This window comes from Neodiprion lecontei, chromosome 1, assembly GCF_021901455.1.
Source record: "Neodiprion lecontei isolate iyNeoLeco1 chromosome 1, iyNeoLeco1.1, whole genome shotgun sequence".
NCBI classification, from domain to species: domain Eukaryota; kingdom Metazoa; phylum Arthropoda; class Insecta; order Hymenoptera; family Diprionidae; genus Neodiprion; species Neodiprion lecontei.
This window is the reverse complement of record NC_060260.1, coordinates 33,936,114-34,171,456: the sequence shown is the minus strand read 5'-3', so window position 1 is coordinate 34,171,456 and position 235,343 is coordinate 33,936,114. Positions and strand designations below refer to the sequence as shown.

Sequence of the window (235,343 nt, the reverse complement as noted above, 5' to 3'; positions counted from 1 at the left end):
ACTATCCGCGAGGGGAGTGAAACGAAACGGCGCGGAGCGACGAGGCGACGAGGAAAGAGGTTAGGAGTGGCGGGGCGGGGCGGAGAGGAGAGCGGAGGTCGTCGTCGTCGTCGTCGTCGTCGTGTCGGCGCGGCGCGCGGCAAGGGCTGGGGTTAGCTCGTTCGACCCGTTATTCCCCATCTCCTCCCCCCTCCCCCGCCCCTCGGCCACCGGCGTCCTCGCCCAACGAGAGCCGCCGCCGGAGTCGCAGCTCCCCCCACCGCTCCGCGCTGCCCCCACTCTCCCCGCCTGACCGCGTTCTGTCGTTCCCCCACCAGGAGGGATGCAACCGAACGGAGGCAGACTCGCTCCGCTCCCCACCATCGCTCGCTTCCCCACCGCGACCCGCTTGCAGAGGCTGACCAGCGAGCCACGTTCGGATCCCGCCACGGTGACGTCACTCCGAGTAGTGTAGTGCAGTGCGAAGGAGCAAAGTCGGCTCCGTCCATGTACATGCCCAAGTGAACAAATCGTACGTATCACATACACACAAGTAATAAACCGCATACCCCTAATTATAAACTTATAAACATAGATAGATCGAGATCGTTTTATCACGTTGTCGCTGCATTACCGCACGAGTACAAAACGATCACCTATCCTCCCCCAACCCCATCTCCGCAACCCCCCCCCCTCCTCTCCATCCAACTCTTAGCCAACTTGTTTAACAATCGACAACAGTGTAATAATAAATAGTATATACCAATATATATATATGTATATATATATATTTACATATATACGCATATGCATATATAGTATCTCTACGGTCAGTGTGAGGTGTGAACTTCTGTAACCGCCGTCATGAGTTAAAGCATTACAGCCTAGTGTGTAATCGATCGAAATCAATCACTTGAAAGGTTAAATGTAAGGTATATAATAATAATAATAACAATAACATTAATACTAATAATAATTAATAATCAATGATATCGGTATAAATATAACACCGTATGTACGTAGGTGAAAAAAAGAAAATAACTGAGATGACGGTATAGAAGTTATACCTGCGTAGGGATCGCCGCGTCGGTCGTCGATTTTAAACTCAGTGCCGAAAGTATAACAATGATAATAATAATAATAATAATCTAAATAACGATAATAATCGCATAAATGTATAATTAACAACCGTGTGGTACACCCTATGTGTAACGGAAAGAAGTATAAATCGCGAGTGAAATAAATAATAATCGTCGGAGAATGGATAAGTGTGGTAGTAGTGGGTGGTGTGATGTGTGATTAGCGGGTAGATAGATAGTGTGTACGATGTGGTGTCTAGCAACAGCCTATGCTAGTGGTGTCTCCTCCTCAGACCCGTCGCGGTTTTATCACGAGCATCTGATCCCTCAGCGTTGTTGCTACAACCCTCGTCGTTGTGCGTGGGGCCGTAAGCATCTCCTTGCCATGAGCATCCAGAGTGACTAGTGACCGCGCGTTGTGTGATGATCGTTGATCCGCTACTCGTTCGTCCTCCCGCAATACCGGTTGTTCATGTTAATGTTGTTGTTGGTTTATTGTGCGTTTACGGCGGTAATGTCGCAACGTAAATAGAAGGAGAGGATAAGTGTTACTAAAGAAATAGTTTTTGGTATCACTTGTTTTGTTCTCAGTGGATATAAGAGAAGCGAATAGCCGCTAGATCTAGATATCGCCGATAGTTTGGCTGTGGCTGGCTGGCTGGCTGGTTTTGTTACGCTGGCCTCCGATACTAGTTCCTTGTTGGTGCAGAGTGCGCGAGATCGGGCGAGAGTTGTGTGTCGTTGTACAGTGTCGCCAAACGATACCACAACATCCGATCCCAAATGAAGAGTTCGGAGCAAAATGGTTAGAGAGACACGACACCTGTGGGTTGGAAATCTGCCGGAAAACATCCGAGAGGATCGCATAAGGGAGCACTTCAAACGGTGAGTGGTTCTCATTCAAAACTATCTACATTTCACCCGTACGCACTGTAATCAGCTACCTACATACGTATAACACCGCACGCTCGCGATGTTCTCAACCGGCGTTCGACTAACAATAAGCCTTGTTGTTTCGCCGGCGGACGCGTCGTCCTACGAAGCAAACTCATCCCTGGAAGCGTGCCGTGCCAGCTTTGCGACATGCGTTTGTACTTTCTCATCGCTCTGATATGCCCAAACTCGTTTTCCATGCACGCGTCGTCAAAGGCTACTCGGGCGTTATTTTCCTGTCTTTCGAGCCCGAATCGATGGCTACCCTACCCTACCCCACCCTTCCCTTCCCTTTGCATCCCTTGCCACGCGGCCTTTCAGATCCAGTTTCAAATGGTCCGTAGGTAGGTAGAGGAGAATGGGTAGGTAGCTAGCTAGTTAGGTAGGTAGTCCCGAGGTACGCGACCGTAATGTTTTTGCCTTAGGGCGTAGTTACCCGAGGTGGTACCCTGCACACAGGGCCTTGGACGCCTCGAACCGTGAGTACGCCATCATTTGTTTTTTTCCCCTATGTAATAATAGCGTAGGACAGCCATTTTGATCTCTCGCGGCAGCTCGGCGTTATTGTTGCCCAGTGGCTATCAAACCGAGGATCCCGGGGCGCCGACTGATATTCGACTCTGTATACCTCTCTTTCTCTCTCTCTTTCTCTCTGTCGAAATACCGAGCAGGTACACGACCCAGAAGGAGAAGGAAAAAAGAAACGGAGGGAACAAAAAGGAGAAGAGAGATTTCGAAGAAGCGTCCTCTCCGCGTTGACCTAGAGTACGCCCGTTAAGAAATATAATTCCACGAGCGAGTCGAGACAGCAGGCGCCGCCTCGGGACGACGCTCCGAGGGCAGATGCCAAGCTTAAGTCCAGTTTAATTAAATTCAAGATAGGTCTCTCGCTCTCTCTCGCTCTCTTTCTCTCTCTCTCTCTCGCTAAGCCATTATTTCCGAGTCGGACGTTCGGTATCCTTTCAATGGGCGATCTTTGAGCCTGGGAGGCTCATCTTCCCCCTTGATTAATCTCAGAATCGTGAACCGAAATTACCTACTCCTCTGCGACCACTCGCCCATTTGCTCTCTCCGTGGCTCGGGACAATCCTTTAAATAAATTGCACCGGGAAGGCGAGAGAAACCGTCCAAGTTTTCCAAACGAGTCGTATTTGCCTGTGTAAGAGGACGCGAGACACTCGTTCCCGCGATAAATATTCTCATATTTGTGGGTATCCGGTGATCTGCCAACGCTTGCTCGCAGGTTCTATGCCGATAGATGCTCATCGTGCCGTTTGGCCGGTCCGTTGCCAGCAGCATAAGCGTAACGCTGCGCGACGTCGTTCTTTTTCGATTCATACGGTGTTGACAACGACGACAACCTGGAATATTAATTGGCCGACAATGCGTACCCTGGGTTCATGTTTGTCTCTTTTCAATACGTACGACGAACGGACACGGCGATGACAAAATGGCCGCCCGTCCCGACGCAGCCGTGACCCCTGGTACCGAAATAAATAAACTCGTAACATCGAAACTACTCACGTATGTCTCTTGTACACACGGTTCTCGATATCATGCTTCGTACGTGTATACAGTCCGGGGTAAACGGGACGTTTTGACAATAATTTTGAATATAACCTATTCGTCAACGACGGATCCAAATATACCCAAATATCGTCTCTGCATCGGGTGCTCTTCAACCAGTGTCGATTAGGTTTCAAATAATTTTTCATTCTTGTTGAAGATAATCATGTTTTAACTGACAAGCATCGTCTTGTGTGTAATCTTTATTCCATCTATATCTATATTCGCAACAAGTATCCTGCACGGAAATATCGTCCGAAGAAAAGTCATGATTTTTTCCCTGCAACACCCTGCTGAGCGACGCGTTGTCTCAACCTCGCGTACGTTTCTATTCACCTCGGCTCTTGATTAGAAATGTAATTACGAAGCCACGAGGCGCGGTGAATTGAATCGCCGTGGCGGCATGTACGCAACGTGTAAGAATATATATACATAATATATATATAACAGCAACTCTCTCAGCTGACTGAGAAAGCCGTGGGAAAATTGGTAACAAGTCTCTCAAGGAAGACGAGGAAGAAGCCTCTACTTCTGCAATCACGTGTTGCAACGCGTTTCTTTCGTTAACACACGTCGTCAGCTGGTGTGAATTTATCGTTTCTACTTATCGCGAAAAGATAAACGGCACATTATCCCGATTTGAATGGAAAATGTCACCGCTCGGCACCTGCCGCTTACATTCTTACATACCGACTAGTCCTATTCTACATTTCACCGTCACAATTCTACATACATACGCATATTGTACATGTAACATTTATATATACTATATTATTTCTAACCAACGGTATTGCCATTCGCTCCCGCATAGCAACTGTTATTCCTAAATAATATCCGTGCTCTCTAGTTTGCATGCGTAACTTTTTCGTGGAGGCAAGGTTTCTCTACTGGAGTCTCGATTTGCGTCGCGGTGTCGTCAGTGAGACGGATTTGTGTCTATAGAGCGCTTTCAAAATTGCATCAACCACTTTTAATCAGGTTTCACGTTTCCAACGGGTCGTCAGAATTCATTCAATTAGACTTCCCTCCGGCGTTTGTTTAGACGCTTCGTGTTTATTCAAAGTTCGCTTTATAACGATCAGTCTATCGGTCTTCGTTTTCAGAAGTATTGATTAGCAAATATTTTGAAACAACTTCAAAAGTATGGTTTTTTCCAATCCCTCTAACTCTTATTAATACCGAGTTTAATACACTGACTGACGACATTTTCCTCTATACAATTCTATTCTACACTGTCAGACTGTTAAAAATTGAATGATTATTCGCGTGCACATTTTATCTAATGTACGAATTTGTAAAGAATTTTAGTGAAACGTCGATTAGTAAAATTTCCAGAAATTTGTGCAAAATTAAAATTGACCTATGTAAACGGGTTGACTCGATCAACAGAGTATTGGAAGGATCTTTCACGTGAAATCGTAGAAACTGTTCTACTTGTTTTATATTGAATTTGTAAACGTAAGCGAATCGTTGAAAATAACTAACGTTAGATAAAAACTGCAGAACCATTAAAAAAAAAGTAGTGAATAAACAGAGAAATAAATTCTCGGTAAAATTGCGAATGGTATTTAATCTTTGTAATATACGTGTAAAAAATACGGGTTTTACAGATAAAAATCTCATATTATCTCTACATGCGATTATATTTTCTGTACGTGTTGTGTCGAAACGGTAAAAGTAGGTTGTAATCGTACGTCCGCCTTGTAGAAGAATATATACATATGCAATTTTTCCCCCGGTTTTCACTGCGGCCGTTCAGACGTTAATCGGCGTCGTATCTCTTCCTGTTTTTTCTCTCTTCTCGATCTCCTCTTTTTACATCCTTTATTTACCAATTCCGGGGAGTAAACGAGGAAGAAATGACCGGGAAACGTTCCCGAAGTATAAGAAAAGACCTAGAAAGACTCGGAGGGAAGGATACGGGGATGATATCGCGGTCGCTGGCGCCTCGTGCAGCTCGCTGCAATCCACCTTGCCTTATCCTTATCCTTATCCTTATCCTCCGCCACCCATCCGATCTCTCTCTCTCTCCCTCTTTCTGTCTCTCTCTCTTCTCTTAACTTGAGCTCCGCGCTGCCTTCTGCCGTGGCGGTGGCCTGCCGGCGTATTTTGGTATATTGATCGCGCAGCGACTCCTCCACCCTCTTCCACCCACCTCACCCCACTAACGCCGCTCCTCTACCCTTGGCTAAACCTACGTTCGGTTCCCTGTACGCGGATCTGTGCATATACACGTGTCTATATAATACGGTACATACGCGACTCTTCACAACCCGCATACGCGTTTACTATTCTATATATACAAACATTTATATATATATATGTGTGTGTGTGTGCGTTTTTGCGTTTGTAACAGATATATACATATGTATGATGTATCCCTACGCACGAATCTCACGTCGATACTATTGCCCCGCGCATTTCGATGTGAGTAGATAGATATGTGTGTGTGTGTGTATATACATGTGTCCCAACCTAGAACGTGTGTATATATATAGTAACATCCGTGAATATGATGGGATGTTTCTGTATAATGTGTAACTCGGTGTTTATACTGTGTTTTAATTTTTTTATAATTCTATTTTTATTCCTTTCCTTCTCGCATTTTCGCAGAGGCAGACTTGGCAATATCTATACGGTTATTACAACTGTTTGGTTAGTTTTTTTTTTTTTTTTTTTAATGTTTTTTCCTTGAAACATTTCGGGTTTTAGGATTGTTTGTATAATATACTTGAAGGTTTCGGAAACGTATAGGGGAATTGATAGCTGTTAGGAATTCCGATCGTTTTGAAACGACGAGTATGTATTGAATAAACATATGTAGGCTCCTGTTTAAATACATCGACTGAATCCACGTGATACTGTACAGGAATACTGAAATATTTTCGAATAAAAAGTAAAGAAAGGATCATTTATTCGGTAATAGTTCGAAATGTGTGTCTTGTTTACGTGACGTGCAGCTTTATTTAGTTAATTTACTAAACTCTATTACGACAATATAACACTACTCGATGATTGGAATTGTTTTTGTTTGACAATGAACTTATGCAAATTGGTTTGATGAAAAATTTTCATGTTCTTTCTTCGTTGAATTTTGGTATTATTCAAATCTAATTATTCCCGCAGTAGTAGCCGTTCTTGTTGCCTAAAGTATAAAATTAAGTTCAGCAAGAAACTTTTTGTCCTTGTCGGCTGGGAAAATGTCGGAAAAGTGGGAAAGTTTGAAAAGTGAAAGTTTGCGGCAAAAACCACGCTGACTGTACGAGCCTATCCGCTAGACCCTAGACTATATCGTCTATATACGTTACGTAGATCCGAGAGCAGCAGCAGAGCTAAGGCGAAATTAAGGTACACTGATGATGGGTGATGTTTGGTTGCGGCGAGTGTGTGCATTCTGTCGGTTTGTCCGTCGTTGGTTGGCACGTCGGGGAAACTCGAAACCAAACTCTAGAAATCTCCGTCAAATGGAAGGAGAGGATACACAGCCGCAGACGAAACGAGTCGACGACTCGCCGGAAGTCATCGGCGTTAAGTTTAGTCCTTCTATTATAACTGCGGCCGATATTCACCCGTGGGAAAAGAAGACATACGTACACGTACGTGGATGGATCCTGAGTGTCATGTCGCTTCTGCACACCCTAATGTCTATTACCAACCCTGCCACGACATCCGAGGGACAGACAGACGCCGGGGTGGCGCTGGAGTGGTTTTCGCTTCCCTTTTCTCTCTCTCTCTCTCTCTCCCTCGAACTCGAACTCGAACTCGAACTCGAAGCTCTCCGACTCGAATGATGACGACGAACGCGTCAAGGTCGAGTCGACCCTCGGTTAGGAATATTGCCTGTAGACTAGAGTCGTTCCTTACTCCGAGTGGAAATATGCGGGGGGGGGGGGGGGGGGGGGGGGGTGAAAAATTAAGTAGAAAATTTCTTACGGATACGAAAAGCAACAAGGCTTAGGTCGGTGTCCGAAATCACAATTGAAGTGAGTATTTCCTCTCGCAAAGTTCAGCTGAAACTTTAGGGGTATTGGTATGTATATAACTACTCGTGGATAATTTCGAGGATATATGTTCTGGCATAAAAGATATACGATCAAAGAATTTGGTAGTTATTAGAAGAAAACCTGGAAAAAAAATTTATAAACTATTCGACGATTTATGGGAAACCTTGATCTTTAATAATGAAAATAAATGAGGAAATGAATTTATTCACAATCGCAACACCGCACCAAGTTTTGATTCAAATTTTGGAATCGTGGTTCGATCTGACGACGTCAGCTGATTTTTGACCTACGCGCCGGATAGTACTTATTGTTTTCATCTCACCACAAGTTAGCGGGCGCTCCGAGATTTTGCGTAAGCGTGTAACCACCCTCGTGAAACCAGATCCTGGATACCATTCACCAGCTCCGTGGATCGTGGGATACATGTGTATAGATTCTATTAATAATCCCGAAGCCCCTCGATGACCTAATCGCAAGTAAAGTAAGTTTATCGAACGTATGCAAATACATCCAGTGCCATATACGTATATATAGCATTGTGCTACCCAATACAAGATACGGAAGCATCGACGTTGTTCATTCGACGAGGAAGAAGACTAAAAGAGAACAATACATTTTGTATGTATCTGTATGTGTAACGTCTCGTTATCGCGATTTTGGTCTACATATATTGTATGTAACAGGTAGCGAGGGAACATTTGATCTTATTTATCATTAGACCGTGTGTAATATATCCACCCACGCTCGTACGTTATACGTGTGCGTTGCCTATAATTACATACGTTGCATGCAAAGGTAAATATACGAGTATCCGAGGCATGGTATTGTTGTTTGTCTGCGCGTATGAGAGACAATCGCGAGGCGGCTGCTGATTGTGAGATAGACGCCCGATTGCCGTTGAGCTTTGACATCATCGTGAGATCGAGTCGCGGCGGCGTGCCGCTGATCTCGCGTTATACGTGTACATATATCTCGACCTAATTCGAGCATTCGGCATGACGGCATTCGAATCCGAAAGATCCCGGCCGATCTGCGTCTCGAGCAAGAAATTTATTGCCTTGCACGAGTGCGATGTAGAATTATTTAAAGAACGAAAAAACTTCGTCACGTTATATCGTCGATTCCTGATTCTAGCATTCTCTCTTTTTCTCTTTCTTTCTATTTCTCTGTCTCTTCTCGTGACCGTGCACTACTGAAATAAATGTTTACTAGTCGTCGTTATCTGCAGTTCGGCCTTGCCGGCAGGCGTGTAACGTCACTTCGTGTAATCGGCCTCCTGTTTTGTAAACTGCAATAGTCACGGGCGTAGCAGCGAGGACACAGTAGCGATAGAGCATCGCGATAAAAACTGGACTCGGAAGTTTCATTCTAATGACTGCTGAGATTTTTCTTCCTCCACGTACCTAGTCATTCAAATTTTTTACGCTATCGCGGGTGTATTAACGATTCGTGTGTATGTGTGTAATCCATTTCTGAAACCTTGTGTAAATACATTTTTTTATTGATTATTTTTTCCCTGTCAAGTCACATATGCGCAACTCCACCTTGAATTCTTCGCACGCTATCGATGCCTCTCCGTCTATAACATGCGATATATTTATCTGGGCGTTGTCGCGCCCCCGTTTCTGTATAAACACGCACACACATATAAATGTACCGTGTATAACACTATATGATACACCGAACGACGAGGAAAAAGAACTTTCAAACTTGAAACCCTGGTTCGAGGCGCATATTACACTACCTGGAAACCCAGCCTTGGATAATGTGCCCTGCTGCCTACTTGTACCTCCATCCATCCATCCATCCGCTACAGCTCAGAACTTCGTATAGTATTATTTGTAATTATAAATAATTGCTGTACCGCGTAGGCAATTCGATGCAATCGTCCCCCGTACGTGCGTGTATAACCGAATATAATGTTTGCTAATAAACGTTATTCGCGCTGTTCGAATGTTCGGAATTAACACTGGTTCGAAAGTGTTGGAATTGGAATAATAATTTCTAAAAAAATGGACCCCATTTATTCGTATTTGTGTATTATATGTATTTGTTTTAGTAACCAATTCCTTTTCACAATGGTGCAATCGTTTCGAAAGATAACCACTATGCAGGTTTTTTTTTCCCAGCTTTCGTGTTTTCATTGGCACCGCGAGTTAGATTATAACGCTGATTCTTATAATCACCCGATATGTTACGTTATATAAAGATATCGTGTAGATTTTGTCCTCCGTATAAAGATAAAATTCTTTTTCTAATTGCAGTGTATTTGCGTCTTGTACGTATACATGTGTGTGTTTATAATACATTACGTTACGCATCGAGTTCTGTTTTTCTTTATTTTCAACAATTGTGCAGCCTTGATTTATACACCTTACAATTAGTCTTGATGTCCGCCGTTCTTAGTGCTGCTACAGGTTTTTATCCGGAACAACGTCAAAGGCTGTAGAATCAGACCGAAAAAAGACATTAACCATTCGGATTATATTTATTTTACCGCTGTCGTGCGGTTATGAGTAATCATTTTTTGTTCGCGAAATGACAAAAAAAAATGTTGACCGCCTAAATGTACATATAAGTGTATACTTATATACTTTATACCGTAAATTACAGGTGTGAATTTTCTCTTGGCTTACGTACGTCCAGGAATTCGTTGTAGCACTTTTCAATTCTCACAATATCGTCGCTAATATCATTCCTCGAATAATTATCACCGCGTAAGCGGCTATAAATGACAACGCATGAAAGTTTTCATAATTTTCGTACCGTGTTCAACGGCACTGTGTAGAATCGGAGTTCAAGCTTTCTGAAACCAATCAATTGCGTACAATCGAGCATGGGATTATTATGAAGAGATGAAGAGACGACAAAAGATTTCGACGATGTGACTCGTTGTTGGATCGTTGGTCTGATTTTTCTTTTATTGCATTTTGAATAAGAGGTAAAAATTCGATGGTCGGAGAATGTTTATTTACACTATCAACAACAATTATTCACGCATAACGTAAACATTAAGACTAAATACCGAATTGAAATAATCGATCTCTATGACAACTTCTTTAATGGGGTACCCTGGTCGATTTCGTTGTTATTGAAGTGTCCACGTATTTCAAACGCAAAAATGGGCTTAACAGTTACATTCTATACGCAATTTTGAACAAAAATACTCCAATAAATTTTCATTTAATAAGCCCCTTTAAGACTGGCAATGAAATTTTGTTTGTTTTCTATCGAAAGTTGAGGCGATTTTCTGCGGATTCGTTCAAGTTCATCAAAGCTATACATTTCTGCAGCAATTTACATGCGCGCAATTCACCATTAAGCAAGAATATACGAGCTCATATAATAACTGCGCGGCGCAAGCATGCACAGTATTCATACAGACACGTGTGTGTACGTCTACACAACGTGTATGCTGTGCATGCGGCGTGGAAAAGATAAAGAGAGAAAAGGGTCGCTGGAGTGCGTACGGCCGAGGAGAGGGACAGAGCCGATTGCACATGGGAGAATATATCTGCTCGTGTGTCTCTCTCTTTCTCTCTGTCGTGTGTCGTTTGCGACTGCAGGCCAGTTCTGTCTCTGTGTACGTGTGCGGTCGTTCGGAGAATTGAGTAGTGTCGTAGGCTGACTTTCACCGGCTGCAGCAGCAGAACAGAGAACAGAGACTACAGAACAACCGAGCCGAGAACCAGAGGCCGAAGCTACGTCCCTTTCTAAAAACGTATTACCAGGGCAAAACCGAACCAAATTCATCAACGTAAGGTGGATGGATGGGAGGAGACTGAGACTGAGACGTGACGAAGAAGAAGCCTCTCTGGCGCAAAGAACAGTAGCAGGTCCAGGGACTCGCGTCCTACTCTTGCACGGAGGAAGTGCCGAATACGACACGCTTGTCATTATATCTTAAAACTGGATTCGAGGACAAAGAACGGAAAGAGAGACTTTGTCTTCTCTCCCCTTGTAACCACTTGACTACGCTTCTCTTCTTCTCTTCTTTTCTTCTCTTCGCTCGGTGGTTTCGAACAACGCAGTTTCTTTCCCACATTGCATGCTGCGCCATTAACGTAACCTAGACGTTCATACGACTATATTTTTCTGTAACAACTTACTTTAACGTTGGAAACTCTTGTCTCTGGGTGTAGAATGTAACAATAATAATGTTGATAGTACAGTTGCTGCGGGAAAAAAAACAATTTATCTCGTCATAATCGTCTCGCAACTGATGAAATTAATAGGAAAAATAAAAATTGTCTTTGTTATTAATTTCGAATGATATCGTGCAGTTTATTGGAATGTTCGCGAAGAAGACAAGAAAGTGAATGAAAAACAGAATTCTTCAGAGCGTTGAAAAAAAAACACCTTTTATGCAATTCGATTCTTTACAAGAAATGACTGGGTGCGCTATTCATCCATTGTGTATTATGTAGAATAACGTATACTGACAATGAGAGAGAAAATCTCCCAGCTGCTGCTGCTGCTCATTGTCATAGCCATGCTTCGTATCTTGCGCCATGCGAAATCTTGTTCCCCATTTATGCTAATGCAATTTAGCCACCCAAATGGGCAGATCCGCTTTAGTATACGTAAGTCACCAGGTAATCCAACATTGAAATAAGGTTTAAACAAAAAAAAAAAAAAAAAAAAAAAAGAGAATAAGAAAAACGAAGAACGAAATACGCTCGGGAAAATCCGGGATTAACACAAATACATAAAAACATGGATTAATTAGACGTCGTTTGTTGGAATCTACGACATAAAACGAAATCGATAGATTACTCGTTAATACTATTTCTACTTCCTTTCTTCATTTGTATGAAGTAGCAGTCATTTCCTCTTCTACTCAACACATTGCACAGTTGCCAATTCTTGATGCAGACGGTGAAACCCCGCGAAAAAAGTAACGAATAAACGAATGAATATAGTTAAAATATAGCTCAGCACGTACATCGCGAATCACAATTTCCCTATTACTTTTATCGTTACAACTCGCCGCATCGGTGCAATTTGTTTTTCCTTGTTGAACGGATATTATCGCATCGCTCTGAGTGCACGATATACGTTTCTTTTATTTATTTATTTATAAATGTATCGTGGCCACATTCTGACCACGCATTTATGTGCCACCAATCCGTCATTCTCCTTAATCATTCCACTGCACAGCCGGATTAGACCCGATTCTTGACCCCCGCGCCTATTTTTACTTATTTGCAACCGCCGTCCCCGACACACTTAGAGTTCATTTCCATCTCTGAACTCGCGAGAGCCTCGCGTCCGAACAGCGGGCCGAGTAAAAGGAAAGGAGAACTCGAAGTTCGTACATGCCGATCTGGAACAACAACGTAACCCTCAGCCTGCATCTCTTCATCAATTATTATATTATCCCCTATCAAATTTTCATTCCCGTTAAACCATCATAGTCCATCCAAGCCTACCACCTGCATACTAACAAGGATAAAATTGTGCTATTTCTATGCAAGTGTGAGTGAGCTGTGCCAGTTAGTTTAACGCTAGTTCAACTACCCACCCTCTCCTTCACTCCCTTTTTACCTTATTGTAAATGTTTGATCATGTTGAATTAGCCGTAATAGTCTTCTCGAGGGGAAGGAGAAGGAGGGGGGGTCCAGGATACCTAATTGCGTCTCTAATATTAACGCCACGAACTAGTGTAGTGGTAGAATTGTTCGTGCCGGATATTTTCGCGCTCCAGAAGACGGGCAAAAGACGTACGACCGATTCGTTTCGTATTCTCCTTCCAGGAGCTGCATCTTCCGGAATTAATTTATCAGTTTTACGACAGGCGTATCGGGATCGGGAATCTAACTCACCGTTTCAAGTTATAATTTTACGTCCCTCGGGATACCGCCGCGTTCTGTAATATAACGATTTTCGTTGCTGTCTAATGGAATATCCATTATTTACTTACGAGTTGAAGTATGTATATTAATTGATATTTCGACACCTGCAAAATAAAATGAAATTATTTTTCTGACAAGGTTTATCTTTGTTATGTTATAACATGACGATGTATTTTTTTCGGAAAACTTTGTCAATTTCACAACTTTAAAATTGTCGGAAGAAATTTCTGCCACAAATCGTTATGAAGTGAATTATGTATGATCGTTTATCAACAAACGAAATTCCTTCAAAGTTATTCGTAGACTTTTAGAATGGTATGTTTTTTTCCCTCCTATTCTTTTAGTATGATTTCCTTACCTGAACGTTACAAATTTCTACCTTGAATTCATATAATCACGACGCATGCTCAATCGATTTTTATGATTTTCGCGAAAAAAAAAATAAAAAATAAAGTAACCAAAAGGCTCGACCAAACACACACAAAGTGTGATTAATCACTCTCCATTCACGCAACTATCGCAAAAAAAAAATAAAAAAATAAATAATTATAAAATGAATAATCAATTGGAAAAGAAGTGAATAAGTTTAAAGATAATTATTTTCGTCCGGGTTTGGGCGAGGCCGGAAAATAGCTCGCGTTGTACATACACACGCTATGTATACATGTATATAATTATATCAAGTCCCGACGACGACGAAGACGAAATTCTGCGTACGGAACATGCGCGCTCTTTCATTCATTGACCGAGAGTCGAGTTTGTGCCGTGCAGCTTTCTCGTCTCGCGGGGCTCGGTTGTTCGTTATCTCGGTCTCTCTCTCTCTCTCTCTCTCTCTCTCTCTCTCTCTCTCTCTCTCTCTCTCTCTCTCTCTCTCTCTCTCTCTCTCTCTCTCTCTCTCTCTCTTTTCGCCGTTGCTCGTCGTCTCAGCAACCCCGCCAGGAGTCTTCCGAGCCCGAGAAACGAGCCGCCTCATGAGTCAGGGGTATCCCGACGTCAGGGGACGACCTCCTCCTCCTCTTCCTCCTCCCTCGTCTTCGTCTTCGTCTCCGTCTTTCCTGCACCGCGTCGCGCGTGCATCTTTTCCCACAACCTTTGGTTAATTCTATATTCCCATCCTGTATTTCAAACCATGCTTCAGAACTGACTAACGCGTTTATCATCATCATCATCATCATCATGATTGTTATTATTGTTGTTGTTGTTGTTGTTGTTTTCGCTGTCGTTGTCACTGTTGGATTACTTTGCGTTTTATTTTAGTCATATATACATATCTTCTTTCTTCTATCTCTCCTTTCCTCACTCTACTCTACTCTACTCTACTCTACTCGTGCCTACCTTTGATGTCAGTCTTGTCTACTTGCATTTTTGCCTTTCTCGTTTATAATTTTTCACACAAGATAATCCGTGCCCAAGAGACTAATGCTTTAATTTTAAACTTGTTTTTGTTACTCACTTCTCGTAATCATAATTGTAGAATACTGTTTTCGTAAACTTTGTCGAAAGAATGCAACGTTTAATTCACGAGGGTTGTACGAATTTCCATTTGGTAAAAAAAAAAATTCTGCAACTGTTTTATAGTTAGAGGAAATTTATGTTTTGAATTATAAAATCAACGTACATTATATAGTGCAAGAACCAATTAAAACTGTTAGAAATACTTTTCATCAAATTTTCAGTTTTTCTATCCTGACTTTTTTTTACACCCCAAATAATTTTGCAAACGGAGTTTCTCGATGAACGTCCGGTGGAAAGTAGGCAATAATACCGGCATGGGGGCTGAGGACTACCTGGAACAGGAAGGCGCGCCTTAAAACTTAGGTCAGCAAACAAAGGAGCACCGAGCATAATGCAATTAACGGACGCAATACGGAGTCCTCGAGTTCCGTTGCTTCTGACGCTGAATGCCGATGCTGCAAATGGTTTTGTGCTGTTTTCTTCACGCTGCAGGAAGCCAAGACAACCTCGTCTTGGGCGTTGTAAATTTCATTTTAACGATTACTTCATTTCTACTTCACGTTTCCGCCCGTTTTTCACAAGGTCAGGGAAATGCTGTATTTTAATTTATGGATATTTGTAAGCGAATGACCGGAACTTGCGGATCTAGTGCGCATAGTCGTTATTTCGACTATCCGTCTTCTTCCCTTCGATGCGTCCATGGTTGGGTGTTGATGCCGTTGAACAACGTACACCGCGTCTTTTCAAACTCGTTAACAAGTTCTCGAGGGTCCGGAGACTTTTGGCACTTCGTCACGTCGCGATATTTATACCGTCGACAACTTGGCTTCCTGTTTTTCTCGGTTAATTTGCATGTCCGTGCTTTTCCCGTGTATCATCGATTCAAACTTTGCTTCACAAGCTTACGACAAGAAGATTGATTATTTTCGAAAGAATGTAAATTCGAAAAATTGGTGATTTCGAAAAATTAAAGACGGAGCCAGAAATCGAACCTGGCGTCTAGAGATGCTTGACCGGAGCCTTACTCCACTAGACCACCTAGCCGCCCTGACTCTGTTGTCGTTAATTCCTCTCATCACCAGTGAGTTCGAATTTGTTTTCCGGTTTATTTGTGAATAAGAAGTTTCTTCTCTTCAAGCACTGTGATTTGCGTAAAGTGCATAGTGGGTAAAATGTTTCTTTAATCAATTGTAAATATCTTGCAGGTATCAATTGCATTTCAATAGATATTGCGTCGTAAAACTGAAATAAGATATTGGCTTCTACGTCGTCGAAAAGTTCAATCGAACGATAATAATTCTATATTTCGTAACAAGGAGGCAAACTCGGTCTTTTCGGGCCGGGCGTAAGTTTGCAATATGAGTCGTAGGTGAGCCCGAAGACGAATATTGCAAATACGCGAGGCAAATACATCGAGTTTGTCTCCTCGTTGCGCACGATTGTTTATACAACAAGAGCATGTTACGCGTTTTTTCACGAAGCACGAAATTGAGGTTAGGGTCGCGTAGTGTCGGATTAGTCGCGACAGCGCAGGCGCGCAATCGAGAAAAGACCACTTTTAACTCCTAGGACTTGAAAGTGGTCTTTTCAGTACTCCGCGCACGCGCATTCACAGATTCACTCTACCGTCATAGAAACGAGTACTTTGTGTACGAAAAATATGCAATCAGAGATATATTTACCATGAGAAATATAAGGGGAAAAGGAAACTAGTGAAACAGGGAAACTGGGAAACTGGAAAACTATGACCATTACATGTAATGAGTAGAAAGTCCGGTGTTGTAAACAACTCTGACAGGCAACAAACAGAATCAGCGGGTGTGTGTTATGCGGTGCACCAATTTAGACGTGCAGGAACGGAAACGAAGTTACTCGTCGTGATTCCTTGTGGATATTTTTAGCACTCGACGCGTCCTTTTACAGCATTTCTCTCTCTTTCTCTCCCCGCAGCAGCACGCCTGCACTTGAGTTGGTGCCAGTATTCCGAACGCGTTTGAAACATCCTCGTGATCTCTCGCGTCCATCGCTGATGAGTTTGATTGACATTAGAAACGGAGTCACTATCTTCCCGTCCGTATCGTTGAAAATTTATGTCCATGTATAATTGTCAGAAGTTCGTCTAAGCATGGTCACATCGTGGATCGCCGGATGAGAAAGACGTCAAGGTGACCGCCCTTCGTCATCTCATTGCCTAAAATTACCGTTATTAAATATTCCAACACCGGTGGGTACCGCATATATATCAGCTGAAGTTGAGCGGTGACACGGGTTTACATGAAAAAAAAAAAAAGAATAAAGATGAAAAATTTGAATCTATTAGAATAACAAAGAAACATACATATGCTTTGCAGGAATAAGCAAAGAGAAAAAAATAAAAGATGACAAAAAAAAAAACGAAAATGAAGAATAAAATGACAACTTTCCGCTAACGAGCCTTTTTCGTTATACGGCGTATATACTTATTATACCTCACATAGGGATATACCTAGGTAGATTATACAATGTGTAACTCACAAAAGTGCATACCTACATTGTACCTATGTATTCGTCCATCCAGCTGCGTATAGTCAGCGCGTGCGTATAATATCCGGTCTCTCTTTCTCACTCTTCCTTCCTCGTGTTCTATCCGTACAATTTTATTCAGCTGCAATGCATCACGTATGTAGATGAAAATGGAAATATGTATATCATGCTAATCAAGTAAAGAAAGATGCATGTACAAGTAGGTATAAGAGTTTCTAGTTAGAGAGCGCTTTCAGCGAAGCGATGTACTTGGTGTACTTCGTGTGTACATTGTACACACATAACCTATACTCGGCACCACCTTACACATCGTGCACCAACGATGACGGGTATCCGTCCAACATAACGAGCTTTGCAATCGCATAGTAGTGGGCATTTACGTAGTCAGCCGTAGTACGACGGGCAGACTCTAGGAAGGAAGTTCGCAGCGGTGATCAGGATCGATCCGGCAACGTCGCAACCCGTCCCTCGGCGAGGAGACGGCAGCGTCGCCCTGCCGCCGTTATGTAACACCCGGCAACGTCGCCGCGGTGGGGGAAAACCGGCGTTGCCAAGAAGATGCGAGGCGGGGGAGGGAGAGGAGGAAGGTTCGAGCATCCCCGTACGTACGACTTACTGCGTCACGCGGGCAATCCCACCAACCCCTGTGCAACGTATAAGCGTCGTTGTTACTACAACTCGCCGATGGCCTTTCTCCTTCATTATTGTGTTCCTGGGTCATTATTATTTCCATGACGATTATCGTTATTTTTATTAATGCTGTTGATGGTGTTGTTGTTGTTGTTACTGTTATTTTTTGTTTTTCATGCAAGAGGGAAGTAACAAGCGCTGAGGTCAAACCAGTTCTTGGATTTTCTTTTTTATAGTCCTCGTTTTATCTGGACATCCCTCCCTCTCTCTCTTTCTCTCCCTTCTTGGATATAACGCAAGATCATTTTATATCATAAGGTATCCTACCTACAACTATTATTCCAGAAACGAACTGGTTGGACGTTATAAGAAACGTAAAGCATTCTTGGTATTCTATCTGTGTACATAATACTGTACAGACTGTGTAGAAGTGAATAGAGGAGACCTTGAAATTCGATGGCGTCCAAGGCAGGGAGAAGAAGAATGAATAGATATACTCTCCTCGCCGCATCACATTCTCTTGTAGGCGGCTTCCTTTCTTGCGTGTATCATTGGTGTGTGAAATAATGTGGCTATTATTAGGGACTTGTCAAATCTTCCTCGTGACAAATCCGACCTTAACAAAAAAAAAAAGTAATAGAAAAAGTATAAGCATCGGTATCTTTTATTTTATTTTTTTTATCCTCCACGAATTCGCCACCGCAAGGAAGTGACGGAACCGAATGCGTGAGTGGTACGCCGGTACAAAGCTAACAATAATACGACTTGTACATAATGTGTATGGATTTACATACTATAGCCGACTGCGTCATAATGTGCGTGCGTGTGTCTGTGAGATGTGTATCAGAGGCTAAGGCATGCAAGAGTCAACTGCGGATTTGATATGTGGGACGCATTGTTGCGTTTGTGTGTACTGTGTTATATAGATCTCGGAAGAAAAAAGAAAAAAATAACAGCCGGTGTTTTATTCGCAACGTTTTTTATTTTCACATGTAACAATGATATTTCATGTGAATTTTAATTTTATCTCAACTCAGAGGAGGGAGATATTGTCGAACGAAGAGAAACCGGAACTTTACCGCTTGTATAAAATTGTAAAACCCTTCTGATATTTTATCTATTAAAGTTAATGAGGTGGACGGTCGAAGCGGGACGTAAAAAATTATTTCTACGTTGAATTGCGAAAATTTGCGTGTCTTATTTTGATTTTCAAACCGTTCTCTAATCGTCGACATCCTCTCGCTGTCGCAACGCGTTCGGTTGGACGGGAAATTGTTTCTACTTATATAATTTACGCATAGAGACGAGACCGTATGGACATGTACTTGCAAAGTCTAGGAAATGGATAGAACAATCGAAAGATTGCTTAACGACGCTTCGCTGGCGCATTGTTTGATTTTGCGATTTTCTACGGTAGGGTAAGCGCGACATTGCGAATAACGTTGGCCGCAATGACTGGGCGAAATTGTTCGTCGTCAGTCAGGCGTCTTTGATATCTCGCCACGTTCGCAGATCGTATAATAAGTTCAATACAACGCGGCCCTCGAGTCATCTGTGCATGGCTATTTAGGTTCGCGATCGTTATATATTTACAATTAACGTCCATTTCTTTGATAGATCGTTTCTCGTTTGCTCATTTTTGTTTGCTCGTTCTTTTTCCTTCTTTGTTTGTTTTTTCGACTGTTCGTTTTATCGCTTCCTTCTTCTTCGTATTACTCTTCTCATTTTTTTTTTTTTTTCTCTTCTTTTTGTTTTCCTTTTTTCTCTTCCATTTCTTTCTCTCGCCGACGTTTCCCAGTCCCCATAACAATTCCATACCTCTCACGTTACTTATATACCGACGCCCGTCACTCTTCCGCCTAGACACGTTGAGCTATAACTGTAACGGTACTCTGTTATAATTACACGTCGCTTCTGCAAACGCTTTTCGTTCGCTTCTTATTTATGTATATTACATGCAGACAACTTATATCGTATACATATATTTATGTATATTTGGTATATGTATTTTATGACAAATTGCTGAGTCGCTTATTGTTAACAAACACAATCTTGTGATCGATAAAATTAATAAGAAATTTAAAATTTGTTCCAATGAAATTTACAATCACTACTGTGACATGTCAATTTACGTAAATTACTAGCTGTATCACAATATTATATTGCAAAAGTCGTGTAAATTTATACAAATTTTGCCACTTCTAGTGGAATAAATTACAATGGAAGTCATTGACATCGCAAGCATTGCGCGGATTTTAATGAAACTGTAATACAAGGATACGGATCGTCCAAGCAGATATCAGAGCTGGTACATTATTTGTACCCGGCAACACCTTGGGGCGTTTGGTACCCATTATACACGTGTGGCATGACGGCAAAGAGGCGCGGCGTTCGCGACGATATCTGCAACTATAACTGCACCCACGTTTAAAAAGGCGTACGGGAGATCGCGGAAGGCGTTCGCCCACCGTCCGTTCGTTCCTTTCTACCTGTATAATGTACGCAGGGTTACAAGAAGAGAAGTAGATGGTAAGAAGCCACAGCAGCAGCAGCAACAGCAAGAGGATGGAGTTATACAGAAGCGGAGAGCGTGTCCCGGCTCCGTTCGGCTAGGCAAGGCCTCAGCGCCTAGCTGCCGAGAGATCTTCTCGATGTTTTTAGACGGTCACGGTTCTTGTTTTGTAGTTCAACGACACGAACCTCAGCGACGTTGTCGCCGCACCTCCGTAGTCTTGTATCTAGTAGGATAGATAGGCGAGAGCCGCTGCTACTGTTGCTGGGCTTTTACATGGACATTAAAAAGTGCCTCAGAGTGCCCGCCCAAATTTCTATAATATTTTTCAATAAATATTCATTGGGGTCTATCCCACTTTGTGTGTCGACGTCCACGTATCCACCTATATGTATAACTGTCGCGAGGAACGACTAGAGAGAGATCCGCTAGATTTTTCACATGGAGTTTAATCCTGAGTTACGACTTTGAGAAGAAATTCACCGGACCGAGTCCTCGTTTTTAATGGATCTCGAACTGTCCAACAGTTTCTTCCCAATTATTCCATACCTACCTACATTGTATGTACTCTTCTTCTTTCAGCGATTATAAAAAAATTTTACCTTTCCGCGAAAAACTCAATTTTTGCATCATTGTTCGTTTAAAATTGTATTAGTCATAGTTTCTGTTCTGGTATTGCTGCCACTGTACTTGGTCTCCGTCGTTGATAATTTATTAATAATCGATTGGCACCATATAAATGGGAACGAATAAATAATTTATTATATTCCGGGTTGTGTTGTTGTTCGTGTTATTTATCTCGTTTCGTGTCGATTACGATTTGTGTTATTGCCATGTTTTTCTCCTGCTCACCTCTCGTACCTTTTTTTCGTGCCTCGTACGCCTGCATTGCAGTACGCAAGTATAAAACCGAATCGAATTCATGCGGACCGTTATTTAGCACTGTCATATTTTAACAGAATCGTACTCCTCCTCGGCTCGTATTATTGTAGGCACCACTCATTTGCCCAGTCATTGGAACCGTTGCAACGTTACATCTCACGAAGCAGGTATTCACGACCCGAGATGTATAATTTATTCCACTGCTTACCGAGTCGTAATATCCTATCGTATGATGCTAACTAACCACGTGTAAAAAATTTCTGTAATCACTATCAAAAAAGTAACAAAAAAAAAATACTAACCTAACAAATGAAATAGACCCGCTGTTCCCGGTCATTCCCAATTCTCGAATTCTCGATATATTTGCGCTACAAGGCCCTTGGGAGGCAGTATAATGGCTTTGTACATACGACGTACAGGTATTTACATACACAGGTATCCATATGAGAACTATAACGCGTCGTAGTGCAAACATGATTCAGCGGTAGCAGAGGTCTGCTGGAGATAGCGGATAGAAGCTAGCTAGGTGCTGCAGTGTTGGAAGGAGGTAAAGGTTCCCTACGTTCCTATCAATCCTGTCTGCCTGCCTGCAGGGATTTTAATAGCGCTGCAAGAATAGGCTGATGTACAACGCGGGGCGAACTAGGGCGTCTTGCCTTGCTCTGCCTCTTGTTATTAATATTATTATTGTCGTCATCATTATTATTGTTATTAAACGCATGCCTGCACGCTCGAGAGGTATACCTCACGAAGACGAGAGAGAGGATTGATGGCGGTGATGTGCTCAAAATTGACTCTCAAACCTCGTCGTGCACGTCGTCCGTCCCACCATCCATCCATCCATCCATCCATCCATCCATCCATCCATCCTTTCGTTCGTTCTTATACATATATGAGATCGTGTTGCAGCGGGAGTCGTTGGAAATATTACGTACCTTAGCTACTCACCTCTAGGCATGCTTGTGCTCGCGGAGGATAACTTCTGCCCACACGTATGAAATTCGGGGGAGGGAGTTACATGCGTGCCGCTGTGCCATAACGATACAACAGAACGCCTAAAGCCTATTCGAATTCGACTCCGCGTATGTACCTCACAGCTCACGCTTTGCCTGTTCTTGCTGGTCCTGCTGTTGTTACCCGCTGTATAGCAAGGTCAACAGCATTGGCTAGATACTGCGCATTATTTTTTTCACCTGGCCGGTTTACTTGCTAGCCGGATACACATTTTACACGTTTGGGTTTTCCAGCGAACGGTGGGATTTGAAACCTGAGTAATTGTACCTAATAATAACCGATTGAAATCGGGGTTGAAGCTAGTAACGTTATTGTAATGAAACATTGGGGGAAAATAATGACTATTTTTTTATTTTCACAATAACTTTGAAGGAACGTAGATTTCGAAGTACGCGTATGTTATGTTTTATTACGGTTTACCGAATTTCAAACAATTCAAAAATCGTGAGATAACAGTTTTTTTCCGAAGCGTGAATCGTTACGATAACGTTACTAACTTAAATATGGTGATTGAATTCGTTTTAAAGATCAAGGCACTGAATACGACGTGTTAAACGGCATATGAAACACATGAAAGTTTCTAGGTACCCTAACGGTTGAATTAACCGTGGCAATGGGATTATATAATTTTTCTTTCTTTGCGGGAAAGATTCTCACGACGTTTCTGTTTCTTGCTGAATTTGGAGCTGGTTCAGAAAATAACTGTTCATTAGAACCGTACCGCGGGATATTCTGTAAATGGAATAACTTGATAGTCGAAATTTATGACATGTCAAGTATTATGACTTGATTACACCGAGGTTAGAGTAAAAACGGTTACGGCGAGGTACCGTACCTGCAACGACTGATTAAATTTCCAGCCTTGATGGTTTTCACGGTCTCTAATTACAGATAATGACCCACCTAAATAGCCCAAAATACACGCGTGTAAGCTCTCTTACCGAATGTAAATATAACGTATAACGCACTTTGACGAAGATCGTATACTTGGCTTCAAATTCTAAAACTCACTCATCTCCTAGGAATTCATGGCGATGATTTTTTCCGTCTACTAAAAAGGAGGTAACGAGGCATGTTTAGAAGGCGTAACTCGCTGGCGCAACCTTGTAATTATAAACCATTCAGAGTAATATACCAGCCTCTGTATAACGTATACACATATTCAGTGACATTAGTGCGGTACGCGGAATATATACGAACACTTGGAGGAGAGCCCATCACAGCCTTTAATTGTCTCTTTCTCTCCTCGTTCCTTCGCCCTCTCTTAAACCTGCCCCAACAATTGATGTTAACACTCAACTCCACTTCACGTCACAGTGGTCCTGTCCAATCGACGGAGCACGCTGTTAATGTGTACAATTACGTTGACGCGCCATGAGTTTTACTTTGTACATACGTATTATTGTCTGGTTGTGCACGCCTGCTACACGGCTCTTGTGGAGAATTGAGAAAAGAATTTATTTTCTGAATTGATCTTGATTTTTGGGCCTCGTAATTATGGGATTCGTGCTGGTTTCGGTACGTCAACCGTACTTCGCGGGTGGATCCAACTATTGTGGGGAGGAATCTTCTTCCGTAACCTTCGCGAATGTTGGCCTGGAAATATGAATCGCATCACGGTCAGCCAGCAGGCGGCTGCTGCTGTTGCCACAGAAACGTGGAGAAAAAGTTCTCTCTGAAGAAGGAGGAGGAGGAGGAGGCGAAAACAGCTGGTTACAGACTGACCAACGTCCCGATCTCCGTCCGCGCGGCAATAAAACGTGTGTATATAGGGACATTGACTGGATCTGCGAACGGGAAAACACGCGAGCTGGTTGTGCCTCCTCCTCCCCCGCCTCCGCCGCCGCCGTGTTTGTAGGTAGATATAGAAAGGAACTTGGAAAACCAGGTGCGTTTGACAGCCGCGGCGGCTGTGCACGTTTAATTGCCTGCCCGTGAGCAACCTGCGATCGTACTGCTGTTGCGTAGAATAAGAAGAAAGAATAGTGGAAGAAGTTGAGGAGCCTTTGGCACTGTTTTATCGTTCACAGTGGTGTCGAAATAATGATGATTCTTATTTTTTCCGTCTTCTCTCTCTCTCTCTCTCTCTCTCTCTCTCTCTCTCTCTCTCTCTCTCTCTCTCTCTTTCTTTCTCTCTCCCTTCATTCCTGCAGCTGTTTATTTTTCTTCCCTCATCGCAGTTAGAAACGACCGAGCGTTTAAATCACCGACGATTTATCCATCTGCAACAGCTGCCCACGCGATTTCTCTAACGGATAATGACAGCCGGTGAACAGCGTTGCCTATATATCGAAGGTTAAAGGAGTAACGAACGAAGAAGGTTACGCACGCATACACCGATGTGTACTATATTTATGTAGCAACAATCTCGTATACCTCATACCTGCGCCTAATTGTGAAATAAATATCACGCTAAAACACATCGTTACTAATTATCCTCCAACGCACGGTATGCTGCAATTCGAAATTTCTATACTCCACTCGGTTCGCAGGATACGTTGGAATTGTGTAACAGGTTGTTTGTTTTATTTATTTTTTTATCATTATTATCATTATAATTTTTTTTTTCTCCTTTTTAAACACATACGACTTTTACACGAGGCTCTAAACGGTCGAACTATGAATAGGTACATGCATGTATACAAGAAAGTAAAAGATTCTTTTAGCTGTGTGAATCAATTGCTGTTGCGTGCTTTGCTCGCGAATAACTTTGGCGGTGACCTGCTTAAGGAGTTTATTCACCTCGGTTTACTGATGCTACGTACGCTAAAAAAGAAAAAAAAAACACAGAGAGAAAAAAAGAAAGCTATTGAAGTAAGAAGAAACGACGTCTGTGTACATAAATGTGAATACGTAAGTCTCTTGCGATAGTTCAACATCACTGGTATAACGAACGATCGCGCAACTCGCGTCAAATCTCTACTCGACTGATAGAATTTTGGTCCAAAATGAAAATTTCATCACAAGTGATCTACAAATCGTTACGCAGGGAAAATTTAAGGTGAAATGTATAAATCTATCGCCGGTTCTCTGAATTTAAAACATCGGAAGCGTGTCGCCATGGAGATAATTCGAACACATGTATACGAAATTTCAGTCGACTACCGGTTGGTTTATTTTTGGCCAAATTACTAAGCCGCGTGGCCTGTTTTCCTCGTCGCTGGCATCCACTTACAATCAGAGTTTGACCGGCGCCGCCTGATGCAATTGTGGAAATCGTTGCAGCTTGTTACCACGACATAGAACTCGGTATATGTGTAAAACCTGTCCAGAAAAGTCCCGGCTTTAGCCTATGACCTACCTCAATATATCTATCGTTATATTACGAGCTGCACACACAAACACACACGTTCTTGGTATGTCTCCCTGCTTGCCTGCCTGCCTTCTCCTACCGACCAGCTGTGCAGCTCACCTTGTCAGGCTAATAAAACATTGCAGGCTGCCCCGCTGTGGACGTCCGCGTCTGGCCGACTCTCTTTCCTTGGTTGTTGCAGCCTAGGTTAAGTAATTGCGGTTCCCGGGGTTTCGGATATTTGAGATCGTTTTATTTGTACTTATTTTTTTCTTCCTTTCTTCCTTCTTATTATGTTTTCCGCAGCATCGCGTAATCAAGGTTGTGCAAATCTGCGAAAATAGGAAAGGTCGGGGACTTTTACTTTGACTTGTTGAATACACCGAGTCGCGAATAACGCTCTTCTTCATTCCAATCAAATTTTTTTGTTTTAAAAATCTTTGAACCTGAGGATAACGTGAGAAACTTTTTAGAGGCAGACTTATGCTCAAGGAGGAAAATACTGATATCGAGAGTGAAGGTATTTGGTCGTTGTCGTAGCAACCGGATCAGCGTGTTCGGTGTTTCGCTGCAGCGGAAATCGACGCATTCGACTGCGAACGACGTGGAAGTTGTGTGTCCGTGTGCGTGCTCCGGTACATTTCCTTCGCTAGCGTGTTGAAAAGTAGAGGCGAGGGCCGTGAATTGGGAGGTCTCGAATCAGCGGGAAAGAAGGGTCGGACCTCGTCGGAGGATCGTCACACCCCCCGGGGAGTTTTCCTCAACATTTCCATTTTCGAGTCGTTGCGTTCCGCCTCTTGTTCCCGAGCGGAGAGAGAGCGGAGAGAGCGAGAGACTGATTGTGCGAGACTGAGAAATTACACGGGGAGAAAGGCCGAAAGCGGGCGGCGAAAGCGAGACAGAGAATACATATTCAGCCTCGAAAATTTCCCTTCGAAGAAACCCGTTCGCTCTCCTTAGTCGCCCGGACCTTTGAGAAGGCTGTTCCCTTCTCTCGTCTCTTCTCTTCTCTTCTTTTCACTTCTCTCCTCGTCTCGCGGACAGCTTATTGTGCGACATTCGGTTAAAACTCTCTTCTCTCCTCTCTCTCTCTCTCTCTCCCCCTCCCTACCCGCGGGCTTTATATTCGAGTACGTTACCTTCACACATGCGTCGATGTCGCATGTCGTGAGGGAGAGGCGGCGGTGTATCTCCTCCCCGTCGTCTACGTCGTCTACGTCTACGTCGTCGTCGTCGTCGTCGTCGCCGTCCACGTCTCCGTGGCGGCTACCAATTTAGGTCGCCGCGTTCGGAAACCGGTATGGTAATGCATGACGGGGAAAGGCGCGGGGCAGGGGGGGAGGGGGAGGGCACACATCTTGTGGTACAAAAAAACATCCCCCACCTTACCCGCCGGCTCCTGGTGCACAATCGTCACCCCGAATCCTCCTCTCTTCCTCCTTACCTTTTTTTTTTCCACGCTGACGTCGTTGTTGTGTAATATATTCTACTATTCTGCTATCGAGCACGTTTTCCTTCCTATCGTGGAACCGGTCCCTCCCTCCCTCCCACCCTATCTTCCTCCCTCTTTTTATGTTATACGAATCGAAATTCACGGGAAAGTATTTTTTTTATTTCTGTTTTTAAACGGAAAAACGCTCTCGTCAGTTTCGATAACGTACTTCTTTTTCGCGTTAAAAAAATTCTTTCGATGATACTTTTCCACCGGCTACTGTATAAGGTGTGCTGCGGGTAATTGGATAAATTTTGATAATCGAACAAACGTTCGTTCAACGATAAATGGGAATAAAGACGTGGAAGAAAAAGAAGACGCTATGAGGTGGGATTGAAGAGGTAGAAATCTGCGGTGCAGGGATTTCGGAGAAATTAAGTTCAGAAATATCGCGGAGGGTGGGGAAGAAGCGCGAACCCTACGTAAGCACGACAAATGCTTACCTGGCACGAAAAAAGGCTTAAGGCTTTCGCTACTGAGCCCGTAAAAATACGACGCTGAAGATTTAACGTCAATATAAAACGAAGAGGAGGAAGAACGGGAATAGGAATGGAAATAGGAACGGGGATGGGAGATGGGAGATGAACGAATCGATCGCATAATTGCCTGCTTACTGTCGTAAGCTCGGCAAGATTGAAATCAAAAACTCATATAGGGGCAGAGAAAAAGAAAGAATTTCATTGGAAATGAGTAATCAGTCTGCAGGAAATAGTCGTGTCGCTATATGTGGTCTCTTACTGTTGCGAGTCCTTCGGTTCGAAACGTGCATTCGATGTTTCTGAATTAACTTTAATTCCTGCAATTCATTTCAGGATATGGAAAAGTGAGGCACTGCACCTAGTCACTCGCACTCGGTTATAAGACGTATCGTAGGTCCACGGACTGTGTCTGATTACCTAACGCGAGTCGAGTATAGCGGCGCAAAACGCAAACTGAATGAAACTGGCCTCCGTCCACTTCTCGGAATGAAAGCAAACCTCCTTCCATATTCCTTAACTACTGATTTCACACGAAGAACCGAACGGTATTCGTCTGTCGAGGAGCTCGCGAGACAAGTTTTGACTAAATTCGCACGACTCCTGCAACTGCTGTCTTCGGTAATCGTTATCGGGATTGATAAAGCTCAAAAATTTCTTCTCTTACGAGAAGTTCAAGAGAAAGACGACTAGGTAGTTTAGTGCTGTAGTTTCTGCCTGTCCTCCGTTCGTCATCAAGCTAACGAAAAGATATTAAAAAAAAAGAAACCTCAAAAATCCACGATATTTTTACAAAAAAAAAGAGAACTATGTATCAACGTACTATGTTTGTACATGACTAGTTATGTGTGTACCTACCACCCTGCGTAGTTGGTATGCTGCCAGGTTACGGTATAGCTTTAGCACACAGGCTCTTGTTGACTTTCGAAAAAGCTGTCGTGGTGGAATGTAGAAACGAAAGGTGGTGGATGAGGATAGGGACGAGCTGGAGCTGAAGGTTTAATAAGTTGAAACTCAAGGTGGGCGCAGGGCTAATCATTGTTTGGCAAATATTTTTTTCAACTTCCGAGTCGTTAAGTCACCTGCCTTGCAGCTGGTAGCGAATATGTTATACGCGAGGCACCGAGGAACGGGTATACGTATAATATCGATGTTATCCAAACGGTTAGTAGAGTTAGCTCCGGATACTTTACCCGATGCGCAACCCTGCAGGCGTTTGCTACTTTCCCCGTATTTTACATCGATCGTAACGCAAACCGCCGCCTATAATGCACTTCCTCCTACTGCGGCTACCAGCTTTACTACATTGTGTCTAAAATACCCGTCTTGCGATGCAATATCCTTGCGGTTGTGGTGCACAGGTATCCGTGTTGTGAGATCCGAAACTTACCACTGCTGTCATTCCGGTTGTACACTGTACAGGGTGTCCCACTTTGGAAAATACGGTCAAATGTTTCCTCAATTGTCTTGAGTGAAATTCTCAAAATTTTAAGCCATTCGCACTAAATACCCCGGTGTATCGGTTTCACTGCGAAGTCGCACGGTAATTTCGAGAAATAATCATGTACCAGGGACCAGGTTCACGAAATGGAGATCGAAATCCTCTTTACTTTTTAATACTTCCGTTTGACCTACATCGACAAGTGACGCAAGGCCGACGGTGAATTCCTGATAACTTTGTATCGCGGAAAATTTCTTTTATATACTCAAAAATGATGTACACAGCCAAAATCTTATGCTACGGTACACTGACGGTGAGGGCAAAAAATCGTTGAATCAACTAAATGTGCGGTCACGGGCGGTGAAATGCATATTGATTTGCGGCAATTCAAGATCTGTTGGTCTGACGAAGTGTTTAAATTTGTAATGATGATGTCCAGAGTTTTGAATGCTTAAATAACAAAATGTACTATCCAACACAACTAAACATTTTGTTGGACCAACAGATCTTGAACTGTCATAAATACATATTTATTTCGCCGCCCCGTGACCGTACATTTGGTTGATTTAGCGACTTTTTTCTTTCAGTGTATTATTTCATTTTTTCCCGTATTTGAATATGTTTCGAATTCCGACCATCCGATTTACGAGAATTAAACACCCTATGGCACCCGCATGATGATCTTTATCATATTATTATTATTGTCGTATCATCTATAGACAGAATGGCCCGTCGCCTGATACGGTTTAAAGCGCATGCGTTAAAAACCAGGGTGACCAACCATCGTGAACGTAACGTCAAAAATTTTGACAGTTGATGCGAATTCACGACCGTGGGTCACCCCGACGGGACAATTGCTCTCGGATTTGAGCGCATGCGCGCTAGATCATTTGGTCGTTAGCAATTCGTTTAAACTGTACTACTTTCTAGGCAGTGTGTTATATACGTGCGTATTACTAATGCAAATAATTTTTATATTTGACGTGGAGGGAATTAAGGCTTGTGTGGGCGCCGTGAGTAACACACCGATAATTTTGTCGTTTGTGTGCGCGTACGGGATGTTATAACACCGATGTGTCGTCGCGGCGAGGTACCTAAGTAGGTAGGGCACCGCTTGCTTTCTCGCATGCAGCGTGCGGTGTGTTACACGCAAGCGCACACATGTGTCATGTTTTGCGGGCAGAGACATGGATGGCGGGTATGAGATGTACGTGTTGAAACGCGACGCGAGTAAAATTCAATGACCTCGACGTGATCATTTTCTAAAATCCAGTTTGGCCGATGACAGTATGCTGATGCTGCCCGCCCGCCTTGCTTGCCTCTGAGAAGGAACAGGTTACCGTTTACGTGTCGAGCCTTGTGGGAAGATAGTCGAGAGTCCGCCTCCAGCAGCTCGCCGTCTTCTTCTTCTTTCTCTTTTCCTCCTCCACGTCGCAAAAGAGCCTCGTTCCGTCTCTATCCAGCTTCATTTCTCTCTCTCTCTCTCTCTCTCTCTCTCTCTCTCTCTCTCTCATCCTCTTGATTCTCTTCTCGCTGTGTTTTCCTCTTTCAGACTTCGGCTGAATCGACTTGCTCGAAAAGAGGAATAAGAGTAAAGAGAATAAAAAGAATAAAAAGAATGAGAAGGTCTCAGTAAGTCTCGACACTTCCATCTTTGATGCTGCTGCTGCTGCTGCTGCTTGGGCGTTTCGAGATGCCCGCGAGTCAGTTTTATCCCGAAGCGCGCGGGCAAGACTCGTTACGGCTTGCCGGTGCTATAATTATCCGTTTTACTTATCTTTTTCTCACTCTTTTTATGAACCAAGATTTTCCTATCTCATTATAGTCGGCGTTCACAGAATTGTCCCTTCCTTGTTTGAATTTCGCTTATTTATCTCGCGGACGATTCTTCCTTGTCGTTTTTTTTTTCTTTCTTTTTTTCCATCATCGTTCTACCCAAACGACGAACTCGATGCATGCGGCGGATACTTTTTTTTTTTTTCTCCACCCTTGAGAAAAGTCAATAATGTCGTCTCGAGGTACCGTTGCCTTCGTCATTGTTTTACGTGTCAGAAAGACAGCTCCTTTCATTTCTCTCGAGATGCAAATAAACCCAATAACGGTTTTCTCCTCAAAGTAAACGCTCGAGCTAAAATAAAAATAAAACTGCAGCTGTACCAACAAATAGTAATATTATGCACTCTTCAGCGTAGGTCATGGTGCGCGGTTTAACATATTATAATATCCGGAGACGCGAGGATCATTCTGGGATTCTAAACAGCTACGACGAATGCGACTTTTTAATCGACACCGCAAAGTGTCGGTAAATATAACGAAGGCAGTCGGTTACGCATCATCCGACTTGAATCTCACGGTGTCTTATTACAAGTTTGTTTTCTTTTCTTTATCACGACGAGGAACGCTCAACCCGTCGATTGTTCCTACGCACGGTGGCGAGACAGATCGAAAAAACCGGGAATAATCAGCGAATTTCGTCTATCGGGAAAATTCAGGGAATTATGATGGACCATTGGGAAGATAAACGTACTTTTTTTTATAAATCGTTTTCAAACTTCAGTTAAGCTAACTTTCGGAAATGGTATTGTTCAATTTCTAATTATACGTGCGAAACGAAGCAATATTATTTGTGTTTTTTAGATCCAAATTTATGCGTTGAAGGTGCACAACTTCTGGAGTTTTTGGTCGTAGAAGCTGCCCAATATTACATAAGATTCGTGGGAAGAGTCAGGGAATTCTGAGATTTGTTTTTAACAAGATTTTCGCAACCCTTATAGATAACAGGTCAAATTGGTATGGACGTATTTTAAGTTCGTCCCGTACGGTCGAACGCTCTTTGAACTGGACGTTTATCTCATATCCGGCCAAGAAACGAGACTTAGGTAGGTACCAAAACGCTCTAGGCACGTATCGTCACGGATATCTTTAACCGGTTGATCCGTGAAGACGGTTTGGTAGCTTCTTCGTCTCTTTCTTCTTAATCTCCCTCTTTACCGGTCAACGATTCGTACAAAACAACCTGGAGCGATTAATTAGTTTTTGTTCGAGGGTCGCCGATCGAATGGAAAGAAAATCTAACACACCTTTACACAGAAGGAGTGCAATCAAAATGGGATACATGAATAAATTTCACAGCATCTTCCCGGTGATTATTCTTAAAGTTACTCGCACACAAGTTGGTGGAAAAAAAAAAACTAAACTCGGCTCGCGAGGCGCCGCCGTTTGCGTATCTCTCTTCATCTCCGCGTCTCTTTCGCGCCTCCACATACGTATGTGTGCTCGTATACACCATCGGGGAGAAGCGTCGTGACGGCGGCGATGCCGATGGCGATGACGGTGGTACACGGAGAGAGAGCGTGCGAGCAAAGCTGCGCCTCTCCCGCTCGCTGACGATGATCTCGTAGCTCGGAAGCGGTACACCTATCCGTGGAATATTTTACCGGCGTCGACACGCGCTTAACGGGAAAATCCCCACCTGCGGGTTAATTACGAGCCAAGCCAGCAATGCTCTTCGAATGGGTTTTGCGTTTCGCGCCGCACCGCGCCGCGCCTATTCGCCTATTTCGCTTTGTCTATACGCACACATCAACGGCGAGCGAAACTCCTCGTCGCGTTTCGTCCGCATCCGCGATTTTAATACTTTAATTAAAACAGTGGACGGTAATCAGAGATGGTTGTTTTCGTCGGTCGGACTGCCGACTCGAGATACCAATACCGATGTACAGTATTTATCATCCCACCATCGGCACTGCTAGCCGCCACCATTTTCCTTTTCACACTTGTACGCGTATCCGTCACCTTGTTTACTTCCGCCAGCCACCTGCACCGTTAATTATACCCCGAACTCTCCACCTTCGATACGGGATTTCCAGCCGAAAGCTCACTCGAACGAATTGTGCGCTGTTTGCTCGATAGTTGGTATAAACAACTCCCCCTCCACTCTCGATCTGCTTTTACTTCCGCATCGTTGCTTGTACTGTATGTTATAAGCGTACGTATTTTCCTTCTTCGTACACGCTGCTCTGTTAGGATGAAGGAAAAAGCGGCCTCTTTATCACGTAGTGTCAAAATTTATAATGCTAAAATCGTTCGCGACAAATGACCTGTGGAATAAGTAAAAAGAAAAAAAAAATGCTTCACAATCGGTTGAGCCATTTTAGAGATGTTCGAACACGTACGCAAAGAGCGGTGAATCTACTCACGTACAATTTAGACGTGTACGGAGGAGAGAATAAATTATTATTGCATAGTTTGATCACACGATCAATCTACGAACTTGTTTCGTAGCCGTTTCAATCCGTCTTATCCACACACAGAGGCAGAAACAAAAGGTAATAGACAAACGGCATAGAATTGAAGAGGAAAAGTATACATGTATCCATAGAACCTTCTATATACATACATACGTGTGTACAAAGTGCAGACCGTGACGGTCTGCGTGTAACGCGTAAATTGGGTTGAAGCAAAGTGGCTGCTCGGAGGTTCAATTCGCCTCGCAAAGAAAGCGGGCCCGGACGGACCCAGAACGAACTGTCTGTCTACGTAAATTTAAGCCCCCGCTCTGCTCGGCTCCGGAGGGATATAGATTGGAAAGGGGATGAGGATGGGGATGGGGGCGCCCCGAGGAGGAGGACCCAGCAGTCTGCGGCGGGTTTGGGTTAGGAATTCTGCCTGCGCTGGTGGCTCGGTGGCTCGGCCGGGTCGCCCGAGGTCGGAGGGCGAGTTCGGGGGAGGCGAATCCATTCTCGACCCTTCCACTCCCCCCGAACCACCGTCGGCTCTCTATTCCCTAGCTGATCAGGGACGTCCCACGCTCCCGGCGAACCCGACTCCACGGGATAAACCGCGCGTTCTACCTACCCCCGAATTCCTTGCGGTTTTGGGTAGGTATTCCACGATCTAATTTCATCGGGCTCGGGTTCGCTCTTTCTCATTTCGCAAGGCCTCGAAGATGCTCGTCCGTAATTTTCTACGGTACGAAACTTCGCGATTTTATTAACGCAGGTTTGAAAATGTAGCGTGGATTCGCACGTGGGAATTATAACCGTGAGTCGTGACGTTGGGAGAGTAGCGAAATTTGGATAAATGCATATTTGGAATATATCGTGTAGATTTTGAAGAAGTTGCGAGAGGAATCTTTGACGAAAACTAATAAACGCAACGTAAAAAGTGCAGTAGGAGATTGCAAAAACATTGACGCAAATGGTTTTCGATATTATAGTTCGATGGAGACAGTTGAGTACATATTATGAGGTTGAAATTTGTAAGGTTACGATTTTAGGGAAAAAAAACTCTATGGGATTATCTGAAATTTGGTAAACCGTGCAATAACAAAGCGAAACGTTTCATAACAAGCGAAGTTACTGCGAAAACTTGCATTGAATCGAAATTCTTTTCTTTTACTCGTTTTTTCTTGTAAAATTGCAACGACTTAACCTTTAGAGGGCCGATATTTTCATGTTGAAATTCGATATTTTTTAGAGGTACGCTTGATGTATACAAATAGTCGACACGTCCGATGGTGTTTCCGAATTACCTGCCGACTTCTAAAAAAAGCCGCACCGGCCCTCCAAAGGTTAAATTCGTTGCTGACGTACCGCATTACGTAAATTATACGTACGTCGACGAGGGGTCTCTCTTTCTCTTTCACCTGGATATAACGTATTGATCGTAAAGAAACACGAGGCGGCGGTACGTCCGCGTCGTACGGAGATAGTCGGTCGGTTGATTCTCTCTAGGAACAGTGGCTTAATACACCGATATGTAACATGGGTGCAGCGAATTCTACCATCCTCGGCACCGTGCACGGTCTGAAAAGTCGTCGGGCCCCGTTTCGGCCAGGCGCGGCCCTGACCACCCACCCCCGACCGGCCGGTCGATATTCCGGCGTTGCCGTTTCAGCCCGCACGCGCTCTCCCTCCCCCTCAGCCTCTCGCCCCAACCCCCAAACCCCCAAACTTAAAACCCCGCGGCCCGGTTGCCCTCACCCACTTCAATGTCTCCACTTGTCTTTTCTACGCGGGCCACCCAGTGCCACGAGGACAGTAATTTTCCCTCCTCTATCCGTATAACGCGGATTAAACTTTCCAACCCTTCCTCCCTTCCTCCCACCCCGCGATGCATTCCCTCCTAGCTATACGGAGGTCCGCCTCGTTTTTCACGCGTACGTGTGTGAGTGGAAACTCCGGGACCCCGCCTACGGCTCGATCTGCCTCGTTCTTTTCCACCCTACCGAATCCCTTTTCTGTCTCGCATGTTATACGTATGTATGCATGCCTAGGTACAAGTGTGCACGATGATCGGTTGGTATGCGTTCGAACGGACAAGGCCACCGGCGAAATTCACTCGGTGCCGCTGCTTTATCCTCTTTCTATATACATTATACATGTATACGATAAAAATCCCACCCTAGCTTCGACGACGCTGTGCTGCTGCTGCAACACTGCTTTGTACCCGAGAGCATACACGCATACGTATATGTATATTTTATATAGATGTGTATGTAGTACATAGTGAAAGTCGTGAATCGATGCTGAGGGATATTGTTTAATGCGTCTCTTGAATTCGTTCGTTCGTTCGTTCGTACCTTGTTACTTTGTACATACATTGTTATTCTCGTTACGTCGTCTGATTTGCATTCGTTATATTTGACAATACGTGTATAAAATCTCTCTATGCGAGTAATGTACACTCTTCGTACAATGTAAATCAGCGTTACGTGTCGGGTTGTTATAAACACGTGGATGTTTCACAAAAATGTTGAAAATGTGTGAAAATCCACAGATTATACCTTATTGTCTAAAACAGTCCATTCGAATCCTGAGGAAAAAAGCTAATTGTTTAAGGGATATTCAAAATTACGATAATCGGCGATGAGAATTACAATTGATGGATAAATAAAAATACGCCTAAAATTCGTATTCAGAACACGCGCAAAAACACAATTATAGTAAGTCAACTATAATCGTTCAGTTACGTATGTTAATACCTTTCCATTGCGGATCGGTTCAGAATATCCGCGCATTTATCTCGGGTTCTTTAATTGGCAATGACAACCGCGCATGATCCAATTATAATCGATGCCCTTCTGTACCGTTGTTATTTATTATAACGTGCATCGAGTTGGTATACCCATGCGTCGAATCCTTCCGTGCACCTATTTTCAACTGATTGGCTGACAACCCGTTCCAAATACGTTTTTCTCCCCCCGCTCTTCGTCATTCCCGATTGTCGCACCGTGTATTATCGTTATTCCGATGATATCCCGCCACCTCGGTGTCTCTCGGATGTTAATAACATAATGTATATTTTTACTCCATTTCTTTTTTATGTACCCCTTGAACGACTGCGCGGTAAAAACTTGTGGAACTTTTAACGTCTCATTGTGTAAGTTACATTTCAGATCGTCCACTTCGCCTTTTCTCCGATTAGTTGTAACTTTTTACCGTCTCAAGAAATCTATTTACTTTCCACTAAAATTTAATCCCCGATCAACTACTTATCGGTTTTACAATCAACTATTGCAGACACCTTTGCGTTGCTTTCCTTTTTTTTCGTTTGCTTTCGTCTTGTAAAACGGTGGAAAACGGAAACCTGGCGGAACAATTGCGAATTTTATAGCAATCCGTACACGAGCATACGTACAGTGAGTTAAAGCATTGATGATTGTATCGTGAAAAGTGCAATAATGTTTAGTGGTACTCGAATACCTGTCGTTTCGATTTGTCTGTAATACTGTTACTTTTTTTTTATTATTATAAGAGTGCCCAGCTTTCAGCAATGGTGGTAAAATTATTCGACGTGTACTTTTGAAACCGCAAAATCACGCGGTTTCAAAACCGAACGGACACATATTGCGATGTTTGGTCAAGGAATATCACTGATTTATACGATCCTGCGAAATCACTGACGTGCTCATATTATTACGTTCTAGACGACAAGGTTGCTGCAGTGGAAAGTAGAAAGTATTTAAATAAACGACGGTAATGACAGATTACAGTATCTTTTTGAAAATAACGAATTATGTACTCACGAAATGTACGTTAGAATTACATCGTGACTAGAAAACGAATGATATCGTGCTGGGATTATTGTTATTATTATTACCGTTTAGTGGATACTATCCATATTTTCTAATCTACCGCGCAATACACGCGAAGAGATCGATTAGTCATTTGCATTTATTCTAATTCTTATCGTTAAATTACTTACAAAATATAAATCCAAAATTTTCGTGAGAGAGTAAAGTTGCACAGAGAAACTGGATATTATGAAATTTGGCAAGAAAAGAGATTCACCTTGACTCTCGTCGTCCAACGTCACGAGAAGCACGAGAAACGATTCTTTCCAAATTTAGGTCTTTTACTGCAAAAAAATAAAACGTTCTTTGTGCGGTAGGTATTCCTAAATAAATACCGCGTGGCCGTTGTAGGTCCTATATAGCCTACCTTATACATACCTGCAAAACGCGACCGTTATACCGTCCGACCTAGTTTCTGCCGGAGTCATAAAATTGTGTTATGGTAGTATCCGGGACTACAGGTAGTATAACACAATATGCGTGCAGAGGCAACACGGGCGTACAGTCTGCCACAGAGAGATAGAACGTTTGCCCTGCTTGAACCTGGTGCTTCTCATCGCGTCTTGTCGGTGCTGACGAGAAGAGTCCGCCTTGTCATCCGTCGTGTCGTATCGCATACGTATATATCCGTATATGCGTGTGTGTACGTATAGTAAGTCCCCGGCTTTGTGCTCGTTTTCATCCTTTTGTATCTCCTTTCATTTCCCTTCCGTAACCCGCCTCTTCCTCATCCTCGTTTCTCGTCCGGCTTTGGCTTTGGCTTTGGCTTCGCGGGCACAGAGACGCGAAGGAGTAAAACCATATAGAATTCATCCAGCGATGGAGAAGCAGCGAGCACAACGACGCGTTCTATTTCTATATTATATATAATATGTATATGTGGTGTGGGTATATACCGAACTCTGTTGCGCCTACCTCGTACACACGTATGAACGAATGTCCCACATATCTCATACCGTATTTCGCGTTCGTATATTACAGCCTTTCTTTTTCTTTTTCTATGTATCCATGTCCTTTTCTCTTCTTCTTCTTCTTCTTCTTCTTCTTCTTCTTCTTCCTTTTTTCATCATCTATTTTATCTGCTTCTTTTTTCTCTACCCTATAAGATAGATTTTTCATCCTGCACCGCAGATTCAATAAAAGCTTCAACAGGCCCCGTCCCGCGTCCCTCTCATTCCATCCACAAATTCCAATATCCAATCTGAAGTTAACACCGAGCGGAATCGCACTTTCATCCTCCTTTTCTTCGCGCTCAGGTTTCGTCGATGAGACGAATTTTTTATTCTTTTTGTTCCTTTATTCGTTACTTGATATATTTTCACCCGGTTATACTCGATATTATTTCCGGCAATTATTTTTGTTAATTAACAACTACGGCGACGAAAATCGAAGATCCAACTTGCTTGCTGCACCCCTTTCACTTTCCCTTTAACTTCCAAGATTTCTACCCTCGGATGGCGTAATATAAAAGCGGTGGTGCGGTTCATGGTCAATTAAAATTTTTTACCCTTGGATTATTACGCGCAGGTATAACCAAAGAACGGTGTTGCTTTTGTTCTCTCGCATCGTTCGAAGACAAAAGACTATTATTATATGATGTTCGAGCTCGTGAGAAAAGAGGAGTAAAAACACTCTGTGGTTCTTTGATTCTAACGAATATAATAAAAATATTCGATATATATATAAAATAACGATCAAGATTCAGGGAGAGTGTCGAAAAAGAAGGTGGGATATAAAAGAAAAGAAAAGGAAAAAGAGAAAGAATAGAAATTATACACCGCAGGCGAATGAAGATGAGCTCTAAAAGTGGCAGTTGGGTGCAGGCAGGAGCTGCTCTCATCTTCTTCGCCACCGTCGACGACGACGACGACGACGACGACGACGACGACGACGCGATCAATTGAATTCCGACCGAGAGAGAAAGAGCGGGCGGGCTGAAGGGGGTGGGGAAAGAAAAGAAAATAAAAGAGAAGAACAGAGGCCATAAAAAAACGAGAGAGGGGAAAAAATGAGTTCCTGATTACCAGGCTCCCCGTGGCACGCATTTGTGACTTCGGAACGTTCAATTCCTTCAATTTGGAGGAGTCCTGTATTGCTCCTAGACCCGAACCTCCGCATTACGTATAAGTGTGCATGTGGAGCCTGCGGTGGTAGTAACGCGTCGTATGTACGCTCGTATACTACGAACTCCAATTTTCCTTGTTCGGGGAAATCCCTTTCTCCCCTGCCGCGCCCCTTCCACGTCGGCTGATTCCCCCTCTCCGTTCTATCTCGCTTCCTTCCTTCCTTCCTTCCTTCCTTCCTTTCTTCCTGCGTGCAGGCCAGCAGCGTGCGAGCCCGGCTTCGTGTGCGTGATTCTCTGCACGAAATCCCCCGAGTCTGCGCGCTGCGAACCCCTCTTTCCGCCTCCCCCTCAACCCCGTCCCAACATCGACCGAACCGTCCTCGACGTCGTCCTCCCTTCCTCTTCCTTTCGCTCTCCCTCTCTATCTCTCTCTCGTTATCTCTTTCTTTCTCTCCACCCGGTTGGTTCCATCAACAAACCCCTACCATCAGCCGGTGCTCCCCGCGGTCTGGGATGGGGAAACGCCTCCGCGACCACGTCGAGGACTGCATCGGGGACGAGGACGACGTCACTCCGGCATGAAGTATAACACGCGGATACGCGAGGGAGAATCATTCGAAATGTTTCTGTACCTATAAGGGGATGATCTTTTTACTTTTTTTTTTTTTTTTCTTTCGCTAGGAATCTTTCCCCATCAGTATAGACAGATACTGCGGAGTCACGCTTTCTGAGGATAGAGTGCTTTTTTTTGCTACTGACTCTGACTTATGGCAGTATCACGTAACGTGCTTATGCGCCTAAGCTCGCGATGCTGAATTATATACCTACACACACACACACAGGCACGCATGCATACGTGTAAAACTGAGGATGAAGACGAAATTTATATACGCCTATTAATACTGTACGCGGAGGATTTTCCACTTATCGCCATGCAGGCTCCATGTTTATTGATGTGTGCGTGTGTGTGTGTTTGTCAATTCTCCAGATAGAATCGACGAGATGAGTATTTTTCGAAGCAAAAAAAAAAAATTAAATAAACAAATTAAGGTACATGATACTTTTATGTAGTAAGTTGTTCAAACTTTAAGCCTGTACAGTCGGTTTTGCAAAAATGAGAAATGTAACCGTCGGAAAGCTTGCTTGAAGTTAACCGTGCAGCTCAGTGCTATTCGAGTGCAAAGAAAAGTTTCGATTCAAAACGACCCCGCGTGCGGACGAAGGGTTAAAATTAAAATATCGTATCGTATCGACTGTGTGGTAGAAGATTTGAAAAATGGGCAGAATCTGCAATTCTACAGCTGAATCGTTCCGCTGGTTAAACTTAGAGCCCTATCCATAGAACGAACTGGTCCAATTATCTGTAGTGTATGTACCTACGTACACGGTATGTATACGTGTGTATGATACCCGATTGTTGAAGACTGTTTTATTAACAGTAAACTAACAAACCGAAGTCGCCTTCCTGTGTATATATACGCGGGTATAATATGCTGTATGCCGTGTGTGCGTGCGTGTGTGTGTATTTGCGTATGTGTGCGGCCTAAGCCAGCTCGGCGGAATATAAGCGCTCTCTCAATGTCCGTCTTATACGCGCAAATATGAATATAGTTTAAACGTGTGTATACATACATACATACATACATACGCATATAAATATATATATTATATACGTATGCGAGGCGGACTGGCTGACACGTCGTGAATGCAGATCCCCTCGTGAATGCGGTAGACTCATTCGTACACGTATCTTGTGCAGATATGCGTGTACAAATGGTGGATAGATTATACCCACACGCGTCGACGTAAGCCCGCGTATCACACACGTACACGGGTGTTGCGGACGCGGTATAATGGATGGACCTCATTCAGTCACCTCTGCACACTGACGAGATAAGGCTTGAATTGAGTTAAATTGGATCTTTGGCCTGCTCGGGATGAAATATAGCAGTGCGAAATAACCGAGGAGAACATCTTGAATCCCAATGTACGAAGGGTGAAGTCGTTGTTTGTACTCTTTTATTCCACCACGCCGCGGCGCGCCGTGCCATTTACCTAACGTACGTTCTCGTGTTACACGTACGTATAATATACATATATATAACCTGCTGTATTTTTTTCCCTGCAAACGAAATCATTGTTTCGCTAATTCGTGTTTTTCTATTGTACCTCCTGTTATACCGGTCTTGTACAACAGCGTCGTGAATTCACGAGCCGTAATCGAGAAGCGTCATCGCGTAGGACATGTATTTCATTTTTTAAACGATCCCAATTTACCCGCGGGCAATAAATGTCAGTGTATTAAAATTATGCCCCTGGAAGTTATTAATAACAAAATAAAATGTGCTTTGGGGAATTCTTTTACGTGCCTTACGTGTATCGCATTACCCTCGTCTGTTGGTACGCGTACACTCGTGTAAAAGGGGGGATGAAACCTAGTTTACCTAGAAACCGGATATTAGTGGGGAACTTTTAGCATTAATATTTAACTCATTTACATTCCACGCGCCTTATGTAACCATATGTAGTATACAAGCTAGGCGGAGAACCATTCATTCTTCTTCATCCACCGTCGTCCGACGTCGAGAACTTTACCGCGTGCATGGGGGACCCCTGACAATGTGCTTCTTCCTGAAAGGTGGTTGCTGGTATATCATGTGGTTTGTCCAGCATGACGCTCGTGCAGAAAAACCGCGATTAATAATTCATCGACTGCAACGCGTTTTTCTCGGTGATATTAATGTCATCGCACAATATGGGTGCCGATCACTAATCGCAATGGAAATGAATTACATATTCTGAAGTTACGAAAAGAGTTGATGTGTATTGTACGTATCATTCGTACGCGTTACTTGATATGTTTTTTTAGGGGCATAGGTTATATATATATCTGCGTTATATGTTTGAAAAAAGATAAAGAAAAGAAAAAAAGAAACAATTCAATGCCAGCCCAAAGTTTATAACTACCAAGCATTAACGAACCACGTGCAGTCTGCGTAGGTGGTTCGAGAGGTTGTTGTCTCGTTATTCTTATTTCTTAACTTGACGATCTGAAATATAATCGGAGTCTCGTTGAAACGATTCGATTTTAACGTGGCGATGAAATTATTCCTTTATACCTGTTACGCGGAATGCGTATACACAAGTGCATAGATTTTCTTGTTTTGAGATAATTCAACATCTGTTTATTATTCGTATAAATGGTATTACAAAACAATCGGTTGTACAACAAAGTCGTAAGTATAATATGTACGTACACCGAATTTCGCCGATTATGCGGATTTGATTTTTCACATTGAAATCGGTATTTTGTTCTGGCTGATTATCTCTTCGGTCATCGCGCAACTTGACCGTGAAAAACGGAAGTTGCCCTGCGGGTTGGATGCACCGATTGCACGTAAAATCTCCGGTTCTTTTCCCCCCCGAATATTCCGTCGTTAGTCAAAATTTAGTAAACCATGATAAATAAAACATACTCATATTTTACAAAGCCAACTCGTTGTAAGTCACTCTCTAAAATTGTGCAACAATCATTCTTTCACCGATGTTTCGTTACGTTAACGTTACTAATTTCAGCCTCATCGTCAGTTCGCGTCCGACTTGTACTAGTCTTCTTCTCTGCCCATCGGGTATAATGAGAAGGACACGTAAAGGAAAGAATCGTTAATTTTTAACGAGCCAACCCATGGCTTATTACTCACACAGACGGTATAATTATCTCTTGTTATAAAACAAAAGGCTCGTTTGCCTGCATGTGGCTCTGTTGAAATGTGTTTCTCTCTTTCTCCCTTTCTCCCTTTCTCTCATTTTCTCTAGCTGTCTCTTTTCTATTCACGAAGTGTCGCAGTTCACCTCGTCGAACTTTATTTCTTCTCCGCTCTTTATAATCACTCTTTGTACGCCGCCGTCGCGTCGTTGCTGCAGATTGTCTTGACGAGGAACGGGGCGCGGCTGACTGCCGTCGTCGACGGTCGCATTCTCACGACGCCAACTTACCGCTTCACACCCATAACTCACAATACGTTAATCGATGGGTACGGGTGTGAATCGGGTCTCGGGAGACGGGATACCCGTCATTTTTCACCGTGGAAAGTTTCACCTTAGCGTTCCCGTCGTTTCAAAATAGGACCCTGTTAGATCAAAGCCAACTGCCATTGGATGGTTGAAAATTTCATAATATATTATAATATTCGCCAGACAAAATTATGTACACCTGATCGCGGTGAGTGAATTGAACATCGTTCTGAATGTGTGTCGCACGTTGTATGAAATATGGTGAAATTCTTGTTGACCTCGAATAAATACTTTTTTCTTCTGTTTTTTTGTCTTCCGTTCAGGGTTGTTGGTAATCAGGGAAAACCTGTAGAACATTCTTTATGCTTCGCAACCACTGGCGTATCGATGTAGGGTAGGCTAGTTTTTATTGCTATTATACTTTCTCACTAACTCGTGCCAAAGTCACCTTGCCTGAGGGTAGGGTGGGTAGAATGACGTGCCAATTGAAATTTGCCGTCTGAGATGTGCCAAATGAAAACCGCGGTATCCTTAGCTTGTCGACAACGATAACCTTTCAAAGTTAGTAACGTCGAATTTCAGATTCACCCAAACGAAGAGTGAAAAAAAAAACGAAAGAAACGTATACCTAAAATTGTCTCTAATGTCGAAGTACAAAGCTGCTCGGTAAAGAGTATCCCAGCATTCCGCAGCAATGAATGAAAGTCCACTCATTATTATTCACTGAAGAAAAAGAAAAAAAAACAAGAACAAATAACTACACGTGGAAAGGAAAGTTTCTTCAATTGAAATGAATCGATGTTACCATGCATCGAGCGGGTACGTTTGTTTTCAAGTTTACTTTGAACAAGTGCTCGCGTCATGTATAATATACGGTAATGTAACGTCAATCTTGCAGTTCCACGTGTCAGTGAAATTGCGATGCAGCGTATCGACGAGCAGTCCTATATAACGGCAGAGGACGAATATAGGTATTATATGCATGCACACGTGTCTACCAGGTTATTTTCAAGATGGTCGATTATACCTACGCTACATTTAGAAACTTGTTTTGCATCCTCGACCCAAAGTCACTACCAATTGGTCATAGTCACCCTCAGACTTGGCCATGTTTTTCTCAACTACTTCTTCTGATTCATCGTCTCACTTTCACATTTATTATTACTCGAGAAATTTTTTATTCACCAAACATGTATACGCGTAAATTGTACACACATATGTATATATCGAATACCCCGCAAGGTCGCTCTACAGTCAGACTAACCGAGACTGGTCTGTACTGCTATTTTTGTTTCTCTGTATATTCCGGGCACGTGAGTTTTGCGATACCATTCATTTCCCTCCCTTAAATTACGTTCGATTACCAAATCGGCGCGATTTCCACCGACGTATCTGGCTTGTTGTAAAACGTATTTTGCCACCGGCTTCTGGACGTTCAGAGATTGGTGAATGGTGCTCTGTAACGTAAGAAATACTCCTCGAGCCAGCCCTGCGTGGGTGGGCACACCTTGAGTCGGGAGGCTGCGGAGGTTACACCAGCCAACTTGTCTTTCATCTTTCACATCTACGTGCACGCCATATTTTATCCTTCGTCCCGCTTCTCGTATTCTGTCCATTCCATTATTGTCATTATCGTCATCCCTCTTCCCCGTCTCGTCAATGTTTCATTATACGCAACGCTCGGGTCACATTCGGAGATCTATTTCTCTCTTCTATATATATACGTATATACGCGCGTGTATATATATAGAGGTATACTCCTGCTTTTACTCCGCACCATATTCATCGCTCGATCTGTCGTCTCCTTCGTCTCTCTTTCTCTTTCTCTCTATTTCTCCGTCATAGACGAGCGCGCTTCGCTGCCATGCAGGTCAGGCCATCCGCCAGGAGTTCAACTCCGACGGTACGACATCTTCTCTTGCGCAAAACTGTTATATGTATGTACATACATGCAACAGCGGAGGCGGGTATACAAAACGACGAAACTGTGTACAAGACTAATATAGGAGGAAAATAAAGAAAAAAGAAAAAACAATTCCTTCCTCTCCACGGCAAGAGTTCTTCAATTTTCAACATCTCTCTTCTTTTTCTCAATTTCCACCTGTCGTACCGTCTCGGCAAACTCTCGTGTACACTGCGGCTGACGATGATTGACAACTGCTCTTCTCAGCCTGCGGAGCTATGATTATTTCTTTCTATTTTTTATTACTTTCATGTATTTTTTATACATCGTACGTAACGATTATTTCGTTGCGTCGATGTTGAGTTGCGGCCTCGGTTGCGGGCAAATCTTATTTTTGTCGTGTTTTTCCGTCGCGGCGCAAACTTGCAAGTACTTCGTCATGTCTCATACTGTATAGAAAATGTCAATATGCATTTGTCACGCGTGTGTGTACAGTAGCGCTCAGAAGTATTTCGACAAGGATAGTAATTGAGTTAATTACATGCAGGTATAAACTACAAAAATCAATAATATTATTCGTTAAAAGAAATTCGATGTTCTACATAATTGTTAAAAGTTAACTCTCGATTGCTCCAAAATAAAGTGAAAATAAAGAAAAGTAAGAAAGACGATTGATCAAAGTATTTACGAATTTCATATCATCATAATACTTTTGAGCGCTACTGTATATATCCAGCTACAGGTACTTAATCCCCTCACATGCAACGTTGTACATAAAGGTAGATAGATCGAATCGCTCGCTTCTAATTCGTAACAAATTACGGCCACTTTACATAATAATCGGTACGGTCCCCTCGGTCAAACTGTGTTTTATACACACACGGTCATGTTCCTAGCTGCGCGTTTACCTTGTCTGGGTTACGCAACAATGTAACAACGTAACGTAGTTATAGTCGATGTAACGATAATTTGACAAGTTGACCAATTTGGGTTGATTGTTTTTTTTTTTTTTTAAATTTTATTTCTACTTTCCAATCGGTTTCCTTTTCTTTTTACTTTTATTCGCTGTCGTTAATTTTCTCTCTTCCTCGTACGGCTTCTCTTTTAATCGACGCTGCCCTCTTTTTTCGCTACCAAAGTACTGCTGCTGCTGCTACTGTAGTGTTGCGTCAATATACTGCCCACGTCACTACTCCCTGCTTTACTTATTTATACCTACCGGGCTTGCTTATGGACGGAGTAAACGATACGTATGCCCATATAAGATTCAGGCATGGTACCTGGTTCAAATGCCTAATAATCTATACATCGGTAACAGAGGTGCGGCACGGAATTCGAGCATGTGTAGGTAGGCCGTGTTTATTTTATAATACATACATACCTTCTGTCGTCTTACAAGATGTCAGATTCTACACGTCTACAGGTGAGATCCGCATTCAGGTTACAAGCAATGAAATAAAAAGTATTGTACGCTTAAAAAGTGCAGCATCGTCTAGACGTCGTAAATTGATAAATTCATCGAACTCGAATCTTTGTTGTGCAGTTTTTCCTCTTTCTCTGTTATTTTATATTTTTTTTTATCGATGTACCAACAATTAAGCTGAAAAAGATGAGCTGAACTTTTTTTATATTGTGAGGTGTGGGGGAAAAAAAAAAAATTACAGACCCCGATTGTTCGTAGAAATTTTTTGTGCGAAAGATTTGTTAGATTTTTTTAACTCTCGGAGATCGATTACGGTTATCAAATAATGTATTAAGAATATACCTCATGCAGTGATGATATTTTCAATTCATCGTGCCGTCTACGCCCTCGTCTGCCTGTATTCATCATTATCGGTGCGAACGATGGTGCGCAAAAACTCCTCTCATCAGAAAGCTGCTGTAATATAGCCAGCTAAGTGAAGTATGGCGTCACTGTGTTCCTAGACGGCCGGTAAATGCATCCCTTGTGTAAATTATCTTTACGGGTATGTGAATTATGTACGTATATAACGTGTACCTACCGAAGAGCCGAACTTTATGGCGGGAAAGTGCACTATGCACAGCGATGAGCAATTGACCTGAGAGCGTTGTGTTACGGGTATAGAACGATCGGAGGAAGAAAAAGGCGAGCCTTGCTTGCAAGCCAGAAGACAACCCGATGGCATTTCACTTCACCCGGTTGCCGAGCCTCCCGATGAAGGTTTGGCATGCAGATTTATCGTACACTGGTATTCGTTGCAGATTGTATGCAATTTTGAAACGAAAACTTGACTTGTAGAAACTATTCGTAGGACTTTGAACTGAAGCGTAATTGCTTGGACGTCTAAACTTGGAATCGAGGTCTAGTTATGTACGTACAAGATATTATTCAGCAACTTGTTTTTTTTTTTTAGGCATTTAAAATTGTTCGCTGCGAAAATGTTGAAAATACCAAATGTTGAAGCGCGAGGCTTTATTTGATAAGAAATTGACGTCACGTCGTTGTTCGAGGTATTTTCATCTAATTGCAATAACCAACAGACGACATTTAATTCAACGCTTAGTCAGCACTTTTTCGAAACCGCACATCAGTATTAGAGGTTGTTCCTGCAGCTGGTGATGCTCGTGATATGAAAATATATTGTATACCGAGCTGCAAGGACGAGTAAAATGACAAATCGACGACAAGGTCTAACGAAAATAAATGAGACGATGCCGCGTCCTGCTACAAAAAACAGCTTCGTATCTGCAGCTCGGAATGGTTGATTTCTTGAAAATCTAATCGATTAACTCTCACTCGTAACCAAACGCTCTCGTTTTCTTTTCGAATTTTTAGTTTTTTCGTTTTCCTTCTCATTTTTACCTCGAATCTTCGGCATCGGAGTGTAACAATTCCTGTATCCCGCAATTCCGTAGGTCGGACGTGATCAGAATTCGTTCAATATGTAGATGATTAAATATCGTACATGCATAATTACAGACATGTATCCTTGAGGAATAGATCAAAACTATAATTTCAATTCTTATACGTAGTACGGTGAAGATCTTTCATGCAGGCAATCTTATTTTTGCTAATCCGATCATATTCGCGTGCTGAAATTACCAAATTTTTTTTTTTTTTTTTATTACCCTGTCGTGCATTCTTGATGCAGCAGCGTCTTATTACCGATATAAATATGTAACGAATGTTGTACGTCAGTCTATAGGTATACAGGTATAATAACAATATCCCCGTGCACGTCGATAGTCCTGCAGGAGAGAGAGAGAGAGAGAGAGAGAGATAGAGAGACTATCGTGCTCGAAAGGCTTGATGCGATCGAATAAGAGTTGCGAAGGCGATCCGGTTACACCGTTACGTGCTGCAACACGGTCTAATCTCTTCTGCCGAGCTCCGCCGACTTCGTTGGCTCGTGATCAAGTGTAATGAAAGCGGGAGAAAAAAGAAAAAAGAAAAGAAAAAAAAAATTATAATAAGGATACTGTTTTGCCGCACGTGCTGCATGCAGAGCGCATGGGAGTTGCATTTGAAGCCTGCAGCGGCAACGAACGATAATGCGCATGGCGTTGAAAAACGAAAAATAAGTACAATAACGAGGATAAATATAATTACATTGCTTTTCGACAGAATTTTCACTACGCTAGTTTAATAAATACACATGCGCGATGGTTGGCAATTCCAATCAGCTCCGGTGCATACGGTAATACAGTGGTACAACAAACACACACCATGTAAACATGATTGCAATTATATTATGCATATACGTATATTATAACCGAACTAAATTTCGAACTTGTTATGTAACTGCAGGCTTATAGCGTAGGTTACGTAACGTTTTCCCCGTTGGTTAATATAACTAAATAATATCGCAATGCGTCGCTTGTTGCAGCAGCAGGTCTCTCGAGGGCCTCGATTCGGGTTCTAATGATTTCGCTCTGATCAACGACAGATGAAAGACATAACGTACAGACATAAACGTACACATGTCGCATGCAATATGCGGTCTTATATAGCCTGCAACGCGTCAGCGTTAATTGAATTCAATTCAAATATTTCAACCACACACTGTGTCTGCGGACGTATACACAATCATGCGACTGCAGCAATTCACACCAAGGTGTTAGTGTCGACTTTGTCATTACACCCACACACACACACACACACACACACACACACACACACACACACACACACATATGTATATATAATTTATAATTGTATATTTGCTTCGTCGTCGCACGTTATAGACTGAAGTCAAATAATGAAACGATCTCGCGTTTATATAAAGAGAAGCGTAACGCCGAGGTCAGGAATATTCTTCCTCTCTTCGTTACAGCACTCAATTGCAATTTACGTTTTACGTACACTTGGAAGAAGCTACGGTGTGTATATATATAAAATTGTGCAAGTGACAGTGTTACGTATTGTATTTGTCATTGTTTGCTGCTGCTGCCATTTCGTTGGACAAGCCAGAGAGATATTTTTCGTATGTACGGACTGACCTTTATACATAAGGTACATGAAACAACTATCTATCTAGGTATATACATATCTACGTAGTTTGCGCGCTCCGCTGGTGTCTCAAATCTATAATCTATATTGTAGCAAGTCATGTGACGAGGCGATTGTGGAAAGAGAATTCACAAAGTCCTTGATTGCGGTGACTCGGTGAATTTGTTGAAGCGAACTTTATGCGATTGTTATACTTATACAGCTCGCGACAGACCATCGCGCCGACGATGAAGAATCGACATTCGCGCTTCTATTGTATGTTATATACTGTTTCTTATCAAAAACGGACTCTAATTCGTATGGCGATTTTTGTGGGCGGGTCTAATACTTATTACGTACACGTGGGTAAACGCACTGCAGATATCTAGGTAAGATATGCGCTTCGCACCGGCGCAGAAGGCGAATTACGTTAAACGTACTTGCGGGCACACGGAATTGAAAATATTTGCCTTGAGGCTCGTTTACATGTGTGCGAGGAGACTGAGTTTGTTTTTTATTTGCTTATCGCCAACACAATCTGACGGAATTGTGTTTTTTCTTTGCATTCTTATTATTTTTTCTGTCTTCCACTTTATTCCGCACGACGTGTATACGTAGGTACGACCGAATGTTGGTAAGTGCAGGCATTAGGCAAATCGTTGCCACTGTTGCCGAAAAATCGTCATCGTACAACTATAAGTATTCCATTCAGGTAATTTTTTTTACATACATTCTTTGAATCTATTTATGCAAGAATACCTACTTCATCGTCATTATTTAAATATTTAAACGAGCAAGGCTGTAGAATCGTACATATGAAATCCGTCTGCAGTAACAATTACGCGTATGCAAACACAATTTATTAGGATTTTACAATTTTCATTGTGTTATTATTTGCTTCTTTCAACTCTCATGTTACACCATTCCAGAGGTTGTCCCAACATGTCTCATTTGTTGTTTTCACTAGCAGCCAAGGTATTTAACAACTCACATCCTGCCTTAGGTTATTATATGTGTAGGATATTGTTTTTTATTTTTTCTTCTTCGTCTTCGTTAACGCAAACCCAAACTGACGATGCATCGCATTGGTGAAATATGGTTGGTAAAATATTGGTCAAAAACGCGTTACTCATCTATTCAAAATCACCCTGGGAGGGGTGAGTATGTCAAATATAAGACATGCGATATAAAACATCATCGACAGGACGCATGACAATGTCAAACAATAAAAACACGAACCATGTTTCGACGAATGAAATTGGTGATTATTCCATTTGCACAAGCAGACGTAACTGCCTTAATTAAAGAGCCAATCATACGCCTTCGCTATCCATTAAGGCATCGTCATTGTACGGTTACTGCTTGTACTCTTTCATCGCAGTACCGTCGCACGATTATACCTCGGTGTTACGATATTCGATTCTTTCAAGTGTTGAAACATTTATAATCAAAAACTTCATGTCTGCGCGATTTCACTCTTTTCTTCTCACGTGCGTGAAAAGATGTCGTTTTTTCCTGGAAAATCAGAAGAAAACTTCAAATTAAGAACAATCGTAAACATGAGAATATGTTTTGTTTACCGAGAGGTAGCTGCGTGGAAAACTTTTGTTATAAGGTTGTGACTATCGCAGGCTTTCTCTTCGAAATAATTTATTAGTACGTTTATGATCATTATTCGAAAACGATTTTTCCATCCATTTTCACCACAAAGTATACTACTGTACTACCAATTTATGTATATCTAATTTACCGTTACACGTATTTTACTGTGAAGTAACACGCTGGTTTCAATTGATTTTTATCTGGTTTCCAACGATACCGTTTGCAGTTCGCCAAATTATATCTATCATCAGATATATGGTAACTATGTATTTTAAACTTTGGTCATACCGTTTTATCCGTGAATTTTTTAAAAGAATTATTATAAATACAGACGATAGAATCGTGCGACAAGAACGAATTGCACGAATGAAAGCCTGCGGCACTATCTACTCTTCGCTAACTTTTATGACGTGAAATTATCCACCCTGTCAGTCGCGTTTAAAATTACGTAAATTGTATATCGAGCCAACATCCGGCTTTATCTATTCAGCATCGTGTACGTGTACTACGTATACAGTATGGTAATACGTACGCATACCGGACGAGTTTGTTTGCTCGTAGAAACACGGAGGCATGTACATAGGTATACAGTTTTGTGTCCACGAACGGAAACCAAGTGCAAGGCATTTTATCCGAATCATTCATCCATCGATTGTTTTCAAGTGAAAAGAATAAATTAACGAACGAACGAACGAAAGAATGTAGATTGAAACATAAACGAAGTACACATTTTAAAAGGTAAATAAAATAAAGAAATTGAAGAAAAATAGAGCAGAATAGCAGTTTATTTATATTCATAACAATGCAAATTAGACAAGGTATAGCAGATCACAGAGCATTACAAAGAACTTGCTCTACGACGAAGGTCAAATAGGGAGAGTAACTGAAACTGAGCAAGAGGGAAGTGAACGAAATAATGTTTTTCATACCCTGCTGGGTGGTGATGGTATAATATCCAACTTGAAGTACGCGCACATTCCTACCTCGTATAAAACACATTTTCCGTGCATTAAAACGAAGTAGCAGCGTAAGCCGCGACGATCGTGGAAATGGAAAAGTCAGCGCGTTACACGGATGTATATAATACATAACATAATATATAATTATACCGTGTTTAAAGTAACTGGTGACCTGCCCACATGTTTCTTCAGCCTCTCTGGCACGGTGTTGTTACAGTCGCAACAGTTTGTGTTACTTTTGATGCCTAATTTTATTTATGTTAACACCGTTGCCAAGTCGTCGTCATCGTCGTCAGTTTCGTAAGGTGGTTGGGGGGGGGGCTTGTATAAAAACCAATTCGTTCCACGGCCTCCACACAAAGGCAGACGCCAGTTTTAACCTTGGCCTCCGAATGTCAGCTGAACGACGTGTGACGTTTACGGCAAAGTTTGGTGTATACACGCTATACATCATACGTAACATTCCGTATAATGCCAACCCAATAATATACCCTGTATTTAAAAAGGACAAGTCTGAAATTATTTAACCGCTACCCGCAAGGACAAAGAATTTGAAAAAAAAAGAACATTCGGGACAATGAAATTTTTTACCCGCTAGCTCTATCTGTCGGGTGTGTGTGTGTATGTGTTTTTTTATCTCGTTGTTTAGCGGCGAGTGATTTGAAGTTAGTATGGAGTGTCTTCAAGGATTTGTCACCGCAAAAAAATGTTTTATTTTATATCTTGTATAAGCAAGGAGAAATTCTCTTCGTCAACTTGAAAATACAGTGCGTATTATTTTATCATTTAAACATTGTAGAGGTGTTTATTCAAACAAACAAGCGCAACTTTAATTTTTGTGTCGTAAAAATTTCTGGCGCCTACGCAGCTCCTTGTATCAGGTATATATGTGACCTTGGCTTATGGCAAAACCAGACAGTGAACATCGATATTACCGGTATTATATCCAACCCCCCCCGTTGTTGGGATAATAATTGATAATCATTCTGCCGTACGCTATTATCGCAGCTCGGGAGTTGTGCGGAAATACGTGTTACGTTTGCGACGTATATACGCACTGCGGTTATCCGCATTGATAACATCATTATATGCCAGCATGTGTACGTACATACATTCATACACGTACAGTATAAACTTATGCACACGTTACGACGAGGTCATGTAAAATACTTGGAGCCACAATTGCGACTCGATACGATCTATCGTGTGATAAAATTTATTATAAAAATCGTAGTTAAATTAATAGTGTTTCAACTTTCAACTACATTTATACGCGTTACGAAGAAGTAATTGAAGCGAGTCCCGCCCCTTCTGTGGATATACTGCGTAAATAGTGAATAGCACCGAAGATACATGAGGTAAGTCAATGCACGTTGCAGCCAGGAGAAAGTCCCCGCCTGATACTAGTTCCATGTGCCAGGGTATCGGATGTCTGTATATATTTATACAAACTCCAAGAAATGCGTGTGTGCACGAGTGAGTTAAACGTATAGGTATGCATCACAGTGGCATTCCTTGAAATTTTTCTCCGCCTTCTTATTTCTTGCATTATGCACGAAACGACCAACGACGTCTGGTACGTTTCTATGAAAGTTATACCATGTACCCTGTACCAAACTCGTAGTCAGTAAACCGTATAAAATCGATCGAACCACCCAGTTCGATAATGATAATAACAACGAACCGACACTTACGTATTTATATACTGTATGGAAACCGTTGTGCACGTTACTTGCAGATATTAGATATGTGTGTTGTGCAGATATATGATGCTGCAACAACAAAACGTGGCAACGTCGATAAATCCGCCTTCTAGGCTGCACGTGGTGGTCGCGGCATGTACATACATACCTGTGCAGAGATTAAAATCTCCCGCGATATCTTCGATTTATCGACGATGCACGATACCGATGCATACATACGTTACCACGCTGAGGATACGATGATACATTCATACGCGGCGAAAGCTACGAATATCGTACAAATTTCTGGGCTGCCAAGTCAGCTCGCTTTTCGTTCGAACTTGGAAGCAATAAACTCCCGCCGTTAAACTCATTCCTATTTCACTGAAGTGTGCTCGTGGTGAATTGGCAAGTTGTGGAATTGAAAAAATTAAAGTAGCGATGCTCTTTTGAGTTTGTCGAAGCGACTTGTTGTCATCGTAAAGTCATCGCACGAATCATATTGTTTCGGTCCCAAATGTCTAATTATCTACTTGATTCTTGGATTATTCGTTTCATCGAGCGTTGTTTTTTCCGAAGTGACTTCATGTGTCACGAAAGAGAATCGACCCAGAAGTGACTGATGCCAACCTTGAACGTTGCACTTTTTCATCTTCACACGTGGTAACCATTATACGGTTCGCGATGTACTTCGAATCATTCGAAGCGTGACAGCCCCGGGTGCGCATATCCTGTGCGTAGGTATCGTTCGGAGGTTGTAGGAGGATAAACAGCAGCGTTGTTCTATGCCGTGTACATACACCGGTATACGTGAAATAACGCGGTGGGTGGTGCGCTGTCCGAGAGTCGTGTGGCGTCTGTTTGGTAACGTTGCTCTATTTTCGCTGCCAGAGTAGCGGGGGGGATGTTTTTTGAGTATTTTTGGTCGCGGCATTTCAGACAGGTTCCGTTGCTCCAGGCATCGGTGTCGATGTAGCTGAGAAAGCTGCTGCTTGCAGACGCACGTTGCTGCCTCGGGTTTCTTCTTCTGGCGGTGCCGCCCAACCGGCAAAACTGCTGGCTGCAACGGCACCGCAACGCCAACGTCCTTTGTCGCTATTTTTAGGGTAAGAAACAGACGAGACAGACCCGCGAGTTATGGACGCTGAGGGTATGGAGCGGCGGACGTGTCTCGCGATGCCAGGTTATTCAAATTCTATCTCTGGACAATTACTGTCGTTATGCTCAATCTCTCCCAGCTTCCGAAACCTCCGTTTAAGGTACAACGGGGTTACGCGTTAGAGTAGGAACGCGTTCGTTTTTCGTAATTTAAGCGAAGCGAGCGGATTAGACGGTGACGGGCGACTATTTTGAAGAGTGGGCTTGAAAACCTGGAGGAAACTGCAGAGTGTACGTAATCACCGATCTAACTACGCGTTGCGAAAATTGTCTACCTGTATCCCTTGTATCCTACTCGTACTAATGGTCGTTACCGGCACCCTGAACGCTTTGCAAGCCAGCGTTTCCCAGTACATTCGTACGTTAGTATGTAATATCATGGCGGTATACCCAAAGTACCTGGATGTCATTTTACGTGGTAAAACACGTTACACGGATAGAGGATACATATAACAATAATCGCGTCAGGGAATAATTTAGCGGAGGTGAATTTACGGGAAATTGTCTCGTGATGGTTATGGTAGTGGTTATAGCAGTACGGTACTACTACACCAGCATGCCTGGATGCTCGGGGAAGGCTAGGAAGTAACGTGCACCGAGAAACGATGCGAATTAACATTTTATCAAGGTTACAGTCTCGTTGCGTTACGCATCGAGTATATAACGGTTACGAATACTAGGTATACCTATACGTACGTACGATCGCCTTATCGGCTACAGCTCGAGAGTCAGACCCCCATGTACGGCCGATTTTCCCCAGGCAGGCACGCGCGACAATGACACGCGCTAAGTTTCTTTTGCTTCGCGCCTTTTTTTTCCCCACGCACGTGTGAAAATATTTAAAAGAAATATATACGTTTAATTTATTGGTATATAACGATAACGATAATAATGATGATGATAATAATAATAATAATAAAAATAATAATAACAACAATAGAAAACTGGACTTGTCATTGCAATTGTAACGTAGCTGCGTGTATGGTGGTCACGTTTGCGGTGTGTAATTCGCAGTACGTTTTGCGCGCGCGCGCGCGCGCGTGTGTGTGTGTGTGTGTGTGTGCATGCGTTGTGCAATAAGGAAATAACTGCCGGAGGATGACTTCCGTCATTGTACGTCGTTATCCACGTGCGTCAACGGCGACCTTCTCTCGCATGGGTATGTAAAAGTATAGCATAGACGGTGAATAATTGAAAGAGGATGAAAAAAAGAAAGAGAAAAAACAAACGGCATCGAATTCTTCGACGAAATCTAGCGCGGTCTTCGATTTTGCAAGGTGTTTCCTCAGTTGCCACGTCGAGATTTCTCCAGACGCTAGACAAGCACGTTTACGATGTCATACGAGGAGGAGTCTCGCGGTTCTAGGCAAATGCGAAATACGTGTCCTATTATTATCCATACCGCAAGCAAACTTTGCGGTAAAAACAAAAGAATCGAATTTCTGCATTCTTATTTAAAACCATTCCCATATCATGCGAAAGCTTCGAACCGTTCTCCGAACAACGTGCATTATTCAATCTAACTTTTATAGGAGGTTGGTACACACTTTGGATGGAGCTTCTCTTGCATAACGATGAAACCCAACGACGACGACGGTATTCATTTTCAGTCTGAGTTTGAGTTTATTGTGCGCGCTGCTTTGTGTTACGGTGCGCATTGAAAAGTCTCCGTAGAGGGTATAGAAAAATTCATCTATAGCGCTCACGTGTGAATATTATGTTCCCGAGATTCTGATGGTGATATTTGCTGGCGCGACGTACAACTGTGTGTGTTATACGATGTGGGGGTAAAGCGCGAGAGCGTCGGGGGTTCTTCTTCTTTCTTTGGAAAACAGAATGCGTTCCTGTTTTCTGCTCCCTCTACTCCCACTCTTTATTTTTCATAATACAGTGAAATATGCACACATCCATGTCCTGATTGCGCTGAATTGTTGAACCGTGCAGGGAGGAAAAGAAAAAAAAAATAGCAAAAAACAAAGAGAAAAAATATATAAACATTCCGATCGAATATTTTTCACGTTCAAACCGCGCGAGTGCGAAGCGAGAGAGATATGCTAGTTGCACTCGCGGAATACAATGGCAAGCTTTCTCTACCATACCATGCCGTGTCATGCAGCTCAGCTCACTGTCTGGAATAGGAAGAAATCGGACCTCCGCACGCGTTTACGAGGTCAATAAATTATATCCCTGGCATTTTGCGAGTCGTATAATCAGATTGTTGTGTTCAGGTATACGCGACTGGTTATATATATATATCTACGCGGATAAATTATGAATCGCATTTAGGATATACGCAACGGCAGGTACAAGGGTTGTAATAAAACGAATACCTGCGTATGGACAAATGTCCTATAGTCTACGGTACGCTTCGATAGAAGACAAATTGTTATTATTATTATCATTATTATTATCATACGGAAGAAGGCGTAACGAAGTTTCTCCCTCTCGGCTTTTCGCCGGAATACGTTATACTCGTCGAAGGGGAGATCTCCTTTCCTTCCTTAGTCGTCGGGCGTACGCCGCGCCGTTCAGGGGGAGACGAATTATTTCTACATTATCACTATCTGTCTGTTTGTTTTTGTTTGTTTGTTTATTTGTTTGCTCATCGGATAGCGTGCTGTTTGAGAAAATGGGGTGATACGAGGGCGGGAGGTCACAGGGGCGAGGGGGAGGGCGGTAATCCTCGACCTCGTGCCTTCGACACACGCCTATAAATTTCTCTATAATAAACGGTCCTGGTCATGGCGACAAATTACGCACTCGGCTATGACCCTTACTCCTCTAACCGAGCCGTCCCGTTCGCGTGGTTCAAGGTTGTCCATTTATAAGGCGGGCAAAGTTGCTTTCTCGTGACATTTCAACTGGCCCATGTCTAGATTTTGAGTGCATTTTTTGTCGCATGGTCGCAAAATCGGTGTATATTGCGAAAGAGTGTTATATCTACCCAGTAAACTTTTATACACGCGAAAACAGTATTAATGTTTAACTTGGGGAAATAACAGGTTTGAGAAAACATTCAGTGTAATAATATTCGACAATCTTATGATTAACTGGTTGTCACATCGCGCGGAGTTACGATATGCAAAATTGTTCTCTGTCAGAGGAGAGGAACAAAAAAACAAAACAAACTGTATTTAATCGGTAAATTTAGGTGCAGTTTTATGCTCGTGTGAGATCATCGCTTACCGCTTCTATTAGCGCCTCTACGTTACTGGATGCTTTTCGCGCTCGTGTGCGTCTGTACAGAAAACCGTAGTTGAAGGCAAGAGAAAAACGAACTCGGATAACTGGCAACACCTCGGGGCTAACAACGCGCGCTTGCTAATATTATATTTCGTTTGCATCTGTACGCGACGTAAGGAATGTGGTAGCAGTCGGAGGAAGTAGCAGCATTATACACACACAACAGAGACAGATAAGACAGTAAGGTAGGTAGGTACGGTATTGCCGCAACGGTATCGAGAGGGGCCCCGAGAGAGTCGAAGACTTATAACGATGTTTTACGAGGTGCCAACGCCACGGCGGGTATAATGCGGTTCTGCAGAGCCCGAAAAAGCGAAGAAAACGAGAGACGCAGGAACGAACGAACGCGGGCGTCGTCGCAGGTGTAACGCGACGTTGCCAAATCTACTCCGCTGCTGCATGCCATAGAACCAACCAACCAACCAAACGGTTTGGTGTTTGGCGACGGGTAACGTCGTGCTTCGATAGTGCCGCAGAAAATTACTCGGCAAAAGCGAGAACGTGTCGTCACGCTGAACTCGACTAGGGAAAAAGAATATTTCGGAGGCTGAATCTTAAGAGATTATATATTTCTCTCTCTCGGAATTGAGAGAATAATAATCGTCCCTGATGTGCAAGAAAAACTTTACGAGAGATGCACGCCACGGTACGTCACTCGCAGCACAGCTGACACCGCCGCTCCCTTCGGCCTCTCTCTCTCGCTCTCTAGTTTTTCTTCCCCCTCCCCTCGTCCTCGCCTTCTTTCTTCTCTTTCGTCACGGGCCGCCCGCTCTGATCGTTCAATTGTTACCAGTGGATGCACACACGTACGCATGCATATTGTATCTATACACACATACACAAGGAATACGATAGCGACGAAGAGTCGCATGGCGGCGGGTCCTCTTCGTCGACGTCTTATGTTTTTTCCTCCGCCCCGATGGGTTTTTGCGTTCGCTTCGCACGTCGTCGTTGTTCTACCACCAATGCGCTGGGGGGAAAGGAAAGAACAGCAACAGCAGCAGCAGCAACGCCGGCATCAGCGGTCGAGGCGATAGTGCGGCAATACCAGGAGGGGGAGACAGAGAGAGTGAGAGAGAGAGACAGAGAAGGTGGGAGTGGGGATCTGCTGCGCGGAACAGGAGGAACGATATTCGGCGGGGGAAGGGGAACGAGGAGCGGAGCTGAGTCATAGCAGCGTTGCCATGTCGTCTCCGTCGCAGTTCCGTAGCTCTGGCCATTTCAACGCTGCCGCGAGGTATCCCAGGGGTTCGCTGGTTCTCTCTCTCGCTAGTTGTATTTTGTTTGTTTCCTTTTTTCCCTCTCTTCGTCCTCTTTTATCACGCGCTCTGATAGCAACTTTGATCCCCCCGTAGCGATAGCGCGTTGTTTTCACCGCTAGTATGATGCGATACGTGCGTCACGTCCTCGTTTTTCCCAGACGGTTATTTTAGACATTCGAATTTTACACTCTGACGTATGCGTAGTCGAATATTCGATAACAACGTATGGTTATGTTACGGTTATTCATAGACGGAGTATATCTGCATATTTGCGTTAATTTCGTATTCCTTAACGCGATCTTCTCAGGTATAGGTGTGTACTGCGATTTTTACGGTTGGTTGCCTCGGTATCGCTGCGATTTCGACGCGCCCCGCTAACCTTCAAGAAAGATCAAGAGAGAAGAAGAATAATAAGGAAAAAAAAAACGTATTATTTAAAAAGTGTCCGTGGCGGCGGTGATGCCAAACTTAGGCCAGCTCTTCTTTGGCCCGAGGTCTGTATATTCTTTATTGATGCAGAAATCGATGATGCGCCTCCGCGGCACGTCAACCCGTCGAAACTCTTCGGATGCCTCTGACGGGTTCTCCAGGTTCTGTTCCCACCTCCACTCTCGCCGACTCGTCGTCAACTATCGGATGCCGACTTATTGATTTCCTCTTTACCTTTCCGCCACGGACGTGGAAGGTACACACAGACCCTCCTCCCACCCTCAGGAGGGGGGTAATTGCGTTCACCAAACGAAGAAACAGACGAGCGAGTAGAATTCGTGCGCAATTACGTATCGCTACTTTTCTGCAAGCCATTTTCCGAGACGGATCGAAATCAAAGCGATAGCATTTTTCCGCATCACTCGCAGCTTACCGCAATCGATCGATCGACTCGACACCTCCGGGTCACATGGCTTCCTTCGCGTATAATGTCAAAAACATTGCGTAACCTCGCAACCTTATCGATATAACAATCGTCATCGATCATAATTGTTTTTGTCTTCTTGTTCCGCGTGTATATAGCGCGAGACATAATTAGAGGGGTTACGTACATTTTACCCTGTGTATGTATGTACGAACGATGGACGATGGACGATGGACTTTGGACCAAAAGCACTTTTTGGCTTACAGGCGAACGAATAATAAGTCGGTGCATATCGTGACGATAGATCTGCAACCATTTCACACTCACACGACTCACTGTCGTAGAATATTGACAAATTTTTTTTTAAACGGATCTCTATGTTCCGCCTATGCATAGATATCATCTCTTTCTCTCTCTTTTTCTCCCGCTGTACGCATTATAAGTATGTACGTAACCATCGACAAAATTCTCGTGAATTTTTTCATTTTCCCGCAGTTCCGACCGTTTGTCAAGGTGGCCAAAGTTACATAATAACCACCCTGACCTACAGACTCGTCGATTTTCCGGACTCCATTATAAAACAACGACGGGAACCACACTACGCTCTCAAATGTTTCTTCTTGATAAAACTTTTCGTCAAGCAAAGTACTCTCCTCTACTAATAACGCGCCATTGGGTCGTCGGAGCAGCCAGGGAGCGAGTCTTCCTCGGGTGTAAGATTCCTCGGCGGAATTGCACGAGAGTGGGGGACAAGTAGAGCCTGGCGAGCCAAGGCTTGCCGGGTTGGAGTGGAGTGGAGTGGAGTGGAGCGGAGCGAAGTTGTAGTGGCGTGGCGTGGCCCGTAGGCTCGCTCGCCAGCCCCGCCATCGTGGCGTTTATACCTCGTCTCCTCCTTTCCTTCCCTCCTCCCCTTTCCATACCCTTTCCGTCCCTCACCGAGGAACTCCGTAGAGGCCGTAGTCCGTGGAAGTTGGATGGGGATGCGTATGCCGTGCGCCGCACCGTTGAAGAGAGGCCCCGGGGATAGCTTGTGTGCGTCGGACTTCGTTCGTTCGTGTTCCTGACTCTTGCCCGCTTGCTTGCCGCGCTTGCGTGCGTCGTGAGAAGAAAGGGGCTCCGGCGGCCGCACGGAAACTCGCTGGGTTGTCTGACTGGCTTCGCCAGCTTTAGCCACGGTCCTTCGGAGCGATGACGATCGCGATGCGACGTGGACTTGGTCGACGCACGTATTTATTCCCCTGTAGGTATTGCGTACGTGGCCGCGGTTATCAACGTGTCATCCTCGCGCACACCTACACACCGAGAGAAAGAGAGAGAGAGAGAGAGATGTAGCGAGAAGGGGGGGGGGGGGAGAAAGAACTGTTCACTGTTCCTCGTTCGTTCGATGACGAAGCGACGTATATTTCTCTCTCTGGCATTGAAAGAACCCCCGTGTTCTCATTATAATGTTTGTCGCAGAAGACGGGGAAGTTTGTAGATCATACGAGTGTGCGCCGTACGGAGGGATTTACTCTCTTTTCTCCCTTTAAATTGTACGTAACGTACGGAACGAATATGAGACCTTGACTTTTCGTCGGGACACACTCAACAACACCACGTATTGTATGGACTGATGGATAATCGCGTTGCGTTTTATCCGTTATCCTTGGGACATGAACAAAAAAGAAAGAAAAAAAAAACGAATTCAAACCAACTAACGAACACACTGGCGTGCAGAGGGATGATCTATCTCTCCCAGCGAAGCCCCAAAAATAAGGAGGGCAAAAAGAACGGCAGCGACGGCGGCGACGGTGACTCCGAAGCTTCGAGGGACGAGCCCCACCCATCTTGCTTCCAGCAAACCAGCCGCCATTTCCGTGTGTGTAATCCAGTAAATAATTATGTAACCATGGGCAGGCACACCAAAGCATCCGAATATCGTGTTACTGTGTGTAATCCTTAAAATCTTCATTGATGATAATTTTATACAAATAATCCGAATGCTTTTCGTAAAAAGGCGTGCAAATAATTAATTTTTTTTTTAATGAACAAACTCGTACGAACGTCGATCGTAGGTTTTTCTCTGGGCTTTCGGTATCTCTTACTAAAACACCAGGCCGAAAAACTCTCTACTTATAATAACTCTACGTCGGTAAGGTGTACGAATTTTCTTACTATTCTCATCTCGATATATAAACGATAGTTATACGAATAGTCGGGCTACAGTACGGTTTTCTGTAATATCAGCAAAATGATAAGGGATCTAGAAAACGTGAATATAATACTGTGCAGATTTGATCGCAAGTATTTTGTATAAAATAATGTAAGAAAACGGATACACTCGATGCTCTGTTGTTGTTCTTGTTGTACAAAAATTGATATTAAGATTTTTACTCTGACGACGTGATGTCGTTTAATGATAATTCCAAGCAGAGAGCGAAACGAGGGGACGTGCGACTCCCGCGACTAGGCACGAGCTACTCCCCGGACGAGGCGGACGCTGCCCGGGACGCCGCGCCTGCGCAACGCTCCTCCACCTCCACCTTCGCCTCAACCTCCTCAACACCCCTCACCACTCCTCCCAGGAACGACCCTCGCGTCGTCGTCGGCGTCGAGCTGCGTCGGTATCCCCACTACGCGGTCCTCTTCTGTGTTTATCCGTATTTCATTCCCACTCCCGAGTACCTACTCCGCTCGGCCGGGCCGTCATGGCCTCTCTCGACAAAAACATCCGAGAATTTTTATCTTTATGGATCCACAAACGGAGATGGAAAACTTTTGACCCCGGCGCTGCCTTTGATAGCTAGCTATTCTCGGTCTTATTCTCGTTCGATAATTAACCGAGATTCTATTTGAATCGTTTCTTTATTATTTCTTTTTCACTATAATTTTTTATTTTTATTTTTTATCTTCCTTCATCTTCTTTCGAGCAACGGCGAGCCTAGGTACGCGTCCACGTTCACCTTTTATTCGTTTTCTTTTTCATCTTCTTCTTCGCCTTCTTCTTATACCCGACATTTGAACCTAAATGTTACGGCGAGATGTGCAACTTTCTTACATACGTGTCTGTGCCACGGATAAGTTAGCGTGTACGAGATGCTCGTACTTTCCTCTTTTCACCGTACGACACGACGAGTTTTATCACTCTGTTTTTCCCATTTATTTGTTATTCTGAGCCCCGGTATTATTTCGAAGATATTGCTCATTTCAAGGAACTGCCTGCTGTATCCGTTAGACGATCCTTCCTCCGACTGAGGAAGATCGTCCTTGCTAGGCCGTGACGTATTCGGAAATTACTTTTGTACGTAGCGGCAAGGCTTGTACGGACGTATACGACTGGCAATAATTATTAACGAGCAACTCGACCCTTGGGGGGGCTCAAAAAAAAAAAAAAAAATGACATTAAACAAACAGGAGCCTGGCACGGGCTGCGAGAAACACGTAATGAATTTTGCTGGTATATTCTCTAGGATGCTGGCTTAAAGTCAAGGCCAGCAGCATCGTTTTCCTGATATATGGCGTTGAGGTATTTTTTTTTCCTCTCGCAAATCGTGTCATCGCAAGGCATATAATTTTTATAACTCTGTGTAATGTTTCTTTCCACCTAACTAATCCATACTTGCTTGTACATATTGACATTTCGTCACGTATATTAAATATATATTCGGTTATCGATGTACATACAATTACCTACTACGCAAAAACGTTATGGATACAGATACGATACAGCGTTATCAAGGTGATTTTTTTCGTCCTCCTATCTATCACTACCTGCTTCTAATTTACAAGCAGATGTCCATTTTTCCGCGCAATCCAAGAACAGCGTAAAATTTCTATCGAGTATGTTACGAAAACACGCTTTGCAAATCTTTCCTTGCATTCCTGTTATACAAGCGAAAAATAACTGTGCAACGCGTGTACTTGGTAGCGGTATTCCAAAACGGAAGATTATCTGATTCGATACAACCGATTCTGAATGGCATTGGCTAACCTCGTTGACGTATCTATAACAGTTCCCCACCAATGATGGATGCATCCCGATTTCTAACCCCGCTCTTTCCGTTCCTCTTTCTCATTGGATATACGATGTATATATTTATAGAAAATGTATACAGGCGAGTAACGGAGTTGTAACCGCGATTTACGCGTGCTCGTTTTGCGAGTGTGCGCTTTCAACGGCTATAGACCTGAACCCTCGTACCTGCAACTACGAAACGTCCGTCCTATACGTGACCGCAGGTGATGTCAGCGTTTAGACATTTTGAAATATTTATATCCAAGCACCAGTTCTTTGCAGCGTTCTCCCTCTCCGTCCAACACCCCCCCCCCCCCCTTTCGCCCCACCGCCCCCCTTAACCCACATGGGCATCAATCACCTGTTCCCCGAGTCTCCTCGTTCCTCTCCTTAGCGAAACGGCAGGCGGTACAACACCTAGTCACCGATTGTCACGTTCATTCGTGCTGTGCACGCCTCTCATACAGCAGTCATATTTTTCAAACATATATACGCAGTGCATGTGGGTGAAAGCAGTAGGTTTATCGGCGCATTCGCGCGAGACGTTAGGCATTGCCGTATATACCTATGTAACACACATATACCTAGATTGAGAACGTTGTAAGGTCAAGATTTGATTTACGATATTTAAAGGTTTCGAATTTGACGACGTTAAACCGGAACACCTGTACCTACCTATATTTATTGTTAAAATGTAAACCGGACGATTTTTATTTATTGTCGTTTGTTATCTCGTTACAGGTATGGACGCGTACAAAGCGTCAAGCTGCTGCCACGGGGAGAAGAATGCCCCGTCGATGGGAGCTCCGGCGGTGAGGGGAGCGAGGGCGGGGGCGTCGGTGTCGGCGGCGTCGGCGTCGGGAGCGTCGGGTCGACGGGCACCGGGGGTGCCTCAGCGACGGTCGCGTTCATGGACATTAAATCCGCTGCGAAGGCTCACGCCACCGAGCACACCCTGGACGAAAGAGCCCTCACAACACAGTACTACGAGCCACAGCATCTTCAGCATAGGTTTCCCCCCCACGGGTACGTTGCGATCTTCTAAGCTTTTTATTGTCGTTAATTAAATCATCTCCCCTTTCATCCTTCCACGTCCTTTCGATTTCCGATTCGAGTCCGCGTACGTGCGTGAGTGAGGGAGTTGCAAAATGCATTCTCGACCTGTCGCATTTCGTCTTATACACATGTGTACGCATTTATTCCGCAAGCTACGACGACTGGTGATCGTTGCAGTTGATAAAACATTCTCAAGAAGTTTTAAAAACAAAGAAAGAAAGAAAAAAAAAAATTGAAACTAACAATGTTGCGGAAATAAACGTCGTGCGTTAATTAAAATTCGTTTTTTTTTTTATTTCCCGAGTGTTGGTTTGGAGAAGCTGCCTAATTCCCATATTATATTGACATCTTTGTTTTTATTATCTTATAAATTGGAATAATTATATATATGTATATATGCAAACGTGTCTCAGAGTACAGAAGCCAGTTTTGGCAACAAAATCGTCTCGTCCTCCAACGGATCAGATGCTATTTGTCCATGCCTTAATTTCCTGACTCGATTAACAAGGTTGAATACATACAAGTATTTTACAGTCATCTTGTTATATTGGTATCAGCAAAGCAGCCTCGCGAAAAATTGCCAATGCCTGATTTCCGAGTGTTTATTATCCTTGATTCGATATTATTCGACTGGGATGATACCTTTCATTTATGTATTATAAATACTGGCTTTGAAAGATAGACAAAATTCAAACATTCGTGTTTCTACTGATGAAGAAACAAAAATGTCTGCTTCGGTCGACAAGTTGTGAGGTGTGCGCGTGATGAGTGTGAGTAAATCAGCTTTTATCGAAACATTAATTTGGATAGAAAAATATTTGTTTGTCGAACCAGTTTGAAAATTATACCGATAGTATTTTATTTTATTTTTTTTATGCTCGATTTTGGTAAAATTTGAAAGGCGATTATCGTGTTTGCATAACGTGAAAACGGTGGTAATGATCTTTCCTCGATTTTTCTTTTTCGGTCGAGTGTACGTTAGAATCTTTAATCCATTTTTCATACCCGCGAAAAGAGCGTTTTCTTTGATTGTAAACCTGAATGCGATTCGTCGTCGTGTTTTGCGCATCGCCTTGATTATATTAGATGTATATGTATAAATATTCACAACACAAAACATGTCTGGAATGAAATTTAAAACGGTTGCAATTGATTAAGTGGACGATCTTCGCAGATTAAGTCGTCGGTATTGTTGAGGACGTATATATAATTTTGTTTCTCTTATTTCACATACAACTCTTCTGAAACCATTATTCATCATACTGTAATTTACCTTTTGTTTTTCAATACTCCGCAGTCCCTAGTTTCGTCTTATACTCGTTCACTGCGCAGCTATAGTCTTAAAGCGGATCGAAAAGAATACTTTATATGTACACGGAGATTCGGTAAACGTAACTTTGGGTGTCCTTTTAGTACCGTATCAGAGGATTGTTAGTGAAACACGGACAGCTCGCAACGCGGAAAATACCGAATGATTTCACTCTGGAGTCTCATTGACTATACGTGTAAGCGATACGGCGTTATATGTGCGAAGATCAGCATGGTGGGAGTATATTTTATAGGTTCTAGACGAAGGCGAGGTGGAACGAGCTGCTCGTTGGTTAGTTGTATAAATGAATAATGCCCGCAGTGTCCCTGGATTACATTTCATTCACTCGCTAGACTATCTGCCTCTCTGAGGCTAATCTGAACGGTATTTGGACAGACGCCCATTTGTCTGTCTCCGCCTCCTCCTCGTCCTCCTCCTTCTTCTCCTCTTCCTCATCGCTCGAATCGTTTTAATGCTACTCTTTTAAATAATAAGGAATCACCGTACCTTGCTGAGGTCGCGACCTTCGCGGTCTCGCCAATCGTTCCTCCGCCGTTAGATGGATTCGAAAGATTTGACAGTAGCTCGCAAACGCGACCCGATTAGAATGCAATTTCAAAACTCTCTATTCCGCAAACAAACAGCGCAACGCGTGGGTTATTGAGGTAGGCTCATTAACGTGAGTCGGCAAATTTACGTAAACTCTGACGGTTGAAAACCAGCAGCCTTAGATTTTCGACCCTTGATTATAAAATTCGCAACAACTCGAGTACGATCTGGGTATTTTTTGCGTAATAAATTACTATTTTCATTATTACATCTTCCACCATTGTACAGCAGGATAACAGGATGCCATTTTGAGGATGCTGGTCAAGTGTGTATGATAATAAATAATAAACGTTAAACAGTGATAAAGTGACGTTAAAATTTACAGTGATCTTGAAGAAGTTAAACAAAGTTTAGTGATATGTGATTGTATTGGTGGTACCCTGTATATGCACAAAATTTCCCAAAATTTATGCCGAAGGATTTGTTGGTAGAGGAAACGAAAAAAAAAAAAAATAAATAAATAACCACCTTTCCCCCACCTCCCCCCTTATTGGATGCAGTGTTGGAATACAGTGGATCGGATTATTGTGCGGCCTATGACGGTCTCTTAAAATAATTTCATTTAATATATACTACTGTGAGATAAACAGTATAAATTTTTAAACGAACCCTTGTGGATATTTTCCGTATGGAGTATTCAGGTAACAGGCAAGTATCGGAGGTGAGTATTTACGCTTATTCCCGCATACACAGATCGTACAACTTTTTTTTTCAACTGACAGTCACTACGGGTACTGTAAAGCGGACGAAATGCGACAGATCATTCAATCGACTTCTGTAATCGATATCTAAGTTTTTTGTAAGTGTTGAGCAGGGTTTTTAACAGATTACTCAAATCTTATTACAGATTTGTAAATAGTTTGTTATCAAATGGCGTTGAAATGATTGGCATGTGGGTAATATTGTTGTGAATTTTGAAATTTCGGCAATCAAAAACTTTATTCAGAAATTTACAAAAATATAAATAGAATATTTCCACCGAAATATCCAATAACGTATCTTTTTCACGATATATGCGTTGAAAAATTCATTGGGATTATAAAAATTTGCTCGAACAACAATAATTGTAGATTTCAATTCTGGTTGTACGCCTCGTCGCCAAAGACGGTATAAGTATGTACATGTTGTTCATTCTAATGATGAAGGAAAAAGGTTCGTTCCGTCAGTGAGACGCAAATGAAATTCTCGCACGCTATTATGTACCGAAGGATTGGTAAAACATCACGCGATTTACGAGGGTATTCCTTATTGATTTCGACCAAGTACGTTTTTAAAATGTTTCCTGAGAGCTTTCCCTGATAGAATAAAGTCGTCTTAAAAAATGAAAGACTTTCCATTTTGTACAAAATATTATCCGAAGTTTTCTCGCGACGCTGGAATAAGAATCAGGAATAAAGCGACGTTGAAAGTTCTCGAGTTTCAGCCAAGATGAAAAGAGCAGCGTCTAATGTAGACCGTCTATCGTCATCACGAGGAAAGAATTCACCGCGATACCGATAATGAAGTGGAATTCCCATCGCCCACCAGATTGTAGGCTAAGGGTATACATACGTTATGCATGTATGCACGGTCAGCGGCACGAAACTATTTAAAAGTCGATAAAAAGGGACGTGGAATCTCCACTGGGAAAGTTTCTTCTTTTCCTTATTTTCATAAATACGAGTATATTCATGTATCTTATAGAGCGCGTATGAATCGGACCTGACCTTGATATTCTCACGATTATCGACCTTTGTGGCGCTAAATTGGTTCAGCGATTACAAACCGATTTCGGTATAATGAATTGGTATTTTGGAGTTCTCATTATACAGCCAAACGTAAATCTAATTATTACGTAATGTCTTTGCAGAGGAATGGCCCCAATATGGCCTTGCCCTCCCGTACACTTGTCTGACATTTTCCTATCCTCTCTTTGCACACCGCGCATGTGTGTAGGAATCCTGTGAGAAGTAGTAGGTGTGTTATCGGAGTAGGTAGGAGTAGGTACACGATGGTTAGTTTTAAAAATTCTTTTTCCGTCGCTTGAGCTTATCCTACCACAGGCATATATACGTGCGTACGTGTAATAAAATGAGATACGCTATCGGTGCTGTTGCCGTCGTCGTCGTGACCCACGCTTGCACAGAGATATTGGTGCTGCTGCGTAGCACGGTGCCACGTGTTCACGTATGGAAGCCGAGTGTACAAAGTGCTACGTGGCCGTCGGCGTCTCGATTGTTGTTCGTTGTTGCATCATATTCTGGTTGTTATTGGTTTCCTTATCCCTGAAAGATTGAATTTATTTATTTCTATTTTCAAATTTCTGTCATCTCTCCTTTCTATTTGTCCTTGTGTTTTTTTTATTTTTCATTTTTTTTCACACGCAGACTTTTAATATTATTATTTACTCGTGTTATATATTACAACGTGTAAAAGCTGCAGGCCAACACGTTCAACTCTCTTCAACACGATAAATATTAATTGCGAAAATAAGGCCTTCTAAAGCTGGTGCTGATTACTGGCTGTTAAGTTTTGTGTAATTTGTCACGCGTACAACGTTCTCTTCGCGCACGCTGTTCGAAGCATGAATCGTGCCTCGCCTCGGCACAAGGCGAAGTACATCCTATCTCTACGCCTTTTCGCACGTGCGTCCGAGTCTCGTGATCGATATTTTTTCTTTTTTTTTTTCTAATTATTATTATTAGTTTTTATTACTCTTTACCCTTCATTTTACGGAACGTACACACATGTGCGATGTCGATATACCACATAAGGATAAAATTGGAAGGCAGAATAAAAGGAACAAAATATGTATTTACGTGCTTGTTCGAATTGTTTTACTTGTTTTGCTTGTTTTACTAAGCCGTAACTGTGCACAGTGCTCGCGAAATTGATTGGAACAATACGTTCTAGGAATTGAATTACACAGACATTTATGCATGTACGCATATTATGTGTATGTATGTATAAATAACGCAGAGACTGGCACGTATCGCTTTCAGGGTATGATAACAATTATACGTACATGTACGTGGCGAAAACAATGGATTATAATTGAAATTCCACGCGCGCCTTCCGGTGATAATAATATAATTGCACGTAGTCGGTCGATTTGATATAATATATATATATAATATATTATATACACACACACACACACGAAAGGATGCTCGGTGAGTGAATAGATTCGCGGGGCTAGGCGACGAACCTACCTATCTCTACCTACCTACGTGGCGATCGACGAGGGGAATGATCGAGTATTCGTCAGCATCGCAGTCGATACATAAATATATATATATACACACACACACATAGGTATATATGTAACGCAATGAAATCAGCTGTCGATCGCGGCGGGAGTTTATACTTGGCGAATACATGGCTATTTGACGTTGCTGTTTTCAGCGCGATTTTAATATCTGACATGGACGACGACCACCTGCATCGACTCACTCGATTCGCAATCGGCAGGCGCGTGTCTCGTTTTGCAAACTATTGCGAACAGCGCCGATTGTCATAGGCATACCCTACTTATACTTATAAGCTGAACGTTACCTTGGCGCGTTTCCACTCACCTTGGCACCCAGTTAAAGACTTCGTTATGCACTTTTGCCAACTTGATGTTTTAATTTTGGTCCCAAGTTTGATCGTACACAGGTAATTTTATTTTATATGTGTTTCTAGTTTTTACTCAACTGAGAGGAGTTTTACGACAATTAGAATCTTGGAATACTTTAGAACTCCCCGAAGCGATCTCTGCGAGCATTTGTTGGACGAAAATTTTTCGTAAATTTATCAGACGGTTCCCCGTCAATGTTTTAATCACTTTTGATTCAGCCTTTCATTTTATGCACAGGGTCGCGCAGGGAGAAGTACGCAAAATGATCGATTAATCTTATAAATAAAGAATGAAATTGTTTGGCCCACCTTAATTATGACCAGTGATAATAATGGCAGCACTGGTACCGCTTCAGTGCGTCATACGTATCTGGATCTGACATTGTCGGGATATTTCCAATCTCACGGTAGGATAATATAGAACAGTTGCGGTTCGCTATTTCCAGCTCCGGACGACGATTTGAACACGCTCGGTAAACAAACTTCTCAACATCGTGACGCAATTGTTGTCTCCGCTTTTTTTGTTACGAATTCGCCCTTGGATTTACATCGCAAGGCAAATTTGTAACTATCACCTTTGTACACAAGTTGCGCATTCGCGTATGTACAATGTGTCGTGAATTTGTAGCGTTAAATTGAACTTTCCAAAGTATAACTTTGACAAAGTTATTGTATTATAATTAATTGACCGCGAATAATACTACCACGGTTTAAACGATTCGCTCTACCAACTTCTGGAACGTAATGTTAGCCCCTAATTTCTATTAACCAGCGGTATTTATGTTCTATATAACGTCAATCATGCTATTTCGAAATTTGCTTACGCATTTCTTTCTCAATTATTACAATATTTTTAATTAAGTGAACCAAGTTTAATTATCAAACTTATTTGTACGTATTATTACAGAGAAAAAAAAGATTCTAGAAAAATTCACACAAAAGTCGTAAAGTTGTTACGCTTACCTATACGACTTTCGAGTTTTTTCGAGATGTGTAGAAAAAACTGGTTATTATTTAAATTCTCTTTGTTTGGTTTGCGAGTCGTGAAATTTCGTCACTCTGCTATTCTGGATTTCGTTTACCACTCGAAAATTTTTATTTGCCAATAGCCGGTTGATGGGTACGATCGTACGGGTAAAAATTTACGAGTGATATTCGTGGCCAAAGAGCATTCCTGAATAGACGGCAGATGCGAGGAGAAACCTTGCGGATATGAATTTTTAACCAATGTGTTTGATAACACACTCCAGTGTGGAATTTGCCAGAATCGTAAAACACAATTCAAACACATGAATCTATCGATTTTATGTCTAGAAGAACAAATAGCCGTCCATAAATTATCGTTCGTTCATTTGTATGATTACATTATTCGATTCGTGCCGAATGCGATTATAATATAACTCGATGATATATTATTATTCAAACGCAGGAAACGTAAAGTTTAATATCCTACGGCAAATGTTACACATGTCGTTATGTTGCACTATTTGTAGCAAGATACGTATTCAGAATCCTATCTGCAATTAATTCTTCATATTAGCTGTTGTTTTTTTGTCGTAGGTAGAAGAAGATTTCATTTATTTCGATTTGGTGTAAGAAACGATACGCGTACAAAGTTGCATGAAAATATGCAAAGGGTGTTGTCTCGAGCCTGTATTTTATTGGCCTTATCTTTCTGTAGGAAGCAAGCAAACAAAATACTTGATTGTATTCTTAATCATTCATGAATTTCGACCCATGCCTGTTGCTATCTCGTTGCATTAATCTTTGTACAGGTACAATGTAAACGAAAGTACACATTTAGGTAGACATACAGAGTTATTTTATTTGTATTTTTCCATGGATACCAATTCGTTTCGATGCGATATAAAGACTGGCGAATCGCGTCAAAACTGTTTATAACCGAGGGTAGAGAAAATAACGTACGTATGTGTGTCGCTGCTGCGCAGGCGACGGTTTTACATGGGCATTACGTGTAATCGCTGGTTAGTCATCAGGCGTGTTTTATTTAGCGCAAAGATAACGGTATATTATCAAGTTCATTGAGCAATCGTTAATTTTGATCGATGCTGCACGTACAGCATACAATAATGCACAGTATCTATCGACTTGCCACACCAGGGATTTGCGGTATATCTGTGAAAATATTTGTTCGTAATTAGCCCACCCGTCATACACAGGCGATAATCTTTCATTTCTTTTTATTAATATTTAATTTTTTATTTTTTTATTCCCGCTGCTGACAGCGGACGGACGGTTTGCTTAAAACTCCGACACCTACAGCAATTATGTGTGCACAATTGTGCCTTGTACGTAGGTTATACTCGCAACAAACCGCAGTCGGGTGAACCCCGGTACAATGACTCTGCCAAGAATTCTTTGCGCAATTAGTATAAACGTACATATGTACATACGTATTTTATTATATTATATTTGCCATGCTGTTGTTCGCTCGGAACGGAGTCCGTTGCAGTTTGTGACCCCCATAATTGATGTTAATCTTACGAGTTTACGAGTTATTGATAGTTTTTCCAAACGCTCTTCTTAACGTATATGCTTCTCTTATTCTTATTGGGTGGTGAGTCAAGTGTGCGTGTTCTGGTCAATCTTTACCTCTCAAGGATTATATTGGTTATTTAAGAGATTTCTTGGAAAGGTGTAACAGATTCAGATAAGTTGATATTTTTTTTTTTTTAATTCAGTCCAATGATTTTACAACAATCACACGACCGTAGTTTCGAGCTTTTTTAAAGGCATCGTCAGTCAATCCGTTACCGCGAACTCATAAAAGTTGTCTACGAATTGAACGAATTGCTATTTTACAACAAAATGATTTCGCTATCGCAAGGTGCGAACTTCCGGTTTGGCTCGTCCGACTTTGAATGCTCGGTAATTACAGCTTGATTTCACCCGTGTAATTCGTATAACTTTTCTCCTTCGTCAAATTCAACTTATACACACATGTATTTCTCACTTGTACGACATTTTTTCCTTTCCTTCCATACTCTGCTGTTTAGAATTATATGTATGTACAATGTACATAAAACAGACACGCGGTGTACATATAATATAACATACTCGTTAATTTGAGTACCACCCACTCGACGATGGTGAAGTTTACCCTGCATTCTACGTTTCGAGTACGCAGGTATGTACAATGTACATTCCTGTAATTGCCTCGGTTGGAAACTTCAAATTTCAAAGCTAACTGGCTAACCATTGAGCGACAAGGATACGACAAGGTCTCACCGGGCTTCCGATTTCAAAGCGCTCCCTCGCGTTACTCTTTTTCCCCATTTCCCATTTCTCTTTCACGTTTACGTTTCAGGTTTACGTGTCGAGACGGTGAAAACTACGCGTGTACTTTTTCCAACAAACCTGTTGTCGATTTCTTTTCTTTTTTCCTTCTTCTCCTGGACAACAATAATACGCGGTACAAGCGCGTTAGCGCAAACCGACGACTAAAACCACGGATCAAAAAGTCCGTTTCGATACCAATAGGTGACAAAATACGTTATCACTACCAAAACGCAGCCTGCAACGATCTTTCGTATATACCTACACGCGAATTCCTTGCTTCGCATAGTCTCTCAAACGTTATAACGGCGTCAAGATTTAGGAATTAGCATACGTTTAAGGACCAAGTTGCGCCGCTCGGGTTATCATCTCGTTGAATCAAACCCCTCGACTCTTTGGCACCTGTTACACACGTTCGTCAGATTGCGAAAGGCAGCAGTCCTCGTACGTGTTCTCACGTCAGGAAGGATTCGGAAAGGGTCAACCTGCGGTGACCGATGATAGCAACGACGGGTCAGCGTACGTTCCTCGATCGTCGATATGCAAGAGATTAGAATCAGGCGTGTGTGCGAGCCCGGGACGTACGTAATATGTTCCTACCTACCGAGGGAAAACGAAGAAACATTGTGCCTGGCAAGGCGGCGAGTGCGGTCGCCGGTTGTCGGTGCATATTGCGGGCGCGACGGCGGCGTTCGTGATGTTTCAAAGCCCACCAAAGCCAGCCAGCGGCTGCCAGCCACTCGGCCGGCTGTCTCTTGGCTCACTAGACTCAACTCAGTGTGCTCGGTGCAATCGACGTGATCGGTTTACCGCATCCAGAATCAGCAGCCTTGTCCCGGTGGGCGGTGCTCGTTCGAATTCAGCGCTGAACCTTCCTATCGTTGGATCAAATTACCCGCGGTTTTTGTTTTTTTTTCTTGTCATTGTGATTGTGATTGTTTTATGTAACATCCGTATTCGCGGAATGAGCTTCTTTATCGCAAAACAACACCGTGGCGTTGCCGATGGATTTGACGTTGTTGAAACACTGCTTCAAGAACGAGACTGCTTAACAAACTACGACAAAGAAAATGTAATACTAATAGCTTATAAAAAAAATTGGACAGATAGAGAGAGAATTAAACTGTGTTATATTATATGTAGAATACTCATATTTCTAGAGTAATTTACGCGATGCGGTTATTACGCAGTGTTTCCGTCGGTTTCCCTCGGTTTCCGTTAACTGAAATTCTAGCGGGTTTTGTGTCGTAACAATGTTATTTTATTATTACTATTATTGTCATTATTCTTCGTTCTTTTCTTGTGGTTGACGAATCATTTTGTAAAAGCTTTTGAAAATTGAATTCCATTGCACGTGACGCTCTAAATATAATTAAATCAACTTGAAGACTTTCATCGACAGAAAATAGCATGCTTATGAACTTCTATAACCTGATTTACTTAGTTGCGTTTCCTAGACCGATGGAGGGATGCATAAGTGGAAACTCTGCCAAATCACAATCGACGTACGACGTGAAAATGAATCGAAATCAGATTTGCGTCGTTCTTTGCTCAACAGGTGCGATGAATTTAAATTTTCATATATATGTATATACCTACATTTGATTTCACCATGAATTTATAAAAATCGGTTCGTTTGTCGCAATGAAGTTATATTTCATAAGTGGAATCGTTGCGGCGTTGCGAACGCGAAGTTTCGTAACGCCGATGCCAGAATTAACATGTGGTTGAAGTCAGTAACGTTACTGTAACGATGTATGTTTATGAGAAATTGTTGCTTCGCAATTTTTCAGGGATTGTCTGAAATTTAGTAAACCGTAATAATAAACAAAACATAGTTATATTTTTGCAAATCCAACCTCTTGAAAGTCCTTCTAAAATTGTACAATAACAAATTTTCCCTCATCTTTCGTTCCGTTAACGTTACCAACTTCAGCCTCGTGGAATACCAAAGTGTTCGTTGCTCGCAGCTCCCATCTGTCGCTGTAGGTTCGATGAAGCACGTATAATTCGTATTATATATACACGTGTATTACAATGATTAGGAATGCTAGTTGTTATCATATAGCAAAACGATCGCGGAATGCCAAGAGCCTTAAAATACAGTTTCTTCTCAGTCTGCATATGAACGGATCGAATGCTCTTCTTCGAACCTCGTTTTGCACATTTCGATGACTAATACTTTTTGATGACCGGCACACAAAGCCTTTGACTTAGGATCTTGCGCAGCGTAAGAAGCATCTGCACTGAGGCATCCGCCACATGTTGATCTAGATACCCAACTTACGTAAAAACTTTACTGCGACTTTATAGGGTCTTGGGAACAATGTTCATTGTACTGACAAATTTTAGTTTCCGTATCTTCACTAACAACGAATTTCGGCAGGAATCAGAGCCTCATTTTAATTTTTAATTATCTCGCAAACTTCACTACGATTTAGGATGAGTCCGCAACAACGAGGAGTTGAATGATTTATCTATTCCATTGGACAGTTATTTTTTGGGTGACCTTGAAATCACGAGGTCCCGGAATTTAAGTTATTATTCTAGAATTTATTTTTCACGGTCGGGGTAAGATTATCTACGCATTTTCGAATATCAACCAATCCATATTGCAGAACATGTACACATGATTTTCATATCATCTAAATGTTTTTTTGTTTGATTGAACAAGCCTTCGTTTAAACAGCAAAAATATATTTTTGTACTTTGCATGGTACAAAAAAATAAAAAAATTGTATTTTTTGCGAATGTAACAAATATTAGGCAAATAGAGAAAGGATTTGTTGAATTTACCAAATATGGCGATCAAATGTAGGGGAGGAAACGTTTCTTAGACTCAAATTAATGTTATTCGATTCAACGAAAAAATGATCGAAACAGTAATTTAAAATCAATCATTTGAATCAATAACCATTGTCAAGTGAAACCACATTTACTTGAATGTTCGAAAGATTTCTTTCGCTCATACTTGATAGCCTTGTTTGGTAAATTTAACAGTTTGTTTAACTGCGCGTGTGTGCGTGTGGCGAATGAGACACAAGATTGTTTTGAATAGAAAATTAACCAAATAGTCTGTCCCCAGAAGATTATTTTCTCACTGAATTTTATCCTTAGATCCGAAACGGTTGGTATGTGTGCTGTAACAATCGTAAAAAAAACATAGCGATGTACACTACCGGGTTCTGAAAAAGAATCGAGAATAGGTTCTTGGTCAGTGACATAAAAAACGGTATTCTTTGTATAACGTGAGAATTGACAATATCGATTCGGCAAGTCAATGAAAAATAGGCGTGTAGAGCAGACGCAGGGAAACACACGTCATTGAATGTATCCGATACCGTCGAAATTGTGGTTATTAACACCAGTTTCCACACGTCATTTTATGCTGGCGCATGACGCGTAAATGTAAAGATGTATGCATACCTACGGATACGGAGACGATACGAAGGTGATTAATAGGACGTGTCGGTTGTTTGTTTAGAAGTTCGGAGGATCATGGAACCGGCGGTGGTAGCGCTGGAGGTCCAACGGAAGTGTTCGAGCCACGTGGATCCCACGTGGGTTTCTACACGAGCGAGAGAGGGAATCGCGTCGGCGGCGGCGGCGGTATGCCTGAATCTGCCGGCGATCCCGGAGGCTACATTCCTCGCGGTCGACCTCCCCCAGTCAGCGGTTACCACGTGACGTCAGCCAGGGCGAGGGATCGGCTATATCCGCGAACGGGCCCTTACGCAGCCGGCCCACCACCTCCACATATAGAACGTCATCGCAGTAGCCTAGCACCCTCGTCCTGGTCCTCGTATGAGTCTGCGACATCTCGGTACACCTCGGCGCCGCCCCCACCGTCGCCGGCGACCACGGACGCCTACGAAGAGCCGAGCGGCGGTAGAACCCAGCACAAAAAACAGCGGCGAAAATCACGAAGCGGTAGCAGCTCGCCGAGCGGCTCGAGCCGATCCGGGAGCAGCAGTAGCAGCCGAAGTGGCAGTTCCGGTGGTAGCAGTTCCGCCGGAAGCAGTTCCCCGAGCAGTTCACCTCATCGCGGCAGCAACGCCGTTACGGAAGACCGGAGGCCGCTCGCTATATGCGTACGCAATCTGCCGGCAAGGAGCAGTGATACCTCATTGAAGGATGGACTTTTTCACGAGTATAAAAAACACGGTAAAGTGACGTGGGTTAAAGTGGTCGGTGCTGCCGGTGATCGTTACGCGTTGGTATGCTTTAAAAAACCCGAGGATGTCGAGAAGGCGCTTGAGGTGTCTCACGACAAGCTTTTCTTTGGCTGTAAAATCGAGGTCGGACCCTATCAGGGTTACGACGTCGAGGACAATGAGTTCAGGCCGTATGAGGCTGAACTCGACGAGTATCATCCTAAGGCTACGCGGACATTGTTTATTGGAAATTTGGAGAAGGAAGTGACGGCCTCTGAACTGAGGAAACATTTCGAACCATTTGGAGAGATAATTGTGCGTATAAAATATATAAACTAGGGAACGGCTCATCTCGTATAGTACATGTATTAATTTGAGTGTCCTGTTTTTGCAGGAAATCGACATAAAGAAGCAGGGTGCCGTATCAAGTTATGCCTTCTGTCAGTACTCGGACATCAGCAGTGTCGTAAAAGCTATGAGGACTATGGACGGGGAACATCTTGGTGCGAATCGCATAAAACTCGGTTTCGGCAAATCCATGCCCACCTCCTGCGTTTGGGTAGATGGGATTGGAGGTATCATCAGAAAAGGATTTATACATAATAATGATTACCTTAATCTCGGTGCATAAACAAGAACGAGAAAAAATATATACAAATATATATGGACGCCTGCTTGCCTGAATATAAAGAAATTTCCATTTTTTTCCAGAGTGTATGTCGGAAAAATATATAAACATGCAGTTTCATCAATTTGGACCAATAACGCAGGTGGCAGTAGACCGGGAACGCGGTCATGCGCTAGTCTTTTTCGAGCAAATTAGCTGCGCCCAAAACGCCGTCAAAGAGATGAGGGGTATCGCGCTTCGTGGACGTCGACTTCAGGTCGATTTTGCATCTAGGGAATGCCAAGAGGCATTTTACGAACATCTGGAACGACAGGGAATTGCCGGCGAAAGACCTTGGGACACGAGGCCTGCTACCGCGGCAGCTTTTGAACCAACGTAAATATTTTGCTCAGAATTATTTTCTCAAGTCTGTTGAAAAATTCGGCCCGAGTATTGGAGAAAAAAATTGACATTCTTGTTACCTTTCGGCGTCTGAAATTGAACTTGCACACTCGACGATAATTTTGAATTAGCCTTTTTTTTCACGTAAACTGTTTCGTTCTTACAGGAGAGAACGCAGCTTCGAGTCAGCAGTGACGGTTCCAAATGCGGGTAGCAGGTTTACCCGCTACGAAACTCCACCTAGAGCACGGACGGCGAGTTACACTCGGACTCCTGGTGGCAGTAGTACGCCAGGAGCGAGTCCTGCCCATCCAACAGCAGTCTCGAGAAGTACGCGACGCTACCAAACCGATCCGTATTACGAGGGAGATTACACGGACCCAAACCCCAGGAGGTTTCGAAGCTACGACGAATTCAGCCAAGGCAGTGGCGCCAGTCATGACGATTACGAGGCCAGTTCAATCGGCGACACAAAACTACCCGATGAAGATTGTCCGCCGCCACGTCGTCATACCGTACAAAGTGTCGTGACAAGTGTCGATCCACCCATACCACCCCCGCCGTTACTCCCTCCCCCGGATATACGGCATCTCCAAAAGGAGCGAGTACACCTTTTGGAACAGCTCGAGGAGTGTCACAGCAGTGGCGACGAGAGTTTCACGCCTAAGAAGCGAATGAAGCTCGACAACGCTGTGATGTGCGAGGACGACGAACCTGAGCTGGCCTGTCTTTTGGTCACTTCTCATTCCGGTAGAAAAGGATTGGACGTGAGAAGGGTCAGCGAGAGCAAAACCCTCGTACACCATGGAACGCGTCGGGGTAGCTGCGAGGGAAGGGGACCGGGACCTTGCAAGCGGCGGAGGGATACCGGGAGACACCACGAGCATCATGACGGTTCGAGACCAGGAACGCCACTCGTGGACGAGAGACCGGAAAATTTGGTTCCCTGCGAACCGCGGACGTATCGAGAAAGAACTCACGATAGACCCATGTCGTTACCTTTGCCTAGGTTTGCTGCCGAACTGATGAACAATAACAATAACAGCAGCAGTCGTGCTTCCACGGTGCCACCCGCAAAGGTGGCTAGTCCTCCCGTACTTCTACCATCAACTAGTCCCAGGGCGCCACCTCAGCCACCAGCGTCTCCACCTCCGAGGTATCTGAGCTCAAGTCCTACGAGTTCGGATAGCGAAACAGCGCCGCAATCCCCTAGTCTGGAAGAGAGAATTCGTTCGCTCGATGAAAAGTACGAGAAATGGTCTGGTTCTAGGGCATTGAGTGCCGCCGGTGGCGACGCGCTCGCCAAACTCGATACCACGTTGGAGAGGTTCAGGTTTCGTCACAAACTACTTGACCTTGAGCTACACGAAGTACAGCCATCTGACATTGTGAAGTCTGTGCTCGCTAAGAGGAGCGTATTCGACGAGGACTCGAAAAGACTAGAGAACTTCAACGAAAAGTATGAACCGAAAGAATTCACTGGTGTTAGTGGTGTTGGTTCAATGATGGGTGGAGGAAGCCTGATCGGAAATGCGGGGAAAGTTGGTCTCCAGTACCCCTTTCCGAGTCATCCGCCTGTTCAACCTACAACCACGGTGACGACCCTTGTTAGCACTACCTCGTCCACGTTAACGGTGTCTCCATCCCAAAAGACTGATTCAAGAACAGCCATTCATAACTGTGTGCATCCCCCAACCCCCACAACCCCAATTACTCCTAGTGTAGCCGTAAAAACAGTAAGCCCCGAACTACCACCAGTTTCGGTGACAGTGGGTGTAACTAGTGTAAGCGCAGTAAACAGTAACAGCAGTGTATCTGTGAGTAGTCTTAGCAGCAACAGTAGTATAAGTAGCGTAGTTATCGCACCTAGCATTGCAGCACCCCGAACTGGAAACTCAAGTTTATGCACGAGTCCGGCGGTTGTTACCTTGGTCACGGCCACGACGACCTGTCAAATTTCCTCGACTGTAAGTAGTCAGGCGGAAACGCCGCGAGCACGATTACGGAAAGACGGTGGAAACTGTCGAGATAGTCGTGACTCCAGAGACAGCAGAGATAGTCGAGACAGTAAGGACAGCCGGGACAGCAGAGATTCCAGGCACAGTAAGAGCAAGGAAACGTCGAGAAGATCTCGTAAAGATGCGGCTAGCGCGGAGAGAAGAAGGGAGAAGGACGAGAAAGAAGATAGATTGCATTCTTCCAGCAATAATGAAACTGAACAACAGGACAACCATGGCAGAGACGTCAAAGAGAACAAAGAAAACAAACATGATCGAAGAGACAGAGATGATAAGGATAGAAGGGAGAGGGAGGAGCGAGAAAAACAACAAGAGAAAAAGGACAAGGAAGACAAAGAAAGCCAAGAGCGTAAAGAACGAGAGGAGAGAGAAAAACGGGAAAGAGAAGAGGAGAGGTGGGAAAAGGAGCGGCAAGAGAGAAGTGACCGGGAAGAAAAAGAGAGGAGAGATAGAGAGAATAAGGAAAAAGAAGAAAGTGAACGGAAAGAAAGGGAGGAAAAAGAATCAAGGGAACGAGAGAGGAAAGAGAGAGAAGAAAAAGAGAGGCGGGAAAAAGAAGAACGAAAAGAGAGGGAAGATAAAGAAAGACGGGATAAGGAGAGATTAGACAAGGAGATGCGGGAACGTGAAGAAAAAGACAGGCAGGAGCGAGAGCGGAAAGAGAATGAACGATTGGAAAAGGATAGACAAGACAAGGAACGCCTTAGAAAGGAGAAAGAAGAACAGGAAAGACGAGAAAAAGAAGAACGAGAACGATTGGAGAAAGATCGGAAGCGAGAACGGGAAGAAAAAGAGCGATTAGAAAAGGAAAGGAGGCGGGATCGAGAGGAAAAAGAAAGACGAGAGCGGGACGAGAAGGAAAGGCTAGAACGAGAGCGACGAAAGGAGAAGGAAGAAAGAGAACGACTTGACAAGGAAAGGCGTGAAAAGGAAGAGAAAGAGAAGATCGATAAGGAAAAGCATGAAAGAGAAAAGCGAAAGGAACGTGAGGAGAGAGAAAGGCGTGAGAAAGAAGATCAGGAAAGGCGAGAGAAGGAAAAAATGGACAGAGAAAAACGCCGGGAACGAGAAGATAAAGAAAAACGGGAACGCGAAGATAGAAGGCAGGTAACTGAAAATCATTACATGCCATCGCAATTACAAGCATCTCCGGCTCCCGTTAATACGAAACGGCGCGGATCTTCGCAAGATGTTCCTGAAGATGAGTCCAAACGAATGAGGATATCGGAGCATAGACGAGATAGCAAGGACAGGCCACGACAAAATCGAAAATCCGAAGACAGGAAGCATCGGAACGAGCATAGAATAAATAGAGAAAGCAGAGAAGGTCGTGAAAATCGAGAGCCAACCATACAGCCAGATATGAGAGACATCAGAGATTCGAGAGAAAGTAGAGATAATCGTGAAATCCGGGAGAATCGAGATAATAGAGATAATAGAGAAAATAGAGAAAATAGAGAAAATAGAGAAAATAGAGAAAATAGAGAAAATAGAGAAAATAGAGAAAATAGAGAAAATAAAGATAATAGAGATAATAGAGATAACAGAGATATTAGAGATATTAGAGATAATAGAGATAATAGAGATAATAGAGATAATAGAGATAACAGAGATATCAGAGAAAACAGAGACAATAGAGATAGTCAAACACGCGATTCGTCTCATTGTGAATTGCCGAAGGAACAGAACCGTGAGTCTCGCGAAAGTCGTGATGGAAAGGAGAAACAACGTAAGAAGAGTCGTTCTGAACGTACTGAAAAGGAGATCAGGGAGAGGAGTCCTCGTGTCTCACATGAGCCTGATAAAGAATTTTTGAACAGATTAGAACTATCAAGGAGAAGTGAACCAAATGATCAATCAGCTGCTCATCATGGAAGAGACAGCCAATCTATGCTGGCGATGCACAGTGACGTTGACAATGGTATTCTTTCGACACCAGAAATGCAAAGAATGAGACATACTTCTGCTACTGACACAGACAGTGACGAACCAAAGAAACATTCAATATTTGATATAATTGACGATGAACCAGCTTACATCAGTATGTATGACAAAGTGAAGGCACGTTCTACAAAGAACATGCAAAAATTAGAAGAAGAAAAACGGCAGGTACGTCTCAAAGATAAATTCTCACAATTAAAACAGAGTCGAGCAAGGCGCGAGGAAAAGAAACAAAGTACGTCTTGGGACGGTGACTCCGCGAGTAGTAAAGCTATGACTGAAGATGATGGCACCTCGGAATCAGATTCAGCTCGGGCAAAATCATTGTCAAGAAAGGGGTCACGATCTCGTATTCACTCGGATACCAGTGAGGAAGAGGAATCCTTGACCAAAGTACATAAAGTTAAAACGGAACCCTTTTCCGAAAGTGACGTAGACCTCGGTTTTGCTGATACTGAGGAAAAGCACAATCCGCTCAAATCTTCGGTTCTTCTCAATAGCAATACTATCAAAGATGAGCCGAGAACGTCGGATGAAGAAGAAAGAGTTCCTGTATCATTTCACATGAATCATCCGGTTAATAATCATGAGAGAGAATCACGGAAAAAATCACATAAGAAGAAACAAAAACGCCAGAAAAATTCTATATCTAGTGAAGAAGGGTCAAAAATGGACGCATCTGAGAATATTAATCACAAAAGTAAATCAAACCCTGCAACAACTGACATTATCATTAAGACGGAGCCCACAGTTGAAAACTCTGAAGACAGAATGCATGCTGACAAGAAACAACGTAATAAAAAAGAAAAGCGTAGAGAACGCAATGGTGAAGACAAAGCTAAGGCTAGACGAAAAAGACTCAATAGGCAAGAGGCTAGAGATACACAAAGAATGGAAGATATATTCGGCCCTCTATCGGAGGAGGATGATCTTCCCAATCGGTTTTTCAACAGGCTCAATAATCTTCCAGTTCAAAATACGTATGGTTCCGACAGTGATGGTATACACAGCCCAATTTTAGAAGTAGAACGAGAAAAAAGAAAAAAAGAGAAGAAACGACGGCACCAAACAGAAGATGAAAACAGCGTTGATCTGGCTGAAGCAGGAAGAGAAATTGAAGCTAAACTACTAGGTCTGCCGAGTTCTCCGAAACCATCTGTTGGAGAACACCATGATCACGATGTATTTAGATTCACAGATGACAATGATAGTATTGAACCATCTACTCCAAATACAGTTCTAGAAAAAGTTAAAGAAAAGAAAAAGAAACGGAAGAAGTCCAAAGAAGAGCGTGGTCGAAAGGAATATCATCACCATCATCATCACGATAAAACTGGAAACTTGCCACACCTTGGTGCAGATCCAAGCCCACCACGAGCCAGTAGTCCATTGATAGCAAAAATGGTATCACCAACTTCGTCAGCATCTAGGGAAACACTCTTGAGCCCTATACCTAAAGTCTCGTCAAGCGTACCTGCCATCAAACCTCCAACCCCACTGCCTGCACATATAAACAAACTGGAAAAGAAGAAAGACAAATTGATCCCAGGTTTTGGTACTGATATCGATGAGACAATCCATGAAAATGCAGTCAAAAGTATATCTGAGCCTGAAGAAAGAGAGAATGGAAAACAATCGTGTGGCAGAGATGACTCTGAGACTGTGGTTCCATCACCACCACCGCCGCAAGTTGAGGACAAGCCTCGTGTGGTTATTTCACAAGAAGAAACTGAAGACGCAGTGGCTGCTTTGCTTGAAGAAACATTTGGCGGTTCGACGGAAGATTTCTCGTACGAAGGTGAAGAAGAAACTGAAGCTGATAATACTAACGAACCAGCCACAGATGCCCCCCAGGAAGATGTCGAAGAGATGCAACAAGCTGTTGAGAGTTTGAATGCGTCGACCGAAGCAGAAACGGACTTGAAACCAGATACACCTCAAAGTGAACATGACTTACAAATCGATACAGATACAGAGGAAGATCTTAGTTACGAATCATTTGATCTATCACAGCCACCAAAGACTCCTGATATACCCTCATTTTATAAATCTCCTGCAAAAACGGAACTCGCAGAAAAACCAATTGACAATCATTTGAACACACCTCCTGCCAAGGCCTCAAGCCCCTCAGCATGTGTTTTACCACACTCATGGAACTTGAGTGATCATAAACCTCGGATTGTAAAGCCTGCGGTTGAAGCAGAGCCTGCCAAAGAAGCTCCACTTCGGACATCGACACCTCCTTCTCAATACAAACCACCATTGCTCAGTCCAACGAGTCTTCCGATGTTACCTGACACGTTGAGATTACCATCTAACAGTCCTCGGCCCTTCGCAACTCAGTCTTCTCATCAAAGACTGCCAATGTCACCTCAATCTCAATTAGGTCCATTACGACAATCTTGTCCAAGGACACAGAATTCTGCAACACCTGGAACAGTAAGAACACCTGGTCTTACGCCTCTACCACCGTTGGTACCTTCGAGGATTCCTCCGCTGGTGCCAGCTCAGCATTCTCCAAGAGTCCCACAGCAGATATCTCTCAATGGTCAATGGTGTCGTCCTTCAATGCCATACATACAAAATGTAAACAAGACATCACCACCTCCGCCCCCGCCTCCGCTACCACCACCACCATTGCCTCCACCACCAGCGAGATTGCCCGTCAGTGTGCCAATTGCAGCTCACCGACCGGATACGCCTGCTCAGCAAATATACTCAACAGCTGCTAGCCAACAACCAGTTATACAACATACACCTGGTGCGAGAGCCTTGGTACCGAGTCACCCTTGTGGCGGATTACCTCCACTTACTTTGAATATACCACCTCGACCTTATATGCCAATTCCATCTCTTGCATCAAGTTCAATCAAAAATCCACGAGATGCTGAGTCTATGAATAAATCCGTCATTGAGACTCTGTTACCAGTTAATCCGAATGCACCTCAACGTATGGTGGAGCCGAAATTATCGCCAGCTGTTATACCAGAACCTCCAAGTAAAGCCTCTACGTCGCCAAAAGTTCCATCACCCAATCAGCCACCAACATATATACCAGAAACAGCGAAAATTGAGATTAATGCTAGTACTTCTAGTCCCGGGTTTGGAAAAACTATTGGCACTGAAGACTGTTTACTCTCGCCCAAGCAGCATAAACCAACTGTAATCACGGACAACACTATGCTATCGCCAAGACAGAAGCAGGAACCACCAACCATGCAATTACTGACAACTCATATACCACGAACATCTACACCGAGTCCAGTTATTGTCGCTCATAGTCAGCAACATATCTCTCCTAAATCTATGCTCAACATAGGACAACCAATAGTCTCTGTAAACCAGTCTCTGGCAAAAACCGTTGTACCAGTAATTTCGCAAGCACCTCCAAAATCTCAAACGTCTACTGCGACACCAAAGTGTGGATTAGTAATGACTCAATCAACTATCCAGCAGCAGACTGTGAATAATCAAAGACCACCTATTTCTCAAGGGCTATTGCATACTAAACCTCATATGCCGATTGTTTCGAGTTCTCAGCAAACTGTTGTAACACAGGTGACGACATCAATCATATCATCAGATACCATGACGGCGCCGACATCGCCAAAACAGCCAACAGTTTTTACCTCAAGTCAGCGACAAGCTAGTTCCGAAGTTCAGGGAGCACAGTTTGGTCAGAATACGCATGCCGTACAACCCATGCAACTTACGCCACCTATACAACCTGCGCAGCCATTACAAATCAAAGAGGAGGATACAACTTGTGACCTCCGGAAACCAAACCCCATAGAAACTGGAAAATTCTTCGAACAAATGTCAAATGAACTTGACTTGAAGCTGAAACAAGCGATACAAGAATTAGGCAACTTGTCATCACAAATAAAAAAGGCCAACTTGACCAATTGCATATCCGAAAATAAAGATATTGTGGTACCGAAGATTGAACCCAAACTCTTGGAAAAATCTGAAATCAAAGAGGAAATAAAGGAAGAAGTCGTCATAAAAGAAGAAAAAGTAGATGATATGGAATTAGAAGATGAATCGGTAGACCCATTGAGAGAACCGAGCAGTGATCCGTTAGCTCTGGATCCAACGAAAGAAGATCCAACCGATAGTAAGGAAGATAGCGACTATTGGTCTGCTAAGGAAGTTAACATTGAAAGTGTGATTAAAAAAGTTGATGCTTTATGTGATGGAGAAGCGAATGATGCAGAAGAAGAGACACAGCACAGTCAAGAATTGAATAGCGATTCTCATGACACAATCAAGAATGAAACTGATTGGTTCGATTCTGAGCAGGCTGAAATTGAAGAGAAAAAAGACATGGCACATGACGAACAAGACGAAGGTGTAGAAACTTGTGAAACAGAATTGACAAAAGGAAGACGACTTAGATCTAAGGTTCGTCGGGGAGGCAGTGGCCGTGGGGGTGTTACCACAAGACGTGGAGGTAGGACTTCAACTAATGTACCTCAACGACGTGGTGGTAAATCATCCAGAGGAGGTAAGCATCATACTGAGAAGAAATTACCAGCAGATGTTTATGAATTCCACGATGACAGTGAGGAAGACAATGCTGGTCGCCCACGTTTAATACTTACTATTAAATCACCAGGACCTAATTCTACAGGACCTAATGCACAACCTGCAACACCGGTTGCTGCTGTCAAAGAAGTACCGCCTGAGGAATTTATTTCACCTGCAGCAAATACGCGCAAGTCAAGACGGCTGGCTGAGAAAGATGGTAGTCGCAGTACAGTGGATGATGTTATTGACGAAGTTATCCGTGGCTCTGCTGTAAACAGATCTATTATTGCAGGTGTTCATGCAACTAGACGTAGTACTAGACACAACAATGTTCCACGAGGTGCTCAACAATTACAACCACAGCCAACCCCAACCGAGTCCCGTAAATCACCTAGAGCAACTCGTAAGGCTACTACTCGCAGAGCTTCGGAAAATAATGATGATAGCAGCGAAGAAAAGAGTAAGGAAGTGCAAACATTCCAGGACATCCCGATCAAACAAGAGACTCCCGTCAACGAAGAAAGTTCAAAAACTGTTACAGTACCAAGGGAAGTATCGTTGCAGAATCCAAAATCTACTTCACTGGAACCAATGACACTAATTGATCCAGTGACGGGAGTGCTAACTCCAATGCGGGAATCTGAAGAAGGGCAATACATACCAGTGTCAACTGCAGCTGGAATTGCGCAAAACGCTCGGGCTACATCAGAATCACAAGTTGCCGTCGTTGTGAGCTCTTCGAGTACACAGCAGGAGGCTAAGTCTCACACTATTTCATCGAATCCAGCCCCAGCAACAGTGAAATTGAAACCCGAAGTTAATTTACCACCTGCCATTGCAGAACCACCAACTTGTCAGCCGCAATCGCAACCACATGTGCAGACGAAGCCTCAACCAACTGTAATAGCTACACCACAATCTCCTGTTGTGCAAACACCAATATCAGTGGCAAAACCTAAGGCAGCTGCGTCACCCAGCATCGTTGTGAGTCAGGCACCGACTACAACTGCGAGTCAGGTGAAAACACCTACCAGCCTTAAAGCTCACGTTTTGAACGCTAGCAAGCATGTGAATTCAATTCCGCAACCGATTATCAGTAAACCAGCAGTGCCCAACCTTTCTAGCCAAACTATTGTTCAAAACATTGTAAAGCAACCTGCACAAGCGGTACCAGGCCTACATTTACAAATACCCGGCGGAAAAATTCCTTCTGCAAGTCTTAGTCCACGTTTGAAGGTGCCTCAAAGTAATGGAGCTAATATAAAACAAGGACAGCCAATGTCCCCTGTGTTGAACTGCACCGCTCCACCTAATCCCAAACAACATTTGTTACAAGCGGTTAAACAGCATTCTCCGACTATCGTTAACCTGCCGCAAAAGTTGCCACTTAGTGTGCGTCCTAGTAATGTTGTAACGGTCACCACGCAAAGAGTTCATCAACCTCCGGCACAACCTGCTACTTTAAAATCAATCGGAGGACAACAACATCCGTTAAATCCAAAAGCACATTTGCTCCAAGTGGTGGGTCCTCCAATAATGACTGGGTCAGTAGCCAGTCCTCCGACACAGCCCCATCTCATTAGTTTGCAGCCAGTTGTAACTGGTGCAAGCTCTTCAAGATCCGCAATACCAAAATCTCAGGTAATATGTTCGTTTCATAGCAGACTCATATACAATTGTAACATTGTTTTTAATAATTATGATTTAATTATTTCAGATTTCTGTAGCAATGGAACCACCAAAAGTGGAAGTATCCATAGGTGGCTGTATAATGGTCCCAACAGCAAGCTCACAAGGTCGCGGAGTACCAATCCCAAACTACGAAGCCTCATTGGTAAATATTTTATTGACTCACCAGCGATGTAGTAGCATAGGCATGACACACTAACAATCAAAATCGAAATTTCAACGATTGTGGAAACAAAGGATTTCAGGTCGATCATTGTTGCGAATCGGTTCTATAAGTATTGATCACAAAAGAATCGAGGCAATAAGTTAGTCATTGTTGAACAATTAAATATTGTTTTTACAGATTAGAACAAATCTTGAATGTTGAGAATGGTCAGGCTATTTCTATGATTGGATAAAGGTTGCATATGTGACGATGTACAATAATTCATGAAGATTCATTTGTAGAAGTCACCATACGGTTCATTATTGATTGTCATGGTTTGATACTGTATTTGATTTTATTGATTATGAGTATCGGACATAACTCCTCTTCAGTACATTTCACAAAATTAATATAAAAAAATAAATTTTTAGTTTTCAACATGTTGGCATGAATGTAACAACATAAATGTTTTACGAAGTAGTATTAAGATCTTAATAATGTCTACTAACTACGAACAGCCTAAGAAATGAAATTAATAATGCTTGGTTTCGGTAGCATGGCGCGGGTACCACTCCGTCCCCAGGGAGTCAGTATGGGCTAGGCCCACTTCGTCGCTCCCAGAGCCCCCCATTGCCCCCACCTGCCCATCATCATGCTAATACTCCTCAGGTACTTAACTCCCTGCTTTTGCAAAATTCAATTAATAATATTGCATGATTATAAGACATATTGACACTCAAAGTGACTATTGAATTGAATGAAATAAATTTTTTTACAACATGATTATCGAATTATTTGAAATACTTAAATTAGCTTTGATTTATTTACACAATCCATGTTGAATTCGCTTAATACCGAAGAATCTCCTCCAATTTGTGTGCAGAATTTTATAATCAAATCTTATGTAATTTTAGGGTGAAGTCGTCAACCACTACGGAGGAATACCTCGCGGTGATCTCCAAGCTCACTATATGCACCCACAAGTGCTGCAATATCAATATCTCCGTGCCCAACAAGAAGCACTAACAACTCCCCGCATTGCTGCGTATCATGGACCAGGAACCAGATCGCCTCACCTACCACTGGATCCGAAACTTGAGGCAGGCGGAGAAGAGAGCCACAGTCCACCTTTAGAATTGAGACGAGCAACAAGGACTCCTCAAGATCGAGCAACAGACAGTCCTCAAGTGGCTCAGGTCTACATGATGCACAATACGGCTCGTCTGCCTCCACAATATAGTGTTAGCAATGCATCGATGGGTGCTGTAGGCACAGGTGCAAGAGCGGCATACTATGAACCACCACCTGCGCATATAAGATCGCCATACCCATTAGCAGCGAGTGAAGCTCCGACGGACAGAGCCATCACTCCAGAACGCCCCAGGAGATTGCAGGTTTCTACGCCACCTCATGCATCTCAAGTTCCACCACCTGCTGATTCGTTATTGATGTTACTTCAACGGTACCCTGTCATGTGGCAAGGACTGCTTGCACTTAAGAACGATCAAGCGGCTGTACAAATGCATTTTGTCTTTGGAAATCCCAACGTAGCCAGAGACAGTTTACCATGTAATAGCGACGGATCTACGCCCCCACTCAGAATCGCTCAGAGAATGAGATTGGAGCAAACACAGGTGGATGGAGTTGCTCGGAAAATGCAGGTATGTTGTTGAGGATATTCGGATATTATACTTTTTTGATAATACTGTGAAAAAAGGGTCAAGAGAATTGCAATATATGGTATAAAGTCATGTCACTGGCCATTCCTAAGAGCTTGTTACGTAATGTCAGATGCGTGTCATCTGTTTACAACAGTTATTCATATATTCAAAATTAGTTATAAATAATTTGAATGTAATCAGCTTTAACAGCTGCTTTGAATTTGTAAATTAAATAATAGAAAATGATGGAGCTAATCTAGTAAAGTACTTTCTACCATAGTTTATCATTGTGCCACAGATGGAGCTTAATGTTTTTATGGAGTTTCATACAAATTAGTATAAATTGTAACTTGCAAATTTGGTCCAGTATATTATCAAACAATTATTGAATGGTGTCATTTTCTTTTAGACTGACAATGAACACTGTATGTTGTTGGCACTTCCATGTGGGCGAGACCATATGGACGTTCTTCAGCAGAGTAAAAATCTTCAAACCGGATTTATCACCTACCTTCAACAGAAACAAGCTGCAGGAATTGTTAACATAGCTGCACCAGGCTCACAACAGGTTAATATACGTTTTTCACTGATGATTAAGTAATCCAAATTGAACAATAGGTACTTGATATTATTTTAAGTTAAAGAAGGTGTCATAATCATTCTAAAGGTAACTCAATTTTGTGGCTTGGAAATTTTTTCTAACATCGCTTTTATTACTTTGCAGGCTGCCTATGTGGTGCATATATTCCCATCATGCGATTTCGCTAATGATAGCCTAGCTCGCATCGCACCAGACTTGTTATCCCGAGTTGCGGAAATTGCCCACCTACTGATCGTTATTGCAACAGTTTGAGACTGGTTGGCTGGTTGGCTTTAGCTGCAACTACTTCTTTCCTTGGTCGGATGTTTCGACGATGGCATGAAGCCTTGGAACATCCTGTAATACCTATTGGGTCATATGGACATTGGATGAAAATGATTCAGTCGCACCCTTGACAATCAGATGCAGAACTGGCCAAGTGTCGGATCTACGTAAGATTGTAGGCTTAGAGGGGGAGGGGGTTAAAGAAGAGGCTAGCACGGTTTTGAAACTGTGCGTACCTCCCCTTTGGCATTGTGGACTAAAGCTCTAAACGGCTCGTTTGCTAGTTACTGACAGTTTGTGGGGGCGACCGACGTCACTCTTGGTCTCCCCGACAAGTGAGTTAGGCGCTCCTCTTCCCTCTACAGAGTCTTCTACCGCCCTGATGTAAACACTTACTATACTCACTTCTCCAGACAAAGTTATATACCCCTAACTATATGGATAGTACACAGCTAACTAATAAAATAATCTACCTATACACAAGCTACTTTGTAAGCTTAGACGTAAGCATTGTAAATTAAGTGAGCCAGCGAGGGCATAACTACTGTGATTTTAATTATTTAACGATATTTGCATAAAATATAAAGGCCCTTCTTGGTCCGCAATATGTGATGTGTTTTTGTATAATATTGCTCTATATAAATACCTATGTATTATACTATAATGATAATGATGATGATAATTGCTGCTGTTGCTGCTGTTGCTGCTGCTACTGCTGCTACTGTCGAAGTAGAAGAAAAAAACTAAGTTAGATTTAAAGAGAAAAGTAAGATCTACCTATGTAGAATTATCCCTAGTGTATGATATTCCCCCAACATGATGTAACATATTATTATGCTTAGCGTTATGTACATTATAAAAATTTGTAATATTAATTATTATTATTATTATTAAAATTATTAAAATTTATTATTATTATTATAAATATATACAATTAATATACGGGCTAGTTAGATTGTACCATCCCGCAAACTAAGGGGCTAAAAGAATATCATACCACTGTTGAGTATGATTGATCTCATTCATCATTGACGCTGCCCCATGTGCACCCTTTCCCACATCTACCACCCTGCAATGCTCAAGTGTGAACTCATCAAGTGTTGCGTCATAGACTCTTTAGGATTTGTGTCCAAGATGATAATGCGCTTACATATGTATAGACCATAACTTACATTATGTTATATTACACAAGGCCCTAAAAATAAAACTACAATAAGTAACTATCTATTTACTATACTACGCTGCTGTGCATAGAGCGTACGTCGTTAGGGTTAAAAAAAAATGTAAAAATTAGAGGGGTGGACGGGAAACATGATTACAGATTAATTAAAAGAGTATGCAAAAAAATTTAAGTATCTTTATATCGTTTGTTACTTCCAAATTTAAATCAGTGGCAATAGAGAATAGTCATGTACACAACATTACTTTCTTCTTATGATTTGATGGCAGAAATTTCTAACATACACTCGTTTTTTAGTATTTATGCGTTTATTTCGTCAATTTACCGGCAAGAGTTACATCTTATCAACTTCACCTCATATGCACATGACTGCGCAAATTGTTAAATCATGGTGAAATGGTCCAAGTAGTTATTATCGCGTTTAATGTTGTGGACTAAAATATGTTAAAAACTATCCTATTGTCTGTGAAATTGTAACAATTATATATACATATATATATATATATGTGTATGTGTATGTATATATATATATATATATATAAAATCATTTATCTCAGCCTATTTAAACAACGTAAAATCATACATTGTAATTGGAACATATTGTGTAGTAAGCGATAAAAATTTATGGGCAACATTGCGGTATATTGAATTCCGAGTAAAAGAAATAAATGCTGTATATACTTTTAGCTGAAGTATCATAGATAAATGAATTATCAAGAAATCAAATTTTTCAGACATTTCGAGGATCCCGTTCATTCCTTAAAAATAGCTGAGTTAAGGCAGCGCAGATACTTGTGGATCGTGTGCATGTACAGTGTAAAAGATGCGATGTGCATATGTACAGTGTAAATGTAGGAATAATATGAACGCACGAGTAAAAAAAAGAAAAAGATAATACGAGAGAAACTTATATTGCGTATGTGAATATGAATCAGGGTGCTTATGGTGCACACACTTCGTAAACATTTTTAGTTTATATATTTAATTGCGGAGGGATGGTGTTTTTCTGTTTTTACATGTGATTGTTAGGTACAAACAAAAACGCAGTGTGTGCACTTGCCGCGCCTCTTCTACCTTGTAAAATATCTGTGAATATTATGATTTAGTTTCTTCTTATTGTAAGCTATGATACTGGTATACAAGAGTTTACGTTATTCATGTAGGGAGAATGTACAGGTATCACATTTTTTGTTTTGTGTTTTACTGTAGTTATTGATAATTATATGGATATTAACGATAATAATAACTATGATAAAAAAAAGTTCATCGCGCAATTTATTCATTTAAAATTTTATTATCTCTCCAAATTTTTTCCACAACTTTGGAAAGCAGATCACGAAGTGACCTGAATATATTGTGAAGTATATTATGTTCAAAGATAATTGAATTGAAAAATTTTTACATAGTATGTAGTTTCAAAATAGTTGAATAAAATTCACTTTTCACTCGCATTCCAAAAAAAATATGCAATCGATTCAACGTTTTCGGATGATAAAAATATTGAAAATATTGAATAATGTTGAGTTTCGAAGGTTCTTGATAAATATGTACGTAACATCACGTATTTTCGATTCAGGTGGAATTTCATTTACAATATATGTGTGAGTAATAATATTTTAGAGTGTGAAAGCAATTTAAAAAATGACTAAAGTTTGAAAATTGCCCACGCTCTTACAGCGTATTTTGAATCACGCAACGTCTACAGAATGCAGCGCCTCAGCCATAGACTATTCGAGAGATGAGGGAGAGTCACGGGTTGAGTACATATTCAGCCCACGAATCGGCGAGTAGCGCTAGTGTTACGCTTACGTCATCGCTCAGATTCTTGGATGTCGCCATTGATATAGTTAGACAACGATGTCACGGAATAAACATTCATAAGCATATTTATCAATGCTCGATGCTGTCTCGGGTTGATAAGTCGACAGTGAATGAAAATGGCTAATTGTCAGATTTGTTGGTGTAACAGGTGAGGTGCTAATTGTAGTTATAAGCGATACTAGGCTCAGCTATATAATTTCTGAGAAACTTGACTGTCGAAGTTACAGTCGTGGTGGTAAAATAAGAGTGTGTGATGTTAGTTAACGTGTAATAGAACTGTCTCACAGGGAAGAGTGCGATAAGTGGAACAACATCAATGGATAATTCAGTTTTTCCTCATCAGACATAACGATTAAACAGGCGCCGTGTGATCGCGACGTCTCAACCAGGATCTAGTAAATCCGATGTGTATTTTTTTACTGAGTATCAGAAAGATGTTATCGCTGAATATTACCGTGAAATGACACAAAGTGTTGGCTTGAACACATCATCAAAATGTAGACTAGCCCGCCTTATGACCATTCAAAAAACATACGGTTTTCCTTTCATTCTTAAAATTAAATCTCCTTTCATTAATACATTCATACATATAATATTATTATTTCCAATACTTATTTTTAAAGTTGTTCGTTCCTTGGCTGATGAATACTTTAATATCTGTAATGCTCACCTTGCCTTTCGACACAATAAAACTTCACACTAGTACAAATATGCGGTTTGTAAATGATTTTTGTAGTTAAAAGCAGCCGTTACATCTGTCAAAGTTGTTACATGAAGCATGTGACTGTATTTATAAAATGATTTATATACATGTGTATATGTATACAGTATATACAAATACATGCATATATCAATTATTTAACAAACCTTCACCACTGCGTAATAAATCCCTTTGTTTCTTTATCGCTTGGTAAAAATCTAACCGTGTCCTTGATTTTCAGGCTGATTCCAGTACGCTTAGCTGCGGCAATATACACATGCTAGGATTTCACGAGTGATTGAGCAATATGGCTTCTGGTACATCTTCCCTGGACAGCGCTGGGAGTAGCGGTCAGTTTTTCAATTTTCTTCTATAAATTACAATTGTTCCTATCAGCATACTGATTTGTTGATCTGATGTCCATATCATACATCCCTGAAAAAATTGAAGCTAAAGATCAGAACCTTGTTTGACTATACACAGCACATTATGATTATCACTAAAAGTTCGATTATAATTCGTGGTTCTTGACAAAAATTTGATCTAACCCAAACTTATAGCAATAATGTATGATTAATTTTTTTATTGAGATGAGTTCAAATGTATCATTTTATTTCTTTTAAATTCTGTGAAATCCTTCTTTGAAAATTAAAATTACTTAGAATTCGAGTGTGTGTTCAATGAAACATAAACCCATTCCTTATAATTAATGAAATTTCAAGTTAAAATTATGTGCTGGTTAAGAAAGCATGAATAGCAGAATCCCGAAGCGTAACATACCGACTCATCATTGGTGAAAGCGATGAAAAACTAAATACCTTGCGACTGCTACCATAGCGACTAGCTCATTACTTGAGCCCTGCTCCATTTTAGAAATGTAGTTGATTTAACTTTTTATTTTATGATGAACAAATTGCAATCCGTGTGTTTTCGAATTTGTTTGAAGTAACATTGAATTAGTATTATCAAAAGGAAAAAAGATTTGCCGTTTGTGTAGTTAATAACTCAGATGTGTTTTACACCTTTACCTTCAGTCGAGAATAGAGGCATAATTAATGAGAGTGTACGCACATATATCCAGTATAGTCGTTCAGTGTGTTGTGCTATAGAAAAATAAATCACTTGTTTCTTTTGTTCCATAGATGGCGCACTTAACATAGGTAAGCAATATCATTATTAGAAATTTGTTGATACTTGTAAATACAATTTCTCTCATTTCTTAACTATCCATTCGTTCAATGTATCGATAATTGTATATTCCAGGTAAATTGAAAGTGAACGAAACTGACTTGCTTATTATCCAGTTTATCAAAGATTAAATCAATTCGGGAATATCAATGTGTTTCTTAATTTTTTTAAAAAGCATGTCACAGAGTTTGTTTTTTTCCTGGTATGTACATGACTAGTATTTTACGTTTTGTTGTATTGTTTTTGCTGTACTGCTATGTGTGCTGTTGAATTTGCATTATGTACATGGGTTCAGAGAGGGATAGCGGAGGCTATGGCAGTGTTGGGAGTCCTGTAGGGGGACCCGAGTGTCATAGCGACTACGATGGCTTGCAGGCTCAATGTGATCCAACTATGCACCAACTTCAGCTGCTTAGGCATAAGCACTCCGACACTATTCGACGGTTTGTTTTGTTTGCCTATTCATTTTTATTATTTCCATTGCTAGTATTGTAATTCATTAGAATTACATTGCATTGTTTCTCCTGTATTTTAAAACATTTTGTTTTCATCGATTTTTTGTAATGGATTTCATTGATAAGATAAACGATTATGTGTGGTCTGAAGCATCTGAAAACGCATGGCCTTGATAGCTTTCTTGTTGAGTGCATTGGAAAATGTGCCTTCTCGGTCGAGTCTTTAATTCTTTGATAACTTTTACAAATCACACAATTTGCCATCTGTCATGTCTAGAAATATTTCTGGAATAGATTTATCAGCTTGTCACCATTAACTTGTTATACTGATATTTTACATTATTGCATCAGTCGAGTGATAAATCATTTATTCACAGCTGTGAGCATACTATGAAAGAGTTGGAATATTATCGGGGGCAACATAGGGCAGCTATGAATCAATTGGAAGCAACGGCTCAAGAAAGCTCCACCCTGAGGGGAAAATATAGCGACATGGTAAATGACAAGCAACGTCTCGATCGAGAAGTCCAAGCTTTGCAGAAGGAGGTATCGGAGTTGCGATGCCAAAATCAGGAGGTCTTAGTCACAGATGCGAATAATACTGATGCTATGAATCAACACTACTTATCAGCCCTTAGAAAGTACGAGGCTATCAAAGATGAATATGATTCTCTTAGGAAGAGGTACGATGATCTCATATCGTCACATTCATCTGCCGTTAATAAGGTAAGCTTGTGTATGTTGAATTATGGTAACACTGTTTTCTAATCACTTACAAAGGTATCTAATCGTCCTGTAAGTCTGCAAGTTCCTGACACATTGTGGAAATCGTGATTCTTTGATGATTCTGGACAAATGGATCTTTCAGCTTGAATATCTATATATACCTGTGGAAAATTCTACAGGCTAACGCAGAATATTATAATAAAGATTAGAGGATTTTGATTGAACCCTTAGAAATTTGAATACAGTAAATCGTCTCTTATCTGAACAGCTAGTTAACTAACCACAAACACAACATGTATCAACAAAAGACATTGCCATTACTTAGTTCGTGTATTGTACATGATATGCTAGACATCAGGTAAGCTAAAGTTGCTTGATATTTTTTTTTCATCTAGCTGGAATTGGCACAAGAAGGTGCTGCCAGGTTAAAGAAACAATGTGAAGAAATAGCACAGGAGCGGATCAGTGCAGTGAGAGAGCGTAACGGGTTAAAACAGCAGTGTACGGCTGCCATTCGGCAATGGGATATTGCATTGCGAGAACGAAATGAATACAGAGAAGCTTTAGCCAAGATTCAGCAGCAACATGAAGAAGCAGTTAAAGAGATTAACCAGGCTATGGTTGTACGTATGAAGGCTAGCAAGGATATGAAGCGATTAACAGAAGAGAGAAACGCTGCTTTGCAGGAGTACAGTTTAATCATGGGTGAGCGCGATACAGTTCATAAAGAAATGGAGAAACTCGGTGATGATCTTACTCAAGCCTACAACAAAATTACACATTTGGAAAACCAGAATAAGCAGTTTGTTGAAGAAGTAAGTTTGCATTTTTATTCGTTTATAAATTGTTAAGGTATTTGGCACCCATCCGAGTCTTCATGAGGCATTCATGGAATGTAAGACATTAAACTGTGACGTTTGTCTGGCTGAGATCCAATCTGCAAATATTTTTAGTATTTCATTCACGTCAGGATTCGATTTCAGAGATTATTGATAATGATTGATAAAATTCATTCGTTAATCACCAATAAACATTTATTTCTCTGTTAAGTTTTTACAATTCACTAATAGTCCTTTGTAATTCACATTATTTTTAGAAAAAGACACTTTCTTACCAAATCGAAACTCTAAGGAGAGAAATATCATCTGCCTTGCATGATCGTGACGAAGCACTTAAAGAGTGTAATGATCTTCGTCAGAAATTCGGCGATTATTCAGAAGGCTCCAGCAGGGATTATAAACATCGCCTGGAGTCACATTCGTATAACTGTGAGAGAGATAATGCTAACAAAGAAGCAGAGCGCGAAACAAGTACACGTGATTATGCGAAAAGAGAAAAGGAACGAATGGATAATTTGGATCAAGCGAATCTTGAGCTTGACAAGTTACGAAAATCCGTTGATACTTTGCAAGCAGAACTTGAAGAGGCTATTCAAGAAGCTGAGGTTTCTAAACGTAGAAGAGACTGGGCTTTTAGTGAAAGAGATAAAATTGTATTAGAAAGAGAAAGTATTAGAACTTTGTGTGACAGGCTTAGAAAAGAGAGAGATCGTGCTGTTTCTGAACTTGCCAGCGCTCTGCGAGACTCAGACGACATAAAGAAACAACGAAATGAGGCTTCGAAAGAGTTGAAAGATTTGAAAGTGAAAATTGAATCAGGAGATCACGCGTTGCGGTCGACTCAATTTGGTCAGAGTCATGGACATAGTCACGATTCCGCTATTGATGCTGATCTTACTGAATGGGAAACGCTGACAGTTCACCTGGACTTGACAAGGTTGTGTCTCGAGTCAGATCGGGAGCTGGGGTTCTTATTAGTTGGAGGCAGAGATGATCCTCAATATCCAAATGATGGAGGAATTTACGTTGCCCAAGTCACGCAAGGAAGTGTTGCTGATGGTAAACTCAGAGTTAATGATTGTATAATCAGAGTTAACAATGTGGATTGCACGTCAGTTTCAACTAGAATGGTGCTTGAGACACTAAGAACAAGTAGCGTCAGTCCAGCTATATTGACCATTAGGAGGCGTCGTTTAGGAAGGCGTTCACTGCGGACTACTCAGCTTCCTGTGGGATCAGTTCCTCACGGAATAGCACTTGAACTTGGCGTTTATATATCGAAGATCTCTCCTGGTAGTCTGGCTGCTAAGGAAGGAAACCTGGCCGTTGGTGATCGTGTGCTGAATGTAAGAATTTTTAAACTTGGTAATCCTGATTGAGGCTTTGATTTAATTCTATTGAAAACCATCTAAATCGACCCTAAATAGTTTTTTATGGCACTTTCTGTCGGTGACGTCAATGAAAAACATGATGCATAAGAAATAAATCTTGGAAATATACAATCATTTCAATGCATGTAAATTTTTTCAGATCAATAGTAAGCCAATGGACAGATTAAATTCAGCGCATGAAGCAATGGCAATTTTAAATGACAATTCTACAGACGTGCTGACAATTACGACACTAAAAGGAATACCTTTACCTCCGAGTAACAGTAAATCTATTTCCTCTGACAGTAATTTTAGTCCAGAGAAGCATAAAATGGTAAATAGCTTTTCGCAAACTGAACAGGAGAGGTTAATGTTAAAAACGACTCCTGAAGATTATGATAGACGCTACGTAACATCAAATTTCGGTAGTGTGTATAAAGTGTCAAAATCAACGAATGGAGATAAATCAAGCGGTATTAGCAATGCTTGGGATAATATCAGGGAAAAAATCGATATCGTCAGAGGTCGTAGGCATAGCAAAGATAGGGAAGAAAAAAAGAAGAGACATCGCAATTCTAGTCCAAATACTTTTGAACAGGAACAAGATGCTATAGCAGAGCTTGATTCTGTGATAGAGAGCTATCATAAAAAAGCTAATAATGGTGTTTTAAAACGAAGTAAACGAAGAGGAGAAAAATTAGAAAAAAATGGTGGTACTTGGCCAAAGGCTAGAGGCGGTCCTCAAATACAGAATGGGACAGGTACTATACTCCATCCACGGAAAACCAAAGAAAGGCTTCCATTGAGCGTACTTTTAAATCATCCTCCGAAATATGAGAGCTACAATTATAATCGCAACTCTAATCCCATCCCTGCAGCAACATTTTCAAACGTTAGCAACAGGCATACCGTCTACAAAGCAGTTGAAAGTCCATTACCTAATTTCAGTAAATCTGGTAAGCTTTTCAGTCAGAAATCGTTTTCACCTGCTGTACAGTTCAAGGATATAGATAAGAAGTCTGTAAACGAATTTGAGATGAATGAAAATCGTTTAAGTGCTGCTCTTGCTCCGTCTGAAACGAGCATCGATTTTTCCGTAAAATCATGCAATATTGGAAAAGAACTGGATTACTATACCAAGAAAAAAGCCCAGAAATATCTAAGCAACGACAATCAGATGGATGCTATGCAACACAATAGAGTACACTCGCAACTTTACAGTCTAGGCTCGGCTTCGTCTGGGCCACGACAGCTAGCGGCTAATTTCTCGTTCCCCCCCTACACTCATTCCCATCCCCATCCTCATCAGCAAAATTCCTTACCTTCCAGGTACCCTTCACCCCCATCTTTACCATCTGCACAGTCCGGAGAGTCTATAGGTCTCCCTGATCCGAGATCGTATTGTTTCGAGCCTCCTTATAGCCCATCAACACAACCGGGGTTTGGGCATTTGCACACCCCATCCATGGATCTGCACTATCACAAGCCTCGTCCTCATCCTATAACCACTGCTTACGACGTACCGGCGTATACTCATGGGTACGAAGGAGGAACCTTTCCTCGGAAGAAAGAGAATCAAAGATTTCGCATTCCGTCCAATCCCAGCGTGACATCAAAGAGTAGCGTTGGCAAACTATCTACTGGAAGCATAGAACGAACCTCTGACAGAGGCAGTCCAATGCCTACGTTTCACGTCGAAGTTCTAAGCCCTGGGACAGGAACTACCAGAGGGGATAACAAGCGTGCCAGTATGCCAGAATATTGTTATGCACAACCCAGACCAGCACCAGGAGAATTACGACGTGTTCACATTGATAAATCTGTCGAGCCATTGGGTATTCAAATATCCTGTTTAGAGAGCGGTGGTGTATTTGTGTCAACAGTAAGCGAGCACAGTTTAGCTTCACAAGTTGGACTGCAAATTGGAGACCAGCTGCTGGAGGTCTGTGGCATTAACATGAGGAGCGCTACTTACCAGCTTGCAGCAAATGTATTACGACAGTGTGGTAATTCTATTACTATGCTGGTACAATACAGTCCAGATAGTAAGTATTGCTAAGAAATTGTAGTTGATACACTGAAATTCCACCGTTTTTTCGATTGGGAGATAACCGACTATAGTGGTTGTTTAATTTTGAATCGTTTTTCCGATTGTTTTAGAATACAACGAATTGGAAGGCTCGGCATCTTCTAGTTCTTCGGAAGCTGGTGGAGAAGAAGAAGCGAGTAGAAGTGGTTCACCAACACCTTGTAACAGTCCTGAAGCTTCACGTAAGGTAGCTCAAAGCTTGGATTCATCTGAACCTGAGCGAGATGCTTCATCTTTGAGCGTAATGAGAGGAGACAGAGAAGCTAGAAATTCGGCATCCCTAGATATCAGGAGTACTCAAGACAGAGAACGAGATATCAGAAATTCAGCATCACTTGATATCAATGTGCGGAATCCAGAACTTCGAAATTCTACTGCGCTAGATCTCAGAAATAGTACAGCATTAGATAGCATTAGAAATTCTGCAACAATGGAGACCTTGAGAAGTGGTAACAACACTTTGACTCGCGCGCAAATAAATCAAGCAGTTACGACGTTGCAGCGTCAAAATGCTACTGTCCGAAGTCCGACACAAGATGAGCAAAGTAGACAGAGTCCACCGCCTGGGGAGCCTAGGTATCTCTTCATAGAAACTCGAAAATGTTCTAATCTCGGCATTTCCCTTGTTGGAGGTAACAGCGTTGGTATTTTTGTAAATTCTGTGCAACCTGGGTGTCTGGCGGAAGGTGCTGGGTTGCGAACCGGTGATCGTATTCTTGAATATAATGGAGCTGACCTGCGACAAGCTACTGCCGAACAGGCTGCTTTAGAGCTTGCAAGGCCAGCAGACAAAGTCACGTTAATAGCACAACACTTACCTGATCATTACAAAGAAGTTAAGGACAAGCCAGGTGATAGTTTCTATATACGAGCAATGTTTGACAGAGTGGGAGAGCTCGGTAATAACTTGCAACTGCGATTCAACAAAGATGATGTTCTATATGTCGATAATACGATGTTTAACGGTACACCAGGATATTGGAGAGCTTGGCTAGTAGATCAAGCAGGACGACGCCAACAATGTGGTATTATTCCCAGTAGGTTCAAGTAAGTATAAGACAAATATGTCTTCTAAATTTACAGTAAAACCGTACAATTAACTTTGTCTTCAATATTTACCATATTTCTTTGATAGAGTTGAAGAAGAATTATTGTTACGACGATCCTTGGGTGATTTGGAGACAGATGCTGGCAGGCGAGGTACAACTAGTGCTAGACGTAGTTTTTTCCGTCGTAAAAAGCATCAGCGATCGTCTAGCAGAGACAGCAAAGAACTTTCCCAACTTACTGGAGTGAACCTCGGGTGGTATAGCGATAGTGGTACTCTTAACGAAGAAAACATACCAGCCACCTACCAGCGTGTGGAACGACTCGATTGTACGTAGATAGAAATTAATATGTTTAGCTGAAGATTAGACGTTTTAATACTAGGGCTTCACCAAGAATTTTTAAGTGGTAGATAGTTTAACTTATTACTGACTACTTATTGTAATGTTCTGAGGAAAAATCATAATACCAATCAAAAATATTTTTTTATTTATTTATAAATAGATCCTACTTTGAGACCGGTGTTAATAATCGGCCCATTGAGCGAGTGTGTAGCAACAAAACTCCTGCAAGAGTTTCCTCGAGAGTTTATCAGATGTTTGCCAGAAGCTATGCACTGCTCACAGGTTACATTAGAGCAGCACTTGCGTGATTCACTATACGTTGACTACAGAAAGAAAGGCAGCTATTTTGAGTGCACCACTGTCCAGGCAGTTAAGGAAATTTGTGAAAAGGTAGAACTAAATTTAATTTTATGTGTGGGAAAATTTATTTACGGATGCCATCGAAACCTCTTACGTTAGGAGGTGTTTCACATGCTCAAGTTGTAAATTTTTAACAACAGTTTTAAATTATTAATAATGGTCAATGCTTACGTTACTTTTTACAGAATTCACACTGCATCTTAGATATATCTATTGCTTCTATTGAACGATTACATAGACACCAGATATATCCGATAGTTTTGCTAATCAAGTTTAAGAGCACAAAACAAATAAAGGAAGTTAAGGATTCCAGGTATCCAAGTGATAAAGTTAGTGCAAAGGCGGCTAAAGAGATGTATGAAAATGCTCTCAAACTGGAGGCGGAATATAAACACTATATCTCCGGTGAGTCACCATTCATGTATAGTTAACTAATTCTCATCTGATTTCTATAATTGAGAAATGTATATAATTTATATCAAACATTAATGAGCTGTACGAATCTTAGCTGTGATACCAGCTGGCGTAAATGTGGCATACATATGCACGCAAGTGAAGGCAGCAGTGGATGATGAGCAAAGCAAAGCGTTGTGGGTCGCCCGTGGACCACCTTGACAGCAGCGAGGGGGGTCCCATAAGCCACAATGGAAATCGATCTAACTGCTTGACAGGGCTCTCATAAAAAGTATGCAATTACTCTTTTTATTGGCAAATTATTATACATTTTTATTTTTATTAGACTGATTGAAAACAATCGACATATCTACATTATATATATATATATATATATTGTATATATATATATACACGTATATATGTGTATATAAACATATATATATATCATATATATACATATAGGTATATGTATGTATAACGGGTGACTAATTATTTGAGCCAGAAATTCTATGATTGAGTTTGTAAAGTGTTGATGTTACCTTTATTCTTACTTTACTTATATTTTACTCTCAAAACTGAACTCGTGACAAATATCCAATATACTTTTGTATGTCATCTGGAACCCTTCTATGGAAATAACCATAAACATTTTGTTATTCTTTATCGTGTTGTTAGTCGAAGCTATAATGCTCCGTTGGGTTAACAAACTCTATAACATGAAGTAAATTTTTAGCTCCGGTTTTTTACCTCCCATTGTTTTTTATTTACGTCATAAATATCTTGACAAATACGATGATTATTAGTTTAGAAATTTAACAATAAAGTAAATTTTAATAAGTGAATAAATATTGGCTTTGAATGAGAAGAAGTAGATATTTGCAAAGCGATTTCCACATTTGAGTCTTATAATGAACTATCCAATGTATGACAGAAACAAAAATCTATGCAGTAAATGTGCCGTATATAATAATAACAACAACAACAATAACAACAACAACAACAACAACAACAACAACAACAACAACAACAACAACAACAACAACAACAACAACAACAACAACAACAACCACGACGACGACGACGACGACGACGACGACGACGACAACAACAACAACAACAACAACAACAACAACAACAACAACAACAACAACAACAACAACAACAACAATAATAATAACAACAACATCAATGATAATGATAATATCAATAATAGTAGCTGCAATAATACCAATACGATAATAATAATTCTACATTCTGAATTGGAGATACAATTGTAATAGACATGCGCTCGATTGCCCATGCAATCCGTATGATTCTAATTAAATCTAACGGTTGAGCAGAATTTTATGTTTGAATGAGAATTGAGCATCGAATGGGAGACGTGTAATCATTGATAGCATCATTTTCTATTTGAAGTATTAATAACGTTAGATGCTAAAAATACCAGAATAATCCCATCATTTGCTTCATTCTTAAATAAATTGTGATATCAAGTTGTTTTTTGTTATTTAGATATAGGTATGGAAGAGTGTCACGAAACATGGTTCATCATGCTTTAATAAATCGACCACAAAAAGAGGGTAGAAGTAAAAAAATTCGATGTCAACTGTTTGGGTCCATGCATCGAGTAAGATCAAGTTCTGCATTTTGGTTTCGGCTGCTATATGCTAAGCATAATTTTTAAATGAGACACGGTGTTGCCTTGATGTACTGATGTGGAGGTAGGATTAATGCCACCTTGAAGCTCTGGTTGTGACTAGCTATAGGCATTAAATAATTACACGTTCTTATTTTAAAACCTTGGTAGTACCCGGGTAAGTTATTTTCAAACAATAGCTAATCACTTTCTTGGTAATTGACATCTTTGGAATATTTTAAGCTGGCATATGATAATCTTCGATCCACAGTGCATGTAATATCATGTTATAATATGTATAGTACTTGAGGTTATAATATATAATGTAAAAATTAAATCGGCCAAGTATTCGAAAATATACAATAGGTATATACAGAAAGAAATTGAACAATTCATAATTGTTGCTAGATTACATGAACTTAAATTGGAACAGATTATTAATAGCAAATAAAACCAAATGTCTGGTCGTATAGTGTCAATTAAAAAAATTAGAAATTTCTAAGCGCTTAAGTCACAATACACAATGGAATTGGTAGAGAAGGAAATACACAAACAGGAATTAATCTTTATACAGCAGTTCCTGATTCTAATTTGTAAATATAATATGGGAAAATAAGTATTTCTACAAACAAAAAGCAACACAATTAACTTTTAATAATAATTTATAGCAATTACGGTGAGGTGTCGTATTATTTTGTAAGTTGCATAATTCGATCAATTAAATGTTTGGCATAAGGTAGATTTTCCAATTGCTGAAACTTATTTCTCTAAGTTACTCTTTCAATCATTCAAGATAAAATTTGAAATTCAACAATTTCTTCCTGTATAGGCTTTCAACTATTACTTGTCTAATTGAAAATTTCATAGTTTTTATTTATAACTGGTAACCTTGAAAAATGAAAGGCTCAGTAATTGGAAAAGCTACCTTACGTGGCAAATGTGGTATTGAATTGTATAGAAACAGACGATTTTGTAATTATTTAGAAATCACAACGAGATGATTTTCAATGGATTTCATCACTTCTTTTTTTTGGAGTTGAGCTAGTTGTACTGGAAATATTGTCATAAGTTGCTTCATGTTTCAAGTGCAACTAAATATTTTCAAAATTGTATTATTTATTGTACTGAGAACGATATCGAGCTTATTGTACTAACCACATGAAGATCTAAGTGGCACGATCTAGCTTTAACCAATTATTAATTTTTTTTTTATGCCATCTTATGTTCTTGAGCCCGTTAATTATTATTATTAGCTGTGGACTTCTCAAATCGTATGAGTTGAGAATAAGATTTATTCGGTCTCTATTGGTTTTTCGTGATCGTTTTTTTGCTTTTTTGCTTTTACGTTTTCTTGTAAAATTAAGTTTTCTAATCGGACAATATTTAGGCATAAGTTTACGCAGACCAAAAATTACAAGAATATAATAATTAATAAGGGTACGATTAATCTTGTTTCCATTGGCAGTTGGCAATGATTTATAAAGTGATATTTAGTGGAGCCACAATACTACTTTAACGTAGCCAAAATGATCTTAAATAGTGACATTAGGAACAAAGAACAAATTACTGGCATATGTTTTAAATATTATATTTGCTATGTGATTTTACAAAGGCTTGCTTGAATATTTGTCTGTGTTTGAACGAATTTCTGTAATTTTACTACTGGAAAACTGAAGATGATGCAACCAGGTCATTTATTGAATACTGGTCACTACTGGTCATTACTGGCTACTACCGGCCTCAGGTAAAATCGACTGCGTCTGTCGCACTCGTATGTATGAATGATATTTTACCATTTCAGTTTTCAGAGAAATTTCTTCTTAACATTGGTTCGTATGATATTGAGGGTCACTGGAAATTCTACAGTATTTAGTAGTTAGTTCTAATACGTCACATTTCAAGCAAGTCCGATACTAAATATAAAAATAAGCAATCGTAAAGTTTAGAAACTTGACAGCTCAATAATAGTGATTGTAATGATACAATCACAGTTTTGCAGATACTGCGTTAACAACATATCATTGTAACAATGTTCACTTATACATATGACACGAATGTTTTAGACAATCTGTATCCAATCATACATTTAGACGTACATACATAAACTACAGTAGACAAAGACATATACATTGAAATAGCGTTAATAGTAATATACCTAATAAAATAATATTACATTCACATAGGTAGTTGCACTTTGCACTCACAATAAGATGACTAGAATTCATTGAAGCATTGCTGGTGATATATTGTAGCTAAAGGGGCTGATGGCATTGACTTTGTCGTAGAAATCTCAAATAGTTCATCAGACTGTCTTTGAATTTCTGTCACTCAAGTCATGCCTGGTCTTGAGTAGTATTCTATTTTTACGAATTTAACATCTCTGTGTTACTTGACTAATACGCAGATACTTTTCTTCTTCCGATAATATTGTCTATGATAATTTCTCTTGTCATCTTTGATTGTTGTAATTATTTCTTGTCCGTTTAATCTTAGATTGCAACTTTTAATACTTTAAACATCGATGCCTAAAGGCAATTAGAATATCGAGATCAATTATTACAAATTAATCACGGGCTAGTAAAAGTTTTATTTTCTATTGTTGGCACATCAATTTTCTCAATGAGGGGGAAGCAAAAATATCAAAATTTATTAAACAAATTGTATACCGTTGTAAAATTTTTCATATGTTATTTACTTACGTAACTATTCACAATAACGAGAAAATAATTCAACGAATATTATTTAAAGGTGGTATGTACCGAGTTTTAATTTGGATATCACATTTTTAACCAAGAAATTAGTATTAAATTATGGAATATGCGAAATGGCCGAAAAAAAATGTCCACTTATCACTTACAAAGTCCTCCCATACTTGAATTATAGAAAGGCACGCATGATTTATTAATTTCACATCGAATGTTGATCGGCATGTGGTTTGTGATGTGTCCTTTTTTTTCATTCATAACTTCATTTAAAAAAACTCTTTGATTAAAAGATAAGTCCATACGATTTTTATGTGTTCTACTTGGTGCTTTTGAAATGTTCGTCACCGATTACAATATTCATTATTGTGCCTTGGTACTGATAGTGATGTATAAATCGCCAATCGAATGTATTATAAATAATATATTTTAACTTTTGGTGCCCTGTGATTAATGATATATTGTAGCATTCTGTAATATTTGCAATGGTGAAGTTTTTTTAGCTTAAAAAGTTTACAGCAATCTGATTCAATTTCAAAATGCAGAAACTATCAACTCCTGAATATTGAAATGAGCTTCAATCTGATTATTCAGTTTATACCATAAAATTGGCTACATAGCTACTCCACTCAGTGCATTGTACAATTGAATATACTTGTGATAACTAGACAACTTCACTAACATTTTTTGCTAGTTATTTCATCGTGCAATTGATTAGAATGAAGTGTCATTTCATAGCAATAACAGTAGGTTTTACCCGTAAGATTGAGAAGATCAATGAATTAAAGAATGGTATTCTACTGAAAGTGATGGTATTGTTGAATTTGCCAAACGTATGATTCATTCGCAAAGCGTTTCAAAGAAAAAAGAACTGGCTGCTCAAGTATAGCACTGTCTAGAGTAGTATATATACGATCTTCTTACTCAAAAAGTGAGCCAATGTTGTTCAGCAGTCACTAATATTGTTGTGTTCCTATAATGTGCTCTTCTTGTAATTTGTATACATAATACACATAATATTCAATTAGGCTGTCTCAGTGCATTCATAATAATATATTATATTATCCGAACATGGGTGATATGTTTGTGGAGCAATTATATGATATAGATTAGAGCAGTCCACTTTTCACTGCAATGCGATTCAATGTGAATTAATTAAATCTTACTATATTATATACCACACTATATGCTAAGAGACTATGAGAGAATTTGAGATGAATTTTTCGACATTTTTTCCTGCAATGGTTTTGATACCAAATGTTTTAGCACGTATTTATAAATATTTATATTTATACACAGCTTCTTTACATAATATATATTTGACATTGATTCTTATACAGTAGTTGTAGGTAATGTTGTTGAATATGGAGGTTGTTTTTGAGCAATTTCTGCTCTAACTGGATGCCCAATAAAAATACTAACGTTTAACGTTTATCATTGTTTAATTTGTTTTTTTTTTACAATGCAGCATTTATAACTCGTCTAATGAAATTAAATACAATGAAAATTACAAATAAATCATTATGTAACAAATGGCGGATACTCGCTGGCCAATGTTCAAACATATAGAATATTAATATCAGGTAAAATCTGCATTTTTATTTTTCATTGATAAAGCGACGACTATGAGCCGTTTGTATTTCGGTACCTTATAACATACGGAATTTGAATCTATGGTGATTTTTTTTTTTTGTAAAAAATTCAAATATTTGAAAATTTATGGAATACTGTTATGACAATAGGCAGCTTTAGTTCGTAATATTATTGTTATTATATATTATCCATTAAGTTAAGGAATATGGTGTATATATATTCATAATTTAAACAATAAAATCAAAGTAATGAATTAACAAGAAATGGATTAACGATTACAATCATGAGCATTTTCAAATACGCACATAGTTTCCGATTTGCCAATTGGTGTTGTAATCGCATGTCTAATGGTATAAGGTTTTGAGCGCTATCACACGCTGTTCATGGGAATGGTGGAAAAAAAAACATACGAATTTTTGCTACTGAAATCGCATTATTAGTGCTTACGGTCTTTTGTCGTTAGACATGCGATGTCAAATCAAATTCGAACATCTCTTTTCTTATCCATTTCATTTCTATCGTGATAGTAAACTATTACTTTACTTTGTTCGTCGCACACATTGGATAAAATGCATGAATTCCCATATTATGTATTAAGTTTTATACAGGTTAAGTTCGTTCTTTTACGAAAAACCAAACTTCTTTTCTCCCTTCTACTTTTTGGACGGTTATGCTTTTGTCAGTTTTTACTGAAATTACGTCAGTTTTATGACAGATCGATGAAGAATATAAAAATCATTTCACTCGCACAAAGTGACCTGAGTACTTTTCAACCAGTTACAATGTAGTACTGTATATAATTGTAAGTTATAATAACATACGTATGTCAACGTATCTTAAATAAAATGTATCTTGATAATAGGCAAGCAAGATAAATCGTACAATATAAAAATGAAAGCTTTATAATAAGTTATAATTATGAGTAGGTGTAGTCACGGGCAGTAGTGAGTAGACAACCTGAGTTTGGTCGATTCTTGCTGAATTCAGGTATGTGTGTAGTGATTGTCAAGTAACACTGTGTCCACTACTCATGATTACACATATTCAACAAAAACGTACACATAGTAAAGAATCTTAAGAATGTGTTTCACTTTTTTTATTAATTGTTTCAATAACCTGTCGTAAGTATATTATTCACATTCAATCGTCAGTATAGTATGAAAAATATAAGTATCGTGCTACGATTTTAAGAATTACCATAAAATGAAAATTTGTGTGTTTACAAGTGACATATTATTCCGTTCTTCATTTGAACAGTGATAAACTGATGTTGGGCTTCGATCACAACTCTCAATCGCTCATTTGGAATTCAGCACTCCGAAAACTGAACATAAATCCAAACTTAATCACAGTGACAGACACTCAGCGTGTTGCTAAATTCAACGTAATATCTACGTATAATAAATACTCTAGATAATTTGACCTCGACATCAGACAATTAATACTATATATTTAAAAACTTTGTGGTGTATTCCGAATAATTCTCCAACCGGTGTTCCGTAGGCTGTATTTTGACCACCGATCTGTCCTCAGTGCGTGTACCATTGGGACGGCATTTGATTTTTGGATTTACGTCGAGGTTTTTGCGCCCTTGGCGAACGAGACGTGACTCGAAATTCAACCGGTAAATCATAACATCGACAGACGCAACAACTTGGAAACTTGAACCAGTCGCTGAAGATGCCTCGGCACTCATTATTCGGATCATAGGCCAGCAGTCTGTGAAGTCTGAACTGCTGTTCACATCTACACCCATCCCGGCAGTGCATCTGCTTGTTCTCGTTCCTAATCAATGGATTTTACTCGATATCAACACTAATATATTGCGATTATAACATAATGGTGACGGAAAATTTTACTCACGTGCATTTCTCCCAATGTACGTACTGCTCGAACGGATAAAGGTTCAGCAGGGCGAGTACCTCGCCACGAGTGTTATTCGCCCAGAAAGGTGCGACGACTTCTTCTTTTACCGGACACGCGTTTCTGAAGAAAAATGATATTGAGGAAAATTAAAACTGAGACAAAATCATACAATTTATCAAGTATTCCATCCCGTACAACGTGAAAGAGCCCTTACACTCCTCTTGGCCTCAGGATCGGCGGAGCTTGATCTTTCGCAGCGACGTCCTGGAACAGTTGTCCTCCCGCATTTGGCGAAGCAGTTCCCGGCCTCACTTCCGGTGGTCTGTACTCTGGCCTCGGTCTAAAGTGCTGCTCTGTGGCAGCAAATAGCTGCTCGATACCTGGACCTTTGTTTGGATTGTTTCTGGCCGGTTCGTCACCGAGTTCGACGTCTAGGGGGTCCACCATTACAGTTGTTGGTAAGTCCGTAGTTACTTCCATTTCAGAAGTCATACGTTCCGTCGTCGTTTTGACAGTTTCGGGCAGATCTGTGAGATTTTCCGATTTTACGTCCAGATTGTCCGGCTGTTTGTCCGGAATTTCATTGATGCTCAGATTTTGCACGTTAGCAATCTGAGCCAAAGTTACTACCGGTGTTGTAGTTTTTTCTACGATCGTCGCATTCTGTTGATCTGTAGAATTGTTGATAGTTTCTTCTTCGGTTTTAGTAACCGGTGTCTTTGTTGTTGAGTCGCTCGTCGTTAACTTTGCTGTCGTCCTGGTACTGGTAGGCCGGAATTGAGGTCGTGAATAATCTCCCAATTTTGGGAACTTGCTGAATCTTCTTCTACCACTAGAGTCGTCAAAAGCTCTGCTTGTAAAGCTTCTATCTTCAAACTCCGCGGCGCTCTCTTGATCCTCATCTTCAAACTCTTCATAGTCGTCTTCGTCCTCAAAGTATCTGCAGCGTTACGAGAAAAAGATATAAAAATTTGTTTTCAACTTCAGCCGATACTTCTGTAGATCAAATTAAAAACCTGAACTCAGTTGTACTTATAAATGACTCCAAAAATCTTACGTGGAATCATCGACTGGCTGAAAAAATTCGTCGTCGATATCAGCCTCGGTGACATCGTTATTATCTATCTCTGCTCTTAGGACGCTGATGTGTCGCTCATCTCCGTACATGCGTCGCATCAGTCCTTGATTTTCTTGCACGAAACGACGCACCGCGTGCCTAAATCCCGTATAATTAATATTCAGTGTGAAAATCAGGGTAAAGATGGACTTTGAAAAAAATTGGACAAAAATTGGCAAATTTCATTTTACAATTCAACTGAACTAACCATGGATATGCACTGCCAGGAACGGTGCACCAGTTCTGGTGTCTGAAGTCACAGGGAAGATTCTCAAATCGTGCTCTTGCCGATCTTGAGTAGGGTCTACTACAGGCTGAGGAAGCATCATATCCAAAGTTTCCCGAACTGCCACCTCTGAAGCTTTGACATCTACTCAACTGCAATTTAAGAACCTGAAAAGCCAAGACCCTAGAGATATACACAGTACAGGTACAGCACGTCATTCCGACAACTTACTCCATTACAGCAAGTAAAAATTATAATTTATTGTATTATTACTATTCATTATATTACACGGATACAAGGTATTGAATAACTGGAGTTTCAATCCCATTGGTACCTATTTCGAGTCTATTCGAGTACTGCAATATTGGAGTTTTGAACGTAGATATGTAGTTCTTAGTATCGGAGGTCAGTACAATTGTGAAGCCTGCGGTAGGAAACGTTAATACTTGATTTGTGGATGATAATATTCTGTACCAATACTCCACCAGTAATTCATACTACCGATGCGTGGTAGCGATGAGATTTGAAGGGTTTATTTCCGTATAATGTTCCGTGGTCTTTTAGTTGACTTTGAACCACCAGGGTATAACGGATACGACCGCCAATGAGATATAAGCACGCAAGCAGGAGTACTCCATATTCTTACGATTAGAATACAGTTACATTCTTCAGCAGCCGAATAATAAAGATGTGAAAGTTCGCGACGGACGATCGGATGCGTTTGCTTCGACGTATTGTTGTTCCTAGCATATCGAAGACTTCAGTGAAAGTACCTTCATAATCGGTAACTCGTATGGTTCATGTTTCGCGACAGCTTTCAAATTTGCACAAACATACATAAAACCGGATGACCTACTTTTTGCAGACAGGTAATCGCTTCACCATCCGTGTTTACGACTCTTCGCACAAGTTCAAGGTGATTTAGGTATATACACCCGTATTTCCAGATATATAAATACACATATGTATACGCATGTACGCACGTCTACACACACACACACACAGAGTCATATATATATATATATGACTGTGTGTGTGTATATTTGCAATCACTGATTGGTGATCAGCTAAGTTGGCTCTGCGGAGAAATCGTACCGCTTGCTGGATGCCCCGTTATGCTTTTAATTTGATAGATTAACCGTTAACAATTGGACCAATCGGTTTACATGCTTGGGTTGCCGCAAGCAAATATTGAAATCAGGCAGCCCTTCATTATTTGACGATGTCTAGAAAAGTTTTCGATAATATTCCAAGTACGAATAGTTATACACAGTGGTTGGTGATGTTACTGCCTTTTACGTCGTCTTGCGTGTGTGCGATACATGTATGGTTGTCGTTATAGTGCAGTGGGTCGTTGAGCACAGAGGCCAGATATATAATATCTGTACCAATTTCAATTTCGCGGGCAATTGGATAAAGGTGGGCAAGCGACTATTATTGGAACCTTAATTTGTCAGGTGTGTCCTACTCGAGGCGTGATTGAACTTGGAAAAAACTTTCAATGTCAATATAGCGCATAGAATAGGAGGAAGCTAGGTATCTTTGTTGTGGATTCTCCGGACAGTCTTACGTACAATTCTAGCGTTGATATCAAAATAACTAGATATAGTAACATGGAAATAGACTCGACTTAACCGTGTCAGCGTAACTTGTCTTTGGAAATATGTTACTACATTACTAATTCGAATTTAAGATTGATTGAATAAATGTAACACTTTCTATCCAATTTATGAATGGTTGAAAAGTTTAATTGATGTAATATGTTTGTTGTTTACTGAAAAGTTGACAGTGACACGAGAATTATAGTTGTGACAATTGGATTGTTCAGAAAATGATAATTCATCTTATACGTAACAATTACTAAACGTAACTATGCGTACAGCACTGAATACTGTGCAATTAATCGCCGTGCATCGTCAGATTTTTTTTTCTCTTACAAATTAATTGGAATCCATCTAAAGTCGGTGCGTGATACCAGCGGCTCTCCAGTTTTGCATACAATGATCAGTGGCATGATTTAAAATCTTTCACGTGTACGTACGCATGCAAGCGCGCACACCAGGTCGATGACCGGTAGGCGGGACCTTTCACATGCACCATAGGTGTACTCTTTCATCACTGCTTCAATTGTTATGGAACAGTAATGAATGACCTGACCTTTCGCAAACTGCTCTTGACGAGTAGTCCTTAACCTTGTTCGAGATTCTCGATAATAATGACGATTGCGCCATCGTACAGTAAATCTTATATTTTTCTTGCGACAACCAAAATTCCGGACAACATGAAAGGACGCGTGAATATTATTAGTGCAGATTTTATGGACGTGTACAATTGTCATCATGGATGATTCAGGGTGGACAGGATGCGCAACCCACAAGGTGCGTTCCATCGAAATCATTTGGTAATCTCTGAAATTACGCTGAAATTGGTAGTATGAAAATAAAATTCTGCATTAGTAATCATCAAGGTAATCACTGCTAGTCACGAGAAATCACTTAGGATTACAGGAATCTCTTTGTAATCTGAAGAAATTACGTGAAATCTTGACAATCATGAGAAATCACGTCATTATGGTAAAATTTATTTCTGAAGTAAAGTGAAGTTTATATCTCTCGTAATCACTCTATAAAATGTAAGTAATCACGAAATACGTAAAAACGGTCTCAATTTTTTCTCCGGTGAAACATCCCTTGGCAGCCCGCGTAAAAAAATACCTCGTTTCAAACAATTGAAATCAAACGCGGATGTTTCCGATGATCTTCGTCCTGACCGTCCAGGACCCGGAGACCAATTACGGTGTTATTTCATTCCCAGCAGATTACGCTTGTTACTGAATGTTATTTGACGATTCTTACGAGGCCCTAAGTGGTTGGACAAGGATCTCGTGGATTTATATTGCGCCCTTCACGTTCAGTAAAATATAGACTCTATAGGGGTATGGAACAATAGCGGATATCAGGGATGTGGCTGTGATTTTTAGATTTCGCTCAGTTACCCGTAAGAGAAATAGCTCTAACCGATTTCCGTGAGGATTTTAACAGCCGTAGTGTATATATATATATATATATGTATGTATATATGTACATCTATCGTCAGACCTTATACTATGGTTGCATTAGTAAGGATTTTTGCTGTGCGATACGGACGTGAGTTACACTGTATTTGAATATGTGAGTAATACATGTGGATTCGAAGCTACATCTCTTTACAATAAATCTGTAAACTTCAAAAATGAAACTTAAATAGCGTCACACCGTTTATCAGAATGCCTGTAGAGATTTTTATTCGGTCCCCGTTTATAATTACTGATAACTTTACGGTTTTGGTGGAATCTGTGATTACGAATTAGGTCAAAGTAATTAAACTAGAAATCCGATTTAGAGACACACTCCGTAGACGGATGGCGCAGAAATTCGTTAAACGTCGTGTGAACTCACCGAAAATACAAGCAAAATGAAAATCCTCATAGTTTCAGCGGTCCGGTACAGACAAGGCGTGTAAATCCGAAAATCAGTGTCACTGGTTCACTCTAGTCACCGCAATAGTAAATGGAACACTAGAGGCACCTGTCTAGCCTCGCTTGATCCAGCACCACTCTATCACCCACTGTAAAAGTACACCACATTAGCCACAATCGGTTTGCCTCCGTGGGGTTGGTGCTGTACTGTCGTTGCCCTGCACGACGGACGGCTACATGTCAGGCATGCCGGACTGGACGGGTAGCTCTTCTGCAGTCAAGGGGGCTCTGATTACTGGCTGTCATCGGTACCGGGGTACCCATCGAAGTTCGAAGGAAAAAGTGTGTACTCCGATCCTCGGAGTGAAACAGCAAATACGGCTGGTCGGTCGGCCAGGGAGAGAGGTGCGACGACGGCCTTAAGAGTAGGTCAGCCTGGTGATACCGTTAGTGCGCTGCCACTGATGTGTGTCACGGTGTCCCTACCGAGAGTTCGAGTACGACGCGCTTACAAAAAACTGGCTTCCGACGCCCAAACGGTCGTAACTGGTTGAATTAAATCGTAACTGTGACACTCGGATTTCCCTGTTACCATAAATATACCTCGAAAGCTCGCGTGCGTCGGAAGGTACGATTAAGGATCCTTTGTTGAACAAATTCGCGAAGCAGGACGTGGTTCGTCACAGCGAGGTAGATGTTGAACTCTTTAGCGCACTGTCTGCTCTTCGTACTAAAAAATACCCATTGCAGGTGGATTCGTGATAGGAGGAGTTTCACCTTGCGTAACGAAGCCATGACCGTGACCAGAGGAAATGTCCTTGTAATCTGTGACATGTGAATCACTTGATAATTGTGTTTACGATTATACATATACTTTCAAACTTTCAACTTATTGCAAGTGCGATGTTACGCTTGTTGCTATTTTGCAGTATACCGTTCGAAGTAAAATTTTCGGACTTCGGTATTGGCCATGAAATTCGCTGAAGATAGAACTTGTGTAGATATTGCATTTACCGTTATAGAAGTTACATTACACGGCTAACTATAAATACAATCGGGCACGGGCTGCAAATCCCGCCCACACTTTATGCGAGACTATTAAGCGCCGTAGGCATTTAAGATCCCATCAATGTTCATTCTCAAGTCTTCGTTAATCTGATTTATTTCAAGCAATTTCTCTCAGACCACGTGCAGATGCAAGTATACACATTTACCGTTTCTAGATGCATTACCTACAGCGAATACGTTTAAATATGTTTTTACGAACAGGAATCATTTTTCAATCATGAATTGCAGTAGGAGGTGAAACATGTTGCTTTATCTGTAGGATGATTTTTTTTTCGCTAGTTCAATACTCCAATACACTGACGATCTGCTGATATATGCCGAAGACGGCTTACGTGCTGTGAAATACTAAACAGGTTTTTGGCCCCAGCTTCACTACAGATCTCTTGAGCGAAGTATCTGTACGGAATCATGTGAATCACAAGTCAAAATTCTTGTTGCAGATGGTTGTACATGCAATATAATAACATCATGTATGTGAGATATGTGATTGCGTACGATCTGCAATATCGTGTATGTTTTAGTATATAAGGCGGTTTTACGATCTTTCAGCTGGATAATATCTCTTCTCGTATTGCAGGCTTAGCAACAGAACCAGCTGCATCCGTGTAGGGTATGACTTTTTAATGGGAAGCCGGTGGCTCGGTAACTACGGGGATGCACGTTCAATCAGGCCCACAACTGCAGGCGTACTAACACGTTTTCATGAGTACCTAACTTGAATAGGTGTTCTTTGAAGCGGAAGTCAAGCAACACTTTCACCTCGAAGGTGGTCAGGCAGAAGGCTGTCTGATTAGGGATTAGGAGCAATGTACCCAAGAAAAACACGTTGGTCACAGTGACGTCAAACCAACGTCTACTCGATGGTTCAAAACGAACAGCGAAATCACATACTAAACGTATATGAATTTGAAATGTATTTTTGCTCATATGATTCCGTTTTAGCATTACCATGCAGCTGATCTTTCAGAATTGAATAAATTTACCTTAAATGTAATTTTGGGAAACTACGTATGATCAGGGGATTGATTTCGTATTTTCAGCGTGGCTTATTCTCAGAATTTGACTATTGTTTGAAAAATCAGCATGTAGTTTCGCTCTAAATTTTTGTTTGCAGAAAAAAAAGTACGAAAACTAGAAGATACCTTTGATAAACCCTACAAAACTTGCATGGCTGCACGTGACATATTTTATGGAAATTCGTAGCCATAATATTCAAACATGTAACGCCATTTTGATTTCGGTACCGTTGACGTAGAATTAATGCCAATTTAACCAGTATGGAAAAAACACGTAAGGCGCCAATGTGCTCATATGAGAAGAAAGCGAGTTCGAGGAACGCTGCGGCGAGGACGAACTTGAAAGATGTTGACGTTTTTAAGGAGATACGTTCCGGCGGTGATCTCCCGTGCTTATAATACTTTCTTATACGTCTCCAGAGATTTACAGCAGCCACTCACTAGCAGCGGATCTGATAGGTTCGTGACCCACCAGCCCACTTATTGAGCCTGGAAAAAGTCTAAAGCCTGGAACTTGAAAGAAGTAATAAAAATCTAAACTACAGGTAAATTATAGTTCCACCCAGGCCTAGGGTCTGACCTCTTTTCGCCATTTCCAATTATTACATGCTATGAGTGTATCAAAATAGCAAATATCATTTTTGTAGTATATTTCTTCCAGCTTCCAGAATGAATAATTTTTGAATATGTTCTGTCACCGGCAGGAAAGAAAATCTGCAGAAATCTAACCTGTTCGAAAAATCAAGTAGTAATTAATTAATAATATTCTTCACTGTGATCGAATTCAATTGGAAAACAGCGTCCGTCGCTTTTATTTAAAATTATTGTACTTCATTCATCTGAGGAGTAATCGAAGTTTAATATATCGATATTAATAGATGACTGCCGAAGTAACATTTCAAGCAGATACGATAGGTGGATTTTTTTTAGAACAAACGTTGTGTGTATTTGTCGGTTAATATAAAAGAGTTTATCGTTTACCAAATCGATGAAGATTGGTGAATTTTCTGTGAGAAGTGCGTGAATTCAAGACGATCGTGGATAATATGTCCAGTAATCATGAAATGATAGATTGTACTTGTGGCGTCGACTGCAAAGGGATCAACGCATACATAAAAATCTATTACGGTCCTTACGTTTCTTGGGGAATTCTTCGGCATCGAACCCACCGCCTGAAGCATCTCGTGGGTAGTAATCAAACCCGCGATACATGAAATTTCAATTACATACTTAAAAATTTATTTATTATTGATTTGAAAACTTAGTCTGCTCATTTGCTGCGGAGCTAATACGAGTTACATAATGCTTAAAGACCATTTGCTACAAGCTTAACCAAAAATATAAACGAATGTGAAGCAAATTGACGATAAATAGTTGTGTATATGGAAATATTTATTTGTAAAGTTGAAATTCGGTAATTATTTTCAGACATCTTGCAGAAAATGGGTCACACCGTTGAACTAATACCAACAAAACTATGGGATCGCGTAGAAATCAACATTTGCGGAAGGATAATACATCGAATGAAATTAACGGACTTGAAAATAAACCCGAGAAGTATAGAAGATGATACGTTTGGTCATCACGCAATTAACGCTGTCGTGCAGGCTCTGACGAGAATAACAAATGCACAACTTCGAAAGGATCTGACTTATGAGAGGATATTATGAAGTGAAATAAAACAATAATTTTTCTTAAGGTTTGACTGATTTCTACCCGTTATGTAACTCTCACATGCTAAGATAGTCTATATTGTGTTAGTGAAAAGTCGGGCTGTCACGTTTTTCAGTCGGTAGACCACATTTTTCAGAATGAGAAAAACATCTTATTGCCTCAGAATAAATTTTCAAGAATCATTTGTCCACCAATTGGGCCTCATGGAATTGGAAACAGTCATCTAGTGCATAATAGGACCATCAGTTGTGAAACTACGAAGAAAATGCAACTGAATCTTATCTTTTTCGGCTGTAACATTGGACCCATTGCTCTTAGCTAGTTCTAATTGACCGTGAGCGTAATCAGATTCTCCAGTCGTAATTGACGAAATCACACCGGGGTGGGGCATCAGAGAATTGATTCCAATATTATTCGGAATCGTCAAAATTTTCAGAGAAATCCGAAGGCCAGCCTTCATTCGGAATGCGCGCATTCGACCCTCTCGTAAAATTACGTCGATATAGTGCGCCAAAGAATTGATTCCAGCACTTTTGAAAATCGCGAAAATTTTCGCCAAAAATACAAAGGGGTTAGCCTTACTTTTTTGTTGGGCACAAAACTTTTGGTCTCAGATTCGATTTGAATGACCCTTATCTGACCAATTGGACCCTCAGGAACTCAGAAATCGCAGCGAAAACAGCGTAGGACCAACAGGAGAGAAACGGCGAGCGAAAAAGCACCTGCTGAAAAATGTCGAAAACCCAGGTTTTCGTTTTTTGGCTGTAACTTTTGATGCGTTGATCGCAGCGTATTGAAATTGCGCCCAATCGATTTCTCTCGCAAAATTACGTCGATATAGTGCGCCAAAGAATTGATTCCAGCACTTTTGAAAATCGCGAAAATTTTCGCTAAAAATACAAAGGGGTTAGCCTTACTTTTTTTTTGGGCAAAAAACTTTTGGTCTCAGATTCGATTTAAATGACCCTTATCTGACCAATTGGACCCTCAGGAACTCAGAAATCGCAGCGAAAACAGCGTAGGACCAACAGGAGAGAAACGGCGAGCGAAAAAGCACCTGCTGAAAAATGTCGAAAACCCAGGTTTTCGTTTTTTGGCTGTAACTTTTGATGCGTTGATCGCAGCGTATTGAAATTGCGCCCAATCGATTTCTCTCGCAAAATTACGTCGATATAGTGCGCCAAAGAATTGATTCCAGCACTTTTGAAAATCGCGAAAATTTTCGCCAAAAATACAAAGGGGTTAGCCTTACTTTTTTTTTGGGCAAAAAACTTTTGGTCTCAGATTCGATTTAAATGACCCTTATCTGACCAATTGGACCCTCAGGAACTCAGAAATCGCAGCGAAAACAGCGTAGGACCAACAGGAGAGAAACGGCGAGCGAAAAAGCACCTGCTGAAAAATGTCGAAAACCCAGGTTTTCGTTTTTTGGCTGTAACTTTTGATGCGTTGATCGCAGCGTATTGAAATTGCGCCCAATCGATTTCTCTCGCAAAATTACGTCGATATAGTGCGCCAAAGAATTGATTCCAGCACTTTTGAAAATCGCGAAAATTTCCGCCAAAAATACAAAGGGGTTAGCCTTACTTTTTTTTTGGGCAAAAAACTTTTGGTCTCAGATTCGATTTAAATGACCCTTATCTGACCAATTGGACCCTCAGGAACTCAGAAATCGCAGCGAAAACAGCGTAGGACCAACAGGAGAGAAACGGCGAGCGAAAAAGCACCTGCTGAAAAATGTCGAAAACCCAGGTTTTCGTTTTTTGGCTGTAACTTTTGATGCGTTGATCGCAGCGTATTGAAATTGCGCCCAATCGATTTCTCTCGCAAAATTACGTCAGAATAGTGCATCAAAGAATTTATTCCAGCACTTTTCGAAATCGCAAAAATTTTCGCCAAAAACACAAAGGGGTTAGCCTTACTTTTTTTTTGGGCAAAAAACTTTTGCTCTCAGATTCGATTTAAATGACCCTTATCTGACCAATTGGACCCTCAGGAACTCAGAAATCGCAGCGAAAACAGCGTAGGACCAACAGGAGAGAAACGGCGAGCGAAAAAGCACCTGCTGAAAAATGTCGAAAACCCAGGTTTTAGTTTTTCGGCTGTAACTTTTGATGCGTTGATCGCAGCGTATTGAAATTGCGCCCAATCGATTTCTCTCGCAAAATTACGTCGATATAGTGCGCCAAAGAATTGATTCCAGCACTTTTGAAAATCGCGAAAATTTTCGCCAAAAATACAAAGGGGTTAGCCTTACTTCTTTTTTGGGCAAAAAACTTTTGGTCTCAGATTCGATTTAAATGACCCTTATCTGACCAATTGGACCCTCAGGAACTCAGAAATCGCAGCGAAAACAGCGTAGGACCAACAGGAGAGAAACGGCGAGCGAAAAAGCACCTGCTGAAAAATGTCGAAAACCCAGGTTTTCGTTTTTTGGCTGTAACTTTTGATGCGTTGATCGCAGCGTATTGAAATTGCGCCCAATCGATTTCTCCCGCAAAATTACGTCGATATAGTGCGCCAAAGAATTGATTCCAGCACTTTTGAAAATCGCGAAAATTTTCGCCAAAAATACAAAGGGGTTAGCCTTACTTTTTTTTTGGGCAAAAAACTTTTGGTCTCAGATTCGATTTAAATGACCCTTATCTGACCAATTGGACCCTCAGGAACTCAGAAATCGCAGCGAAAACAGCGTAGGACCAACAGGAGAGAAACGGCGAGCGAAAAAGCACCTGCTGAAAAATGTCGAAAACCCAGGTTTTCGTTTTTTGGCTGTAACTTTTGATGCGTTGATCGCAGCGTATTGAAATTGCGCCCAATCGATTTCTCCCGCAAAATTACGTCGATATAGTGCGCCAAAGAATTGATTCCAGCACTTTTGAAAATCGCGAAAATTTTCGCCAAAAATACAAAGGGGTTAGCCTTACTTTTTTTTTGGGCAAAAAACTTTTGGTCTCAGATTCGATTTAAATGACCCTTATCTGACCAATTGGACCCTCAGGAACTCAGAAATCGCAGCGAAAACAGCGTAGGACCAACAGGAGAGAAACGGCGAGCGAAAAAGCACCTGCTGAAAAATGTCGAAAACTCAGGTTCTCGTTTTTTGTCTGTAACTTTTGATGCGTTGATCGCAGCGTATTGAAATTGCGCCCAATCGATTTCTCTCGCAAAATTACGTCGATATAGTGCGCCAAAGAATTGATTCAAGCACTTTTGAAAATCGCGAAAATTTTCGCCAAAAATACAAAGGGGTTAGCCTTACTTTTTTGCTGGGCACAAAACTTTTGGTCTCAGATTCGATTTAAATGACCCTTATCTGACCAATTGGACCCTCAGGAACTCAGAAATCGCAGCGAAAACAGCGTAGGACCAACAGGAGAGAAACGGCGAGCGAAAAAGCACCTGCTGAAAAATGTCGAAAACCCAGGTTTTCGTTTTTTGGCTGTAACTTTTGATGCGTTGATCGCAGCGTATTGAAATTGCGCCCAATCGATTTCTCTCGCAAAATTACGTCGATATAGTGCGCCAAAGAATTGATTCCAGCACTTTTGAAAATCGCGAAAATTTTCGCTAAAAATACAAAGGGGTTAGCCTTACTTTTTTTTTGGGCAAAAAACTTTTGGTCTCAGATTCGATTTAAATGACCCTTATCTGACCAATTGGACCCTCAGGAACTCAGAAATCGCAGCGAAAACAGCGTAGGACCAACAGGAGAGAAACGGCGAGCGAAAAAGCACCTGCTGAAAAATGTCGAAAACCCAGGTTTTCGTTTTTTGGCTGTAACTTTTGATGCGTTGATCGCAGCGTATTGAAATTGCGCCCAATCGATTTCTCTCGCAAAATTACGTCGATATAGTGCGCCAAAGAATTGATTCCAGCACTTTTGAAAATCGCGAAAATTTTCGCTAAAAATACAAAGGGGTTAGCCTTACTTTTTTTTTGGGCAAAAAACTTTTGGTCTCAGATTCGATTTAAATGACCCTTATCTGACCAATTGGACCCTCAGGAACTCAGAAATCGCAGCGAAAACAGCGTAGGACCAACAGGAGAGAAACGGCGAGCGAAAAAGCACCTGCTGAAAAATGTCGAAAACCCAGGTTTTCGTTTTTTGGCTGTAACTTTTGATGCGTTGATCGCAGCGTATTGAAATTGCGCCCAATCGATTTCTCTCGCAAAATTACGTCGATGTAGTGCGCCAAAGAATTGATTCCAGCACTTTTGAAAATCGCGAAAATTTTCGCCAAAAATACAAAGGGGTTAGCCTTACTTTTTTTTTGGGCAAAAAACTTTTGGTCTCAGATTCGATTTAAATGACCCTTATCTGACCAATTGGACCCTCAGGAACTCAGAAATCGCAGCGAAAACAGCGTAGGACCAACAGGAGAGAAACGGCGAGCGAAAAAGCACCTGCTGAAAAATGTCGAAAACCCAGGTTTTCGTTTTTTGGCTGTAACTTTTGATGCGTTGATCGCAGCGTATTGAAATTGCGCCCAATCGATTTCTCTCGCAAAATTACGTCGATATAGTGCGCCAAAGAATTGATTCCAGCACTTTTGAAAATCGCGAAAATTTTCGCTAAAAATACAAAGGGGTTAGCCTTACTTTTTTTTTGGGCAAAAAACTTTTGGTCTCAGATTCGATTTAAATGACCCTTATCTGACCAATTGGACCCTCAGGAACTCAGAAATCGCAGCGAAAACAGCGTAGGACCAACAGGAGAGAAACGGCGAGCGAAAAAGCACCTGCTGAAAAATGTCGAAAACTCAGGTTCTCGTTTTTTGTCTGTAACTTTTGATGCGTTGATCGCAGCGTATTGAAATTGCGCCCAATCGATTTCTCTCGCAAAATTACGTCGATATAGTGCGCCAAAGAATTGATTCCAGCACTTTTGAAAATCGCGAAAATTTTCGCCAAAAATACAAAGGGGTTAGCCTTACTTTTTTGCTGGGCACAAAACTTTTGGTCTCAGATTCGATTTAAATGACCCTTATCTGACCAATTGGACCCTCAGGAACTCAGAAATCGCAGCGAAAACAGCGTAGGACCAACAGGAGAGAAACGGCGAGCGAAAAAGCACCTGCTGAAAAATGTCGAAAACCCAGGTTTTCGTTTTTTGGCTGTAACTTTTGATGCGTTGATCGCAGCGTATTGAAATTGCGCCCAATCGATTTCTCCCGCAAAATTACGTCGATATAGTGCGCCAAAGAATTGATTCCAGCACTTTTGAAAATCGCGAAAATTTTCGCCAAAAATACAAAGGGGTTAGCCTTACTTTTTTTTTGGGCAAAAAACTTTTGGTCTCAGATTCGATTTAAATGACCCTTATCTGACCAATTGGACCCTCAGGAACTCAGAAATCGCAGCGAAAACAGCGTAGGACCAACAGGAGAGAAACGGCGAGCGAAAAAGCACCTGCTGAAAAATGTCGAAAACCCAGGTTTTCGTTTTTTGGCTGTAACTTTTGATGCGTTGATCGCAGCGTATTGAAATTGCGCCCAATCGATTTCTCTTGCAAAATTACGTCGATATAGTGCGCCAAAGAATTGATTCCAGCACTTTTGAAAATCGCGAAAATTTTCGCTAAAAATACAAAGGGGTTAGCCTTACTTTTTTTTTGGGCAAAAAACTTTTGGTCTCAGATTCGATTTAAATGACCCTTATCTGACCAATTGGACCCTCAGGAACTCAGAAATCGCAGCGAAAACAGCGTAGGACCAACAGGAGAGAAACGGCGAGCGAAAAAGCACCTGCTGAAAAATGTCGAAAACTCAGGTTCTCGTTTTTTGTCTGTAACTTTTGATGCGTTGATCGCAGCGTATTGAAATTGCGCCCAATCGATTTCTCTCGCAAAATTACGTCGATATAGTGCGCCAAAGAATTGATTCCAGCACTTTTGAAAATCGCGAAAATTTTCGCCAAAAATACAAAGGGGTTAGCCTTACTTTTTTGCTGGGCACAAAACTTTTGGTCTCAGATTCGATTTAAATGACCCTTATCTGACCAATTGGACCCTCAGGAACTCAGAAATCGCAGCGAAAACAGCGTAGGACCAACAGGAGAGAAACGGCGAGCGAAAAAGCACCTGCTGAAAAATGTCGAAAACCCAGGTTTTCGTTTTTTGGCTGTAACTTTTGATGCGTTGATCGCAGCGTATTGAAATTGCGCCCAATCGATTTCTCTCGCAAAATTACGTCGATATAGTGCGCCAAAGAATTGATTCCAGCACTTTTGAAAATCGCGAAAATTTTCGCCAAAAATACAAAGGGGCTAGCCTTACTTTTTTCCCCATTTTCGGAGCTGAAAATTTTCCGCTACAGACTCGATTTCAATGATCCTTTTTTGACCAATCGGACCCCCAAGAACTCAGGAATCGCTGCGAAAAAAGCCTGGGACCAACAGCAGAGAAATGACGAATATTATCTCTTTTTTTTCCGCTGTAACTCTTGATGCGTTGATCGCAGCGTATTCAGGCTGTGCCCAATCGGTCTTTTTCACGTGGACATTAACGATTCTAAAAAAGGCGTGTAAATCGCTGTGGGACTAACAGCTGGCAAAGTCTGAATAAAATGCATCAGAATTCAAATGTTCACAACTTTATTAGAGGGTATATAAAATATTCGCAATAAAATATCATACATAATACATCGTATTCTGCAGAGATGCTTTGCGCTTTTACGCAAGTCGCAACTTAAACTATCCTCACTATCCACGATAATGATTGTCTGATATAAAGTTTGTCATACTTTGCTTAAGGTAATATATATTGGACTTCTTTATTCTGTTATAATAATCAGAATTATCATGCAATGTTTAAGCATATCTTTGCGACTGTTTTTGTTTCACACTTTCGTACAGAAACGAATTGTATAACCCTTTTTAGACTAATTGGACCCTTTGTAACGTAGAAAAGACATCAAAAAGAGTATAAGACTAACAGCAGAGGGGTGACGAAAGAAATCTTTTGATTTTTGGGTGTATCTCTTGAGGCGTTCCTTTCGTAATATGTTTCCTCTTGAAATAGATTTTCGAACTGGGGCTTGCTTCCTGCTTCGTAAATATGATCTACCTGACTCAAAACATTAACATGATGTTTATATTTACTGTACAGTCATGTAAATAGAAACTGAGTTGGTCGTAATATTACTAATTTCAGCTTGAATCGCAATTGTTTATTGAATTTGAATTTAAGCCTTCTCTTTCTACGAACAATCAAAAAAAAACTATACAGGTAATATATTCAAATTAAAATTTTTATTCAAAAAGTAGAATTCTAGTTTGCTGTTTCAAGTCAATTTCGGGCAACCGAAATGATTTGGAAAAATTCCAACATTACTTATTTTGCAAAGTTCAATTCAGGGCAAATTCATAAACTACCTCGTTTTTGTATAAATACAGGCCCGGTTTGGACTCGTGGGGCAATAGCGAAACAACTAAATTTCTTCCGGACTTGAGAAATCATTATTATAATAAACGAATAATCTTCTTTTGAACTTTATAATTTATTTATGCAATTCAGCTTCATCCCAGATTACAATAATTTACATAGGTGTGTGAAAATAATTACTTAGTTTTTCACAACCACAGCAAGCTTGTGGCCATAACATTTGAAATTCGTTTGTACTAATTCAATAGTTATAGATGCGCTAGTAAAATTTATTATATTATTATGTAATTAATTAACTGTATTAATGCTTACACAATATTTTTGATATGTTTTTATGCTGAAAATATTTATTACTATTCAAGGTTTAACCCGAGGTGGATAGCGGTGATTGTTGGAGGTGGTTGGCTGTGGGTGGAGGTGGTGGGAGGTGATAGAAGATGGTTGGAGAAGGAGGAGAAGGCGGGGGAGGAGGACAAGGATTTGTGCTCGGTGAGTCTAACATTTTTATAATATTTATTGGCAATTATAATTATATTTTACTTGAAATTTTTCAAATTTGTCATGTTTACAATAAATTATTTCAATTCATTTGTCGCGCAAGCACAAATTAAGTAACTTTAAATGCGCTAATAAAATTTATTATATTGTTATACAAGCGCTCCGTAGTTTCCATCACCGTCAACCACCTACGACCACCTCCCACCACCTCCAACAACCACCGCCAACCACCTCGGGTTATACCTTGAACAGTAATAAATATTTTCAGTACAAGAATCCATCAAAAATATTGTGTAAGCTTTAATACAACTAATTAATCAAATAATAATATAATAAATTTTATTAGCGCATTTATAGCTACTGAATTAGTGCTTGCGCGAAAAATGAATCGAAATAATTTATTGTAAACATGACAAGTTTTAAAAATTTCAAATAAAATATAATTATAATTGCCATTAAATATTATAAAAATGTTAAACTCACCGAGCACAAATCCTCGTCCTCCTCGTCCTCCTCCTCGTCCACCTTCGACCACCTCCAACAACCGCCAACCACCTCCAACAACCGCCAACCACCTCAAACGACCACCGCTATCCACCTCGGGTTATACCTTGAATAGTAATAAATATTTTCAGCATAAAAACAAATCAGAAATATTGTGTAAGCATTAATATAGTTAATTAATTACATAATAATATAATAAATTTTATTAGCGCATCTATAACTACTGAATTAGTGCTTGCGCGAAAAATGAATTGAAATAATTTATTTTCAACGTGACAAGTTTAAAAAAATTTAGATTAAATATAATTGTTGATCCTGGTCGTTCGATTTTTTTTCCGATTCAAAATGTTATCTGAAGCATGCATATTGGTTTGATAGTTCAAAACATGACGGTTTCAGTAATCAAATTTGTAAACTTGAAAATTAGTCCGGACGGTCAAAAGTCATCAGGTCATGGACCTGGACAGCCAGAATTACGGAAAATTAGTCCTGAAGGTCAAAAGTCACCAGGTCAAGGACCTGGAGCGCAGGAACCACGGAGCGCTTGTCCTGGAAGTCGAGTTTCGCCAGGTAGCGTACCTGGAGCGCAGGAACCATTGAGCGCTTATCCTGGAAGTCAAGTTTCACCAGGTAGCGGACCTGGAGCATAGAAACTACCGAGTGCTTGTCCTGGAAGTCGAGTTTCACCAGGTACTGGACCTGGAGCATAGAAACTACGGAGCGCTTGTCCTGGAACTCGAGTTTGACTAGGTGCGGACCTGGAGCACAGAAATTACGGAGCGCTTGTCCTGGAAGTCGAGTTTCACTAGGTAGCGAGCCCGGAGCGCAGGAACCACGGGGCGCTTGTCCTGGAAGTCGAGTTTCACCAGGTACCGAGCCTGAGCATAGAAATTATGGAGCGCTTGTTCTGGAACTCGAGTTCCACCAGGAAGCGGACCCGGAGCGCAAGATCCAGGAGGTACAGAACCCGGTACTCGAAATTTGCGGAGCGCGATTTTCATACGTCCGCTCTACTGCGCGGTTGTTTCCAGACTGAGGAATTCCGCTAGCTGATTTTCGATTACTATAGATCGATGACGTCAAGAGAAAAAAATTTTTGGGTCACTTCACTTTCTGAACATCCGAACATCCAAACTTTGGTTTCGAACTTCAATACTATGTATAATGTATGATGTATGATATGATATCTTGTATAATGATTTTAGTTCTAATATTTCAGATAAGAAATACAAACTTTATCTTTCCTGCCGATTCCAGACTCAAGCGGCTGGGCCCTTCGATGGGCAGCCGTTGATTAAAGATGCATTCTTCAGTTAACGGGTCAGCTAATAACGCTGCCGTTCTGCGACAGTTGGATGATACAAATTGTTGCTCGTACCTTTCAATTGTGTGTCAAAATAGACTTGAACTTTCGAGAAGTTTCGTTCTATCTCTACCTATCAAAGAAAAAAAAAAATCGCCCGCAATCACCTTTTTAGATCTTTAAATCAGGACACTGCGTTAAATACTGTCTCACATACGGAGTATTCATTTCATGTCGATAAAAATTAGCGCATCCTTGATGTATTAGAGTTACTCTGAATTTATTGCCGTACGAATACTTTTCGAAAAACAATTCTGCTTCACTACCCAACGTAGGTACTTCACTTGCGGTGGTCGGAGGTGGTTTGCGGTGTCCGGAAACGGTAGGATACGGCAGGGGATGGCAGGAGGTGACAAGAGGTGGTAGGGGGTGGTAGGAGATGGACGGAGATGGCAGGAGGTGTTGGAGGTGACAGGAGGTGTTTGGCGGCGGCTGGAGGGGGTAGGAAGTGTTTGGAGGTGGCCGAAAGTGATCGGCGGTGGTCGTGGAGGACAACGACGATGATGATGTCGTTTGGTGAGGCCGAGGAGAAGGAGGACGGGGTCGCGGTCGACGCGGCCGATGACGGAGGGTGGAGGTGGGAAGAGGTAGTTGACGGAGGTTGGCAGTGCTCGGTGGTTGTGGTAGTTGGCGACGGACGCGGTGGTCGTAGGAGGCGGTTGGCGGCGGACGCGGTTAGTCGTCCTTCCACGGGGATGATCGAGCTGATCGACATTTCTAAGTCGCAGTCGACAAATAGTCCTACGTACTCACTTTGTACTGACTCAACCTTAAGCTTTCATACCGACACTACTTTGGCTGCTACGAATGTCGGTGCGAGCCTGTTAGGTAGAGTCGATAGAGCAGAACCCTCCTACGCTCCCAGGCCCACCTGGGCCCACTTGCCCGACGAATACTGGTCACAAAAATTTACCCAGGGGTATCCATCTTCATATTCTTCAGTCAACGCTTAGTGCAACACAAGTAGCGGTGCGGCGCGTGAACATCGGTCGGTTATTGCGGAAATTCGTTGCATTTCGAACTTGCCCAATGTGGGCTGTGGCGCACTTGACTTGAGCGAATTGAATTCGTGGCAGAGGGTTATTGATATTCCTCAGTCGAGTACAAGTATAGAAAACATCGAAGGAAAGAATGCGGCCGTTGTCCAACGAATTGTGTACACACGGGTCGCCTGCATGAGATTCTATGATTTCGTCGGTTCGCGCGTCGAGCCTTCCCAAACGGAGAGCGGAAGTGGCAAGTACAATGGCGTAGCCGAATAGAGTTGGTAACCTGCTTTGCGATTCGTTTACGTATATGAAATACATAAAATGGCGAAGTGCAGTTGTTATTTACTTATGTGAAATATGAAAAAGTAAGCGCAAAAGTATTGCTGTCTCAATCACATTTTCACGCGTCGGAACAAGTTCGATTTTTCATCGTTGAAACAACTGTAAGTACAATTTGCCCTTTGGTCATGTATCCGACGAACCTTTTTACTGTCAACGGTATGACTGAAATTTTACAGTCAAATGATGCCGCATGCTCAATTTACGCACATTTATTTTACGCCGTCTCATTCGCGGTAACATTTAATGTGTACAAATAAAAGATATTAGAATTACGGAACGTAAACGTATTAGACAATAACGAGGTTATGGAACCGCTTGCTGCTCGTCGCTACTTGTGCTGCTGCTCGCCTGTTGGAACCACCGTGCGATTTTTCGTTGTGCTTATCTCACATTATTAGGACTATTCGATCTGGTAATGTGTTAGTACATCCTTGATTTTTTTCAACTATCTACGCGAATTCACTTAAACGTACTTCCAACGGATCTTGAATTTTGTAATTTTTAGGTTATGGCATATGTACATCTGCTTTTCGAATCGTTTTTCGCGTAACACGAGGTTTTTCATCATAAACCGTATCCAATTGCTAGACTAAACGTCACATGGTATCCAGGTAAAGTTTAATAATCGATTCATAGAATTTCGTGATCACGTTATTTGTTCACAAATCTTGGCAACCACGGTTGGTTACATATGATAAATGAATTATGAATTAAAAAACTTCGTGCACAGGTAGACGACAATTTGCAGGTATAATGAATGCTATAACGTAGGTAAATAAAAACTTATTACTTTGATATATCATAAGTCATTTTTTGTGTACTGACTGCTTGATTTAACGCGCACGAATATATGCGATAGTTAAGCACTTGACAGGTAAAAAATACCCTCGCATTTCTCTGTTAAATATACTTTGCTGAGTATATAGTATCTTAAGTAAGTTAGTATTTGTTAGATGTTATGAAACCATAACAAACTCAGATTTATATAATTAAGGCTTTAGTTCATCTTACACAAAGCCGCTAACCTCCATTGTTTGATCACATAGAATTCCAAATTTTAGGTCATGTTATCGATAATGAGTTTATTGTCACACAATGTTAGTTCCTTTTGCTAGAAATCAGACAGTCTGAAATCAAGCGTCACAGTTGCATCACCTTAACAAAACAGCCAAATATTGCCTTAAGAAACCTAGGTCAAGATTAATTTAATTCGTATAACAGTCTGTTTGTCAAATGGACTGTTCTGTGAAATTTTGATGGCCAAGAAACCTAAGTTGAGTGAATTCTAAGTACGTAATTGTTTCTTGACTTTGGGTAATGAATACTCATTATCAAATAATGTTTGCAAACGGAGATGTCATTTCTATTGAGTAAAGACCGCAATTTGTATCGAAACTAAGTGATTACAGTGTTGTGAAAAATTATTCATATTGTTAAGACCCTTCCCTGTTTTTCTTTCATCAGTTTTCATGCGTTTTCTTTCACTTTTTATCAACAGATTATATTATGATGACATCAGTGAACTACGACATGTCACTAATCTTATGGAATGTAGGAGGGAACTAATTATTACAACATTGAAACTGGTAGATCAATAGAAAGGAAACACTCCTGCACACAAATCGCTTAGCTTTGAAATAATATGGCACAATATTATAACATTGTGACCAATCCTAGTGGTACAGTAACCCTTGAAGAGATTCAACGAGTGTGCTCAGTGGAAGGACAGAACGTCCAGTTTGTTGTTGAGGATTTCAACAACGGATTAAATGGTTCCCCGCAACTGCTCACATACACTACTGCAGCTCCAACCAGTGAACAGGCAGTTTTTGGTCCACAGGCGATTAATATCAGCGGGCAACTCCCTACAAATCATATCGATCACCGGTAAATAAAAAATAGAAATTATTCCTGTGCATCACCAACAGCATTAGTCACACAAAGTTAACAGATAAGATGACGTAATTTTTAAAGGATTTGTTACAATTTTATCATTGCAGGCAAAACGTTTATATAATTGAAACAAACGAAGTATCACAGTCGCACAACGTTATAAAAAACACTGTCAGTGCTCAGTTAATAGGGGAGAATGTTGTTAATGTGGAAAACAGAGGTAAATGATAAAATTTAATATGAGACAAAAACGTAATGGTATTGATCATGCTGTGGCACTATAAAGCTTACATTTGTTATTAGGTTCTCCAAAGATACCATTGAATAATACATTGCAAGGGCAGAGTATGCAATGGGTGCAAATGCAAGAAAATAATATTAATTTTGACACAGTGTTGAAACAGAACACATCGACTCCCGTCAAGACTCAAGTCTGCGGGCTTGTTAGGAATCAAACACCAACCAACACTCAGCCTCACGTAAGCTATTTTTTATTGGAATCATTTTTGTCGTTCTTGAAATTATTAGAACCAAATCTGAGCATGGCTTTACTTCTTTTTTTTTACATTCCATTTTCCAATTACATAGAGAATTTCAATATTACTTACTTATCATACATTATACTCTCATGGATAAACCATGCACTTGTTATTATTTTGTAGATTGAATAATTATCGTTACTCTTGTATCATTCTTAACTATTCTTCATACGTATTCTTTCTGGCATGTGAAATTGTGGTCTCTAGCAGATCGTGGTTCCAAGGGGATTCGTACGCACAGGGAAAATCGGGAAAACTCAGGGAATTTCTTATAGCACGGAAAAGTTAGGGAATACGAAAATAAGACTGTAATGTCAGAAAGTGAGATATTTACCTGGTAATATTGAAGGTATTAGTATTACTGTGTAAAAAAATTGTCATTCATCAGTGGCACATTTCTTGAAAGGCTGCTGGTAAAATCCTATTTTCAATCTGGAATACCTGGAAAAGTTAGAGAATTTCAGATTCTACAAAGCGTACGAACCCTGTCGAATCAATCAATATTTAGATAGACTGTAATTGCATTGAGTGCAACATGACAGAACTAAATTACTTTAAGTATCAAATGAGAAGAGATTAGGGACATCAATTGAAAATATCAATTTGACTAAGCAGATGTCAGTGTTATTGTTCTTGTATCATAATTTCATAACATATTTCGTAGTTCTTGAACTTGACTGTAGAAATGATTTGAAAAGATATACTTGAAAGCTAGTAATTATGTTCAAAATTAATTTACTGAATTTAGAAATAGACCTTATAATTCAATTTAAAAGTAGGACATGAATGTGATAAATCAGGTTTCCTTAAACTTGAAAGATTCGAGTATTGTCTGAAAAAAGTAGATAACATTATCGGTTATCATTGTTATGTAAAAGGAGTATGATGAAGCGCAAAGATAGTTTTTATTACTTGCAATTTCATGAAACTGCTGTAGTGAATGTGATTGGAAAGACATAGGTGATCTGGTTATCGTACTTGTTGGCTAACGGAAACCTTTCTGTATGACGTAGAATAAGTGAGAAGTCATGAAAATAAGGCTTGTTCTTCTCTCAGTCTATTTTATATACGTTCAGCTATCTAGGGCCTGACTTTTTTTTATAGTTCCTCACCAAATCACTGCATTGAAGTGCTCTGCTGAAGCTTTGAATGTGCAGTAATTTCTGATTGGGGCAGATAACATGCCCAGTTGCAAAGTTATCTGCTGCAATTGGATGGAAATAGCTTTTCCCATAAACTTATTTCTGTAGAAAACCTACAAAATGCTTCCGAATAATTCGATATTGTTTACTGGATCAGCATTGCGGGTGATTATTTATATTTTTGGTAGAACTTGTATTTGATTTTGGTTTGGGAAAGTGTCCTGTGCTATGAAAAGATTTATAACGTAGTGTTACTTAAAACCTCAGTCTTTTTTCAATTTCAGATCGCACGTGTGCATTTGCTTTCTACGTCATATTAGTAGCGGTAGAGTAGATTATCAACTCATTGAATTTTCAAAATAATATTGACAGTAATGGTAATTCCTTACACAAAACAGTTTCAAAACGTGATCATCTTTTGATGCTAGGTATCGTTGAATCTGCCAACGCAACGCATTCAATCCGAACAACCTGGATTAATTCCAGTGACTAAGAAATCACCTTCCCGTTTGTATCAGAATAAGAATAAACAATTGGTGGCTAATGCAACAGCTGCAGCAGCAGCAGCATCAGCGGCGGCAGCGGCAACAACCTCAAATTGTCCACAACACACTGGGAATATAGCTAATCCACAAGAAGATCGACTACTTAACACAAATTTGGTAAATAATAGGAATATTAATACTACATTTCGTCCAAAAATGTTTGTGGCGAACAGATCAGATGCAACGAAAACTCCAGGTAGACAAGTTCGGAATGTAATTCGCCAAGACACACCACTGCCAAGAAATTCTGTACCTTTGCAAATGCCCAAAAATCAAAATTCCCGAAAACTAGCCGAAGAGGCATATCTGACTGAGAGAGAGAAAGTTGCAAAGTTCAAAGAGCTTCAGAAATCGCCAATGGCAGTGTTACCACAGTTTCAAAGACAAATACTTCAACAGAATCTTCCACAAAGACAGCAACAAATGGGAGCAAATGTGACACACCACCAACGGCAACAAATGTCAGCCACAAATCAGCAACGAAGACAACAAATATCAAATAATCCTGCACCAAACCTCCAAAGCCCGCCAAACGCTGGACAACAGAGGCAGCAACAAATGACCTTGACACCGCTGCAGCAGGCCCAACTTCAGAGGCAACCAATGATGATGACACCTCATCAGAAGCAACAACACCAACTTCAACCATCTCCAGTTCAGCAGCAAATGGAAGTTGATTCACAAGAATTTAATAGCCAGGAACCTGCAAAAACGAGCCAGCAGCAGCAGCAGCAGAGCTGTGGATCACAAACAGAGAGTGATTCTGCTTCTAGTCCCAGCCTTACATTCGTACAGAAGCCCATTGATAATCCTCAGACTTGCATTGTTCAACGCCAGATTAATGGGAACACAGCAAAGATGTTGGTTGTTTTACCAAATGGAGAGCAAAGATTAATTACTTTTGACATACCTAATGAAGAATGTACCGTACATGATCTATTGGAGCAGGTAACTTATACTGTGTGTAATTTTCAACATTTCTAAAACCTTGATAACATAGGTTATAGACTAAATTTTTTTTTAAACAAATCAGTAGCAACTGAACACAATTTTTATCATAATAAATTTTACGAGATTTGTAAAATTCAGAATTATAAGTACATACTTTTTTTCAGGCAAACATCCCGTTTGGTCCGGACACTAATGTCTCTCTGGTGACGGACCAAACGTTTCAAATAAATTTTGTGGTCGAGGCTGGCCCAGGCACATTTTTAGGTTCTGGTGAAGGTAGTGAACAAAGTGACAGTAATCTATCTCTGGATAAGCTGGGCACAAGCCCTGGTGGTTCTTCACCTGTGTTCAGGTGAGCGAATAAACCAATCACTGGTTTATAAGGTTTTAAAAATATCATTTTCAATCCATTGTTAAATAAAATTAATTTCTTTTCGTTAATTTTACTTTATTATCGCTTGTTTAAAAAAAATTATTAACATTTTTTAGCCCTTCTGAGGAGAACAGCAACTCCTCACTTACACAACATGAGGTGAGTTTAAATTTATCAAACATGTTTTATGTAATTTTCAAATGTGTGCAATGTAAAATGATAGATTTGCACATTTGCACAGTGATGATATATTTACAACCATGCTGAAAAATTGTATGGAAGTTGTTTTAGTACAAGATGTTATGTATTATTCTCCAAGTGACATAAATAAAGTAATTTTATAATTAATAGGAACCCAAATATGTGGATGGCAAGCTAGCAGTGTGTCAACACTGTGGCATCAGTTCAATTGATTTCAATCGATGCCAGCGTTGTAAAACAAAACTGCCCGACGATGTTAAAAATATTCCCATGACAATAGCTTTGGAAGTTAAAAAGGAAAATATGCTAGCGATTGATGTAAGGGTAATGAACATTACGGTTTTTTTTTTTCAGCTACTCACGTGGAACTCTAAAGTAAATTATTAACATAATACACTTCTTGAAATAATATTATTCATGACGTAAACAAACGATTTTTATTGCTATGTGCAAAAATGTCCATTGAGAAACTACCACATATGGATATAGTCTTCTGTAAATCAATAAATCTTTCAATGATTTTAGACGTTTTACAAAAAAAGTAATGAACAAAATCGGCCGCTAAAAATTGATCGAGATGGATCAGTACCATCTAAACGAGGTAGAGGACGAGGTCGACCTGCACCTAAAGCAAGGCTTATCAAAGAACCAGGTGAATTAAGAAATTCAATATGCCAAAGTACATAGGTGTATCATAATTGAAAATTTTTATTTAATCTACTTCAAGTCAAAAATTATCTTTGTATTGTACAATTCTATGCTGATCCGAGTTAGTCAGTTGAGAATGGAGTTATCTAGAGTGAAAATGTTTTTTCCAGAGTGTCTCACCATATCATCGGATGAAGATGACCAAGGAGAAGGAAAAATAAAGAAATCTTTAGGAAGTAGTCATCCTATGTCAGCCATTCCTGGTCACACACGCAATCAGATCGAGATAGAAATGATTTCTGAAAAGGAACCAGTCATTACTAACAACTCCGTTTCTAGTATGATCGGATATGATATTGGCCAGGAGGAAGGCATTAAAGGTATGCAACAATACAATATTTGTCCTCAACTTTCATAATGCCGAGAATTTTCTGATTTACTGAGAACTTATGATATTTTCATTGTGAATTTATTCGCAAAAAAACGACTCAATTTAAGAAAGCCCTTCAATATTTTTATATCGTAAGGACTACGCAATATATAATATCGTAGGTGGAGGCAGAGAGTATGATGCCCACAACATGGCCGATGGTTCGATTCAAGCACCGCAAACCTCTCTTATATGCCGGACAGTAAGGATAGGATCGTACAAATATATTCCTCAAGAAAGAGTAATCATTTCACAAAGTGGTGTCAGATTGGGAGTACCACTTCTAGAAGACAGTAAGTTTGCCTCATACCGAACTTTGATATACAATTATCGCGATGCATTGTGTACTAAACCAGCAACTGTTTTGTATTCTACAGACACGAATTTTGTCCCCCTGGAAGTAAAATTGAAAGATATTGTTAAGGTGCTTATCCATTTCGGCAAGGCAATGCCTGTACTGTTTTTCTACACAACAACAAGTGCAGGAGGCATGATCCGAGAACTGTTAGGAATGCAAGATCCAAAAGGACCTTATTATGACCCAGCAGGCAAAGGTAACCTGATTTGCTCATTTGACTGTATTTTATCATTCACTATTTTACCATGTATCTTCTCGTTACCAGATCACACACTTAAACGGATAACGCTCTTACCGGAAAAAATATCTGACGAGGCCAAAATAATTTTGAAAACATTATTTCCATCCAATCAATTACTTGAAGAATTGAGTAGTAAGGAAGCCAACGATATTCTTGTAAAAGCTTCACCTAAGGATGTAAGTAAGCTAGCCATTGTTTTCCATTTCCTTATTTGATGTATGAAGTTGTTTCTGAATTGATATTATCGACAAATCTCTTACAGAGCTGGCAAGTTCAAAGTATGATGAAAAAGTCAGGACAAACTACATCCGCGGCTCAAAATACTACAAACGGTGGAATTCAAACGTAAGCGTGGTTCATGAGAATCATTATTTCGTCTCAGGGGTGAAATTAAGTTTTGACGTAAACCTAAACCAAATACTAGAAATCTAGAGTTGTCTACCCAAATTTCCTCGTCACGTTGAACTAAATATATAGCAAACAGTATATCAGTCTAATCCATCCACATGTTTGATGAAAAATAAATATTTTTTCAGAATAATGGTGTATCCTCCACCACCAGCTAAAGGTGGGATCGCAATAAACACTGAAGATTACGCTTGTCTAGGTGAAGATCAGTTTCTCAACGATGTCATTATTGATTTTTACTTGCGATATTTGACTCTTGAAGTTTTGTCGGAGGAGGATCAGAACAGAACACATGTATTTAGTTCGTATTTTTATAAAAGACTGACAAGTCCACACGCACCTGCCGCAGACACTGGTGTTCCACTTTCACCAGCTGCCAAACGTCATGCCAGAGTTCAGAAGTGGACTAAAAATGTGAATATATTTGAAAAGGATTTCATCGTTATTCCTATTAATGAACAGTAAGTACACGTCAATACAATTTTCGTTAATCGCGTTGTAAAACAAAAGGAATATCTGATACTGAAAGAGACTGTTTTTTCAGTGCACACTGGTTCTTAGCCATAATTTGTTTCCCTGGTTTTGTGGGCAAAGTGCCAATAATTTCGTCAGTATCAAAAGAGTGTGAAAATAAAAAAAAAACCCAAAAGAGTAAAAAGGCGAAAGAGTTGAAGCTACAAGCTGTTACTATTGGTAATACAACAATTACGCCTGTTACTGCAACTATCACTTTGGACCCTGGTGATGAAGGCTCAGAGAGAGATGAAGCTGAAGGTGATGATGACGAAATGGAAATGGAGAGTGACGATGAAGTGAGTTATCGAAAATTCTCAGCCATGTTCAGTAAAAAATGTTTACATCATCCCTCTATAATTATTGTCAGTGAATGGAATCCAGCGAGAGTGGTTTGTGTCCATTGCATTCAGTTATAATATGTTATTTTTCAATTTTAGGACGAAACTGAGGACGGCGAAACAGAAACCAAACCCCCTCAGAAGCCGCGTGAGCCAACGCCTGTACAGAACGAAATTGTAAAACTGTGAGTTTCAAATTCGTTTTCATTATATTATTTATTATTACGTTGCACAATTTTGCTACCTCGGTGAAAACAGCGGTATACCAATTTCTGAATTAGATCGATGCGTATTTTCATTAGGATATATTTAATTTTGTTCACAATAAATATGATTTCTTTAAATTCTGTTCCAGTCCTTGTATACTGATCTTTGATTCTTTGGCTGGGGCTAGTCGATCCCGAGTCGTAGCGACATTACGTGACTATTTGAGCTGTGAATACCTCGCCAAAATGGGAACAGAACAAGTATTTTCAAAAGACACCATAAAAGGAGCCTCTCCCAAGGTTCCACAACAATCAAATTTTACTGATTGTGGTGTTTATGTACTGCAGTATGTCGAAAGTTTTTTTAGTGTAAGTCCTAACAGTTCAACGACAGTGAAAATACTACCAATTCCATCAAATTTATTCACCAAGTTATTCATTACAAATTACATGAGTATATCATATTCTCTGAAGTTATTTACCAGCGACAATATCCAGTCCGTATTTCAAAAATTATATTCATTTTCAGAATCCCATTAAAAATTATACTTTACCTATAAAAACATTGAAACAGTGGTTCGAGGAGATCATTGTGACTCGCAAGAGGGAAGAACTCTCAAAGCTACTAGTTAGATTAATGAATGCAACCAAAGGAGAGAGGAATATCATGCTACCGGTTCTAACATTCCCGACTGCAGAGGGAAGATTGCTTCCGAAATCCGAAAATAACCTTGACATTAAGACGTTAAAGTCCGAGGCGGATAGTAAAAAAAAGACAACTTCCGAGATAGAAAATCGAAATAATTCTTCAACGTCTATTGGACCAGAAGAGAACACGGAGAAAATGGGGGAGGCCCTAAATCGTAATACAAACCAAATCCTCGCTCATTCTCCCCCATCCAGTTTGAGTTCTAATGAGAACAGCCAAACAGATATGACCACTGATGGGAAGGCACCTACCAAGTTAGTTTCATGGAATGTTGAAATTGAAACATCCTTCTAGTGTTGCTTTTACTTTCCTGTTTGTGAATGATTTCCGCGATTATAATTAATAATAATTTCTTTATGATTTGATATAGATCGAGTGCCTTGACCTACATGAAGTTGAAACGGATCATAAAGTCGACACGAATTCCAGAGAGTCAGGATGACAAACAGACTACCAAGAAGCACAAAGGGGACTCATTCGAAACCTGTAAATAAAAGTTATTTTTCGTTTTATATCAGTAAAAATCTAACTTTAACCAATATTCATAGAAGGAAGAGAGAAGTCCGTTTACCTATGTAATAAAGTATGTAGTTAATACATCGTAAGGTCAAATAAATATACAAAATGCAAATCTAAATGCGTATTTAAACTGTTGTATATGGGGCACTGGATATTGGGTGATTCCGTAATGTATGGGCATCATACATATGTAGTTAAAAAAGGTAAATGTTATTCATTATGCTGACTAACAGTGACCAAGTGATTGATAACAGGAATTCTGTCCTCTAATTGTTATCAAATTTATATGAGTTACATTTTTAATTGTTTTTATGTACAACAAAAAACCTTTTTGTGATGAAAATCGTACCGTTGATTACTTGTAATTTCTTCTTTTACCCACGTGTTGGAAGTGGTATAATTTTGAGGTGACGCCCAATGTGTCACACTGTGAATATGATATTTGTAAAAAATGACGCGTAGATTAATATAGATGAGTCTGGTGCCATTCAGAGCCAGGAATAATGTGCGCATATTTTTGGCGATTGTCAAGCAATTCGACTAATCCATTTCGTTGTATACGGAAATTTTCCGATTTTCGAATTTCATTGACCGTCAGGCATGAATGTGGTGTTAGCAAATACATACATACCTATACAGATTATATGCATATTACATTTATAGAACGTATAAGCTGACACGTAGTTTACAGAACTAAAACTCATGGATATAATAAACTCTTTGGTATAACTGCATCAATTTCACAGGCAATAGATAATTTACATATCACCCTGCGGTGTAAGGAAGCATTCTATTTTGCACGGAAAAATAACTCAAAATGTAGATTTCTCCGAGTGGCTGTTCTATACCACTACCATATCTATAAACTGCAGGTGAAACTTTTACATTGTTAGGAAAACCAATGATCATACTTTGTGTATTCGGATTTGAATACGTGATGTCAATATGGATAAATGATTATGTATAATGAAACTGAAATCTTTGAAATAATCAACTTTGTATCCAAACAATTTTCATCCTACACATATAGCCACTTCTCGTTAATTAAGCAAAGTAACATGCTATATCAATTGATGGCGGCTACATATTACATATTACATTGTAAGATTCGTCTTAAATTTCAAGATTTAATATACCATAATTATAAATTGTCATAGAGGTTCGCCGTTCCTAAACTAAGCCATCAGTCTTTGAATATTTGCAAAGTTTTAGTTTATTTTAAATAACTAAATTTAATGTTAAAGTTTATAACGCTGCTAAAGGATATTAGTATAATCATTATTACAGTATCACTTATGTATGTCGAACTGCCATTACATGCTTGGCATTTTCGATACTACATAGTTTTCTTAGGTATTTATTCCATTTACTTATATGTCATACTGTCATTAGAATATTGATTTACCATTTTGTTTTATATTTTTATGTTTTCGTTTCTTCCTCTATTCTTAGCGTTGCAAATTCAAATAAAATTTTTTGCTTTAATTATAATTTCGTTTGTATATAAATGTCATTTCACGCCTCTTGATTATTCCTACTTGAATAATTTCATTGTACATTGCACAATTGGTCTTGATTTTTCATTTACTCCTTTCAAATATTCAAGTCTAGATTTTTAGTGATATATCTTCTCACTGCATTGATGCAGTTCTACAATGCATATTGATTGGCTTCCGTTGGCGAAATAGCAAAAACAATACTGCCAAGAAGAATATCGAAATTATTGTATTTATATTGATACGTACAAAAACTGACTGTAAATTTCCCCTCTGTGCAGTTTAAAAAGTTGCACAAACGCAATTGCGTTGATTTATTGATGAATGATATTGAAATTAATTTATGTAGACAAATGCAATATGCATTTATTATAAAATTGAATCATTACGTATACAAATTACTTCGCGTTTATGCATTCATATGCGGACTAAAACATTTGATACTAATCGATTGTAAATTCTTTTAATCCTGCGTTTGGTGGTAAATGCTTACTACGTCGAATGCCTCTCAACTATAAATTATCGAGGAGAATATCACTATTTTGACTACTATCGAAGTCTACGCATAACTGATGTAAAAATGTTGCGGATAAGCGTGATTCCGCATGCAACGTTGAATAAAACTAAAATGCAGTTTTCTTTCACGCAAAAATAACGTCAGAAAATTTATGCCTGCAATCAGTGATGATTCAGATGAGACAATAATTTTTCGGTCGCTCGTCGACGAGTAGAACGGAAAGTTTGGCATGATTAGCTACTATTTGTTCCACAGTGCTAATTAATTGATGGTAGAAATGATTCAAGAAAATAGCAGTTATTTGTAATAACTACGATTTTAATATCACTAAACACGATGTTGGCTATAAGGAACGCATTACAGGCGTGTAACAATCTAATACTGACCCTCTGAGAGAACACATCGGTAAAACTGTATAATTTTTCGATTTCCTTGAGAGTTAAACTCGTAATAAAGCTATATACTCGTAAAATGAGTTGATTTTACCGCGTTTCAATCAATTATGTTTCATATGTGTCCAAATATTATTTGAGGTAACGTCAAACTGTGGTGTCCCCTTAACATTATAATGTTGAGATTGAATCTAGTCATCATGATCACAAAAGCAGAAAATGCATTTTTGTTTTCCAAAGGCCAAAGAAGTAACGTTTTGCTAAAGACATGCGTTTACCTTTTCCCGTGTTGATGTCACGTACCGAAAACGTAATAAGCCTCCTGTTGTAAATGTGAACTAAAGTACCTTCGTTGAACTGAAGTTGGTAACTTGCAAATACAAGTTCCAGAGTACATCGTGACGATTTCATATTGTCTAATTTTGTAGGCGGAGGCAGAGTCAAGAGTGCGATGCTTAAAACATGGCCAATGTCTAAATCCAATCACTGAAAACTTCTCTTATTTGTTGGACAGCAAGAATAAGGTCGTATATAAATGTATTCCTCAAGAAACAGTGATTGTTTCACAAAGTGGCATCAAATTGGTAGCTTCAATTCTGGGAGATACACAAACATCGCAATGGGATCACTAAATAACTAACTGTTTCGTATTCTACAGAAATGAATTTCATCCTCCTAGAAGTAAAATTCAAAAATATTGTCAAGGTGCTTATCCATCTCGACAAGGCAATGCCTGTACTGTTGTTCTGCATAACAACAAGTGCAAGATGCATGATTCGAGAACTGTTGAGAATGTGAGATCGAAACGGACCTTATTATGACCCAGGAGGCATAGGGAACTTGGTTTGTACATTTCATTGTATTTTATAGTTCACTACTTTGCTATCTATCTTCATGTTTACAGACCACACACTCAAAAGAATAATGCTTTTGCCGGAAAATATTTTTGAATAAGTCTAAATAATTTTGAAAATGCTATTTCCACCGAATCGGTTACTTGAGAAATTGAGTAGTAAGGAAGCAAACGATATGGTTGAAATGATAAACGGTATAAGTTAGCCATTGTCTTCTTTATCTTTATATGATATATGGAATTGCGTATTAATTGATATTATCGAAAAATCTTTTACAGAGCTGGCAAGTTCAAAGTATAATTGAAAAGGTCAGACAAACTTCATCACCAGCTCAAAATACTACGAACGATGGAATTCAAATGTAAGTGTGGTTTACAAAAATCGTCATTCCGTCTTACGGGTTATTTCGATTCAGTTTTCGCAGAAACCTTGAGCTGTACATCCGAATTTTCCTATTACGTTCATTCAAATAATGTGGCAAATGATGAAATTTTTAGTTGTAATGAGAGCAGCCAAATGGATAAGGCTTACAAGTAAGTTTCACGAAAAATTGAAATTCAAATATGCCAGTTTTCGCTTCGTTTTTCCTATTCGTGAAAGATCTTCATGATTATTAGTAATAATAATTTTTTTACTGACGAAATAAATCGAGTACCTTAACTTACGTGAACTTATAACGGCTCATTAAGCCGACACGAACTCCAGAAAGTCATGATGACAATCAGACTGCCAAGAAGCACACAGGGGACTCATTCGAAAACTGTAAATAAAAGTTATTTTTCGTTTTATATCAGTCAAAATCTAACTTTGATCAATATTTATAGAGAAAATGGTGAAGTCCGTTTACCTGTGTAACAAAGTACACATATGTAATTATTATGTCATAAGATAAAATGAAAATGCATACCTAATACATATCTAAATGCGTATTTCAATCAGCATGATGCACAGCAGTAATAAAGTGACATTGATAACAGGAATTGAATTCCGTCCTGTAATTATTATCAAATGAAAATTTCCTGTAAAATTTTTCTGACAATCTTCATTGTGTGAATTCAATTTGAATAAACAATATAACGTGTAGACTAGGGTGCTTCATTTTTAGGCGATATTTTTTTTTTGTTTGTGCTACCTGAAAATCTGATACTTTATACAAAATAAAAAATTATGCCGCCGGGTAAAAGGCTTAAAGTGCAATAGCGGCTTAGCTCATTTAAAAATTCAATTTAAAACACGGAAAAATTTTTTTTTTCGGTTTCAACTTGATTTTTCGACGTGAAAAAATTTTTTTTGGAAAAAACGCGTGTATACTATACATTTTTTTATATACTATACACGCGGTTTTTCCAAAAAAAATTTTTTCACGTCGAAAAATCAAGTTGAAACCGAAAAAAAAAATTTTTCCGTGTTATTTAAATAGGAAATTGAATTTTTAAATGAGCTAAGCCGCTATTGCACTTTAAGCCTTTTACCCGGCGGCATAATTTTTTATTTTGTATAAAGTATCAGATTTTCAGGTAGCACAAACAAAAAAAAAATATCGCCTAAAAATGAAGCACCCTAGTGTAGACGCTCTGAGAATTTACGATCGAGGTCGAAATCAATGTTCGTACTTTGTTGCATGATTTATACTTTTTTGATGCAAGTATTCACGAGTAGATTTGATTTTGTCGCAACATTGATTTCTTCTCAAGACCATAGCCAGCCTGACGACATCAGTCAGACGGATCTGCAATTAGGCGATAAGTGACTTGCTTCCTATTTCTTCTTATACCTAGACATGCCTTTTCGATGCTGAGATTGCCCAAACGGGACGACAAGTCTCTCAATCTGTAGGTTTTGTATTGGTGGTACTTATGCCTATTGCGTCACGGTCTTTCAGTCAATCGTCGCGTTAATATCGTCATACATTTACCATCGTCTGAAGGGGTGCTGGTAGGATTTTGGAAGCTTGAAAAATTGTTCATTACAACTTTAAGGTATGCGTTATTATTCTCTGAAGGTGTATCTCTAAATAGTGCTTAGCAATCAAAACAATGTTGAGTTATTGACATTGATAATTGTAAAATAAAATAGAACAAGTTGACCATTACCTTAGAACTAAAAAGCAAGTTCGTGATCACGTGTGGCTTCAGCCAATATTAACGAACATGCGGCCACTAACAATAATATTTATTTTATGATGTCATTTTTGATTCGTTCGGAAAAATATTGTACAATAATTCAAGCATAGCCATTTCTCACATCTAAATGTTCGGCGCGTGTGTTTACGTAGATAGCGTAGGTCAGTTGTAGGATAGATTTATCTATTATACGCTTCTGAAAAAAGTGATTGTAAACAAAACGGGTGAATTCAAACGTGCCGCAAAGCCCACATAGCCGCTGCTCACGTTGTCGGATTTGGGAGGTATGTTTTTCTTCCACCCACAGTTATATTTCAATTTAGAAGATTGTTAGAAAATTTCTGCGCTTTTCCATTCCTTGTATTACAAAAAACTTAAGCGTTAAGCGAAATACATATCTCCAAACTTGAAAAAAAATACAGTGTGTTGCGAATCTTTTGAATAAGCATTAAAGTTACGTGAATCCCTGAACCGTAAAAACCTGAATCACAAAAATTATTTCTTTCCTATGTAAGTACTCGATCACTCTCCACGTATCAACAATAATTTTTGCTACACATATGTTACATTAACAGCGACAGAGTACGAGGATTGTTTCTGAATTTGAAATTGGTATGTATGAGAAGTGCAGAAAAAAGCAATCACATACGATTTTTTATTACATAAGTTTCGAAAAATGGAGTATGGAAGAAAGGAATCGCCAAAGCAGACTAGCGGATTACAAACGGATAGTTTAAAATCTACTTCTGGTCCCAACCTTACATTCGTACAGAAGCCCATTGATAATCCTCAGTCTTGCATTGTTCAACGCCAGATTAATGGAAACACAGCAAAGATGCTGGTTGTTTTGCCGAATCGACAGCAAAGATTAATTACTTTTGACATACCTAACGAAGAATGTACCGTACAGGATCTATTGGAGCAGGTAACTTATACTATGTGTAATTTTCAACATTTCTAAAACATTGATAAAATAGGCTATAGACTAAAATTTTTTATTATAAAAAATCAGTGGTAATTGATTATAATTTTTAACATAGTGAATTTTACGGGACTTTTAAAATTCAGAATTATAATTACACATTTTTTTTTCAGGCAAACATCTCGTTCGGTCCGGACACTGATGTTTCTTTGGTGACGGACCAAACGTTTCAAATAAACTTTGTGGTCGAAATTGGCCAAGGCCCATTTTCGGGTTCTGGTGAGGGTAGTGAACAAAGTAACACTAATCTATTTCTGGATGAAATGGATACAATCCTTGGAGAATTTACAACTTTTCTCAGGTGAGTACTCATTAAACCTCACCCTGTTTAGGGGCTCAATTTTGCAATTTAACTTTTACTCTATCGTTAGACAGCATGCGTTTTTGAATGAATTCTATGTCATCAGCCACTAACTCAAATTTTTCAATATTTTACAGTCCGACGAAGAAGAGCGGTAACTATTCGCTGACACAGCAGGCCGTAAGTCAAATTCATTAATCAGCCCCCGGAGTTTCCGAAAACGTTCCATTTGAAATGATAAATAGGTTCAGTCGTAAGATTGTGATATAGCTGTATTTATAATATTCATAACGAACAGGATATTTCGGAGACATAGTTAGACTACCTTTTACCATCCAACTAATAACCTTAAACCGCGTTACGATTATTGATATTTATAATAATATTCAAGGCACCCAAATACCTGGATGGAGAGCTGGCTTTCCACAAATGTGGTGAAATAAAATCGACGAATGTGAATTACTTCCAACGTGAGGAAACAGAACTTTCCAATGATTGCAAAAATGTTCCGGCAATGATGGCTGTTGACGCAATAAAGAAGAAGATGCTTCTGCTTAATGTGAGGACAAATAACATGAGTTTCTTTTAAATTCTGATGTACTTCTCGACTGATTTCTTTGCCACTAACTAAAATACAGTTAATTAATAACATAAAATGCGTATTCTAAAATTATCCCTCCATTTGATAAGCCTTTTGAAACTACCCAGCAGGTATTCATAAACTTTTCCGTTAATGAGTTACTTTATTTATGGTTTCAGAATTACTATAATAAAAGCCTCATCGACCACCGCCGATCGGCGAAAATGTATCGTGATAGATCAACACCATTATATGGAAGAAGACTTCATCACCTATCATCGACCGGCGAAGCGTTCTCCACAAAGCCAAGTAGGCTAGAGATACTAGATATTTAGATACGTGTTAGTGTTTGATTGTTGCGCAAATACTTGTTTGAAAATGAAATTACTGATGTTGAAAAATTTGTTGCAGTCCCATCAACTTACGAAGAAGAACAAAGTAGTCTGACAATGAAAAATTAAATCGCATGGACTAGATCATGACTACGTACGTAATATTGTTCGTATGAAACTAGCATCTTTACACAAATTGCCTAGGTAATATTCTCATTTATCTAAGTATTACAAGGTCGTTGATACTGTCACAATCCAAGAAAACTATAATAATTAATTTTAATGGATTAATTGTCTTTTTTTTTTGTCGTCACTTTCAAGATTAAATAAAATGTCGGTCAACTGTTATACCATTTAATGCGCACAATTTGTTCCAACCTTTAGTTCCTCCACTGAAATATTATATACCAGAGTAGATTTCAGTCAGCATTTTATACGCAGTATTTTCAACACGAAAAATTCGATAAGAAGAAAATCAGAAAACTGCACACGATTACGATGAATGTGTTGTGTTATTTTTTTCATATGTTTTTCTTATACGTACGCGAAAAAATTGCAAACTAAAGAAGCGTGTACTTGTAGTTACTACATTATTAATAAAGAAACAAAGTCAAATACATTCCTTAGAATTTGGACTTCTGCACCCTGTTACTTGATATTTCATGGCCGTTAATCAGTCGAGAAATTTCTTCACTCATTTCCTTATAAAATTTACACAAACGAATTAACTATGCCCAAGATCAGCGGATTTATTCTAAACCTCACCGCTGACGCATTACAAGTGCGTTATTATATGCGTTTGTATCTGGCTGATGATAATCTTTAGTATTCTCTCCTCACGACGTCTACACTTAATTCTACACACGTGTAGATAATACTCTGGCCAATGAAACTATGAGCTCGTTCAATCACTTACTACATGAGTTCAATCACTCCGGTTTGTACCGCGCGTTATCATGTAATGGAAATGTTTACGAGGAGGCTCTGTTGGAGTCAAACTTGACCTGCAGTAATTTTTAAATAAATTCGAATCGCCGCAAATCTCGCGCGAGTTCAATGGCATCGGATAAGAGTGCAGCCGTGAAATTATCCGGGACAATTAGAACTGGTGCATTCAAATTTAAATCGACGATCAAAAACAGTGTGTGTTGGGTCATGCAGAGATACACACGCATCTGCACAACTTCCTCACGTTGGGTGAGACGAGGAAAACTATTTAAAGCTTCAAGGTATATATTTGCTAGTTTTAAATAGTGTTCAAGCGCTGCTCTATTCCAAGCGGTCCAAAGAACTTGTTAGATATGTTATTCGATAAATTCGGCGACACAGTTTTCCTCGATAAAATTGAAAGGAAGCCGAATGTTCCGATGTACTAAGACTGCCAATTACAATTGGAATTCAGCGGTGCAGTGAGCGGCGATTACTAGACGACGAACACATTTTTACGAACCTTCGCGCATCGTTTGAATAAACATACAACAGCTGATCTCGTTCTGCGGTAAGTCTGACGTGCAACGAATATAATATTATAGCAGTGACCGTTTATTTACTACAACGGCTGCAAATAAGGCCATGAAAACAACGTGCACAAATATGCAGTGGCACGCTCCGAATACTTGCATGTGCGATGTAGTTCGTTTATGGAAAAGTCTAAATGTACCGTAGATTTTGAATATACTTCAGGTTTTACGTAATATCTTCAGAGCATTGTGAAGTGATAACCCATACAACAGTCAATATTTTACCGAACGTACAAAACAAATGTTCAATGTATGTACAAAATGTTTCAGATATTCGATATGTGTATGACATGTTAGTTCAATATACAAGGGCATGTTTACCTTCGCATACTTCCACATATGTCGAATGAATGTACTTTTAAATATGTATCCATAAAGTAATATTTCATAAGCACAGTTGAAATCGTACCAAAGATGTATTATTTAACGAATTATTCTCCGTTACTAGTTAATTTCATTTCAATACGTAGTAATTGAATACGTGTCATTGCTTGCCATCGAATTGGTACGAGAAGTGCTTTGGTTAACGGTGAAGTATTCAATTGAAATATTTGACGCGTACATCAGTCTTATTGCACGTCGTGTTTTAGCATACAGTAATCAGTGAATCCACAAGTCAAACGACGATTAGGTGAAGTTCTAGATTGTAAGGTGTGGCGATTGTCAAACTCATAGTTTCATAGGCATAAAAAGAATTCAGTGAACAAATTTCATTCGAATTGAATTGAAATTTCAGTTAAAAAATGGAAGTCGCATCACTAGCGTTGGCGATATCGACCCTTTACATCGTTGTTACAAGCCTGATAGCATATTGGGCGAGAAGATACGTCGAATACTACGTGAAGGAACCCCTCGTCAAGTCTTTGTTTCTGGAAGGAATTGCGACGGCTGAACTTTGCGGAGCGTGCTTCGAGCTTATTATCGGTAAGCCATGCGTAGCTGCTAATGCCTGGTATCCTGGCTGCAGTTTCGACTGCGTATCCGGTCCAATTTCCATCGCGTTCCCGTAAGTAATTCGGCACGTGACGTGTATGCACAGTGGCATAATTCGGTAATTCATCTTGACACAGCTGGGAATTTGTCGGTCATGTTTAACAGAGACCTTGTGGATCGCGTGGTCGTTCAATGAAACGGATTGGATTGATGCGTCGCATAATTCTCCGTTTCTGATTAATTGAACGGTACCAAGCCTCAGATTTTAATGATCTTCGATATTTCACTTCGATGTTTTTGTCCTCTGAAGTCGTAAACAAGTCGTTTCTCGAAGCATCAATTATTGCAGAATATCAGGCCTGGAAAAACATTGTTCTAAGAAATGGATGAGATTCGCGTGAATTAGCATTCCGGAAAATTTTTCGTCTTTTGTGAAGACGGGTAACTTTTGTCACGGCCAACGACAGACGATGCATGCTAAACAGTTGTCATTAGCATTTGGAGCTTGCAACGATTCTACTTATTTTCGACGTGCCCCTCTATATTCAAATGAAGGTGGTGATGGACGAAGATTACAATGTTACGTATTTGTTGGTGAAAAATCGCGCCTTCCTGTTAACCCGCTTCCCGTTCAGTAATCGTATTTTTTGACGTGTCCCGTGTTTCCCATACTTATAAATTATACGGAGGTATTTCTTATCGAACATACAGTGGCCGAAAACTGGGGGGTGTCAGTGTACGCGATTTACTTGTTCCTTCTGACGATCTGGTGGTCGATGAACTGGGGCGACGCCTCGGCTTGTCCTTATACTCACATCGAGGAAGTCATCGAAGGGAAGAAAAGTTTGCGAGTAGCTTTCCTCCTGATATGGGCTGAGCTTGTTGGTGGATTGGTCGTCTTTAGGTACATTCAGCTGCTCTGGGCCCTGGAAATAGTTCCGACGCACAAGGATAAGGCTTTCGAAGATTGCACAACGGATTTGCAGGTACGCAGTGTTTTCACTCCGCTATTGCCAGACAACCGATAAAAACATTTCTGCATAGTAACACCGATTCTTTTACAGGTACCCGTAATTTACGGGGCGTTTGTTGAGTGCGTTGCAACGTGCATTTACCGCGTCGTTTCCCGCGGTCTGGGTGAACTGAATCCAAGGTTCAGCACTATCATCGATTCCTTTATCGGGACTTCGCTGGTTGTGGCCGGTGAGTCGGTGTCGTCTAACAAGTTGTGCACTTTGCATGCGTACAGATTATATTGCTTGTATGTGAAAAATGGAGAACAGAGATAACTGGTAATGGATTGACGAGAAGTTTGCGATACATCGTGCGCGTCGCAAATTTTTCACGAATGAAGTTTCCTAGATTACTGAATGCTTCAAATGAATTTTTCAGCCTTTAATTACTCCGGAGGCTACTTCAATCCGGCTCTCGCAACCTCGTTGAAATACGGCTGTTTGGGCACATCCTTCATGGAACATGTGATCGTTTACTGGGTCGGAGCATGTGCTGGATCTGTTGCTTCCATCGCTGTCTACAAGTTGTCAGTAATTCAGAACTTCGTTGAGCAGCAAAAAGAGAAAATGTTATGATACCTGGGAAATTTTGGAGTAATTAATAATTGTGCTACGTTGGGCACAGCTGTCGATCAATTGGATTTAGTTGAATTTCAATTTTCACCTATATTCAATGAAATAGAAAATTTATCATTACATTTTTTTTTCTTTAGATGTCGATGAAGCTCGATAGATCAAATAATTTACGACGCAAAGCGGTAATAGAAAAAACGGTAGGGAAAATGTTTTTTACATTGATAAGATAATCAGGCTCAAAAAATGTCGAAAATCGAAGTTGTATAAAATTGTGTATGACCGTTGCCGATGCTTAGGCGCTTCTACTAGCCAATAATTCAAGAGCGAGAGTGATATCTGTTTTACTAACCGAAGGTAAGACGTACCTGGCACAATCTTTCAATTAGAAATAATTTATCCGTATTAGTTATGTTAGTTTTGATGATTATAGCTGGTATCCAATAGCGCCCATTTATGAAATACAGGTATTAATTGCATATTTGCAAGAAATTCCGGAGTTATATTTCGAAAGGCATTCTATCTATAGTTTCGCAGCTTCTTATATGTACTGACAATGAGTGACAGTCCATTACGAGTGCCTTGCATCCTAAGTGTATTATGATTTATGATTCAAAGATATGACGGGTATCCGTCTTTCACGCGCGATTGATATGAATAGGTTACAGACGAACACTTAATAAAACTCCGACAGTAACCAATAAGTTTTGTACAGGCATTCGACTACTTTTACGGTTGCATCAGTACAATAAATGCTTTACACCATTATTACGTTATTGTTCCCTCACGATATTGATAAAAAAAACTTCTGATTAATGCCTCATCAATATTTGTAAAAGCTATTCTTTGGCGTTTTAATTATAATTGTCCAGCGCCGTAACGATTCATACTTTTTTTGGCTTTGCAATATTCCGCGTAAAAGTGTTACGAAGATTTTATTACTCTCTAGCAGTGTACCTTCACGGTGATTACTTTCGAGGACTGTCTGCTGGAGACCTACTTGAGTGCAGACTTCGTAATTTCTCATCGTCTGTAAGTTCAAGAATGTAACTGAGGTCATATTGGAAAACAAAGAAAAAAAAAAGGTTGTTTTATTATCAAGGAATTCCCCGAAATTCGTTTGTCTCCATGCAGCACGTCAAATGACTAACTGGATTGCATTGTAATTTGTCAGACGGCTGCAGCTAGGTACATTAGTGGTCACCGAGCAGTATCTGGCGCAATTGGATCTAAATTTGGAATTGATTAATGACTATGCGATGCCAAGATTTATTCATTACGCTCGCAAACTGAAACAGGATCTCTTAACTCGGTGCTGCAGGCTAAGCTTCGCGGAAATTTACTTACGAAAAGTTGACGGGGAACCACAGCTGTACTACCTACAGGGAACTGAATTTTAAACAATTGAGAAACTTTTCAATTTGTATTCTTTAATGAGCTACTATAAGGACGACTGAAAGTTGGCTTAGCTTTTTGCTCCCATGAGCTACTCCGCCGACAAAATTCAAACGTGTACTCCTACTTTTGGAAACATCCAATTCGGACTAAACTTAAAATAATTTGAATACTCACAGGTGTTTATAATTGAAATATGTATAATTAAACGCGATGGCTTAATTGTTTCTGAGTTTACTGCCGGATATAGGGGAATTAAGGGGAGGTAAATTTAGTTCTGAACTTATATTCTCGTGTTCTTATTACCGAGGTAGGTGTCAGGGTATTTTAATTTTAAATATCGTATCGCTATTTTCGCTTGAATATCACATAAACAAACATCAGATACAGAGTAAAATTGAAAAGGGCGATCTCAATTGCCGAGTTTAGAGTTGAACCGACTGCTCAGCCAATCAATTACGACGACTTAAGGTTTCCCTCTCCCATTTCCCTTTTGAGGTATCACTTGGCTTTAGGTTGGCGCAGGTTCGGAAACAATGCGAAGGAAACGTATGTAAGGCTGTTTTTGCAACTTTAGAAGGTGTATTTGGGCTCTTGTAGTAGATAAAACTTATCGCGCGTCGCCACACGTTACCTCTGAAGCCGGAAATGGAACGAGTGGGAGGAAAACCCGCGCGTTGCTCTCTAGAATCTAGTTTAAACCGGGGAATTCGATTAGGCTAATTGCATTATGTGAAAATCCGAGGTAGTTCGACGGGTGCAGGCAACAAAGAGAGTTTCCACCATAATGTCATTCGCGCATTTCTGTCCCGGCATTATTCAGTTTCGGAATTAGTTCAGATCCGAAATACGCGTTAAGCGTGTTTCCCCGTAAGTCCTTGATTTCGTTTGCATTCGGTCGATCGAAAGATACAGATTTCAACCCGACGCGAAAGAGATAATGACGAAAAAGTTTGAGTTTAATTGGCAAATCGAAGTTCCCGAGCTCCTCAGAAATGGGTCAACTTTCGACAGATGGTTCGAGGACAAGGAGAACACTGAATACGAGCCCGATTGTGTGTTCAAAGTTGACGAATACGGCTTCTTCATTTACTGGAAAAGCGATGGGAAGGTATTCGATGAAGAGTTCATCTTCAGATTCTAATTATCTATTTCACCTTCGATTCGTTATCGCCCAACCTCGTACAACAGTTCGCTTATCAATTTCACAAAAAAAAAAAAAGAAAAAACTTACTGTTTTCGACGTTTCTATCCGAGATCAAGTAGCATCTGTTTGAATTCCCATCGTTCAAAGAAACTGCCTTTCTCGTAGTTTCCTTTGTGGCAAGCGTTGAGGTAGTTTCTTATATGCGTCACCGATGACATACCTCGTTAAGTGATACTCCTGCGTTTCCCGTGACTTTCGCTCTGCGAAAAGAAGGGGGCATTTGTCAAAGCCATGGAATTTGAGACCTCCGATGGAATTGGGATGATGTACAAGGCAAACAGAATTCGAAGATTCCATGAACCGACTGACGTTGGGATATTTTCAGGACGGTGACGTTATTGAGTTGGCCCAAGTGAGTGACATAAGGTACGGAGGGACGCCCAAGGTAAGCTATTCGAGGTTCCGGATGCCGGACGGCCTCGGGAGGATTCTCCCAAATATTTTCATCGTTCTGCGGGTCTGGAAATATTTGGTATAGAACACCGTTCAAGATTTTGCAAATTTTTTCAAGGATCCCAAATTGTGCAACAAACTCGGCAAACACGGTACTGCAGAACAACTCGACGAGAAGAGTTTAACGATATGTTCGGGAACGGATTACACGAATATTCACTATCAGCACGTAGTTTGTCCAGACGCACAAACGGCCAAGGTATTTTCAAAACATCTTAGAACACACGTGTTACCTCCCCCCATGGAACTCTTGTCCCCTCAATCTCGAAATCTTGAAGATCGGCGATACTGTATCCACGTTATATGAGGGTATAAGCCAATGGGGTCAAACTGAAAATATTTCCATCAAAGAATTCGCCTCCCTGCGTAAAGGCACTTGATCAGTGAATCGAAGAATAAAAAATTTGTTTTATCCACCTTTATCGTTACCAGGACTGGCAAAGTGGGCTGCGGTTAATCACGCATAATACGAAGGCCAGCAACGTCTGTCCCAGAACGCAGTTGATGAAGCAGTAAGTGGTAATCACCTTGTTATAATACCGCGAGAAATCACCACGTACCGCTAACGCCTTCAAGGATAAAAGCCCGGTTAATTATCGTTACAGTTGGAAAAGAATGAGTTTTTCTGTTGATCCGAAGGGAAAGGTGCCCGTTAAAGTTATTTCGAAAACCTTCGCCTCGGGGAAAACTGAAAAACTGGTTTACCAAGCGTTGGCTGATCTGGGATTACCGAGTGGAAAGGTAAGTACTCTTATTGTTAGTCTCCTCAGTCCGCACGATAACTATTAATATACTTACACCTAACGCAATTTGTTACAGAGCGATAAGATCGAGCCGGAAGCTTTCACATTTGATAAATTCTACGCCCTGTATCACAAAATTTGTCCGCGAAATGACATCGAGGAACTCTTTCAGTCGATGTGAGTATCGAATTGTATTTGCAATGAGGTCAAGTTATTACGAAGTGCGTAAGGATCCTGTAACATAATTGTCATCAGCACCAAGGGAAAAGCGGAAACCATCAATCTAGAGCAGTTAATTAACTTTATGAACGAGAAGCAAAGGGACCCAAGACTCAATGAAATTCTCTATCCATTATACGACGATAAGCGATGCATAGAGATAATCAACGACTATGAGCAAGACGATAAAGCGAAATCGGAGAGTAGGTTGTCCCTTGTATTAATAACGGAACTTTGCAGACAAAACGCGAGAGCTTTCAATCGTACGTACAATCTTACCTTTATTCTTCAGAAAAGTTGACTAAAGATGGCTTCATCCGCTATCTCATGTCCGACGAGAACGCGCCGGTGTTTCTGGACAAGCTGGAAGAATGGATGGAAATGGATCAGCCGCTTTCTCATTACTACATCAATTCAAGCCACAACACTTACCTGAGCGGACGTCAAATCGGTGGAAAAAGCACTGTGGAGATGTATCGTCAAGTGCTTTTGGCTGGCTGCAGGTAAATAACGATGTAGCCGCTTTTGGACCATCTTGTATAACCGTGGGTGGTTCACGTTTTGAATTTTCCTTTATGTGCAGATGTGTCGAGCTGGACTGCTGGGACGGCAAGGGTGAGGACGAGGAGCCCATCATTACTCACGGCAAGGCCATGTGCACAGACATCCTCTTTAAGGACGTGATTTATGCTCTGAGAGACACGGCCTTTGTGACTTCTGATTATCCCATAATACTCAGTTTCGAGAACCACTGTTGTCTGAAGCAGCAATACAAATTGGCAAAATACTGTGACGAAATACTCGGGGACTTGTTGCTGAAGGAACCGCTGAAGGATTATCCTGTAAGATATACCGAGTTTACGAGTCTCCTCAAACTGCTCAGTGAGCTTGTCAATTCTGAAATGGTTTGGTAAGGAGGTAGTATTTTTGATGAATGCCGGGTACATAACTTGGGGAAAATTGCCACGGCCTTGCTGCTTGATATCGCGCTTTGATCTCGTACTTATAAAGTGATGAATAAATATTATCTACTCACTAATTTGTCAAGGCACAAGGTTTTCCTGTGAAAAGAGCCAATTATACACATGGCAATTCAAATCTATTTCAGCTGGAACCCGGTTCTCCGCTTCCACCCCCGTGCGCTTTGAAGCGGAAGATTCTCATAAAAAATAAGCGCTTAAAACCGGAAGTTGAAAAAGTCGAGCTCGAATTATTCCGGTCCGGGCAATTCGAGGCTAAGGACGAAGTCGTGGAGGACGCAAGTGCTCCAGCCGTAGCTGAGCCACCGAAGGTATACCTAGTCGACATTGAACACAATTCTGTAGTGGTTGAGGTGAAATGTTCGCCTTCAGTGCTCTTTTTTCGTCACGGAGCAGAATATTTTCATCGCAAAAAGCAGATGTTAATTTATATCGCGATCCTGGTTTAATGTCCGTTTGCACATGCATTGTCGCTGCGATTCGGTGAATTTTGCAGTCGACGTGCACTTGTGTATGTAGCGCTGAAACGTGAAGCTACTACGAAGACACCTCGTTTATCGCGTGAAATACCAAAAATAGGTTCTTTGCAAAAGCTTGCACATTTTAATTTTAGATGTAACGCAAGGTTAGCGGAATAAACCTTCTTTGAATATTGTTTTGCTATCTTCTTCAAGTTGCCAGTCTCGTTATTACACTCTACGTAACCTTTCGGCCCCTTTAATAAGCCGACGATCACTTTGCTTACTCGAAAGTTGGCTTAACCTGATAAACAATTTCACTTCACTAATTCCGTGTCGTTTTCACAGTGACGTGTGTTTTCCTTTTTCCACGAGAACGTTGGCAGTTGGTTTTACAAGCGGTATCCGCCTCGGGAGGTTGAAAATAAATCGCTTTGGTAGTACCTTCATGCGTACGGGTACCAGTAAGAGAATTCACAGCAGATGTGTGAAAAAAATGTTCAGGTCCAGGTGCCTGGTGAACGTTGGAATAACTTCACTTCGCCGCGCTAAGGATGATTGACTCCCAAACAATTTTACTATACCAAACTGACACCGCCATTGATCTTCTCTCCGAGATAATAGCCTTTGATATTCTGATATTATCCTGTTCCAGGAGGAAGTTCCCGCCGATCCCGCAGCCGCTGGTCCCCCGGGAGAGGGAGGCGCTGAAGGGGAAGCTCCTCCGATTCAATACAGCGGAAGTACAATGGCCTGCCATCCCTGGCTTTCTTCGATGATCAACTACGCTCAACCCATCAAATTTCAGAGCTTTGAAACGGCAGAGAGTGAGTCAGGCGGACAGTTTCTCAGAACACGATTGGTGTCCCATTCCGTGATATTGATTGACGCCGCTTACGCTCGTACGAATTTTCTTGAACAACTGAGGCTGATAATTGATTTCAGAGAAAAACATCCACCACAACATGTCCTCATTTTCCGAGACCGCCGCTCTTAATTACCTCAAGACTTCGTCCGTGGAGTTTGTTAATTACAACAAAAGGCAGATGAGTCGAATTTATCCAAAGGGAACGAGAGCAGACTCGTCCAATTACATGCCGCAGGTACAAATTTGGCCTGATATTTTTCTTTCTTTGATGCACCGAAGATGTACTTTGTTCTGCAGTCTGTCTTATCTCAATTGACACGGACGTTGGGAGGAGATGAAGAAAGTTGGTTGTTACAGGTCTTTTGGAATGCTGGATGCCAAATGGTAGCTTTGAATTTTCAAACACCCGACTTACCGATGCAGTTGAACCAGGGAAAGTTCGAGTACAATGGAACTACGGGATACCTTTTGAAGCCGGACTTCATGCGGAGACCAGACAGGAGTTTTGATCCCTTTGCCGAGGGTGTGGACGGCGTTATCACCGCTCAGTGCGCCGTGCAAGTGTGTATTCAACGAAGCGCCTGTCTGAAACATAAGAACCCCGGTTTAGTCTTTATCCTACTGCAATCACAGCATAAGCGGTTTTAAAATGTTGGAAGGTCTTTCATCCGGCACATTTTAACCCAAAGCGACATTGAAATACTTTGATCTCCGTCAACAGGTGATTGCCGGACAGTTCTTATCCGACAAGAAGGTAGGCACTTACGTAGAGGTGGATATGTACGGTTTGCCAGCCGATACTATCAGGAAGGAATTCAGGACCAGGATGGTACCGGCGAACGGATTGAACCCGGTGTACAACGAAGAGCCGTTCCTCTTTAGGAAAGTTGTTCTCCCCGACTTAGCGGTGCTGAGAATTGGTTGGTTACTAAGCTCTCGTCGATCGCTGTGAACATTGATGAACCATGTTAACTTCTCGCAATTCGATATCTTTTCGATTTCCTATGGATAGTCTAGTCTGGCATGTAAATTGTTTGGCAACTTGCAGGGGTATACGAGGAAAGTGGAAAGTTACTCGGACAGAGGATCCTACCACTTGACGGTCTTCAAGCTGGCTACAGACATATTTCACTGAAGACTGAAGCCAACTTCCCAATGGCGTTGCCCATGCTCTTCATCAACATCGAGCTCAAAATCTACGTACCTGATGGGTTCGAGGGTGAGTTCCGGTTGTATTTATTTAATTACACATTGTTCGCTGCTATTCGACCGTATGATTTAACAAGCTACTCGCACTAATTGAATCCTTCGTGTGTTTAGATTTTATGGCAGCTCTGTCGGACCCCGGAGCTTTCAACAAGGGCGCGGAGAAGCGGGATGAGGCGATGAAGGGGTTGGGTATCGAGCAGTCTGACTCAAAAGCGGAGGCGGAAAAGAAGAAGAAAGAGGAAGAAGCAAAAAAGGGTTTGTTCCGTTTTGTTTTCTCCCTTACAATGTTGGTAACGTCTCAATGTTCGCCTCTGGTTATATAAATTCATTTCTGGCAAAAAGTTCACTCAGTGTGTTTTAGCGAGGGAGTATATTTGGTTTGAAATTGCTGAAGTGTAATCATAAATTTACTCAATGTCCACTGAATTCGGTCCCTTTCTTTACGGAGTGCGGATGGCCGGTTTCAAGGAAACTCTAATAATTATTATCCACAGTGGAGTTCAAACTCGATCCAATTACTATGGAGTCGTTGAAGCACGAGAAAGGATTCTCGAAGACCGGAAAGAAGCAGCAAAAGGAATTGGATACGATGCGGAAGAAACACTTGAAGGAGAGACAGACGATGCAAAAAAATCATTGCAGTGCTATTGAGAAGCTGGTTAAGGGCAAGGAGTGAGTGATTGATATAGGACAATGACCGCATTCCGTTGTTATCAATATTTGAACACGTTAGGTCCTTTGTCGTAAACGTCGCGACGGAAATTTTCATCCCGATAATTTTTCCCTGCAACCTGATCGATCGATTAATTTTTAGCAAGGCGGCTCTGACCCAAGATGCTAACGTGAAGAAAGTTGTCAACGAGCAGACCGCTCAGTGGTCAGCGATGGTGGAAAGACAGAGAAAGGAGGAATGGGAACTTCTCAAGACTCACGCCCAGAATTCACGCGAAGAATTGAAGAAACTAATCGAAGTTGTACAAGCAACGCAGAACAAACAGCTCCAAGTCAAACAGGACAAGTAAGTATCCCTTATATTTGTTGATTTTATCTGGAGACGGATATGATTCACGTTCACTCAAATACAGAGACATCAAAGAGATGAATGCAAATCAGGCGAAAGTCTCGGTAGAAACAATGAAAGAAGTGATGAACGACAAAGCGCTGAAGACTAAAGGAGACAAGGACAGACGACTGAGAGAAAAGAAGCAGAACAATACGAAAAAGTTTATGGAGGAAAGGAAAACCGTGCAGATTAAGCAAGGGCGAGAAAAAGAAAAGCTGAAAGTTACCCATGAAAAACAAGTCACTGAATTGGACAAAGACATTGATTTGGTAAGTAGCATCTCGGCTCAAAAGTCCTGAAATACTTTTGAAATCTCGTTATCAGACCACAATCAGGCATATTGTCGCTCTCTTCTCCAATTTGTTTCCTCCCCTTGAATTTTCTTTTTAAACAGGTGTTTTCTTATTATATTTCAGACCGTCGAGTTGTACAAGAACGAACAAATCGAGTTCGACGTGTCATCCAAGACGGAATTTTACGTGTAGATAAACTGCGGAAACGTATTGTATTGTATTTAAATTTCAGATGTTGATAGAAATTGAGCTATTGGTGAAAAATTATACAACACACCTTAACGTTAATTATTTCAATTGAGAATCGCAGTAGAGATGTATCGCAGAATTGTACATAAGGAAAATAAAGAAGTTTGAACGATCACTTTTCCATTATGATAGCAAATTATTCTTTTTTCCTAACGCGAACCAAGGAAGATCGCAATGTAAATTTCTTTCCAAGTCGAGGTAGAAGATTTGAGAAAAGCCGCTTCTTTCGTCATTGCCCGCATATAATATGCACTGGCGCAAGTGTAATCGAGTGTATGAAATTGAAATGGCTTACTTCTGGAAAACACACAGATTTTCGAGTGTCAGATTACGACGGGCAGGTAATACAGTCACGTCAGAATCGCGGGTGACTTTCAATTTCACCGAGCATGGTTGCCAGGTGACGTCAGTCAGACGGAGAGGATTCTACTTGAGACAAGGGGGTGAAAATTCGCGCTATTTGCGTCAACCTGATACGTGACACACACGCACCGAAATTTGACTCAAATTCTTTGTATAATTCGCTCGTAATCGTAATAAATATCATTTTATGTACCTGTTGAATTTTCGTTGTTACGAAGCTCTGGGGATCTCTAAAGAGTTCTTTATTACAAAGGAAAATAAAAGAAAAAAAAAACAAAAAAATCAATACCAAACGCTGATGTAAGAAGCTTGTAAATTGATTATCCTGCCATTCACCGGGAATTCTCCTCACGCACACAAATTTTACCGGGTCGTGTGAATCGACGGGTTCATTAATGATTCCAAGCAAGCAATGTCTGCGGTAGCGTCTATGAAACCGATGCGTAGCACAACAGCAGAGCTTAATTTGAGTGACAGGTGTATCGTATCATACGTACATAGAAGGGACGTAACATTTGTGCTCGCCCACCGCATGTAAACGTGAGGTAAAGACGCGTCCTTCTCCAAGCCTCGGATTACTCTCGGAAACATCCCTCCAAGTTTTTTCTCCTCTCCCCCATCATTGTTTGGAAATGAGACTATTTCCGTTCTCGAAAAACAGACAAAAACACGGGCACATCTTCATTGAATTATCATAATGACTTCGCTGAAGTGAAATGATGGTCGGATGTCTGTAGGACAAAAATATGAATATATTTCTTAAATTCCTGCCGAAAAACCTCGAGAGTCAAAGCTCCAGGTTTCCAAGCTTAAGCTTCGTCGTGAATGTCGCTTTATTTGTACATAATTCCGAGGGGTTTATTTACCCCGGCGAAAAAACCCGGGGGTATTTACCCTGTCAGACTGTATTCATTATTTCAGTCAGTAAAAATAGTAACTCCGTAACCCGGAGCTGGTCGGAAATACTTGCGTATTTACGTGATAACAATAATAGTAAGGGTGTGCCTTCAGCATTGTCTGGGAAAGAAAATACCTAGCAGTTTCCTACGCTGGGCTAACAATAATTGACAACGGAATGAAATAAGATTGGATGGGCGGAGGCGAGAGATGGGTCCAAGATTGATCAGAAAGAAGTTCTCAGGTGAAAGTATGTGCGGCGCGTGTTTTATTGTCCGATTTTTTACCACCCGTTGATTCTGGCACGACATTTCCGTTTGATCGGCAAAGTCCGTTAGAATTACAGAATGAACGGAGTCGAATGGAGACCGTTTCTGGGGACGGCTGAATAATAGTGGAATAAGACTCGGTGAAAATACGGCGATATTCAATTCTCGTTGTGAGTGCATATCGTTCGAGACGATAAACGTAGGAATGTCGTGTTTCAAATATTCGGCAAAATTACTTATGAAAAATCCATCGTCGACAAACGAAACCCTGATTCTTTAGTAATTTTCTCAGCCAATCGAATCTGAGGGATAATTAAATTTGCTATTTTAGGAGCTCCAGTTTTTTAAAATCCAATAATGCAGAAGAGTGTTGTTTACGTGAAATGTAAGAAAATTTTTGAACCCTAGTTGAAGATGGAGATTTTATGACAGTAGAGGTGGAGAGGATGTTGGACCTCAGTCAAATACGGTAAATCGTATTTTACAATTTTTACTTTCTCTGGGTAATGAAATCTCTTCAAACTTTGGGAAATGACAGGTTTTATGGTCGTGCTTGTGGGTAGATTAATAATATTTTGGAAAATTGACGGAAACACTGATGTATTCGTAGCTAGTTTTTACTCGATTTAAGGTTACGATTCGCTATTGCAGCTGAATCCATTGAGTATTTTTTGTATTTTATCATGAATTTTGAAAACTATTCTCAGCCAACTCGCAAGCACAATCGTAAGCTCTATGATTTGCCGAAGTTTGAAGAGATTTCATTACCCAAGAAAGTAAGACTGTGAAATACGATTTTCTGTACTTGACGGAGATCCGATATCCTCTTAAAAATTATACGAATTCAAACAATTCAAGTATTACATTTACGACAACGAAGATGTCTGCTTATCTGCAATTTTGAAGTTTGGCAATTTGTGGCTTTCAAACTATGGCCATGGGAGATAATTGTACATGGATTTTTTTTGTCCGTTCTTCGATTCTCTACAACCAGATTTAAACATTATTTCTTTCGACACATATAGAGCGCGATTCTACGACTTCAATTCTTTGGCTTGCGCCTCCGTCTCACCTCAATATATTTGAATGACCCATACATACCTCGATACGTATACTTATTATACGACCATAGAATTGAAAAACTACAATTGTACGGAATCGGATAAGAAATAGAAAAGTTCAGTAACAAGGTATAAATTGCCAAACTTTAAATTTGCAGATATGTAGATATCTTCATGGTCGTAATATATTTTCTGATAGTGATCTAGCAATATAAAACAAAAGTTTTGAGTACCATCGAATGAGGCATTAGGTATATTATTTATTTGAGATACATCATTATTAACTCGGATCTTTGTTGTTATAAGGCCTCCATCTTTTGCCAGGGCTCAATTTTTTTTGTCATATTTTACTAGATTTTATTAGATCTTAGAAACGATCGTTTTTGAAATAGCAAACTTAATCACATATCGGAGGGAATTGGTTACAAAAATTGTTAAAAAATTAGGGGTCTTATTTTGGACAGGAGCTATTACATAATATATTTCAGCAGATCTGCAATGTGACTTTCCGATATTGATCGACACCTTGTGGAATACCTCGCGTACATGTTTCTGAAAAATCGGTTTGAAATCTGGCCGGTTATTTAACCGATGGCGAGAAATTATTATCATACTTTTTTAGGAATCCACGCCCTCCAAGCTTTTAAAGTCCTTACACTTTCTGACGTGTCTACCAAATACTTAATTAAAATAACGATCGAAAAAGTAATCACCTGTCGCTGCGAGCGGCTGTTGAATCAAAACGCGTTATCGACGATGGACGAACAATAAATTTATTTTTTACAAGTGCTATTATTCGATTTAATGTTGTAATTTGCGGATTTGATTGTGTATAATCCCATGGATGAAGCAGATCTCTCTTCTATTTTTCTGAATTTGTATGAGAACATATTTTTTACTCGTTATTTATTTCAATTTTAACTGGGCACAAGCGAAGCCTGGGAAAATATGTAAAACCTGAGTCTGACATGCGCATTGATGGTTTACGTAATGTTTTTTACAGCTTGTTCTCTTCTGTCCGGTTGTATAATTTTCTCCTCGTTTTTCTCACAGCAAAAAAGTTCCATCCGACGAAGATGAGATTGAAGCGGTGGTTAAGCTGTTTACAGAAACGTCCGCCAGATTGAGAGCAAGAAATGACATTCCCCCAAATAATCATGGTTCCCCAAATTTCATTTTATCGTTCCTACGCACCTTATACCTCACCAATCGGACAACATTATTATAACAATAAGCGACGAACGCACAATTCAGACGCAGAAGTTCAGGTAGACACATTTTACACACGTTTTCATTAAATAACCGAAATGTATTCTTCGTGTTCGGACGGTTAAATTACTTTTCCTAAACGACAATAAATTCCCCCATTCTCTGGTGTGAAATTGTAGCCCAGGTAAAAGCTCGTAAAAGCTCGTAAAAAGCCCTTAACGTTGCTCTGACAGGTGTAGGTATTTCTCCGAATAGAAATCAATAATTTACACTGTTGCGTCTGCAAACAACTGAAATATTCAGTGTATCGTTTCAGCCAGATTATATCCGGCCGCGTTTACTTTTTGTTAATTCAATCTTGGCTAGATAAACGGGGTAAAATGTGTACGCCGAAAAAATGCTGTTCATAACTTATACAGAGTGTTAGTGTTAATTCTGATCAGATTTCTAGCGTGTTTCAGGGCTACCAAGACAAGCATTTTGAGGTAAGATACCCATGGTCGGAAACTCGTTCTAATGGCTGTGGAGGGCTTTGAAGGATTTTGTACCACGCGCTTGTTCGTAGTGTAATAAATCAGCTGTGATCACTTTGGACGAATCGTTTTATTCAGAATCAGCCATGGAGAACAGTACAAAGTTCTTGTATGAAGTCAACAAAACGATAAACTTGGCGATAAGAAAATAAAAAAACGATTTCCGATGCTTATAAACAGAATTCGAAAAAGTCAAAGGCGGTGGATTATTTGAACACCGTCTGGGAAGGATCCGTTTCAATACGTGAAATTCTACATATTCCAAACTACAAAAAAATGTTTTGTTACATTTTTCAATGCTTGTCGTTTTTTTTTCAAAGCTTATCATTTTCAAAGAACCTTGTACCGTTGTCTGCAGCTGTTGTGAATAAAATGTTGAGTCCAAAGTGATCACATCTGATTCCTTACCTTACACTTTTAATTAACATTAACACCCTGTATAAGTATCTCTATTTAAATTCTCTATTGGAGTTGAGCGTATATTTTTCCACCAGAATGCGCTTTCCATTGTTTTTTGTCTTTTACGCAGCACGGAGTAACTGAAGTGAAGTGGATCCGGTTGTGTGTACAGAGACAAATCTCGCAGTTCTTTGCGAACGGGATTTATCTTGATCCCTATCGATTCGCAACCACTCACTGTCGTCTTTCCCGTCACAAAAAAAGCTAGATTTTCGCCGAAACTGAGCTACGGATCGAAGGTAATCAGTAATGCCAACCGGATGATGAGTCACGTATAATTAACAGGGTTTTGGGCTCGATTCCTAAAATATTCGAACCTGTACAGCATCTTCTGTTCGTAAAAACCAAGCAATGCTGGAAGATGGGTTTATATGTATAAACCTGCGCAAGGACACCCAATGGACACGCGACGGAGGAACGAGCAACAGAAAAATGGCGGTGAAGTAACCGTATATTCCAATGAACAGGAGCTGTCGCTGTAGCTTTCAGGAAATAATGTCCGACCGAGGTTTCCCGAAAGCAGTTTTTGTACGTGGGCTTGGATCTTGCACGAAGGTGATAAATCTGATGTACTAACAAGAAGTTGACGAAAGTACCTGTACTGTTGTATTTTTTATTTAATACCGCGTGATTATACAGTCCTGTGAGAACGATTTTTAATTACTTAGTCTTCGGGATAACCGCGGAGCTTTTTTTAACTCAGCCAAAGTACAAAAATAAAAAAATACAAGAATCATGAACGAATAGCTCACTACACTTGGAAAACTGCTCTTTTTTTTCAACAAATTCACTGAAATATTTTTACATACATTTTGAAACGATTTGAAATGAAGCATCGATAACTAAGCTTGCCTTTACAATCTGTGTATCTTCTGTTTTCGAATTTTTCAAGACATCTTCGCAGGTTATAACCACAATAATAATTTGAGTAATACTCAATGAACTAGTATCTCACAATGAAATCAATCAAAAGTATCCATTTTTGGTTGGAGAAAGGCTGAAGAGTTTTTACTTAGCGAGATTAGAATATTTAACATGTGATTAATGACTCCGAATACTTTATGACTGAGAGAAAACAAGCTTGTAAGTACATGCAAAGAAGGTTCTAACTTGAGTTTAGAATTTCTTGTCGGCGTTTGAATATTTGCGACTTACCAATAAATATCTCACAGCATTGCCATCGCTTTACAATAGGGCTGCGTTATGAAGATGGGAGAGCTCTTCCATCCACGGCGTGCAAGTAAAATTAAATATTCAATCAAGACAACGAAGATCTTTTCATACTGCAAGATATTTCAGAGATTTACTATACGTGTACTTCCGTTCTGTTTGAGGATTACAAACGTCCACCCTGAAAATGAAACCTCTCTCGTGTTTGCCTCCGCAATTAAGAGTCAAGTGAAATTTTTAATTTTGTCGTTATGTACTTACATGACCTCACTTTCTGAATTCCATAATAAGCTCTCATTCATTGATTTATTTATTTTAAATAAGACTGTCTTGCTTTCAAGTACCCGTGAGACGAGCGGTTCGTTGACTCAAACGTCTAGAAAAAATACCCGAGGTGAAAAGCCTGGCTGTTATTGCACTATACCGGGAACACTTTGATGCGACCGTTATGAGGAAACATTTTAAACTTGATATATTTTTTCAAAGCATACGGTTAGCCTCAGAGATTGCTTTCGCGCTGTCTCAAGTAGGTCACTCGCGAATCTTATGCTCGTAAATCTATTCAAGGATTCCGGACTTCAGGATTCAGATTTGTCGAATAAGCAGGAGAGAAAGGAAGGAACCAACAAAATAAGCCACGCGAAAAGTATAAAAAGTATCTGTATAGGTACCTATATGTATACTGATGCGATTCTAGGCAGAGGGGAAAATTTTCGATTTTGCCGAAGCGAGAAACACGATATACAGGGACAGTGACTTACCGAAATCCACTTTGACCCTTTCTTTATTCTGGGCAGAGCTCCCCCATTCATTGAATGAAAAGTAGTAAATCTGATTTGTCATTGTCACCTGGTATCGGGTATTGAATTTCTCCTGTTTCCTTCAATTCTTACGAGGTTATTCAAATATCGTTCGATCTCTGGGTGAGGTAGGCTATTGAAAATGACAGAGTTGAAGCAAGTGGAGTGAAATTGTTTGGTTGAAGATCGGTACTTTTTCAGTAATTTCATTACGAGATGACCGCACGTTCAATGTTTATCAAAATATAAAATTTCTAAGTTACAATGATTCCCCTAAAAATGTAAAAAAGATGTAAAAACTGTCAACAAGAACCAATTTCGATACATCGATTTTTCAACTTAAAACCGTTTTAAAACGACGACAAATTTAGTATGGACTCGTTTAATTTCACTCCACGACGGCTTATTTTCTTTGGTGATCTGTTCCTTACAAATTCACTGAAATAAATTTTTTCTCTCTCAAGAGTCTAAAACAAATATTGCTATTTGTTCATCAAAGTAAATATTAGTGAAAGCTTGCAAAATTGAATATTTAACGATACCAACCGTGATTATACTCGTCGCAAAGTGAAGACGAACGAGTACATTGTGTACTAGCTTCTTCACCGTTTTAAATTTATTCGAGGTGAAAAATTGTAATTAGGAAAAAAGAAAATCACGATTTTCGTTTCTTTTGTTGCGCTCCCAGGAGAATCACAGCGGCTTATCAACGCATCAATTTGATAAACATTAATTCGTGAATTACAGGTATTTGATTCTCTGTTTCGGCTACACGCGAAAGCCTTAATTTACATTCCCTGTATATCGGTATACGTACGAGACCCGGTTAAACGATCAATAAACTTTAGAGGCGACCGCCTTGGGTATTATTCACGTGCCAAGAAACTAATATAATAGAGTTCTCTACCTACGTCTTATACTAATGAGAACTTCAGGCACCCATGTGTGCCTGAAGGCCTGTTCTACCGTCTGTCTGTAATTAATTGATTAGAGTAAGTTTTCTCAACTCACACTCCGTTTCGGAAAGGGAATCCGCAGAGCGTCAATGTCACGAACCTTTGTGGTATTTATTGATGTGAAATTGATAACCAGACCGTTGGTTTGCCGCAGTCACGGTGGTTTTCAAGTTAGTCGTAATTGAGCAATGACTGCTTACTTACTTGAACGAGCCGCAAAGCGTGCTGGTTTCGTTTGCTGGTTTTATCTTCCTTTCCTAGAAATAGATCAGATGTTGATTACGCGAATTTTTCGGAAAAACAAATTAGCAGTCGTTTGAATTACCGTATCACGTTTACCGGGTTTTGTTACTCGTTGTGTCGCTTCGCCAGCATCTCTTTCAAATTTATAAGTCGCTGGCTACGTCGAAAATTGATCTTTGCTCTCGAACGTCTGATCACCGACTGGCACTTGAGTCTTGTCAAGCGCTAATCCGACATCTATTCGGCCCAAATATTTACTTCGGAAATTCTTCGTACCACCTCAAATAATTTTTCATCAACAAATAAATTATTTTTTCAGGCTTCACGAATGTTGTGATGTGTGCACTGTAAAATGAATTGGAATATATATATATATAAATCCTGAACCGTATTTATATACAGGGTGTCCGAATTTAAAAGACACGTAACGTTTTCTGCCGATCTAACGGTTCAATTCGAAAATGTGTCCTACAAAAGTTGGGTGGTTCGGAAGGGGACACATGAAAGATTTTTTACATGCGTTCCAGCATCATAACTGGCGATCCTGCCTCCAGCTGCTGTTGCTTGATAAAATTTAAACTAACATAGTGATAATATCCTTGGATCGAATCGAAATTTGTACATTTATAACGAACTTTTCCCACTTCGCAGGCATCACTGTAATTACCGTTTGACGTTTTGACACGTTTATTTAGTTTTTTTTTGTTTCTATCAATTGCAATTAGAAAAATGACGGGGAATTTTTTGCGCGCTTCGGAAAAAGCTTAATAATTTTGCATACGTTAATTTCGTAGAAGGAGTGGCGGCCTCGCAATCTATCATATCGCTGTGAGTTATCTGCGTGTCGCAAGATAATGGATGCGTTTTTTTCACTTCACAATGTCAGGGTAACCTTTATCGGTTGTACGGAAGGAAAGAGAAAAGTGCAATGAAGCGAGTGGTTGTTTGACTGGCATATCACATTTTTCTTTTCACTTTTTAACTGCATGGCGTTTACCTCGTGACGTACTTATAAATTTTTCGCACCACCGCGAAGCATCTGCCGCGCATTGTTTTTAGAACTTAATGTAACATATCGAATAAATTATCCGACAAACGAAGAAAACGAACAAGATACTTTCGGCCAAATGACGCAGAGCGTGATTAATCACAGCAGCGCGAAATTTTTCAAGCATTCCAACGACTGCAAAAACTTAGTTCGTCGACCGCGGGAAACTCGGCTTGCAAATTGCACTCGCCGAATTCCAGAGTCGTAAAAATTCCCGGACTCGAAAAGATACAAGCAGCACTGAAACGAGTGAAAAGCTCTCAAGTCGTAAGAATAGCTGACAAGAAATTGCCCAGCGGTCTTCTGGCTTAAAGTCGGTAAGCAGTGATTCCGGGTCTTATTCTACGTTTTATTATGACGTCGAACAATTTCATCGGAAGGATTCAAACCCACCCTGTTCCACCGTATGTGTATGCTCGGCTTATGCGCTGTTTTATTGCCATAGTGCGATTTTGAAAGCATTCGTTAGTCAAGAGCTTTTCGTCGTCAAGGCAGCTGCAACCGTCATCGAGGATGACGAATCGTGATCCATGGAATCGCCGTTGTGATCCCTGATTTTCACGGGGAAGATTCATTATTTCTCACAGGTGGAGGAAAAAAAAATTGCATTACAAGATTTGAAATCACCTTGGCACGATTGAATCAGGATTTAATTTGTTTTTTAATCAATAGAAAACGGATTTACGCAAGCGACCCCGTACCAATTATTGAAAAACCGTTCACCCTGGAGTTGATTTTGAATTTTAGTATCGTGCCAGGTGCTTTTATTCGGCTTATTATCGGTCATAGACGAGCGTGAATGAGACGTCCTCGTGATATTTGAGGGAACAATAAAGACGGGCTGGTTCAGTGAGTCCCGAAGACGATGCTAGAATACCTATAGTGAACTTCGAGAGAAGTATAAACACGGTTCAGCGCATAGTTTATCACCGTTGGCCTCTGATATTGTAATACGTAACACGTGGCGTTGCCTTCGTCGAGTTTTACAACTAAAACACATCCAGCGGAATGCTATTCACATGTTATTTCCAGCTGCACGTGTCGTGAATATATTAAACCCAGCCTGTGATATCCCCAGAGTTGCAATGCAAACGCTTAATCAGTATTGAAGGGACAAAATTGGATTCAACGTCAATATATTGAAACCGAATCGCCGCCGATTTTCATCATCAATGCTCAACTTCTCGTTTCGCGCACATTTATAATGAAAAATTTATTTAGAAAGTAACCGATTCATTTCAAGTAACTTCAGGTTCGCTTTTCCCATTATCTTTTCTGGCTCTTTCCGGATTGTTAAATAATTGACAATTCTCTCGAGAGCAGGTTTAATCCAAGAGCTCGCGATAATAAGATAAATATGTTACGAAAAAATTTATAGGTAAAAATATCACACGAGAACCAGAGTTTGCTTACCTACAACAATTGGGCACAATATCCGACCCTGAAGATGATTGCAACAAAATAACTGAGAAGTTCGACAAGTACGCGCAACGTTTGGGTAGCGGATCGAGAAAGGCGCATTTCTTTCCGTTCTTACCCCTTTACGGATTCCGGGGAGGTTCGGATGTTTCGTAGGTTACTTGACATGGCCTCGCGGTGCTCAATAACGTCGTCGTTGCTCGGTAGATTTTGGCGAAGTGACGAATGTCTGGGAGAGCAAGAGCGATGATGGTCGCTGTCGTTGAGGCCGTTTGAAGCGGTGACCAGCAAATGGAGCTGTACGTGGTGTTAATAAATGGTAATAAATCAATGAGATTAATTTTACGTGCCAAGTACTCGTTAGTTTTTGGGTTTTGCAGTTAAGCTCCGTCAGGATTTGGCGTAAGAACAGCTTCAATTGGTCAGGTTACTTTCACTGAGACGTTGAGGTGCCTGCCAGGAATCGTCTCGTTGGGGAAATGTCACGAAGATCTGACTTTCGCGTATCGACTCCGATGAAGTTTGACGCTTGGAAACGGGAAGGGACGGTGGGAGGCCTAACACAAAGAAAATATACGACTTTAAAGTCTATCATAATTGTAATTGAAATCAGAACAAGGTCGTGGACACCGATGTGCCAAGTTGTAATATATTTGTGTACAGGCTTGTGTTTGTAAATGTTGAATTCTTCCGGACGATAATTAAATATTTGCATTTGATCGCAAGCTTTTCGTCCATTTCAATCTATTCCATTTACCTCCGACATGATTCGATTTTATCCATTCAATTATCGAACACAGCTGGTCAAGTTCACAACGCTTTCTACTTCCTTTAATTTCAAGCGAAGCGTTATTCAATATCCGATCTTTGAACAGAGATCAGATTTCTGATTGTAAGGTTATTCAAATGCAGCCTCGATGTCACAAGTTTTGTGCTTTGTTGCTCTTTTTTATTATAACATTTGCCACGAAGGATTGGGAAATTATTTAAATAGTGGATCAGCACGTCAGCTAATTCGAACACACTGGCTTGTTCGGGTACAAACACGTCAGATTACGGATTAGTCGAATGCATCAAGTACGGTGAAAACCGTTTTATTAATTCAACAAATTTTCTTTACGGGTTTAGAGTTTTGCAAGAGTCACGATCAGCGTCAAAAGTTTGACGATTCACTTGACATGATTTGATGGTGGTACGAAAACTTTCCGAAGGGGTTTCGGAAGGTGAACTTTTTCCGCTCATCCGTTGTTTCGCGATGCCGCTAAAATATTCATCAATCTATTTTCGACCCTACTCACGATCCCCTGCAGTGACTTTCCGCCGCCATCTGCAGTCTTTCCTTAAATTTTCACTCGAAGTCGTCCGGAACGCGGGTCGGTTTATTCAAGCCGTCGTTTCAAAACATCGAACGCCGCAGCTGGATTACATTTAGGCAAAGACATCGCGTTTATATTTATTTCAGAAACATGTAGACGCTCCGTACGTGGCTAAACCTGATCCTTCTCAGGTCCGGAACCGATTACGCACCTCGTATAGCCGATCAACATCCCTGACGCTTTCATCCCTCGAGTGAAACAGGTATTTAGTACAAAAGCATCCCTGTAATCTGCGAGGGGTGCTTAATCTCAAAGGTAACCCTACCGCATCTCAGCTGCGGCTAAAATTCCTTGGCTCAAATTCTCCCCCGTATAATTCTCTACCGATTATTATTACTGCAGGAACAGCGGTTTAACCTCGCGGACTAATTAAGTGGTAAAAAATTGATCGAACTCCACCCCAGTTTTAGCCTGAGTCGATATAAGGTACTTAAACACACGTCGATGTGTCAATAAATTTTTTTTGTTTTTTCCTCGGTAAACGGTAGCGTGTAATTCAAACTCGTAATTTTCTTTCATTTGGTCATTTGGAGTTGATTGTACGATACGTTCGATATATTCCTCATATTTTAGTTGTATTTCTAATAGGTAAACAATTTCTAGAACTTGAAATATTTCACGTATAAAATCATCGTGGTGATAATGGGGATTCCACGTTAAGTCCGTGACTCGAATTATCTATTTAAAAAATTATATTGCAACATTCTATTTTTGAAGAACAACGAAAAAACAGATAATACCTATTTCGTATTTTATTAATTGTAACGGTTTAAAAATTACACTATCATTTTTTAGTCAAAATTATTCACAAAGAATAAATGATCGAATCAAATACATCTGATTTATTTCTCCAGCACGAAGTATCTCGATATCCTGAATGGTAACTAGTTACGTTAGAACCGCGACGATGAGTTGCGTCGTACGTTCTTGCGTATAAAATTTCACCGGGTTTGATATTAATATTCCATTTCAGATTAGCAAGTAAAATTCTGACAAGCCGTTAGCGCCGTGTCGTTCGTGCGAACAAATTTCCGGACACACCGGGTCTAGCCTAGGGATATTAATATTCCGTGGAAATCGCTCCTGGGCCTCGGCTCACGTAACGAAAAGATCGACGCTACGCGACGCGGCGCCAACGCGCGTGCATGGCGGATGGATGGATGGAAGAAAGGCAGGCAGGCAAGCATACGCCGTGTTATGCGCGAAACGGGTTACGCTGGATTCCCTCGTCACCCCAGGACTCGACGACGAGGAGCTGGACGCGACTTCTCTCCGATTCAATTACCGTCCCGTCGTTCATAAACGCCAAAGATATCCTCAGCCCCATACAAATGAGTCGCCGTAGCGATCGGAAACGCGCCCTGACTAAATTTCGGCTAAAGTAATTCAATTATCACACGCTATTTGAATTTTCAACTTTTCCATTCGCGTCGTTTCGTTTTTTACGAAAACTGAAAACTCTTTGCATCTTTTCATTGCACTTTTTTTTCTTTTTTTTTTTTTACTTTGGCATACGCTCTCTTTACACCGGATGGCGAGTTTTGGTTGGTCTTACGTTACCATCAATTTATTGTCACAAAATAGGGTTTCCATAATACAATATACATATATATATACATATACACATATGTAATATAATATTTATACATACAGAATATATAAGTACATAAAGATATACACTTATTATATACATAGTGAAAATAAATACGTACGTAGATTTGATATCTTATTATAATACATCTTATCTTATTAATCTTAGATAGTAACATGTCTTATCCAATTAAATCATACATATACACAATTGAATATTCAGTATACAAGCCATATTATATAGGTATATATATGTATATATCTATAGGTATGCCGTGTAGTGTCGTCAATTTTGTGTGCCCTACGACGTAATCGATTAATCAATTAGTCGATCAATATATAATATTTATATAGTAATACTGTTCAACAGAGATTTCATCGTACATCAACGTCTCTCCTCTTACCTCGGTTTAACCGCGTTGTTACACAGGTACATACATCAAGTACGTATAACATGTAACAAGTGAATAATATACATTTAACGATCATAGTTTCATTACAATATACGTATATATGGTCAATATTAATGATGATGATAATATGAAAATCAATCCATGTTATCCCTATCATTATCATCAAGATATCATTGTATACGGTACATTAAGGTATAGGTATAGATGTTTAAATGTATAGCGAAAACTTTTCCCCGGTTTAACCTCGACTGGCTACCGCACAACAGTGCATTCGCCAGCCGATGTATATCTCGACTTATACGTATGTAACACCTATGTACTCCTCGCCGTTTTTCGTTCTTCTCACCTCTCGTACCTGTCAATTACGTGTCTTACCACTTAATACTTTCGAGTTCCTCGATTCTCCCTCGGCGCATGCTCGACTTTTTTGCCGTCATTTACCCAGCAGCGGAACCCCGAACGTCGAGGATCGCGATATTTAACCTAGACAGCTATCGAGGCCGTCAAGCAATTGGCCCGAAAGCGCCGTCCTCGAAGCTTTTCTCCCTTACAGTTTGTGGTTCGAAGTGCGCAAACTGTGCGAGGCACGCGCAGCGTGGACCGAATGGACCGAACGAATCCGCGTGCTTTGGACTCCTTCCGTCAGGCTCGTCGTGTCAGTCCTCGATTGACCCATTCGACCCCCACGTGGACCACCAAGGATCCATCGAACTGGAGGCAGCTTTCTAAAAAATAAGAGATCAACGTTCGCCACTCACACTCACCAAGCATTTGTCTCGATTTTGCGTTTCGCAAAACTATTGGCGAGATTCGATGGCTTGCATCAAAATCAATTTTGCAGATGTGGGAATTAATAGGCTCAGAAACAGCTTTAGGTACCGTAACATTAGTACGTGGTATAAGTTTTTGACCTACGGAATGGGCAAAAATTTTGCACGTAGACTGGTGCCGGTATAAAGGTTTTGGAAACGATCGTCTTGTCTTCCGAATCGCAAACAAGAGGATCCCACTGTAATGGATTTTCTAAGACGACTGCTTTTTTTGGCATTTTCGAATTCCCCACCGTCAATACGTCCCGGAGTTTTATGGTCCATTTGACCGATTTCATTTGTTGGCAAAGTAAGAGTATCGGAGAAACTTTCGTACATCTACGGTATAAAAATGTACTCAAATAGACTGCCGGCACATTTCCCGTCAATGTGACTCTGGCATCCCAGTTGACAAAGTGTCAAAGTCAAATGGTTCGAAACGAACACGTAGCAGGCAATATCAAGTGTTATACGAGTTATCAATTTTCCTCTGACGAAGCTTGCGATACCGAGGACAAAGTCAAAGGAAGAAAATATCGTATTTACAACAAGACGTACGCTTCAAACCTCGACGTCGTTTTTCTAGCGAACATCAGAAGCTTTCCAATTTGCAGTGCGTGTGCCGTAATGGACGCACAAATTGCTCGCGCGCTGCGTAAATTGACGTTTTGCAGCGTGACCTCGTCATTGTCAGCATCATACTTAATTGCCATTAATTCTGCGCATCTAGTCGTACGGATGGAACCTTTCATGTATCGACGTACGCGTCAGTTAACATGACCACCTGTGCAAGCTCCGCCGCTACATGTACCCGCGATGGCTTTTCAAACGTGCATTGTTAACCCCGCGTTTCAGCGATGCTCGTGCAAATTTCCGACAAAAGGTTACAAATGCTTCCCAATTGACGCTGACAGAGATGAGATCGTTGAGCAATCTCACGACTTTTATGACCTCGCGTGCTGCTGCAGCCGGTGTTAGTATTAGTATATAGAACAAATTTTACAAGTACCTAAGCAAGTACCTCAGGTTTCTGCAGATGTGGGATGAGAATACGCAGTAGATTATCGGGTTCGCCGCGGAGTTTAGGGGAGCCAGACTTTGGATGAAGGTGGCGACAGCGATGGAGGTCTGAGTTCTCGGTATGTGATCGAACACTTGTAGCAGGTCGAATATTATGTAGGGGCACCAGCAAATGATGAATACTGTAAAAAATGTGGAGAGGTGTTTTAAGGCGGACAAAGGGCCTAATTTCTCTTACTCGACTCTTGATCACAAGGAAGAAAAGCGCCGTTTTTGTCTCCCCAATCCAACCGTGGCCATGAAACGAACACAGAGACACTCGCGGTTTTTTTGGTCATTACCGCGAGGCAGAATGAAACGAGGGTGGAGACAGAAAGGAAGATGGCAAAGGAAAATCGTCAGTCTCTGATTGCCGAATAAGATTTCGCATGCAAAGTGTATTCCCACTTCCATTCCGGCGCTGTTGGTATAACCCGCCTTGCGTATTCGATTCGATTCGTCGCACGGCAATCGAGCTGATTTTTTTCGAAAAACGTCCGTAACGTATAAGATGTACTCACCGAAAACTATGACCAGAGTCATCTTGACGGATTTTATCTTCGCACGAGGAATGAGACCGCGACTGCTCGCGCGTCGTGCGACTTCTTCGTCGTCGAAATGGCCTGTTGACAAGATAAGAAAAAAAAAAAAAAAAAATAAAAAAAGGGAGATTAAAGAATTAGCGAGTGGCCGTGTGATCTGGATCGTGTTTCCGATTGATTACCGGTCGATCGATCAAACGATACGTCATCTCATCGTTCAGGTGCTCACCGTTTATCTTAGGCCGTTGTACTTTCGGTATGATCTGTTTACTCTTGTTCCATATTGTGCAAACTATGCACGTGTAGCAGGCCGTGATGATGACGGCCGGAAGGATGAAGAGAGTCACGCTCACCAAAGATATGTAAATTTGCCATTGATTTGCCTCCATCTCGATCCAGCACTGAACTTTGTCTAAACAGATTTACATCAGCCTAAAGCCACAGCGAATATTGTTATAGGACAGCCAAACCCCTTTAATATGGGAGAAGTGCCACCCTTCCGTCCCCATCGTTCTTTTGAATAATAATGTTGAGTTCGAGCCATTCCTTCGTACCCGTAAATTGGCAAATTTATACTGTCAGTTGCTAACGAACGGTTTTTCTTTTTAAAAGATACAACCCCCATACACCATGAAACTTCTCCACATCAAGCCGGAGTTATTGCTCAAGTCGGCGTGACGTTCTCCCAACGGACCACCGAGGTTTGTCCTTGGTGTTTCGATTGCTCGTGGAACAAGGCAATTCCAGAACCACTAACTCGGTGGTCCCCAACCCGGCGGAACGGTTTGATGGAGGCTATATTGTTACGCGGCAGTGGAATGTAATTCTTGCAAGGGTAATATAATATATCGTTATCTCTAATCGTAGGTACAACATTATATATATGTATATATATATATACCATATATATATACCGTCGTCGCAACTTTGAATTGATGCGATATACCTGTAATTGCGCCGGACACATGCGATGTCCTTTGTTGCACTGCAATTACGTCCTGCGCTTTATACTCGTAGGTTGTCGCGAGAATGACTCAAATTTGAGGAACGAGTATACTTATAAGGTTAAACACTCTGATGATTGTAAAATAAATACTCAAAGAAGACTTGAAACGGTTAATTCTTTTCTTTCGAAAAAATCGCCTCGTGTCATATTTTGAAAAATATTCTTATCATCAAGAAGAGAAGGTCCGACTTACTGTTGACGACTGCTTGCTTGAAAAGGATTCCGACCGGAGTGGCGAACACGAAGGAGAGAACCCAGGCTGTGGCGATCAGACACTTCGCTCGAAACCCTGCGACGGAATTATTCATTGCTCAATTTACACTGCGAGTGTCTGTGTGTTTTTCTTTTCGTTTGCGTAAAATTCCGTGTGTAAATTACACACGAGGACTCATTATTTTAATATTAATAAACTCACAGCCTCCGGTGAAATTCATTGGGTGTGCGATGGCGTCGTACCTGTCTATACTCAGGGCGACGAGGACGTACGTCGAGCTGTAGGTCACGACTGCCTGTAAAACCCGAAACCCGGTCAATTGCTGCAATTAACCAGCTCGGTTCTCGGCCATTCGCGATAATGACTATAACTCTAGAAGTTTCGGATGCCGAGAAGGAAGAAAAAACACAAACATTAAAGAGTGTAGAAACAGCTTTGAGAAGGTGAGGCATGCGCAGCTTTCACGTAGGCAGTAAAACTTCAAGGGTCAAACTATGGCCCGACAGTCTTCAGAGGTAAAGTCATGTAACGCTGCAGGGAATTCAATTACTTTTCTTAACGTCGAATTAACTAGTAAATAACTTTACACACCTGTATAACCTGTATAACGGCAGTTAATTACAACAAGGGTTGAAGTTCGGAAGAGTATCGGAAGAACGGTAAACATCAAATTGTCAAATTATCCAGAAACGTGTAAGAAACGAATTTGACAATGGACCAAATTTTAAGAGGCGAGCTTTGGCCAGAGCCCAAAATGTAAGGCAAAGCGTTGACACGACGTGTTTCGAGCCTCACCTTGCAGCGAAACAAATTAACACTCGGGTATTTATAGACGGCGTACTCTCATGTTTAGGGACTATAGGAAAGCTGTGTATAGACAGTGAATATTCGATAAGTTACGCGGAGATAAATATTTTCCCGCGAAAGTCGGAGTAAGATAGAGTTGATAGATTCTGGGAATGAATACAGTCTGCAGGCATACGCGGTAACGAAATCGAATTTTCGCAGGATTTTTATCCCATCCTGTCAACCGGAATTATATTTCAGAATAAAAAAGAAACGAACGTGAGTTAGGAAATAATAGACAACTCGCCGCGAGTTATTGTCGAGATTCCCGCAAAACGTGACTCAATTTTGACGTAATTTTTTTGGCCAAGCGTTCCAGTAGATGTCGGCAGTGAGTAATCATCTCTTCGCCAATGATGCCTATATTTACCGCATTATCCACCTCGTCGTGAAAACGCTTCCAGTTAGATGGTTATCTTTCCGAAAATTGAGCAAACAAAATATTCCCCGAGTTCCATACAGTGGCTTTCCACGTCTCTGTTTTTTTAAATCTTTTATCTTGCTTGTAACATCCTTCGTCAAACTTAATCTGTACTTGAATTTCCCGAGCGCGGAGAGGAGTTCAAGGTATAATCAAGGCGAGCCAAAACTTACCTGAAAATACTTGATGAGCTTGCAGGCGAGGTTTCCGGCCAGCCAGTCGACCGTCGAACGCCACACGATGTCCGTGCCGACGTTTATCAGACCGACGAGAAGATCTGGAATAAACAGCGGCGAGATTAATGGGGAAAATTGACGCCGACGTATTTAGGCTGCAGCCATGAGAAGCTGCTCGTATAATCCCACAATTTAATAAGGCGAGATGGGGGGTCGAACTTTGGCTCGATATTGCCTCTAGCTTGACTTGAGAGACACGTAGGCCTCTAATTTAAGTGGGAAAAAATGCTAGCTATATACCTGTGAGCCAGAGTTTAAACATGACCTGGGGCAACGGTTGTCGCAAGCTTTGGAGTAATTAGCGTTCTCGATCTTGACTGCTGTCGATTATTTTCTCCGCTAACTAGACTGTCAAAACAATTCCTGACCTAGCCCATTGTATAGGCATGCTAGAATTTATACAAGCTGGTAATTATTATTTACGTTGAATTGCGAATGAATTGGAAAAATTCATCGCGTCGCTTTATGATATTGAGGGAAAGAAATTAATTACCACTCTCCGTCTTACGGGGGAGAAAATAAAGAAATTCAAATCATGATACTTTATGCGATGGCGGAGCTTGCACATATGCACAGTACACGTATACATATATGGATAACGCAAATCCTTGAAAAGATTATAATTTCAAATTTCACTGCACTTTACAAGCTCTTACACATAATTCTTTGGCAAAATTGACTTTCGTCTTATTATCGTCGAGGAAGAATCTTCGCGGAGAGTTCTCTAACTTTCTTTCGTTGCCATTATATTTCGTCCTATTATACGTCAAGTCGACTTTACGGGTGACTGGATATTATAAAATAATGATACAATTACGTCTCCGCATTACGCGATTGTGTTTCTATTGATGCAACCGTTGTGCCAATCTATTTTCTCCTGCACTTCAAAGAGCTTGAGTTTCATTCTTACAATTACTTGTATCCCGATGCAGCTGGTGCAAGTATTTGCACATCGTCTTTCATCAAGCTCATCGCGAAGCGATGAACATTTTTCAGGAACAAAGATAAGATTCGCCAACATCCGATTCGAATAATACTGGACAAGCAGTTGAACGACGAATGATTTAATAACACAGTGACTGCACGATTCAAAGTGTCATTATAATAATTATTAAGAACACGTGTCGACGCCCGATTTGATCGATACTTCGTTCACGAATTCTAGTCTCGAATTCCAACAACCGAGCTACATCTTCCAACGGTCCAGGGTGGCGATATTTTTCTCGACGCTCGGAGGAGATAAATAAAAATAACCATAACCAACACTCACGGGGTCCGCGGGTGTGGGATTTTAGGTGATTTTTATGCCGAAAGGAAGGCGTTACCGTCTCTCGGTGTAATACGCGTAGGTGTATAAGCGGCGAGTGTTCGTCGTCCCGACGCGACGCCATCCACCGGACCCTCACGGGTCCTGGCTAATGTGCTTTCCTTGTTTCGTCGAATCTTGGATATGGATATGTTCGCGCGATACCGATGCGATATCGACTGTTTCGCGTGCAGATCGGCACGTGCGCGATCACGGGCGCAAAGAAAGCTCGGTTACGACACCTCGACGCTTTCGAAACATTTCACCGCACGTCTATATACGCGCATACACGTGTACGTTCGAGTAAACGATAACTACCGTTCACCTCCTGGGAAGAAAACTCGGGCCTCGAATTTTCCCTCATTCTCTCTTTATCCTTCTCTCTGTTTCCACTCCCCGACAGAACGTGAAAAAAACCCTTGTGCCAACTGTCCGGACTCCCCGAGAGACCCGATTCCCGGATAAGAACGATCCCCGGCGAGGATTTCAAATCGCGTTGTTACCGAATTTAACCAGCTACCCCGGATTTCGCGGGAAGGGCCAACAACCGCGAACTCGAAAGCCAGGATCATGCGCCCCAAAAGTAGACCTCGGTTTCGTCAACTCCCTTGTTTGCAATCTGACGTCGAGTTGGTAGCAGGATGTAGAGACATATTTTCCACTTCCATAATTCTCTGTATTTTTGAGCAATTTTCTTCTCCTCCTTCTCATTGTCGTGGGTATCTGGAACTGGCTGATCTTTCACTGATGGGGGAAAAAAAGAGGAAAAAAAAAAAAATGGGAAAAGTTTGCCTCACTGCACTGCGGCCGAATTGCTTCGGGGAATCCCAGAGGTCTCCGTTTCATCTTGGCAGGATATATGTAATGGTCTGCTCGTATTCGATTAGACGGAAAAGTGCATTATCTCGATGAGAATCCGACTCGAATGTCACGTGGACGGATCGACGAATGCAGGGCGGTGTTGGGTTTCGGACGTTTAATGATGTCGACCGATATCTGGTGCTCCCGATGGCCGTAATTCGGTATCGAAGAATCCGGTCCATGGATCTCACACGCGCGTATAAAGAAAGAGCGAAGGAGAGAGAGAGAGGGAGGGGAAGAAGTTTTACGACAAGCAGAATATATCGGGGCGATAAATACGCTGGATGGAATTTGATATGAGAATTTTAATCTCGAGCTGCACTAACGCGATATACTTGGATAAATGGACAATTAACGGTGACTTCGAACCGTCGTAGGTTGTCTACCTACACCTAATAACACAGATGGACCGCGGACACGCAGGTCGACAAACTTGAGAGCCGAGAAAATTTTACGACGTGTATAAACGTAAGACCTCGGAGTAACAAGCTCTTAATTATCTCACTCGAGGTAGCCGGTAATAACGGCATTGAGTTCATCAGGTAACCGTTCGACACTGGAATTATGATAATCACCGTTACAGCCAGGCGGCACCATAAATTGCGCCCTGGAAGCAAGGGGAAAAGGAGCAAAGAGACGCCGAAAACCTTGATAATCGTTATCGCAAAATGATTTTCGCCTCGTCTTATTGGCCTGTGTTTAATCTCTGCGTAGAAAGCGGCAAACTTACCGGAGCCAAGAGATAGCTGGCCGATTAGTTTGCACAGCAAGAAACGCTTACATCCGCCCCTCGCGACTTCCGCTTGCCGTTAAGCTCGCCGGGATGAGTCAACTTTCACAAATTAATAAAATACCGACTTCCCAGCCATTTTCTAGGTTATTATTTTCCTACGAAGAACCCGGCTTTTTGTACACTGTTTACAAAAAATCGAAACCCTTTATCATTCTTAACCTTGTTTCATTTCACCTCTTGTTAATCGCGTGGCAAAATTAATGTTGGTAATTTGTATTTTGTAAAGCCACTGACGCGAAACGGTCCGCAAAAATGAATCTTAAAAGCCCGAAACAGACTATTCGGAACCCGTTTCGTTCCAATTTGCAGTCGTTAGTTAGTAAGATGTTGGTTTTCGATTTGATATACGATTCCGCGACAGTCCGTTCGGAGTTCCGAGCTGACGCAACTGGTCGTCACGAGGTATACATTTGTGTAAGTGACTCGTTACGGTAGCTTGGCGGGTGATTAAATTCAAACAAGTGATATAAATTCGATAATTTATCGTCGGTAAAGGGGTCGTGAAATTTTACATGAATTTTGAGTAACGAGTTTTACGATCTTCGCCTTTACTCGCCATCTGTTCGTGTAAACAGCGTCGCGAATGCTTGGTTTAGGAACCATTTGCCGCACGAAGAAGGCTTCTGTCGGTTCATTTTTTTTTTTCTTTTTTTTTTCACTAGCTTCAGTTTTACTTTTCCTTCACATCTCGCGCCGCGTCTTAAAAACGACGCGTCTTCGCATCCCGTTCGCCTCGAAAAGCGGTAATCACACTCCGGTTGCCCCCGGATTTTAGATCGTAGTTTTGGCCATATGCGGGCGGTTTATGCCTTCGAGGAGAAAAGAGGGTCGAGCGCCGTATCGGCTGACGAAAAGCGAGGACGGCGGCCCTCGGGCGCACTAAAACTTTCACCACCGTCTGATGTAACATTTCCCATTGGGGAGGATCACGGAGAGCCTCTGAAGCACCAACATCAGGAGCACCAGTCGCGTGGGAATAACTCACTGTCAATTTACACCCTCGTAGCCCTCATTACCGATAATTAGCCGCCCATTATCCACCCCTTACCCTTCGCTCGCAACCCCCGCGTAAATTATTTAAAAAAATAATCGCGTCGAGCTCCCTTCGCTTTCACCCTATGAGAGGTAAATGATATTAATTTTACCGACAACGCTGTTCCCGGGCGATGCGATGACTCGACTTTATATTTCTGGGGTAAATTGACTCGACTCACCGGCGATCGCCAGCTGCTTTATGAAGTGGTTCATTCTCGACTTCCGGCTTCTGGTCAGCAGCAGCGCCGCCAGTACAGCCCCGTTTCCAATCACTATTGCGAAGAACAGACCGCCCATAACGGCGAACTGCTCTTTCTGTAAAAGAAAACAAACAACTTGCTTGATTATCTGTAAACGTAATGTGTAGGTGTACCGGTTTATCAATAAGCAGTGACGAGATTTCGAATTCTGCTTCGTTTATTGATCTTCGAAGGAGAGAAACGTATTAATTAATTGCCGGGGATATGAGCTATTCGCGCGAGGGTTGAAATTGTTTAATTAACTCCCCGAGGGTATCTTGAATTTTATTAGTAGGCAGAAGGAGGACGTGACTTCGGAACCCTTATAGAAGATTATATGTCTATCTAAGCGTGCTTGCAGGGGACAAACAGCTTCGACCTTACGTCGACAAAGTGCGGCGTTATCACGCGGGTGAAATATTCTAAGAAATTCTCAACCATTCGTCGAAAATTCACTTGTCTACAGTTAAAGATGATATAACATTGTATCGCACAGGTACTCCAGTAATGGAGAGAAAATAAATTCTCATCTGAATTCTCTGTAACCAATTTATATGTCATTTGATCGTCCTGCTGTTTGATATCGTCTCGAACTACGTAGTTTACGTAATAACGAAGTAAAACTTGCGAGGTATTTCCAATGAATTTTCAAACTCTCCGATATAAGGTTCGAAATTTTCCTCTCAGTCATCATCAGCGGCGAACCGTCAAAGGCGATAAATCGCGTATATTTTATACCTCGTCTCGGAGCGTACGTAGCGTCGATTTGACATTGGGGAATTAAATCAAGCTTTGCGGTGTTTGTCTTCTATTAAAAATAGTACCAAACTGTCGTCGATTGTTCCGCGTGAAGTATTTTCCCGGTTAGATCACGGCGATGACTCTCTGATAAAAACACCGGATTCCCCCCTCCGCGACTAGATGGCTGTTCACACGAGGACCGAGTGCCAAGTGTTTACGGGTCTAGACCGGGTGGAAAAGTGATATTAGGTATCTAGGTGTTCCAGAGGACGTTGCGAGTTCGTTCGAATTTCATCAACCTTGGCCTGGCTTCTGCGCTCGTTTCGATTAAAAAAAAAAAGAAACCATAAATTTCCACACCTATGATACGTACGTGCGATATTCTCGACCGTCTCGAACAAGAATTCGCTTTCTTTTCGACACGCGGCTAATAGCCGGGATCAAAGACGACCCGCGAATTGAACAATCGTCGCGTTTCCATCGCTGATTAAACAACGAGGCTCTTTGTATATTGTTACACCCGTCACGGGCAGGACAGATAATTAGTCATATAATAACGTTTATTTTCTATACCGAGATGAAATTTCTCTCAGTCATTGGGCGCCGTTCTTTGCTTATAATGTAGGTATGCCTCTCCGAATCCGTGCCGGTATACAATAATTATTTTCAAGGAGAAAAGAGTTTCGGCGAAAAGAACGCTTAAACCGTAAAAGTTTACCTTTCGTTTTAAAAATAAAACCGCGGATAATAACGCGCGGTATTTCATGTTTAATATATGTCGTATATACTTGTGTATATATATATATACATATGTATATACATAATGAAACGCGTCGGCATTACGAGTACGTATATACGACGGTGGACTTCCATTCCTGAAGTTCTGGAGCGCTTTGTTGGCAGCCCCTATCGTAAATTCCAATAAAATTGTTTATGTAACCTTAAAACAAGCGCGGTGCCTGATGGACAGATCCTATGTGGAGAGCCTAGCACTCTCCGGTAATAAATTGTGCCTTTGAAGAATGGGCCTGCAGCATAAGCCTGGAACGAAGTGCGGATTACCCATTTCGCCCGTATCGAACACCGCGTACGTTTTACAGATCGAGGTCTAATCGACGTCCGTCTGGAAAATTCTAGCATTCGTCAGTCGTTATTTTTTTAACCGTGTACCGTATTTCGCCACAGCATTAACCATTTTTTAATGCAGAGATTTGTTTTGAGATCAATATCAGTAAAAAACGTTGCGAAATTTTCAATTCTGATACACAGTACGTCCGGTCGTATATTATTTCATAGAATTTAAGTATCGATGTTGTGTATAAATTGAGTCAGTCCCGAATGAATTACGATCGAAAATCGTCGAGAATTTGTTGGCTAATTGGAACGTGGTAAAAATTAAGACATAAATCTACTCCTCATTACAACTTGCGGCTATTAAAACAAGCTGTTCTTCTAGTCCGGTAATCGATCGATCGCTAATTAGTAAATGCATTTATTAAAGCAATAATTTATGCTCGTGCCGATGATGATATCCAGCTGATATAGGAATGAACGTCGGTCTTCGGCGCGAGCAATTTGTACATACATCGGTATGATGGTACTGTTATTATATCCTGCAGGTCGTAAGAATTCATCGTCACGTATGTACGGACCAATTTACCGGCTATATAAGACGGAACAACCGAATTGGCGAAAATTTTACCACGTAAAAATAACTGGCTGTGATAATTCTTTTCTTTTTAACCAGTTTCTCGAAATGGGCAACACTGTTAATGACAACATTCACCGACGATACGCGTTATTATGATCGAGCGTAACAGCTCTACGCTTATATAGTATATATGTATATATGTGTAACGTATATGCAATATTATAAATACAAATCGCTGCAAATAGAAGACGAACTTACGTCAAAGATGTAGATAAATCTGGGGCACAAGTTACCTCGTAAAAATAGTATATGTTGATCCCATCTTCCTGTTGCGTAAGGTTAAGGCTGGATACGTTTAGGGTCACGTTCATTGCCGCAGAGCCGGCATTCGCTTCAAGAGAGAAAGCCCCGTATCGCTTCGACGAGTTCAGGTTCTCCAGCAGCCATTCCGCCTCCTCCATATTTGGACCACTTGAAAATTTCCTGGGGCATTATTTCACGTCATTACTAGAGGCGCCTGTAGGTGTTGTTCACGGATGAAAAATTCTCGCCTCTCAGGATCAGCCGGTGTTGGACGTCGATGAGGATCGCTTACGGAAGAGGGACTGCAAAGAGAAGATCGACGGTTTGTTAGATCGCTGATTTTCAGATAGAAGGATTATCGCAATAAGATTTGCAGAAGTTCAATTTTTTTTTTTTATCATAGTGCACGCTGCGCATATTATGCTCGATAAGCAGGTTGGTCGGCCATAAATAGATACTTTTTACCTATTACTCTGCAAATATTTGTTCAATAATTAAAAAATTGAAAATATTAGAATTGTTAAGAAAAGGTTGGATGTCGAAGTTTTATTTCAAACCGCTCGAAACTGATTACAAATCCGGTAAATTTTATCGATTTCACTCTACAATGACTTATTTTATTCACTATTTTTTACAAATTCGCTGAAATAATTATTTAATATTTCAACGCAGCACGAATATTGATTATGATGAAGAGATGGCAGTATTGGATTAACCAATGAAAGACAAAGAATTTTTTTTAATCACTTTATAAAAAATAGTCTTCTGAATAAAATAAGCCACCATAGATTGAAATCGATCGTAACTACTAGATTTCAAAACAATTTTGAAGCTCAGCTTTCGTTTATAATGCAAAAGTATTGTATTTTGTATATTTACAAAAGAGATCTTCGTAGCTTGCGAATATAATTAGTTTACGAATAAAAGGAAGCGATTTTTGGCCAAACAGCCTTCTTGAAAAATCAAATCTTGCTGATACTAGACGAGTGTGTGAATAAAATATCGCGGTGAGAGTATCGAGGATCTAGCGTAATGTTTGTTTTTCGTATATTCGTCGGTGAGAAAAAACCCGACTGATCATCGCCCATCATCTCCACGACGTCGGCAAAGCTGCCCATAATACCAACTAACCATATCCAGCCAGTACTCTCAAGAAAATGCGATAAATCTCGTTATCGCAGGCGGTTATAGATCATGTATCTTCTCGGGCTTCCACTCGATTTATTGGCTCTGACTTTGACTCCACTCCGCGTGTAATTTATCCGATAGACAAAAAGGGCAAAGTTTCGTCCAGCCTTATCTTATCCCGGCCTTAGTATTAATTTCATGGTTCATTGCCTGGCCTCTTACACACCGGTCGGTGAATTCGCTTATCGGACAAACGCTCACCCTTACAAGCCGCTGGGCGGCTGTGTGGAATAGACACGCTCCGCACCGCGAGATGCGCGTGTTAATCATCGGGGTATTAAGTTGTAAGCTTCGCGTGCACCGCGAGTTGTTGAGACTCCCTCAAAGCCGGCGAGAGCTTTCGAGATCGACGGCTGTTTTTTAATCCACAATTTTCATCTCCTTCGCTGATTCGCAGACCGCGCGATAGCGAAGCTGCGAAACTTCCAATCGCACATCGTCGAGGAATTTTTCATTTCAACGCGAGGGCAATTATTTCCCGAATAGGAAATACGCGGCACGCCGATTCCCTATTTTACCGTCACTCCAAACGCCGAAGTTGGAAGTTTAATTAATTGAGGCAATCGTGAGAATCTGTTACAACGAACTTCCGTCGCTTTTTATTCTAGAAATTATTTCACAGGGACTCGGGTACGAATGTCTTTCAAATACTGGTGGAAAAATCGTTGGCTGTGAACTGGAGTGTTATAGGTGAGTTTCCGGGAAAAATCTTACGCCTATAAACCGCATTAGAGTCCTCGAAAGTCCGAGATCTATGATCGCACTCCATCTCGCGGTATATCTAGCGGTCTAAATCTTACACTTGAGTTAATCTTTGAGAGAAGAAGTTGAGTGATAAATCAAGAGATTCTTTTCTCTTATACCTCCTCCCGTTCTTATTATTACTCTATTTCTTCTACTTTCCCGCCAAGTGCGCAACGAATCAACGTCCGGGAAATCTTATCCATTAGCTACGAATGGGGTAAGCCAGGCGAATACACCACGTCTATCATCGTGCGTATTTGTACATATCTCTTCTAGCTTGTCGTGCTTTTGATCTTAAATCCAATCGCCACATCACGATGATTTTGCTAATTGTTTGCTCAAGCTTGACCATCCACGACGAATCACGTGCCCGTGACGTAGAGAGTTATCAATTGAAATATCGAAGACTCACGCATTCCTCCAGTTGTAAATACACGCGTAGAATACCTGCCGATCTGTACAATAAATAATTTTTTTACGTTCACGTCACGACGAACAATTTTTCTTCCATCTTCGTTTAGGTACAAGTCGACCAATTTGCCGAGGATCGAGGCGCGTGGAACGCGGTGACGTCACACCGGGAGTTAAATTTATGCAAGCCCATCGAACAATGTCGCCTAAAAGATTTAAAATTTCCGAACACCGGAACGCCTCGGTTATAGCGTCGCGTCGTGAAATTAAATTCCTTTGATTATTCGAGAAAGAATACCGTATACCCGCTTTCGAAACTTTTGGACAGTTTCACGGGCGTCAAGATGAGCGATGTCCGTGCGGGTGTGATCGAGTGGGCAAATTCTGCGTATGTGAAAAAAATACTACTTCGCAAATATCACGCCTCGCCATTCTTCACGGGATCAATGAAATAGTAAGCGTCGAAATCTTTTAACTGTAATTCAACCGTCGATCAAAGCAATTCAGCCACAGTTATTTTAAACAGTTGCAAGCAGTTGAAACAATTATTCCAATTGTTCACGTCCTGACGAAGCGAATGAAATTTCCCGACAACGGAGTACATAATGTGATTGGGTTGAATGCTATAATTGATGAAGTTGGACAAGGAGTTGCAGGAGACAATCGTCCCATGCAATTGATCGAGAATTGTATACCTAATGATCCGCACGAGTCGATTTAGCCACGTTGAGAAAAATTTCATTACTCAAAGTTCCTAGAAAATTTTAGTAAAATGGGTTTCGCTGGAAGAACGATTTAAATACTCGTATTGTTCGAATTGCACAAAAATCTGATATATTACTTACTATTCAATGTAATAACATAATTGTCGATATAAAATTTTCTGGTTATTGCGATAGTAAATCTTTTCGTTAAGTTTACTACATTTTTTCAATTAACTAACGTCTGAAAATCACTTTATTGTTTCACCAGCGTCAAATTATCGCAACAGTAGTAAAAAATCTAGTGCTCGTAAACGCGATTCAAAATATTCGTATATCACGTAATAAATTTTCTGTCTACATTTGCAGAAACTCATTTTCATTTTCTACCTTAATCTATAATTTTCGGTTACGGCAAGAAATGAAAATAGTGAAAATAGTAACCAATTTCTCAGGCTATTAAACAGCTCGCACACCGTCGAGCGGAGGGTACAATTAAATCAACGGGCTGTTAATCGGCAACGGCGTACAGAATAGATGATTATTCCATAGCCGTGAGGGTATATCCGCTCGGTTGTTCGAAATAATTGCGTATTAATTAGATCACGGCTCCGTTAAGTGCCAACGTCTCTTATTCGGCTCCAGCGATGCGTTCAGCTGCATTGCAGCAGTCTTGTCCACATGTGCTGCGAAAGCGTGAATCCGGGACGTCGCTCTCTGTAATTTCATCTCCGCGAATTTACCACCTCTAATTTACACGCGGAAGCAATATAACGCCGAGCGAGAAATACGGGCGCTATAACATACGTTGCACGACTAATAATTCAAAGGGTGACTTCCTCTTCGCATAACTGCTGCCGGTGTGACGTTGTGACGCTAACGAAGCGTAAAAATCAAAGCCAAAGCTGGAAGATTGAGAAAATTCCTCGCGTTTATCGGCGTTCTTTCACCGTAGTTGATGAAAACGGTATTTCTTTGTTTCTTTAATTTGTTACCGAAGGACAGTTTGAGGTTCGTAAAATCTGCGACGACGCGAATACTTGCCCACCATGAAAACGTAAATGAGACTTGTATCAATAAAAAGCAGTCGCATTACTGAGAATCCGGAGAGTTTTCCCGAGGATGAAAATTTGCAGAAACGTACTTCCGAGAGTCTGAATTATGCTTACGATTTTTCGTATAATATCCGTTCACTCTAAACTCATGCATACCCACACGATGCGAGTCTTACTTGGAAAAAGAGACACATACGTTATGAATATGAGATGAAATTTTCATTACCATCCGGAGGGATTACGAAAATGGGGTTGTGCCGCACGGCTGACGTTAATATTATATCTGCGACGTTCGGATACCCAGAATGATTAATCTCGTCTTAATTTGGGTTAAATTCAACACAGTAGAGCGTAGACAAACACCTAATACCATTAGCATTAGAATTGCAACGCGATTGATCACCCGCAGGATGCGAAGCGAATTATTAATTAGTATAATATTTGAAGAGGAATAACAAAAAAAAAAGAATACAACATATATGTATATATATATATATACACTTTCAATTTCTGAGCTCATAAATTTCAGAGATGCGTGTATTATATTAGAGGATTTGAGCAAATCCCATCCTTAAATTTGGGCACCTCAACTCACGCGCCAAAAACTTGGTAAGCTTCGCTAACGTAGTGTAGGTATAAGCCAAACTGGCTAGGGGGATAAAGTTTTGAGAAAATTGAGGCGTGAAATAAATACAGACGATCTTGCCGGGGATAACGCGCAACTTCATACGCGACATACCTAACAAGGTGTAAACCAAACACCGTGTTTATACAATAACTATATAAGGTTGGCTCCCTCGGAATCGCTGAGCAGATCGTGCAGACAATTAGAAAATCCTCGTCGCCGTTGAAAGTGTTGGTTTTCAACCCGCTTTCACCGATCGGTGGTAAATTCGTAGGGATTCGTTCCCCGTGGCGGTAAGTTATACGTAGGGCGAATTGAACGCGTAATTACGACAAGATATCGCCGTGTAGCGTAGGCAAAGTACCGAAAAGCTCGACTCTCTCTCAATTCCGCCCCCATTTTAGCTTCTGCTAATTCTTTAATTAAATTTCACTTTCCCAAGTATAGTGCACCCTCTCTCTCGAGAAACGAGTAGCGCGTGCAGGGTGCGCGAAATGGCACGAGAAGGAAAAAAAAATCTTTTGTACCGAGACGCGTTTGAACTGCAAATACAGGGTGCTACGTGCACGAAAACTGTCGGGTGACGGTAAAAGCGTGAAAGGGACCTAACGTTGGATTCTGCAAAAACAGAATGCGCGTAGTTTTCTGTCTTCTTCTCTTACGCTCCTCGAGTATATGCATACATGCTCATTACGTGTTTCGCGAACATTCTCGTACGAAGAGAGAGGCCGAGATCAAAGTGGGTAGCTGCAGTCACCCTTATGCAAATGGGGGGCTCCGATTCAGCTGGGATTCCGACCTTCTTGCGTTTCTCCTTTTCTCCGTAGAACGCTTTCCAAAAGCCTTGGCCAAGTTACGAGGTAAGCGAGAAAAATCAGCCGCTGCTGCGCGAAGAGCAGAAAAGAAGGAGAAAGGAAATTACGTCGACGAGAGGATCGCATGGCAGATGACATTTGAACACGAAGAGTGTTAATTTTTCTTGATTTTTATCTCCTCTTCTAGGCGCACCGCACTGAGATAAGTTGCTTCGGGCGCGTGTTGTACAAGGAATCTTGAACAGACTGCAGAAATATTTAGTGCTAAACAGAAGTAGGCACGCTGCAAGGTTTATGTAGATCCACGTGCCGATCGCGGGCTGCATGATCTGTTTATATCCAACCGGCTAACATTTATAACGCTGGACGAGAGGATCTGCGCCGCGAATCGAATTGCAGGCTTCCATGGCCGACGATTCAATCTCGCAAATACACCAGCTTTATCTTCGCCGGTGTCACCTTGACAATAACCAAGACTCTGCTATAAATATATTACATTACAGCCGATCCGTGCACTTCGATCTTCGCGTGGCGCCGCTTCTTGATCGAATCTTACCCCGTTATCAATGAACCTCTAAAATTACCTTCGCTTCCGCGGCTCATATTTTATCGTCCCGAATATATTTGCGGCCTTATCTTCGTCTTAATCTTTCGACTCCGTGACTCCGGTATCCTCCTCTGATGATTCGCTTCTTCAACTTGTTTATCAGTTTCATTTCGAGCACCTCAACAGTATCGTTCCTTCCCCTGTACCGCAGATATCGATGTGAATCCCTCACCTTTACATCTTGTCGAATTTCATTCTTCAGTAACAAATTTCATATATCCTTTAGTATAATTTTCGTCACGTAAGATTTCATCACAGTTTACAAGTCGCTGCTGCAGCTTTGACGGATCGGAAAAAAGGTAATTGTTTTTTTTTTTTTATCGCGAATAATACCGCTCTGTATTAACATGCGCAGATACAACAGGCGTCGTACGTAACGTATAGTTATGGCACATTAATTGTGTTTACAGTATATTCTTGATAGTTGGGACGGCTTTTAGTTGGCATGCAAGAGCGTCGTTTCGACTGCAGTCTGATGCACATTTTATGGCACAATTAAGTCTCCCGCTGCAGCGGCGCAGGCCGAGCTTCCTGCCGATGCTGTAAAAACTTCACTTTCCAGATCACCGTCGATGCTGGTGTGTGTGTGTGTGTTTAACGCATCGCATATTAGGCGTGAGTGTACGATGAAAATGTCGCAAAATGCCGAGACAAAATGACAATGAAAATAAATAAAAAACAAAAAAAACAAAAAATATTAAATAAAAGCAAAAAAATTAGAGAGAGAGAGAGAATCACGTCTGAGGCTGGCCGCTGCTTACTGCTCGTAACAATGACACGACCCCGTAAATTTGCTTCTTTATTTAATACGAGCGTCGCGACTGCGGACCTCGGCGTTTCACTTCTCTTAAATCGTTTGGGGTATGTGACGCGGCGGTGAAAACGGGTGAGAAAAGTTATCAGAAAGAAGTGGAGACGGCCTTTCGCATCCCTCCCTTTTCATCTTTTTCTTCGTCTTCTTCTTCCCCTTCTTGTTTTTCGCGTTTTATTTCCTTCTTTTTTCATCATCCAGCTTCTCCTGTACCACCGAAATGGTGACGTATAACTGATATTAACCACGATCAGCGGACAAACCGCTTTCGTGCCTGGAATCCGCTGGCTTATTCCTGTCCGAATATCACTGGCGAACGAATCGCAAGTCTGAAGGGTCTGGAGGAGGGGAATTACCTACGCCGCAAAGATATACGCCGACGTTTATCCGAGTGTGGTAGAAATTAATCAGATTTCGTCCCTTTAGTACGAGTGAAAAAGGAATCTCCGAATCGCGTTACAAATTCACCGAACGTTTTTATCACTTTTATGCACATATATACATCGAACACGCTGACGGATTTATTAGACCAGTTCTTCTTTTACCCAGGAAATTGAAAAGCTTTCAGCTATATATAACCCGATATCTGTAATTTATAGATATTCAAATCCCTCCGGATGCTGCAGCTGCATCCAATTATCCGAAGCAAGTTGACTCTAATCTGTTTTCACATTCGGGATGATCGACTAATTGCGTCAACAACACCTCGCCGATAATTCTCACTCGGAACTTCTTGAAATTCAGAGATGTGATGTTGAGATAAGTTCTCGATTCCGGGTACGAAATCACGCTCGACATACTCTCTCCAACATCATCGTCTGGAATATTTGATCTCTGACGTTGAGACGGCGCTGCATCACCCGTACCTGCATGTGTACATCGAACTTATTATTTGTGCAAGGAGTTGTCATCTAGGTTAATTAACCGAAGTTATGGCAATATAAAATTTCAGCCGATCCGTTCCGCTTCAATAACCAACCAACTTCCAGGTCGAAGATCGGAGTTTGCTTGGGTGAGAAGCGAGTACATAAGGTATGCAAAGTTCTCTAATAACCTGCAGGAACTGTACAACTGTATAATTAATCAGACAAATTCTCTACGAATATTAAATTCCCACCGTCGACTCGATCTAATTATCATTCGCCGGATGTCGGTCGGTAAATTCCAGTTTCAATAAAATTCGCAAACTCTCGGGAATAACGTCGCTAACTGAACGCTGATTTCTAAATTGTTTGTTAATTCATTGAATACGTATCCTGTCAATTTTCTTAGGGAATTTCCATCGGGTCTCGTCGCCGCATTGTACGTATATTCTCGTGAAATGCTCGGCAATAATTATTCTTCGCTCGTTTCTCGTTCCCGTGAAAATTTATCGCCCGATTCATCCCCCGCAATTTGAACAGATGTCGAACCTACGTGCATACGCACCGCAAAAGCGACGACGCGATACACAAGTTTTCCGCAGCTTGCAATACGTAAACGATTGAAAAAATTCCACCCACGTGGCCGTGCAGCGAAGCCGACGGATATGTTGCCAATGCATCGATCGTTTGTACGCACACGTGCGATATATAGTAAATTCGCTGCGGAAAGTCGCGAGGTTTTACTCGTGCAGTCAATTGCTTTCATCGTCGTATTTCGCACACCGACATTGAATAATAGATTTGATGCACTTACGCCAGCTGATTGAACCTGATCGCCGCTGTCCATTTGAAATTGCTATTTTTCCAATTTGATCTAATCAAATGGCAGATAGCCTGGAACAGCGGTGGACGAGTACTTATCTCGCATCTGTATTATATCCGTTAATGTAACAACCCGAGAACTTGAACTTGCTATCGAATCAAATTTATCACTCTCGTGACGTTTTTGAGCTATTTCTGGGCTGCGAAGGCCGCGAAAGCTGTTCAGATATCGCCGGATAATCTTCTCCTCTTTTCTCATCCCGTTTCGCGCTCCGCGCGTTACGAATCGAAACGTCGCTCTCCTCTGAGGTCCCTAATTTTCAGACGCACCAAATATTTAACCAGATTTTTCAAACAATTTCGAAACTTCGGGCATTTCTCAATGTCGCGATATTGAACTCGGGTCGAATCGCTCCGCGGGCTTCGGAAGGGTAAAAATTCGCGTTTCCAACGAAGCATCATTATCTCGTCAACCCCTCGATCCGCGATCTGTTTGATATTTTTACCACCGCCGGTGCTTCGCTTGCGATTCGACGATAATTTATCCTTTTTCTTTTTTTATTCTCTCGTTCTTCAAAATTTAGCCATGCAGATTGAAAAATAAATCGGCCCGAGTCATACGGCAGCTTAATCGGATACACGTTCGATTAATTTCAGCCAAACTCGTCGCCGAGGAAGATGTGGTTCGGTTTTACGTATTTCGGGAAACGCAAGTCTCCGGCTCTGAAATACTCGCGTAGTCTACTCAACGGACGAATATTTTTTCAGTATCTGTAAAAATAAATTTTCAGAAAGGTGCATTTAAGCGACGCCTTTTCGAAAACCGTCGGAAAATATTCAAGCATCGAAATGCGAACGAATATTGATTTCATTGGCGGTTAAACCGTGTTCCGGGTGACGTATGAAATATGACGGCATATTACTCTCTACCTGTGATTCGGTCTGCCTCTCGAATGATAACATCTTGTTAAAAGTTGTTATCGTTACGATACTATACTTTTTCTCTTTTTCTCTGTCTCGTGTTACCGCTTCAATAAATATTACGACTTTTTCACTTATTTACACATGCATAAACATAGTTTTTTACGGATCAAAACGTCGCCGTTGGCGTAAACAGTACTGGGATTTTTCGCTTGTATAATAAATTAGCGGTGTTTATTACACATACATTATATGTATATTATACAATGAGGGCGACAAAATTTGCGGTTATTTTTTTCTCCTCTGGGTTGTTACAGGTTTTAAAAATATCTGATCAAAATCATTGACATTGAAAAGCTGATTCCCGTAAATAAACCGAACGGTCGTGCGAACACAATTTGCTAAAAACAAAAAAATTGATCGTAAAATACAGCGAAAAGATGAGCCACGCGTATCATTCAACGGAAACAGTTTTTTAATCCACGTTTCTAATCCAACGTACCGTAGCGGTTTTACTTTAGTCCGAAGAAGCGCCGGTGCGATGATGTATATACATATGTTACACATATATATGTAAATTATACATACATCATCCGGCTAATTTGACGGAAGCAGGAATGTAAAAGCTTTTGACTCCGACAAGGGGAAACGCTCCCTGTTATATATAACGTCACCGTTATACTTTTTATACGGTTAGAGAAGATGTGCCTTGCGTAATAAAACGTAAACACGGGGATTCACGAGAGCGTGAGTCCATCCATAATGACCGAAGTTGTCCGACGTGGCAGAGCTTATTTGAACGAGCCAGCTCATTTGAAGAAACAGAGACAGAAGCAGAAGAAACGAGATTACTCACCTCGCAAGTTTTTGGCTGTCATCAAAGCGCCGAGTTTCTGCGAGCGAGGAAAAAAAAAAACTTTACTTTTCGCGTCGCAAATCACCCCCGGGTTGTACATCCACTGCGGGGATCGCGGTACCACAAGCATCTCGTTATACACATCGTACATTAGCACAAGAAAAGTGTTCCCAGGAGAATACGAGGAGGAGTAAATGGTTGAAAATGATATATTCTAACAGGGATGAAATTTATCGCGTTACAGCGCATTGTCGACATTGCACATGTGTGTGCGTAATATATGTATGCCGTGACTCCTAGTTAAATACCTTTCGCATTAACGTGGCTTGCGAAATGAATAATGAAAATGATTCTCACTTTATAATCAGCGTATTACCGGAGACGGAGGCTGAATCTAATGGATTTTGTTACTTCTTTGAGACTTGTGTAGAATAATTGTTCAACAGGTTGAGGTGAAAAGCTTAAGCACCGAGTCTTAAGAAATGTAGAATAACGTTTCTTCTAATGTAACGTTATCTGCTTGCGACCTGAGGAAGATCTCCTTTCTTCTTGCATGTGGATTTTTTTTTTTTTTTTTTGCTTTTGTGGCTCGTCCGCTTTCGTTGTTATTGGCTTCCATTCCCTCTGCTTGCACTTTTTCTCTCTGCACTGTTATCTCGATCTTTTATTCTCTATTTTTTTTTCAATGTAGAGTTACGCCTCACTTAACGTGGCGGTCTAAGGTTGATCTTGACGATGTTATTTCACTGACAGGAAAAAATTGTTGATAAAAAATTGTCGACGTGCCGCATATTACAAGCTTAATGTCACTCAGATTTGAGGAAAAAAATGTTATACCGCACTTTCTCTAACTTCTTATTTTTTTTTATCCATTTCTTCCACGTTATAATATGTATATTTACGTTATAATATGTATATGGTTATATATGTATATTTTGGCAGAGAGGACTTGAGTATGCGGGCTAAACTCCCGTGATTTACATACTTATAATCTGACAGTCAAGATTCAACACGCATCAGCCAGATTTTATTTTATTGGACTTGTTTAGGCAATTTTATTTCTCTGACGTGCGGACAGTTCTTTATACTTTAGATCCTGATTTGATTTAGAACCGTGCCAGGATTGATATATTAATAAGGCGAATTTGGTAACATTTTTGAATAACGTGCACAGAATTTATAAACGCACACAAGTCATTTGCTTGGATTCTTAATTAAAATTAGTCGAGAATCTTTTTTTTTACTGCTTGGCTATTTCGAGATATAAATATTCGGAATTTCGAAATCGAAAAATTTAAGTTGAACTTCATGAGCAATGAAGAATTCAGAAACGGAATATGAATTGAAAAGTGAAGCTTCCTTTGAATTTCAACACATCGCATAGCAATGCAAAGACAAATTTTTCCCTTGTGAATACGAATTGCGAGAAATCCCACGAGAAATTACGTTATATAAATTAAACGTCCCCGTCTCTCCGGATGTTCAATGTTCTCTGAGCAGCCGCGCTGTTCGGGCAAAAAATGTAATCCGTTTTCAATGCTGATCGTGAGATTCGATTGGATCTCTTCGTTAAGTTGAACGATATAGCATGAAAATTCCTGCAAATCGATCCGCGAAGTTTATATATCGGTTTACCGAAGAAAACGGATTACATATTCTTCCAGTGTTAAAACGGAAAACTATCGTCTGATTCGGGACAATTTGCAGATAGATAATTCTCGCGCACTTTTTGAAATGAAATTCTCTTCTTCCCAGTCAGAATTTTCGTAACTGAATTGACAAAGACAGAAAGAAAATACGAAATCAAATAAAATCGAAATTCTGATGATATATCAACGGAAGGATTTCGTCGAATCGAATGAGACATTTCCCCGAGTGTGAAAATGTTCGGAATTGTTGGCCCATCGACGCTTTCAACGACCTTTCGAGGCTGTATATCGAATTGGCGAAGGCTTGACCCCTCGCAGAGATTTGTCGTAATATTTTCCTCCTTTCCCCAAATCCACGCATGGCAGCGTCTCTCTTTCTCCTTTCAATTTATCGCGGGGACCTTGCGAAAGTGTGTCACCGAAATATGTGAAAAATAACCCGATGAAAAAAAGAAAGACGTTCGTACTATAGGTACGCAAAATCGGTAAGTATTTGTAAAATTTTGGTCGCGTCCTTTCGTGTTACGCCCTTATATCCGGCTTTTTAATGACCCACCATTCGTTCATTATTTCCGTCGCCCTCGCGAATGTCGCAACTTCTGCGACACGGTAAAAAAGTTGTCCGGGGATTCTAATCGCCTGAGTAAGCGATCGCATACCGATAAACTTCGCTCCGCTAATTATATACCAACTCGTCGATAAATATATCCGTCTTCAATGTGTCTGCAGTCGGGGGCGAAATGTACCTACGTGCTTCTCGAGAGAGGAAATTCTCTACAGCGAATATAACCGCGACGACCACGTGGGCCGAGCTGTATAGAAGTAGGTTTAATATATATATATATATATACATACACATATGTCCCAGCAGCTATACATACGTTATAATGTTCGATCAGACGTCAAAACGGCGTCTGCGGTCTCGATTTCGTCGAGACTTTTCAGTCTTCTCTACTATTTTTTTGGCTCACCCGCGAAAATAGTCCGCACTCATACGCCCGTCTTCTAATATAAGTTCTTTATACTCATTTCTAGCTTCTTCATTTTTTCACATAAATAAAATATCATCCCGCTCTTTTGTCTATCGCATAGTCAGGCACCGGTACGTATATTTTCTTCCAACTATACGTATCATGCTTTATGAGAATTTTTGCGCAGGTCACAAACGTTTCGACGTCACTAAACCCGCTCGGCGTGTGAGAATGATCATCCCAATTCATCTTGTCGCTGTTCCAGCTTTTTCGCGGAAAAAACGATTCATCCTCGATCAGAATAACGGAACACACGATCTGGTATCGTCATCGGCGAATTGTCTCGTCATTTGTAAACTTATTAGCTTCTCCTTCGTTCTCGACGCATCGAAATTTAAAACACGCGACAAAATTTCTCACCACTTTTATCGTTCGTTCAATCCTACGTAATATCATCAGCTGTAGCATTTATCTTATCAAAGTTCGAACGTAAGTGAGCTCGCGTTATATACGTATAGTCAACTGCGAGATGTTTTTCTTCTTAATATAAAAGACGGGAACAAACAAACGTAACGATCGAACTTTTCCCGTGTATTACAGACATACAATAAAACGTGTCAAAGTATTGCGAGGACATTGGTGGTATAGCTAGGAAAGAATTGATCAGAACCAGAAGAATTGACGATAATCGAGCATCACTGGAACGAGATATGAGAATATAATATGCCCGATATAACGCGAAAGGTTTATAATTATATACTGCAAGAAAGCCGAACGATCCGACGAAGGTTTTATTTATCGCCCAGCTTAGGCATTTTTTATACATTGTTGAATAAAACTCCTCGTGTATTTAAAAATTGTTCAGCGATTCGTAATCTGTTTCCAGAAGAATTTTTAACCCTACCAAATTTATTTAATTATTATTATTATTATTATTATTTATTCTCACTAACCTCGCCTTAATGATGCGGTTTAAATGTGGCTGAGGCACACGTGCCTCTCTTGTAATAAACGCGATGCAGTGACAAATGGCGATGGAGCTTCGCTTCGTTACGCCCACTCGACAACAGGGCACATTTTCAGCAGAAGCTAAACCTGGGCGTCACCGCAAAGGACGTATTTCTTTGAAACATCTTTTTTCCTCTCATTCATAGATGTTCGTTGTTTTTGTTCCACTTGCTTTTGTCATTGCGGTTTTTCTAATACCGCCCTTTCTTCTCTCACCCTTTTTCTACGCGTATCGATCTGACTCTCGTGCATCGTGGAATTTGAATTCTGAATGAAGAAGAAAAATACTCAAACTATCAATTACTCGCGTATGGGATAAACTTTTGAAAGTTTCGTTTGATGTTGCGTATAAAATTCCGCGCCATTTGGTGTAAGGTTTGTATTATTTTTTTTAGCAACGTCGATTGAATTCATGCGCGTATGGATCTAGGCGAAATTTCAGTCACACGGTATCAGCGTAAAGATTCCGTGTACGAACTTTTCTCATTTCCAGCATGTACAAGGATTCTTGAAAATTTTGCTTCAACAAGTAAAGTTTTTACGAGGAACTTGATCGAATATACACTTGAAGGTACCCGACATCTTTCACAACGTGGCTGATGGTACCTAGATGGAAAACGACTCTCTCTGCTCGTAATAGATCTTCCGAAAAAGTTTTAGAATTCAATTAGCCAGGAAAGTTATGCTTTCGGAATAAGAGAACGCTCTCACGAAGCGTACGAGGCAAGTGAGTCGAGAGTTTTTCAAAATTATTCAAAATTTCGACATAAATTAATAGGGGCTAGCTTTGGTAATTTTACAATTCTCAGGGATCGAAAATCCAGTATTAGAATCATTTCCATCTTGGAAACCACGAGAAAACAACAAGAATATCGTAGGATCAGCTGCTGAGAAAATAGTCCACGATTCCTCGGATTTATCGATGTATTTTTTCAACAAGTGATCACAGCGAATTACGACTATTTACAACCGTCTGCTCTCGTGAAATTACGATGACATACGAAATGGGTTGATGCAAAATCTATTACAATACTGAGACATATTGTCAGCTAAATGAGTTCGCAGTTGATAAAAAAAAAGAAAGAATATCGTTTGTTATCTCTCGAGGTCATTTGCAATAACGTAAAGCGTGTTTCTTCAAAAATACCTTTCAATAAATTTATTCGTAGCCTCTAATCTCGAGGTTAAGTTTTGCTACCCGGAGTTGAATCCAATTTGCATCGCTACAGATTATAATCCGTATCTCATGACTAATTAGCGAGACGTCGCAGTGTATCATCGATCATACGAAATTACGTTAATAGATCATTGGTAGAGGGGATACAATTAGTATATGTTATACCTACGTGTACATATGTAAATTGATACAGAATATTGCGAGGCGGTAGTAAATTTTCAAACACGACCAGGCAAAGGTAATGAAAAAATAAGGAAACACAGGATGTAAGGGAGAGTATAGCTGTATTTTATGGTTAAAAGCTCACGAATATTCGTTCCAGATTGAATTGTGGCGGGAATTGCAAGTGGCTCGTGCAGAATGTCGATCCTGAAAACAGGCATGTTTTTACGCAACGCTTTGTTCTTTTCAAAACCGCGTTTACATTCCACGCGAGATCGTCGAGATGAATTTTCATTCCAAATGACAAAGGGATATTAAAAATGATATTCAACGAGCCAAAAATTCTGAACTGCTCGAACGCGGCTTGTAATAAAAGCAACAAGAGGACATTCAGCAAGATTCTACTCCCCCGCGGATTAGCAATAACCAAGCCGTTGTTAATCCCGTTGATATTTTCAAAAAGAGCTTTTCGAAGACCGGAAGGGTGGATAAAGCGAGCAGGAAATCCGGCAGCACGAGCTGCTTCTCCGGCAAATGTTTGCAGGGTGATTAAGCTGACAATGCGGTTGTTTTCTGACGTGCCTGTATTATGTGTTTCAACCTACGTCCCGAGCTCATAACTTCCCGAGTGCATGTTTGGTTTATGGCATTCGCTCGCATCCCCATCAAAAGTCAACAAACTCTAATCGAGGATTGCAAACAACTCATGACTTCCTCCCACGAGCCGCCGTGTGAAATGAAATTACAGTAATTGAGGCTTCGGGCGCAAGACGACGCCTGAATGTCACCGTCATTCCCACATTTGACTCAACTTTCACCCAACATTTGGCCTAGAGTTTTCCCCCAATGGCTTATGGCCGTCGTACGTCCCGATTTGGTCACGCTCTTCACGTCTCGCGGTCTCGCGTCATCCCGTCGTTGAGAGAAATTTCCATTACATCTGTGCAGTTACACGGTCCATGCCTTGACTATTTCTACCTTTTACCATAACCGAAAAATACGGTTCCGGGTAAAAAATGTAATTCAGTTTTCAAACTGTGAGCGGAAAATCTGTAACCGTGTGTTACCGGGCCGATTCTCGTCTCACCTGTTGCGATTTGACGGCAAGAGAGAGAGAGAGAGGCGTGGCGAAATTTAGCGAGCTTTTATCATCCCGGCTTCGAGGGTCGCGCGAATTGCCGAGTTATTGAAACTTGACGGTGAGCCGGGGGTCGCAAAGCGATTCGGGGGAAAAGCCCGTTTCCCCTTCGCGCCGTTTTCTTTTCCGTTGAGGTCAGCCTTCCCCTCGCGACTCCTCGCACGGCGAATTTTTTGGGCTTAGGCTCAGCGGTTGCGGGTCAATCGCGACTGGCCAAAGTCGGGAATATTTGAGTCTCGGGGCGGGAGAGCTGACACTTTGGAAACACTCGATATTCGAGGGCTGTGCAGGGCCGACTATCTGCCTCAGTTTTCGGTGCGGCGACGCCACTCGTGTCTCGATAAGGCGCTTTAGATTTCGCTGAAATCTTCGCAAATCGCTGATCCGGGACAATGAAAAACTCCGATTTAGATGATACTTCGCCGTGTATCGACCTTGCCGGAGAAGCTCGTGGATATTCAGACATTGATACATCGAAGCGAACGCGCGTATTGAGATAAATGTAAAGTTTAGTCTATTCGGGGTAGCGTAGAAGCTCGTATTTTTTTTTTTTAGTTGTAAAACCCAATTCACCCAATTTTTATCCATTTTCCAATAAACCAGGGTTTTATTACATTTTCGTGAAACTTGTGCACACTTTCAATATGTTCAAGCGTCCGCGGCCGATTGCTCGTAAAGAGTCTTGGAGAGTTCACTACATCGATCTCACAGTTCGCGAAGTGTCTGACTGATTTTTCAACGTTCATATTTTTTCGAAACATGTATTATATTCCCCACATCTGACCGTGGCGTTAGATTATCTATCTATATCCAACCTATTGAGAAATAACAGTTTTTATTATAGGTATTAACGATCAACGTTTGCTCTTTGATATGTAAAAAGTTAGGATTATTTTGAAAATACAAACATTTTGTGCTATCTAATTCTTTCTTACGTTATTTCTTTTGTCCATGCTCGTCTGTGCTGAAAACAGCGAACAAATTAATTTTTTTTTTTTTCATTTCGCTGAGTTTTATTTACCGGAAAATAAGAAGATCGGGAGAATTATGAAAGAAGATGAAAAATTTCGTGGGCATCATTAATCGAGTGAGGAATTATTAATGATCTCAAGGCTACACAATTTCAGGGTTCAAAACACCTTTGATCCTCTGTACTTATTCTTTTGTAGAGTATTGTAATACAATTCCGTACCGTGTAAATTAACGCGCTGTTCTTTGAAGAAAATTAATTTTCTGGATTCCGGAATAAACACATGAATTTCAAACTCTGTGGGATGCTGTTTATATTGTATATTATATTGAATACATATATTTGGTAATTTCAAGGAAATTATTCCTTGTGGTAAAAACGGAACAAAACTACTGGAACCGTTTCATTCACATGTATACAGTATATATCAGGTTTCCGTCGAATATCATATCAGGGATATGAAAAAATATACAGCACAGATCCCTGCCCGGTGAGCTTTGTGTACGGTAAACTTAACGATATCTTACTCTCGGTGTCTGTAAATTACAGCCTGTCAGATACCGTCAGAGGGACATCGCTAAACATTGTTTCATTTTCCGAAACAAGGCTGTACAAAATTTTTCCAATACTTGTCTCCCGTCTCTGACTTACCCTGCAATTCAGGAGTCGGATGAGTTTTTCGAAATCTCATATAAAAAAATTCCAGTCACGGTAAATGGAAATTGTGAAAAATACGTTAGGTATTTCAGATAGGCTGCAGAGACACATTGTCAAGGTATACCAACATATTTCTTGCGAGCTTAAGGGCTTCGTAATTTGGTCTCGTTTTTCACGGCGGGTAAAAGACGTTCCTCGAAAGTCGGGAACGAGGCAAAGAAAATAGAAAATTCAAACCGTTCAAGCCAGCGAACGTATGTTTCATCTACTCCTTACTTCTTTACGTCTTCTTCGTTGTTAAAAGTTTAACGCAGAAATACGAGCCAAGTTCTAATCGAATCGGCGACGCCAAAGGGGTTGGCGATATTCGTAATATTTTTCTTCGAGTCTGCGGATTGATGAAAATTAATCGGAAAGAGGATGCGGGCTGCTTATTGGGGTCCCCGTCTCACCGAGAGATCCTCGTCCCTTATGAATATGGAAAAGGGTTTTTGGGATTGCTTCAAAGCGGTGACGGCAAACCGTGAATTGCGTTTATGATATAGATGTATACAAGTCTTGGCGGATCAGCCGGATGTTCATAGAGAGAGGAATAAACGGATTGGTTTCAATTCATCCCGGATCGCATCCACCGATGAATTGCAAATTTACCGGGATAATAGCCTCGCCACTTCCGTAAGCAGTTTACGTTACAGAACGATTCGGGTATGCGTGGTTGTACTATTTCAGACTCCTGCAATGCTGCGCTGCTGCTCGAGTGTAGGTACGCAGTTAATAATGGTCCTCGGTGTAAAAGCTCGGCGAGAAGGCGTCGTTTCTCTTCGAAATCCAACGGATTGCTTCAAAGCCGTCCTTTCGCGGATTAGCGTAATGCCAACCGTCAAAGCGGCCGATTTTATGGTGTTTCTCCTTCTCTCTCTAAGACTCGAGGAATTCATGCGTACCGGAAGAAATTTTGCTCAGTCCCTGATTAACATATATTGCGATACTTTAACGGAGAGATTTCATTATTTACGACATTTGTTACGGCTCTGTGTATGAGAAAGTGAAAGAGCGGTCGTTTCGCATTTTTGTTTCTTCAATCTCGTTTTTTTTTCGAGAGAGAAACGGAAATAGAAAAAAGAAGGGTATCATACTCGATGAAGTTTTATCGACAAGAAAATTGCCTTTGTAAAAGTAAAAATAAGAGAAATCAAACAAAGAAAAAAAAAAAACAAACCTCTGGGGTAATTCATATTTTTAGTAAATCTTTACGTCCTCCTGAGAGTTGATACTTCTTTTCTCCTATATCGAATATTCATTTATCTTTTGCCTCTATGCGAGTGCCTGAATTACGATAAATATTTTGATCATAAGCCAGGCGTGAATTTTACTCGCGTCATTCGTCTAAGCTCGATAACCTTTGACGATAACCATGGTATCAATCGAGCAGTTCGGCATGAGTGCCATTTTGGAGTATAAGTCGAGTTTGTTAAAAGCTTTCGTTTAAAAAAGGTTCAAGTGAATTGCGATGTGGGTGATAATAATTCGAGAAACAGCGCTCGTTCGCTTTCGGCAGAATTCGTGACGATCGCATTACGTCGGTTTGTTCTCTCTCTTTCTCCCTCTCTCTCTCTCTTTCTTCTTCGTTTAAACATTGAATAGCGTTTTTAATGTGGAAATTTTTGTTTAATTTGTATAATTATGATATGTTCCCAGTTGGAGAAAGACTTATTATGGATACACGATAAATAGAATGTATTTGCTAGAGAACAATTTTTGCTTTATATAATCTGTAAATGGCCATAGTCACGATGCGTTACATAAGCCACTTAAGAAATTCCGTTCCTCAATTGTTTTACCAATATACGTGACGAACCAATTAATTTCTTTTTTTCTTACACTTGGGTACCGCCTTTCGTATGTACAGCGCTGTACTGCATTGAATGAGAAAAATTGTGAAACGATAAAAAAAAAAAAGACACAAAACACGGAAGTCCAGAGAGAGAGAGAGAAAAATGAATGAAAAAGCTAATTGGAATAAATCCCGATTGGCTTTATATAAGTGTTTCAACAATTGAAACAAGAGCTTTTTATTTTTACTCGGAGAAACACCGGAAAAAAACATGACATAAAAATTAAAAATAAATACAACATACAATCGTATAACCGCTGATCTTTCTCTTCGATGAAATTTTTATGCATTGTGCAGCGAGGTGTACGTAAAGAATTATTCTTCAGACTTCGCGGAGTTGCTGATTCGAACGGTCACTGTGTAAGAATTTTAATTGCGTGCAAAAACGGTAAATTTTTTGGAACGTTCATTGAATTTCGGAGGATATCGTGCGCCGCGTTCGTCACGGTACAAGTATACACATATAAGGCAATATCGTAACCGAACAAGAACCGAAGTGATTCGTTGTATCGACTGCCTATATTTTAGAAACGAATCACGAGCCGAATTTATTTTATGATTATACGAATAATTATTTTTCTCTCGCACTAATGATGCTGATCTAAATTTAATTGCGTTGCATAATGCAGGGCTTATTGCGTCATTTTGTTCTCGTCCAAGGGGTGGGAAACTGCACAAAATCCACCGCTAATTGATCACAAATAATAACCACAACCGGTATTTTACGCCGCAACGTGAACAATGAGACTGTGGAAAGAAAACGAGCCGCAAGGCTACGTTGATAATAATTGAACGCATATATCGAGCACGCAGTAATTATGCCCCATATTATCGTATATCGCAGTCTCGAGCGATACATTGTCAGAAAATTCACGGTGTCAATACAAGTCCACACCGATTAATGTAAAATTAATCATCATCGGTGTAAATCGCTCGATTTTCGACACCAAGCGGTCCCAAAATCAACACCAATGGTGTGAACTTGTACAGAATATTTTCGGTGTTAAATTTAACACCGCATTTCCAACATTGTATCGTGAAAAAATTGTTTCCCCCACTTTCAGTTCAATATATATTCATAAAATTTAACCATTGCAATTAAATCCAGTAAAGCAAAAAAACGAACAAGAACAAGATGCACAGATCAATGATCGCATTCTTTGATTAATATATTTGACGAGGAAGAAATTCTTCGACTTACGTTCGGAGTAAAGGTGCAATGGAAGGTTGAGAATCCTGAAGGGTTGGCCGCCGGCAGGGGTTGAACGAACAATTAAAAATAACGAAAAACCGACGTCACAAGATATCGACGATAATTGTCAGCGAGTAATATTTCGCGAGGGAATAAAATTGCCAAATTGCGAAAACAAAAACGCACTCGCGACTCTCGTTGCGGGTGTGGGAAATCAGATGACTTGTTTTCTGCGATGACGGGAGTCTTCGACCGCTTTGATCGACGGATGCCGGTGCTGGCAACGTGCGCGCGAACGGCGTACTGACGACGGGCCGCGAACTCTGGGACGTCGCGTCGGGACGCCGGACGCCGGGACACCGGGATGGGGATTTGGCGCGCGTTGCTCCGAGGAGGAGAGCGATCCCAGTAAATTTTTCGACGAATCGAATCGGGGGATGCGTCGTGCAGTAATATTAGTACCTGCCGATGGAAGAGGCTGCGGCTCGTGATCGCTGATCGTCCTTCCGTTTACTCAGGTGGTTTTTCCCAGCGAGATAAAGTTCGCAACGAAAAGCCAACCCGAGGTACGATCGTTTCGTGACTTCGAGGTGCAGCTTAGCTCTCGCGAGGGATGAAAAGATCGAGTCGATCTTAACGGGGCCGAAAGTGGTTCGGAACGACAAGACGTATACCTGATGTTGAATCCCGACGCGAGGCAGGCGACAAAAGATTTAACACTTTCGGTCGCAACCCTCTGGAATGTTCATGAATTTTTTTACACTCAGATCCTTCTTACTCAACGGAGTTGAAATATTTGGCCAGCCGCCCAGGCTCCGTTTCTCTCTCTCTCTCTCTCTCTCTCTCTCTCAGTCTCTCTGTCGTCTGCTGTATCACCTCGGTTTATCGTTGCTCGGGAAGCGTGTACAATACGCCTTGTTAGACGACGTCAATCTTTATTTAACTAAGCAAAATACCAGACGTTTTCACTGATTCAGGATATCTGACTTCCCTTTTGTACGAGTAGCCGTCGAAGAGGAGCCTCTTCCACAATTGAATGTCGTGGGAAAAATCGCGGCAAGAGTTGACGACCTTAAGCTTCGGTCAATTTTCTTGGAGCATCCGTCTCTTTGACATTATCTAAAGAGGCATTCGGGACGTGATAGGTATTTTTGAATGCTTTGCATGATGGTGTTGACTGACCGAAAAAAAATATCATCGATAGTTGTGATCTGCTTTTTTTTTTATCAGATTTTTAAAAATGAGGATATATATACATATATATAAGGATATATGTATGAGATTTGATTAGAAATTTATTAATTGTATATTCTATAACTTATTGCACATAGACTGCGGTAGAATCTTGAACGGAGTTCAAATAGAATACTTTATCCTAGGATTTGTTGCACTTTTGAAATGTATACGAGTATTCAAATTTTTTGTATACGCTTACGTCACGTTTTGATATCGATGTTTGATGATCCCATGACGACGAGCTTATCAACTCTTGTTTTGTCCAAGGGCAAAACATCGATGAAAATTCAGTAAATCTCCTCGTTGTAAATTCTTTATCTCCTGGCTGGGTCAGTTAATCATATGGCAAAAAGGCAGCCACTGTTCAAAAATGACCGGCGATAAAAACGAACTTTGATATCTCGTCTTATTTGCACTCGTTCAATCAAGCCAACTCGAGTGACAATAACGAGCCCCTTTTCGCCGCTCAGTTGCCGGAGTTGTTCGTTGACACAGTGTGAAAGATGAAGGCAAGGGTTCCGTCATGATCCGTGTTTATTGTTTAACAAATTGGCCCCCCTCCTTTCCCCGCGCCTCAGCCGTTTCAGTGATATGATCATCGTCGCTGAATGATTACGATAAATTCTAATCGGAAGCAGGAATGACACCGGTAATTTTCCTTGGATGACTCTCAATTCGTAAATTCCTGACCTTGAAAATTGATGGTTGAGAATCGCGGAAGCATTCTACCCCGTAAGAACGTAACGATCAAATCATTTGTCGATTACTGTTTAAGCCTGCGTATCCTGCACAACGGACATGTGTGCAGATGAATAATAAAAAGAAGGACTGTTTATACACGGGGGACAAACTTACCGGAAAGAAGTTTTACGACTTCCGGTTGATTGGCTTCCGCGAACATGTATGGCTATTGTATGGTCCCGGGATGGGTATTTTTACTACCGCAAGGACTCCGAGGAGGAAACCAGCGTTGCGGTTGCATATACTTGAACATTCAGGATCAAATTTTCCCCACGAATCTTTCGAGAGGCACGAGAATTAGTACAAATCTGGTGGATCACGAATGGCGCTTGAAAACAGCTCAGACCACGTCTTGAAGAATGAAATCAAATATTGACATTCCACTCGTTTTTCCCGCGGCTTACACAGTTTCCCGAACCCGGGTACCGGTACGTTTTTACGTGAATCCATACAAGCTTGATTGATGGTTTGTTGAATAATCGCGAGTACGCGGTGCGTCGGGGTTTTTGTCATATCGAGGACGATGAGACGCCAGAGCACGGAGGATGAAGAAAGGAAAACGAGAGTCTTCAGGTGCTGGGTGGTAAGAAAACAAAGGATTGGGGTTCTACTCGAGTGGGCTTATCAAAGTTAGCTCCGATATTCACGTAAGAGATATTTCAACTTAACAAACAAATACGGGATATTTCGACGAATTCCAATTTTTGTCGTCTTCTCTTTCATTCGTAGGTAAAAGAGCTGAGAATTAGAGTGAAAATTCGTCCAGATCTTGGATATTCCGATACTTCTATCAGACATCAAAGGACCAGACGGACTTGCTGTATCTACACATGTGCATAAAAACTTGCTTCAGAAGCATTGACTTTGCATCGAACGTGTTGACCAGTCTGGAAATTTATTCAAAATATATTTCTTGAATACAATTATTCGATTATATGTTATTTGTATTCTGGTACGGTCTCATATCTATGATGTTATACAAGTGAGAGTTGATCGTTTTTTCGAGTTGTCAACGCGTCGGATTGAAATTTATCAACGACCATTTAATCGAAGTGCGAGTTTCTTTCAGTTTTAGAAAATCAATGCGACATACACAGGGTTTGAAATGATTTTATCAATGAATTGTACCGTTCCGGGATAAAGTCAATTTGTACCACTTTATGTATGTCTAAAGCTAATTTGTACTAGCTTCGAAATCAAATAAATTCGCATCGCTTCCGAGTCAAATTTAAGCCTAATTGATTGGATGAAAGACGTGAGCCTGTGAAGTCAATCTGTACCACTTTGGAATAAAAGCAATTTGTTCTCCTTTGAAATCAGATAAATCTGCACCAATTGTAAGAGGCGCGAAAAAGAATCCAGATCGACTAATCAGGTTAAAAAGTATATGTGAATTCTCAATCCGACGAGTGTAATGCGTTTCAACGGAAAAAGAAAAAAATGTTTGAAACCTGTAATGTAAATCGTGAAGATTAAATCAATAAAAAACAATTCATAGTTTAATTAAGAATCATCGAGTTTGACGTATAATTCGGAGACTTTCGTAAATTAAAATCACAGAGACGCGGACCGATGAAAAGTCTGACTCGTCCCGAGAATAGTTAAAAAATTTGTTGTGAAGCATTTTTTACAATACTTGGACTTGATTAAGCCATTCTCACTGTCAGACAGTATGATCATACGGTGAAAATAACGAAAAATTTTTTGTTCCTCAATTTATCATGTAAACTCGGTGAAATACACGCTTATTTACTAACCTTTTTTCCACCAACAAAAAGCACTGCAGTGTCCGATAACTGCTGGAAAATTCAGAGCACAGTCTTTATATCGTACGGCTTTCGAGTCTCCGTGGGTCGATCCTGTTTGGCTGTACCGTGAAGCCGACTTCAGGATTGTAGATAAGAGTGATCCAAAGTCATCTCGTCAATGTCTTTTCAGAAGTAATTTTCAGCAGGTGATTGTTACTTCCATGAACATGAAGAAGTTACGCTTTGCACTGTATCAAAAAAGTGGGTTTTGCCTCTTTTTGCTTCTCTTTGCTTCTCGACATAACGTGGTCAATTTATACGTGTTTCAAGTATTTAATGAACAATCCCCAAAAATCTTTCAACAATGTCAAATCAGGTGTTTACACGGGAGATAAATTAATGGCTGCGTATAAAAATAATTTGTAAGAGTGGATCGACGGAAAGATTTCTGCCCATTTTTTGCAATATTCATACCTGTTTATTAAAGCTAAAGGGGATGCCGCGATTATGCGACGGTCGAATATTTCCAGGCGATAATCATACTCCGAATTCCCGCAAGGGATGCCAAAACATTCGGTAAGAATGTCTTTGGCTGCAAAGTTCGCAAGGTTGTCCGTTTTCCACGATTCAGCAAGTTTCGCAGACTCTATCCCACTGCAAATGATTCTGCGGGTAATTAACTCGATTTATCTTAATTCTGGGCATAACGTAACCGCAAATCGACGTAAGCAATTAGTCTTCGTCCCAATTCACCGAGGCGCCCTTCTCGGTTAGACAGACTGTGAAATAAGAGTAACGGACAGGCGTTGATAATGCAGATATACCAGAGAGTCACCCGCCCACCTGTCGAGAAGAGCTCGCGCCGTGAATTCTAATATAAATTGTGGCCCGAAAGAGCGTCGACGACTCTGTAATTAGTTGCGGCTAAGTGGCCGCGTGTCGCCGTGAAGAACGTCGGGAATCCCCTGCAGCCTCTCGGAGAACCGTTTGCGTTCCTCCAACTCCCCATCTTTACTATACATTACAGGAAAACGAATGTGGAACGAGATCTCGGGCACGTGGACGGTTCTACGTATCGAAATATGCAGGACAAAATTTCATATGAGTTTATTTTCGACCGTCGTAATTCCTCGGTATTTCACTTCTATACCCGCTTTACGCGCCCGATTCGGAACTTCGCGGTTTTATCGTAATCGCAGGAACTAATCTCTTCTCGAATAAATATTACAACTACGTATGTAACCTTAAGTCAGGACGGGCAGCTAGAGCAAAAAAGGAAAGTATTCGTCGCGGTTATCTCTCGTGGGAAGAAAAATAGAGAGAAGGGGGGGGGGGAAATGACCTGCCGTACGAATTCGGACGGAAGTGGTACGTTCGGATAAGGAAATTATCAGGCCTGTTCCTCGAGCTATAACTGATACCGTATGCACGAACGGCCGTGCAATCATTTGCGGCTAAGTGAGTACGTGCCGTTCCTTATGAGAAACTGAGGCTATCCGCATGACGAATTTTTAGTCCCTCAGCTCTGACAATCATTTACATACGCACGTGAATCGTGCGATGAATATTATACGTATAGCTAGCTAAGGCGTATCTAGGCAGACCTACGAACGTTGAATTCCACCCGGTGAATTCGTTCTGTCAAAAAACGAAGCGTTCCTGTCACCGCGTGTCTTCGTCCTCCCACGTAATCGAAATTAACTCCCGATCAGCGCATTGATTCTGGCGGGTCAATCGACGATCAAATTTTTTTTTCAGGAGAAAAAGCATCCCGTGATCTCAAATTTGGAGGCTACATTTTGCGTGATATTTTTGCGAGTATTCTGTATAATTTATTCAGTTTTTCATTTTGGTAAGATTGGGAAATTGCTCAGTGAGTAATTCGTGTCAAGAGGAAAATCTGGCTCTGTCGTATTTTCTGGAAACAAACGACTCGCAATGGCTTAAGGTGAAATTACCTCCGAAGCTCGTTCACGAGGATGTATCAAGACGGTAAATAAATGTCTCGGGAATCACGTAAGAATATCGTTGATCAAAGGGAAATATCAAGTGAAAAAAACAAGTCAATCCATTCAAGTTGAGACGTCGAGTTCCGAGCGTTTCGCGTATTTCAACAAGACGCGCGACACGGAAGCCAGAACCTTCTGTATTATAAATATCGCTTTGTGTCGTGTAACGATGTGTTTCTATGACTATAAATTAGTCACTCCGAAGTTGTCTGCTAATATCGGTATACCTATCAACAGACACGTGCCAATATTTCTGTGTATCAACCTGCCCACGCGGTGTCAGAGAGACGAGTCGAGATGCCGGCAAACATTCTGGAACAAAATACAATTCGCGAACAATGGAGACGGGGGCGAAACAAGGATCGAGATTCCCCGAAGGATGAGCTTCGGAGAACAATTTACGTGAATACTGTTGAGGATCGGATTCTGTTCGGAGGCCATCTTTGGTTATTGGAAGAACGCCTGTAAGTGGATGGGAGCAAAAAGTGTATCTGGTTACTGATAATTGATGCTCGGCGTCGCGACGCGCGTCGTCGGTTACAGTCGTAACGAATTCGCGAGAGATTGAGAGTAACGGTGAACGCGGTATCAACGCTAATCGGAGGTGGATAAGACAAAACCGAAATAGCCCTGGGGTGCTTGAATGAGAGACGATTAAATTTCGCAATCAGAGAGGCTTCTGAGCGTCGACGATTATTCGCACCATTCCCTTAATCTACTACCGAATTTTAAGCGGTTCTTAATTTCATCCCCCGCGCAATTGATACTTTGTCTGCTTGCGATATATTTTGGGCTGTGAAGAGGGCATCGTTCGCTTCGATCACTCTTATCGCTTCAAAAGTATTCTCAGCGAATTTTCAAGACCAAGTTTCAGCGTATAAATTATCCCGCATCAATCTCACGAGAGTGAGAAACAACGTAAATGTTTATACTCGGCTTGGGTTCACTTGAGGACAAATTTTCAATCTCCTCAGTTCTGCTAATACGATATCATAATGTATAGACACAGAGACTGATTTCGTTGTAAATCGGTGAGGCGCCTATCGCGTTTTGACAGCTGTTTTCAATTAACGTCAAAAATTGTAAACTTTGGATTTTCACACCGTCAATGTACGAGCAATCATAAACGAATCGCGGAACATCTGGTTCGGTCTATTTATTTACCGGCCGATCTCGATTGATCATTTGAGCGATCGTTGACGGCGATGAGATCGACACCGCGTGGTTTTAGTTATTATATCTGTAAACATCTAACGAACCGACTTTGTTTTAAATACAGCCGGCAATTTTATTTATTCAAGCACCTGTTACAGACGTCTCTTCGATATTGCTACGGTCGTCGAATCTTATACAAAGTGGCAGATTGAGTCAATAAGTCTTACGGTTAATAAATAACATCACGATGAAAAACATCCCACCAACGCGATCACCGCGAGACGTCGTTAATAAACAACCGATACGAAATTTATACACGGTAAGGAGGAATGCCTACTTCCATCTTTGAAAAGAATTTTAATACAACATTCGACTATTCTTTCTATCCTGCACCTTACGCTTGCTCGTAATATAACCACCAGCCAAGGGCAACGAAGTACGGAAGCCACGTTTTCACATGCTAATGCCATTAGATACAACAATTCACGAACGATTTCCTCGTCCCAGTGTCTGTCTCTTTTCGTATAAGCAGGCCCATAGCTGCGATAATGCTGTCATTGAAATTATTCCGCGATGCAAAAAAGTTTCTCGCATTCTTTCAACCATCGAATAACATGTACATTCTGGCTTAAACAATTTAAGACTCTCTTTCGTATATTATTATGCGTCTTGCGTCTTTGATCGTATTGTTAATCTTCCAGCCACGCAGACCTAATGTTTTTAATTTTTTACTGGCTGGACCGTTTTTATCGACTAAGAATAAGGGTTCAACGGAAAAACGCTGCACTGAAGGATACCTTTTGCTCTTAGGCCGCTTGTTCGTTACAAATCCTCTCCGATAAGACAGACCAGATGATTTTCATAAAGGAGTTTGAAAACTGGGCTGAAAGTAATCGGCAGGGATCAGTTCTTGTCCGAGAAATCGTTTCCATTTCAATGTGTTTCGCCAAGATTGTTTGTGAACCGAATTTTTTGATTCCACCTGTGCTTTCGCATGTTTAAAAAAATCTTTAGAAAAATTTCACTGAGCTGTACAGAGATTTCATTGGTTTTATTCAGCGTTTAGACATTCATAGCTACCTACATAAAAGATTCATTTCAAGCTATCATGAAATTCTACGAAACTTTACCAAACGTAAGTAAGGCTTGATGGAATCTATTCCATTTTCCCGGTATACAAAACCACCGCATAACTTTGCTTTGAGAGCCATGAAAAAAGAAAATCTGTTGAGTTGTACTCAAGGAAAAAAATGCAATACGTGGTCGGTGGTGTGTCTGCGAATCGGTACACACAAAGTCCTATTCATGATAAAACGTAGGTACTTGTCTCCTAAATCGTGATTTCGATGAAGATTTCCGAGCTGTCAAGTTCACGTTTCACGGCCGGTAGTTTCATGAAAGCGATATTCGATCCCTGGACCCGAACCGATCTCGTCATCGAACGTCTCCAAAATTGTGATATTTAATTTGCTTTCAATCCTCTTAAGTTTTCATACTTCTCTCGTTTCCTTGAATAAATGCAAATATGTTGACACTTCCAAGATTCGACCAGGTGAATTAGATAAGATCGCTCAGTGGTTTGTAAAAACTGAATTATACAAATCAATCAACAAAGAAACTTGTCAATCAATATCAGGAGGAGGTTCGCTTCCGTCAACGATCCCGTTCATCCCGAAAATTTCTCCGATTTTTCTACCGCTCAGCAGAAAAGAGAGTCGAACTTCGGATTAACTTCCGCTGATGTCTTTTTTTTTTAATAATCATCTATTCCTCATCCTCGCTTCTCCTTTTCTCTCTCTTTTTTGGTATTGGGCATCCGTCCCGGATTCCCTCGTCTAATTCATGTTGCTCATTCCGAAGGGATGTAATTCGTACAACCCCTGCAGGTACAGCAGACTTTGTAACATCGAGGTTAATAATCCGGTGGTTTCCACAACTATTTGGGATTAATACGTTCAACTAGATTCGGCTGAAGATCTGCATAATCCTGATGATCGACTGCGCAGAGTTAACAACATTATCGCGTTTCTCACGCTCATGCAGGGTGGGTTCTATTTTATCGAGGATAGGACTAGCCGGTGAAAATATAGGCGGCTATAAGCCCTCCTCGCTGATTATCATAATATACATATTAATCAATGCTTTGCTGGCTGGTAGCTTTCCTGGCACTCAAGTGATTAATTAGGGTTCGTCGTGTATTTTCTTGACCTTTCTCTTATACTCCGGGGTCCAGCGAATTAAGTCGGTTGCATAAAGAAGCGCCCTGCCACGCGAGGGTGAACGGCGGCTGTGTTGGCGATAAACTGAACGCCCCCTTGAAAATTAATTATATCATCCTTAACAGGGTTGAACGGAGGGTTGCGGCGGAGAATCTGAACGATTGAACGGCTGAAAATTAGTCGCCTAATAGGGCGTTTAAAGCGCGTTGAGTAAATTGATGCGAAGAGTGGTTATACTACTCTGGAGTTCCGCAATCGATTGAAAATAGTCGATTTTGAGACCACTCGACCCGTCGGTGTTTACATCCGCGAACGGATGCGAGGTCCGTTTGATATGCGAGTCCGTTTTTCCCCTCTTGGTATCAGGCGATAACCGGGCGTCGTTGAAAAGCGAGGATATTGACTCGGACATGAATTGTTGATGCGAGCAGTCTTCGGACGGCGATCGTGCCGGACACCCCGAGTCTCGTTAATCCGCGGCAACGAGCTTCTGCAGGAAGTCACAAATCCCGATCTCGACGCCTGTACCGATCCGATGCGATAGTCGTAAGAAAAACCTACGCTGTCGTTGACACGCATATCCATCCCCTTTGCTCACTGGGACAGGAAATTGCTCGTCACGGTCCCATCTTTCATTGAATATCCAATGAGCCGACCAATTGAAGATCACGTCTCTCTCGACGATTACTATTAGCCGACAGCCGACAGCCGACACCGGCTGGCAGAGGCACATTTCAGCATATTTGCACGCCGTTCGCATACGGGGCCTTCTTTGTGACCACTGTGTAATACGGCATATAACGGACTACCGATTCAAGCTCTAACTCCAGAGTTCCTCTACCGCGAGCAGTAAACACGGAAAACATGCATTGTGAAAACTATCGGTAGTAAAATTGACTGGAGTCGTAATATTTGGATTACTGTAAAAAAATTTTAATGGTCGATTCGGAAATTCAACATTACTGCGTTCACGGTGCATCTCTTTTTTTTACTGGGTAAAAATACAGACTATTCTCATTGCGCGCTCATCCATGTCTTCAACCATGCCCAAATGACTCGGCGTTGCACTTTTGTATTTTTCATGTAAATTGGTGAGGGTCAAACCCTTTAATTCGAGGTGCACTTTTGGGACTGATATGCAAAGTTGTAACGTGAGCCGTTTTACTTTGCACCAGCCACGTATCGCCGACTGAATAAGCAAAGTGTAATAAGAACTCTGCGGTTTCTCCGTTCCACAACCCTCGCGTGTTAAGCATCGTAGAGCACGTGTAGATTCTCGGAGTTTAGTGGCACCGACGAAGCGTATTTTTTACGGTCATGAATCCACCTGGCCGATGGATTTGCAGAGTTCATGAGTCGGGCTCTGCGGTAGTGAGAAAAACTCGCAAGTGGATTCAAATTTGGCCGGCAGCCAGTGAGACCGAATCGTCGGAAAATTAGCTTGAAATAATTCAAGCCAGAAGAAACAATTCCACGGTCCGTAAGCCGCAGTTCGATCGTCTCAGCAGCGAAAATATCGCAGACAACGGTTTGCCGTAATTGACGGATAAATGAGTTGATTGTTGCCCCTTAGTCAAACTGTCAAATAGCCGTTCTCGACGTAACCGTCTTAATTTCGGATGCATGAATTTTCTGTTCTCTTTTTCTGACTTTCGCTTATTCGCCGAATCACGGATCGCTGCGCCGATGTGCAGTTTGCGTGAATTTTCACAGCTGAATCACTTCCTTCTCGACGCTGTTCGGTCGGCAGAAAGCTCTTCCTACATCATCGCAATATATTTCTGTTGAGCTTTTGGGGTAGTTTTTTTTTTCCTACAGTGAATGGACAAAGATCAAGCCTCGAGGGATTCCGTTTCATCTTCGACTTTCGAAGGCTGCGACGAAAAATTTTCCATTTTCCTCAAAGCATATGCTGATCAGGGAAAACCTGCTCGGGAAATACCCGAATCAATCCTGCGGTCAGCCTGAGACCCGTGACCATAGCTCGACATCTTTTCCGTCTCACCAGCCGCGATGGAATCTCGAGGGATCTAGGTGGAAAAGTTATTCAGCGTCGGTGGATTGTAACAGAAATTGGTACGCTCTGTCCGCCTGAAATTCTTTTCGCAACTGGTATTACGTCTTGCGTGTTACGTTCGAATATGCAAATCACACCGACGATTAGCGATATTAGTTCACGAGCACTGTCGTTTGTAAAATTTTATTTAAATTGTATTCGGGTTATTTGACTGCGTGGAGGTTTTGCGTTTGTGCGGAGCGAGTCTACCCGAGATTGAGACGTTCTAGCGGTGATTTACAGCGTATACAATATGTAATGTGTTATCACATAATTTGCGGCGATGCTTGAGACGCCAGAAATTCATGAGAGGAAAAAATGTAATATCCTAACATCTTCTGTAGTCAGAGGAAAGATTGATCGCGGAGCACCGAGGAGTTCTATGTGTTTCGAGTAGACTCGATGCTTCAGTTTTTCATTTCATAAGAGAAAAATCACCCGGGGATCGGTCAGTGTTTACTTAGAGATCGGTTTGGATATTCGATCATTCAAACACTCATACGTCACTCATTTATACGTCGGCAAGTCTGGCGAGGTATTCTTTTTTTTTTTTTTTGCCACCGTTTTCAACCATAGATTAAGAAATTGCACTTGGTGGCAGATTATCGGTTTACATCGTGAATAAAATTTCCATGCGATTAAGGGCATGGAGCGTTAAACGAGTGCAAAATAGATTTGCGTAATAGATTAAAAAGTCGCAAAATTGCCTTTTCACCGTGAAAACGCCACTGGAATTTCACTAGAAAACTGCAAGATTGATCGATATTTTCAGGACTCGTATTACTATGTTTCGCTAACAAGTAAGTGGCTAATAAATTTTCGTATAAGGTTGAAACTTGGTAACGAGGTAGTCATTAATCCTACGAGAGTTGATTGCGGGCGCGCGGAATTCGACCCGTAGAAAAGCGAAACTTTTCGTAAAAGCATACAGCGCTAGGGAAAACTGCTAGAGATAGACAGATGTAGACAGATAGAGATATATATATATATATATATATATATATATATATATATATATATATAGAGAGAGAGAGAGATGTAAACGGACATCAATAACGTTAATTACGGACTAAAGCTAGAATACCGGGTTTTCTAACTTGAAAAATACCTCGCCAACAGTTCAACGATCCTAAATTATCACCGACGTAGCGTTGAAGTGGGCAGTTACGCAAGAGAAGATCTTCTCTGCACGCATTATTGTTTTTATCAATTTTTTTTTTTTTTTGAAATAGCCTTAAGGAGGAGATCTTATCTCGATGCTTTTCTTTTTCCTCGCTCTTCTCCTCCGTCTTCTTTCCCGAAGATTATTGGCTCGGGACTCTTACCCTGCCCTTTCGGTATAAAGAGTATTTAGGAGAGCCTTGGGGCTCGGTTGAAATTTAATGGCTGGCCGGAGGGCGACCCTTATGAATCTTATGATGCTTTTCTATTTTCATTACTTTTTTTCATGCACAAATGCGTACCCGAGTGCCTCATGGTTTTGCCGTCAGAATTTTTTTTAAACAGGACACGAGACAAAAAAATAAAAGGAACTAGATTTTATTCCTCCTTCGGTAGGCATCTTTCGTGATTCGCATACCTATACTTTACTCTGAAAAAAAGCATCGTCAACGATTTACATGCGTAACGGTTAGCTGCAATTCACAAACTTGCTTCATACTAACGTACGAAATTATATAAAAATATGTAATAAAAATATTTGTCCATTTTTTTCGTCATCCATTCGCATGTTTCGTCAAATGAACCAATTCATTGTCACTTGTACCTGGGTGTATAAAATATTTGAGCATATCACGTAAGTATCACGATGGTTTGTTCCAGGCGCTGTTAAGTTTAGCGCTAATATCCAGCCTCCCGAGTGCGTATCGTTCGAGGTTTTGCTAGACGCGATGAGCGTTTGGTATAGAATTTCAAGGATACAGAAGGGACACTCAGAAACTGCACTAGGTATGTTGACTCGACACAGTTGCGTATGTGGGTTAGGGATCAGAGGCTGAGAGTCGGAGGGAGAATTTTGTCGTGGGTACATAATACGCTTCCATGATATTCTATTACGAAAACCCGACTCCCTTGATACGAACCTCGCGATCAGTTTTCAACCGACGCATTTCCGTCTCCGTCTCAGGCATCACTGACGAGCCGCGAAAAATTTTCGGGTCCGAGAATTTTAAATTTCAAATTATACGTTGAGGAAAATTTCACCGGCAGACTTGAAATGAAAAGAAAATTGAGTGAATAATTGGCGACGAAACAACTCTATCGAATTCGCAACCTCGTTTGAAGGCTAATCCCGACTGAATAATGTTTATTTTTACTCTCTTGGATCGGATCAGGCTAAATTTCGGCGAGCCTCCGTTTCTTATTCTCTGTAATATTGAGATCTATCTAGGTTATAAGAGGGCGAGTACGTGTCCCATTCGGTTCCAGGTAATTGCTCAAGTACCCTCTCGGAGAATAATAAATCTGGCTAAGTATAGACTTCTTTCTCCTGGTACAAACGAGGGTCGAGATGGTTCAGGAACTCTGTTTCCCAATGATGATGATGATGATATCGCTGTAACCGGAAGATCCGCCCACCGTTGACTTCCAAGTAGTTGGGAGTTTGACGGTAGTTTTATCTGGCGCGACCGTGTTCGTGCGGTATTGAACTCGACGAGTGGGTCAAGGTCTCAAACGTGTATAACATCCGCGATTTATATATGGCCGGATAAATTTTTCCCCGTGATTAGTCGAGCCTCCCGACTCTAGTGGAAGCAGCGCGATGTAATAACTAATTGCTAACTTGTTTATTTATGTGCGAATAATTAATGCGTTTATACGAAGGATTAGTTGCGGATGCTGCCTGAATAATGAATGCGGGCAAATTGATATGCCGCGGGTGCGCGATTTAATGAATTCGTCAGGGGAAAATAAGCCGAGAGTGACACGGCATCATCGAAATTACGGGCAATTAAATAGTCCTGCGTATTCGTTCTTCACGCCTCGGGATCTGAGAAGCATGTTTCATAAAAATATTCCCCTTTCCCATCCTCTTCTCCTCCCCCTGTGTCGTCACCGCTTCTTTCTCGCCGTGTCTTTCTCCAGTTTCACCCCATCTCGGCTGCTGTCACGTAGATATGGAACACGAAGACCCTCGCAAACTCTCTTCTGCTGCAACAGAAAGCGACGATGCTTGCTTTAGTTGGAGATATCCGATCCGCGGAATGTGATTGGAAATTAGAGCGGTCACGGTATGCATGTAAGACGATCAATTATACTGCAAGATTGTCTCCGGAGTAAGGATTCATGGCATCGTAGGCGAGCTTTCTTCACAATTATTATTACCACTGGAATAATTCTTGGAACTAACCCTTTTGCAATACGATCCAAGCTGCTCGGTTGGAACATTTTCATCGAATTGGTAGAAACTGCCAATTAAATTTAATGTGGTCTCGGGATTTTCGATATCCGAATAAGTTAACAAATATTATATTATCTTTCGGCAACGGGTTCGCAGAATTATGCCGGGTCTTGTGCTATCGAGTTATGAAATGAGATATTATTACTTGCCTTACAAGAGATGCGCGTTCGATCGAGACTGCAGTCGGTATTTTCTTTTCCCCGATTCGAAATGATCGATAAAGCACGCGATACGTACTCGCGTCTGAATAGAATCGAGTATCTACGTTAACAGAAGGGCTTAAAGCGAAGCTGGGAATTCTCCTTTTTCTTTCACATATTATTGCAAGCTGCATCGCGACACAAAAGCTCTAGAGAAGCTCGTCTGCTCTGTTTCCTGAAGTCGGAATTCGCGCAAAGATGACATCTCGGGATTTTTATACTTCTCCACGGAGGAACTCTTTCCAAGATTCACATCGCCATTCGTGCAAGCTGTGAGCAGTGAACAAATATTTTCGCAAGGTCTCACCGCACCGCAGGAAGAGCTTTCGCATGAGTAAATATCCTAACGGGGTATTTCACCCGCCGAAATTGACGCTCGCCAGACGGGCAATTTTCGAAAATATGTATGAAAATTCGGGAAACGGTGAACGATTCGATCGTGCCATTCGGCAGCTTGTCTCTAAAATTATTTGCCATGCAAGCGAAATGTAACGCAGTTTTGGCAAAGAAATTGGAGAAATTCACAGACTCGGCGTATCTCAAAATAGGCAAAAAGTTGAATTTTATTACAGCCGCCTCAACTACGCGCTTTTCTCTCATACAGTCTTTTGATTGAGAAGTTTACATCCAGTCAGCACGAAGCTCCGAGTCGGTATAGTTGGGAAGAAACTTGTTTTTAAACTTTTTTTCGTTTCCGTTTCACTCTTTTATTCAACGCTGTTTCGTACGTGCTGAAAAACTCGGCTCTACGGAATTTCCTTTTTGATCTATGTAGACCATTTGTTTCTCTTTTACAAGTTCCGCGAGCGGTACATTCAATATTATTATTATTACTTTTATCATCATTATTATTATTATAATACCAAGTACCGGGGTTGAAGCAGCCTCTCTCTATACATTTATCATCAAAGTTTTACCCGCCACAAAAAGTCTAATATCCCACGTAACCGAGTAACTTATGACATGAGATCCGTTATCTCATTGTCAGTTTTCACCTACGCGGTTCGTTGACAGGATTCGATGTCACCTGGTTTCAGGATCAGGATTCCGAAGCGTAATCATTTCCTCCTCCGCAGAAGCGCCTCGGGCTCAAGGACGAAGTTGCAGGACTTATCGAATTAAAAGCCTCGAGCCCCGATACCATCTGCCCAATAATTTCCTTCAATTGCGTTACGTACGCCATTAGTGGTAGTTGTAAATCGATTTCAGGCTCGCTCGTAATTCAGCTACCGCACGAAGCCGACGGCGTTAATTATACGAGTTCACCTCCTTCGGCGCCCGTCGCCTTCACAACTCTCTGAAACTATGAATGGGCGACTGTCGGTGAACAAACGCGTAGGCATATCGTATTATATGTATAGACACAGTACGCAATACTCGGATATAAGCGATTATATTCACCGCGTCTATTTTCGGCCGGCCACCGGATAACGAATAATAAATTAACCGGTGTACGAAACTCGCCCTCCTATATATTATATATAGATTATATAATATAATATATATATATATATATATATATCTATAAATATCACGATCAAGAATTTATCTACTTGTATTTATTTTCCTTTTTTCCGACCGCTAACTGCACACACGCGGTGTGTATATTTACGTGATCATTCGGTGACACGCTTTTAACACGGACTAACTAGCATGTAGGTCATGATCTGAGAATCCCCAGAAATCATCGCGATGCTTTTCAGCGAAAAGTATGCTGAACGAATTTCGTTTTAAATACGGTTATTCACCATTTGAGATACGTGTAGAAGAAATTTTTACCCTTAAAACCGGCTAATGAGTAGCAGGTTGGTATTATTAAAAATAATAATCACAGCTGCACGCATCGACATGAATTTTTTGGCAGTAAATATCGGAACAGTGAAATTGCATTTTAATGACTGACTAGCTTTAAAACCCTCGCTCGCTAAAGCTCGCTCGGGATCGGGTGCCTAGTCTAAGTGGTTTTTGTGCTCGTGCGCTCGCTCACTCGTTGTCAGTGTTTTACCAGATGACATAGTTTTAGAGGAGACTGGAGCACGAGGACTCCCCAAAAAATTCTGGTACTTGCTTCACAGTATACAGAATGAACACTGTCTTTGTGCATGTGACGCAATCCGAATGTGCCCGTAAGATCTTTTCTATGTAATGCTACAAATCACGCTTACACATGCATGTAAGTATAACGTATTGTGATTTTATGACATTAAATTTCCTCAACAAATACCACAGAACAATCAGCTAACTGCTGATAGATTTTAAACACTACGCACAGCAATTTTAGCTCTAATTGAACGACGTTATTGTCATGTATTCCTATGTATACAATGCCAACCACTCACCAATTGCAACTTGTTGATCCTGGTCCGATTGAAAATGTTATCTGAAACATGCATATTCGTTTGATAGTACAAAACATGACGTTTTTAATAATCAAACTTGAAAATTAGTCGTAAAAGTCAAAAGTCACCAGGTCAAGGACCTGGACAGCCAAAACTATGAAGCGCTTGTCCTGGAGATCGAGATCCACCAGGTCAAGGATCTGGACAGCTAAAACTACGGAAAATTAGTCCCGAAGGTCAGAAGTCACCAGGTCAAGGATCTGGACAGCTAAAACTACGGAAAATTAGTCCTGAAGGTCAGAAGTCACCAGGTCAAGGACCTGGACAGCCAGAACTACGGAGCCTTTGTTCTGGAAGTCGAGTTTCACTAGGTAGCGGACCTGGAGCGCAGAAACCACGGGGCGCTTGTCCTGGAAGTCGAGTTTCACCAGGTACCGGACCTGGAGCATAGAAATTACGGAGCGCTTGTCCTGGAAGTCGAGTTTCACTAGGTAGCGGACCTGGAGCGCAGGAACCACGGGGCGCTTGTCCTGGAAGTCGAGTTTCACTAGGTAGCGGACCTGGAGCGCAGAAACCACGGGGCGCTTGTCCTGGAAGTCGAGTTTCACCAGGTACCGGACCTGGAGCATAGAAATTACGGAGCGCTTGTCCTGGAAGTCGAGTTTCACTAGGTAGCGGACCTGGAGCGCAGGAACCACGGGGCGCTTGTCCTGGAAGTCGAGTTTCACTAGGTAGCGGACCTGGAGCGCAGAAACCACGGGGCGCTTGTCCTGGAAGTCGAGTTTCACCAGGTACCGGACCTGGAGCATAGAAATTACGGAGCGCTTGTCCTGGAAGTCGAGTTTCACTAGGTAGCGGACCTGGAGCGCAGGAACCACGGGGCGCTTGTCCTGGAAGTCGAGTTTCACTAGGTAGCGGACCTGGAGCGCAGAAACCACGGGGCGCTTGTCCTGGAAGTCGAGTTTCACCAGGTACCGGACCTGGAGCATAGAAATTACGGAGCGCTTGTCCTGGAAGTCGAGTTTCACTAGGTAGCGGACCTGGAGCGCAGGAACCACGGGGCGCTTGTCCTGGAAGTCGAGTTTCACTAGGTAGCGGACCTGGAGCGCAGAAACCACGGGGCGCTTGTCCTGGAAGTCGAGTTTCACCAGGTACCGGACCTGGAGCATAGAAATTACGGAGCGCTTGTCCTGGAAGTCGAGTTTCACTAGGTAGCGGACCTGGAGCGCAGGAACCACGGGGCGCTTGTCCTGGAAGTCGAGTTTCACTAGGTAGCGGACCTGGAGCGCAGAAACCACGGGGCGCTTGTCCTGGAAGTCGAGTTTCACCAGGTACCGGACCTGGAGCATAGAAATTACGGAGCGCTTGTCCTGGAAGTCGAGTTTCAGCAGGTAGCGGACCTGGAGCGCAGGAACCACAGGGCGCTTGTCCTGGAAGTCGAGTTTCACCAGGTACCGGACCTGGAGCACAGAAATTACGGAGAGCTTGTTCTGGAACTCGAGTTCCACCAGGAAGCGGACCCGGAGCGCAAGATCCAGGAGGTACAGAACCCGGTACTCGAAATTTGCGGAGCGCGATTTTCATACGTCCGCTCTACTGCGCGGTTGTTTCCAGACTGAGGAATTCGGCTAGCTGATTTTCGATTACTATAGATCGATGACGTCAAGAGAAAAAAAATTTTGGGTGGTGTCACTTTCTGAACATCCAAACTTTGGTTTCGAACTGTAATACTATGTATGATGTATGATGTATGATATTTACTCTTGCTTTCGTGAAAAGTCAAGGGTGGAATATGTTCCTTATTTGTCGTGTCTGTGGATTTGGTTGGGTCGGAGTCAACGTGGAGAATCTTCGCAGTACCATTAAACTGTCAGCCTGCACGACATAGGAAGGTAGGTATATTAAATGGTTTGTGGTCGTTTGCTTCTCAGCAACTTACCAAGCTCTAATGAGTCGTACATGTTGTTGCGACTGGAGTTATTATACTTACTCTTTCCACGGACTACCAGCGATCCTCTCCCCATTCAGAGTACAATCCCCTATTTGTTTAACCGTTTTTTTTTTTAACGTTAGTACGTAGAATGTTACATCCCAAGCATCGAGGAGCATAAAACAGAATAAATAAGATGGTTTACTTGAATTAAAAATGTTCCGTGCTAATCTATGGAGTGAATATTTTTGAAAATGTATCGATTCCGCATTCCAGTCACATTGATTGATTTATCGAGACCACCGTGACTCGAGAATCGAGAGTCGCAGAAGAATTAACAAAAAATATCCTGCGTTTAGTTATTGCAAACGTTGACGCTGCGTAAAATATACAAACCGCTTTATTCACCAGATTCGGTTCCTTAACCGATTCGACGAACAAAAACCAGCTGCCGTGACGCACTCCGGAGTTTTGTCACGCGAGTAGTGAATAGAGAGTGACAGTGAAATCACGGCTTTTTAAATACACCGCGTCCCACGCTGACTGACATATTGCACCCATTATTCATAACAACGGGATTTTATATGCGAGAATAAGAATTTCTTTTCGTCTTGTAGATTTGACCTACCCGCTCAACGCAGACCAGCTGTCTCAAGATCAATGAATTGTTTTTCCACCGTCGTCCAAAGAATTTTATACCCGCAAGTTAATACGCACACTTATTGTTAGACGTTTCTCCTTTGTTTCTCTCCGTATTTTTCGGCGTTATCTGCAGAATGAGACGGAATCACGTCGTAATTTTCATGCTCCTAATTCTGACGTACGAAGTACTTCGGTTAGACGAATCGAAATGTCAGCCGAACGCGCCCTTGGGGCGAACGATACCTAATTAGGATTAGGATAATATGGCACTCGAATCAACAATTCCAAATTGCGTCTAGATGAATTGATCCGTGCCCCAAAGAACGTCGCAGATCCTAATTAAAGAATAAGATTACAGGATATATTTCGTCACGTTTGTTTTGCCCGCTCTGTTGCTTTTTGGTATTGGCTCAATGCCATGTTTAGATGGAGTAGATTTTTAATGGAGTTTTTTCAAACACATGCTGCGCGGGTGAGGTGATTCTGAGGCAGTCATTCAGTTGTGATTTAGCCTCGATTTTTTACAATTTTTATAATTTCGCGGCTGGTTTAAATCGATTGTAAGAATTTCTTTGTCTACTGTTCTTATAGACATTTTTTCCACTCTCAGCTTTTTGATTAATTATATTTGTTCGAAATGTAGCAATGCCAAGTTGTTGAAAATAAATTTAGACACGCGGCCGAAATTATAATCACAGATGTTTTTATAGAATCCTATTTTTATCCGCATACCCTGATATTAAAATTAGATCGATACCATTGCTTTTCTTAATTTTCCATGTCTGCGCCTAGGTGAAAGTAGGTAAATTCTCATCTTCCAATCCAATTTTACTGTAAAATCAAAACATATTCATCATTCACAGCTCTGAGTTTGTTCTACATTCAAGAATTTGACTTGTCAGTAAAATCCTTTCCTTAAAACACAACAAACGCGGCAGATAACATCCAATTCACCGTAAGAAATTTAAAGTAGTACTTGTACCGTATGGTCAGACACAAGGTTCGACCGGTGAGTTTCTCGAGACTTTCAGATTCTCTCGCAAGCGGCAGCACGACTCGAAAGCTCCTCGCCGTTAATCGAAACGCCTGCAGTATCCACGTAAATAAAAGTGATCAACCGTACCTCGGAAGTTTCAAGATGGTTCGTCGTTTACCCGCGTCAGATATTTGAAAAATTGATCACCATTTAGTGATCAGTAAAAAAATATTACAAATGTCGCGGTGAATCGCTTTTTTACCGACAGCCAATTTTTTTGATCGACTTTTCCGAGAGCGTATAATAGGATCGGTAATTTGATATGTTTTTTTCACTGACAATCAGTCTTGTTCCTTTTTTTATTTTCATAATTTCTTTCAATTTCAGTGAAAAGCTTTGAAACGCTTCGGATAATTCGAATAATTTTAATGCCCAGTAAAATTAAATAATGAAAGAAGCATGCGTGCTGTAAGAGAAATTTCATTCATCATTCTGTTATAGTTATTCGAAAATTATGGTAAACTGAACACCACTGTAACAACGATTAAAGATTGCTAGAATAACAAAAAAATATGGTAGAACTAGTTTCGGTCTGATTATAGTTGGCAGTAACTACTACTTTTTCTGATGTCCGTAAGATTAATCTGTTTACCGTATTCAAACATCAAATTGTTGACTCATTGTCAGTCCCTAAAAAATATTGTACGAGTTACATTCTATAAATGGAATAATGACGCATAATGGATTTTTTTTGTTACTAAGACTTAAAAAAAAAAAAACTGATTTTTATTTCGTACTCGGGACAATATCATTTAGTAAAGAATGAAAATACGTAGTTAAGATCTCTGTGGATGTCAAACTAGTCAGTCATTTAGTCAGTTTTGTTTTATTCGCGCCAATCTCCACGTAAGACTATTAATAATATTTAATTGTCATATGAGATGCTCGCTCTGCACATAGATATGTAACTAGAATATAATAATAATTAGATAATAATTAGATCGACGCCTCGGTTTCTGATGCCGGATTCATTTATCCCCAGCGACCGTATCCCATAACTCACTAGCAGACCGGGAGTCGATGCAGATATTTCATCCTGAAGTGAGTAAAAATAATTCATTTACCACACGACGGAAGTCCGCGAAGCCGCCCTCAAATAAGTACCTGTATACGAGAGAACGAAATAACGGTATAGCCGAATTCTCGCCTGCTCGCATTATATGCATACGTGATTCAATTTAAATCACTTTCATTGAGGTTTGGTCACGCGAACTCGGTGCGTGTCGAATAGCGATAAATCATTGTAAAAGGATTTGGCTCGGTGGCAAGCGCGGCCAAATCCTGGACCAAAACTCTGGCCGAAGCGACGGGAAAGGTGGAAATGTTTGTCGATCGTAAAAGGCAAACACGGTACCCAAATGCGTGGAAGTTGAAAATGCACGCCCTTTGGAGGAAGAGTTTCGATTCTCAGAATCGATCCTTAATTCAAGTACAAGTCAAATGCGAAGGGAGTATTTACACATTGACAAAAATGGCTGAGGAATTTTTTCGAAGGATTCAGGAATAAGAACAGACCAAACACTCCAAGTCCGAAAAGATTTCATCCCGAAGATGAGAATTCTCGTGAAATTTATTATATCACTGCACAACTTCGAGTGTTACGTAAAGTTGAAGCGATTACTGCGATTCGTACAAATATATTGCACATTCCTCGGCTTGCGTAATTTCTTCCGCACTTAAAAATTTTTACCAATATTTTTGTTGCCGTCAAGTAATCGCTCACCGATTCTTTCCGGAGTTCTTCCTAGCGAAGAGTTGCATTTCATTGATATCTTCGGCGTCCTGATCTTGATCCGCGATATTTTTTATATTTCTACGTAACCGGTTGCGTCACCGATTCCTGATAAGTCACGTCGCGCGGGGAATTCTTCTCTGGTCCTTTATTGGTCAAGTAATGACCACGGGCGATGATCATCTCTTGCTGGAAGCGTCCAGAAGATTTGTCGACGAACCGCCACCGCCGCGTGGGCAGCGGAGAAAGTCTTGTCTTGGAAATTTAAACGCGCCGTCTCCGACGCCGATTCTTATGCCTTCTCATTTTCGTTTTATTTTGCTTTCCAGCGTACCGAATGATCGTTCCTTATGCTACTACCGTACCCTTTTATATCCCCGAATTTACCGCCGTCAATTTAAGCAAAGCCTCGTACAGCCTTACGGCAAAATGATTATTTGCAAAATTATTCAGACTGAGGATCAAAGAAACAAAAAAGAAACAACGAATCGAGTGACCAAATAAGGTTATATCCTATACCTGTTTGTTCAATTATACAACGATTGTTTCCATACCTTATACGAAGTAGAAAAAAATTAAGTAAAATGAAACTGCCAAAGTCTTGAATTTACTCTAATTTCAACGTATTCTGTAAGAAGTTTATCATACACCAATACTCAATCGGATCGAAATTGAGATTTCACAGATGAACGTAACTAATTATAATTGATTCCTTACTCGCTTATTACACCGTAGCTTAAAGTTCGCCGTAATAAACTCATGTATGATTCCAACGTAATAAAAATCATTGAGCATTAAGATAAATGCAGATTGGGTGAAACATGCTTCGACGAAATAAATTTTCTAACAGATTCATAATGCGGTTAAGAAAGGAAGGAAATACCAAAAACTCTCTTCTACCATTCAGCACAAGCCGTTCTCCTTTGAACGTAATACCGCGGCTCGGTTATTCGTGCCGTAGACGGCAAAGGTTGGTTCGAGGGAAACCCTTGGCCTGCACCGCTGGTTGCTACCGAGAGGAAAAACGTGATGGTGTTTGTATTCCCACAGTGGTTTTCTGTTTGGCTGTCGCCTGTTGTGCCGCGGAGGCCACTCGTGAAGATGAGTCGACCTTTACCGATCGACGGAGAGGAGGACTTTCACTTTTGGCGGACAAGACAAGCCCGACACGAACGGAGCCGCGGGGCAAAGATGCTCGTCGTCGTGCGCGGCATCCTGGACCTCGTTGTCGGCTCGCCCGGAGGAATCCGCCCGATGCATCGTCGACGATTTTCAGTCCGTTGCGGGACACGTCTTACAATTAGCGTCTCTTCCGCACCTCGATGAACGAAGTTTGGCGAAGATTTGCGCAGAAACGTAGTCACGCGATTATGCTCGGGTGTTATTTCCTTATTTTTATTTTTCCATTCGCGTCTTTACGACCCGCGCCGCGGCTTGTTATGACACAATCAATGAATCGTGATCTTGGTCCCCAGAATAAATAATTAGAAATTCTTACGAGATAATATTCACATGGAGGTACTTATACGATGCCGATGATCTTCGGCATTTTATACTCCTAGAGATGGAATTCCTGAGATTAGATATTGAGTTGAATAGGGAAAATTTATCTGTTGCCGAGTACTTTCAGGGTTTCGGTCAATGGAATTTCACCCGATTATTATACTGGTTCATCGTGTATCAGGGTGACATTCGGCCTGAAAAATATGTTTACAACGCTCAATAACTAAGAAATAACATTTTGACATGCATATATGCATTTATAATATATACCCTTTTTTAAGATATTGATATTTATATATGAAATTGGTAAAAATTCACATGGTAAACAGGAAAGAAATTCATTTAAATTACTTGTATCTTCATGACAATACATGGTGCTGCCTTGAAATAAATTTAAGCTGTTCGTTTTGCAAACTAGGACTTTTTACTAACTTGACATTATATTTTTACAATATTATTACGCTACCTATAACGAAACAAGGTCTGCAGCGAGATGTGTATATATATATATATATATAATACATACGCAAGTAAGTGAAAAAATTGGGACAAAGTGTAATATATCTCTGTTCTTATTCAATTTATTCACCTATTCTTCTCGGCAGCAAGTGTACAAAATTTCTCTTCACCACTTGTCCTTTCCAGTGTCCGAATTTGGACCCGAACTGCAATTATATACACTGGTCGTTGCTTTGATTAGCAGCCTGTGGCATACCGCTACAGACGCGGCGACAAAGTCAACACAGGCACCAAGAGTGTCGTAATAAATTTGACCCAACTATTAAAGTCGTTTGAATTAGCGCCTGCTTAGGAGAGTTTAAAAAAAAAAAAATCCTTCGGGCAGCAGCCTGCTGTCATAATTTCAAACATGTGACGGTGCGGTGGAATTTTTCATAAAAATTACAGATTATCGAATTTGAAATCCCGGATGAGTGATGATCGGTGAGACGATGACACCATCGCTTTGTTAAACCATGCGAGACTGTGTAGCTGATCTACTCGTTCGTCCTTGTAACGAATAGACGATTATCTAGGGACGATGTCCATGTTTGGCGAAACAGTACTGAGTATACATATACGTGTAATTCTCTACATTGCTAACCACTGGGTCTGAGGGGCTTTGTTAGATCCTTCGAATATGATGAACTGTGGTTTTTCTGTCAGGTGTTCCAACGGAGCAGCAGCAACAGCTAGAAATATAGAAGAACAAGAGAGGCGTACAAATTGGCAGTAAATCAATAGTCAGAAACGAAGGAATCATATCGACTACGTCTTTACTGTAGTTTACATAATCATA

At 40.9% G+C, this 235,343-nt stretch overlaps 7 protein-coding genes and 6 long non-coding RNA genes across 33 annotated transcripts; 7 read left to right on the top strand and 6 right to left on the bottom strand.

Moving 5' to 3' along the window:
* The first annotated feature begins 441 nt into the window (after nt 1-441).
* LOC107224138 (protein split ends) lies at nt 442-111,111 on the top strand. 4 transcript variants are annotated; one of them, XM_046743553.1, is made up of 18 exons: nt 442-1,943; nt 65,137-65,421; nt 77,748-78,732; nt 78,812-78,992; nt 79,129-79,420; nt 79,593-89,556; nt 89,633-89,749; nt 90,305-90,418; nt 90,664-90,818; nt 95,564-95,569; nt 100,371-100,530; nt 100,715-102,599; nt 102,715-103,690; nt 103,779-104,020; nt 104,195-104,424; nt 104,580-104,799; nt 104,903-105,079; nt 106,303-111,111. In XM_046743553.1, the coding sequence occupies exons 1-17, from the start codon at nt 1,861-1,863 to the stop codon at nt 105,007-105,009; spliced, it is 16,002 nt and encodes a 5,333-aa protein (XP_046599509.1). In that variant the 5' UTR covers nt 442-1,860; the 3' UTR covers nt 105,010-105,079; nt 106,303-111,111. The 4 variants fall into 4 exon arrangements, with proteins under 4 accessions (XP_046599509.1, XP_046599511.1, XP_046599521.1 ...); XM_046743555.1 differs by lacking the exon at nt 442-1,943 and adding an exon at nt 61,294-62,259; XM_046743565.1 differs by lacking the exon at nt 442-1,943 and adding an exon at nt 64,827-64,995.
* On the bottom strand, nt 69,364-70,843 carry LOC124295107. The gene is made up of 2 exons (XR_006905011.1): nt 70,575-70,843; nt 69,364-69,633 (listed from the first exon to the last, which is right to left on the bottom strand). It is a non-coding gene; the product is annotated as an uncharacterized LOC124295107 (long non-coding RNA).
* On the top strand, nt 95,577-98,127 carry LOC124295101. Its single transcript, XR_006905003.1, has 4 exons — nt 95,577-95,773; nt 96,218-96,326; nt 97,119-97,136; nt 97,997-98,127. It is a non-coding gene; the product is annotated as an uncharacterized LOC124295101 (long non-coding RNA).
* Nucleotides 110,768-117,772, bottom strand: LOC107224140 (protein spaetzle 4). 2 transcript variants are annotated; one of them, XM_015664084.2, is made up of 6 exons: nt 117,368-117,772; nt 113,913-114,097; nt 113,645-113,803; nt 112,802-113,527; nt 112,585-112,707; nt 110,768-112,506 (listed from the first exon to the last, which is right to left on the bottom strand). In XM_015664084.2, exons 1-6 carry the CDS (start codon nt 117,395-117,397, stop codon nt 112,251-112,253), a joined length of 1,479 nt encoding a protein of 492 aa, XP_015519570.2. In that variant the 5' UTR covers nt 117,398-117,772; the 3' UTR covers nt 110,768-112,250. The 2 variants fall into 2 exon arrangements, with proteins under 2 accessions (XP_015519570.2, XP_046599529.1); XM_046743573.1 differs by lacking the exon at nt 117,368-117,772 and having other exon boundaries at nt 113,913-114,168.
* LOC124295098 lies at nt 112,910-121,249 on the top strand. 3 transcript variants are annotated; one of them, XR_006905002.1, is made up of 5 exons: nt 112,910-113,045; nt 113,932-114,134; nt 119,033-119,351; nt 119,892-120,016; nt 120,900-121,249. It is a non-coding gene; the product is annotated as an uncharacterized LOC124295098 (long non-coding RNA). The 3 variants fall into 3 exon arrangements; XR_006905001.1 differs by having other exon boundaries at nt 119,711-120,016; XR_006904998.1 differs by having other exon boundaries at nt 119,033-120,016.
* A 6,738-nt stretch (nt 121,250-127,987) lies between these two features.
* On the bottom strand, nt 127,988-129,548 carry LOC124292894. Its single transcript, XR_006902844.1, has 2 exons — nt 129,511-129,548; nt 127,988-128,211 (listed from the first exon to the last, which is right to left on the bottom strand). It is a non-coding gene; the product is annotated as an uncharacterized LOC124292894 (long non-coding RNA).
* A 43-nt stretch (nt 129,549-129,591) lies between these two features.
* Nucleotides 129,592-131,850, bottom strand: LOC124292704. Its single transcript, XR_006902594.1, has 3 exons — nt 131,648-131,850; nt 130,766-130,967; nt 129,592-129,637 (listed from the first exon to the last, which is right to left on the bottom strand). It is a non-coding gene; the product is annotated as an uncharacterized LOC124292704 (long non-coding RNA).
* Nucleotides 131,851-132,080: 230 nt separating this feature from the next.
* On the top strand, nt 132,081-143,727 carry LOC107224533. 8 transcript variants are annotated; one of them, XM_046730152.1, is made up of 22 exons: nt 132,520-132,644; nt 132,731-132,836; nt 132,956-132,996; nt 133,724-134,112; nt 134,226-134,338; nt 134,422-134,597; nt 136,228-137,304; nt 137,460-137,647; nt 137,785-137,827; nt 138,020-138,193; nt 138,395-138,521; nt 138,688-138,897; nt 139,070-139,240; nt 139,325-139,501; nt 139,571-139,722; nt 139,809-139,891; nt 140,083-140,415; nt 140,499-140,766; nt 140,908-140,993; nt 141,164-141,383; nt 141,544-141,977; nt 142,094-143,727. In XM_046730152.1, the coding sequence occupies exons 4-22, from the start codon at nt 133,868-133,870 to the stop codon at nt 142,215-142,217; spliced, it is 4,401 nt and encodes a 1,466-aa protein (XP_046586108.1). In that variant the 5' UTR covers nt 132,520-132,644; nt 132,731-132,836; nt 132,956-132,996; nt 133,724-133,867; the 3' UTR covers nt 142,218-143,727. The 8 variants fall into 8 exon arrangements, with proteins under 8 accessions (XP_046586106.1, XP_046586132.1, XP_046586128.1 ...); XM_046730181.1 differs by lacking the exons at nt 132,520-132,644; nt 132,731-132,836; nt 132,956-132,996 and adding an exon at nt 132,099-132,326 and having other exon boundaries at nt 136,228-136,461; nt 136,744-137,304; XM_046730159.1 differs by lacking the exon at nt 132,956-132,996.
* LOC124292706 lies at nt 134,024-146,515 on the bottom strand. Of its 2 annotated transcripts, XR_006902599.1 has the most exons (4): nt 146,409-146,515; nt 146,167-146,261; nt 134,992-135,098; nt 134,024-134,090 (listed from the first exon to the last, which is right to left on the bottom strand). It is a non-coding gene; the product is annotated as an uncharacterized LOC124292706 (long non-coding RNA). The 2 variants fall into 2 exon arrangements; XR_006902600.1 differs by having other exon boundaries at nt 146,167-146,515.
* A 793-nt stretch (nt 146,516-147,308) lies between these two features.
* On the top strand, nt 147,309-150,242 carry LOC107224531. Of its 4 annotated transcripts, XM_015664621.2 has the most exons (8): nt 147,309-147,480; nt 147,777-147,908; nt 148,292-148,549; nt 148,720-148,907; nt 149,045-149,087; nt 149,299-149,466; nt 149,667-149,796; nt 149,899-150,239. In XM_015664621.2, the coding sequence occupies exons 3-8, from the start codon at nt 148,301-148,303 to the stop codon at nt 149,946-149,948; spliced, it is 828 nt and encodes a 275-aa protein (XP_015520107.2). In that variant the 5' UTR covers nt 147,309-147,480; nt 147,777-147,908; nt 148,292-148,300; the 3' UTR covers nt 149,949-150,239. The 4 variants fall into 4 exon arrangements, with proteins under 4 accessions (XP_015520107.2, XP_015520106.2, XP_046586146.1 ...); XM_015664620.2 differs by lacking the exon at nt 147,777-147,908 and having other exon boundaries at nt 147,315-147,480; nt 149,667-149,828; nt 149,899-150,242; XM_046730190.1 differs by lacking the exon at nt 147,777-147,908 and having other exon boundaries at nt 147,316-147,480; nt 149,899-150,236.
* An 810-nt stretch (nt 150,243-151,052) lies between these two features.
* Nucleotides 151,053-154,626, top strand: LOC107224535 (aquaporin-11). Its single transcript, XM_015664627.2, has 5 exons — nt 151,053-151,317; nt 152,076-152,263; nt 152,984-153,258; nt 153,337-153,475; nt 153,665-154,626. The coding sequence occupies exons 2-5, from the start codon at nt 152,083-152,085 to the stop codon at nt 153,859-153,861; spliced, it is 792 nt and encodes a 263-aa protein (XP_015520113.2). The 5' UTR covers nt 151,053-151,317; nt 152,076-152,082; the 3' UTR covers nt 153,862-154,626.
* Nucleotides 154,627-156,010: 1,384 nt separating this feature from the next.
* On the top strand, nt 156,011-163,110 carry LOC107224532 (1-phosphatidylinositol 4,5-bisphosphate phosphodiesterase). Its single transcript, XM_015664622.2, has 20 exons — nt 156,011-156,364; nt 156,786-156,845; nt 156,972-157,112; nt 157,346-157,425; nt 157,519-157,654; nt 157,733-157,833; nt 157,912-158,078; nt 158,168-158,378; nt 158,459-158,717; nt 158,984-159,166; nt 159,969-160,140; nt 160,259-160,416; nt 160,539-160,742; nt 160,903-161,101; nt 161,230-161,400; nt 161,502-161,645; nt 161,885-162,062; nt 162,205-162,408; nt 162,476-162,722; nt 162,870-163,110. The coding sequence occupies exons 1-20, from the start codon at nt 156,194-156,196 to the stop codon at nt 162,936-162,938; spliced, it is 3,255 nt and encodes a 1,084-aa protein (XP_015520108.1). The 5' UTR covers nt 156,011-156,193; the 3' UTR covers nt 162,939-163,110.
* Nucleotides 163,111-176,378: 13,268 nt separating this feature from the next.
* On the bottom strand, nt 176,379-210,437 carry LOC107224534 (cardioacceleratory peptide receptor). 4 transcript variants are annotated; one of them, XM_046739473.1, is made up of 11 exons: nt 210,110-210,437; nt 202,856-203,177; nt 188,854-189,165; nt 186,109-186,244; nt 181,872-181,975; nt 180,633-180,726; nt 180,411-180,506; nt 179,441-179,623; nt 179,191-179,292; nt 178,620-178,812; nt 176,381-177,526 (listed from the first exon to the last, which is right to left on the bottom strand). In XM_046739473.1, the coding sequence occupies exons 3-11, from the start codon at nt 189,019-189,021 to the stop codon at nt 177,349-177,351; spliced, it is 1,254 nt and encodes a 417-aa protein (XP_046595429.1). In that variant the 5' UTR covers nt 189,022-189,165; nt 202,856-203,177; nt 210,110-210,437; the 3' UTR covers nt 176,381-177,348. The 4 variants fall into 4 exon arrangements, with proteins under 4 accessions (XP_015520112.1, XP_046595429.1, XP_015520111.1 ...); XM_015664626.2 differs by lacking the exon at nt 202,856-203,177 and having other exon boundaries at nt 176,379-177,526; nt 178,632-178,812; XM_015664625.2 differs by lacking the exon at nt 202,856-203,177.
* Between the last annotated feature and the right edge of the window lie 24,906 nt (nt 210,438-235,343).

Bases quoted from the DNA above. Each gene is read 5' to 3' on its own strand.
- LOC107224138 (XM_046743553.1), top strand. From the start codon at position 1,861: ATGGTTAGAGAGACACGACACCTGTGGGTTGGAAATCTGCCGGAAAAC. The intron at 90,419-90,663 runs GTACTTAACTCC...ATGTAATTTTAG, and splicing joins ATCATGCTAATACTCCTCAG to GGTGAAGTCGTCAACCACTA. The intron at 104,425-104,579 runs GTAGAACTAAAT...TACTTTTTACAG, and splicing joins TTAAGGAAATTTGTGAAAAG to AATTCACACTGCATCTTAGA.
- LOC107224140 (XM_046743573.1), bottom strand. From the start codon at position 114,148: ATGACGTGCTGTACCTGTACTGTGTATATCTCTAGGGTCTTGGCTTTT. The intron at 113,804-113,912 runs GTTAGTTCAGTT...TACGGGATTTAG, and splicing joins CCTGGCAGTGCATATCCATG to GCACGCGGTGCGTCGTTTCG. The intron at 112,507-112,584 runs GTGAGTAAAATT...TCCATTGATTAG, and splicing joins GTACATTGGGAGAAATGCAC to GAACGAGAACAAGCAGATGC.
- LOC107224533 (XM_046730150.1), top strand. From the start codon at position 133,868: ATGGCACAATATTATAACATTGTGACCAATCCTAGTGGTACAGTAACC. The intron at 137,828-138,019 runs GTGAGTTTAAAT...TATAATTAATAG, and splicing joins CCTCACTTACACAACATGAG to GAACCCAAATATGTGGATGG. The intron at 141,384-141,543 runs GTAAGTCCTAAC...ATTCATTTTCAG, and splicing joins ATGTCGAAAGTTTTTTTAGT to AATCCCATTAAAAATTATAC.
- LOC107224531 (XM_015664621.2), top strand. From the start codon at position 148,301: ATGGAGTATGGAAGAAAGGAATCGCCAAAGCAGACTAGCGGATTACAA. The intron at 148,908-149,044 runs GTGAGTACTCAT...AATATTTTACAG, and splicing joins GAATTTACAACTTTTCTCAG to TCCGACGAAGAAGAGCGGTA. The intron at 149,467-149,666 runs GTGAGGACAAAT...TTATGGTTTCAG, and splicing joins AGAAGATGCTTCTGCTTAAT to AATTACTATAATAAAAGCCT.
- LOC107224535 (XM_015664627.2), top strand. From the start codon at position 152,083: ATGGAAGTCGCATCACTAGCGTTGGCGATATCGACCCTTTACATCGTT. The intron at 153,259-153,336 runs GTACGCAGTGTT...ATTCTTTTACAG, and splicing joins ATTGCACAACGGATTTGCAG to GTACCCGTAATTTACGGGGC. The intron at 153,476-153,664 runs GTGAGTCGGTGT...TGAATTTTTCAG, and splicing joins GACTTCGCTGGTTGTGGCCG to CCTTTAATTACTCCGGAGGC.
- LOC107224532 (XM_015664622.2), top strand. From the start codon at position 156,194: ATGACGAAAAAGTTTGAGTTTAATTGGCAAATCGAAGTTCCCGAGCTC. The intron at 156,365-156,785 runs GTATTCGATGAA...GGATATTTTCAG, and splicing joins ACTGGAAAAGCGATGGGAAG to GACGGTGACGTTATTGAGTT. The intron at 161,646-161,884 runs GTTTGTTCCGTT...TATTATCCACAG, and splicing joins AGAGGAAGAAGCAAAAAAGG to TGGAGTTCAAACTCGATCCA.
- LOC107224534 (XM_046739473.1), bottom strand. From the start codon at position 189,021: ATGGAGGAGGCGGAATGGCTGCTGGAGAACCTGAACTCGTCGAAGCGA. The intron at 186,245-188,853 runs GTAACTTGTGCC...TTTCTTTTACAG, and splicing joins ACATATACTATTTTTACGAG to AAAGAGCAGTTCGCCGTTAT. The intron at 180,507-180,632 runs GTGAGTTTATTA...ATTCCGTCGCAG, and splicing joins AATGAATTTCACCGGAGGCT to GGTTTCGAGCGAAGTGTCTG.